The 277367-nt window shown below is 52.8% G+C and overlaps 11 protein-coding genes, 3 long non-coding RNA genes and 3 other non-coding genes across 34 annotated transcripts in view; 7 read left to right on the top strand and 10 right to left on the bottom strand.

Moving 5' to 3' along the window:
- SECTM1 (secreted and transmembrane 1) overlaps window positions 1-2970 on the bottom strand; it is a 16379-nt gene extending 13409 nt beyond the window's left edge. For all 3 annotated transcript variants that reach the window (XM_045775050.2, XM_045775051.2, XM_045775052.2), the window contains exon 1: window positions 2859-2970. The gene's annotated coding sequence lies outside the window, so the exon portion shown is untranslated. The remainder of the gene's footprint in view (window positions 1-2858) is intronic.
- Window positions 2971-22562: 19592 nt separating this feature from the next.
- Window positions 22563-25306, bottom strand: LOC123777945 (testis-expressed protein 19.2-like). The gene is made up of 2 exons (XM_045775018.2): window positions 25235-25306; window positions 22563-24523 (listed from the first exon to the last, which is right to left on the bottom strand). The coding sequence occupies exon 2, from the start codon at window positions 24205-24207 to the stop codon at window positions 23116-23118; it is 1092 nt and encodes a 363-aa protein (XP_045630974.1). The 5' UTR covers window positions 24208-24523; window positions 25235-25306; the 3' UTR covers window positions 22563-23115.
- Window positions 25307-35055: 9749 nt separating this feature from the next.
- TEX19 (testis expressed 19) lies at window positions 35056-37939 on the top strand. The gene is made up of 2 exons (XM_045775017.2): window positions 35056-35121; window positions 35969-37939. The coding sequence occupies exon 2, from the start codon at window positions 36286-36288 to the stop codon at window positions 37375-37377; it is 1092 nt and encodes a 363-aa protein (XP_045630973.1). The 5' UTR covers window positions 35056-35121; window positions 35969-36285; the 3' UTR covers window positions 37378-37939.
- A 5759-nt stretch (window positions 37940-43698) lies between these two features.
- UTS2R (urotensin 2 receptor) lies at window positions 43699-47417 on the top strand. The gene is made up of 2 exons (XM_045775035.2): window positions 43699-43866; window positions 45736-47417. The coding sequence occupies exon 2, from the start codon at window positions 45809-45811 to the stop codon at window positions 46943-46945; it is 1137 nt and encodes a 378-aa protein (XP_045630991.1). The 5' UTR covers window positions 43699-43866; window positions 45736-45808; the 3' UTR covers window positions 46946-47417.
- A 2886-nt stretch (window positions 47418-50303) lies between these two features.
- LOC123777901 (uncharacterized) lies at window positions 50304-52934 on the top strand. 2 transcript variants are annotated; one of them, XR_015721220.1, is made up of 6 exons: window positions 50304-50411; window positions 51369-51572; window positions 51652-51751; window positions 52104-52202; window positions 52383-52532; window positions 52758-52934. It is a non-coding gene; the product is annotated as an uncharacterized LOC123777901 (long non-coding RNA). The 2 variants fall into 2 exon arrangements; XR_006775749.2 differs by having other exon boundaries at window positions 52383-52934.
- Window positions 52935-55310: 2376 nt separating this feature from the next.
- OGFOD3 (2-oxoglutarate and iron dependent oxygenase domain containing 3) lies at window positions 55311-76186 on the bottom strand. 3 transcript variants are annotated; one of them, XM_045774927.2, is made up of 9 exons: window positions 76051-76186; window positions 74117-74334; window positions 70722-70797; window positions 69309-69351; window positions 67917-67981; window positions 67376-67432; window positions 62819-62972; window positions 59427-59550; window positions 55311-55625 (listed from the first exon to the last, which is right to left on the bottom strand). In XM_045774927.2, exons 1-9 carry the CDS (start codon window positions 76122-76124, stop codon window positions 55489-55491), a joined length of 948 nt encoding a protein of 315 aa, XP_045630883.1. In that variant the 5' UTR covers window positions 76125-76186; the 3' UTR covers window positions 55311-55488. The 3 variants fall into 3 exon arrangements, with proteins under 3 accessions (XP_045630883.1, XP_087710093.1, XP_045630884.1); XM_087853967.1 differs by lacking the exon at window positions 55311-55625 and adding an exon at window positions 56158-56360; XM_045774928.2 differs by lacking the exon at window positions 55311-55625 and adding an exon at window positions 56158-56291.
- Window positions 76187-76276: 90 nt separating this feature from the next.
- On the top strand, window positions 76277-93418 carry HEXD (hexosaminidase D). 2 transcript variants are annotated; one of them, XM_045774924.2, is made up of 15 exons: window positions 76277-76414; window positions 76872-76981; window positions 77157-77218; window positions 78323-78461; window positions 82977-83086; window positions 84959-85046; window positions 88493-88657; window positions 89246-89429; window positions 90308-90379; window positions 90773-90968; window positions 91661-91743; window positions 91905-91983; window positions 92059-92160; window positions 92371-92460; window positions 93014-93418. In XM_045774924.2, exons 4-15 carry the CDS (start codon window positions 78363-78365, stop codon window positions 93198-93200), a joined length of 1455 nt encoding a protein of 484 aa, XP_045630880.1. In that variant the 5' UTR covers window positions 76277-76414; window positions 76872-76981; window positions 77157-77218; window positions 78323-78362; the 3' UTR covers window positions 93201-93418. The 2 variants fall into 2 exon arrangements, with proteins under 2 accessions (XP_045630880.1, XP_045630882.1); XM_045774926.2 differs by lacking the exon at window positions 92371-92460.
- Window positions 93419-93603: 185 nt separating this feature from the next.
- On the bottom strand, window positions 93604-98948 carry CYBC1 (cytochrome b-245 chaperone 1). The gene is made up of 7 exons (XM_045774929.2): window positions 98825-98948; window positions 97892-98017; window positions 97042-97083; window positions 96366-96439; window positions 95650-95746; window positions 95072-95216; window positions 93604-94678 (listed from the first exon to the last, which is right to left on the bottom strand). The coding sequence occupies exons 2-7, from the start codon at window positions 97974-97976 to the stop codon at window positions 94558-94560; spliced, it is 564 nt and encodes a 187-aa protein (XP_045630885.1). The 5' UTR covers window positions 97977-98017; window positions 98825-98948; the 3' UTR covers window positions 93604-94557.
- A 2862-nt stretch (window positions 98949-101810) lies between these two features.
- NARF (nuclear prelamin A recognition factor) lies at window positions 101811-120822 on the top strand. Its single transcript, XM_045774999.2, has 11 exons — window positions 101811-101953; window positions 103207-103287; window positions 105307-105450; window positions 108001-108133; window positions 110753-110887; window positions 113107-113225; window positions 114530-114659; window positions 115748-115811; window positions 116678-116815; window positions 117258-117415; window positions 119263-120822. The coding sequence occupies exons 1-11, from the start codon at window positions 101927-101929 to the stop codon at window positions 119502-119504; spliced, it is 1371 nt and encodes a 456-aa protein (XP_045630955.1). The 5' UTR covers window positions 101811-101926; the 3' UTR covers window positions 119505-120822.
- A 2540-nt stretch (window positions 120823-123362) lies between these two features.
- On the bottom strand, window positions 123363-123434 carry TRNAQ-UUG (transfer RNA glutamine (anticodon UUG)). The gene has a single exon. It is a non-coding gene; the product is annotated as a tRNA-Gln (tRNA).
- Window positions 123435-123546: 112 nt separating this feature from the next.
- TRNAQ-CUG (transfer RNA glutamine (anticodon CUG)) lies at window positions 123547-123618 on the bottom strand. Its single transcript has one exon. It is a non-coding gene; the product is annotated as a tRNA-Gln (tRNA).
- A 97-nt stretch (window positions 123619-123715) lies between these two features.
- Window positions 123716-123787, bottom strand: TRNAM-CAU (transfer RNA methionine (anticodon CAU)). The gene has a single exon. It is a non-coding gene; the product is annotated as a tRNA-Met (tRNA).
- A 1167-nt stretch (window positions 123788-124954) lies between these two features.
- Window positions 124955-137893, top strand: LOC148107912 (uncharacterized). Its single transcript, XR_015721219.1, has 2 exons — window positions 124955-126635; window positions 137608-137893. It is a non-coding gene; the product is annotated as an uncharacterized LOC148107912 (long non-coding RNA).
- Window positions 126718-141007, bottom strand: LOC123777914 (uncharacterized). 4 transcript variants are annotated; one of them, XR_015721215.1, is made up of 6 exons: window positions 140853-141007; window positions 139364-139489; window positions 136731-137870; window positions 133412-133563; window positions 132904-132991; window positions 126718-131449 (listed from the first exon to the last, which is right to left on the bottom strand). It is a non-coding gene; the product is annotated as an uncharacterized LOC123777914 (long non-coding RNA). The 4 variants fall into 4 exon arrangements; XR_015721217.1 differs by having other exon boundaries at window positions 137337-137870; XR_015721216.1 differs by having other exon boundaries at window positions 139364-139486.
- A 241-nt stretch (window positions 141008-141248) lies between these two features.
- On the top strand, window positions 141249-226590 carry FOXK2 (forkhead box K2). 3 transcript variants are annotated; one of them, XR_015721214.1, is made up of 10 exons: window positions 141249-141676; window positions 183512-183706; window positions 186711-186858; window positions 189129-189275; window positions 194579-194772; window positions 195573-195748; window positions 196764-197060; window positions 197439-197648; window positions 207376-209588; window positions 224943-226590. XR_015721214.1 is itself a non-coding variant. In XM_087853965.1 (9 exons), the coding sequence occupies exons 1-9, from the start codon at window positions 141264-141266 to the stop codon at window positions 207570-207572; spliced, it is 1974 nt and encodes a 657-aa protein (XP_087710091.1). In that variant the 5' UTR covers window positions 141249-141263; the 3' UTR covers window positions 207573-210479. The 3 variants fall into 3 exon arrangements, 2 of the variants coding, with proteins under 2 accessions (XP_087710091.1, XP_045630819.2); XM_087853965.1 differs by lacking the exon at window positions 224943-226590 and having other exon boundaries at window positions 207379-210479; XM_045774863.2 differs by lacking the exon at window positions 224943-226590 and having other exon boundaries at window positions 207376-210479.
- Window positions 226591-229633: 3043 nt separating this feature from the next.
- On the bottom strand, window positions 229634-251694 carry WDR45B (WD repeat domain 45B). 2 transcript variants are annotated; one of them, XM_045774933.2, is made up of 10 exons: window positions 251499-251694; window positions 246139-246213; window positions 241115-241216; window positions 237680-237767; window positions 236510-236604; window positions 233910-234100; window positions 233269-233354; window positions 232257-232358; window positions 231418-231539; window positions 229634-231027 (listed from the first exon to the last, which is right to left on the bottom strand). In XM_045774933.2, the coding sequence occupies exons 1-10, from the start codon at window positions 251563-251565 to the stop codon at window positions 230921-230923; spliced, it is 1035 nt and encodes a 344-aa protein (XP_045630889.1). In that variant the 5' UTR covers window positions 251566-251694; the 3' UTR covers window positions 229634-230920. The 2 variants fall into 2 exon arrangements, with proteins under 2 accessions (XP_045630889.1, XP_087710092.1); XM_087853966.1 differs by lacking the exon at window positions 251499-251694 and adding an exon at window positions 247647-248346.
- Window positions 251695-256311: 4617 nt separating this feature from the next.
- RAB40B (RAB40B, member RAS oncogene family) lies at window positions 256312-276634 on the bottom strand. 6 transcript variants are annotated; one of them, XM_045774966.2, is made up of 8 exons: window positions 276379-276515; window positions 263840-263997; window positions 262206-262266; window positions 260308-261396; window positions 259539-259616; window positions 258609-258831; window positions 257534-257666; window positions 256312-257307 (listed from the first exon to the last, which is right to left on the bottom strand). In XM_045774966.2, the coding sequence occupies exons 4-8, from the start codon at window positions 260443-260445 to the stop codon at window positions 257046-257048; spliced, it is 834 nt and encodes a 277-aa protein (XP_045630922.1). In that variant the 5' UTR covers window positions 260446-261396; window positions 262206-262266; window positions 263840-263997; window positions 276379-276515; the 3' UTR covers window positions 256312-257045. The 6 variants fall into 6 exon arrangements, with proteins under 6 accessions (XP_045630922.1, XP_045630924.1, XP_045630919.1 ...); XM_045774968.2 differs by having other exon boundaries at window positions 260308-261231; XM_045774963.2 differs by lacking the exon at window positions 263840-263997 and having other exon boundaries at window positions 260308-260368; window positions 276379-276634.
- Between the last annotated feature and the right edge of the window lie 733 nt (window positions 276635-277367).

Here is a 277367-nt window from a genome sequence, read left to right as displayed (position 1 = left end):
GGACTAGAGATGGAGGATGTGGACTAGAGAGGGGGGTCCGGACTAGAGAGGGGGATCCGGACTAGAGAGGGCGATCCGGACTAGAGATGGGGTATCCGGACTAGAGAGGGGGATCCGGACTAGAGAGGGGGATCCGGACTAGAGATGGGGGATCCGGACTAGAGATGGGGGATCCGGACTAGAGAGGGGGATCCGGACTAGAGAGGGGGATGTGGACTAGAGATGGGGGATCCGGACTAGAGAGGGGGATCCGGACTAGAGAGGGGGATCCGGACTAGAGATGGGGGATCCGGACTAGAGAGGGGGTCCGGACTAGAGAGGGGGATCCGGACTAGAGATGGGGGATGTGGACTGGAGATTAGGAAACTTCCAATGTCCTCTTGTACATCCTGTCACCCTGAGTCCTTCTGGGCTCCCTCAGCTGTCTTGGGCTCCACCTGGCTTTTACCATGGACTAGTGGTCCTCCCTTTGGACCTGGGCATAGATCTCAGCTGGCCAGAGGCATGGATGCAATGTTGAATGCCAGGCTTACCTGTGAGGACAGTCCCCGGCTTAGCTGGTGCCCTTGGAACAGTCCAGAGATCAGAGGGCAGGGCAGGGAGCCAGGCGGGGTTCGCCCTCGCTGTTCACGGCACTGTCCTACCTCTCCTGGATTCCTGCGCCCAGCTCTGGGAATCCCATCTTTACTGGGAGGTCGGGAGGCCGTCTGAGTCCAGTCTGGATGTGCTTCCAGGGACTCCACGCTTCCGGCCACGAGTCACAGGCGGCCACTCTCTGGGCACGGAGCCCAAGGCAGCAGACGTCCCAGGAATGCTATCTCTAACTCCTGCCCCTGGCGTGCCGGCTCTGTCCGTTCATTTGTGTGTGAGAAGCAGAGCCCGGTCCTGGCCATCTCTGGATATCAGCCCTTACCCAGCACGAGAGCCGGACCCCTGGCCAGCAACACTCACTGCTGGGGAGGCCAGCTGGGCCTCCAGACCTCAGTGACTGGGTCCTGGAGGCGCCTGAGGGCAGCTGCAGGTACTGAGCTAAGCTCCTCCTGCCCAGTGGTGGCCGTGTCCACCTGCTGCCAGCCCCTGGCCTACCCAACCCTCTGTGGTCGTCCAGCGTCAGATTCAAGAGCAGCCAAGCCCAGGTGTTCGGTTGTTCCGGGGGAATTTATCAGGAGAAAATTCACTCCGGTGAACCAGCCTCTCTGGGCTTCCCAGGCACAATACAGACGCCCAGTCACACTTGAGTGTCAGACTTGTCGTACGTGTTCTGAGCAATACTGGGGACATACATGTGAAGAATGATTCATTTTTCGAAATCAAATGTTTTTAACTGTGGCGGCTCCACTCCCCATGCCTGAACCCTCTCACTTGCCCGCAACACAGCAACGGAGAGAAAAACCAGAGGGAGGGAGACCGTGACGTGACGGGGAAAGGGACAGGCAAGAAGACAGAAGCGTGATGCGGAGCGGGAGGGCCTAGTGCGGGCCGCAAGCTGGAGGGCGAAACGAAACGCCAGTGCAGTTTTCTCTCCAATTATCACCCCAGGACCAGCATCTGGCTACCGGGATGGGAGCGATACAGCTGGCGTTTGTGGGTCCCTGACCAAGGATAACTCATGGGTTCTGGGGCGAGTCACACTTGGGAGTCAGTGACATGATCTGGAAAGTGCAGGCTGCTGCCAGCAGCTTGTCCTGGTTTGGGAAAAGGGAAAACTGAGAGAGCCAGTCTTGCGGAAGCCTGGCTCGGGCCAGCCGGGTGCGTGGCGGTCCTCCACTCCCACAGCGCCGTGGAGTGGCTGGTGCCACTTTCTCCCCTGCGGCAGGGGCTTCAGGCTTTACACCAAAAGCCTGTGCACGAGGCTGAGCTGGCCAGCCTCTCACCAGCACGGTAAGGGAGGTGACCACCTCCCAGAGACAGCTGCACCCTGCAAAGCTGTGGCCCCACACCTGAGCTGGAGTGGAGGGAACGCCCCAGCCCGGTGGCGTCATGGTCCCTGCTGCTGGGACTGGGAGGGGTCCCCAGCTGGGCAGTAAAGTCCTCCAGGCCTGGGTGCTGGGTGGGCAAGTACTTCCCGTCTCCCCTCTGCCTGGCAGCCACCCCCTGGGCTCACCAGCCGCCTGCTCCAAGAACTCTCTTCCCCACTGCCAGCCCTGTGAGCCCCCACCCCTGGCCCCTGGGGCCAAAAGCACATCCGCCCCCAGCCCCACTGTCACAGTCCTGGGGAACGGGAGGGCTTCCCAGGAGCTCTGGCTTCTCTACCCACAGGCCCGGAGAGCGGTTTTCCTGCGGCAGATCATTAACCAGCAGTGGGGATGTTATTACACTCCGAGACAACGGCTGCCAAACCGAACGGCGACAGGAGCGTGAAAAGGGCAGCTAAGAACTTCTCTCGGGGAAGCAGGCTCCTCTCCCTGCTCCCCAGGCACAGTATCCCTTCCCGGGTCGGAAGTCGCAGGCCGCTCGGTTCTGTTGTACCGGTGTGTATGAGTGAGTGTATCACGGGTGTGTGAGCCCACGAATGGGAGCGCACACACGTAAGTGTGAGTCTGCGGGAGCCCGAGATGCCACCTCCCTGCCCTCTCAAGAGCCCAGCCTGTGTGCCCGGCGGAGAGGCAGGTCCCCATTGAGACCTGCGGCCCCTGTCCCCCCTCCTCTCCCCGCGGCGCGCACCGTTCGCCCCCCACTCCCTGGCCCACCGACTCCGGCGGGGCACTCGGGGCCGCACGTCTGCGGGGGAGGGTCAGCCCAGCGCTCCGGGGTCTCCATCCCCAGTGCACGGAGCCCTTCGACCGTGGAACCCCCGCCACGTCCCCGGCTCGTGCGCCCCTTTCCTGCGTCCCCGCTCTCCGAGAGCGCGCCCTCACCTGCGCCCCGGCTCCCTGCGCGCCGCTGCTCCAGGCCACTGGCTGCTGCCGCTCGTCTTTGCGCGGCGCGCGGAGAGGAAAGTCTGGCGCTGCGGGGGCGGAGCCAGGGGAGGAGGCTGCGGGAACGAGGGTGCAGAATCCGCACCCAGGTCCTGGATACAGGAAGGAAACCCCGAGTTCGGGGAAGTCACTCGAGTCTTAGGAACTGCCCTGAATTCACAGAAATGGTTGACTTTCTTGGTAGTTGTTATATCTTTATTTAAAAACACTTCCCTACATGTTCCTTCTAAAGAAAACAGGAAAACAGCAGCGGGCGTCTTTCCAAGAAAGCTGACCAGATGCTCCTTCGGAGCGGGTGGGCTCGCTTCCCCGCACGGACCAGGGGACCCCGCCAGTCCTCGCCCTTGTGCCCCGCCCGTCTGCGCATGGGCGCACCCGCGGGGCGGGGCCAGCTGTGCCCGCGGAGAACCCGCAGGAGCCTGTGAGGGCTGAGTTGTCTCAAATGCAAATGGGGTCCAGACTACAGCTGGAGGTAGTCCTGGCGCTGCAGGCAGGAATGAGCAGGAGCGGGGCTCACCGTTAGAAGGTCAAACTGCTCTTTATTAGCCCTCGGCCAGAAGGAGGCCCTCCTCCAGCTTCTCCCCACTGAGGGTCCTGCTGCGGGTGGGGAGACTCAACCTGGGCAAGCTCAGGTGTCCCGGAGGTGCACCTGTGTGAGGTCAGTCCCAAAGAGAACCTTTGGAAGTGGGGATTTGTTCATTTCTCCCCTACACATGGTTTTGGTGGTTATTCCAAGAATCACTAAGATAAAGTTTCTCCGTAAGTCTTGGAAGTGGGAACAGAGGTGCATGCGGAAGTTTTGCTGGTGTCCAGGTGTTTGTTCTTTGTGCTGTCCTGGACCCTGGCCCAGCTTTCTGAGGCCGGCCAGCCTGGGGCCAGCTTCAGCGAATACAGACCCAGAGGTGGTCGCTGGCCCTTCGTCCACTCATTGCCACTGACCAATGCGCTCAAACTCCGCGAGCGACAGCTTCCTCCTCACAGAGGGGCTGGTGTGTGCATCTGGCCTGCAGACAGTCCCTGTCCTGGGAGCTTACACCTGGGCCAGGGAGATGTTCCGAAGGAGTAACCTTTGCCTGGTGGGCAGAGAAAGCTCAGGGCTGGTCATCCTCACAGGCAGATGGCACCTCCATGGAGGGGTACAGAGGCCAGAAGCTCCTGCCCCGACCTGGAGGCCAACGAAGCTCTTGAGGGAGGCCCCACAAATGACCCCCCAGCCTGGGACCTAAATGCCCCTGCCCAGTCTTCTGCGCCTACTCCCGCAAACCCCCCAGCACTGCTCCTGGGCCTGGAGGAGGGGCTTGTCCCTGAGGCCACCTCCCAAGTTAGCCCTTCCTTCCCATCACATCCAGCATTGCCTGGGGTCCCTCAACTCAGCAGGGGCTCCTGGGTAGCGGCTGGAGGCCGCCAAGTCCCTGAGGCATGGGCCTGTTCCAGTGGGAGGGAAGGAGGGTCCCACACGGTGAGGGACCTTGAGCGTCAGCTGAGGGCTGCGAAGAGCTGCCTGGGGAGCTGGGTGTAAACGTGTACCCAGGTAAAGCACTTACGCATCTTGAAAGTGAAACAAGTTTGTTTACTTTGGAAGTACAGAAACCTTACAAAACCACTCAAATGTTCCAGGAAGGAACAATGCAAGGAGCTGGTGTGTCTCATGGCGACTCTTGCTTCGTTTTCCAGAGGTGATGCTTGTGGACACGTCCTCACGACTTTCCAGAAACGTTCTGTGTGTGTACAAACACACATATCCCACGTGTGTATCCTTCCCATTTCTCCTTTTAAAATATTTTTATTTATTAATTTTTCAAGCAGGCTCCATGCCCAGCCGGCTCCAGAGCCCAATGCCGGGCTGGAACTCACGACCCTGGGATCACGACCTGAGCGGAGATCAAGAGTCAGACGCTCAACGGACTGAGCCCCCCAGACACCCCCGTATCCTCTCCATTTTCATACAGTCCTGTGATCTGGCTTGCAGACTGGCACTCGGCTCCTTCGTTTTCCCCTTTCTCCTTCTCTGTAGGATGTCCTATCCCCTCCATTTCCTCGGATCACAACTTCTGCCGCATCATACGATGTGTGGGGTTTCATTTTCTTTCTTTGGTTTCCTGGAATTCGTGGTTTCAGTTATGATTTCGTATCGAACTGAAAACACAGGTCAGCAGATGTTCTGAGCTGCCAAGCAGGAAGCCCGCCCTGGGGCTCGATCCCCGGGCCCTGGGATCACATCCTGAGCGGAAGGCAGACGCTTCACCGACTGAGCCACCCAGGTGCCCCGATACCTCACTTTTATCAATGGCTGCCTCACCCCTCAGCACCCCTGGGCTGCTCTCTGTCCCCTTCTTCTTCTTACCCAAGATTGTTGCTTCGTTCTTCGTCGTCTTGCTCTCGTTCATGTAACGTAATCTAATGTACCTGCTTTAGAAAATCCTGAAGTTATAAAATATAAGACTGATTGTAAATTCTTGACTCGCATACTGTTTCTGCTTCTGGTGGAATCCACAACTCGGCGTGTTGTTTTTCTTCTGAAATCTCTTTTCTCAAACATCTGTTTATTTTTGTTCTGAGCCACCATGAGATTTTTTCGTTTTTATAGTTTCATTTTAGAAAGACTCACATTTTTTTAAAAGATTTTTATTTATTTGAGAGAGAGAGAGAGCACAACAGGGGGAGAGGGAGAGGGAGAGGGAGAAGCAGGCTCCCCGCTGAGCAGGGAGCCCCATGTGGGACTTGATCCCAGGACCCTGAGATATGACCCAAGCCGAAGGCAGATGCTTAACCCACTGAGCCACCCAGGGACCCTGGAAATATCCTGTTTTTAATATGGATCCTTCCAGCCAAGGCCAAGCTACACTTTTCTGTTTATCTGAATCCTCTTTTATTTTCTTCAGATTATGACATAATTTGTATAACCAGTTCACATTTCTTACTAAATTTGGGGGCGTTTTTGTTGCTGCTTTAGGGAATGCGTGTGCGCTGCAGGACGAGGCCTCACACGTCTATCCTCCCCCCTCCCCGGGTTCACACCCCCCCCCCCCCCGTGAGCCCTTCAGATGCGTGCGATCCGAGGGAAGGGTGAGCGCAGGTGTTTGGGGCCCCATCAGCGGCCGCAGGTCCCGGATGGGAGACCCTGAAGGGCCTCACTGTCCAGGTGGGGCCACGGCTGGGCCTCGGGCAGACACCCACACAGCCACAGCTGGGCCACAGCCGACTGGACCAGGGACGAGATCCTGACTTCCCCACGTCCTTCCCTTCTGGGGAAGGGATGTTCCTCCCCTGAGGTGGCGCCAGGAATGGAGCTGGGGCGGTGGCTCTGCCTGGAAGGGGTGCGGAGGAGGGGCGGGCTCACCAGTACCAGCTGGCCACCCTTGGGTGATTTTAGGAATTAAAACACTGTCTCCCCCCAGTTAAGACAAGGTGTTCATTATAGAACATTTACAAAGCATAGGTAAGAACGCCCCAAATCACCTGTGATGCCAGCACTGGAGGGAACCTTCTGGTACTTACGTGCATAGCGATCGCAATTCTCGCCATGGGCGGCAATGACAGGGTTGGTGGGCCCCGTCCCCTGTGTGCCCTGAGGGAGTTCCTGGGCCATCTTGTGAGAGGCCCGCTTGTGGCTCTGACCATCCTGTGCCCCTCCCCCATTTCCTCAGCCCCTCCCCCACTCTGGGCTGTGGTCTCCACCACTGTGGGAAGGTCAAGTCAATCCTGCTGTTCTCAGGGCACAAAGGGCCCCCTACCCTGTCCAGCTGTTGCCCCCTGCTTGGCCTCCAGCTGGTCCCCAAATAGCAAGATGCCCCTTGTTCCAGTCCCTCTGAGCTCAGCGCGGGCATCCTGTCCCAGACTGGGGGCAGCTGGGCGTGCAGGAGTGAGCATTCACCCCACCACTCCCGGCCTGACCTGTGGGGTGTGGGGGCTACAGGAGGCAGGCACGGGCCCCTGGGGAAGGCGGGAGTGCGAGTCCGGCCCAGCCCTGAGCCAGCCCAGCCTTCCCCTGTGCCCCCAGACCCCAAGGGAGCCCTCCGTGAGCCCTGCCAGGGTGTAGGTGGTGCAGAGCGGGGCGATCAGACCTGCACCTCGGGACCCTCACCCTGCAAGGCACGGCCCTCTGACAGCACAGCATCCCTTTTGATGTCCTCAGTATTTGTTGGTGTCTTTAACTGCTCTGTTCCAACACCATGGACCCTCCCTCTAATCGGCTGTTTACTTGGCTGACTTTTGTGGAGGGCTGAGCAGGGGCAGCCCGGGGACACTTGCCTTAACCCACACCCAACCCCAGGAAGTCCGGCAGGACCAGCATGTGGGATTAGATAATGCGGGGATTTCCAAACACATGCTGATCAGAGCCTTTCAGAGTCTCTGCCAGCCCTGAGTCCCCAGACCCGCTCAAGGAACCCCCACATCTGCACCCCATCCTCCCCCTTCAGCTGCTGGCCTCCGATTCCTAGAATTACCCCAGAATTAGGACACTTCCCTGGGGAGACTCTAACCCCAAAGTAACCAGAAGGCAGGGCAGGGCCAGTGTCCCCGAGGTCCTCGGGCCAGGATGAGGGACAGCGGCTCCTTTGGACCCAAAGCCCTTCTCGGGAGCCCCCCTCCCCCACGAGCCCCGTGGGAAGACAAGGGAGGTTGTGAGAAGCATCTCTGGATGAGTGGTTCTGACAAAGGGAAACTCCTTAGTTGGGGACCACAGACACAGACCTTCTCCAGGGTCTCCTTGAGGGGGGGGTCCACGGGGAGGGCCCCAGGGCATGCCGCTGGAGGGGGAGGGGGCTGGAGACTTCGCCAGAGACCCACCGGCCATGACTTGGAGAGGCACCTCTTGCACCACCCACGTCTGGGGAGAAACAGGGTCCCGACATCGGCTGCAAGAACGATGCACGAGTATCTGGTGTGGAAGCCAGGGTGTGTCCAGCGGTGGTGCTGGGGTCGGCAGCCCCAGGGGCCAGACCCAGACCGTGCAGACAGCATTGGCCCGATTTCAGGCCATTTCATTTCATTCATTCATTCATTCATTCATTCATTCGTGAGAGAGGAAGAGAGCAGGAGTGGGAGGAGGGACAGAGGCAGAGGGAGGAGGAGACAGAGACTCTCGGGCAGACCCCTCACTGAGCGTGGAGCCCAACGTGGGACTTGATCCCACGACCCCGAGATCATGACCTGAGTCTAAATCAAGAGCAGGCACTCCACGGACAGGGCCACCCTGGCGCCCCGCCCCAATTTCATTTTGAAAACACACACACACATATTTCCAGAAAAGCTAGAAAGATATGAAATGCCGTCAGAAATTAACTGTGAGTCAGGGAACTACGGGTTTTTGCAGTTTCTTGTACTTTTTCATTGTCCTCCAAAATGTCTACCATGGACATGTACTCCAGGCAACAGGGAGAACCATGTTCTTTAAGAATAAATGGTACTTTTCGTTACATCAGAAAGAGAGGCGCATTGACTGGGGAGAGGGGAGTCAAGGGCACCCTCGGGCTGACCAGGCCTCTCCCCGGGCCCGGGGTGGTGTGGGGGGCAGGACAGGCTGAGATGGCCCTGGGCTCTGAGTGCAAACATGGGGATCCTTGAAGGCCGCCCTTCTGACCTCCAGCCTTTCTCAGGGGAGGGTCGTGGGGCCCTGGCATGCAGCCCTGGCTCTCCTGGCTGAAGGGTCACCTCAAGGCCGTCCGGAGGGGGTGGGGGCTCCAAGGCATTCCTGGACTCGCCCAGCCCAGCTGAGGGCTGCTACCTGGGTGGGCGTAGCTCCCTCCCCTCGGGGGCTCAGGGAGCCTTGAGTGGGAGTTGGACTCCACGGAGGTGGCCAGGGGGACAATTTGGGAAAAGGACTTGGCCACCTTGGCCTGAGTGGATAAACCCTCAGTTCTAGGACATTTCAGGAACAAAGAGACACCTCTTGGCCATCCCTTGTCTATCAGTCCCACAGGTGGTTTATTTTGCATTTGACCCCTGACCTCCCCTCCTGGCTTGACTAAACAGGCCTGGGGCCACTGGGCTTGAGGCTGACGGGGTGGCTGTCGGGAACAGGGAGTGCTCCCCGAGGCCAGATGGTCAGAAGGCGCCCTGGCGGGAGGGCTCTGAGCAGAAGGCCTGAGGCAGGTGGTCAGAGAGCCCTGGGAAAGCACAGGCAGTCCTTGGCCCCAGGGGCAGGTTCGGGCACCCCGGCCGCCCTGGGTGGTCTCCACATCCTGGAGCCTGAGCCTGGACGTGCCGACAGGCCGCTGGGGGCAGAGCTGAGAGAGCAGCTGGGCCGGCTTGTTGCTTGGTCTCGGAGAAACCTGAGGGAGACCATCACGCTGGCCTGGGGACCACCGGGGGCGTGGGGTGCAGCGCAGAGGGTGGTGAAGCCCGGGGGTGCACGGTCCAGGTGGGCAGCTGCCAGCCGGCACGGTTCCTTCAGCAAGGGGCCAGCAACCAAGGGTGTTCTGTTCCGACCACCGTCCTGCTCTTCCAGAGGGACGCACGCCTGCTCTGTCCACGGCGGGTGCTCAGGGAATGCAGCCACCGGGCTACCAGGCGATCGGGTTTCCAACCCTTTTCCCGTGTGTGGGGGACATCTGTGCAGGGCGACCTCCCATAGCCCCTTCTCCCTCTGGGGGTGGGCGGCCCGTGCAAAGGAGGTGAGGGACTGCGGGAAATTTCTTGACCCACAGACGGCATTTTCCTTTCTGACTAATGAGCTCCCGAACAGGCCAGAGTAAATTACAGTAACTTAGGACAGTAAATTAATACATAGCAGGGATAGTTTTGTTTGTGATCGCCAATAAAATAACCAATAAGATAGTAATCAGGAGCAGCTCTGCCCGTCAGCCCCAAATTAGCGGTTCTTTTCTGTTCTTCATCTAAACCACGTGTCGTTGTCGTAAACACCCCTTCCTTGTGCACGGGACGTTCTGGTCACCCCGGAGGCCGTACTCCCTGAGCTGCAAACCCGAGAGCCCGTGCTCTTTTTCATTTTCGTTTCCATTTCTCTGTCAGCAGAGGCAAGTGTGTCCTCTGGAGAATTCCGACTCAGGTCTGCTTCATCAGACACACAAAGTCGTCACAGAATCTGGCGTGTCTCCTCTGTCGGGGCATCTGGGGACCTGACGGTCGGGGTGCGAGCCGTAGCCCTGCACCCTGGGCTTCCTTTGGCATCTCCAGGACCCCCTCCGAACGGTGTCCGGCTCTCAGCCCTTCAGACGCTGTGACAGTGACACCCGCACTTCTGTGAGCATTTGCCCCTGCATTTTAAAGGAATCTGGTATTTTCAACCTTTATGTGTATCTTAGTTTAAATGGGCTTCTTTTTTTTTTTTAAAGATTGTATTTATTTATTTGACAGAGACAGCCAGCGAGAGAGGGAACACAAGTAGGGGGAGTGGGAGAGGAAAAAGCAGGCTCCTAGTGGAGGAGCCTGATGTGGGGCTCGATCCCATAACGCCGGGATCACGCCCTGAGCCGGAGGCAGACGCTTAACCGCTGTGCCACCCAGGGGACCCTAAATGTGCTTCTTGGAGATGGTGCATAGCAGATTTTTCTTTGTGTGATTTATTGTTTTAGCCAGAGAAGACATCCTCCGTATAATTATAAGGAAATCGATCTCATTACATGGTTACCTGGATTTTATACATTGCTGTTTCTACACCTCTAGCACATACCCTTCTAACAAAGTCCAATCGATGATATTTAGAAGGTATTTGAGTGTGTTCACCACGTGACGGCTTTGAGCCTGCCAGCTCGGAGTCTGGTCCGAGGCCACGCGGGGCCCCCGCCGGCGATGCTTGGCCGTGCCTGTGACACTGAACCCCAGGATCTAGAACATGTGCCTTTCTGGAGGCGTGCAGGCTGACCCAGAATTTATATCTCTACTTTATATTAAGATAGAACCTTAATGTGCGTCTCCTTCCTTCCCTTTCCCTGCGGAGTGTCTGCCACTTAGCTCCTGTTTTGCCGCTGGATTTTCTGAGCGCTTTGCAAGCCGTAGGGGTCCCGCACCTAGCTGGTTCACCTGACGGGGCGTTTGACAAGATTCAAAGGCTAGAGGGATGGGTGGACCTTTGCTCCTGAGGGAGACGCCTGGCCAGGGGCGAGGAGTCACCTCGGATGAGGGAATCTCCACTCTTGCTCACTCCTGGCTGGCATGTGGGGTGGGGGGGTGAGGGTCCTGGGTGGGGGGTTGTCCCTTCTGGAAGCCAAGCTGGAGACGGGCGGAGCTTGGACAGAGCGGCCGGCCCACAGGTAGCCCAGCCTTCTGCCCCACACACCCTGAGACGCCTCTGGGAGGTGGACGAGATAGTCAGGGGGCAATGGGGTAGTGGTGGGAGGGAGGTCAGTGCTCCTGTCCTTTCCCAGGCCAGGCCTTCCCTTGCAGGTTCCAAGGGAGTGAAACCTCGGCGATGGTGCCCAGAGGACAGAGTCAGCCCAGCCATCTGCTTCCTGCTGTCCCTTCTGGACTGTGGGCCCATCACGAAGCCCCCAATGGCACCCAGCTTTCTGGGAGCTCAGGGTTGGTCCAATGGCTGGCTGGCTGTCCGTCAGGACGTCTGTGACCCTCAATCCTTAAATCAGAAAGAGCTGGAAACATCCTTGCTTGCTGGGTGTGAGGCCAAGGGCTGAGACAGGGACCAGGTGGTCAGGGGAGGCCCCTGCCCATCAAGGCAGGCCCTCAGGAGCTCATTTTGCACATGGCCCCTTGTTGGCAGGTCTGAGTCTCAGGCTTGGGAGTGTTGGGCCTGGGGGCCAGCTTGCACTGAGCAGAGCCACGTTGCAAGAGGATGAAGGCACTGGTGGGCCTCTGCTGGCTGCTGCCATGCTCTGCCTTGGAAGACGTGTGCACATGGAGGCCCGCATAAGCAGCAAGTGGCAGGATCGTGGTGGCAGCGGGTGGGCTCCCTGTGATGGCTGTGGTGGGCTCTGTGTTCATTCTACAGCCAAACCAGCAGGGGACGAGGGCTCTGCTCAGAGAGGGGGAGCCGGGGATGGGGACTCTGCTCAAAGAAGAGGGGCTGGGGACGGGGGCTCTGATCAGAGAAGGGGAGCTGGGGACGGGGGCTCTGCTCAGAGAGGGGGAACTATAGTCACAGCCTCTACGGGGGGACCTTGCTCCACATGGTTACTGGGACTCTGATGGAGTCAGGGAGGCCGACTGAGACCCCTCCATCGGGCGACAGCACCATGTCCGCTGTGGCCCCCGCAGCTGCTGTGGGGAACCCCCACTTGGGCTCACCTGCCTTGGCTGCAAGGCCCCATCACTTCTGCCAGGGCCCTGTCACCTGTCTGTAGGGCCGGCTAGGGCTCTGCCTGGGAACACCCCGTCTCCTGCAGCAGGCGTACATGGGTGCTTTGTGCTCCTAAGAGGGACCAACGGAAACTTGTCTGTCTGTTCCTTCCCTTGTGTAATCTTTGCCTGAACGACTTTGGGGACGGGCCTCACCTCAGACTCTCAACGGCCTGCCTGTTAGGTGATGGTCACCACTGCCAGTGGCCAGGTGAGGACGGGAGAACCGGCGAAGCTCCCACGTTGGCCACGGAGCGGGGCAGCTGTGGAGAAGACCCTCACACAGAGGACAGACCCTCGCTGCGGCCCCCAACCAACAGGAGGAAGGAGGACATTCTCACATAGGAATTTCCTCTCCCACTTTTAAAGGGAAGGAGGAGCGTTGCCCATCCCCCCCAGCAGCCACGCACTGACCGCTGCCCGCAGCCAGCCCTTCATCTCCTCCAGCAAACGAGCCTTCCCAGTTTCCTCCTACACCCTCATCAAGCGGACCTTCCCCTTCTCTTCTGACTTGCCTAAGCCCGTTATTATGCCCGGCCCCAAGTGCACTTCCTCTAATGTCCCTGCGGAAACCTGTTTTGCTGGTAAAATAACTGGCTATTTTATTTTTAGGGTTGACAAAACCCCCTCGGGAAAGGACCTCTTTGCTTTCCCCCAGGACCCCTGCCTTCTCCTGGCTCCCCTGCTTCACACAAGGCCCAGGCTCACCCAGCCCTCCTGACTGTCCCCCCAGGATGGGGGGACCCAGCCCATCTTACGGGGACTCTGGGGCCTCAGGGGCCCTGGGCCACTTGCTTACGTTACTTTAGGGAGCCCAGAGGAGACTTGTATTCATTCCGGATTGGGGTTTGGACCGGTGATTAAGCCGTCTACACAAGGCAGGGAGTGACAAGGAATGCGGCTACGTTCTTCCGCCATGTTCTTCAGGGTCCTTTCAGACCTTCTTTATGCAAAGAAAATCAAAGAAAAATGTGTTCTGGTCCACTCCCCCCACCATTGTTGACAAAGGCAGCCCGTGAACCCGCGTGGAGAGCTGAGCTCGCGCCCGCTCTCCTGGAGAGGCCCGGCAAAGGTGGGGCGCACCCGCTCTCGTGGGCTGAGCGGGCCTTGGGCCTATTTCCCACCTTGGTCACCACAAGTTAGCATGCTAGACATGCTGGTTCCTTGTTTTCCAGGTCACGAGTGCGGCTTCCGGACAAAAGCCCAAGTGGCGCAATTGACCGCCTCGTCCAAGGGGTGAACCGTGCTGGTGACAGGCTCGTCCTTGACGTTGCTCCCGGCGGCCAGGGGAGTGCCCTCTGCGCCCCGGGAACGTGCTGCCGGTCTCCCTCTCTCGGCTCCAGTTCTGTTCCTTACCTACCTGGTTCCCGTGAGCTGCCAGCTCTCCCCTCCCCAGGCTCTGGCCACATGGGGCTCTCGTGGGCTCTGTTACACGCAGGGTCGTGTGCACCAGGGACAGGCAAAGTTCTGAGCCTCTGCGTGTCAGCCTGCAGCTGTTTGTCCCCATGAAGCCTCCTTGGCGTGAAGTCAAACAGCCACGTGGGCCATGTCCTAGAGCCACGGCCCACATCCGTCAGTCTACTGGGTGCAGCTTTGCTAGGCAGAGCCATCCAGCTGGGCCGCAGCGTGCGTGGCCTCTGCGTGGACACCACTGGGCGACTGCATTTCCCAGCCCTCTTTGTGAAGGCGGGACCCAAAAACACCCATTGTCCCGAAATTAATAGAATTCAAGGTCATTCTTAAGAGAGCTTTTTATAAGATTAGAAAAATTGGTTCTAAAAATTCATATGAAAGAGCAAAGGGTCTGGAGCAGCCAAGATGTTTGAAGGACAAAAAAGTGGGCTTGATCCTTGGGGGCCCATAGAACTTCCCGCTGCACCGTCCCCAGGCCCATTTGAGGGGGTGAGGCAGGGCCCCGTCCGGGCAAAGTTGGTCAGGTGAGAGGGGCCAGAAGACTGGAAGCTGCGAGGAACCCTCAGACCAGAGCGGGGGTGTGTGACATCTTCTGGGTGAAGCTCTCTGACCTTTGGGCATCTCGGTTGTGTGGGTGTGAGCAGGTGTGCGCCTGTGAGTATGGGGAGACGTGTGCGAGCGTGGCCGTCCCTGGGGTGGGATGCCCATCCACCAGCGGGAAGGGGCTCTGAATGAGACGTGAAAGGGTAGAATATCCCAAAGGCACAAGCCTGCTGACCGAGGACAGCTCTGACCTCAGAAGACGGTGGGAAGGGTGGGCGGGGGGCGGCACAGACCCCCTGGGGTGGGCTGGGGCAGCTGGCTCCTCAGACCCTGGTCCAGAGCTGCTGCTGGCACGGAGGGGAAGCCGAGCTGATGGCCGGCACGGCCGCGAGGAGGCACGCGCCCTGGACGACACAGCGTCCCCCCAGCACCACGTGCTCAGTGCCCCCTCCCCGTGCACACCCGTGCACACAGCCGCACACCTGTGACACGCACGTGCCCATTCACAGACGTGGGTTCACATGTGCTCACCAGTGGACACCCACACACTCACACACTGGAACCACGGGGCAATCACTGCTTTCCTGACGCCAAACTAGAAATAAACTCTGTGACAGGTTTAGTATACAAACTGTCAGAATAACTTATTTTTAAAATGAGCCCCGCTGAGGGGACACAGCGGTGCCCTGCTCATGCTGGTGGGAGACGTGCAAGCTAGACAGCCCGGCGAGAGCGAACCCACCTCCCACCTGCCCACACCTTGCACACCTGGCAGCCACAGAAATGTCAGAGATTTCTATTTCGGGCGGTACGACCGGCTCTGCAGGCCGCCACGGATGCCTGGAGACGGAGGGGGAGAGGGGCCCCAGCTTCAAGGGCTCGCTGGCGACCAGAGCTCCTCGGTCACCACCCAGACACATGCAGCGTCACAGCACGAGCGTGTGGTTCCCGAAGGATGCTTATATCATTTTTCTTTCACGAGAGCTGACTTCCTGATCTCCTGTTTCCTCGTAGCGGGAAGTGGCATCTGGGTTTCTATTTTACTTCTGGGGCCCACGGATTGGAAGGATGGAAGATACGAGAGCCTGAGGCCTGAGGCCTCCTGCCAGGGACCTGGAGCTGGAGGGTCCGGCCCCCACCTACCGGCCAGTCAGGGTGAGGTCCCCTTGGTCCCCTCCACAAACGGCTCATGAGATCCCTGGGGCCGGCCTGCGCTGCCCTGGCCACCCCCTTGTTGCTTGGTCGCGCTCTCCACCTCACCTCGCCTGAACCCGCATCTGGACCTTCCTAAAGCTCACTGTCGGTTAGCAAACCAACACTTTTATTCTTCAAAAAATATAGACCAGATCGGTCAACTGACAGTACAAGTGAAATAAATGGAAATTTTCTTCCTTATACCCAGAAACCCAGCCTTGAGGTGGAGGGAAGTAGCTGATAGTAAAACGGCGGGCACCAAGCAACCCGTCCCCTTGAACTGTGACGGTGTCTCCTCGGTGCGTCATCGGCAGAGCGCCTGGGAGACGCGAAGCACCCACGCGGCACCAGAAACGGAAGGTTCTGGAACAACCGCCTGCAGCATCAACGGAGACGCGGCATGTTGCACTCACCACGATCCCACTCAGCGAAGAGAGCAGGCTGGGAAATAGCATCCGCCATTCTGAAGTGTGCGTGTGCAAGCCGACGTGGACGGCGCCGTGGTCACCTGCACCGGGTCCTGATCCGTGGACCCGCTCCCCCCACACCCTTCCGTCTCTCAAACCAGACACCCGACTGCTTGGCCTTGGCTGGTGTGTTCTGCCGGTGCTCGCGGCCTCTCTGACCCCCGATTCCCCCTCGGCGCCCGCCCCCCGCGTGCTCTTCTCCCGGCTCCAGCGGAGCCTCGGACCCCCGAGGGAATGTGTGCTGAGCAAAGGCCGGGAGGCGGAACCGCGGGCACGCCGGTGGGGGTGTAAGACGGAGCAGCCCTGCGGCCGGCCGTGCGGCGGTTCCTGGGAAGGTTAGACACAGAAGCACCGCGTGTCCGATCCAGCCGTCCCACCCCGGATTCACCCAAACAAAAATCCGTACAAGAACGTTCACAGCAGCATCATTCATCATTCCACCGAAAGGTCAATCAGTGTCTACCAGCCAACGAGCGGATACACGTGGTCATCCGTACGATGGACTGTCCTTCAGCCCCAGACAGGAGTGAAGCGCCAACACTGGCTTCCGCATGGATGCGGCGCGTGACCTCGTGCTGAGTGAGCGCAGGCCACGAAGGCTGTACAGGTGGGTTCCATTTACACTAAATACCAGAACAGGCAAATCCACGGAGGAAGAAAGGAGACTCGTGGCTGAGGGGGCTGGGAGAGGGGAGGGCGTGACACTGATGCCGCAGGGTTTCCTTTGGGGGATGAAAGGCCCAGGATCAGACAGAGGTGAGGCTGTTCACGCAGTGCTGTGAACGCATTAAATGCCACAGGACTGTGTCCGTAAAGAAAGTCCATCGGGCTGACGGGCAGCTGCCCTTGACTTTGACCTTCAGCACGGTCCGCTCTCCCATCCTCTGTGCCAGCTCCGAGGGGTGCTAGGGGTGATCCCTCTGCCCCTGTGCCCAGCTCTGGCTGGGGTCACACACGTGCCCTCCAGTGTCCATGGGATCCTGACCTCGGTCCTCCAGGCCCACCGGGGAGAGGCCAGGTGACTCGGAACGGTTCCCTGCAACTGTGACGTGGAGGCTTCACCGTCCTCGCCCCAGGGCCACCGGGGGTAAGGCAGAGGCCTCAGAGAGGCTGATGTCCAAGCAGCGTTTATTATGGACAGGTTTTAGCTGCAACGACAGTATGGACTGGCCCAGTCACCGCTCACCCGCTTTCAGCCCCCAGCCTCTTCCATGTCCTCCCTGCAGCCGTGAGGAAGCAAGGTCTGGGGCCCGGGATGGGAAATGGCTGGTTTCACTTAGCGAGTGAGCTCATGACCTCCTTCGCCCGCAGGTCCCCCGCGTGTGGGAGACCGAGTTGCCTGATTGATATGCACGACACTAACAGCATTTCTCTCACAAGTCTTCCTGATGACGAAACCGTTAGAACCCGGCTGACGTTTCCTAGAACGTCTGTCCTGCTCCGCACGCCACGGCGCAAAGGCCTCCAGACCTCTCAGTCCGTTACTGCCTGGGTGTGGCTCTCCCAAACGTCCTCACAGTCACGCTTCGAGAGTCGGGCTTTCCACACGGGAGCGCGGGGCATGGCTTTAAGCAAGGGCCCCGACGGGGTGTCCGCCACGTGGCGTGGCCCCTCCTGCACGAGCAGGCCCCACCCTGGCCGCACGGACAGCACGTCACTTTCCCATGCTACCCAGCATTTTCGAAAGCCTTGGACATTAAGGAGTTGGTGTTTTAAGCTGTGCCAGCATGACCTTGGGGTCAAATCCTTTCATGGCGACAGGAGCACTGCCCACTTCCCAAGGCCTCTCTCCAGTGGGCCCGACGGAGCGCGGTTTTCAGGACGAGATGCCAGAGCTCCAGACAGTCCACGTCAGACCTGAACTGCCCGCACGGAAGTTCTGCAGACAAGGGTGACCTTTGGCAGGGGACGCAGGGCCCTGTGCTTGACCAGTCCTCAGGGGATTTCACTGGGGTTGGGGCCCAGCAAGGGGGCACACACAGCTCTCAGGGCCCTGGGCCCGGCAGCTTGGCTGTTAGAGGCCCGAGACACTTGACAGGGGCACTGGCCTCACCCTGTCTTGGGGACGAACACACCTTTGTATGTGCTCGGCTGTCTGCCCAGGCGCGTGCTGGACAGTGTGACCTTCCCTGGAGCTTTGTGAGAAAGACCGGCTTGGGGCGACTTGGAGTCCCAGACAGTGTCCCCTGTGCACAGGGCCACAGGGGGTGCTGTAGGAGTCCACGCGGCTCTTTACTGGACAAAATCCAGGTTGTCACAGGTGAAATGGAGCAAGGAAAGGTCGACTTTGTCAACATCCATGACGACAGCACAGGGGTTGGGCCCATGTCGGCCCTGGTGCCAGGCACCCTGGCCTGGGTTTTCTGTCTGCAAGGGAGGGTTGCACCAGTCTCCTCCTTGGCTGTTTTACAAGCTTCTCTACGGCTCCGCCCAGCCTGGACTGTGGGCAGCATGAGAACCTTATGGCTGTTTGGTTGCGTTGGTAGTTCACGCTCATTTCAGAAGCCGTGGAAAACAGACGAGCAGAAAGGGTCAGTGTCCTGTGGCATCCGCCCCCAAAGGAGACTTTTGCCAGCATCTGGGTCTCAGCCCTCTAACTCTGTGGCTCTGTCTTTGGGGTCAGGCCTTCCCCACACATGGCCTGGCAGGGATGGGACCCAGACGCCAAGCCACCTGCTCCGAGGGGCCCTCAGGACGTGCACACACTCAGACACCGCACACCCACGCCACACACTACCCACACTTGCAGGCGCTCACACGCTCAGAAGTGCACACTCACAGCGGGTCTCCAGGGCTGGAGCAGGGAAGCAGAGCAGCCAGAGTCTCTGCCAGAGAGGACCCTGGACCCCAAGAGCTGTCAGGACCCCACGTAAAATGTCCTGACTTCACAGGTCAGGAAAGGGAGGCCAGAGCAGACTGCAGAGCTGAGCGTTCCCAGGTCGTTTCCGAGGACAGGCTGCTGGTGGGAGACTGGACTGAGCGTGTGGCTGGCCCTCCTTTGCAGGAGGTGGACGGTTTGGGGAGGCCACCCAGCCCGAAATGACCACCAGGGGGCGCCATTGGCACAATCAGCCGCGTCCTGGGCCTGGAAATCTGTGCCCTCTGGGATCCCCAGGCCAAGTTTCCACTGTCTTATTGTCGCTACCCAGACATGTATGGGTTTGTGTCACACCCACCTCCGGCCTCCTCTGCGTGCGGGTCTCCGCTGGGCAAGAAGTGAACGTGTTGCTGCGTGTCCCCCTGGTGGGCCAGCAGAGCTCACCCTGTGACAGGACCCCAGGAGCCCACCCACCGGAGCTGGGTTCTGACCACTGGCGCAAAGAAGGGGATGCCGTGCTCCCTTTGTGTGCCCGGCGGTGTCCCCTGATGGCGCCCCCAGCAGGTCCAGCTGTAGGGTCCGTGGTGGCCGTGAGGGCAGTGGGATTGCCCGGAGGGCCACCTCCAAGGGTTTGGTGGCCTTCTCCCCAGCAGCAGGGAGGCTCGCGGCCTGCTCACGGGGTCCTCACCAGAAGCTGCTGAGTGGCTGTGGCCCTGGCCCTGGTCTGCTTGCTCTTACTTCAACATCAGCAAGTAAACTGAAGTAAAGCTGTCTTTAACCAGAAAGAACGTTATTCGTTGAGCACGGAAGACAGACGGTGATAAGCCGGTTTCCTGGAGGCCCGTTGGCCAGCCGCTAGGGTAGGCCAGTGTAACGCCACTCCAGAATTTTTAAAAAGTTTTTATTTATTCATTTATTTAAGTAATCCCTACACCCAACGTGGGGCTTGAACTCATGACCCCGAGATCAAGAGTCACATGCTCTTCTGACTGAGCCAGCCGGGTGCCCCTGATTCACCCCGAATCATAATCCTTGGTATTTTCCCTCCTTAGCTTCATCCAATATGTGTTTTTAAGGAGATGCCACTTTCACTGGATGATGGGAGAGAAGAAGATGGACCAGAAGGGTCTTTTATGTTGGGTGCATTTAAGCAAAGGGGTCCGTGGCTAACGTCCCCACACCCATTCCGGGAGGGGGGGCAGAGGAGGAGGCTTGTCCAGATCAGCACTGCTCAGACCTTTAGAATGGGGACCCTCCCTCGAATCCATGCAGCCCGGAAGCATGAGCCCTGACTCCCTGGCTACGGTGGCCTGGCAGGGAGGGCCGGGCAGTCTGTGACCTGAGGGGCCCCAGGGCAGCCCCACTGCCAGTCACGGCTTCCGCAGGCTGTGGTGAGGGACAAAGAGGCCTGGAAGTGCGAATCCACCCGCAGAATCTACCCAAGAGGGGAGAGCAGAGGGAATGTGAACCGGCTGTCTGGTGCTGCCCCTGTCCTCTGGAATCTTCCAGTGCGGGAGCCTGCCGCCCCAATCCCGAAGGCACCCAGACTTCCAGAGTCTCTGGAAAGAGCTGGCACAGGAAGCAGGCAGAGTGCTGTGGGCCCAGTGTGGCGGGGGACCCTCCCAACACCGCCAGGACACACTGGGCTTGGGAGAGGTAACAGCCGCGTCTTCCCCGGGGTGACAACCCTGAGGTTTGTGCCACCAGCAGGAGCAGGAAGCAGAGGCTGGCGACCAACGTCCAGGGACAGTGGACACAGGAGACAAGCCCCTTCCGCCCCCACACTTGCCCTGCGCACCGGTCTTCCTCCTTCTCACACGAAGCTGCTCGGCCCCTCCGCCCCCTGCCTGCCTCCTCCGCCTGGAGTATTCTGGGCGCCCCCGAGAGAAGGGGGCGCGCCCACAGCCACACCCCACACGCCGAGGCGGGCATTTCTCAGCGAGAACTCAGGAGGAAGGTGATCTGAAACCAGCACCCCTGCAGGCAGGAGGCGGCCTTCAGCCAGGACACGACAAAGGACATTTGTAGTCGTGCGGCCGCGGTTGCTTACCGCCTGGAAGAGAAAAGCCCGTGTGGCCGCACTTGAGGGAAGCACACTGAGTCCGCCGCACAGAGGACTCTATGACACACGACGCTCTGCGAGCCCAGGAGGGCCGTGTGGCTGCGGGGCCAGAACTGGTCTCCCCCGGACCGACACGCGTGAGGGGCACCCTGCTGCCTGCGGACCCCGCCCTGGTCACTGACTGGGGAGCAGCGTTTCCGAAGGTCTGACCTCCCGGCTCAGGCCCGTCCCCAGCCGATGCCACCCCACCCACACCCTGCCCACGGCTGCCCGCAGCTGTGTCAAGACCCTTCCCCGGGCCGGGGGGGGGGGTCTCTGCTGCCTCCACGGGGCAGCCTCTGCCCTTGCCGTGGTCCCCAAATGCCTGGAAACCCATCTTCAAACGGTGCCAGGTTGTCTGCAGACGTGTCCAGCTATAATGCAAGGACACGTACATGGTATCGAGACCCCCAGGCCCGTTCAGGGGAAGGGCTCTGGGGCCCCAGCACACATTCGCCCCTGTCCTGCTCAGGGACCATTTCCTGCACACACCCCTGGGGCTTCTGGGGAAGTCACGGACTCTGGATTTAGGGGGGATGACCTGGCCATGAGGGAAAGGAGGGGACGCTGGGCCTCCGCCATGCCCTGGGCCTGCCTAGGGGAGATGATAGGGTCCACCTCACCTAGACCCCATCCCAGAAGGGCTAAGGACCGTGCTGGCCGCAGGGGATGTCAGTGCCTAGGCTCTCCCCTTCCTGCCTGACCTGCAGCTGTTGTTCTTACTCAACACTAACAAACAGACACTAACTGTAAAAGAAATTTTTAAACAAAAAATTCTAACTATCCACAGAAAAAAGACGACAACAGTACATGCCAAATAGTGACAGCACTCTCTCTGAGGGTTGGAATTCTGACGGTATTAATTTTCCTCTAATTTGCATATCTGTTTTCTAAATTGTGGACAATGAATATGCATTATTTTGAAATAAGCAAACAATATCGGAAGTCATTTCTAGGACAGCCTCTAAGAGCATCATGACTCCGGCTCTGATAACAGTGTCTGGGGGCGCTGGTCTCACACAGCACCGCTGAGACCCAGCTGGACACTTCCACACTGCAGCTTCCTGGCCCTTTGGGAAGACAGGGCCCCCAACATGTCATGGACTCAGTAGGTGCGCAAGGCAAACAAGACAAGGAAAGTAGGCTGGACCTGATGAGAAGTCGCCTCCTGGACACTGTATTCTCGAGGCCGCACCTCCTTTGGCACACCTGACTCTCCTCCGTCATTACCTTCTCCATCTGCAACCACATCTTTTATCGTCTGTCTCCTCCACGGACTGGAAGCGCTCCATGTTTGTGTGTTGACATATCCTGATGCCTGGAACACGGCACTGTGCACTGTAGGTGCTCAATAAATGCTTAGCGATTGATGGTTTTCAGCACCATGGCACAATTTGCTGACATTCTATACACCAAAGGGCTGTGTGATGTGTGCCTATGTCACATTGGACATTTGGCGTGAGCTATGTGAATGTGAGTGTTGTGTATGTTAGGTCCCAAGCCCCATAAACCATGCCAGGGATTTCGACTGGATGTTTATTGAGTTATTGGGGTGTCTGGCTGGGGATGGGGGTGGGGGGAACACACTGCCAGGCATTGCTTCCCATTCTTCCCAGGACACGTTCTCTAGCCCAATACTGCATCCTTCCCAGGAGTTATGGTAGGAAGGCCCAGACAGGTCACCCTCATGCTTCCCATCGTCACTAACTTGGAAGCTATGTACTTCACCTGTGACTGGAGAAGCTGGTGTTGCCAGGATGGATCTGTCCCAGAAAGGGAGAGGACAAGGCAAACCAACAGGGATTTTCTGAGGAAGAGCTCCGGACAAGAGCTTGATGCAAAACTCTTCTGACTTTATTTAGTTGAAAAACAACACACGAAGAAACGGGTACTAAACGGTCAACCTGCATAAAATAGCCAACATTTGAAGTGAGGTCTCTCCCAGTGCAGACCACAGTCCCCACTGCTGCTGACAGGGTCCCCGGGGCCCCAGACACCATCCAGGCAAAGGAAGCACCCAGAGCCCTGTTGCCCCCACCTCCATGTGCTCCGGGAGCACGGGCCCCACTTGAGACGTCCCTGCGTGTGGCCAGGGCAGGGCTGGTGCACACAGACGTGTCCTGCACCCACTTCACAAGCTGCGCCGCAGCCATTCGCGCAGCACGTCCCGGAGAGCGTCACAGTCCGAGCTCCGTGACACTTGCCGGAGAAGAACTTCTCACCCGGGTACAGGCCTTTGGGTCCCTTCCACGGAGCCAGTGACGGGTCCCATTTCTCAGTCCCTAGGCAGCTCCCCATTCTTCCTCCCCAGGCACAAGTCCCCTATTCTTTACCCATCGCCGCTCCCTCGACTGTTGTGGGGAGGGGGGCAGCCAGGACAACGGTGGCCACTTGGGCCTCGGTCCCTCAGTTCTGGGGCCCCGGGCGGAAGTGCTGGAAAGAGGGCAGCTCCCCCAGGGCCGAGGCTCCCATGGCAGCCGGGCTCTCCCCAGGCCCCCTGGGCCCACTGGGCCCACTGGGCCCGAGGCTCCAGGGCTCAGTGGTGCCGGGATCCTGTCCCCGGGAGGATGAGGACTGTGGCCTGGATGCGGAGGCCCCCTCCTCTGCCTCCCTTTTGGCCCAGGGTGAATAAGAGAGGATGGTGAATCCCCTCTTAAGCAGGGCCGAGTCCGCAGGGACCAGCTCTTCGGTCTGCCCCGGAGGACAGGACTCCAGAATGCTCAGCTTCCACCGGTGCAGGTCCTGCTCCTGGGGCGCGTCCTGCAGTCTCACCACCCACACCTCATCGGGCTCCAGCAGCAGCTTCCAGCCCTGGCCCGGGGTCCTCCGGGCCCAACCTGGCGTCATCTTCCGCAGGTAGATGGCATCGTAGCAGCCCACCATGGAGATGACCTGCAGGTCCCTTAACCAGGCCTCGGCCTCGGCAGGGTCCACGGCCCGGGTGGTGCCCAGCTCCAGCACCATGGGCTCCCCCGGGGGCAGGTCCACTTTGAGAAACCCCTGCCACGGAGGAGGGAGACTCGGCCAGTGCGAGCAGGTGGGGGGCCCCCCGAGTCTCCAGGGGAGGCTCTGGGTCCAGTCGGCATCCTCAGGACCCAGGCCCAGGGGTGCTGCGTTCTGAGGCTCCAGTTCCGTGGGCACAAAGTGGTGGTCCAGGCCCACCTCCTCAGACCCCGCAGGGGCTGCCGCCAGGGTGCCTGGCCCCCAGTCCACAGTGTCCCCCTGTGCGGGGTGACCCGGGCCCTGCTCCCAGCCGAGCCCCATCTCCGGGGACCCCCCCTGCTCAGGCCCCGCCTGGGCATGGTCCATCAGCTCAGGGTCCCAGTCTTCATCTTCCCAGTCTTCCAACTCCAGCAAGTCTCTGAGTTCCAGAAAGGCAGTCTTGAAGCAAGTGAAGCAAAGCCCCAGCTGGTCGCCATGCTGAAGCTGGTACATCCAGGACGCGTGGAGGTAGGACATGCCCTCGGCCCCGTGCCGCACGCTCACCGGGGGGCACATGGCCACGCCGCCTGCCTCCTGCCGGGGTGGGCAGCGAGACTGGGACGTGCGGGGGGGGGGGGTTCGGGTGGTCTGGCCCACGGGCGGGGCCGGGGCTGGGGGCGGGGGCGGGAGGGCTGAAGGAGAAGGACCAGGAGGAGGAGCAGGAAGGGCGAGGATGCGGGGACCGGGGACAGAAAGAAAGGGGTTCCTTGTGCGGGTATTTGGGGTGCAGTGGAGGAGCCGGGTCCCAATTCAACAGGGACCCGCAGAGGTCGGGAGGGTCGGACTTCTGGAAAACTCTTCAGCTCATGCGATGGCTCTGTTCTCCGGGAAGCTGCAAAGGACAAGCAAGTGCGGGTAGGTGTCCCCCAGCCGGCAGGGTGGACGGTCACGGTCACCGTCACTCACCGTCACCGGGAGGGGCAGGGGCAGGGGCTGATGGGTTGAGGCCTGGCCCTTCCAGCCCTGCCCTGCTCCGTGTAGCTGCTCCCAGGCTCATGGGGACTGTGGGGCACACGGGCGCTCCCCACCCAGCCTCCCCGAGGCCCCGACACCCAGTCAGCCTCCGCGGCAGAAGCTGAGACAACCTGGCGGGAGCTGGTGGAAGCCGACGAGGGAAGCTGACTGAAGCTGAGGGAACCTGAGGGAAGCTGACTGACTGAAGCTGAGGGAACCTGAGGGAAGCTGACTGAAGCTGAGGGAACCTGAGGGAAGCTGACTGAAGCTGAGGGAACCTGAGGGAAGCTGACTGACTGAAGCTGAGGGAACCTGAGGGAAGCTGACTGACTGAAGCTGAGGGAACCTGAGGGAAGCTGACTGACTGAAGCTGAGGGAACCTGAGGGAAGCTGACTGAAGCTGAGGGAACCTGAGGGAAGCTGACTGAAGCTGAGGGAAGCTCATGGAACCGCCCCTGCCCCCAGCCCCCCCGCCCCCCCCACCTGGCCCGAGGCCACACTGGACCACCTGGGCGTGTCAGCCTCTCACCCCTCCCCGCCCCCCAGCCCGTGTCCCCCAGACCCTCTCCTCAGCCCAAGGGGTTCTCACCCTGCCTGGCACCCTCCTGTGGGCGCCCCCCAGAAAGGAGGGGAAGCAGCCCACCTGGGAATATAAAGGGCCCTTTCCCATGGTGCTCTGGGCTCATCTGCATATCTCCCATGAGCCTCAGCCCACCAGGAAATGAAACTGCTGAGTCACCACCTCCCTCCCAGGAGAGCCCTGTGTGGCCCCCCGGGGGGGCAGCCTGTCCCCCTCTGCCCCCCCAGCACCATCGTGCCTTCCCCTGTGTGCCTCCGCCCCCCGCAAACCTGTCCTCAGGGTGCTTCCCATCTGCAGGTTTCTGAAAGTGTCTCTCTGATGGCCCTTGTCCCTTCGTGGGTGACCTGCCTGGTCACGGGTCCCGTCCTGCGGCTGAAAGCGGATTCTTTCTTGTTGTCTTTTGACTAAAGTTTCTTTATGAATTCTGGAAACTGATCGAGTCTCAGTTGCTTACGTTTTAAACACATTTCCCCCTTTTGTGGATTATCTCACTTGTTTAGACTCAGTAGATATGATCTGATGTGTCAGTCTCCTCTCTGAGAAAAGATGTTTTTGGTCTTTATACAGAATATCCTTAGTTCCCCAAGACAGTAGGTCAGTTTCTTATATTTTTCACTTTTTTGCTTGTTTCCTTTTCTTCATAATTTTTTATTTAAACATAAGTTGCTTTTGTAAAAAAATATATATGTATATTTTAATATATACATATTAAAAATATATATGTATAATACAAGAGTAGAAATAGATGACTTTTTAAATAATTTACTAAATTAATCAGGTCATTCGTCCCTTTCTTCCAAAATTCCAGTCAGCGCACCCAGCTGCACCGGGCACATCTCCCCCAGGACATCTGATGAGTGTTCCCAGATGAACAAGTCCGCAGCTGCGCCTGGACTGGGCAGCGCCTGCAGGAGTAGACACAACCTGCTTCTGTCATTAGCCGACAGCAAAGTTCCTTGGATCATTTTCTCAATTTGCTGCAATTCAAATTGTCTCAGGCATTTGAAAAGCCCCAGTGTCCATGTCACACTATGTGGCAGACACCCCGAGTGACCCCCAGTCAGTCATCCCCTCCCTGTGATTGAAGGTGGAAACTGACTTGTTTCTTACCAATAGAAGTAGCAAAGTTGATGGATGTCACCCTCTTGATTACATTATATTTGCAAACATTATTGCTTTTATAGTACATAATTTACGATTACGTTATGTTCTATGTACATACAGTATCACATATTGATTTATTTTTATACATTAGCACATCACGTACATGTGCGCAGACCTATACGCACACACATACATAAACATACTCCAAGCCGACTTATTCTTGCTCTGCCTTCCGGCCCTGAAGAAGGAAAGAACCAGGCTGTGTACACTGGGTAGAGATCGGAGCCTTTGGTCAGTGACTGGAAGGGGCGGGTGGCTGCCTTGGGAGAGTGGGGTAGGGGGACGTTCCATGACCTGCAGGGATGCAACGTCCCCCTGTCTGGCTCTTCTCAGGGCTGGGGCACTAACGAACAACAGTGGCCCTTCTGGTGCATTCTTGCTTGTCTGCTAACCTAGCCAGCCATCAGCTCCCTGCATTGCTCTGCTGTCGATATACGCGTTTATCATTGCCTCTATCACCACGTGTCATTCCTTTGTTTTTCTAGCTCCCCTCTGACCGATGACCAGAGCATAAGACTCAGGTCTCGATTTGACACAGAGAGAAACTCAGGGCACAAAAAGGAATAATCTGGGTAGACATCTTTTCGTTTCCCTTCTCAATACCCGGGATCATCAGGCTTCTGCCCACCAGGAACACCTTTGTAGCACAGCCCATGCCTCCGCCCTTTACCTGCACCCCTGCCCCCCTCCAGCGGATGAGCAGTGCTGAGGACTAGGAAAGCTGTGCCTGCAAACTTTGCCTTGTACCCCACCGCGAGGTCTAGCAGAGCTGCTATCTGAACCTGGCAGGTCTGAACTACCACCCATGTGCCCAGGTCCCCCTCGGCTATCTCACCCTGGGGCTCATGTGTCGAGGGGCCTGTTCTCAGTCATGAGTTCTCGAGGATTTGACCATTCGAGATGACATCCTGGGTGTGGGTGCGGATGGACTGCCCATCCCTGCTGGCTTGGCTGTGAGGGGAGTGTATCACCCCGGGAAGAGGGAAGACACTGAGACCCCAGAAGGGGCAGCCCCCTTCCCCTTCCTGCACTCTGGTCCACACGGGCCCACAGTCCCATCGCCCAGAGGGCAGAGCCAGCACCATCTGCTCCCTCCTTTTCTACTGATCCATCCACGCATCTGTTCAACGGGTACTAACTGAGCACTCCTGGGGCCCCGAAGGCTCGACAAGGAGCAAGGACAGCATGCTCGCCGCCCTCACAGGATGCACAGACGTCAGAAGTGGAGCAAATGGAACAAATGGCCAGCTTGGTGCTGGACAACAGTGACAAGATTCTGGGAGCAGCTGCACACGCTGGTGAGCTGGCAGGGCTTCCAACGGCAATTCCAACATGGCCGTCCAAGGTAGGATAAACGGTCATTTGTTCTCTGGGTGTCATGAGGACATGGGCACAGGCTTCCCAACCTCCATGCACCCTCAGAATGCTTGGGTGAGTCACGGGAGGAATGATCTAAAACTTATAACAACCTGGGGCTGCCTCAGACCTCAGGTCCCTTCACAAACAAAAGGTGGTGGCCCAGGGGCAGAGAGAGTGATAAATGTGAGGTGTGAGGCCGACAGAAGAGAATGCATCATTCATTACAGGAAGACCGGAACCTGATCCTAGGAGAGATCTCCAAGAGATGCGGGGATTTACAGGAATAAGCTTGAAATTGCAAAACAGGATGTCCATTTTGGAATGACATGAAGGAGAGGAAACAGGGAAGGAGCACCAGTGCCTGATGGGGATTGCATTAGGATGTGGCCACCCCGTGTAATATTGCGTGCCTGTAAAAAACAAGTTTTCAAAGAAGATCCAATGTAAAATCATCAGCCTCTGTTAAGTGAAAGGAAAAAGAGCAGGTTACAAGTTTGTAGACACAGTATTGCTTTGATTTTGTGAAAGAAAAAACTGTGGCCACGTATGCAATGTTGGGTGTGATACGTGCCACTGGGCTCCTGTCCTGTGGACACATGTCAGGTGTTATGTGCATGTCTGTGCCCTTTGTACACGTGTTGGGTGTCACGTGTCTGTGAGCCTATAAAGAATGCCTGAAGAGGAATGCACCAGCATTAGCTCTGGTCACCTCTGGGGGTAGCATTATGAGTTACTGAATTTTCTTTATAGATTTCCACACTTGCTTAATTCTCTAGAATAAATACGTGCTATGACTGTACCTTCAGAAGCCGCTGAAAGCCCCTGGAAGTGCTTCATGGGTGGTGGTGTCTAAATCAGTCCTTCTCGGTTGGGGTCCTGAGCTGAGCTCTACCCACAGACCACCTCCCCCAGCTGCTCCCCAACACCTGCCCGCCAGACTCCCTTGGAATGTGGACCCTCCAGGGCAGGCCTGGGTCCCACCCGCCACCCTTCCGGACCCCAGCCAGGGGCCAGCGCTGGGTAAATGGACGGAACAGTAGAGTGAATGTGTCCGCACCACAGCAGGGCTAGGACATCCTTCCTCTGGTCTTCTACTGCCCCAAACCCTTTGGGGGATGACTCCGGAGCCCTTGGAATCTCCCTCGAGTTCTTTTAGGTGAAACCTCGTGAGTGTCTGAAGCTCCCCCATAGCCAAGGCCGCCATGTCCACTCAGACCCCACGTGGCTAGGCACATGTCCATCAGCCATGCCACTGCCATGGTTCCTTCCAGGCAGGGGAGGCTCCGTGCCCAGCTACAGCAGCCACGAGGAGAGCCAGATTCAGGGGGAACATCCCTCCAAGGAGGGAGCATCATGTCTTCCCCGAGTCCCCACATGACCGCCTTCCTGTGTGGTGTCTGCCAGCCCAGCCCAGGCCTGGTCACACTCTGCCTGGGAGGCACCATGCCCTGGATGCTGCCCTAGACATGGCCGCTTCCATCCCAGGGAGTGCCCTGGAAATGGGGTCTTGAGAACCCCCCAAACCTCCCAGGCAGAAACAGGATCACCCTGTATGAGCTTCTGCGGCCGTCAGACAAATTACCACAGACTCAGTGCCTCAAAGCAACACAGATTTATTCTCTCATAGTTCCAGACATCCGAAGTCTAAATGGGTCTGCAGGGCTGGTTCTTTCTGGAATCTCCAGGGGACAATCCCTTCTCTTGCCTTTTCCAGCCTCTGGAGGGCACTTGCTGCCCTCCCTCTGTCTCCAGGCAGCAGCTCAGAATCCTCTCTCCTCTCTGTCCTCACACGTTCTCTCTCTGACTCTGACCCCTGCCTCCCTCTTGTAAGGACCCTTGAGATGCCACGGAGCCCACTTGAATGCAAGCTACGCCCACGTCAAGCTCCTCACTTGATCACACGTGCACGGTCTCCCCAGCACGTCGGGGACGTGGGGACAGGCTATGGCATTAGGGTGTGGGCCTCCTTGGGGACATCACCCAGCAGGCTGCCTGCCCATCCTGTGCTCTTCATGATTCCTGCCCAGCTCTGGAGTTCCGGAAAAAGCCTTTTTCCTCTCACTGCACATGAGAAGTGCCTTGGCTCTTAGAGGCCACCTTCTCTTGTGGGTTTCAGGCCCTCAACTCGGCCAGACGGCACCTCTGCCCCTGACACCAAGGCCCATCAAGATCCCGCGTGCCCATCTGACGGAGGTGGGAAACGGGACAAGGAATTTGAGGTGGGGGAAACACCTTCGCAAAATTTCAAAACTCTACTCTGTAACCGCTGCGCGGAATCCAACAGTCAGAACAGATAAAGGCTAAGGGGCTGCTCTGGCTCCAGCCCAGCCTGCCCAGGCCCCGTGCTGATGGACGCCTCTCAGAGCTCTCAAAACCAGGGCCAGGTCTGGCCTTCCAGGCTTTTTGAGTTTCTGGATAGACAGAGAAATAAAGCTGGGGGGGACAAGAGGGGTCACGCGCAGCTTACTTTTCCAACCAACGCCTTTTCCCATAAAGACATTTCTCACACTGGGAGTAAACCGTCCACACTCCCTGACAAAAGGGTTTTATTTTATTTTGTAAACAGATGTTATTTATGTATTTATTTGAAAGAGAAAGAGAGAGTACAAGTGGGGCACAGGAGGGGTGGAGGCCGAGGGAGAAGCAGGCTCCCCGCCAAGCAGGGAGCCCAACATGGGGCTCGATCCCAGGACCCTGAGATCATGACCTGAGCTGAAGACTGGTGCTTCACCAGCGGAGCCACCCGGGCGCCCTGACAAAAGGATTTTAAACGAAATAAATTTCACTTCATGAAAAACCCTCTCCTACTTTTCCTTTTAGGCTTCAGTGCAAGGGGACTTCCTGGCCATTTCCCCTCCCGGCCGGGAGTCCGGGGCTACCAAGCGTCACCCACCCTGCTGACAACCCACCACCCCGAGGGGCTGTGGCCGCTGGAAGGCACCCGCTGGAGCCAGCTCCCTTTTACTGAGCCCTGTTTGCCCCTGAATTGAGCAGTGTAGTCGGAAACAAGCTCCCTTTGAAAAACTTGTGGTGCCTGAATGATTATGCTCATTTTGTGTGAGCAAACCTTTAAAGTCACATTTAATGAGAAATGTGAGATCTTCTGATTAATGATTCTCAAAGCAAATCACATGTGTGCAGAGTTACTTTTGCACAGAGCACAACAGGTTTTAGGGGTGGGGCCCCCACAGCCCTTGAGGGCAGCAGCAGCCCCTGCATTCCTGTTTCCTGCAGGAGCCCTGGCCCCATGCCCCCTCCCCTGGCTCTGGACTGAGCAGTGAGCCCCCTCTGTGGACACCCAGGTCCTCTTGGGCCCAGGCCAAGGTCACTGTGCTGAAGACGAAGGTTCTCCTGGTCACCATGTGGAAGAGGAAGGTTCTCGGTGTCCCCCACCCACAAGGGGCTATCCCTGGCCACCAGCATCTTCAGGCCTCTCCCTCCCTCCGTCTCCCCATCCTTGGTCCCTGTCGCCCACACTCAGGACCACCCAGCCCCTTCCCCACCGTCTGCAGAGTGTGTCCAGCATGCAGGCTGGATGTGTATCTGTCCTTCCCTCGTGAAGCAGATGGAGAGAGGGCCGTGGACTGTGTGGCCGGCGGCTCTGCAGGACGTCCTGACCAGGAGATGGGGGACCAAGGCTGCTCCTGGAAGGGCAGAGAGCTGACTGCCTTTTTTTAGGGTTGATTCCTTCATTTCCTGAATCTCCCATGGGACTTAAATCCCATCCCTCTCCAGGAATACCCTCAGGAAGCCACAGCACATGGGAGAAACAGTCCAGTAGTGTGGTGACCGGCTGTGATACACCCGTCCCCCATTTGAGGCTTCATGTCCTTCCTGGGCCAAGTGTCTTGTCCCTCCCCACGCGGTGAGAAACAGCACCCCGTGGACCTAATCTCGGGGCTGACATGACATCTTTGTGTTGAGTCGTACATGGGTGGTGACCATGAGGATCTCAGGAGAGGAACGTGGACATGGTTTTCCTCCCTGGAATGGCAGCCCTGTGTCCACAGCACGTTTCCTCCCCTGAAATCCGGGCAGTTAGACTCCCACCTCACGGGCTGCCGGGAGGCCTGTGGTGAGGCCTGTGGTGGTAGCCCGGAGGGAGGGGCTGAGGCTGGGGTGAGGCTTCCGAGTGCACACCAGAGCTTTCTTTGGACCTCCGGCAATAAGAAGCCACAGCGAAGGCAGGCCTTTGGGGAGCTACAAGTTCATCCGAGTCAGAAGTGGGCCTCAGGGCCCTTCTCTACTCAGTGCTGCTCCTTGGGTGACTTATCCTAAAGCCATCTTCTAGAGGGGCCAAGAGAGGTCAGGCTAAGAGCAAACATTTCCTTTCTTTCTTGTTCTCGCTTTTTTATGCCCCACACGACAGCCCTCTTCAGCATCAGGGTTAGGAAAGCGCTGCCGCCCACAAACCAGCCGCGTCTCTAACGGGTCCCAAGAACGCTCGCCCACTCCTCTGGCTCCGCACACCCTCACCTGCACGGGGATGGCGGCGCCACCTCTGAAGACTCTGGGCCTGACTCCATGCAAGAGACGTAGGAAACTCTTCTCCTCCTTTTTTATTGCTTGTGGGGAGGAACAAAAGAGAAAGCCAGGAAAAACTCCTGCATCCACAAGGAGCTGAGGGCTGACCTTCTCTTGCAATAGAAGGGCAACCATGTAAACGTTTGTTTAAACTCCACGCACTTGGACTCCATCAGAATGTGCAGCTGTCCTTTCTCAGTCGTGATGACTACAGCAGTTTTCAAGAAGGTTTTCTCTGGTGAATCACCTGATTATTTAAACACGCTTTTCTTGAAGCACGAGAGACTATGGACTCTGAGAAACAAACTGAGGGCCTCAGAGGGGAGGAGGTGGGGGAATGGGATAGACTGGTGATGGGTAGTAAGGAGGGCACGTATTGCATGGTGCACTGGGTGTTATACGCAACTAATGAATCATCGAACTTTACATCAGAAACCAGGGATGTACTGTATGGTGACTAACATAATATAATAAAAAAACATGAAAAAAAATAAAACCGGTTACTCAACAACAAAAAAAAATAAAATAAAATAAAATAAAATAAAAATAAACACACTTTTCTTTCTCATTAGGGCTTCACTCCAACTGGGTCACCTGCCCACAGATCCAAGCGTGCGTGGGCTTGTAGGCTTTCTGGGTCAGGTGGTTTCTCTGAGCACAACTGGCCACGCTCAGGTCAGATTCCAGGACACACTGGCGGAGCCTGAGCCCGGGAACGGCGCCAGCCCCAGGGTGGCTCTGAGCCGGTCCAGAGGATGCAGAAGCTGTGCCTGGGAACGCAGCAGGTCAGTAACACTTTGACGGCCATCCCAAGGACGGAGATCACCAAGCCAGCCAAGAAGCGGGAATGCATCCACCCCACAAACACGTCTGGAATGTTCTCTAAGCCTGAGGAGCTGCACAGGCCTCGTGGGTGAGACAAAGATAAGTACTAGCAAGCTCAAAGGCACACCAGGAACTTTGGCCTTTTTCCTCTTGAGGGTCTCAGCCCTTGGGACAGGGGGCCATTAAGCTTGACCAGTGCGGTCGTCCTGGTCCTCTGACAAGACTTGGCCACACTCACCCTTTTGGGTTTCTCCCCCTTCACCCTTTTCTGTTGCAAGAGCTCACATGGTCTGGGCCAGTGGAGATGCGGCTTTGGAATGTGGGCAGGTCTGGGGGCCAGATTCTGGTCCCTGCTGGCCTCCAGGTCATGACTTTGGCCCGGTAAGGGCTGTGAGACAGGTCCAATCACGTACTTTCCAGTTTCTGGCAGGTCATGATAAGGTGTCTTAGTCACAGGGTGGTTGGGTGGACCATAGCTATTTGGGGTCCATGCAGGGCCTGGCTTGAGTATCAGTTAGACTAAGACCAGGGGAGGGTGGAGGATTAATGGCCCAGTATCTATGACAACTTTTAAGCTCACCCAGGTGTCGAGGCACTGGTCCTGGAATTGTACAGCATATTGAAAACAGCTGGAGAATTTAAGACACTGACTGAAGCCTGGATTCCATGGGAGAATTCTGATACAACTGGTATGGGCAAATGTTAGTTTTCTGTTGATTCGTAACAAATGACCAAATTTAGGCTTAAAACAACAGACATTTATTTTCTAGTTTCCATGGATTAGGAGTTGGGATATACCTTGGCTAGGCTCCTTGCTCAGGGTCTCACACAGCTGCAACCAAAATGTTGGACGGGCTGTGCTCTCAGCTCACAGAATTCCTATCCTTGTGGTTTTAGGACTAAGGGCCTCAGCTTTACTGGCTCAGCTGGATGCACTTTCAGGTCCCAGAGGCTGACCAGTTTCCCGCACAGTTCACAGCATGGCTGTTTGCCTCTTCAAGGCCAGGGGGAGACAGCAAGAGCTGACTCGGGGTCTTATGTGCATTCATCGTAATGTCATTGCAGCAGGGACACCCCTTTGCCACATAATGTGATTTCAGGCACCAGCATCGACCCCTCAGTGCCACTTCTTGGTTGGAAACAAGTAGCAGGCTCCACCTCCAATCATAGGGAGGGCATGACCACTGGGGGTCACCTCGGGTGTGTCTGCCACATGCTGTGACAAGAGCAGTGGGACTCTTCAAATTCCCAAGAAAATTTTAATGTGCAGCAAAATTTGAGAACCATTGATCCAAGGACCTTTGCCTTCATCTGTTCCAGACTAGCTGTGTCTTCTCCTGCAGGCCCTGCTCAGTCCAGCTCACCACTTACGACAAACGTACCACTGGTGCAGGTATTGATAGTGGGGAGGCTACACACGTGAGGGGCAGGCGTATATGGCGACTCTGTAGCTTCTGCTTAATTTTGCTCTGTACCCAAAATGCTCTAAAAATAAAGTCTATGCTCAAAAAAGAGTACAAATAGTCTTATTTTGAAAGTGAAAAGAAGAGCCACAAAAGGGGGAAATGTGTTTAAAACGTAAGCAACTGAGACTCGATCAGTTTCCAGAATTCATAAAGAAACTTTAGTCAAAAGACAACAAGAAAGAATCCGCTTTCAGCCACAGGACGGGACCCGTGACCAGGCAGGTCACCCACGAAGGGACAAGGGCCATCAGAGAGACACTTTCAGAAACCTGCAGATGGGAAGCACCCTGAGGACAGGTTTGCGGGGGGCGGAGGCACACAGGGGAAGGCACGATGGTGCTGGGGGGGCAGAGGGGGACAGGCTGCCCCCCCTGGGGGGCCACACAGGGCTCTCCTGGGAGGGAGGTGGTGACTCAGCAGTTTCATTTCCTGGTGGGCTGAGGCTCATGGGAGATATGCAGATGAGCCCAGAGCACCATGGGAAAGGGCCCTTTATATTCCCAGGTGGGCTGCTTCCCCTCCTTTCTGGGGGGCGCCCACAGGAGGGTGCCAGGCAGGGTGAGAACCCCTTGGGCTGAGGAGAGGGTCTGGGGGACACGGGCTGGGGGGCGGGGAGGGGTGAGAGGCTGACACGCCCAGGTGGTCCAGTGTGGCCTCGGGCCAGGTGGGGGGGGGGGGGCGGGGGGGGCTGGGGGCAGGGGCGGTTCCATGAGCTTCCCTCAGCTTCAGTCAGCTTCCCTCAGGTTCCCTCAGCTTCAGTCAGTCAGCTTCCCTCAGGTTCCCTCAGCTTCAGTCAGTCAGCTTCCCTCAGGTTCCCTCAGCTTCAGTCAGTCAGCTTCCCTCAGGTTCCCTCAGCTTCAGTCAGCTTCCCTCAGGTTCCCTCAGCTTCAGTCAGCTTCCCTCAGGTTCCCTCAGCTTCAGTCAGTCAGCTTCCCTCAGGTTCCCTCAGCTTCTTCAGTCAGCTTCCCTCAGGTTCCCTCAGCTTCAGTCAGCTTCCCTCAGGTTCCCTCAGCTTCAGTCAGCTTCCCTCAGGTTCCCTCAGCTTCTTCAGTCAGCTTCCCTCAGGTTCCCTCAGCTTCAGTCAGTCAGCTTCCCTCAGGTTCCCTCAGCTTCAGTCAGCTTCCCTCGTCGGCTTCCACCAGCTCCCGCCAGGTTGTCTCAGCTTCTGCCGCGGAGGCTGACTGGGTGTCGGGGCCTCGGGGAGGCTGGGTGGGGAGCGCCCGTGTGCCCCACAGTCCCCATGAGCCTGGGAGCAGCTACACGGAGCAGGGCAGGGCTGGAAGGGCCAGGCCTCAACCCATCAGCCCCTGCCCCTGCCCCTCCCGGTGACGGTGAGTGACGGTGACCGTGACCGTCCACCCTGCCGGCTGGGGGACACCTACCCGCACTTGCTTGTCCTTTGCAGCTTCCCGGAGAACAGAGCCATCGCATGAGCTGAAGAGTTTTCCAGAAGTCCGACCCTCCCGACCTCTGCGGGTCCCTGTTGAATTGGGACCCGGCTCCTCCACTGCACCCCAAATACCCGCACAAGGAACCCCTTTCTTTCTGTCCCCGGTCCCCGCATCCTCGCCCTTCCTGCTCCTCCTCCTGGTCCTTCTCCTTCAGCCCTCCCGCCCCCGCCCCCAGCCCCGGCCCCGCCCGTGGGCCAGACCACCCGAACCCCCCCCCCCCCGCACGTCCCAGTCTCGCTGCCCACCCCGGCAGGAGGCAGGCGGCGTGGCCATGTGCCCCCCGGTGAGCGTGCGGCACGGGGCCGAGGGCATGTCCTACCTCCACGCGTCCTGGATGTACCAGCTTCAGCATGGCGACCAGCTGGGGCTTTGCTTCACTTGCTTCAAGACTGCCTTTCTGGAACTCAGAGACTTGCTGGAGTTGGAAGACTGGGAAGATGAAGACTGGGACCCTGAGCTGATGGACCATGCCCAGGCGGGGCCTGAGCAGGGGGGGTCCCCGGAGATGGGGCTCGGCTGGGAGCAGGGCCCGGGTCACCCCGCACAGGGGGACACTGTGGACTGGGGGCCAGGCACCCTGGCGGCAGCCCCTGCGGGGTCTGAGGAGGTGGGCCTGGACCACCACTTTGTGCCCACGGAACTGGAGCCTCAGAACGCAGCACCCCTGGGCCTGGGTCCTGAGGATGCCGACTGGACCCAGAGCCTCCCCTGGAGACTCGGGGGGCCCCCCACCTGCTCGCACTGGCCGAGTCTCCCTCCTCCGTGGCAGGGGTTTCTCAAAGTGGACCTGCCCCCGGGGGAGCCCATGGTGCTGGAGCTGGGCACCACCCGGGCCGTGGACCCTGCCGAGGCCGAGGCCTGGTTAAGGGACCTGCAGGTCATCTCCATGGTGGGCTGCTACGATGCCATCTACCTGCGGAAGATGACGCCAGGTTGGGCCCGGAGGACCCCGGGCCAGGGCTGGAAGCTGCTGCTGGAGCCCGATGAGGTGTGGGTGGTGAGACTGCAGGACGCGCCCCAGGAGCAGGACCTGCACCGGTGGAAGCTGAGCATTCTGGAGTCCTGTCCTCCGGGGCAGACCGAAGAGCTGGTCCCTGCGGACTCGGCCCTGCTTAAGAGGGGATTCACCATCCTCTCTTATTCACCCTGGGCCAAAAGGGAGGCAGAGGAGGGGGCCTCCGCATCCAGGCCACAGTCCTCATCCTCCCGGGGACAGGATCCCGGCACCACTGAGCCCTGGAGCCTCGGGCCCAGTGGGCCCAGTGGGCCCAGGGGGCCTGGGGAGAGCCCGGCTGCCATGGGAGCCTCGGCCCTGGGGGAGCTGCCCTCTTTCCAGCACTTCCGCCCGGGGCCCCAGAACTGAGGGACCGAGGCCCAAGTGGCCACCGTTGTCCTGGCTGCCCCCCTCCCCACAACAGTCGAGGGAGCTGCGATGGGTAAAGAATAGGGGACTTGTGCCTGGGGAGGAAGAATGGGGAGCTGCCTAGGGACTGAGAAATGGGACCCGTCACTGGCTCCGTGGAAGGGACCCAAAGGCCTGTACCCGGGTGAGAAGTTCTTCTCCGGCAAGTGTCACGGAGCTCGGACTGTGACGCTCTCCGGGACGTGCTGCGCAAATGGCTGCGGCGCAGCTTGTGAAGTGGGTGCAGGACACGTCTGTGTGCACCAGCCCTGCCCTGGCCACACGCAGGGACGTCTCAAGTGGGGCCCGTGCTCCCGGAGCACATGGAGGTGGGGGCAACAGGGCTCTGGGTGCTTCCTTTGCCTGGATGGTGTCTGGGGCCCCGGGGACCCTGTCAGCAGCAGTGGGGACTGTGGTCTGCACTGGGAGAGACCTCGCTTCAAATGTTGGCTATTTTATGCAGGTTGACCGTTTAGTACCCGTTTCTTCGTGTGTTGTTTTTCAACTAAATAAAGTCAGAAGAGTTTTGCATCGAGTCCCTGGGCTGAGTCATCTTGCGGGTCGTCCTTGTGGACTGGCCTTGTCATCTCAGCATCTTGGATGAGCCGCCTTGACAGGTCTCAGTGTCCTAGGAGCAGGAGACAGGAGCGGGGGCAGCACAGGGCAGTGGAGTCAGTGTTCTGGCTCATGGTAAGAGTTCGTTTCACATTAGTTTATCCCATGATTTATAAACAAACACATGCACGCTTAGGGCCATGTTGTGAGCAATAATGAGTGTACATCAGACAGGTTTTAATCAATCCAAATCTGTGTCCCGGTTAAAAAAAAGTTTCAGGCAGAACATGTGTAAAGAATGTTAATATATTCAGGAGGCAGAGCAGGGGCAGGGAACAGCATCCCGGTGAGCTGCTCACTCTCTGGAGTGGGTGCTCTGGCGTTCTGGGCACCAGGTGCCATCGGCAGGGGAGGTACTTTTTTTTTTTTTTTTTAAGATTTTATTTATTTATTTGACAGCGAGCGACAGCGAGAGAGGAACGCAAGCTAGGGGACTGAGAGAGGGAGAAGCAGGCTTCCTGCCGCGCAGGGAGCCTGATGCGGGGCTGGATGCGGGGCTGGATGCGGGGCTCAATCCCAGGACTCTGGGATCACGACCTGAGTCAAAGGCAGACGCTTAACGGCTGAGCCACCCAGGTTTCCTGCCAGGGGAGGTACTCTTAATCCGGGAAGATGGTCTTAGCAGGTTTTTCTTGTCGCAAATGACTGATCTGGAGGTTTCTATAGCCCTACGTTGGTGGTCTCTGGCTGACACGTGATTCAAGGATGGGCTGTTTCCCTTTCAGTGACAAACACAGGTCTAAGGGTCCATTCCGGAGGGTTTAACTGTGCATTAGGTTTACCCCTACCAAATTTGAGGGCAGTCTTCCTCCCGTGTATCTTTCAAAAGCAGTCCTGGTCTTAAAAATCATGAAGGCTTCTGATGCTAATTACGTGAGAAAAAGCTCTAATGCGGTAGCAGTTCGAAACCGCCTTCAACGCCCCTTGATAATTCCACACGCATTTAGTGAGTTGGAGTCTGTTAGAGTGTGTACCTGCCTTGTCTCCCAAACCAACCTGGCCTGGTCTTACCTCATCCCTTCCCCTCTCCATCCCCCCAGATTAAACAGTCCACTTATTCATTATTCCAGGAAACTCTTGTCGCGCAACTTTTTCTCCTTAATGACCAGGCTTCTTTGCAGAACTTCGGGGATGGCAGGGCCCGGGTGAAAGCTCAGCTCTGGACCAGGAGACTGCAGATGGAGACTCAGCACTTCTCGTCCGAAAATAGAGAAAATACCAACTCACGAGGTTATGGTGAAAATGAAAAAACGATAAAATATATCCTCAAACAATTACATCTATAATTACCATATGAATTCGGTACCCAAATGAATTCAAAACATGTAGGAACACGCTCATGTAACAGCACTGTGCACGGTCCACACGTCCAGATGAAGGCATAAACGAAATGTGGCCTGTCCGTGCGATGGAATGTGGTTCTCCATCAACAGGAATGAAGAATTGGCACATGCTCTGGTGTGGATGAACTTGGAACCGTCAGGCTCAGTGAAAGAAGCCTGTCACAGGAGGCTCCATGGGGTAGGATTCCGCTTACAAGAAATGTCTGGAATAGGCCGTGGTGATAAGTGGTTGCCAGGGCCTGAGGGAAAGGGGAATGGGCAGTAATTGCTCAGCGGGTGTTGGGTCTCCTTTGGAGACAATGGCAATGTTCTGGAACTGGCTGGAGGTGACCGTTGCACAACAGTTAATTTTATGTTATGTGAATTTCACCTCAAATTTAAAAAATCAAATGTAAAAGTTGTAGCACATTGGTCCAGAGCAGAGATAACTGTGTTTTCTCCCCAGAGGACCTGTGAGGAACACCCCCACACCCCCAGACACGGCTCCAATGTGAATTATTCCACTCTGCAGTCAGTTCTGGCTGTTACTGGAAATTAGCTGGGGTGTGTGCAGTGGAATACCACGGAGCCTTTCAGAGGGGTGAGTGAGCTCTTATTTTTCAGACTGAGAGAAGACAGAAAATCACAAAAGGATAGTACAGTACAGTCCCACTTATGAAAATTGTAAAGCACATTATTAATTGCATGTGGGAAACACAAGGTCAAAAAAACAGTTTGGGAGTTGCCCCGAAGTCAGGGCAGTGGTGCCTCCAGGAAGGGAAGAGAATGGCAATGAGGACTAGCGATACAGTACTTCCTAAAACAGTACTCTAAGGCAAGTACTAAAAGTATTGTCACGCGACCTAGACGGCAGTGCCCAGGTGTCATTATATACTGAGAGAAAGCAAAAATGATGATGGCGGTGGTGTTGCTGCGGATGGTGGTGATGGAGGGGATGGGGATGGGGATGCAGGCGGTGGTTACAGTGACCATGGTGATGGTGATGATGGAGGACGTCCCCAGGAGAGACCTGCAGGGACAAGACTCCCACCCGCTTGAATTTTGGCTGCCGCAGAGGCTCCCTCGTTAGTTTTAAGGCTGGGGCCCCCGCTGCTGTGTTCATGGATGGGGCTGATGGGCTTCAGGAAGGAGGTGGGGCTCCTGACCTCCTTGTTTCCCAGGGAGGTTGGGAGGAGCGGGGCAGCCATGCTGAGGGAAAGGACCCTCTGTCTGCTGCCCAGACATTGTCAGGAGCTACACTCCATGGATGCAACGAGAACACTGGCCTTGGTTAAACCGCTTGCAGGAGAAATCCGGAGCACCTGCACTTTCTACGCTCACTGCGCATCAATCCCGCCTTTGCAGATCCCGGAACGGTTCTCGAGGGCTCTGTAACCAGCCTCGTTACTCAGAACGGAGGTTTCGTAGACACTGAACCAGGCCCTTTCCCACAGGTCACCAAGCCTGAGTGTCCCCACTGGGACAGCCTCCCCCAGCGGGAGGCTGAAATGTTCAGACCCCCAGCACTTCTCCAGGAGGAGGGGGCCCATGTGCCTTCCCTAGGGGCCCCCAAGGGTCAGTCCTGAGAGAAGACAGTGTTTTGTGTACTTGAAATATCTCCCTACTCTCCTTGCACTTCAGCCTTCCCAGCCTTGGCCATTTAAAACCGGGGGAGCACTCTGCACCTTACACTGCTTCGTGCCAGCTGAAGTCCTTGCCCAGAGGCTGCCGCCTCTCTCCACTGAATAACCGGGGTTGCCCCCAACTGGAGACCTTGTATGTTTTAGTTGTCTGGAACCAGGACTGGGAAAATGGCAGCTTCTGGAATGGAAAGCAAGGAATGACGTTAGCAGTAGCACCGAGGAAAGGGTCTCCTGGAAAAATACAGTGAGCCACGGACTACAGAAGGGTCCTGGGGAGGCGGTGGGGCAGCCAGGGAGGTGCATCCCTGCTGGCACCCTCCTCCTGGACAGGTGCCCTGAGCTGTGGGCAGCACCGGGAGCCCATGGCCCTGAGTTCTGGGTGGGGCTACAGCCTGGAAATTTTTGCCCAAGGTGAACCTCCTCAGACAGCCTTTGCCTGGACTCTGTCAGGGGTTCACTTCCCCCATCCCCTAGTCCTGCTCCCTCCCCTTTATCTTTTCCAGGCAGGATTGGGGGGGGGGGGGATGACAGAATGAGCCTCTTTGACAAGTCTGTGGTCCAGCTGGATGGGCACCTGTAAAGAGACTCACAACGCCAGATTTCTGTCTATGGAACCTCATTTTTCATGCAATGTAGTAATGTAACTGGAAATGAACTCTTACAGAAAAATTATTATTTCAAAACATGATGAACCCAAAAGCAAAACTAAAGTCACATTAGTGGAAAGTGGAGGTTTTATGATTATAATTTATGGTTTAATGGTCCAAAAAGTGAATCACGTGCGTGCAGAGTTACTTTTGCACAGAGCACAACAGGTTTTAGGGGTGGGGCCCCCACACCCCTTGAGGGCAGCAGCAGCCCCTGCATTCCTGTTTCCTGCAGGAGCCCTGGCCCCATGCCCCCTCCCCTGGCTCTGGACTGAGCAGTGAGCCCCCTCTGTGGACACCCAGGTCCTCTTGGGCCCAGGCCAAGGTCACTGTGCTGAAGAGGAAGGTTCTCCTGGTCACCATGTGGAAGAGGAAGGTTCTCGGTGTCCCCCACCCACAAGGGGCTATCCCTGGCCACCAGCATCTTCAGGCCTCTCCCTCCCTCCGTCTCCCCATCCTTGGTCCCTGTCGCCTACACTCAGGACCACCCAGCCCCTTCCCCACCGTCTGCAGAGTGTGTCCAGCATGCAGGTTGGATGTGTATCTGTCCTTCCCTCATGAAGCAGATGAAGAAAGGCCCGTGGACTGTGTGGCCGGCGGCTCTGCAGGACATCCTGACCAGGAGATGGGGGACCAAGGCTGCTCCTGGAAGGGCAAGGAGCTGACCCATGATCATGGCGATAACTGTGCTTGGTCATTTGTACATCCCAGTCTGTGGACCTGGGGCCTTAGGGCTCCGGCCTCAGGCCTGGCTGCTCAGCCACCCTGGCAGCTGGCCAAGGACTGTGTTCTTGGAGGCTTCTCTCTGTGACCCAGACATGCCTGGGATGACGGGAGTGTTTGGACCAAAGGCAGCAGATAAGCCCAAACATGATGAGACCCATGGACGGAATCACCTGCCCATGGAGGTGAGAATAAGACCAGTTTGTGAGTCTCCTTGGCCCAGAGCTGTGGTGGGAGTGACGCAGAGGTCGTCTGTACGGAGATGGCGGGCTCGGGGTCTCCCCCTGTCAGTGAGGAGTGGGGAGCAGTGCTCAGAGGGTCCCGGACTCCCTGAGAATGATGGAGCCATCTGAAAAAGACCTGACAATAAGGATGGTTAGGATTTTTCAAAGATAAAGAAAAGAATAGCATCCATAGAAAGAACGGGAAATTATTAAACAAACCAGTCACAGCTCCAAGAGGTGGAACGGCCGGACGGTCACAGACAAAGGACAGAATGTGGAACGTACACACGACGGAATATTAGTCAGCAGTGAAAAGGAAGGGAATTCAGACACGAGTTACACCAGGGATGAACCTGGAGGACGTTGTCCTAAGGGAAAGAAGCCAGACACTAAAGGACAAATTCTATGTGACTGCCCTCGTGTGAGGTCCTCAGAGGACTGACAGCCATAGAGACAGACAGGAGATGCAGGCATGGAGACGGGCTGGGGAAGATTTTCCGTTTGGGAAGGTAAAACACCTTTGGAAATAGTGATGGTTCACAATGTGAATGTCATTATTGCCACTGGGTCATCGCCCTTCCAGTCTCTCGACCCCCCACCTCCACTGTCCCCCTGCGGCGTGTGCGCAGGTCCAGGGCTTGACTGACAACCAGAAGTCCAAGGAGCTCAGGAAACTGAGCTGAGCAGGCAGAGGGGTGATGGCAGGAAACAGACGCCTCGTCCCACCCAGCGTGAGCACCGCTCAGACTCCCACTTGGGCTGCTGGTGGCCCTCCGCAACCTGCGGCCCTAAGCCCTAACGTTCCAGGGCCTGCCTTCTCCCCTCCCCCCGGGTGGTCGCCCCCAAACCCCAACTCTCTCTCCTCTTGCCCCACCCCCACCCCCGCCCCAGCCCCCGCCGCCTCTCTCCCAGCCTGGAGCCCTCCCTTCTCTGGACCCTCCCCTCTCCAACGCCACCTGCCCCGCCCCCTCATCCCTGCTGGGTGCAGCACCGCCCCTCACTTCCCTGCCACGAGCCCCGCCAAGCCGAGTCCCCTCCCTCCAGCGCCCCCCTCGGCCCTGGGTTATTAATACCCGCGCCACACATTCTCAGCTGGCGGCTGGGCAGGTGGCAGCGCCAACCCGGGTCCAGACGCGGAGCGCAGCTTTCCTGGCGGGACCTGTAGCGGGTGTCCCGCTGCCGACCCCAGGAGCCCTCGCGCCCCGCCCAGCTCTCGGGGACGTGCACAGCGACCCAAGGCTCAGGGTGGAGGTGGACCCCACCCTCGGTGAGCGAGGTGAGCAGGGCGCCAGCTCGAGCACCACCGCGGCCTGGGCTGGGGGCGTCGAGGGGGGGAGCAGGACAGGAGTGTCGAGGCAAAAGGGTGACAGGGTGTTGGGGCAACAGGGTGTCCAGACATCGGGATGTCAGGGCGATGGGGTGTCGGGGCGCCCTTCGGCTACTCCCCTGCAGGTGCTGGGCCCACTTGGAAGCCGCAGGTGAGCAGGGTGGGGTCTGCCGCCTTCTCATCCCTCCCGGTCAGTCGTCCCTTCCTCAAGGCTTGCAGCCCTCGGGGAGCAGGGGAGAGGGGCTCCTGCCCGGAGGAGGACCCCTGGCCGGGCACCAGACCAGAGGCTGGACCAGGTCCTGTCTGCCCGCAGGGCTCTGGTCACGCAGGGTGGGATGGTCCAGACTTTATCGTTGTTACTATAGATACAGGATGTGCAGAGGGAGGAAGCCTGAAGCCATTACTATCCCTGGACACTGGGAGGTGGGGTGACAGGGGCCTTTCCTCTGCGGTTAAGTAGCCCACCTTTTTGGTCTTTTTTCCCCCTTTTTTTTCTTTCTTTTTTCCTTGTGAGGATAATCCTCATGAAGGAAGCACAGACCTTAAGTACAGGTGTCTGTGCCCCCACTCCCAAGGACTCCCCAGTAACCACTGTCACAGACCACCTTGCCTGTGCGGGAACTTCACCTAAGGGAGCCCCACAGCCGAACTCTTGTGGGACTGCCCTCACTCAACACAGTCATCCCTGGTACTGACTGCAGTCGGTAGACGGCATTGGCGTCGTTGCTTCAGGGCATTTTTAGGGAGCTGTCCGAGTTTGCTTATCCCGGACGTTTGGCTTGTTTCCAGCTCCTGGATATCAGGACTAGGCTGCTTGTCAATGTTCTCCCTCTTGTCTTTTTGTGGACAATCGCACTCGTTTCTCCTGGGGGCAGACGGAGAGAGGGACTGCTGGGGAAGAGGTCCTGTCTATTAGCGCAGGGTTGCTTTCCGAAGGGGCTGCACCATTTCAAAGTCCCTCTAGCTCCTCCGTGTGCACCCCGACACCCCGCACCTGCCCCCCAGCTCCTCCGCGCGTGCCCCGACACCCCGCACCTGCCCCCCAGCTCCTCCGTGTGCGTCCCGACACCCGGCACCTGCATTTCTGGCTCTGGCATTGCGATGGGCATGCAGTGGTTTTGACCTTTGTCTTCCTGACGACCATGATGTTGAGCATGGCTTCCTTCTCAAGCATCTGGAAAACTCTTTTGAGAAATTCCTGTTCAGATCTCTTTTTTCTCCTCCAAAAGAGTCATTAGACTGTATGGATTTATAGTTATTTCGTATATTTTGGTTACTAGTTCTTTGTCTTCTAATAATCTTTTCCCAGTCCACAGTTTATATTTTTACTCTCTTGGTGAGGTCGCTAATTTTAATGAAGTCCGTTTGACTGGTCTTTTCTTTTACTGCAAGTGTTTCCTGTTCTTTTGTGAGAAATCTTTGCCTGCCCATGGTCATGCAGGTATTCTGTGTTTCTTCCAGAAGCTTGGCTGATTGATTGGTTTAACCTATTATATGCAGGTCCACAGTCCATCTTGAATTATTTTTGTGTGTGGACCCAGGCTCATTTCCCCCTGTGGACAGAGAGAGATTACAAACACTTCTCCTCTTCACCACACTTTTTTTTTTTCTATTTGAACTTTTAAAATCAGTGGATATTACTTTTGCAATCTAAACAAGACATATTTTTTAAAAACATGCAGAAATAAGTTGGGAGAAAGAACTGCGGTAAGCCCAGCCCTCTGCAGGTCTCCCAACCTGGGGGAAACTGGGCCTTCACAGCCTCCTGGGAGCGAGAGGGGAGCCTGACTGATCTCTGATGAGCATCTTCTCCTGCAGACCCCACGGATGCCTCCGCCGCGTCCCAGGGAGCAGCAGGGCCCAGCGCCAAGCCGCGCGTGAGGCCGCAGAGATGGCGCTGAGCCCCGCGCCAGAGGGCAGTGTCCCCGCCCTGGCTCCGCCGGGCGGCCCTGGGCCCGAGCCATCCGGTGCCCCCAATGCGTCCCTCAACGGCTCATGGGCCGGCCCACCGGAGCCCGGCTCCCTGGACGACCTGGCGGCCACCGGCGCCATCGGGGCAGTGCTGTCGGCCATGGGCGCGGTGGGTGTGGCGGGCAACGTGTACGTGCTGGTGGTCACGTGCCGCTTCCCGCGCGCCTGCGCCTCCATGTCCGTCTACGTCATCAACCTGGCGCTGGCCGACCTGCTCTACCTGCTCAGCGTCCCCTTCATCGTGGCCACCTACGTCACCAAGGAGTGGCACTTCGGCGCCACGGGCTGCCGCGTCCTCTTCAGCCTGGACCTCCTGACCATGCACGCCAGCGCCTTCACCCTGACCGTCATGAGCAGCGAGCGCTGCGCCGCGGTGCTGCGGCCGCTGGACACGGCGCAGCGCTCCCAGGGCCGCCGCAAGGTCCTGGCTCTGGGCACGTGGCTGCTGGCGCTGCTGCTGGCGCTGCCCATGACGCTGGCCGTCCGGCTGGTCCACAGGGGCCACAAGAGCCTCTGCCTGCCCGTCTGGGGCCAGCGCGCCCACCGCGCCTACCTGACGCTGCTCTTCGGGACGAGCATCGTGGGCCCCGGCGTGGTCATCGGGCTGCTGTACGCGCGCCTGGCCCGGGCCTACTGGCTGTCGCAGCGGGCCTCCTTCCCGCAGGCGCGGCGGCTGCGCAACCCCAGGGTGCTCCACCTCACCCTGGGCATCGTGCTGCTCTTCTGGGCCTGCTTCCTGCCCTTCTGGCTGTGGCAGCTCCTCGCCCAGTACCGGGGGGCTCAGCCGCTCACGCCCCGCGCCGCGCGCGTCGTCAACTACCTGACCACCTGCCTCACCTATGGCAACAGCTGCGTCGACCCCTTCCTCTACACGCTGCTCACCCGGAGCTACCGAGAGCGCCGCCAGCGCTCGCGCCGCACCCGGAGAGCCGGCCACTTCCCGCCGTGCCGCGTCCGTTTGCAGCGTGGCTCCGGCCGCCCGCTGTCCTCCAGTGGCCAGCAGGCCACCGAGACTGCCCCGGCAACCCGGGCGGCCTCCAGAGTGGTCTGCACCTGAGTGTCCTGCGGCCCCACATGAACCCTGGGGTCGAGGGCGGGAGGTGGCCTGAGTGCTGCAGGGAAGGGCCCCAGAATGCAGGCTGCCCCCCCCAGCCCCTCCTAGGCCCCCACCGCCCCCGTGACTTAGTCTTCTTCCAGAAAGCTCCCTGTTCGCCCTTCTGCATGGCTTAGTTCAGCCTCATCAGCCCAGCCACCTTCCTCGTGATGCCCAGAAGGCTCCACACCCAGACCACCTAGGAGGGTCTGTGGGAGGCTCAGGCCCAGAACCAGCCTCTGAAGATCACAGCAAGTCGAGTCTCCACCACCCACAGCAGTGGACGTGGGTGCCGGCCAGTGCCTGCCGTGAGCCGTGACGGCACTCTCCTCCTCTAGCTGCAGTGTGGTCCCTATGGCACCAGCCCCGTCCCTGTCCCTGCCTGTGTTCCCGACCCTTCTACACAGTGTCAGCGTTGGAACAATAAACCCTGAGCGCTGCACGCCTGTCCTGCCTCGGCGTGGGGATGGCATGTTGAGGGTGGGAAGACCTCTCAGGATGCGGCCCACAGCGCGAGGAGCCTGTCCGCCTGGCTGGGGAAGATGCGTGTCTTCCCTCGAGCTTTGCTGGTGGCTGGTCCAGCTGTCCTGACATGGCGGGCAGGTGCCACCCAGCCCGAGCCAGGCCCTGAGATCCTGCGGCAAGGGAGCAAAGGACCGGCCTCAGCTTGCTGAGGGAGGAGAGGGCAACTGGGTTGATAGTATCGCAGGCCAGGAACGGGGCGGGGGGGGGGGGTTTCAGATCACACCCCTTCTCAGCCTGGGGATTTACCTCATGCCTCCTGGGGACACTGAGGCCACCAGGCTCTGCCCACAGAGAGCCCATGGGGAAGGGTTTTAGACCTCTCCCCACCCCCAGCAGCCTGTACGCCCTGCACTGTGGCCCGGCTCCCACCCCGCAGGCCGATCTCCATGCCATCCGGGCCCCGGGCCCCTTCAAGGTCCTGCCAGGATTCTGACGTGAGGGCAGGCAGAGAACTGCTCCCCCTGCCGCAGCCCCTAATGGTGGGGTCTGCGCCCCACTTAAGACCCCAAATGCTTTCAGAAGAGAATGGCCCGAAGTTTGCACCTTGACCGAGCCCCCAGGTCTCTGCTTCCCAAGTCCTGATTTTAGGGTGTGCCAAGAAGCCCCAGCCTTGGAGACCAGACACCCCCCAAAGCATCCCCAATGGTTTTGCACCATTTCTTAGAGTGATGCTGAGGAAGTTACATTTTGAAATTTTTTAAAAAATTTTTATCATTTTTAAGTAGGCTCCATGCCCAGCGTGGAACCCAATGCAGAACTTGAACCCATGATCTTGAAACCAAGACCTGAGCTGAGATCATGAGCCAGACGCCCAGCCAACTGAGCCACCCAGGCGCCCCAGGACGTTACATTTTTACCCCAAGCCCATCTGGGCAGATGCAAAGCTTGTCTGCACAGGTCCAGGACCTCCGTCTTTTTTTTCCAAAGGGACTCCTGTCTGTGTGTCTGTCTGTCTCTCCCATCACTTAGGGCCAAGCCTGTGCTGCCAGCCTCACGGCATAGATCCTTGAGCACCGGTCGCCTGGGTCGGCTGCCCCAGGACACTCTGTTCCATCCAGGCCTCCAAACCCTGGGACACTGGGACCTCAGATGGCCCAGCCTCGACTGAGACACGGCAGGGTCAGCAGGGCAGGCTCCCGAGGTGGCGGAATCTGGGAGGGAGGGACGACCTGGCAAGGGCCAAGGCTTCAGGGGCAGAAAGGGAGAGCCCAAGGCTGCCGGCTTCACAGGCCTCACACCCACGGGCTTAGGTCTGGTCAGAAATGAAATCAAGGTCCTGCCTGTAGCAGCCCCCTCACTGCCTCCCCGAGAGACCCCACCCACAGTGTCCATCCGTCATCCCTCCCTGGTGACAACTCTCTTCAGTCCCCAGTCTCAGCGTGGCCTCCCTTGGCTGACCCCCCACCCCTGTCCCTTGTCCCCCCACTCCTGCCCCCACCTCCCGCCTGGCTGACCCCCCATCCAGTGTGCTTCAGAGTTCAGAATGTTAGGCAGGTGCTCACACACGGACACACTCAACTCACACACTTGTGCCCGTTCTGTGCCTGTGCACTCAGCCCCACACTGCCACGTGGAGACCCCACAGGCTCGCTGTGGCTTCGCTGGCCTCCCTGGGCCCACTGCCCACAGCCCTGTCCAGTGGGTCAGGTCATTTATGGAGCCCTCCTCCGGCACAAGACAGCCTGTCAGGCACAGTGCCCGGCTTTCTGGCCTCGCCAGGCCGCTCTGCCTGCTCAGAGGCCAGGCTGGCTCCTGCAAGGGGCCCCCCTGCCTGCAGGGCGCCCAGGACTCAGGCTGCTGAGGGTTCCAGGTGGTGCGAGCCGGGCAGGAGCCGGTAGAGGGCCCCGGGGTGAGGGGTCGCCCGGGCCGCAGCATGCGGCGGCTAGAACCAAGCTCTGACCGTCAGGGCTGTCCTTGTTCGGTTTCAGCACACTTACCCTGAGGCACACTTACCCACCGTAACATTCACCCCCTTGAAGTGCAACTACTAATTTTCAGTCCGTTTACAGAGTTGGGCGAGCGTCGTCCAGCCCAACGTCAGCACATGGGTCAGGGAGGCCAAACCAATAGGACATAACGTATAAAGGATTTCTTTAAGTAACTGACTCACGCAGTGAGGGGCCTGGCAAGGGGGACGCCCATGGGACGGGCCGACGGGCTGGACACTCAGGCAGGAGTTGAAGCTGCAGCCTTGGGGTGGAATCCCTTCTGCTCTGGGAAAGCTCTGTTTTTTGCTCTTCAGGCTTTCAGTGGGACGGGTGAGGCCCACCCCCACGTGATGGAGAACAGTCTTCTTTGCTAGAAGTCAGCCGACTGTCGATGTCCATCCACACTGTACTGGGGGTCAGCACCCCGTTCCTTCTTAGAGCTGAGTCCCCCTCGTGGGATCACCCGGCGTTGTGTATCTGTCCCTCAGTTATCACCGTGACAACCAGGGAGACCCTCCACGGGTGCCAGGCCCAGTGTCCTGTTCAGGAGGCGGGGTCTGGGTGACCGTCGGAGGGGCCCAGCGGCCTTGGGTGATGGGCCTTGAGCTGCCGCCACTTCTTCCCGTGCCGGCGTGGAGCTGCTCTGCACACGCGTGTGCACGTCTCTGTGCAAACATGTTTGCATGCTCTTGGGGAGGTTCCTATGGAATTTCCGGACTGCACTCCACAGTGGCTTCACGTCCTATGCCCCCTGCAGCAGGGCATGAGGCCCCCGGCCCCCCCGGCCTCCTACCATTGTCCTCCCTCTGGGCTTGCACCGCTTTTGTAATAAGAGACCAGCTGCTCCGGGTAGACTTGGATTCGTAACTGGCAGCTTTGTGACCTTGACGTGTCGCAGAGGCAAGCGTCTGCACAGGCCTTACTCGGACCAGCGGAGCTTGCTGTCAGGACAGTGCTGCTCAGGGGCTCATGGAGAGGTGGGTGACCGAGGCTGGACCACTCCCTTCCCAAGCCATGGCACCTCAGCCCCCGAGCAAAGGGAGTCCGGGCTTCCCCACCTGGTCACAGCCGGGGGGGGGGGGCGGCCAGCAGGGCCCCTCAGGAGACAGGGACGGCGTCATGGCCACCATCACCGCAGATCGTCTTGGCTCTGTGGACCATCTGAACCCCTTTTGGCCAGTTCTGTTTCCTAGAAGACGTTGACCAGGACCCCTCATCCCCCGTCCTTGGGAAGACAATGACCAGGTCCCCCATCCCCTGACCCAAGGAAGGCTCTGACCGGGCATGTCCATGAGCCTAGCTAGCCTCAGATCAGGCTGGGAGGCTGGAGGGCGGTTCCAACAGTTCCCAGCTCCCAGGGAGGGAGGGAGGGAGGCTCAGCACCCAAGGGCCTTCTCAGTGAACCCCCTCATGTCACCTGGAGCTTAAGGTCACAGGGCTTTGCTGGACAGCTCTCTCGACTCAGGCTGATGGGGGCTCACAGCCTCCGCAGGCTCTGGGGTCCGTCTGCTGGCTCCTCGGCCAGCTTCTGGGGACACAGGGGACTGTGCCCTTTGGGGGGGTGGTGATTGTCAGCTGAAACATGATGTTTTCCCTCTTGCAGGGAAGTTTAATTTAGAGGGAAGGGTGCTGGTCATGGGAGTCTCCTGGGTGAGCAGGGGCTTGGGCAGGGGCTCCGGGTGGGTCGCGAGGCTTCCGCTGCGGCAGGAGGGGCAGAACCAGGGAGGGGCATAGCTCATCTCCCCACCATGGGCCCTTGAGCCAAAGAGACAGAGAGACTCACAGGGAGGGAGGGCACAGGCCGTCTGCCAGAGGGAGCGGAGTGCAGCCAGCAGGGCCTGAGGGCTGGGTGCTGAGGGGTGGACATGTGGTGCCTAGGGGTGCGGGGTTCTGTCCCTGGAGCCAAGGGTTAACGAGCTGTCCTTGGGCTGCAGACTTGGCCACAGTCAACACAGCTTTTCTACAGATGTTTCTGCTCTTCCTGGGTGTGAAGGAGCTTCTGGTCATGCTTCAGGCTGCATGTGTCAGGGTCCCAGTGGCCCCAGAAATCTCCAGACTCATCCGGGGACCAAAGCCCCGGAGAAGGTGAGGCATGGATGTTGGGGACCCAGGCACCAAATCACCGTGACAACCAGCAGGTACGAGTGGTCCTGTGTCTGCTTCCACCTGGAATTCATTGTATTTTGGGTGCATTCGGAGACGGATTTCTTTTCATAGAAGGCTCCTGGAATCGCTCTGCGAGGCACCGACTGCTCTCGATTGAACGTATCATGAATTCCGACTTTGGTCTGCAGGGCTGGCTTGGAGCTGGGTTACGGTGAGGGCTTGGGGCTGGGGCAGGAGAGGCCTTTGCAGGTGGGGGCACATGTCCCTCTGGAAGACCCCGGGCAGCAGAGCCACTGGGACAAGGACTGGCTGGGCTGGGGTGCCCTGCCGCACCAGAAGAGGGGCCCAATGCCAGGCCTCAGGGCACTTTCCCTGCCCTGTCTCATTCGCCCGTATTCCCCGTCCCCCAGCGCCCACCCCCACCCCAGCCAGTGTCCCGGGCAGGCTGTGGGGCCCCCACCCCGTGGAGGGCACCCAGTGGGGAGTGAATGAACGAGTGAGTGAGAGGATGAACTGGGTTCTTGACCCGCTGCCCCTCCTATTTCATTTGTCCTCTGTTCCAGGAGCTGGTGGAGGGGCTGCTGGAAGGTGGGAAGGAGCCAGAAGCTGAGAGGTTTCAGAGCCAAGCAGCGGTTTCGCTTCCCCGGAGGCTCCGGAGCCAGGTGGGGATGATGGGTTTACCAGGGACAGGTACACTCTCGCCCCTCGGGCTCCAGGCGGCTCGGGCTTGGCGGGGACGGGTTTTTGATGACCACCGCGGCAGGGCCACAGGGCCCGACGGGGTTTTTTCAGGCACCCCCAGCCCCCCCGAGGGCGGCCTGCAGCTGTCCCACCCTCTGCAGGGAGCGTGGCCGGTGAGCAGACCCACGGAGTCCGGGTCACCGGGCCGCACGCCCAGAGGAGCTGCGCTGTGGACGGTATTTATCAACCAGAAACCCACGCTTCAAAGTTCCCCAGACTCCTCGTCTTTCCAGGAACGCATTCTTTGGGAAGTGAGTCGTACCCAAACCAGCAGCCACCACTGTTTCCCTGCCCAGGGAGCTCTCTGCTTGTGGAGACCGTGCTCCCCAGATGGACCTCCGCAGGGGTGGGGGTCAGAGCTTGTCTGGGTGGCCACACAGTGCTTGTGGGGTGATGCGTGTGGCCCTGTCTGGGAGGGCATCCCGAGCGGTTTCGAGAGGCCTGAACCCACCTGTCCTACATCTGTGCACACCCAGCTGACAGGTGCTCCCGATCTGCGTCCCCTGAAGGGCCAGCCTCGGGGGACAGGACGCTGGGGCTCCTTTGTCCCCTGGAGAAATCACCCAGAGCTCATCCCCAGCGGCCAGGCCACCTTCCCTCAACCACTCCCCAGGCATGAGAAAGGAGAAGAGCTCGGCCAGCAGAAGGTGGGAGCCCCCATCCCCATGTAAGGGGAGGCAGGGGTGGCCAGAGTCCAGTCTAGGCCCCCAAACACCCACAAACCGCCAAACCCAGAGCCCCAGTGCCAGGGCGGATTTTTCCATTGGAATTCCAGATGGATGATGCTTGAGCAGGAAGTGGGGCTGCCAACACCAACAGCCAGGAGCTCCAGACTTGCTTTTTCCAGGCTGGCCGAGGGCCCACCCCCACGTGGGGGGCGAGGGACCAGTTCTCCCCCAGGAGAACCCCATCCTGAGCTGCCCGGGGCAGGCCCACAGGCTGGACAGCTCTGACCTGCCCTCTTCTCCCCCTGGCGGTGGAGGCGAGGTCTGGATGCCGAGTGGGGTCGAAGCGGGAAAGCAGCCTCAGGCGGTCCGTGGCCTGGGGAGCTCTTGCCCAGCGGTCAAGCCCCCTCCCTGCCCTGTTTCCATGTGTGTATTCCCATGGGGGCCTGCGGAGCCAGTACTTCCATTTCTGCCCTCTGCCTAACAAACCCACCCCTGCCTCCTTCCTGTTCTGCCCCCTCCCTACCCACGCCCATGGCCACTGGGCAGAGCGGCAGTGGACAGTGTGTGCCCCACTGCATGCCAGGTTGGGCAGCACAGCGCTGGCAGCCAGGAGCCTTTAAGACCGCCAGGAGGTGGCCCTGGGGTGGGTGATTTTAGGGGTGGGGGAGGCACTGATGAATGGTGTGAACAGGTGTGCCCACCTGTGTTGGGCCGGGAGGGAGGCTGGGGCACCAGCTGGGATCTCAGGTGCGACCTGATCCAGGCTGGGAGGTCTGGGCTCCCCTCTGAGAGGATATGTGCCCCAAGACCCTGAACACAGTGTGTCTGAGGTGAGACCCACGCACCCTGGACACGAGGCCTCAGCCGGGGCTCTGAAGGGCGGGGGTGCAGACTGCCAACCCCAGCCCTGCCCTGGCCTCAGACGGGCACAGGAGAGGGTCCACTGCACAGCCAGCACCTCACTGCCATGTCCCCCCACCCCAAAAGCCCTGCTAGCCCCTGGCAGTGCCCACCGGCAAGGCGGATCTCGGTGGTGTGGGGTGGTTTGGGAGGGTCTGTTCTGGGTCCTGGGGACCTGGGAAGGGGAGTGGCCCACCTTTTCCTGGGGACAAATCCTTGGTCCAGTAACCCACCCTGGGCGTGTGGAGACCCCGGATGGCGCCCACCCTCCTGTAGCTTCCCCTCTCCTCCCTCCTCCTTACCGCTCAAAGGAATTCCCCAGGAACGGGGCCCCTCCTGGCTGCCCCACCCCCTCAGATCTGTCCTCTTCATCAAGGGAGACCAGAGAGCTCAAGCCGAGCTGTGTGACTGCAGAGAGATCATGAGCCCTCCCTTGTGTGTCCACGGGGATGGGGATGGCAGCTGGGACGCCCGCAGCGCGGCCTTCTCAGGAGGAGGGATTGCCCGCATCCCGGCTCCGCTGGGATCTACCCGGCCTCAAAGGTGCTGAGACGAAGGGACGTCAAGGCGGGGCCACAGATCTGTGGGGGGACAGGGCTCAGGCATCCGTGTGGCCGCCGGGTGCAAACCCTCCCCTGCCACTCCGAGGGGCTCCGCATGCCGCCGGCGGGCAGGTTCAGGCCTCCGAGGGCGAAGTGGGGAACGGAGGGGCAGGCAGGAGGCTGGGATGGTAAACAAGGGCCCGCAGAGCCCTTCCTGGGGGGGAGTGGGGGCCCTTCAAGGTGGATTCAGGGCTGGCAGTCTACGCTTGCTTGTCCTGGGGTTCAAGATCAAGGGAAGAACTGGTATTTACGGTGTCAGTCAGCCCAAAAGGGACTGGACGTGCCACGGCGACGCTCCCCTCTTCCCCCTCAGCCGCCCGGGGCCTGGGGGCCTGAGGTTAACAGACCGCAGCCCACTGGTGCTCCCCTGCTTGGCTTCCATCTGCTGTTGCTACTTGTCTGTCCTACTGCCTGGTCCTTGCCGCTGTGTCCCCAGGTTAGACACGCGGTCTGCCCCCCCCCCCCCGGGCCCCCACACCCTAACCCTTCCCACACAGAGCACTGCCAGGGCGCGTGCGGGGCGCCCGCGTGCGGTGTGACCGGCTTGGCTTGGGGAGGATGTTGTGTCAGGCGGGACTCACATCACTGGTGTCTTGGTCCTCGGCCCGCACCTGTCTCCCAGAGCTGCCCACGCACTGGACCTTCTCTACAGGCCATGGCCTTGTCCATATTCCAAAGTCGGTCTTCAATGGGCCGGGGTGGTTTCTGAATCTGGATGAGGCCCAGGTGAATGACTATCTATTCACAAACAGGAATTTCCACCCAGGGCCCAGGGATCCCTTCTTGAGGCAGGAGGCTATGTCGGCTCACTGCCAATTTCTGGGCCCGACGTCGACAGCTGAATCAAACACACAGGTGCTCGGGAGGTGAAGAGCCGCTTCCCCCAATTTACTTATAGACGGAAAATGACCAGTACAGCAGCAAATTAAAATCCAGGTGATTCATAAGGCACCTTGTTCAATGGAAATGGGCTGAAACAGTGGGAGGGGGCGTAAGTTCAGTGTGGCTGCTCCCTGGGCAGGGCACCGTGGCCAGGGCTACGTGAACACGGGGTCTGCGATGCCGTGGTCAGGGTTGCAGGTAAAGGCGATGGTGACAGCATAACGGGTGCCCCAGTGGACCTTCTCCACACGGTGCAGGTTCTCGGACCCCGAGGTGAAGAAGGACACCCGACCTGGGACAGAAGAGAGAAGTGACTGGGAGGCCACACATACGGCCAGCCCCGGCACAGCAAACCAGGAGAACAGGACAGGCCCACTCGCCATGGAACGGCCGTGGCAGGAGGCAAAGCAGGTGAGGCCCCCGGGGGAGTGAGGGGCACCCCAGCCCCCGTCCAGGCCCTCTTTGTGGTGGGTGGGCCCAGACTTGGGGGCGAGGTCCTGCGCTGCCCAGGGCGCCCCAACAGGCCACGGGACCTCCCCAGGCCCACCCCTCACGGCCTTTCAGGTCTGACACTTAGGTCTTATTTCCAATCCCACATCAAACAAAACCAAAGCCTGGAGAGCAAGGGCAAAGCTTGAACAGAACTGGGAAAGACGTCAAGAAAAACACCCAGCGCCTCGCCTCGCCAGCTCCCTTCGAGTGGAGACAGAAGGCGAAGACGTGGGGAGAGGCAGCTTCTGAGTCGACTCCAACCGTCAACGGACAATTCCACGGTCATCGGCTTCCGTCTTTGGCTGGCCTTGCTCACAGCGCTGTCGATTTTCCTACACGTGAGTGGCCATTACGGAGCCGAAGGGAGGAAGCCGGGATTCGGCAGGCGCTGTGGTAACTGCGTTTCCCTTCAGAGTTAGTGCTGGAAACACCACTGCTTCCTTCACACTCGCAACTCGCCTGTAACCTTCGCGAAGGACAGAAAAGTCCACCTCAGACACGCGCTGCTTCCTCGTTGTGAACGGAGAACTGTGCTCTGCTTGGGAACAACAGAGCAAAAGAAATCGTGGACACGGGAAACCCCGGGGGTGTGAGCCTGGGGGCTCCCGGGGCTCACACACGACGCCGTCCCCGCGAGGGAAACACTTCCCCAGAGCAATCCAGACGCACAACGCTTTCCGAGGCTCACATTTTAAAAAGACATCTTGTCCTCAGTCTCTTGAACTTTGATTCAAACCTGAGACTCCGGACAAGCAGCCGTGTGCACGGCGGGCCGCCGGCCTCCCACGGCCGTCCACTCTGTCTGCCCCTGGGCAGAAGGACACGGCACTCGAGCGGCCGCTGACACGCAGTAAGAGTGGGGGTCTCTGCGTCCCTCCCAGCGCGTCCGCACAGTGTGCAAACAGAGACCTTGGGACGGTGCGAAGCCTCCCACCACTCATGCTGCTGGAGCTTCAGAAGAAGAAAGTAATATCGGGGCAGAAAAGGAGGACTTGAAATGATGACCCAAACTCTCCCCGACACGGTGAAAACCTGTGGCTTTTACTCCCACGAGCATAGCAAACGCCAAGCGGGTTACACAAATAGGTCCACGCCGAGGCCCAACACAGTGGACCGGACGAAATGAGAGATTCCAGGAAATCTTGGAAACAGCTGACAAAAAAGGCCGTGACCTGGTGACGGCGACTCTCTCAGCAAGAAAGGAACCCAATAATGATGTTTATAAAGAGAAAGGAAAATTCTATCCGTCCTGAATTTCACAGCCAGTGAAAATATCTGTGAGAAAGGGTAAGACAAGGACATTCGCAGAAGGGCCTCTGCCGGGGGTTCCTGCATGGCGGGAAGTGTGAAGGCCGAAGAGAAACGTCCCCACTGGACAACCGATCTACAGAGAGGGTCCTGGAAAGAGTGAGTAAGTGGAAAGCGTGAGGCGCTGTGTCTGTTTTCCTGTGGATTTCCGTGAGACAGAGGACAGCGTGTAAGGAACGAACGCAAACTTTTCATAGGGCCTCGTTCGCGGGCAAACCGCGCCGCTTGTGTTGCGGGGCTAACGCTGGCTCCCGTGACGTCTGTGGGGACGGACGAGCCTCACGGAGCCCCAGGCGGACACAGGACAGAGGGAGTGTTTCAAAATAAGGTGGCTGACTCCCATCTTGTCCGCCTGGAAAGAGATTCTCGGACCCCCTCAGACGCCGGTGTGACGACCTGTGGAGCGAAGTGCGACACGGGCGGTGCGGTCCTGCCGGAGGCCCTCTCTGCTTTCTGACGGCCCAGCAACGAAGCCCTGTACTTGGTTCTGACAGCCGGAGAGCCTGCAGTGGTTAAGTGCAGGCACTACAGAGGCGCTCTGCACGAGCCCAATGGCAGCGACTTGTCACCAGAACCAGGAGGAAATCACCGGAGGAGGAGGAAGTCACCATCTGTGGGTGACCAGCAGGCCAGCACCACTAACAGCACACGAGGCGAAAAGCAAACACAGCCGTGACCCTGACACCGGAGGGCGGGTCTCCCAGGGCCACGTCCCCCAGCAGCGGGTCTCCCAGAACCGCGTCCCCCAGGCCGAGTCTGCCAGAACCGCGTCCCCCAGGCCGAGTCTCCCAGAACCGCGTCCCCCAGGCCGAGTCTCCCAGAACCGCGTCCCCCAGGCCGAGTCTCCCAGAACCGGGTCCCCCAGGCCGAGTCTCCCAGAACCGCGTCCCCCAGGCCGAGTCTCCCAGAACCGGGTCCCCCAGGCCGAGTCTCCCAGAACCGGGTCCCCCAGGCCGAGTCTCCCAGAACCGCGTCCCCCAGGCCGAGTCTCCCAGAACCGGGTCCCCCAGGCCGAGTCTCCCAGAACCGGGTCCCCCAGGCCGAGTCTCCCAGAACCGCGTCCCCCAGGCCGAGTCTCCCAGAACCGCGTCCCCCAGGCCGAGTCTCCCAGAACCGGGTCCCCCAGGCCGAGTCTCCCAGAACCACGTCCCCCAGGCCGAGTCTCCCAGAACCGAGTCCCCCAGGCCGAGTCTGCCAGGGCCTCACCCCCCAGGCCGAGTCTCCCAGGGCCGTGTCCCCTAGGGGTGCAAGTTGTTTGAACAATACTGCTCACCTAATTCTAGAAGCATGAAACATTTCAGAATTCAGAAAAAGGTACTTTCTGGCTTTTTACACTCTTCAGTAAATGACTTAAAGTAAGATTTAAGCTCAGCAACTGAGTAACCAAAAATGTGAAAAAAATCTGTTTTTGTAATCCTTCGTGTTCTTTTCCTCTTGGGCCGCAAGGGCGCCTCTCGGAAGCAATGACATGTGACACCCAGCCTTAGTGCCAGAAACTGCTCTGCCTCTTAATCTATTAAATTGCTGGGGCTGTGGGGTGTCTGGAGGGCCCCCCTGCCCGTGACTGAGCCCAGGTCTGCACCTCTTCCTGTGCTCGCCCACAGAGTGGGGAGAGCAAACCCTGACCTGCTCAATTTCCTTTTTACGCCCTTGATTTCCAAGCTACTTCGTGTCCCATTCAGAGCTTCAGCAGGGAGCAGTTTGGACCCGCTGGCTTGGAGGACAGTCCCATGGCCGGCAGGAACGTTCTGGGCCAACCCAGGTGGGCAGCCTCACTGGTCTGACTGCACTCCCCAGACGGAAGCCCAGTGAGCAGGTGAGGGCGATGTCGTAAGAACAGGTGAGACGTGGCAGCAGGAGGACGGCACTGGCACGGTCCCAGGGGCCTGGACCAAGTGGCAGGGCTCTGCCTGTGGGTCTCTGGGAGTCCTGCCCGGGGCTGCGACCCCACCCTTCCCCGCGAGTGCCAGAAGGGAGGGGACAGTCCATTGGCGCAGCACACGCTCACAGGGCAGCTCTGAGTGTCCGTGCTGTGTTGGGAGCCCTGGGGGCTCCAGGACTACCTGGTCTGGGGAGGAGGTCCCGGTGCTCAGTGCCGTCACCAACATGATTAGGTCAGGAATTTTGCCTCTGGGGAGGGACAGAGTGGGAACGCACCGCAGGGAGAGGGGGGCTCTGGGGACCGCGGTGCAGTGGCAGCAGTGACCTGGGGCAGTGGGGCATGTCGAGGACCAGCAGATGGACCACTTGCCCACCTGCCCGCAAGCCCGGGGCTGCCGCCTGAGGGTCCTACCTGCTCTTGGCTCCACCGTCTTGTTGGCTCCCTCCTCCACGAACACAAACCTGCCCCCGCCGAAGTCGTCCAGGTAGTCAGAGAGATACAGCAACGAGGTGTAGTCGAAGGAGCCGTAGGTCACCTGCGGGCAGAGCGCGAGGGAGCACGTCAGCGTCCGGGTGCTCGTGCGGCAACCGGCCCAGGACGCCCCACGTGTGCCTCGAGGTCGGTAAACAGCCTGTGTCTGCTTCCTAAACGAGGCCACCCGCTGCCTTTCTGACCGCAGAGGCACCTCGGTCAGGCCCACCGTCATGCGTTTTTGCCCGGGATCCCACACAGCTCAGATGCCCGGGCAGCTGTCCCCTGGCAAAGGCGACGCGTGGCAGACAAGCCCACGCCACAGCGATTCCCGGGACGGCGGCCATGTCACCCACTAACCGGCAGGTCCGACCTCCCGCGTCCACACACGGGACAAATGCGGCAATGACAGGTGCTTTCGCTCTTTCTTCGCATGTGGGGCAACCCCAACCTTTTCCACTGCAGTAAAATACACGTACCACAAATTTGCCATTTTAACCACCTTCACTGCAGCCCGGGAGCACGAGGCACGTTCCCAGTCACGCAGCCACCCCCACCGTCCGTCCCCAGACATTCGCCCGGCGTCTTCCCAAACTGAAACCGTCCCCGTTAAACACTCGCTCCCACTCCCACCCCCTGGCACCCACCCGCTGTCTGTCTCTGACTCTGACGACCCCAGGGACCTCGTTCTGGTGGAACCCGACAGTATCTGCCCTTTCGTGTGTGAGCCCCTATGTGCAGACGCTCTTTGGGGAGACCGCGCAGGCAGTGCAGACGGGGAAGGATGAGGTCCGGGTGGCGGCTCGTCTGAGCACGGACCCTCTGATAACCAACGCTCACCCCTGGCCTGGACGGAGGCACGTCAACAGGAGGTGGCTCTCATCTGTTTCCTCAGACGCCCTGACGTCGGGGAGGCAAGGCGCGGTTCGCGGCCCGTGCAGACAAGGGGCGCCATGTGGAGACGCCGTCAGTGTGATGTCTGCAGGGTTTGGTAAAACCTCAGGCTGCTGAGGAGGGACTTATCATCTGCACTACGCAAAGGGGTCGTCTCCAAGGGCTCACACAAATCAGGGTCTGGTTAATATGGGAACAACTGAGATACGCATCTTTCTCACGCGAAGACGGTGACGTGCAACAAACGAGGAATTTTAATCACATAATAACATTTTGCAGGCTGATGAATTATTCAATTAGCAAGTCTGGCGTAAGAGATAAACAGAAGGTCTAAAAAGTACAGTCCGAACCGTCACCCCCCAGGCCTGGTGCACAGCCCGACTCCCGCCTCTAAGCTCCCGGGTGGACAGCCAGTCGTAGGTGATTTTGTTGATGTCTGTAGGCCTCCTGGAACGACTCAGAAGCCCCAGGGCAAGCTCACATGACAGAGTTGATCAAGGCTCAAAAAGCCTCCTCCCCCTGCAACCATCTATTGCCCCATCACCATGACAACAGCCGCCTCCTGACGGCAGGTGCTCCGGACCGGCGAGGCTGCCACGGTGACCAGGAGCAACGTCACTTCTCCTAAACTTGGCACCAGCAACAAGAGGCTGGATCCTACGTACCTGGGCTCAGCTCCACATCCCCCACAAGATCCCGTCTCAGGTTCCCCTTGTCCAGAATCCCTTCACCAAACAAACGCCAGAGGGACTTGCCTGCAAATCTCCCGGGGCCGTGCCTCTCGAGCAGCTTCCACCGTGAACCCCACGTCCATCAAAACCATACACGAACCGCATAAAACATAAGAGAGACCCAACTGCAGCAGGAGGGGAGTCCCGGAGCTGACCCTCTCCTACCCGCCCACCCCCAGATACTGCAAAGGAACCCTCGGAGCTCGCGTGAAAACCAGGGACCTGGGTGAGGAGGCAGTGGGAGTGGCGTTCTGCGGGGTGTCTGTTCCTGAGCTGGAGACGAGAGCCTTGTGGAGGAGGGGCAGACGCCACGTTCCGGAGTCCTCTTGTGTCCGAGGACATCTTTTTGCCACATCCACACATGAGCGGTGCGTGGCTGCTCATGCCACCCTGGATCCTGCAGACCCTTCTGTGGCCTCCTGGCTCTAAGCATCACTCTGGAGAGCCTGAGGCTGCCCACGAGCTCCTGGCGGCCAGTGTCTTCCCGCCTGCAGAGTATTACCTTCGAAGTTCGAGAACGCAGCTGGGCCGCGCTCGGTGTTATCTCTCCTGAACCAATTCTTCCTGGTGGTGGAGGGCTGTTCTTCCTTCGTGCAGGAAGTGCTGCTGGGCTCCGGCCCACGTCTGATGCTCCCTCCTCCGTATGCTGGACATACCTGTCTGTCCTCCACACGTCGTCTTTGCCGTCAGCACCGTAACCACCGCTCCTGCCTCTGCAGTGTCTGTGATTATCTCACAGCCGGGGTCTCACCTGTCCCCTAGCGCAGTAACGATCTGGCCGTGCGTACCAACAGACCAACAGCTGCTGAAGCCATGAGGGGCAAGGGGACGGGGCTGGATCTCAGCTGGACCGGACTGGCGTCAGAGGGCCACAGATGCCACTTCCATGTGAGCTGGCTTGAACTGATTACATATGGAGGTCCTCAGTTCACTAACCACTCTCTTGTGCTCACGGCTACACATGGTGCTGCCTCCGTCAGCTCAGTCGAGATTAAACAAAGGCTGGGCATCTGGCTACATTTCAGAGCCGAAGCCCATTTGCAAGTGTGCGCCCCAGCCTGCCCTCATCACTCATCCCAAGCTTTCTGGGTATTTTTCACTTGCTTCTTTCGTCCTGCCTCAGGGGACACAAGGGACGGTCCTGGGTCAGCTGAGCCCACCCGCAACCCTCGGGTGTCCCGCGGCGGCACGCTGACAACACGGGAGGACGTGGCTGCAGTACAGACGGGGATGGGCTCCAATCCAGCGGGTCGAGATCACTGATCAGCTGGGACCGTGTCTGAAGAACAACAGCTCAAGGACGGGAGATCCAGAGGATCCCGAGTGGTCGAGAGATCCTCCCGTGAAGAGGCAGGATGTGGGCAGAGGGCAGGCCCGAGGGGAGGCCACCTGCAGCTTTGGGGGTGACAGAGGCTGCCTGGGTGGCACACGGTAGAGCTCTCGGCTCAGGTGGAGGCAGCCACGGAGGACAGCGTGCCACGGTGCCCACCACTTCCTAGTGCACATTTCACCATCACACGGGATAGGTTTTACCTCCTCGACGACATCCACGGGGTTCCGCAGGGTTTAGGGGAACGTCAGAGAGGAAGACGTCTAAGAACCCAACCACAGAAACGCCACGGGGTTGATGCTGAGGAACCCAGGCAGAGCTAGCTCGGGCAGCCACGGACAAGCCCCCTGTGCCCGTGCCAGAGAGCGGGTGCTCACCTTGTCCACGTGTGCGTGCCAATACTCGTCGTGAGCCGTCCGGGCCTGGGTGCTGTTGATGCGGGAGAAGAACGTGGGCTTTGTCAGGTACAGCGAAGACGCACTGATGCCAAAAGCCTGGGCGATTGTGAGCTGGACCTTCCGTCGCACGTCCCTGTCGGGAGGACACATGCGTCACCCAGGAGCAGTGCGGCCTCAGGAGAGAATTCTCCACAGGTCCCACAGAGCCCACACAGTGCCACACTACAAAAAGACACGGATAGCCGCCAGACGGACAGACAGACAAACATAGACACACACACAGGGCAGCCTGCACCTGTGTGAAGGGACGCTACGTGCCAGACCAGGAACTGAGGACCAGTTCCTTGTAGGAATGGCCACGGCACAAGGCCCGCTGGGGACACGCAGAAGCAGCAGGGGGGCGAGCAGCCCTCTGCACAGGGTGCATGTGTTCCTGAGCAGGGCAAAGAGGCCTGGAGGAGGACCTCAGCCCTCACCGAGAGCTACAGTGTGCGTGGTCAGGGGCCGGGGACGCCGCCTGCCACAGCAGAGGGGTGACACCCCGTGCAGACACCAGCCCCTCCCTGCCACGTCCAGGGGGCTGGGCTGCAAGCCTTGCACACGCAGCTGTGGGGCGAGGTGCAGTGTGCCCCCCCATTGACATCCACGGCGGGGGCACCAGCCCTGCCTGGACCGCCGCTGACCTGCACAGCCGAGCTCCAGGGAGCCGCCTCCTTCCGGGAGGCCAGAATGCAGGGCGGCAGTGCTAGACGGGCTGCCCCACATCTGGCAGGTGGACACACAACAGCTCCTGCCTACCCACCTACCTACACGCCTACACACACCACACAAACTTACACCCTACACGCGCCCAGTACACGTCTGCGAGACACGACGACACACACGCGCACCTGCTTGCGCACGTACGGAACAGACGGTAAACTAGGTCTAGCACCGCAGCCGACACAGCTGAACACAACAGGGTACCGTTCCAACATCTCCGGACCGCTGGCTGGCGCCTCAGCACGCGCACCGCTGGCCCCCGTCAGGCAGGGCACCGACTGGGGTGCAGCAGACTTTTCCTGGGACCCCCTTACACTCACTTCTGTAAGTAGAGCAATCACCCTAAATTCAGTGGTGTTCACGGGACTCCTGTGGGGCCAGCGATCACACTCAGAATGCTCGTAACCCTTCAACGAGGGAGGGGAAACGTGCGCACTCGACTCCTATCGGCCACGTCACAGAAACGACTTAGGCACCATTTACTCAGCGGCTGCGTCGTCTTCGTCTTTGTTCACCTTCAAGGCGCAAAGCTCTGCCAACAGTTCACGAACTGAAGGAACTAGAGGCTCCCGGCGCTCCTCCACTCTGTCATCAAACCAGGCGCTCCGCAGAGCGCACCGACGAGGTGCTGGTGCTCCTCCCGGGATCCGTGCTCCGCGCGGGGCGCGCAGGCCTCCGTTCTCAGCTCCCGCCGCGGGGCCGGCTCCGGGGGACCGCCCCGGCCACTCCTCTGATTTTCACAGACTGCTTCCGCACGTCACGCGCGCACTCTCCCCGAGGTCAGCGGACAGAGGACAGCCCAGAAACGACGGGAAGCCACTGGACGGTTTTACCTTCAGCACATCCGGAGATGGCGGGTTCGGTGACCAGAGTCCGACGAAACCCCGTGGAGGTGGCGCTGAGAGCGGCAGGAGCTCGGCTCCCGGCGGCACACTGACCGGCTCTGTAACAAGCTGAGTGGGAGTCCGGGAATTTCTCACCCTGAACGTTAACCATAAAGCCAACCTTGGACACAGCTTTCCTTCCAGCTCACAAGACACGTGGAGCAGAGCATTTTGTGTGAATCATCAGAATCCTTTTGTGGGAGACAGCAGCAGCTCCTCTGACCGTGGTGATGTCATGGCCTTGAGCGTCCCCAAACCTCGCTCTCTTGTTCCAGCAGATGTGTTCTGTGACGATCCAGACCATAAATGAGACCAGGCCGAGATCTCATGCTGCTAATACTCTTGTCGTGTCCCAGAACGCTCAAACCACAGAACAGACAAGGTTAGAAGGATTTCGATGGCAGCCTCTAAACACTGCCATTTACTTGACAACACTATTTGAGAATATATTTTGAGAAGTTTTAATGATTGGGTTATTATTATGATTATTTTTTAAAGATTTTACTAATTTATTTTAAGAAAGAGAGAGCTGGTGTGAGCAGGGGGAGGGACAGAGGGAAAGAAAATCTCAAGCAGACTCCCTGCTGCACACGGAGACCATCGCGGGGCTCGATCCCATGACCCTGAGATCCCGACCTGAGCTGAAACCGAGTCGGACACTTAACCGTCTGAGCCACCCAGGTGCCCCAGTTATTATTTTAATAATTGTTTTATTGTGTGAAAATAATTGGTTCCTTCCATTTTTCCTCATTGATAACTACCAACCTCATTTGTTAAACCCTCAGCTCTGACCGAACACAATGGACGTCCTGACGAAGCCTGCGTTCAGTGCCTCCTCCGGCACCCATGTGCCCAACGACGCACTCATCCTTCTTGGTTCAACAGCCGACTGGGTTTTCACTCCAGAAACAGAAACTCTGTTCCATTCGTGCGCCTCTCCCTGGGTTCCCTGCGCGACCACAGCCACGGCCAACCGCAGCTGGAGCGACATCCCTTCCTCTCTGCAGTTCGCACTTGAATGAGACACGAATCTGCTGTTTTCCCTTCATTTGCGGTGATCGTTTTTACGTTTCTTAGAGCCTTGAACTTATGAACATTAAAATACTGACCCATGCTGTTCACTTAACAGTAACCACGGTGAAGAAACTAGTCACGGGGTGATCGCAGACCAGGCTCCTGCACCACTGGTCACCTGGCCCTTTGCGCTACGAAACCCCGCCTCGCCCAGACTTCAGGGCCGACCCAGTGAAGTCACAAGCGTGGGGCAGGGGTCAAGGGCACTGCTCACTGCCACTACTATCTGCATGTCAAGTTCACCCGACCTTCGCTTCTCTCTGGACCGGGAGCCCGGCTTCGCTTTCCAGCAGTCTCCCTGGAAACATCAGCAAGGGGAAGCAGCAGCAGTTTCCAGGCCACGAGGCTACGGTAGCGACGGGCCCCACTGGCTGCTGGTCAGGGATGGGTGCTGGGGCTGAGGGGACAAAAGGGCAATGTGGGGTCCGCGCGGTGACGAGACACTCGGTACCGTGACTGGCAGCCCTTTCGTGACCTACTCAGGGCACAGAATTGCACACACTCACACAAGTAAGGTAGAGCTAGGGATTCTGAGCAAGACGGTGGGGGGACGGCACTAGTGCCGGTTCCTGGGGGCGATGCCCTGCTCTGCTTACACCAACTTGTTGCCATCGGGGGAAACTGGGTGAAGGGTACATGGGATCGCCCTGTATTATTTCCCAAAACAGTCTATGAGTCTTGATTATCTAAAAATTAGAAGTTTTAATGAAAGAAAACCACTCCCCAGCGGGGGAGCTGCCAGGGCAGGTGGGCCATGCCTGGCAGCTGGCATGTGTGGTATGACCTGTGAGTGGGCACGGCCCCCTGTAGCAGCCTGGGCCGCTCATGGGGCTGTTGCAAGAGCTGCTGGGCCCACCTGAGGCTGGTTCTTCCTCCCCCCACGTGAGCTGTGGTGAGCGGCAGAGAACAGCCCTAGGCAGACAGGGGACGCACGGGGCCTCCACTGGCCTGCTCCTTCCACGGGGTCCTGTGGGCTCACTGGCCTGGCTGGACCTGCAGCTACTGAGGCCGGTGCTCCCTGTGCACCACCCACTAGCACAAAGTGCTCTGTATGCTAGTGCGGACTGTAGCACCCACAGCTGTTCTAGTACATTCCGCCAGTCCGCCCTGACTGCACGGAGTGCCAGGGAAGGAGAAAACCAGAGCCAGGGGAAGAGGCCAATCCCGACAGGCCCCCTCCCGTCAGCACCTCTGCTGATGCTCACGCGCTCCGTGGGGTCCCTGGCCTCAGGCACAGAGGTACCACCCTGCGTCCACCTGCCCCGACTCTGATAAAGTTAACTGTGCATTTCAGCCTTCGTGAGACCCTCTGTTCACAACGTGCCCCAGACAAGCCAGGGGCTGTGTCACATCCCCAGAGTATGTGCAGCTCCTGGCCTGGGCAAGGGCAGGACCAGCTAGGCTGGGGCGGACACGGGTGTGCGTGGTCTGGGGGGTGGTGGCCTTTGACGGCAAAGGGCTGGGTGGGCGTGGTCAGTGGGCATGGACTGGGTGCTGTGGCCAGATGGGGCGGGGGAGGCGTGATCAGGGTGGACGTGGACAAGCGGGGTTGCCCGGGGGCGTGGCGTGGGGTGGTGGGCGTGGTGAGCGAGGGTGGGTGTGGCCTAGCAAGGGGCGTGGCCTAGGCCCTTGAGCAGGCGTGGTCGCTGGGCGAGGCACAGGTGGTGATTGCATGGGCGTGGCCCGTGCAGCTGGGTGGGCGTGGCCGCTTTGCGCCTGGGTTCCGCCCCTGGCTGGGCGGGGCTCCCGCGGCACCGACCCTCCGCCCTCCCCACTCGGCCTCCACGGCTGACCTCGCCACCGCCTTCCTCCTCACCGGTACAACTGGAAGTCCTCTTCTGAGAAGACGGTTTGTATTTTATCTCCAAAGTATCTGTGAAAAAATAGGCTGTTAACAAATGGAACGTTTCACTGGATGTCTGTTGTCAACGCTTTATTATAGCATTTGAATCTTCACTGCAAGCACCAAGGTCGGGAGAATCTCTGCTTCTCCGGCCTCAGGGACGATCGGGGTCCCATGGACTCTTTCCAGCTCCGCCTGGCCCGAGAGCCTGGCCCTCCTCTCGCCCCTCCCACCTCCTCCTCGAGCTGTCCCTCGGCCTCGGCAAGGCCCCTGAGAAGCCCCCGATGGAGCTCCAGACTGTTCCCTGCAGCTGGTGAACAAGGATCGTGCCCGAGAAGGGCCACGCCCCCAGCTAAGGATGGCCACGCCCCCAGCTCCCCGCTAAGGGAGACCACGCCCCTATCCCCGAATGGCCACGCCCCCCCACCCCCCGCTAAGCAGGGCCACGCTCCCCAGCTCCCGCTTAGAAATGCAAAGCTGCGCAGTGAGGGTTGCAGCCCCTCTGGGCTCTCACCTGTACAGGTTCACAAAGTGCTTCCCGACAGACAGGGCTCCTGAGTGCAAGTCCAGGATGGACGCCTGGAAAAGATGTGCAGAGAGCACAGGGTAGCAGGGGTTTTGAGATCCATCCCACCCTCACCGTGGGTCAGGCAGGCGATGCTAGGTTTCAAGACAGCGGACCCAGGGTATATGCAGGACAGATCTCCTTCTCTCTCGCCCAGTCTGATTTTCTGAAAACAGTCCACAGACCTGTGAACTCCGCCAGCCGAGTCACACACCACCCACCCTCCCTCCTTCAGCCCTGTGCAGGTGCAACGACAGATGAGCCGCACAATTTGATAAGCTTTGATATCACATACCCGTGAGCCACCGTCACCATCAAGATAACAACCACATCCCAGAACGTCCTTGTACCCCTCTGCCATCCTGCCTCCTGCCTCTCTTCCCCCCACCCCTTCCCACCCAGGCAAACACTGATGTGCTTCCTGCCATCACAGACTGATGCACATTTTCTAAAATTATACGTGAGTGTAATCATGTGGGATGCACTTTTTGGCTCTGGCTCCTTCTACTCAGCATAACCACTCTGGTTTGCTCACGCCATTGTGTCCTCAGACATCCACCCCGCCTTATTGCTGAGGACACACCATGGTTTGGGGTAACACAACCATGTGGGTTGTTTCCCGTTTGGGGCTATTACAAATAAAGCTGCCCTGAACACTGGCAGACAAGTCTGGTGCACAGATGCTTTCATTCTCTTGGGTAAATCCCCAGAAGTGGAATTGCTGGGTCCTCCCTTTCTAAAGGGCCGTCAAAGTGTTCTGCAGCCCTGCCCACCCCACCTCTGCGGGTCCTTCCCCATGTCCGGGAAAAGAGGTCACCAGCACGGATCATTTTTACACTATCTGGAAGCTACTATATCTCTCCTCATTGGTACAATGACCAGCCCAGGGGTTTGAACATAATTTGAGCTTAATAAATGTTCACGGAACTTAAAGGCATCAAATCTGGCTCCTTTGCTGCAAGACAACTTCCTGAGGGAATGCCCAACAAAGAATGAGATGAGTCCACACACAAATGGGTCTTCAATAAATGCTACCCCTGAATTACACCAAACTGAAATAAAAGGAGTTTAATTTTCGGAACTCCAGGGAAAATTTTGCAGAATAAAATAAAGTCATGTAGATAATCATAGAAATACTTAGAAATTCTAGCAAAGTTCGTAAACTAATCTTCCCAGGACTTTCAAACATGTAGACTGATCCGGGTCCACGTAATGGCAGTCCACGCTGGTGATGTGGGGGGAGGTGGGGGACACCCAAGGGCCCTGCACATCCAGCACCGCTTTGCCCTTGGACAGACAGCAGGTTAAAGGGGGAGAAAGAAAACTGAAGTAGGGACTCACCCCTCCATCAGATCCTCCCAGGGACAGCCCCTTCTCGGCTATGCTGTGGGGGAAGGTCATTAAAAATCAGGATTTAGTTAGTAGAATTGTCTGTGATATATCTAGGCAAATAACAACCAGCATGATTCATGTAATGTTAATAGATTATTTAGTATTTATGATATAAACACATGTTTAGACCAAAGGACTCAATTTTCAAAGCTAAATGAGTAAATGGCAACACTTCCTTACCACCTTGTTAATTAAATACAGCAGTTTAGAAACAACTAGGCTTGGGGCGCCTGGGTGGCACAGCGGTTAAGCGTCTGCCTTCGGCTCAGGGCGTGATCCCGGCGTTACGGGATCGAGCCCCGCATCAGGCTCTTCCGCTATGAGCCTGCTTCTTCCTCTCCCACTCCCCCTGCTTGTGTTCCCTCTCTCGCTGGCTGTCTCTCTCTCTGTCAAATAAATAAATAAAATCTTTAAAAAAAATTAAAATTAAAAAGAAAAAGATTTAGAAACAACTAGGCTTAATTTCCATCTTTAGCACCGAGAGCTGGTGCCCGCCCAAATGGGCTGAGCCACTCCCACTGGGTCCCCGTCCTGGCCATCACGGGCTGCAGGCGAAACCTTTGCAATCACCAGCTCGGGGGGCAGAGGCGCCGTGGTAGCCTGTGCTGGACCTGACAGGATCACCCGCCTCACCGAAGACCCGAGAGCTTCTAGCACCGTTACCAGACAAATCACAACCAACCGGAAAACTGACCTGGGGACGGATCAACCCCTGATTCCAGTGACTCTGGCCCAACGAGCCCCTACACTATTATCTAGAAACAGGAGGAATGTCTCCCTGCTGGGACAGGCAGCTGGGCACATAGGCCGAAGGCAGCTTGAGGGCCAGACGCCGCTCCACCTCACACATGGGTCTGAACAGCTCTTGTGTCTGAACAATTTGTTGCAAAATCAAAGCTTTAAGATCTTGTTTTCAAAAACCCCAACAAAGAAAAATCAACTGCATCTGAGTAAGACTCCCTGCCCTGTCCCGAGTCACAGCTGGTTGGCCTAAGGGCTAATCCCCAGCCAGTTCTGGCACAGAGACTGAACTGCTCTCTCTTGACCCCCTGCTGCAGGGGGAATGTCTACATAGGTGCCCACCGGGCTCCCCGAACAGCTGAGAAGGCAGCATCTCCCTAGACCTCCTATCCAGGTCAGAACCACGTCTCCTGACGAGGGGTTAGGCCTCGGCAACAGCATCACTGAGGGCAACAGCCTTTGCTCCTGGGACCTGGAAAAGCCTACTTTTGCCCTTGGAAGCACACGAGGAAATTCTTACAGAATTCTAAATGCATTTCTTTAAATTGTTTTTTTAGTAATTGTCTGCTTCCTGGAAAGCCCCACTTTCCTGCTTGTCCAGGACAGAAGAGGCTTGGATACCTGCGAATCCGCTGGGCTTCGTCCCTGGTGATGACGGTGTCGGTGATGCCCCGGCCACACTTCCTAGGGGAGCAGCCTGGAGAGAGAAGCCAGAATGAGATGCTGACCCTATGCTGAATCCCAACGACAAAACCACTTGCATTCGTTGAGGACTTACCTGTAGGCGGCCCTCCCCAGGGGAATTTTGTGGGGCAGGGCCGTGCCTTCCACAGGATTAGGGGGCCAGATTTGGTAAATAAAATACAGGACACCCACGTAGGTGTGAATTTCAGAGAAGCAACAGTGACTGTTTTGGTGTAAGTGCAGTCTCTGCGGGACATACCGATGGCTGGCTGGACACAGCACGTTCCTGGTGGCCCCACACCAGACGGGACACTCAGGAAGCACTCTGCTGACCCTTGCGAAGCCCAGAGGCAGTATCCACGACAGTCTGGGACCACAGGTCCAGCCTTCCTAAGCCCCCGTGAGAAAGCCCTTCGGGGACAACTGAAGCTGCTTGCAATTCTAGTCACTGTCCTGTCCCAGGACCCGGCAAATGCTGCCACCAAAGGTGCCCACCATGTGTCCCACCCAGCACTCCCTCTGTCTCTCTCAACCGGGATGTGCAGCTACTGAGGGGTGGGAGGGTAGAGAAGCTCGGACGGCGCCAAGGCCAGGCTCAGGCGGTGGGGCCAGAATGAGGCGAAGCATCCGAGACAGACGGGCTGAGCAAACCCCTGGTGTTCCGGCACACGGGGCGGGCCAGCTCCCTCCTGCGGTCCTGGCCGATGAGATGGAGCTGGGGGACACTCTCAGGACAGGCTGGGCTGGCTGACCTTTAGCTTTTCATCCCTCTTTCCCCCTTCCTGTCTGGAACGTGAGCCTGGTGCCTGGAGGTGGAGTGACTGTCCCGGGACCATGTGACCTACACACTGAGTATAAGTGCTGTGGGGCTCACAGAGCACCAGGTCAGCCTGGGGGGCCTTTCTCTGCACCTTGTGGTGTGGGAAAAACAAAATTCTCCTTGGCGGTCGTCAGGGGAGGGGTGCCTCGGTTCCAGGAGGCCAAATACAATCCCACTGATACAGGTGTTTTCATTATAAACAAAAGTCACATGCATGCTTTTTGTAAGGGTTACTCCCTAAACGTAAAGACCCCGAAAGGGAAAGAATAAAAGCAAATGCAGTGATAACCAAAGGAAAGCTTGGAGAGTGGTATCTGTAGAACTACTGTGCTTTAAGACAAAAGAGTCATTACAGGGAAAAAATAGGGTCATGTTTAGAGGTGACAGAACAATTCACCAGGAGGATGAAGATAGGACAAACAGCACCAGATCGTATCATCTCAGCTGTGAAACAGCCGGCACGGAGCCAGTCAGGAGAAGGTGACGGACCCACTGTCATGGTGGGGATTCCTGCACGCCTCTCTCAGTAATTGATGGACAAAGGAGACAGAAATCCATGAGGATGTCGAGGGTTTGTACACCTGACTAGGAGATGAGGAGAATCACGCAGAACTTTGCATGCAACCATCAGAAAACATTTTTCCAGGTACATGTAAAACATTAACAAAAACATGTCAGAGAGAAAGTCTGAGGGGTGCCTGGGTGACTCAGTCGGCTGAGTGTCTGACTCTTGAGTTCAGCTCAGGTCATGATCGCAGGGTCGTGACATCGAGCCACAACCGGCTCCAGGCTCAGCTCGGAGTCTGCTTGCAATTCTCTCTCCCTCTCCCCCTGCCCCCTGCCCCCCCCCCACCCCTCGTGAGCATGTGCACACATGTTCTCTCTCTCTCTGAAATGAGTAAGTCTTTTAAAAAAAGAAAGTCCGAGCCAATATCACAGGACCTACATCATACAGATTATATTATCGAACTACAATGAGGTTAGGTTAGAAATCGATTTTTTTAAAGAGAGAACCAAAACCCCACGAATTCTGAAACGCTAAAACCCAGCAGTGACACAGCGTGTTCAACGTAAGGGTCAAGAGCATAATTTGGGTGGAAAATTCACCCAAGTCAACCAAAGTTGACTCATCAGTGCACGTGCCTGAGCATACACTCCACTAACACACAGTGCAGCGTTCTGTCCAGACAGCCCCCAGGGGCCGGAGCCTCTGTTTCATCGGGAGTCCCCCCCAGCCTGATGCACAGCAGGGAAGTCCAGAGGCTTTAAATACACCTCAACTATTCTTTGGTATTGTGGCAAATACACATAATACAAAATTTACCATTTTGCATTCATAGTGTTGTGCCAACATCATCACTGTCCATCTCCAGAATTTTTTCTGCTTCCCGAAATGGAACACTGCACTGTTAAATAATAGTGACTCCCCATTCCGCCCCCCCGCCTTCGTGCAAACTTTTAGTGCTGCTAAATTATTAAGCGAGTGAGAAGAAAAACTTCAGTTCCAACTGCCAAGAAATACCTTCTTGGAAGCTGGGATGGGAGAGGGAAAGGCTGAGGGAGACAGGGAGGGCACCCACACGGGTGAGGTAGGAGGAGCCCCGGCTCACGGGCACCACTTGGTAGAAGCACTCAGCAGTCTTCTCCCAGTTCAGGTCCACGGCACTGCTCTCAATGAAAAAATTAACAGAATTCTGTCTTTAAGACCCAGTCACGCAGGCTAGGTTTTTAAACCGGAGAAAGCTCCCAGCAGCAAGAAATGTGCAGGAAATGAAGCCTACTGGCACCAGGGGCCGTGCGCTCTCCGGGGTGCTGAACCCCATGGGTACCTCTCGGCAGCCCCCCCACCCTTACCGGGATGGGACACTCAAGCTGGGGAAGGGCTTCTGGTAGTGACGTTTCTTTTTCTTTCTTTCTTTCTTTCTTTCTTTTTTTTTTTTTTTTGAAGATTTTATTTATTTATTTGAGGGACAGTGAGCACACAAGCAGGGGGAGCAGCAGAGGGAGAGAGAGAACCAGGATCCCCGTGGATCAGGGAGCCCAACCCAGGGCTTGATCCCAGGACCCTGAGATCATGACCTCAGCCCAAGGCAGACGCTTAACCAACTGAGCCACCCAGGCGCCCCCGGTAGTGACCTTTCTTGTTGCGACATTTTCTGCAGCGATGACACTCTATGACAGTCTATGCCCAATGCCTTTTCTGGTTTCAACTTTCTCATCCTTACCTTTCCAATTCTGTTATGTCCCTCCAGGCAAACCATCTCTCCGTCAGAGTGTGGGGCACCTTGGTAAAATGCTAGCCTCAGTGACCGGCAGGCCTGCCTCTGCATTTCCCAGTCCAGGTGTGGGTTAACGCACTGAAGGAGGGAAAGTTTGCCTGTACCCTGGGCCCCCACACCACTTTCAGTCTGATTCCCACCAATTCACTGCAGCAAAAGACCGACGCATCTCAAACGCAGCGCATTCCCTGTCGACATGCTGCTCTTTCCCAGACTGCAGCAGCATCACCTACCTTCAAACCTTCGGTGACTGTCATAATCCTCCGAGCAGGGCACCTCGATGAACCTGCCTGGCAGGATCTCGCCACGGTGAGCCAGGACCTCAGTGACGCCATCATCACCCCCCAGACTGCTCCAGAGCAGTGGCCCAGCAAGCACGGCACAGGCCCCCAGGATGGTGGTTTTCAGCCACTTCCTCTGCACCTCCCGCGGGGCCCGGACACTCTTCGCGCTGAGGACAGAACACAACAGCCATCACCCAAAGGCACCCGTGTGCTGAAGATGGACCATGATGGCCAGGAACCGCACACTTAGTTACAGCAAGCCTTAAACTGTTCTGTATTAACGGAGGTGAGAGCTACTCTCAGCCAATCCAGGGGCACTCGCCAGCCTGAGAGGATGTGGTGGGGAATGCGGCCCCCAGCCCCATCTGACCTGTGCTGGCAACAAGATGAGCTGCCAGCCAGCGTCCCTCCTAACCCAGCCAGGCCCACGGAGAACCCAATCTGTGTTGCCAATCACATTGTCTGCAACCGAAACAGACTGCCCAAACCATGTGCCAGGGCACATGCCCACATACGGGACACAAACGGAGTTAAGTGTGAGCCAAGCCCACTTCACTAAAACCACAAGCCAGCCAAGCACAATGAAAATGATTCACAATTAAGACACTTTTTTGCACAACTGGGTTAACTACACCCCTCACTGCCATGCAGAAGTTGCATGCACGTGTGTGTATGCACACGTGTATCCACGTATGTGCCCATGGGTGTGTCTGTGTGTGTGCACATGTGTAACTGGGAAGTTGTGTACTCTATTGTTTAGGAAAGACTTGGTGACTACAGGCCTCAAAGAACTCACAAAAAACAGAAAAGATCAGCCACCCCTTTAAGGAGGTGTGCCCGTTTCTTCAAGTATGTAATTAATTCCTGAAAAGCAAGGAGTCTGACTTCTATTTTTATATGTCCCTCAACCCCTTGCACTGCTTTATGAATAAAACAAATTCCAATAAATAAACCCCAAGGAGGACACAGCATGATCCTTTTAAACAGGGATCATAGACATCTGAAGGGGAAGAGGCGGGTCTGCCCACCTCAAAAACATTCCCCACCACTACTGCTGTCCAGCCTCCATGCCACCCAGCCTTCTCTAAGTAGACCGGGGTGGACACCTGACACCGGTAGGCCCATCATTTCTCTTCCCCCAAAATTCCAGATAAGGCAGGGAGATGGCCAGGCCATCTCAGCAGCAAGTGACTGGAGCCCGAGCCTGGAGGCAGAGCTGCTGGCGACTCCTCTCCCACAGCGTGGCTGCTGACTCTGAAAGGGGCAGAGGGGATGCACAGAGACACAAAAGAAGAAGAAACTGCATCTTGGGCCAGATTCAGATGCAATACCCCCTCGGGGTCTGTTCAAGGTGAGCACCCCTGTTTGGAGTAAGCTGGCGAGAGCTGCACCCAGAGAATCCCGCCAAAACAGAAGGCGGCTGCTTTCCAAGACTCCGAGCAAGGTCCGTGGCGTCTGGGCCACGACTGGGGCTCAGTGATTTGTCCTGGAGCGATTAAAACACGCCCAGGCTCTGAAAGCTTTGGGGAGAACCCCCTGGAAGGCTGCGTGACGAGACGGTCACTCATTCGTCCATCGGGCGTCCATCCGACGGCCCTCCTGGTCCACAGCCCTAAGGACGCACACCGGGACAGGACGACGGGGCCTCGGAACCCGTCCGCGTCGGGAGGCCGGGCGTGGAGCCTCTGCACACAGGCTCCGGGCCAGGGAAGGTTTCCCGACCCGAGTTTCCGTCGGGAGTCCGAACCCCGCGCCCCGGCCGCGCAGCACGAGCTTGCGAGGCCGCCTCGTCGCGACACTGCAGGCCACGCCCCGATAGGCCACGCCCTCTGGTCTGACCACGCCCGCCGCCGCCGCTCGCCCCTCCCCGCGGTGCCGGGTACCTGCTCCGGCGCCGGCGCTCGGCCGCTTCGCTGCCCTCGGGCGCCTTGGGCGCACCCCTCCGCTGAGGCGCCATCGGGTCAGGCCGCTGCTGAACCGAGCCGAACGCGAGAACCGCCCCAAGCTCGGGACGAGCGCCGCGAGAGGTTGCGCGAGGCCGGCGCGGCCGGGGACGCAGAGCGACGCGCTCGACCGTCGACCCCGGGTCTGGCGGCCAGGCCCGAGCAATCGGAGGCCGAACGCCGAGCAGGGCGGGGCGGAGCGGGGAGCTGGGCGCGCACGCCGCAGGGCACCCCGCCGCCCGCGCGCCCCTCGCCCGCCGCTCTGCGCTCGGAACTCGCCGAGCCTCGCAACCTGCGGTCTGAAGTGCGTCCTCTCCCGCAGTGCGCGCGCTCTTCACCGGGTCTCTGGGCTCTCCTCCTCAGCGCCCTCCTCCCGGGGTCTCCGAGCCCTTTTCCCGAGAGGGTGGGTCGTCGCGCTCTCCTCCCCTAGTCTCCAAGCCCCGCTCCGGAGCTCTCAGGGACCCCATCCCCAGGCCCTTGTCAGGGATCGCCAAGCCCTTCCCTTGGGGTCTCAGGGTCCTCCTCCCAGGGTCACAGGGCTCTTCTTGGGGGGTCGCCAAGCTCCTCTCCTGGAGCCTCCGCACCCTGGTCCCGAGGTCTCTGCGGCCTTCTCTGCGGTCTCCAAGCCCTTATCCCAGGGTCTCCATTTCCTTCCCTGGGGTCTGCCGCACGCCTGGGGGTGCCGGGACCAGCTGGTGCTCAGTACACGCCTGTCTCCCGAAGGCCCCGCTGCCGGCTGATGGCTTTCCATTTCCCTGCAGAGCTGTCCGTCCAGCGCATGACCAGTAAAATCTGAACCGGCCGTTCAGGTTCCCTGCGCCTCCGAAGGGGTGAACGGTGAGGTGCATCGTGAGGAGTAGGTCTGGAGAGGGTGAGTAACTTACTGATGAAACGGGGAAAAGATATGTTCGTGCGCTCATCGGACTGAAGAGCTCTGGCCAGCATTCCTGGCACTGGGGAGACAGTGCGGGCCGGACGCCTTCAGGGGTCGTGGGGGTGTCCACCCAGGTGTTGGGAGTAAGCTCCTCTCTGTATACTTCGTGCAGGAAAGGATCAGAGCAGAGAGAGCAGCACGCTCACGCCAAGTGAAACACTGACTGACCGCCAGGTGAGATGTCAGCACTCCCCTTAGCCACCATGCGGGAGCGGGAGCGGGGGTTTCTCTCTGAATATGAGGGGGTGTTCACACCTCCAGTGCACACTTCTCAGCTTGAAAGCGTGTGAGTCTAGTCCCTGGAAAATAGATTTGGTTTGTAAGATTTTTAAACAATTCAGCTTTAAAAGCAGTTTTCAGAATGTGTTTTCACAAAACTCATCCACCCATCGGCTGGTAATTTAGGTAATTGCCTTGAGAATTTTGTCATTGAGATTGGTTTGAGTATAATTTTTTTTAATTCAAACTGGTTTCTGTGTGTCTATTTTATCTTCCCTGCTTTATAATAGACTTCTTAAGGTCAGGGATTTATGAGTCCTTGCACAGAATGAGTAGTTTGAATTACTGAGCTGTAAACGTGACCAATATGCAAAGATTTTCTTTCACTTTTCTCATCTAATCCTTTATGTTTTTATAATAGCTGGGGGGGGGGATTGCCCTCTTTCCCAGCTACTTCATTGTCATCCAGACACTTCCTTTACTGTAATAGAAGCTAGTCAGCCCTGACGTACTCGTGGCTCATTTGCTTTTCAAATTATCGTGGTCTATTTTAAATCCTAGACAGTTTTCTCTGACCTAAACTAAATTTTTATAGTTTTCTTCTTCCATACAACCAAGCAGAGTTGAGCTCTAGAAATGTAAATTATTTTTAACGCTCTTGAAAGTAAAACAAAATCAAGGGACATTTTCTACAGAAACAGCATATTGTAGGACGCGAAAGACGTTTCGATGTGTCTGCCTGACTGTGTTCACTGGCACAGTGTGTACAACTTGAGACGGTCTTTAAGACAAAATTAATTTGCAGTCATTTGTGTTATTATAGATCACAGCCATCTTATGAGGAAACCAGTGCTATTTTAGGGGCCAATCGTAATTAAATGTCAGAAGTCCCTTTATTTGGACATGAGGTAGACTTCTTGATTCGTTTTCATGTTGGTGAAAGGAGTTTCCTCCCAGTGAATAAAGCAAAACTGGGCGTGTGGGACTGGAAGCACGGAGTGGAAGGGCAAGGGCTTACAGGGGCTTCTGCCTGTTTATAACTTTGCATTTCCCCACTAGGAAGAAGTGTCCAGACAAGAGACTTTCGTTATACGACTTCATGAAAAATAGTGAAATGTCAGGTTCTTCACCATTTAAGATGCGATTAGTTCATTTGGACCTTAAAGGAGCTCCACCAAAGGTTTCCTACCTCTCTGAGGTAAGAGCACCTTTCCCTCTAAATGATCTCTCTTGCCTTGGGTTTGGTCTTCAAAGGCGTGAACAGTGTTCTGCAGAAATGCAGGCTTAGAGTGCAACCGTGGGGTTCTACACAGGGGACGATGTTGGTAGCCGCGTAGATTCTAAGTTTCCCCCAAATCCCTTCATAAAACAGAGCAGCTGGAATAGCAGAGGGGGGCAGGGGAGAGGGGGAACACAACAAAGGAGACCTACAGCCTCTTTGTTCTGGGCTGAATTGTGTCTCCCAAAAAGATAATGTTCAGATCTGAACTACTCCTACCTGTGAATGTAACCTCAGTTAGAAATAGGGTTTTTGCGATTATAATCGACGTGAGATGAGGCCATACTGGAGTAGAGTAGCCCTAATCCGATGAGTGATGTCCTTATAAAAAGAGGGAATTTTAGGGACACCTGGGTGGCTCAGTCGTTAAGCAGCTGCCTTCGGCTCAGGTCATGATCCCAGAGTCCTGAGATTGAGCCCCATGTCGGGCTCCCTGCTCAGCGGGAGTCTGCTTCTCCCTCTGCCTGCCGCTGCTTCCCCTACTTGTGTGCGCTCGCTCGCTCTCTCTCTCTGTCAAATAAATATAATCTTAAAAGGAGAGAGAATTTTAGACACAGTGGGGCAGCATGTGAAGACAGAGGCAGAGATTGGAGGGATGTGTCCACAAGCCAGGACTGCCAGCGACACCAGAAGCTGTGAGAGGCAAGGAAGGGTACTTTCCTGGAGCCTTCAGAGAGAACAGTACCCTGCCCACACCCTGATTTTTTATTTCTAACCCTAGTACTGGAAGAGAATAAATTCTCTTTGTATTTAGCCACCCAGTTTGTGGCAATTTGTTAAAACAGTCCAAGAAGACTAATACACTCTTCACAAAAATCGGTATGAGGGTATCCCCATGAGTCCCAAAGTGCGAGTGGTATGACATATCACCCATGTGGGATTAGGAACCTGCAGGAGGTGATGGAGGAAAGAGGAAGGAATTCTGACAGGTCTAAGACCAGAGGACCCAGAAAACAGGTAGGTACAGGTCCTCCGTCAAGAGAGGAAGGGGGGAGAGGTTTCACTGGCTGCAGTTCGAGAGTGAGTGCAAAAAGACTCAGAAGATGATGCTGGAGAGGCCTGAGGCTCTCAGAAGTACCTTGCAGAAACTTCTAGAAAGACAGAGCCCCACATTAAGAACACAGTGTTGAGGAGAGAATCCCTGGGGAGCTGGACAGGAACGTTGACAGTAAAGCAGAGAACGGGTTCAAACACGGGGAGCAGGAATGTAGAGGAGGCAGAGGCAGCCTCTGGCCGAAAGGCAGACTAGAGCAGAAGAACGGAAGTGAGCAGACATTGTGGAACGCATACCGTTGGGAAATAAATAAAGAAAAAGAGAATGTCACATGTGAAGAGATAAAAAGCATTCCGACCAATTGAAAGATACAGAAGATAAGCAAAGAAGGTCCAGCTCACCTGCCACTGGAGCCCCTCAGTTATCTGCTCCTGGGTGGCCAACCACCCCAAACCTCGAGGCTTAAGACAACAGTTTGCCGTTCTTTGTTTCCGTGGGCTGGTGGGTGGTTCTGCTGGTCCGCCCCGGACTTCCTCCTGTGTTGGCAGTCCCCTGACAACTAGGACACCTGATGGTCCAAGATGGCCTCATATGCCCAGCAGTTGGTGCTGGCTGTCCACTGGGCACCTGTCCTCTCATAGGCGGTCGCAGGGCAGTGCTTGAGAGCATGGAAGCCAAAGTTGCAAGCCTTCCTGGGCCTCGTGTTACTCTTGGAAAGCAAGTCTAAAGTCAGCCCAGATTCAAGACTGGGAACAGACACCGCCTCTTGATGAGGAAGGCCCTGTATTGTAGCCATGTTTTCAGTTTGCAGCAGTCGCCAAAGAAGAGAACAGAAGCAGTGCTGTAGGACAAATGCTCAGAAACTGCAGAAACACGTTCCTGAAATTTAAGCATTCTTGGGTCTGCATATTGAAAGGGCATACCTGAGGTGCCTGGGTCTTGGTTTTGGCTGAGATCGTGATCTCGTGGGTCATGGGATCGAGCCTGGACTCAGTCTCCAAGCTCTGGGTGGGGAGGTTGCTTGAGACTCTCTCCCTCTGCCCCTCCCCCCACTCATGCACTCTCTCTCTCTCTCTCTCAAATAATAAATCTTTAAAAATGGGGGGGGGCATACCATATACCGAGGATGATAGACACTAAGGCATCTTTTAGTAAATATATCCAACTTTAAAGAAAATGAAAGTGAACAACTCTTTTGCACACAGGAGCAAGGTACGAGTTCCGTATGAGGGAAGGATAATCAGGTCCGCGTCAGGTACTTTGACAGCAGCGTTTTGTGACAGAAGACAAGGGAGCAACATTTAAGATACTCAAGGATTTTGTGTACAACCAAACTGATCTTCAGGTGAAAGCCACAGGCCTGCTCTCGTGAGTGTGCAAGGAGTGAATTTACTCTGGAACAAGCTCAGGGTGCAGCAGCATCAGAGCTGGAGGAACCAAACAGTCGCCGAGAGGAAGTCCTTCCAGCACAGCGCAGAAATGACACGATGGGAAGGTCACCACCGCACGGCTCCTGTCCTTGCACTGGGTCGTACTGTCAGCGGCGGCCGAGACCGTTAGGCGGCAGTTCAAGGCGTGGTTCTGGCTGATGCCCCTGAGCCCACTGACCAGCCTGACGTCACTTCGGTGAGGCAGCCAGACTTGTGATTTCTAGAACCATCTGGGAAGTATTCTTGCCAAAGGAATGACCCCTGGATCTAATCACACCTCGTGTCTAACCACCAGCACGCACAAGAATAGGAAATAGGCCAATGCTACAGGACATCTTGAGAATACCACCCATCAAATCCAGAATTTGGAAAATATACAAAACAAGCGACTTGGTTTCTTCAACAAATAAATTCCAAGTTAAAAAAGCAGGGGGGGGGGCGCCTGGGTGGCACAGCGGTTAAGCGTCTGCCTTCGGCTCAGGGCGTGATCCCGGCGTTATGGGATCGAGCCCCACATCGGGCTCCTCCGCTGGGAGCCTGCTTCTTCCTCTCCCACTCCCCCTGCTTGTGTTCCCTCTCTCGCTGGCTGTCTCTCTTCTCTGTCAAATAAATAAATAAAAAATCTTTAAAAAAAAAAAAAAAAGCTTATAAAAAAAAAGCAGAGGGGGCTGTTAAATCAGAGAACCTTAAAAGATCCATTCAAACAATGCAGTGTATGGACCTTGACTGGGTTCAAACAAGCTGCACATGAAAAGATTTTGGACACAGAAAAATTTGAGCATGGATGATATTAAAGATTTGGTTGGGTGGGATAATGGTGCTGTGGTTGTGTTTTTGTAAAAAATCTTCATCGGGGATATATTTTGAAGTATTTATGTGTGAACAGTTGTGTTGACTGGGATTTGCTTAGAAATATTCCGGAAAAGCAGAAATTAGGTGAAACGATGTTGAGTCTCGACGACAGATGCAGGAGGCTCAGTGCATCATGCCCCACGTGTGTGTGAGCACGCTTGTGCGGATTTGCAGCGAGGACCTTCTCCGTCCCAGCCCCGTGCCCAGCACTGGGCCGGAGTGTGTGTTGGGGACACCCGGGCCGCCCGGCCCCAAAGCCTCCCCACCACCCATGGCACAAAGGATCGCCATCGACCCCAACGGCCAAAGTGCCAAACAGGCTGCAGTGGTCAGAGCCACAAGAGGCTGAGACGCAAACCAGAAGTAACAATGCTGAGGAAATGGGAAAATGCCAAGACCGTTATGTTGCATTATCTGTATGCCTGACCTGTGTTAGCTCACTCCTCCCCAGTCTGTCTGCCTCTTTTTGTAATTTGCAGTCAACTACGGATTATGAATTGTCTACGGGAAGCTTTAGCCCCAGGCTGTTTCCCTCCTTCCATCCAGCTTGCTTCAGAACGCCCCCACATTCCTGGGGAAGGAAAGCTTCGACAGACACATCAACAGGAGTGTGAAAATCTTGTGGAACCTGCAGTGACCCTTGTCCGGGGAGAGGTTGCTGTTTCAGATATGTGCAGGAAGCCCCTCCGGTGGCACCCAGAGTGTCTCTTTTCCACCCCAGCCTTGCCATCAGACTGGAAGAAACTCTCAATTCTGTATGGTAGACATGAACCAGTCCTGAAAACCCTTGAGGATCGGAACTCATATCCTTTGAAACAAAGGTAGAGGAGGAAGTGGGGGTGAGCGCGGGGAGGCCCCGAGAACGCAGCCAGGAACAGCCCAGTCCCCGCCACGCCTCAGCCCTCGCCGCCTCCCGCTGAACCAGGAGACTGAGCCGCGGCGCTCCACTGGTGCAGACCCGCCCTGTGCCGAGTGACCGGCTCGCGGCGTTGAGGGTTAGATTTGGTGCCACACAACGCGTGCCAGGTTAAGTGTTTCCAGGAGAAATGTGAATATCAAGTACAACCCACGTCTACAGGCAGGAAGACAGCCCACACGGGGCACGTCTGTCGCCTTCCTTCACATAACCGCCTCCTCATAGCATCCCTGTTCCCCCAGGTCTTTCCTCTGTTCCATGCCCTGGGCGCCAATGGGCTCCTCCTCGAGTATGAAGACATGTTTCCCTACGAGGGCCACCTCAGGCTGCTGAGAGCCAAGCACGCATACAGGTATCCCCAGCCACGGAGAAAGCAGATGCGCGGGGCCCCCGGAGGTGTGGGCAGGGAGGCGAGGGTTTGGCAGTGGTGGGGCAGCCGTCTTCTGGCTTTTAAACTCATGTCTTCGTTACAAAAATAAAATACGTCTACTGGAGAGAATTTGAAAACATTTGGGGGAGGGAGCAGGATGGGAGGAGGTGAGGGGCAGTAAGGGGAAGGGGACGGTGCTCTTTAGGGCTACAGTTGGGACCCACACGAGGAGAGCAGAGATTAAAGGGGGGGTCAGAATCAGTAAAAGCAGGGGTGGCGGCCACGGGTGCACCCCAGTTGGCTTCAGAGTTATGGTGTCCATGTAAAGCAATAGCTGCCTAAAAGGAAAATGAGCAAAGGACATTTGGGCTGATTCCCCCAAATAAAAAGGCCAATAAGCATATGATGGTAATAAAGTGAACTATAACAAGTGAAAGGCCATTTTGGCTGTCAAATTGGGGAGGGTTTTTAAAAGGTTCTAAGGCTCTGTGTTCACGAGGGTGAGAAAAAGCATACGTCCGGCTGGTGGGCCGCTCTGGAGGGCGGCTCGGCTCTGTGTCCGAACCGCGTGAGGGGTTCGTGCCCCACGTGTGCGTCCACGGTGTTAATGCTGCGGTGAGGTTGCCGGAGCGTCCGTTCTTTTCATGCTGCTCTGTTTTTCTTCTTACGGGGAGCGTGTTTGGTTCATTTGTTTGTTCTTAAGTGGAAGCAAGTGCCAGGGTTCCTGTGAAGCTGGAAAAGGTCTATTTGAAGTCCATGCACTCACAGCACTGGTTAGGAGACGTTCAGACAATCACACAGAAACTGGAACTCTCTTTCTTCTTGAGATAAATTCATTTTCGAAAACTGGTGCGGGGGCAGGCCGCCAGCCCTTCCCGGGTGCCATCCGTGCCCCCCAGAGCGTTCCCGTCTTCAGGCACACTCACGGAGGTCACTAACCCCCACAGGGATGAGTCCGCCCAGTGTAACCTTGAAGGTCTTTTAAATTTCCTCTGTTGAAGGGGTCACTAGCTTCTCTGTAAAGGGCCAGTCAGTGTTGGCTGTGCAGCCCGCCTGGTCTCTGTTACAGCAGTCGGGGGGTGGGGTGGGGGGCGTGAGCAGCCAGACATGGATGGCAATGACAATGAGTGGCCATGGCTGAGTGCCAATAAAACTACTTGTGGGCCCTGAAATAGGGATTTCATGTAAGTTTCACATGTCATAAAACATTTTTCTACTTTTGATTTTTCTCAACCATGTTAAACGGTAGAAACCATTCTTATAAGAATGGTTATAAGAAAACAGGCAGGTGAATTTGTCCTTGGGCCCATCTGCCAACTTCTGTTCTAGAATATGATTTCTTGTATGGCCCAGTTTCTTGTAAAATGACTTCAGCTTCTTCTGGAGTTTAGGTAAGAATAGCTGGTAAAAAGCAAACTGTTACTTGAGGGCATAACAGAGCATCATTTCCCCAAATTCTAGGGTAGGAGCCCACTGTGAAGCCTTAGGAATATCTTTTGAGCCTTTTGGAAATAGTGACCGTACTAGTTTCCCCAGGAGAGTCCCCCCTAGAACCTGACAAGGGAGGGGGAGCATGAATAGGAGTGCAAGTGTGAACAGGGGCCAGAGTGTGAACAGGAGCTGGCGTGAACAGGGGCCGGAGTGTGAACAGGAGCTGGTGTGAACAGGGGCTGGAGTGTGAACAGAGGCCGGAGTGTGAACAGTGGCTGGAATGTGAACAGGAGCTGGAGTGAACAGGGGCTGGTGTGAACAGGCTGGAGTATGATTGGGCTGGTGTGAACAGGACTGGTATGTGAACAGGAGCTGGTGTGAACTGTGGCTGGTGTGAACCTTTGGGTGAATTTTGTGTCCTAGCCCCCCTGAAATCAAAGAGATCCTACATCTGGCTACACTGAACGAGCTAGAGGTCATTCCATTGGTGCAGACATTTGGACACATGGAGGTAAGTGTGAGGAACAGTAGTTACCTGGTGCCCAGGTGTGGGGCTTGGGGGTACACAGGCAGTAGCCAGCCACAGGTGGGGAACAGCTCTGTCTCAGAAGCCCCTGCCTTGCAAATGGCCAAAGAGCTCGGAGCTCTAGGTCAGAACAACCTTGTCCATGAAACAGAGGGAAGGAGCCCGTGGGGGGGGATGCCTGATTCCATGGAGCCTTGAGGGTCAAGTTGTTTTCCTTTCTAGCTTGTATTCATCACTTAATACTGAAAATATTTTCCCAAGCTGCTATGTGATCCTCAGAAATATTTTTCACATCTGCATCTAAAGATGGGAAGCAGATTAAACACAACATTTCATGGCTGCAGGTTCCGTGTTTTCCTCTAAGGGATACCTGCTAGCCCGTCTGCAGCCCTTCCCCCAGGTGTTCAAGCACAGATTCCATCAGAGGAGCTGTCTTCACGTCCAGTCACACACCCCTTCCCCTGCCACGCCGTGTCTGCCACGCTCAGGCCTCCAGCTTTCCTGGTTGACATGCCCTGCTGTGCTCTCTGGGCTCCTCATGTCCCGCTGCCATGGGCTACAGCCCACAGAGCGTCCCTCCAGGGCCCCACTGTCCTCCCAGTCACTAGACGTAGCGACAGGTTCTGGTCTGTCTTACTTGACTTGGGCTTTCCGCAGCCCCAGCAGCTCCCTCCCAAACCCCGCACTCTCCCGGCCCCCACTCCTGGGCGTGCTGCCACTTCTAGCAGCGTGCCATCCCATTGCTGCCGCTGGACATGGCGGTGGTCCCCATGGCTCCTCTCGGGATCCTCCCTCCTCATGTCACGCTCCCTCTCTAGACAATGCCGTGTCCACTCGTGCTTCCCCTTCGTCCTCCACGACCCCCAGACCCTGGCTTCTCTGCCCTGTTCCTGCACCCCTCACACCCCTGTGCCTCGGGCCATCGTGTGGTCCTGCTGCTTTTGCTCCTCTGTCTCGGGTCAGCACCCACCAACCCTCTGCTTCCAGCCTTGTGTGAACTACCACCTGACCTGCAGGAAGGTCCCCCTAACAGTGCCGCTCCGGCCCTTTCTCCCAGTCAACCCCCCACTCCTGCTCCTCAAGGGGCCCATCTGCTCTCAGAGTGGGTTTGTTTCCTGGAGCCACTGCAGCAAAGGACCTCAACCAGGTGACTTGAAACTACAGAAACATGCTGTCTTGACAGTTCTGGGGGCTAGAAGGCCAAGGGCGAGGTGTCCTCAGGGTTGGTTCTTTCTGGAGGAAGATCGCTACATGCACTTCCTCGCCATGAGGATGTCCTCTTTGATGAAACAACTGTACAAGTATTTTGCGTCTTTCATCTTCTGAGCTGTTGAGTTCTTAAGTTCTTTTGACGTTCTGGATACAAGTCTTTTGTTAGATGTATGGTTTGCAAATATTTGCTCCCCATCTGTACTTTGTTTCATTCTTTTAGTGTCTCTCAAAGAGCAAAAGTCTCTAATTTTGATGAGTCTGGTTTCTCAGTTTTGCTTTGATAGATTGTGCTTTTGGTGTCATTTCTAAGAACGCTGCCAGTCACCAGGTCACGAAGATTTTTCCTGTTTCCTTCTAAAGTTTTACACGTACACACTTCCACTTGCTGTTGTGGTCCACGGCGAGTTAATTTCTGTGTAAGGTGTGAGGTTTAGACTGAGGTTCCTTGTTTTTTGCGTCTAGTACGTGACTGCTTGAGATGGCCAGTCGTGCCAACACCACTTACTGGAAGATGATCCTTTCTTTAGAATTTGGAATTGCTTTTGTACCTTTGTCAAAACTCAGTTGACCTTATTTGTGAGGGTCTGTTTCTGAATTACTCCTTTCCGTTGACCTACGCATCTGTGTCTTTGTTGGTACCACCTTATCTTGATTATGCAGCTTTACTGTGAATCTTAAATAAAATCAGGTAATAAGATTCCTCCAACTTTTTCTTTTTCAGAGTTTCTTTGTCTATTCTGCTCCCTTTGCTTTTCTCTATATATTTTAGACTCAGTTTGTTTATACGTATATAAGAAAGCTTGCTGGGATTGAGGCGTCTGGGTGGCTCAGTTGGTTAAGCATCTGTCCGGCTCAGGTCATGATCTCAGGGTTCTGAGGTTGAGCCCCGTGTCGGGCTCCCTGCTCAGCGGGGAGCCTGCCTGAGATTCTCTCCCTCTGCCCCTCCCCCCAGCTCATGCTTGCTCTCTCTCAAATAAATAAAATCTTAAAAAAAGAAAGAAACCTTAGTGGGATTTTGATTGAAATTATATTAAATCTGTAAATCAGTTTGGGAAAAATCTACTCTATCCGGTTGGATTTTCCAATCCAGGGACAGGGTATGTCAGCCTTTAATTATGATATTATTTCCCTAAGTCTTTCTTCCCTTGATGCTTTCAAGACTTCCTGTTTGCGTTTGCCTTGTAGCAGTTTGGTTATGACTTCTGGGTTTGAGTTTCTTTCCATTTATCCTGCTTGGGTTTTGTTGAGCTTCTTGGAACCGTAGATTATTTTCACTTTCATGAAGTTTTGGGTCACGTCCTCAAGTGCTTCTGTGCTCCTTCTCTCCCCTCCACCAGGGTTCCCTTCACACACGTTGCTGTGCCTCATGTCACCCCCAGGTCTCTGAGGCTCTTGGTTCTCTCCTGCCTTTGCTCTCTGTTGTTCCGACTGGTCATTCCTGTCCGTCTGTCGTCCCAATCACTGTTCCTTCTGACATGTCACATCTGCTATGGAGCCCATTTTTCAGTATTATAGTTTCCTGTAATTCTGGGAATATTTTCATGATAGTTTTTTTGCAGTAATCATCTGATAAATCTGATATCGGGCTTTTTCCCTGAGTCTGGGTTCCACTTCCTGTTTATTTGCATCTCTCATGGTTTTTGGTTGAAAGTTGGACATTTCAGATCCTATTGAGAATCTGACTTTTTCCCCTGCGGTCGTTGTGAATTGCTTGCATTCAATCTGCAATCTGTCCCCCCAGCTGTGTGATGCCTCTGTTAGTGTTTTATTCATATTTGTATTTTTGGCCCGGCTTCCTAGGGGCCACACCTGTCTCCATGGCTGGTTGTCAGCCAGCGTCTGGGCAGCGGTGTGCTGTGCCACAGGGGCAGGGGGCACTGGGAGTTTAGCCAGTCCCTGGTCTGCCTTGGCTATGTGTGTGTGTGTGGCCCTCAGTCAGCGGGGTGTGAGGAGAGGGTGTGTCGCCTCTGTGGCTCTCCTTTCCACAGTCACCCATCACATTTCCAGCTGGTGCCAGCTCGGTTGGAATGTGAGTGAGCCTGGCTTTTACTTTTCTCACTGGGCCCCCGGTAGACCTGATGGAAAGAAGGGCCATGAGCCGGCTACTGGCTCGGCCCGGCCCACCAGCGCCCTCTGGGGTGACCTGGAGCCCGAACCAGCCCTTGCTTCGGTTCAACTGCAGGCTCTGTCTCCCAGTGTCACCTCCCGTCTCTCCACAGTTCGTGCTGAAGCACAAGGCTCTCGCTCACCTCCGAGAAGTGGCACTCTTCCCTAACACCCTGAACCCCCATGAGGCGGAGTCCCTGGCGCTGGTGGGAGCCATGATCAGCCAGGTCATGGAGCTGCACCCGGGCGCCCGGTGGCTCCACATCGGCTGTGACGAGGTGGGTCCTTCGATGACGCGTCCACCCCTGAGCCTCGCCTAGCTGGTGTTCCTCCCTGTGCTGCAGCAGCCCCTCTTCCTCACATCAAGGTTCCTTGTCCCACCTTGTGGGGTATTTTCTTACATAGAAAAATAGTTCATGTGCCAAAGGGTAGAGAAGAGCTGGCTGAGGAGACGTCCCCCAGTGAGGGCGTCCGTCCCAGCTGACCCGTGACCTCGTCCGGGCAAAGCCAGGGGGCCTAGCACAGCAAGGCGCACCCTGCGGGACGGATGAGGGCTGGGCTGTGACCCAAATGGCCGTGCTGTCCTCACCCCAGCAGCAGCAGAGCCAGCTCCCACATTGTTTATCTGCTCGCTGGCTGGTGGACACCTTGGTTATTTCTGCCCTTGGGCTGCTGTGAACCCTCAAAGGAAGCCTGGAGTGGAAGTTAGGTCCCGGTGAAGAAGGCAGACCCCCTTCACCAGCTCCTCCGCACGGGCAGCTGCCACTGACATCCTGGCGGACACGGCCGGAGCCGGGTCTCTCCCAAGTGTGTCCACGGTGAGGCCGGGCAATCCAGGGGCAAACCTGTCCTGTGCTTTCTTCCAGGTCTATTACCTTGGAGAGGGCGAGGCCTCAAGACAGTGGCTGCAGCAGGAGCATAACACCAAAGCAAGGCTGTGTCTGTCCCACATAAAGGCGGTGGCCTGCCACGTGCTGGCCCGGCACCCCACCACGAGGCCCCTGGTGTGGGACGACATGCTGCGGGCCATCCCCGAGGACCAGCTCTCAGGTCGGCAGGTGCACCCCCCAGGCCTCTGGTGCCGGGAGTGAGGAGGCGAGCGGCTGCTGGGGGCAGACCCTGGGATCCCTGCCCCAGAGCTCTCACTCCAAGCTACCCCCTTAGAGCCACTCTCCAAACTTTCTCACACAAAAACGCCATTCCCCCAGAAGGCATTTGTGAGTCTTAGAGGAGCGCAAAGTGGTAGGTCTGAACCCGAGAGTAGCCACGGGACCGTGATGGCCAGCAGGAGGAGGGGGATGGGGGTGAAAGGGTCTTACCGGGCCTTGAGTGTCGGTGCTTCTGGCCGCCTTGGCCCCACAGGACCCTGTGGCCAGTCCTGCAGGGGCCGTGGCTGAAGCTCATGCTGGCTGCTGGCCAAGGAAAGTAGCAGCCCCTCTAGCCTCCCCCAGGGCTCACCCTGTCTGAGGCTCTGGGGTGAGACCAGAGACATACCCCATGGTCCACTCAGAGCCCCAGCCCAGAGTCTGGCCACTGTCCCAGCCTCTGCAAGGCTGGGGTGTCCTCGAGGCAGCCCCAACCCACATGTGGCCGTTTGGTTCTCCTAAGATTAGTTAGAATCAAATACAAGTAGTAGTGTGCCCCTGCCACACGCGGCCCCGGCAGTCCCACCGCAGCAGGCATGCAGAGCGTTTCCCCTCACGGGAAGCGCTGAGACCCCTGGCCTGGGGGCTCACTTTTCACAGCACTCTCAAAGTTGGCCGATTTCATGGTTGCAACATTACCATCAAAAACACAGCTGTGTCGAGTCTGTACTTAAAGCCCAGGCGCCCTAAACAAGTCAGCCGCGCTCTGTCGTAACGCCAGGACTGGGGGCTGCGGGGGGGTGTCCAGACGGCTCTCGGCTCACAGCCGCTCTCCGCCCCCAGCATCGGGGGTGCCGCAGCTGGTGGAGCCTGTGCTCTGGGACTACGGGGCCGACCTGGACATCCACGGCAAAGGTCAGTACCCTGGCCACGGCCCCTGAGACCCTGGAGCCCTGACTGCGCAGCTGGAGGTGTGCAGGGGTCTCAGTCCCTTGGTTCATCAGGATCCTGCCGGCTGCCTCAGCTTCCCTGTAGGCCCCTCCCTGAGTGAGCCGCGGCCAACCGCGGAGCCCCCCAGCACACATCCTGTCCCGGGTCACTCACGAGATGTCCTGTTCTGTCTGCTAGTTTCGTAACGAGCAGGTGGGCTACGGGCCACCTGCACACGGCAGGCATCCCTTCTCTCCTGGGATTTCAGTCTGCCCGGACTAGCCCCAGCGGCTGTGGGCCCCTGCTGTCTTGTCTGGACAAGCGCAGTGTCCGTCTGGGACAACCCAGGCCCATCACATCGCTCACTTTCTTGCCTAGCTCTTCTCATGGAAAAGTACCGGAAGTGTGGTTTTCTCCGGCTGTGGGCTGCCAGCGCCTTCAAGGGGGCCACAGGGGCGAGCCAGGCCCTGACCCCCACTGAGCACCACCTCAGAAACAACATGCAGTGGCTGCGGGTGGCGGCCAGCGGGCCCTCGGACATGCTGCAGGGCATCGTCCTCACTGGCTGGCAGAGGTAAGGCCACGCAGGCCCCGGGGCAGGTCTCGGGCCGACCGGCCCAGGAGTGTCCCAGCAGCTCTGGCTGTCCGGGACAGACCACCCCTCCTTGGTTTGTCCACTCTGGGCCTCAGCCCTCCCTGGGAAGGGGCCGGTGCTCCTAAGAGGGGAAGAGCCTGGGTTCCTAACATCCCCGTCCCCCAAACTCTGCAGAGGGGACGCCACTCAGCGTGTCCAGGGCCACGACACACTCTGGTCCTCCCGGCCCCCGTGCACCTCTGCACTGTCAGCAGCCTCGCCTGCAGAGCCACAGATAACTTGTCTCACGTACGGCGGTCATGAGGACAGATTTCGTCTGTTGGGATTTCACACCATTTGAAAAGTAGAGCTGCAAGTGAACCCCTGCTCCTGGCCAAGTCCTAGCCACAGGTCCATGCCTGCGATTGGGAGAGCAGAGGGGAAGGCAGCTGGAGGCCCCTGCCCAGGCCCTGCTGACCCTCAGGTCTCCCAAAGCAGAGTCAGAGAACTTACTAAGGATTTCACGGTGCCGAGCACAGAGCAGTAAGCCCCAGGCAGGGCCTCTGGGTGGGACATTTCCAGCGGCAGCAGCGAGCTCTGCAGGAGTGTCTCGAGGCCTGTCCCGTGTACCCGGGAGAGCGTGCGAGCATCTGCTGTGCGCGGAGCTGAGTGGCCCTCTCCCGTGGACTTAGGTACGACCACTTCTCCGTGCTGTGCGAGTTGCTGCCTGTGGGAATCCCGTCCCTGGCCGTCTGCCTGCAGTCGCTCCTACACGGTACGGTCCCCTGCTCTTCTCAGGCAGCAGGAGGGCAGGCGGCACGGAGCCGAGCACCTGATGCCCCCGACGGCACCTCCTTGAAGCTGGACGCTGGTCTTGCTCACCAGGCCTCTCTCTCCAGAGGCCCTCTGACCACCTCCGTCTGCATTTGGTTGCAGGAGGTTTTGCTGAAGATGTTAAAGCAAAAGTGGAGAACTTTCTCGGGATTTCCAACCTAGAAATAACTGATTTCATAAGGTAACTCCCCACCCCCAGCCCTGCCTCTCCCCTCACATTTGGACCCCCATCTCAGCACAGCGGCTCTCTGTGCAGTGAGGGGGCCGGCACCTTCCCTGGCAGCGACATCCTGGCCCTCGTCACTCACGTCGGCCTCCACCTGCGCAGCTCCGTGGACGCGCTGCTGGAGAGGGACAGGTGAGTGGGCAGGGGGCTGCGCCCCACCCCGCACTCCCAACAGGACAGGGTGAGGGTAGCCTGTCCTATACAAAGACTTTCTGGGGGGAACCAACTTTTAAAAATTTCTACCAGACTAAGTTTTTTCAAAGGCATCGTCTTAAAACCACGCGGAGGCTGCCCTGCTAGCAGCAGTGGGCCCACCGCGTGCGTGGTCTCCCCCCGCCCCAGGTACGTGACCGGCTGGTTCAGCCCCTACCACCGCAGGCGGAGGCTCATCCACCCGGTCATGGTCCAGCACATCCAGCCCCAGGCGCTCAGGTTAGTTGGCCCCTCCTGGCGGTGCCAACCCCGGGGCCGTACGTTCTCTGTGGCTACTGGCTTTGAACCCAGACAAGCTTTCTAGGTAGTGCAGCCATGAATTCCTAGGTGATCAACTTCACTGAATCAGTTGAGCTGTAAGCATTAGAGAAGCCAGGCCATTCCTAGCCTAAAAGTGTGAGGGGTCACCGAATGCCTCGGGCAGGGTCCGGGGCTCATCCTGGCTGGCCGGCCCTCCCTGCTGCTCTCCTGGCTCACAGCTCCCCACTGAGTGGAAGACGCTGTCAGACGGTGACAGCTTCACGCACAAAGACAAACCCTGCCAGCCAGTTGTAAAGAACACTCCAGTTTCAGATGTTAAAACATAATGACCCACTTATTCCCAGCCATCCTGTGAGGTGGGCACGCACAGCCCTGTTTTATGCATGGGTAAACTGAGGCACAGAACCGTACTACCCGTGGGGTCGTTCAGGATATGAGTGTAGTGCCTAGGCTGTGAGCTGCCACCCAGGGGTGCCCACCCGCCGGGCTCACCGCTGGCTGTGGTGCTCAGCCTCCTGGCCAGGTGGAGCACCGTGGTGCAGGAGCTGGAGGCCGCCCTGCATCGCGTCTTCTACCCCGACGCCGTGGAGGAGTGGCTGGAGGAGAATGTGCAGCCCAGCCTGAGGCGGCTACAGGGTTTGCTGCAGGACCTGAGAGAGGCAGCCAGCCCCAGCCCATACGTGGGTCAGGACCCCTGAGCAGGGGTGGCCAGACACCCCTGTCCAGCTGCGTCCGGCCCAGTGCCTGCCTCCCACTGTACCTGGCACCACCTGCTACAGGCCGCACCCACGGGGCAGACGGTTCTCGCTGGGAAAGACGAGTGGGAAATGTCCAAGGAAGACACACACCGAGGCCTGCTTACTGACCCGCACGTAGAACTTGTTGGCTTGAAATAAAAAGGAGAGTGGGAGCTAGAGCTCATGCTAGTGGGAATCAGACGTTGCTACTACCGTGGGTCCAGCCAGCAACAGTCAGGCCCACATTGTGGTCCCGAGACACTCCTCACCCTGGGGGCCCAGCAAAGGTGGAGGGGAACCGGCCAAACCAATCCCTCCACAACCCAGGGCATCCTCCAGTCGGAATGACCACCCCAGGAACCAGTTACAGCATTTCATACTTTATTTTAGAAAAAGGTTCAGATTTTACCACTTAAAAACCCAACTTTGGCATGTGTAGATGACTGCATCCCCCTCTGCTAAGAAGGGGGCTGCCCTCCTCACGCAGTGCTCCCTGCTCCCCAGCCATTCCTAGGCACAGCTCCTGAGCACCCGCTCAGAGGTACCCTCGCTGCCCCACCTGTGGGGGCTGCTGCAGCAGCCCTGGGCCCCACAGCCTGCCTGGGTTCCTAAGAGAGCCGCCCTGGTCTAGGCCCTGCATGAGGCCTCCCCCACCCCGTGAAAGCCCAGCTGCAGGCCCAGCTGGACAGGGGCTATCTGTGGGTTGGGGAGGCCTTGGGAGTGGCTGCAGTTCACAGACCAGGTGGGACCCTCAGCATCCACCCTGGGCCCTGCAGACCCTGGACAAGCACCACACTCTAACCACTGAGGACGTTGAGCCAGGGAAGGGCTGCAGCATGTGGGGCGGGGCCCACTGGGATTCCCAGGGACAACACACCAGTGTGGGCATCCTTCTGGCATCCTTGGAGCCTGACCCAGCTGCTGGCCCTGCACATACGTGCTGAAGCCTTGCTCTCACTGGGGTGTCCAACTGCAGGAGGAACCTGGCCATCCCTTCCATCCCTGCCTATCCTGGGGAACCTGGGCATCCCTTCCATTTCAGAGACCTAATCCCTACACAGCTGGTGGGCAGTGGGGTGCGTGTGTCTTCACATCCCACCCACACTGCCCAGTCTGGGGCCAACCATCTGATGCCAGGAGGAAGCCACTCAGAGCCTGCAGAGAAGGTCCAGCCTGTGGTTTTGCTCGGAGGACGGAAGTAAGCGGCCAGAATAGCTGAGGGTCCCACCCTGGGGCTGCCAGGGACATAGCCAGGTGCTGCAGGAAGATTTGCTGGTGGTCCATCAGGCCCACCAGGGCGCCATGGGCTCTGTGGGCATTAGCTCTGGCTTCCTGGGCCATCAGCCTCGCTGTCACTGCTCTGAGACAGCTCCACGGGACTCTCCAAGCCGTGCAGTTCCAGGAAGGTGGCAATAAGCTTGGCGATGGCTTCCACGTCACTGGGCCAGGCCGACAATAGGAGGAAGGGCAGGTTACCATGGAAGAGGTGCCCGCTGCCCTGAGGCAGCCAGAAAGACCACACCATTCTCCTGCTGGACCACCCACCCACCTCCAGCACCCCCAGGGTTCCCCTCCAGGACACAGTGCCTCCTGTTCTGGTCCCCACCTCACCTGACCCTTGCCCAGCCCTCTGTCCTCACGGAGACCTCTCATATCCCCATCCCCTCTGTCCCTGTGGGGACTCCCAACATTCCCCTAGCGGAAGGAGCCAGCCACATTCCTCCCAAGTCCTCCCTGGGCCCAGCCATGCAGCCCACTGTGGAGGCCGCCTGATGGGGGGTGCGGGGCACAGGCAGCCAGCTGTGCCAATCAAGTCACCTGCCCGAGCTTACCTGCGGTGGCCCATGACACCATTCTGGGTGAGGGGATGGGAGAAGCCGGTCACAAACCGCAGCACCACCACGTAGCCCTTCCCGAAATACCGGATTTTCTCCTCCTCCACGTTCACATCCCGGATGTCATTCAGCAGGACCACCACTGCAGGTGGGGGCTGGTCAGTGGTGCCCCCCCCACCCCCACTCCTTGCCTGCCCCTCCCGCCTACGTGCTGGGCACAGCCACGTTGGGGCCACTCTCCAGAGGACGGCATCACGGGTCAGTGACCACAGCACAGGCTGGTGCAGGGAGCGCCGTCTGGGTGAGGAGGGGCCTCCGGCACACCCGTGGTCACCTTGGAAGGCCTACCCGTGCTCTCAGCTCTTTCTGCTTCCTGGTGCCTAATGGCTGGACACTGAGCTAGAGGCTGCCTGGCAGTGTCCAAGGGGCACCCTGTGTCACCCAGGGGCCAGCTCGGACCCACCGCATTTCTAGGCCTCAGGCCTGGTCTCTGCAGTCTCACTCACCACCCTCCACCAAGTCTGGAATGACCAGCCTCCTGCCACACCCTATGTCCCGTACACTGCACACCTCACCTTGGTCGTGGCCAGCTCTGAAAAGAGTCAGCAGCTTCCTGTACAAGCTGAACGTCTTCAGAACAACCTGTCCGGTGCTCTTGTTGAAGACAGCTTCCTAGAAAACCGGCCAGAGGGGATCACCCGGCTGCCGGCCTCTGTGTGTGCAAGCCAGCCACACACGGAACTTCCAGAGGGGGGCCGGGACTCGCCAGAGCAGACACTCTGGAAGACCCCCAGCCCTGACGGCCAAGTGCTGCTCTGCCAGAGCCAAACAACTACAGCCGTCTGACCCTCTCAGGCTCCTGTCTGTTGGGAGCACGGGGCCAGGGGGTATAGAGAGAAAGAGGAGCGGCAAAGCAGGTGGTCTCCCCAAGCAAAAGAGAAGTACAGCAGCTAAGGTCATCAAACAGGAATGGAGGTCAAGAGTTGTCAGGTCAGAGAGCACCAGGGTCCTGCGGGAGCACCATGAGGGCGACCAATGCACAGGGAGGAGTGCTGGTCACCAAGCGAGACAGACTGGCCCTCATTCTATTCTGTGCTATGGCAACACTAGGGAGTAAAAAATTTTAGTGGAAACAGTCATGAAGAGTTTCCAGGAGAAAAACAGCTTCAGAAGATTCCTCTGCCCAGAAACCACTAAGCTAAAGTTTAGGACAAGGGGCATGTGAGGCCCCAGAGCCTCACATGATTCTGATTCCCACTGCACCCTCACGTCCTCGCCTGTGCTGCCTTACCTCCCAGTCCTCCAGGTTCTGCACGGCCACGAACAGGCAGCCCGTGACGTAGAAGAGCTTCCAGCCCAGACTATCTGAAGAGCAAACACAGCATGCAGCCAGGTGAGGGTCAGCAGCAGAGGGGCAAAGGACGACATGCCATGGGGGCGCCCTCCCCACTGACCCTGGGCAGGGTGGCCTCTGGGGCTGGCTGACCCTGGCTCGGAGGGGCCACCCAACACTGCTGGCCCTGCCTGTCACGCAGAACCATGTGTGAAATGCCCGGCCAGCTCTGCATGCCCTCTGTTCTTCCTCCAGTGTCTGTTGGACACAGGAGTCAGGGCTGACCCTGTGACAGTGAACGGGGAGGAACTTGCAGGGGTGTCTGGAAGTGTGGCTCAGCCTGCAACAGAGCCTCAGGCAAATACAAGAGAGCACCTTTTTGAAGAATGTGTCCTGACATGGGAAAGTGCCTCAGATACAAGCAGGGAAAAGAACAGGCTGCATGGGACAGGCATATTAGAAAGGACACACCAGTGCACGGAGCTGGGGCTGCACCCACAAGCCAAGAGGCAGAGGCACCTGTGGCCCCACAGGTTGGGCCTCGGTGAGCTCCACAAACGGCAGGTTCCCTCTCTTCTCTATTTCCCAAGCGGCCCAGGAAGTTACTGTGGGGGGAGGAGATGGTGCACCTCACCTCCACTGTAGTAGGCAGCAGCCAGGCCGATCGACAAGATTCCTGCAAAGACAAAAGAGCAAGTGCCTCCCTATTGGGCCCTTCCTCCCAGGAGCCACAAGCCAGCAAGCCCTTCCCGGTGCCAGGGATGGCTGGGGGCGGGGAGCAGGGGGACAGAAAACCACCAGGCTCAGAGAAGGGGGAAACCGCCAGCAAGTGCACTCAGAAACATGGCAAACCATTCACAGGATTCCCTGAATATGTTCCTCTACCCAAGGCTCCAGAGCTGACTGGGGAGCCAGACAGGAGCCAGACAGCAAGGGTTTTACTCCCAACAGCACGTGGTGTGGCATGAACACAAGAGGTACGTAAAGAATCACAACGTGGCAGAACAGGCAGGCGGCCACGTGCAGGGTCACTGGAAAGATGGACCAGAGACGGGCTGCTGAAGGCACAGCCACACCACTCTTCACTCGTCCGATCCCATCAGCACCTCTGCCCCTCCAGTGCAGGACCCTCCGATGGGCAGTGAAAGGGACAGAGGAAAAATGTGAATGAACTGTGGCCCATCACGTGAGCTGCTAACATCCACCTGCAACCAGGTGTATGAGAGCAAGTAAAAGGGGAATACCAGGACCTCAGAAGAACGTGCACAATATTAATGTCAAGATGTTAAATGGTGAAAAAAAGGACAGATCCTCTGTAAAAACACGCAGGTAGAGCAAAAGCTGTGCAGATAGGATAAAAACCAAAACGATACAAAGTAACAAAACAATTGCTATACTTGGGGGTAACAGAACAGAGAACAGTTTCATTTTCATCTTCTTTTGAATTAGATTTCTAATCTGGGGGGAAATATGGAAATCCTTACCAACAAGCAAAGACCAGGACCTAATGCCCGGAGCCCTCTTCAGATGGAGGCAGGAGCTGGTGCGTGACTCCACCTGCATGTACATCCCTGGACTGAGCGTGCACCACTCTCCGCGAGAGACAGGGGCTGAGGAAGGGCAGAACACACCACAATGGAGTCCTCACGCCAGTGCCTGCACACAAGCGCCCAGCTCCTCACCATCCTGCGAGCCAGGCAGCTTGTGTCCACCGGGGTGTCTGCAGTCCCCCCGGGGCCCTTTCCTCTGCAAGGCCCTTCTCTGCTCAGTTATGCTGATTGCACGGGGGCTACTTGCCCAGCTCAGTACTCGCAAAGCGTCAACGAGCACTTGACCATCAACTGTCCCCTCCTACCTGGAAACCGCAGTCCTCGGAAGCCGTTAGCCCTCAGCGGCATTCAAGCTTCCGACACCCTAGCAGAACCTATCACAATGCCCTCATTTCCTTGTGCTGGCCTCCACCAAGAAAGGGAACTGAAAGTCTCATCGTGGTTTGAGTCTCCTCCCGCCGCTGGGACAACAGGCTACGCGCGGCGGAGGGTCCGGGGGCGCACAGCACCTGCCGAACGCACGCTGCCCCACGGACAGCAGCACACGCAGAACGCGGCGGGGGCACCCAGCTCTGGGGAGCTCTCCAGATACTGCCGTGCAGTCAAAGCAAACGGATGACAATAAAGGGCGGGTTCCATTGATACACACGAGTCCCGGGTCTTGGTCCACCACCCGGCTACCCCCGACGGAGGCGGGCGGGGTCACGCAGATGAGCGGCTCCGCGGCGGCTGGACCCGCCCGACCCCTCAGCCAGGCCCCGCGCGCCCGGCCCGCTTCCCGCGGCTCTGGGACGCCCCGCCACCGACGCGTCGTCCGCCCGGGCCACCCGCCGCCCATCCGCGACGGAGCCCCGACCCCGCGCCTACCGAGCACTCGATCCGGCGGACGCGGGCGCAGAGCCGGTACCTGTGGCAGGCGGCCGGCCGCCGACTTCCGGGGTTGGGGGCGGGACGGCTGACTTCCGGACTACCGGGGGCGGGACGGCTGACTTCCGGGCTCTGCGGGGTGGGCGGGGCCGACTTCCGGGGGGTTAGGGCGGAGCCATGGCTGACTTCCGGGCTCCAGGGGGCGAGCGGGGCCAACTTCCGGGGCTGGGGCGGGGCTGGGGCGGGGCTGGGGCGGGGCTGGGGCGGGGCTGGGGCGGGGCTGGGGCGGGGCTGGGGCGGGGCTGGGGCGGGACCTCAAGGCGGGAGAGTTAGTGGCTCCTGAGTATACTGGGCGTTGTGGGGGCGTCAGCTAGCAAATGCGGGCAGGAAGCAGGTGCGCTGTGCTGGTGACGGCCGCCACCTGAGAACGTCTGCGGTTAACAACCCTAGAAAGTCTGTAAAGGTTAATTACGTCTCAAAAAACTCCCGCTTAAAATGTTGGTAGAAGGGCGCCTGGGTGGCTCAGTCGGTTAGGCGTCTTCCTTCAGCTCAGGTTATGATCCCAGGGTACTGGGATCCACAGGCTCCCTGCTCAGCGGGGAGTCTGCTTCTCCCTCTCCCCCTGCTTGTGCTTGCTCTCTGTCTCAAATAAATAAATAAAATCTTAAAAAAATATATTCGTGCTGGTAATTCAGAACAAATAGTAAGATTAAAACGTTGCTATCATGAATGAATGGATCTATACATTTTTATCAATGGGCGCTAATTAATGTCACAGAAAGGAGTTCGTGTAACCTCCTGATGGAATTACACAACATCTATGAACTAGTCTTGCCCAAATATTTAACCTGGGATCAAGGCATGAGAACATTCTAACCACTCTTTACTGGTGATTCAGAGAACAAAGCTACACTAAGGACTCCACAAGGATGCAGGCAGCAATTCTTGAACCCCTACAGCCAAACCACCTGATTTCTTTATAATGATATGCAAGGAGAAAGAGAGGAATGGATGGAATCTACAAATTTAAACACACACACAGCCTCAGACACTCTGTGGTGTCTTTGCAACTTCTAAGTGAGCCTCAAGTTATTTTAAAACTAAAAGATTTTTTAAAGAGACATAGGAAACACACAAACCAATGAATGTATTGGACTTACTTTGGTCCTGATTTAAACTCAAAAAGGAGGAGGGGAATGGCTCAGTGGCTCAGTCATTTAAGCGTCTGCCTTCTACTCAGGTCGTGATCCCAGGGACCAGGGATGGAGTCCCACATTGGGCTCCTTGCTCAGCAGGGAGTCTGCTTCTCCTTCTCCCTCTGCCTGCAGCTCCCCCTGCTTGTGTGTGCACTCTCTCTGACAAATAAAATCTTAAAAAAAAAAAAAAAGGATCAATTTAGGGAAACCTGGATACTACGTATTTGATGAAATTAAGTAACTGTAATTTGTTTTCACACATGTAATAGTATTGTGATTATGTTTTTATTTGACAGATAGAGAGACAGCCAGTGAGAGAGGGAACATAAGCAGGGGAGTGGGAGAGGAAGAAGCAGGCTCCCAGCGAAGGAGCCTCATGTGGAGCTCGATCCCAGAACGCTGGGATCACACCCTGAGCCAAAGGCAGATGCTTAACGACTGAGCCACTCATGTGCCCCAGTATTGTGATTATGTTTTTAAAACAATGAGAAATATATACAAATGACAATCTAAATTTATCCTCTTATTCATGCTGAAAATTGAGGGAATGTGTTTTCTGAGAGGTGCCAACATACATTTGAGCAATGCAGGGATTAGTCTGGCAGCCAATTAAGACCTGAGTTTAACTGATGAATTTGTAAAAATCTGGAGGAACCACTATAAATTATGAAACTGAATCAAGAAAATCTCCTTTAAGATGGGTTGGGGGCAGGCAGGGGGAGCTTCCCCCCAACACTGCTCTCCATCGCGGACCCAGCAGGAACCTTGCAAGTTTATACCACGTTAGCCACTACTTTACTACCCCAGCAGGAGGAAGTTAGGTCTCCTCAAGCCCAGGCAACAAGCCAGCCAATGAGAGGCAGTCACAGCTCAGCCCTCGAGAAGCCACTATTTCACTCCAACGATCTTTTGTTTACAACAGTCCCTCCCAACACCCCCCTTTCCTCTACAGAAGTGTGCTCCTCTCCTTTGTTCTCCAGACTTGCCTATGGTTTTGGTGTAGGTAGCCTGGTTTGGACTGCAATTCTCTGCTAGTCGCAAATAAACCCAATGTGCTGGTAAAATGACTGGCACCTTTATTTTTAAGGTCACCAGTTGCTTTTCTTATGGTCCACTGAACTTCCTAGGCATGCTTATTTCTGATCATCCTGCAACAATTGGACACTGATTTTATAAAATGTTTATTTTCAATTTTATGAGTTAAACATTTTCATTTTAGCCCTGAAGGTGGTGTCATTTCTCCCAGAAGCAATAACTACTCGTTATTTGTAAAGCACGCGCCCGATCATTCACACACGTGCTGAGAACATCTAGCGGACTCTACTTCACACCCACCTTCGAGCTCCCCCAAGGCGCCACGTGGTGTGCATCCGCGCGTGCGCACTGCCGCCTGGCCCGGCCTACGTGACGCGCCTCGGGGCGGCAATGGCGATGGCCTGACGGAGCCTGGAGACAGCCTCAAGGGACAGCCAAGCTGACAGGCCAAGCGCCCCAGGACAACTCCGGGTCGCCTCCTAGAGAGGATCTGCCTGTCAGCCTCCTGACGCCCCCGACCCCTGGGCAGCCGAAACAGGCGCGATGACCCGCCGGGCCTCCCGGGCGTCCGCCGCTCTCCGCCCCCGCGCGCTCCGATTGGCTCCAGGGCCCGGCCCGACCCTTCCCGGGGCTGTAATTGGCTTAGGCGGAGACATGTGGGAGGGAGCCGCACCGCCCCCTCTGCGCTCCTATTGGTTTAAGGTTGTGGCCCGCCCCTTCCCGGCACCCTCATTGGCCGAGAGGAGCCGCTGGGGGTGGGGCCGTGCCGGGGGTGACTACAACAAAGGGCGGCGGGCGCCGGGCGTCTGTGACCGAGTCTCCCGGTGCTCCTCTGAGGCCGAGCCCTGGCCCCCCGCCTGCCCCGCTCCAGATGAAGTGTGAGCACTGCACGCGGAAGGTGGGCCCCGCGGGCTCGGGGCCGGGAATCGGTCCGGCCGCGGTCGGGGCTGCTCGGGGTCAGGGGGTCGGTGCGGCCGGGGTCGGGGCTGCTCGGGGTCAGGGAGTCAGTCTTGCCGGTGTCGGGGCTGCTCGGAGTCAGGGGGTCTGTCCGACCGGGGTCGGGGCTGCTCGAGGTCAGGGGGTCAGAGCCGGGGGTCGGAGCTGCCTGCGGTCACCGGCCTCCGGGAGCCCTGGTGCCCAGAGCGGGCTGTGCCGGCCGCGGTCCCGGTCCCCTCGTCCCCCCGTGCCCCCGGCCCCCCATCTCCGGGATCCGCCGCTCCGGGCGCCTGTGCGTCCGCGTCGTCTCGCAGGCTCGGTCTCGTGTGTGACAGAACTGGTTCGGGTTGTACTGGGTAGAGGGCGACTGCAGGTGGTTGGTAAGCTGCGGACACTGCACCTGCCAGATGCCTGGCGCTACTGCGCGTCAGGTTACGTTTTCAGGTGCTTTGTAGTCACGTTACTTTGGGGCTCATGCTTGGTTTTTCCAGTTCTCAGTGCACTTGTCTGTTCTTTCAAAATATGTTTGAAGCCAAAACAAACAAACAAACAAACAAACAAACAAACAAGCGAGCGAAAAACCAACCTCTGTTACCACTCAGGGCAGTCATAGTGAGCGCCGTTCTTGATGTAGGTGATTGAAACAATGATCAAAGCATGTTTTTGAGGAGTTCTTATACAATTTACATGAATATAGTAACAAACCAGGAATGTAGGAAGGACAGGGCTGGTCCTCCTCTCCACCTGGTAGCCATGGTGACTGTGGTAGCCTTCCACGCTTGCTTCTAGGCTGTGATAATGTAAAGAGCCATTCATTGTGGGAATGGGGGTTTTTTGTTTGTTTCTCCAAAAATTGGATCATATAAATATTCCATCACTTCCTCTTTTTTTTTTTTTTACTTACCATTATACAGAGGTACATGTTCAGAGCATCACGCACAATTCTAGTTCATCGTATTCTGAATGTCAGGAGTGTCCAGGCTGTCTGTATTGATACACCTGCTAGTGGAAGGCCACGTTGCTTCTAGTTTTCATTTACTGCAAGGATACGGATAGAGGAGGGCGTGCATGTGTGTCCCCAAGTCCAGGTACTTTTGTTTTTGTAGAAAAGATTTCTACACATGAGGTTAATGGGTCAGAGTGTACATACATCTTTTTAACTTGAGAGGGTCAGATTAAAAGTTGTACTTTTTTATGTTCCTTTGCTTTTTCAAGGAATGTAGTAAGAAAACAAAAACCGAGGACCAAGAGAATGCGTCAGTTGGTGTACCGAGTCTGGCCCAGGAGAATGGAGAGGCAAGTAATTTCTCAGTTTTGCATTAGCCTGGAGTAAACGGCTGGGGCTGTTTTTCTCCCTTGGGGGCTCATGCCCCTGGCACACCACTGCTCTAAGAAAGAAGACGCTAAGCTGGTGCCCCCGCAGAGGGCCGCGGGCATGCAGGGTGGTCATTCCTAGGCACGTGACCTTTGAGAAGTGCCCGAGAGCAAGTGCCCTCAGAATACACCACACCAAAACAAACTGTGTGTAGAACAAAGAAAAATATTATCTTTAATCATTGATTAGAAATAGTGGTATAATATTTAAATTTCTAATTTTTTTAGTGAAAAGTTTCATTCTGTAAAATGGGAGTTTAGGTAGGTAATTTACAAAATAATTCAAATCTCATGATCCTGTAAGTTTATTTTTCTAGTGGTTTCTTCTCTAACTCCCTTCTTGAGGGTTTAAATCCTCCTTAGCTAGTGGTGATGGTTTACGTTTACTGGGTAGGGAAGGTCACTCTCCCTTGGAAAGGACTGGTATTGACTTCACTAGTGGAGAGCTGGCCACGTGGGAGAAACAGCAGGAGGTTTCTCTTTAGTCTGGTGATCCCAACACAAGGTCTGCCCTGACAGGAACTATCTAGTCCCTCTTGTACCAGCACTGCTCTGTGCTCTGGCAGCTGTAGGGCTTGGCAAGCAGCAGATGAGACAGGCACCCAGGGCGCAAAGGCAGAAAAAGCAGGGAGTGCCTGGCGCCTCCCACACCTCGGACAGACATCTAAACCCAGGGGCCCCAGTTTCCTTATCAGTGACCTGGGGAGTTGGGTTCCTTCCCTCCCAGGGCTGTGGTAATGCAGAGATAAGTTGTGTGCACAGCCTCAGCAGGCGTCCTGCCAGCACAGTGGGTGGCACCCCAGTAGGGTGAGCAGGTCAGGGGTGGGGTACACTCACCAGGCATGGGGAGGTGTGGACAGAGTGGTCTGGGGAAGGGGACAGATCATATGTGGGGGCGGGGGGGCAGGGGAGAGAGGCATGTGGCTCAAGGTGGCTAGAGCAGGGGAGAAGGAAGAAAAGGACCTGGGAGACAGAGTGTTGGGGCCAGGGCAGGCCGCCAGAGTGGCAAAAGCAGCAGAGGATGCAGCGCAGGAGGCTGGGTGCAGTTTGAGTTCCACAGACGCTGAGCTCTCTGTGCAATGGTGGTCTGCAGTTTGGGAAAGGAAAGAGCTCCGCTGGAGGCGAAGATTGGAGAGGGGCTGGGGGTGGGAGCTGGCACTGTTCTGGGAAGTGAGGCTGGTTGGAGAGAAGAGGTGGTGGACAGTCATGTGCAGAATGCCCACGTTCAAGAGACAGGAGGAGGCGGAAGGAACAGGACAGGTGGGAAGGGACCAGACCCGGCCCAGGAGAGCCTACAGAAAGAATGACTGTGTGGTGCACAGTACACTGGGCATGGAGGAAGTCCTGCTGGGGACGGCGCGGAGTGTGCTCACAGACACCTCTGCAGGGACAGAGGGCCAGGATTCTCCGAGTAGCACAGCAGTGTCCACTAGGTCCCAGCCGTGTGCCCGGCCATGTGCTCCAGACCCTTAGAGTGCAGCTCTGGCACCACCTGGGAGCTTGTTAGAAGTGCAAACTCTTGGGCCCCATTCAGACCTCCTAAAGCCAGGCTACTGGCTTCCTTGGGGAGCCATGGGCCTTGATGAGCTCACCAGGGAGTACAGAGCAGGCTGAGCGTGGGAGTCCCCAGGGGCAACACAGAAGGGGACATAAGAACGAGAGGCACCGGGCCAGCTCCCAAGACACAGGAATGTAGATTTCTTCCCACCACATGACAGTGCTGTCCTTCTCCCACCCTGGATTGTCATCTGTGTGACTTGGTGTCATCGTGTCCTGTTCGGTGCCCCTCCGGCACCCAGAGCTCCAGACCTGGCTCTGTGTTGTCCAAGGTGATCCATGTCACCTTGTATTCTATGTTGGTCTCATGCTGTCATTCTCCTTAGAGAAGCACATGTTATAGTTTTTATTGAAGAATCAGACCAAAACATCTTTCTTTTGTAGAAGGGAGAATTTCATAAGTTGGCCGATGCCAAGATATTTCTGAGTGACTGCCTGGCATGTGACAGCTGTGTGACTGCAGAGGAAGGACTCCAGGTTTCCCAGCAGAATGCCAAGGACTTCTTTCGAGTTCTGAACCTTAATAAGGTAGGGCTTCTGGGCACTTGCTGGTGCTGTGGCCTGGGGGTGGGAGGTGGAGGTGAGGCACGGAAGCCTCTGCTAGGGCACAGGGCACACATCTTGGCCCTGGCCTTGTGTCCCTTGCTGGAGTCGGCACTCTCCAGACCCCCCGCCCAGAGTCCCGTTCCCTCACTAATGTGGTATGAGGTGAGGTCCCTAGTCTGTTTGCAGGGGCAAGGTTCTGGTCTGATGGGCTTGTCAGGCGGGGGCATGGCTGGGGCCCCTCAGCTGTCCTGCAGCAGACACTCAGCTTTGGACAGGTGAAGAGAGGGCAGATGAGGCAGGGGGGCTGAAGAGCACACCTGGGTTTGCCCCTTGCTCATAGCCAGTTCTCAGGAAGCACTCACACCCACCCTGCCCACAGCAGCGCAGGTGCCCCTGGGAGCTCCCCCCTCCATCTAGTTAACAGTTGGTGTGCCAGAGTGAGGCAGAGTCCATGAGGAGTGTGGGCTTCACGTGGGCACCCAGCATAGAGGACAGGGCCAAGCAGCGTTGTCAATGTTTGCCGCCACCCCGTGGCATGTTCCTGAGTCCATCATCCAGCATTTTTGGGTTACAGTTTCAGAGAGAAATACATATCTTTCTGTTGTCAGCATTGTGTCTGTTCCCTTCCTGGTGGTCAGGTTTCCTGGGAGGCCATGAGCGAGCAGCGGTCCCCACCTGCTCTTCCTTGTCCTTCTCTGAACCAAGTGGCTTTGCTCTCTTATTACATTGAACAGACTCGGCTCATTTATGATGCAGCTTAGCTCCCCCCACACCAACATCTTGATTCAGACTTCAGTGGGAAGTTTTACTGTTAAACAGATGTTTGTAGAAACTTCTGGTGGATATGCATACCAACCACCATTTCAGCTGCAGAAACTGGCGTAAAGAATAAGGAAATGGTTATTTCATGAAACTGGACGTGGGGGAGGTTCTGGGTTGGTTGAGCCAGCTGTTCACGCTGTCATTAGGGACACCGCAGTTTCCCTTTCTCTGCTCTGCTGCCCTTGGCCCTGGGCTCAGTCTGATCCCCTGCTGGTCACCAAGCAGCTCCCTCAGAGGAGGGATGTTGCAGTGAGCATGGAGTGAGGCCTGGAGACCTCCTGGACAGGGCATCAGGTAAAAGGACTGGAGCACCGAGTCTGGCTCCTAGGGCTAGGAAAGACCACCCTCTGCCCTGCCTCTTCTGTTAGCAACTGGGACTCACACCCCTGATTCTGCTTCCACATTTCTATTGGGGTGCATTCAGAAGCAGGAATCATGCCCCCTTTTCCCACATCCAGTCGGGCCTGCACACCCCCAGCTGTGAGACCAGACCAGTCCTCAGACCCATGGTGGAAGGTTTGTCCCCAAATACCACTGTTTGGGTTTCCACTTTACTAACTTGCTGACAACGCCTGACCCTCACAGCTCTGTCACAGTAATTCTGTGTCTGCCCTAAACTCCAGGTTAGGGGGTCACGTGGGAGACTTTATAATGCCAGTGTCCTTGACTGTGCTGCTCTCCTGGGTTGTGTCCCTTGTGTTGGTGATGAATTGTTCATATTTTTCTAGGGATTTCTTGAACTGCCAGTATCAGTTTTGGTTTCAGGGTGTTGATAGCCTTGTGGTTTCATGTTTGTACAATTTTTTTTTAAGATTTATTTATTTGTCAGAGAGAGTGAGCACAAGCAGGGAGAGGGGCAGAGGCAGAGGGAGAAGTGGGCTCCCCGCTGAGCAGGGAGCCCCATGCGGGGCTCAATCCCAGGACCCCGGGATCATGGCCTGAGCTGAAGGTAGATGCTTCACCAACTGAGCCACCCAGGCGTCCCACACGATATTTTTTAGAACACTTTATAAAAGGTGAGAATGATCCGCTGCCTAAAAATATCCTACAGTTTGGGGAGCCTGGGTGGCTCAGTCAGTTAAGCCTCTGACTCTTTCAGCTCTGGTTATGATCTCAGGGTCATGAGATCAAGCCCTGTGTTGGGCTCTGCGTTTAATGTGGAGCCTGCTTAAGTTTCTCTCTCTCTCCCTCTCCCTCTGCCCCACCCCCTGCTCTCTCTTCTTCTCTGTCTTAAAACAGACACACACACACACACACACACATACTTATATCTACAATTTGCCATAATGACTAGGGATTGAGGTCTCTTTGGGGACAGATCTCTGGACACTGTTTCAGTGTGTATGTGTTTTGTTCTAACTGAAATATACTGGTGTGTGTGTGTTTTTAAATTGTTATTGGGTCATTTCAGTTATTTATGGGCCAATATTGTAATATTTATTTTTCCTTTAAAATTATCCACTTTCATTCAGGTATTTGTATTTATCAATAGAATATTGTTTTTAAAAACTGACGACTCTCTTGGGATGTCACATTTTTTAACCCTAATTTTTTTCCCGTTTCCTTAATTATACTTGCTAGTACATGTATATTTTATCAGTCTTTTCATAGAACGCTTGCTATGTTCTGTTTGACTGGATTTTCTGTTATGGTGTCTTACTTCACTCTAGTGCTCACCACACACGTAACACTCTTCTCTGTTTTTCCCAGAAATGTGATGTCTCCCAGCACAAGGTGCTCGCAGTGTCGGTGTGTCCTCAGTCTCTGCCTTATTTTGCTGCCAAACTCCGCCTCAGCGTGACTGATGCATCCAGAAGACTCTGCGGCTTCCTCAAGGGTCTTGGTGAGGCACCTTGATATTGTTGTGAGTCTGTAGGGCCAGCTTACAGGTGCCCTTTGTGTCTCCTGAGCTCAGCTCCCAGGGGCACAGCCTAAACCAGGACGTCCGCAAGCACCTCGAGGAACGTGAGAGGACCCTGCCTCTGACCTGCGGTAGGCAGGCGTCCCTCACCCCCTTGCTGTGCAGATGGGTGTGGTGTGATGTCTGTGGCTGCCCTCCAGGAGCAGCAGGTGATGGGGTGGCCGGGGACAGGTCGGAGGCTCCGGCACTTGCTAAGGAGTACGGTCCCGCCCCAGCTCCCGGGGCCCACAGAGGACATGTGATAGAGCGTCACATCGGCAAGGTGACCGGCATCTGGTTTCCCAGGATGCTCGCTGAAGAGCAGAGCAGGGAGGAAATGGGCTGTCTCCCGTGCAAAAAAAGGAAGGTAGTCCCTCTCAAACATGCCTAAGAACTCAAATGTGAGTGAGCTGGAATGGTACCATCTGAAGTAGCAGCGAGAAGGCTTCTGTGTCGTCCACTGTCGTCGGACTGCCCAAGCCCGAGCCCCTGCCCCAGCCCATCCTCTGTGGGGCATCTGCCACCCTGAGGTGTCCTGGGCACAGGAGCACCAGGTGGGCTCAGGAGAGGAGAACTAGAGGCATCTGCCAACATGAGTTTTAATTTTTCTGCAGTGGCTTCGTTTTTTGGGGGGGGTTGTTTTGTTTTGTTTTGTTTTAAGATTTCATTTGTCAGGGGCGCCTGGGTGGCACAGCGGTTAAGCGTCTGCCTTCAGCTCAGGGTGTGATCCCGGCGTTCTGGGATCGAGCCCCATGTCAGGCTCCTCCGCTATGAGCCTGCTTCTTCCTCTCCCACCTCCCCTGCTTGTGTTCCCTCTCTCGCTGGCTGTCTCTATCTCTGTCAAATAAATAAATAAAATCTTTAAAAAAAAAAAAAAGATTTTATTTGTCAGAGTGCACAAGCAGGGGGAACAGCAGGCAGAGGGAGAAGCAGGCTCCCTGCTGAGCAAGGAGCCCGATGTGGGACTCCATCCCAGGACCCTGGGATCATGACCTGAGCTGAAGGCAGATGCTTAACCAACTGAGCCACCCAGGCGCCCCCCCCTTTTTTAAAAGATTTTATTCATTTATTCATGAGAGACAGATGGGGAGAGAAAGGCAGAGGCAGAAGGAGAAGCAGACTCCCTGCAAGGCTCGATCCCAGGACCCTCAGATCATGACCTGAGCTGAAACCAAGAGTCAGATGCTGAACCGACTGAGCCACCCCCACCCAGGCGCCCTGCAGTGGCTTTTTAAGACCTCAACACGTGGGGGATTACTAATAAAGTGATAGAATAAACAACTGCTCCTTGGAGCGCTTGGCGTGGACTGGTTTCTCCATGCACTGCTTGCAGTGTGCGGAACATGGGTGTAGTCATTCCTTCATGCTCGTGATCTGAAAAAGCTTCGGTCAGCTTGGTTTTACCAAAGACCCGAGTTCTAGATGCTCTCTCTTCTCATAGTGAAAGGCCCAGTTTGCGGAGACAATTTTTTAAAGAGTTGGGCATTATGTATTAGTAAAATATATCCAGAGTGAAACTGACTTAAGGTAATACTTCAGGATGATACTTAAGTTTTATAATGTTTCTTTTTAAGAAAAATTATCTGGCTACAGATTTTTTTTTTTTTAAAGATTTTGTTTATTTATATGACAGAGAGACAGCCAACGAGAGAGGGAACATAGCAGGGGAGAGGGAGAGGAAGAAGCAGGCTCCCAGCTGAGGAGCCCGATGTGGGACTCGATCCCGGAACGCCGGGATCACGCCCTGAGCCGAAGGCAGACGCTCGATGACTGCGCCACCCAGGCGCCCCAATCTGGCTACAGATATTAAAGTTTTTTAGTTTACTTTGTTGTTGTTATTAAAAGTATAGTTTTGTTTCAGACATACGTGCCAATATGAAGAAAATTTCTTTTTAAAAGATAACTAAAAAGAGGCACCTAGATGGTCAGTCAGTTAAGTCTCTGACTCTTGATTTCTGCTCAGGTCATGATCTCAGGGTCCTGGGATTGAGCTCCCCATCAGACTCTGTGCTCAGTGCAGAGTCTGCTTCTCCCTCTCCCTCTCGCTTTGCCCCTCCCCCTGCTTGCACTCTCTCTAAATAAAATCTTCCTTAAAAATGCTAAAAGATAGCTTAAAAAAGAAGAAAAAAGATAGCTAGTTACAAATCAGCATAAAAATTATGGCCATCAGAAAGGTACAGGCTGCAATTTACTCTATTTTAAAGATATCCAGGATCATCACAGACTGAAATTTTACTACTGACTGGGAAAGAGTGCTGCTGGTATCTTGTCATCTTCCGTCAACTTTATGGCTACTGTGAGGTGTTTACGTAAGTGTAGACAGAGGGAGAACAGGAGGAAGCAAGAGAGAAAAGATACGTATTTTCTTATGAAAAATGATCCGTGTTTATTGTTTGAAGGAAAAGGTAAGGCACAGTCCTGGGCTTATGCAGTTTGTGGTGCAAAGGAGGCGAGAGGGGGGCACAGAGCTCAGGGGTGCCGGTGGAGTCTGGTCCTAGGGTCTGCAGACTCGCAGGGGTCCCGTTAGGTGACGAGAAGCTGAGCGTGCCCTCTTTCCCGCAGGGGTGCACTATGTTTTCGATACAGCCATAGCTGCGGATTTCAGCATCCTGGAGAGTCAGAAGGAGTTTGTGCGTCGGTACCAGCGGCACAGCGAGGGGGAGCCAGCGCTGCCCATGCTCACGTCCGCCTGTCCAGGTGAGCACCCGGGGCTAGCTGCCGCACCTCCGTTCGTACCACTTCTCATGGGTCTGCGTTAGGGGCAGGAGCGGAGATGGGTGAGGTCGGAGGTCACAGGCCCAATGCAGTGGGCGTCCTAGACCAGGAAGGAGTGGAGTGCTGGTGGGGACCCCAGCAGGTACACCGCAGAGCCCCCTACCTCACTCAGCCCCTCCCTGGTGCACACCAGCCATGCCCCCCCATCATCCGGCCTGATATTTGCTGCATCGAGGGTCTTAAGCCCTTCGAGTCTGTTTATGTGTAGGTTTGGAGCTTCTAGAATGTTCTTCCTAGATAATGATGCACTCTCCCTCGGGAGTTCTTTATACCTGAGTGTGTCAGAACTATAACTTGTTTGGGTTCACGTCACCTCTCAAATTCGGGGACGTGAGGTGAGATTTGGTTCAAAACTAAACCTGGTCTACTGTCAGCATTGTCCTTTTGGTTTCCCTACGACAAGGCAAGGAGATGAAAGCAACATCAAGGTCAGATGATCTGACCTGGCAGATAGAATCAGGACTGTGGGCAGTCCTGTGCTGGCTTGCTGGGCATGGCTTTCTCATGCGGGGCTCCTAGGTCTTGGGGTGCCCCTGCTGCCCACAGACTTGACGGATGTCTCCTGTGGGGTGTGCCTGTGCAGAGCTCCTGGGTGCCTTGTGCCAGGCCGCTTCTCCAAGCACATCCCCTCTGGTCCCTTCCTGTAAGTGGTGGCCTAGGGGAGGGGGTGGTCAGCAGTTCTTCAAGAAAGGGCCAGTACTCAGGTAGGATGTGCGTGCTGTTGTCACTTCCATGCTGCTGTGAAGCCCGCAGCCGCTTCTCCGTGCTCGTGTCTCCATGGGAGCCAGCAGAGTCGGTCCAGGCCACAGGCTGGTGTGTCTGCTCCTGGCCAGTGTTCAGTAACAAGTCCTGATCAAAGGTCTCCTCGGGAAAGTACTAACCTGTCTGGTGTCAGATGCAGGGCACTGTGGGCCCTGGGACCCTGGTTCCTCCTCCCCGTCCCTGCTCGGTACTCTTCCCGCCAGGCTGGGCATCCTGTCTGCCCTGGCCCTTAACTCCTGGTGTTTTGCCTGATGCGTGGTACCCCTGGCCAGCACACAGCAGCTTGCCTGCAGCACAGAGATGCCATCCCCCGGAGAGCTGTGTCTGGAGGTGCTGGCCTGGTACTGAGGCCAGGGTGGGTGGGACCTTACCAGGTCAGACTTGGAGTGGGAGGGGCCTTGGGCCTCCAAAGGCTCCATTGTTTTTTGCAGTTTTTTGTTTTTAATGTTCAGAGGCAAGGGATAAGGAGAGTCCCTCCAGTGACCACTCTGCTAGGAGCTTCTGTGGGTCACCGAAGACATTTCCTGTGCACACTCAGGCCTGCCTGCAGGTGGTGGCTATGGCTTGAGTTTGATCAGATGGGATTGTCGTGTCATCTGACGCATCTCCTGCCCCTCCTAGCCAGGAGGGGTCGCAGGGAGGCAGCTGGCTGTCGCTGGGGTCTGATGAGCAGCTTCTTACTCTGCTTGTCTGCCCCCCGTGATGCCGTGGTGCGCGTGCCCGTCTGTAGTGTCTGCCTGTCACCAGGCCGTGCCCAGGAGGGGCAGGATGTGCGCTCTGGCTCCCGCACGCCTCTCTGACCCATGTTCCCCGGACACCACAGCAGCAGCGGTGAGCCCAGAGGGCACAGCGGCCCTCAGCAACTCGGGAAGTGCTCCATTCCGTGCTGGGCGCTTAGACGTAGAGCACGTGTGCTGTCTATCACGATCATCCGGGCTTGGGAAGTTCTGTCATTGCCCTAAAACGTGGGCAGTTGTTGGCTGTTAACTTCCAATAGGTGAATGAAGCTAGGTGGGCCTTGTGGCTGCTGGCGGCAAGAACAGCTTCGCAGCGGGCACAGTGGGGGCCAGGTGCCCTGGGGAGACGCCACATGGCTGCTCCTCTAAACTCGTTCTCCTCTTTTGGGGGGTCCAGTATGCCAGTTTTCACTTTCTTCCACTCCATTCTCTCTGGGAAGGGGCTGGCAGGAGCATCTTCCAGTCTAGAGCATATGCACCTGGTCCCCAGGGCCCAAGGTGCCACAAATTCCCGGGGAGGTCAAAAGAAGAGGTGCCTGGCTTTACCCCAGTGACGGGGTCTGGGAGCTCAGAATTTGTCATGTGTGACAAAGGAGAAGGAAGCCACTGTGAGAAGCTGACAGGGGACTGTTCTCTCCCCAGGCTGGGTCCGATATGCCGAACGGGTGCTGGGCCACCCTGTTACCCCTCACCTCTGCACCGCCAAGTCTCCCCAGCAGATCATGGGCTCCCTGGTGAAGGATTACTTTGCTAGACGTCAGGTGAGTGGACCACCTCCCAGAGGGCAGTACATGGGCTAGGAGACGGGGGACGTTCCCACCGGGCACTCCCAGGGTGGTCGTGGCCCCAGACCGCGTGGAAATGCTGTCCATCCTGCTAAGAGGGGGCCCCAGCCTTGCCCCCGGAGATGCTTGCAACAAAGGAGGCCCTGTGTGGGGTCCCGGCCTGTCCCGCAGACCACAGTCGGTAGGCATGTGACTTCGTTAGCCACTTCTGCCTTCACGTGATGGAAAACTCCCAGTCGGGGACCTGAAGGCCTTTCCGCGTCCCTCAGCTGCCCCGGGACCCCCCTGTGGGTAGCACCCCATGTGTAGCTGGTCCCTATGCTGTCCCTCCCCACTCCAGGCCCCCACTCAGACCCCTGCATGCCATCCAGGGCCGCCTCAGGAATGCAGAGGCCAGGCCTGGTTCCTCCCGAAGGTCCCCAGCACCCCAGTGGTACCCATGATGTGGCTGCCTCCTGTGGTCGGCTCCCCAGCTGCCAGAGTGCCCACGGTCCTCCTCAGTCAGATGATACGTCTCTCCAGAGAACCAGTGAGGTCTGGCCCTGGAGAAACTGGAGAACACTGCAAAACGAGGGATCCCACAGACCCAAAGCCAGCTTTAGGAAGCCACACGCCTTTGACACCCTTGTTCACTTTGGGGACAGAGAAATGAACTATGGGACTGTATCCCTTGTGCTTGCCCCACCCCCACTGTTTGGGGGAGTCTAGGAATTTGCCAGGCCTAGAGGCTAACCGGTCCCGTGGGCCTGCTGAGGGACAGCCGGGCGCCCTCCGCAGGCTCTGCCCCGATTAGGGCCTTTCTGCCAAGTCCTCGCCACGGAGATCACTCAGCAACTGCCAGCTCCTGGTGTGGCCACCGATTTCACCAGAGGAGCTGCCTGAATAGGTGTCACTTGGGAAGTTTCTGGAAGGTTGGAGGGTTAGCCAGCCTGGGCAACAGTCCAGCAGTGGCTTATCCTTAATAGTGTTTGGTCAGCGTGTGCATAGGTCTGGGGGAAACTGGCTTGGCTCTCTGCGGCACTTCCCCGCATCTCCAGGCTGCTGGGTCTTCCCGGCTCTGGGCGACCCCGCCCAGTCTGAAGTGAGGCGGCCCGCAGGGGAGCTGGTGCTGTGGGGAGGCAGGCACAGGTCACAGCGTGGTCTGCAGGAGACTGGGCTCGGACCCCAAGTGGCCTCACACATGCGAAAGCACCTAGCAGGGGGCAGTTGTGGGCACCAGCTTTAAGCTGCCCCTCCTCACTTCCTCACAGCCCCAAACAGGGTTTTCTCTTTCTCCCCAGAACCTGTCCCCAGACAAGATTTTCCATGTGATTGTGGCTCCTTGCTACGATAAGAAACTGGAGGCCCTTCGAGAAGACTTTCCCACAGCTTCCCACGGCTCCCGGGGAGCTGACTGCGTATTAACCTCAGGTGAGGGGCAGGCAGGCTACGTCCAGCTGGGGCCTCTGGCCGGTCGTCCTCTGAGGTCACAACAGGACCACCGAGGGCTTGACTGCAGGGAAGTGGAGAGGGGCAGCGCTCACACCGCGTGGAGAAGTCCCGTATGAGACGGAGGCTCTGCCGACAGACCACACATGCACCTGGCAACACAGTGAAGTTTTTCAGTGAGAGTCAGGTGGGGACCCTGGTGCTCCAGTGACATTGCCCGCAGCCCCCACGCAGTACACTTGGCGAAGAGCCTACAGCAGGTTCCCTGTGTGCCAGGGTGGAAATGACTCTCTGGCGCCCTCGAGAGCCGCTCAGCGGAACACTGCAGTTAAGGGGCGGCTTGTGTCCTCTGACCCCGTGAAGCCGTGCTTCAGACCCCCAGGCCACATAGGCAGGGCACCCGGCTCTCGGGGGCGTGGGTCCCCTGACCTGAGACTCCAGCATGAGGACCCCCATGGAAAGGCCCCCAGCGCACAGGCCCCGTGGGAAGGGAGACGGGACACCTGCTTACCTGGTAAATGGTGGGTTTTCGTGAGAACCATACGCAGGCCTCTTTCTTGGATGCGGAGTCAATTTTACTGTTTTTCTCACATGTTGAGTCCTCTCGTGCACACGTAATGCCACGGCAGTTGATATAAACGTTGGCCGTCTCCAGCAAGGGTTTCCGGGGGCCCTGGTGTAAAGGGAAGTAGGAGATTCTCAGTTCATCTCTTTGCACAGCACTGTACGCCCTGTAAGTGCAGCCCCTGTGTCTTGGCCCTCTGTCCACAGGCAGCTGTGCTCGAGAGTGTTCTGCTTCAGAAACAAAACATGGAGAGCTTGTTTGCAAAATCCCTTGTTTCAAGGGCACAAGGAGGAATTGGATTCTTCTCTTACATTTTGTCAGTACTTTTCACATGTTAGTGTTCTTCTGTGCTTGAGATGCCCTCTGTAAGAGTGACAGTGCCCAAGGTCACCTTGACAGAAGCTCCAGTGGGGGAGATAACCCTAGAAGCAGCCCCTGTGGAAGCTGCTGGCATGGGGCTGTGTGGGTCCTTCCACGGTGCCTTACGCCTCCTCTTCGTCTGTAGGCGAAATCATTCAGATAATGGAGCAAAGTGACCTCGCAGTGAAAGACGCTGCCGTTGACACTCTGTAAGTGACTTTTGCAGGGAGGGGCACCTTGCGGGTGGCCTCCCTCCTTCATGATGAGGCCGTGGGCGGTAGAGAGATGGGGGTGTGGGGGAGCCTCTGACCTGTGTTGCGGCTCAGTCCCCCACCACGGCCCTCAGTCATCTTCCCAGCTCTCCAAAGGAACATGAGCGGGGCCCTGGTGTGCAGTGCCACCCACTGGGGGTGTGGGGAGTTGGGTTTCCGTGGGGATATTTACCTGTCCGCACCCTCCACTTCTGACTTCCGTGGGTTCCTGGCATTGTGCCTCTGGACCTGCCCGAGGCTGGGTCACCTCTGGACAAGAGCAGCTCGCTTGGGTCCCTTAGTGCTGAGAACACAAGCCGGGGTTCTGCTGTCTTGGTAACCCTAGCTGATGGCCAGCGCTCCCACGACGTGCGCGCCTTGGGCTCCGTGTGGGGTGTGCGTGGGCTGCTTAGCCGTCACAGCCCTTTCGTGGAAGGCTGCCCTGAGGTGTCTAGAATCTAAGCGGCTTCAGTGCCTGTGGTCAGAACCCATGGTCGTTCTCGTCCCCGCTGGGGCGCATGCACACGCTCCCGGGGGACCCTCAGATTCCCAGCTCTGTCCTGAGTGTCGAGGTTCTTCTGGGGGACACGCTGATGCCGGCGCAGCAGAGAAGGGAGTAGCCAGCCAAGCACATGGAGTGGGGCTCCACCTGCTGCTTCGGCATCTGAGGTCGCGGGTGACCACTTGTGTTGATCATGAAAACTCAGCAGCATGAGATTTCTGCCTAGAGTCTAAATATCTGTAAAGGATTTCTCTTTTCACGGGGTATCATAAGATTTTGGAAGCCTGACTTCATCCTAGCTGTTGCTCTTCTGCCTGGCAAGGTTTGGAGGCCTGAAGGAGGAAGAGGTGAGGCGCCATGACGGAGCCAGCTCCGACGGGTACCTGGCACACGTCTTCAGACACGCGGCCAAGCAGCTGTTTGACGAGGACGTGGGAGAGGTCACCTACCGCACCCTGAGGTCTGCCTGTGCGGTCAGCACTGTTGTCTAGGGCACGCTGCCCAAAGCCAGCGGGCGGGCACGTGTGTGCGAGTTGGGGTGGGGGGCTATCTTATTTATAGGGTTTGGAATAGCCAAGACCAAAAAACCTTGTTTTTATTCAAGTTTTTCATTTTGCTAACATTTCAAACTTAGATTGGAAAATGATTGTCATCCACAGAGGAAGGACTCTGTAGATTAAAATCCATTTTGTTGGGGCGCCTGGTGGCTCAGTCTGTTAAAGCATCTGCCTTCGGCTCATGTCATGATCCCAGGGTCCTGGGATCGAGCCCCATGTCGGGCTCCCTGCTCAGCGGGAGTCTGCTTCTCCCTCTGCCGGCCGCCCCCGCTGCTTGTGCGCGCGCTCTCTCTCTCTGTCAAATAAACAAATTAAAAAAAAAAATCCATTGTATTCATCTTACAGGAACAAAGACTTCCAGGAGGTCACCCTTGAAAAGAATGGGGAGGTTCTGTTACGCTTTGCTGCTGCGTATGGCTTTCGAAACATCCAGAACGTGGTTCTGAAACTGAAGAAGGGCAGGTTCCCGTACCACTTCGTGGAGGTGCTCGCCTGTGCAGGGGGTAAGAGGCGGGGTCTGGGCCACACTGCCCCCACCGCCCCCCTCCTGCCCCTTAGGAAACAGGCCCTCGTGGGCTACCCCAAGCCTTGCTCAGTTCTGACAGCTTTGTGGGACTGTGGATGCTGCCCTGGTGGTTGTGACACAGTGGTCCCTCTCCTTCCCTCACCACATAGCAGAAAAGCCAGGTGTCCCTTTAGAAAGCCCCTGGGGGGGGGGGCGTCTGGGTGGCTCAGTCGTTAAGTGTCTGCCTTCGGCTCAGGGCGTGATCCCAGGGTCCTGGGATTGAGCCCCGCATTGGGCTCCCTGCTCCGCTGGGAGCCTGCTTCTTCCTCTCCCACTCCCCCTGCCTGTGTTCCCTCTCTTGCTGGCTGTCTCTCTCTGTCAAATAAATAAAATCTTTAGAAAAAAAAAAAAGAAAGCCCCTGGGGACATAGTCTCAGAGAAGAGCCGCTGCTGCTTCGGTGGCACCAGGCGAGAGCCTGATCTTGGTTCAGATGGCCCACCTGTAGCCAGGTTCTATCCTGAGTGACGGAGGGGGAGGGGACCCACTTTGAGAAATGGAGGCCAACAAGAGGTAGCAGGGTGGGGGTCCCACAGCAGAGCCCAGGGACTTGCTGGTGGAGTAGGTACGGGTGTCCGGGGAGAGGGTGCTGTGGCCTCCAGGTTGCTGTGGGGCCACCTATGCCCTACTGAGTGGGGAAGGCCCACAAGGGTCAAGCCTGCCTAAGGAGAGAAGGCATGGCCAGGGTGCAGGAAAAACCTGCCAGTGTTTGGGGAGGGCATGTGGGGGTTGGAGGAGCGGACGCAGCGAGGATGAGGTGGCAGCGGGTGAGGTGGGCCTGCGGCGGGGGGGGCAGGGTGTCCAGTTCCCCTGAGCTGTGGTGGGGGCTGGGCAGACTCACCTGTGCCCTAATAGCGGGGGAGCCCGGGGCCAGGGGTCTGAGAAGAGGAGCAGACCCTGGGAGAGTGGGCTCCCTGGGAAGGTGAGTGGGGTCACCTGCCATGGCTGAGCATCTTCGAGATTGGAGATCAAAAGTGCAGCTTGTGGGGGGACGTCTGGGTGGCTCAGTCAGTGAAGCATCTGCCTTCGGCTCAGGTCATGATCCCAGGTCCCGGGATCAAGTCCTGCATCGGGCTCCCTGCAGTGAGTCTGTTTCTCCCTCTGCCGCTCCCCCTCGCTTATGCTTTCTCTCACTCTCTCTCTCTCTCTCAAATTAAATCTTCTTAAAAAACAAAATCTTAAAAAAAAAGTGCAGCTAGCGGGTACTGCCAAGGGACTAGTGGAGAGGGGCTTGGCCAGGGTGGCAATTTGCTACAATTCTTTTAAATGAACTTAACCCTATAAATCATGACATTATTTAATACATTTGAGAGTACACAGCACCAGGATGTGGGAGTCGTACCCTTTATCCAAGTTGTGGTGCTTGGGTGCATGGGCTCCTGTGCGGGCTCGCAGGTTCCCGCCCCCTCCCTGGTGCTGCCCAGGTGGGGACCCGCGCCCAGAGACTTTATGAGACGCTAGTGGTGTGGCTGCCCGTTCGCAGTCTTCTTGCTCTTCTGGAAGTCCAGATTTGCATTCACAGCCAGCCAGTTCTAGAGGCTAACAATGTACTTCACTTTTAGGTAAAAAATGTTTCCCGGATAATGTCCGTAGGTAACGAAGGGGAAGCATAAGGGGCTGTGTGCCTGTAACCTGGGGTTCTTGAGGCCTCGGGGCCACACGTCCAGAGTCCAGCTCCAGGCTCTGGCCCCATGGTGCTGCACACCGTTGTTGTTCCTTTTCTGCTCCAGAACCTTCCCCTATAAAGCTAAAGGGGGAAAAGCGTAAGTTCCCTGCTTGTCTTGCAGGATGTTTAAACGGCAGAGGCCAAGCCCAGACCGAGGACGGACACGCAGACAAGGCGCTGCTGCGGCAGATGGAAGGCATCTACGCGGACATCCCTGTGCGCCCCCCCGAGACCAGTGCCCACGTGCAGGAGCTGTACCAGGAGTGGCTGGACGGGGTCGACTCCCCCAGAGTCCAGGAAGCCCTGCACACCATGTACCAGGGCCCGGGGCTCCCTGCGGTCAGCCGAGACATCAAGTGGTAAAGGTCGGCACGGCTGGGAGGCAGGCTCCGTCAGCTGCCCGGGGAGGGAGGCGCGGCCGAGTGTAGGCGTTGCAGACACTGCAGGAAAACCGCTCGGCTCCTCAGTTGCTACCTTGGTCTTCAGAGTTCTCTACCCCTGTTTGCTGGTGGCTCCCTCACTGTCTGATGTGGTGCTATCTTCGTGACACGTGCGACTGGAATATTTTGACGTGAGAGAAGGATTGTCCCGATTTAAGTATATCCTTTTAAGACTGAAAAATATCCCAAAGAACAAGAATGAAGACAAACTGTTATCTTTTAGGCTTAAAAAAAAAATCCAAAAAGTGTCCTGAGAAGAGCTAAGACCCCAGAAGTTCAGATTCATGTGCCTCAGAGAGATCTCGTGAGTAGATGACAGGAGGCAGGCCGCTGCGGGGCATGTGGGGCCGCAGTCCACGGTCTGCCCCATTCGGCTCTTATTTTTAACCATTTATGTTACTCCTGAAATGTTTTTGCCAGAACGTGAGTCAACTGCATCCTTTTGGAACCGGTGGCTGATACACAAATCTGGATTTTCAGCTTTTCTGGCAACAGTGGACCATGTTTCTCACTGCTGGGCTGCCAGAGAGCGGCAGGCAGCAGCCCCTCCTGGGACCAGCCCTCTAATCCGGGGGCCCTGTGTGTGCTGGTGTGTGTTGGTGCTGTAGGCCTCAGACATGCACCTTTCCGTTCAGCCGTTAAGGTGAACTCGCCTTGAGGCAGGACGCCTGGCAAGGCTGCCAGGTACCTACAGACAGAAAGACGGAGGATGGAGAGGGGACAGAAAGGGCTACCCATGTAGGCCAGGCTGTGCGATCGGGAGGCGGTCACCTCCGTCCCTCCCAGTCCTGCTGCGGTCCTGCCTCCCCCCAGCCTGTGCGTCTTGAGGGGCTCTCCCCCTGCAGCCCACACTGCTCCTGTGAGCACGCCTTAAAGAAGAAAGAGGGAAAACCGATTATCCACAAACAGAGGGCTTGCAAGCAGCCGGAAATGTGCAGAATCACGGCGCTCCACATCAGGGCTCGTCCTTGAGATGAAAGACCTCTGCGAATGGCCTGGAGTTGGATTTCCAGAGCACCTGGATTTTGTTAATGCGAGTGATGCTGCCCCTCTTGAACCCTCCGTGCCGTCAGGCCTCCGCGGGCTGTTCCCTCATCGTGTTCTGTATCGTGTTGTGCCGGTGTACCTGTCCGGGGTGATAGCTGGATATTGTGTGAAATTGTACAGTTCTTCCTTTCAATCTGTTCATAATCGGGTTCACCCTCTAAGTAACTGATTATGGAATAAACAGTTGAAGAATGTGTTTGTGGAGAATGCGTGAACCAGGTACCCCTCCCAGCCAGGGGCCAGAGTGTGCCCTGAGACCAGATGCGTTTGTCACACAGGCCGCGCCCTCCCTCACCTTGTACTTCTCCAGCCAACACCTGGCCCAGAGCAGGAGAGCTGTCATCCGTCTCCTCAGTGGGCCTAGAAAGCCGCCAGCCAAGTGCGCGGTTGGTTCCTCTTCAAAAGCACCCCTTTCCAGCTACAGCAAAGACCTCTGCTGGCCAGAGCCCAGGCTGACAGACGGGGGATATCCCACGAGGTGTTGGGTCTCCTCCACAGTTCATCTTGGGTTATGGCCACCTCCGTCCTGACTCCAGCCGTACGTGCAGAGACGAGGGGGTGGCCCCATGGCCGGGCCAGGCTGATGCCCACAGAGTGTCTGCTAGTGAGCAGTGGGTCCCGGTGTGAAGAGGAGGGCAGGGTAAGCCCAGATTCACATTGCACCCGGCGGCCCCTCTACAGGCATGCAGCTTTCAGAGCTGGGGTACTCCGAGTCCCACCTAGTGGACTGTGAGCGTGTTCAGCAGGTTCCAGCAGGTTTGTGTGCGTGCTGGTCATCACGAATAGCTCTGCCTTCCAGTGCCCTGCTCTGGACCATGTCGGAGCCCAGAGTTTTCCATCTTCACCTGGCCTTAGAGCTTGGGCCAGTTCCCGCCAGTGTAGACACCGGTCCCTCCTCCTGAGCTTTGCACGAGTGATGAATGGAACTCCCGTTGCCTACACCATCGTTTGATGCTGGCCGAGGGTGTGGAGCAAGGGTTAGGGTCAGGTGATGCTGCTGACATGAGGCTGTTCTGTGGCCTCAGCTGCTGGGCCAAGGCTGAGCAGCAGGCTTCGGACACTTGCCCGCAGTGAAAAGACCACCGAACCACACTGAGTCGAGGTCAGACATGTTAGGTGAGGGAAGTGCGGCCCGCGCGGGCAGCTCACTTGCCCGAGGCCACCTGGCCAGCGTCACGGGCTCCCTCAGCTCCAGGCCCCAACCTTGTGTTTACATGCACCTCCTTCCACACAGCCGTTGGCTTTGTTCCCAGTCGGCCAGAGCACTTGCCTAAAGCAGATGGACCCTCCGCTCGTGTTCAGGGAAGCAGAGTGTGTGGTGTCCTTTTTGGACAGAGGCTGGCCCTTTATTTTCTGAATAAGGATAAGCCATACATTTCAAAAAGAAGCAAGTGCCAGGACAGAAGACCGACTTGAAAACTGAACAGACATCCATGCGCGTACGTGTATGTACCGGCATGTGTAGACACATGCACGCGTGTACAGGTATACACGCTTCTATGCGCTTCGGTGCACACACGCGCACGTATGAACATAGACCCAGAAGTTCGTCACTGGTGTCCGTGAGAAGAGCAGGCCCCACCCTGGAGGCCGGCAGTTTCACTCCTGGGAACCTTCCCTGACAGCACCGCACACAGGTGCCCAGTGGGCAAGTACAAGACGTTCTTTATGACGTTCGCGGTAAGAGGAAACAACCCGCAACACCTGACAAAGGTCCTTGGCGGAGGGTGGTTAATTGTATAACCAAACAGTGGGTTCGAGAGGCAGTTAAAACACAGATTTTTTTTTATGCACAAATAGAGAACTATCTGCAGTACGTCACCAAGGAGTCCTCACAATAGGCCCCTATCATAATACGTGAGCCAGCGTGGGGAGCTAGGCCCCTCTGGGCCCTCACCTGGACCCCAAGCAGGACGTGAGTCCATCTGACAAGTGGAGAACGGGAATGAGGAGGACGTCAGACCCCAGGGTCCCATAGCAGTCAGACAGGAGTGAAATCGCATTTGTGCAGAAGACCTGGAATGAATCCCAGGGGTCTGGCTCATCCAGCTCTCCTCACTGTACAGATGAGGAGGCTGATGTCCCAAGAGGGCAGGGTCTTTCCAAGGTCACAAGGGAGCAAATGCAGAGCTAGGCTCCTGGCCCTTTACTCGGGACTCTTAAATCGGCTCTAATAAGAGGAATTCAACATCTTCCCAGCAGTGACAGCATGAGCCCCTTTTGGTCTCCCTTTTTAAAAGTCAAGCCAGAGAGAGGAAGCGCACGTTGAAAAGACATCAGGTAATTCCTAACGTGCTCCCTCTGGGGAAGGAGCAGGAGCTCTGGCGAGCCACCCATACAACCCGGCTCAAGCGTTCTTACCTGGAGGTCTCTGGAGAGGCGTGCTCAGGAGAGGGGGCAAGACGAGTCCCAGGCCCCAGTGCACCCCGAGGGCAGACTGGGAGAACCAGAGGTTTCAGAGTCAACCCTCCGCCACACCAGACCTTGTCCTCTAAGCCACAGGCACCAGGGCACAGGGACAAGGGGAGGTCCGGGGTGCGTGTACACACAAGGAAAAGGTGACAGGTGACCATGGAGGGGCCAGTGGGGTAAAATGGAGGCCGCAGCCAGGGGTCTCCACATGAGCTCAAAAGAGGAGACCCTGATCTGGGAGGGTACCAGATTGTACTGGCGAGGATTGCATTGCCCATTACTGGGGACTGGGGGCGGGCCACAAAAGGGCCACAGGTGAGGGAGGTTCTACCGAGATTTGAACTCGGATTGCTGGATTCAAAGTCCAGAGTGCTGACCATTACACCATAGAACCACAAGACACCAGGGCCACCATGGTGCCACCCTTGGCCTGAGCGCACCTGGAAGAAGGGACACCAAAGTGGGGATCAAGAGACAAAAGGGGGAGGGGGACGAAAAAGTTGTGCAGGTCCCACCGAGACTTGAACTCAGATCACTGGATTCAGAGTCCAGAGTGCTGACCATTACACCATGGAACCGGCTGCTGCTCGGAGTCCTGCACACCCTGATGGGGAAATGGAAGGGGACAGGGACAGGACAAGTCTGCAGGCTACTGCCTAGGAAAAGATGAGAATGTAGCAGAGGAGGGTTTCGATCCATCGACCTCTGGGTTATGGGCCCAGCACGCTTCCACTGCGCCACTCTGCTTCCCCTGGCACCACCTGGCCAGGCCCTGACTGTGACAGGTCTGGGGTCCCAGCCCCTCCAGGCCGGGGATGAGGATGGCAGACTCCTGCAGGGGCCGGAGGAGGGCAAGGCAAGTGCCCATTTACACATAAAGTGGACTTCTGCTTTCCCTCCTTCAACTTCTCGTGGAAAGAAATCTCTGAATTCATGTCCTTTTCTGCTGTTAACAAAAACCCAAAAAGTCAAGAAATACAACAGTCACAGCCCAGAGTGTCCGTGTCCCTGGGCCGTAGTGGCTGGTTCTGTCATTTGGTGGTGGTTGGACTGTGGAAAGGAAGAAAAACAACGTTTCTCCCCATCATTTGAAAATGACTCCTAACTTACACAATTAGGAATAAGCTGTTCTTTTAATTCTACTTCTGCTCTTGGTCTGCTTCTTTTCTGTGACCTGTAAAGGTGTTTCTCCAATACCAAACTGCTTTCAAGTGTTATGACCCCTTGCTGTTCATCTTTATAATTTGAAAAAAAAAAACATAAATAAAGCCCTGCCCTTTCAAAGAAGTATGGACTATTCCCCCAAGAACATTCTAGATATAAATCCTTTGAGAAAAAAAAAAAAAAACAAAACAAAAACTTTCATGTTGAACCTTTTCAAGTAAAAAGCACGTATGGAACTTGCCATTGTGGATGGTGGTCTCCTCTTGCAAGCCAACAGAAGCATCAGGAAAGAGACGCACAGCCTGAAACTGCCAAGGTCAAACTGTGAGCGTCAGCCAGGGTGCTCAAAGGACGTGGCAGCAGGGAGCTCAATGAGCAGGGTTAAAGGAGGCTAGTAAGCACTCCACCGCTGGCCACTGCACTGGACAGTCAGAATGCTGAGGCCAGGGAGCAGTTCCTGCCCCCTGTGAGTGCTGAAGCAGATGGAGTGGGCACCAAACAGGAGCAGTGGCCTTCCTCAGTGGAGTGTCAGCTCACCTGCAGGCAGGAAAGCGCTGAGGCTTTCTTTCCTCCCCTCTGATCTCCTTGCCAGTGCTTCCCATTGGCTGCAGCCCCTTGGCTCTCTTGCCCTCCAGCTTCCTGTTGGTCTCAGAGAAGAGAAAGAGGTGAATCTGGAGGGCAAACATAAGACATCAGAACTGTGGGGGACAAGTATAACCTCAAATGTATGACCACAACCACCAAGGGCGTTCAAGGGACAGCAGGGGTGAAGGAGGACCTAAAGTGGAGGCCTGGGCAAAGCCAGCTGGCAGGGACTTCCGCAGCATTGGTGACACACCCAGCAGGGCACTAAGGGCAGCCCCTGGCTCCGAACATCAAGATGGGTTGGCAGTTGCCCCAGGGGATGAGGCTCCCGGAAATGCACCCACAGGTGTATGGTGACCTGAACCTCCACCACTGGGTCTTAAGGATATTGTCTGAGCCTGATAAATCCAGGCATACAGATCAGTGAGAGACGGAAAGGGGGCCTCAGGGCAAGACAGTGGCAACCCCTCTGAGCAGCACAGCATATCGAGGCTCCGGTGCAGGGCCTTGAGGATTGGTGTCAGAGAGCCTTGCTGATGAGGTGTGTGAGTGGACTTCCTGGAAAGGGCGCAGAATTTGAGAAGATTCACGTTCCACCTGAAAGCTTGTCAAAAGGTCTCCATCGTGGGAAAGGCGCAATCAGGTGGACAAGGTAACCTACAGACGTCCGTCAGACCTTTTCTCCTGCCATCCCCGTGACGGCTGATTAACCCTCGGACCAAATCGGCCTGGGGACAAGGAAGAAGGCTCGACAACATGGACTCCCCACCACGCTGCCCTGGCGCCTGCTTACACGATTGAGGGGCCAACTGCAAACCCCAGGGCTGGTTGGGGGGGCGCCGGGGGCGACAGCCAGCCACCCGAGAGGCAGGTGACCTTGCTGATGCCGTCCCTGCTGGAGACGCGCGAGGCTACGTCGGAACAGAGCCTAACTCCGGACCTGGACTAGTGTACTTTCCCTTCAGGACCCCACGGTCCCTGCAGCCCGGCGACACCGGTCGTGGCCACACCACGCGCGTCACAGTGAAGGCGAGGCAGCGGCCCTGGGAAGGGGCGTCCGAGCGCATCTCGGGACCGTCCTGCAAGCGAGGGTACAGGGGCAAGGCCAGTGAGGCCTGCCGACCTTGCCCAGGCGCTAATGAGGAGCACGGCCCGCGGTCGGCGCTAAGCCACGTCCACCTCGCGGGCAGGAGCCCTTTGATTCAACCCGGGCCCACGTCACAGTCTGCGTCTGCGGGCGGAGACGGCGGCGGCCACAGCGAGCCCTGGGCCTCGCCCGCCGACCCAGCCCGTCCCAGGGCTCAATGCCTACGCAGGCGCCATGCCCCGCCCGGCCGTCGTCAGTCACGTGGGCGGCCGGTCACGTGCTCGCGCGTACGTCCGTGTCGCGGTGTCCCCGCGCTGCCGCCCCACCCCGCGCAGGCGCGCGTCTGTTCGCGCGTGCGCACCTAACGGTGCGGGGGTTGCGGGGCGCGGCGAAGCTGCGTGCTGTCGCGCTCCGGTGGACTAGGGGCCCGGCAGGGGGCTGGGGGTCAGGGGCGGGGGTCAGGGACGCGGGGCGGCAGGGCCCCCGCGGCCTCGGGAAGGAACGCAGCGACTTCGGAGGGCTGCGGCGACCTAACACTGCCTGCCTTCCCCACCAGGGCGGTGTAGACTCTGCGCCCTCATCTTTACGCACCCCCACGCCCCGCCCTCGGGAGCGTGCCCCCGCCCCGCAGGTCCTGTGGTCCTCGCCCCCCGGCAGGTCCGGGTCTGGGAGGACTGGGCCGGCGCAGGATGGGTGGGGCCTGAAGTCTCTGCACTTTGGAGCACCCTTTTTGTGGAAAACAGAAAATTAGCTTTGAAGGTGAGTTTAAAAGTGATAAACCGCACACTGCACAAAGCAGAGAAATAACCACTAACTTCATACAATTAATGAAACATTTACCTGATTTTTAAAAGATTTTATTATTTGAGAGGGTGCCGGCAGGGGGAAGGAGCAGAGGGAGAGAGAGAAGCGGGCTCCCCGCTGAGATAAGAGCCCTAAGCAGGGCTCGATCCCAGATCCCAGGAGCGACCTGGACCAACCTGAGCGGAAGGCGGACGCTTAACCGACTGAGTCACCCAGGACCCCCTGACCTACCTCTACATGTTTTCTCCTAAATGTTTTGATGCGGACTTTGCCTCTTGATATGACAAAGATTTGGTAACAAACACTATTTTTATAGAGTGCATAGAACGATAATTCAGTCTTTCCCATAGCAGAGTTGATCAAATTGTGCTTTTTAAAAAATTATTAATAGTTCAGAGAAAAGATTGTCAGCTCTGCACTCTTACTGGCAGTGCTAACCTGCACTTCAGCACTGCTGTCAGATTTGGCCAATCTGCTGTATGAGCTGAAGGACATCACGGTGTTTCAGGCATCAGGATGCAGGGCCTGGTCTTAAATCTGCAACGGCCTCGGAGTGTCACTGTTGATGGCAGTATTCCACGTCAGACTAGGAAAAAAAGGGAAACCACTTTCCATGTTTAAGATTCGTGCATCTTACTAATTGGATCGTGTCCTTTCTTTTTCCACTCTTCAAGAATCCTACTGTTTTTCTGTGATGTGTGTGTGACCCAGGTAAGCACTGTTGTCTGCGCGCTCTGTGGAGCCTTCATGGTTTTTGAGGGTTCTGAAGATACAATGTCTGTGCTGAGGATCAATTACAAGCAAAACAATATCGGCAACCTTCAGACTTGAACAAGCTGGTCAACATCACGTAGCTGTTTTCCTGTTAAAAAATGGCTTTTTCAGGGGCACCTGGCTGGCTCAGTGGAGCGTGTGACTCTTTGTCCGGGGGTTGTAAGTTCAAGCCCCACATTTGCTGTAGAGATTACTTAAAATCTTTTTTAAAAATGCAGGACAACTAATTTCTTAAGAAATAGTTCTTTAAAAATGTTTTGAGAAGCATCTCTTGCCCATTATACGTTTACTTGATCTCTGTAAACGGAGTCATGATTCGAAAGATGAGTTTTTCATGATACGTGGTTGGGGGATTACTGCTCATCGGAACAGGTGCAACGCAGCATCATGGCACTCAATGAAGTCTACAGGATTCAGAGTCAGCGGATCTGGGCCCCTGGGGGTCCCTGCCGGACGGCGGCATCATGGTTTCCCGTCCATGACCATCTTCCTTCTGCTTTTCTTTCCTTCTGCTTTTTTGCTTCCTGTTTAGGAGTGTCCTGGTTCTCAGAGTTATCTTTCGTTTTTGTGTTATTTCCATTATTCATATTTTCTTAGCTAAGCTATCATGATTCTTTCCTTTCATGATTTTGACCATTAGTGTTTTTGGTTTCCATTGTGATACACTTGATTTTTTGAGGTGTCTACGATACTTTTCATTTCAGCTTTTCCTTTCAGTAACGTATTTCCTTCTGGTTGTGTTTGGATTTCCTGTGATCAGTAACTGTAAAGCAGGCAAAGTTAGTCTGAACTTAAGGCAAACACAGTGCAGCTCAAATGCATTTGAAAATTGCTCCTCTGCAGTGTTGGGCTCTGTGAGGAGTGTAATGGAATAACCGCACAGCACATGCGAGGACTCGTGTGACCGCGTGGAGTTCTGTCACTGGGACATTTTGCTTTCTTTGGGCCCTTTTGCTGTGTCATTACCAGTTCGAGTGTCATTTCTTCTGAAACTTCCAGACATTGGACAAGATGCCGCAGATGTGCAGATATGGTCTGCACTGGCTGGCCTCAAAGACTTCTCCCACTTGGTGCGCACTAGCGGGGCTTCTATGGGCGTGCCCTGCAAGCACAGGCATTCGGAGACACTGAAAGGGGAGAACATTTGCGGGGATGATGGGGGCTACTTGCGCAGAATATGTTCCTACATCAGCGTGCTCCCATCCGACCTGCATTCACAGGTCAGGTCCTTTACTCAGGTGGGACGACTGAAGTTGGGGGGAATGCCGCACTGTGCTGGCTCAGTATTTCAAACCTTGCTCCCCACCCCACATGCTCCTGGTGTCTGGGGCTGGAGGACAGGACCCTCTTGGGGCAGCCTCTGGCCAGGTGAGCACCTAGGCGGCTGGCCGCTGCACAGCTAGGTGGAATGCACTGCAGACCCCAAGAGGCACCTCCCACAGCCTCCTCTGCAGGCCCCTAGGCAGGGCCATGTTCACCTTCTACCCTGCTTCCTGGGGGTGGCACTGGAGTGGACATTCCAGCTGAGCAAAGGACCTGTCCCCTAATGCTGCCAGCTCACCTCAGCCGGGGGTCCAGTCCCAGCCATGTGACCCCATACGGCAGGCTTCCCCTCCCAGCATCCTGAGTGAGCGTCTCCATGGTCGCCCGTGGTGGCTGGGGTTTAGTGAGTTAGGGTGCATGAAGTGCACAGAGCAACACCTGGCACTACTGGGTTGAAAAGGGCAGCCGCCGTGGCGTAGTGTTGCTCGCAGCAGCAGTAGCAATCAGAGCCATCGACTCGACCTGGCCATCCCAGCTACTCCCTTCCTACAGGAGGCAGGCACCTGGACCCATTCACTCTTCCAACCTTCCCCTCTCCACTAAGGCCCCCTCAGCACATACACACGCACATCTCTCTGGGCCTGAAAACAACACCAGTGACCAAGAAACCCTTGCTCTGATCATGGCCAGTCAGCCCAAGACAAGATGCCCAGCATCCTTAGCCTGGGGAAATGCAGCACACCCACTAACAAGGCTGCCCTTTCCATGTGTTGGGAAGGTGGGGCAACAGGAACCCTCATATGCGGCCGATGGGAACGTAGAATGGTGTGGCTACTTTGGAATACAGTTTGGCAGTTCCCTCATGTTTCTCCAAGGAGTTCTGGTTCTTTTCTTGGAGGGTGGTGTTTGCTGGTATTTCATGGTGCAGGTGATATCCCCGTGTCTATGCCGTCTGTGGGTGCAGAGACTGGCCTGTGGGACATCCCTCTCTGTGCCATCTCGGGGTGCAGAGACTGACCCGTGCGGTGTCCTTGGGTCTGTGCTATCTAGGGCTGCAGGGCCAGGAAGTACAGGTGTGTGCACAAACCCGTGGGTGCAGGTACGTCTGTGATGTGTCTGCATGAAGGTTGGAATGAGCTCCACCTCTGCCCCAGAGCCATGGAGTTTCTTCTAGTCTCTGTAATTCTCTGTAATTCACTCTCCAGTATCAGAAATCCTCCTTGCCCACTTTTTGAAATTGTGGTGTTTCCCTTTTTGTTACCTATTCATTAGAGGCGGGATCTCTGTTTTCTTGTATTTTTATTTCCCAAATGAAGCAGTGTCTGTCTCCAATGGGTGTAGCTCTCCACAGGTATTATTGAATTGAACCAGGCTTTAAAGGGTTTTTAAAGCTTTTGGGTTTTTTCTCTTAGCTAGGTGCTTGGATATGCGGCTAAGGGCCCAGGCCATGTGCCCAGTACAGCTTTGATGTGGGCCATCGGAATGCTGTCCAGGGCATCACCTCTCTTTCATGCACCTGTCCCGACGGCCTGCTTTCTTTTCCATGCCCCACCCATAGCTCACAGACCTCCAGGATGAGGAGGGGTTTCATCCTGACCCTCATAAACTCAGGAAGGTTTCTGCATGGGTCAACGAATGGCAACCCATTGGAATCAGTATTCATGACATCACTTTCCCAAACTAACTGCATCAGGCAGGTGCTGAGAACTATCGGGAGCTGCACGGAGGCTGAGCCCCAGCAGGAGAACATACGCGCACAAGGACTGTCCCACCGCGAGCTGGGAATGAGGCGGCTCTGGGGAAGGAGCAATTCTCACTGCTTGGCAGGTGTCAGGGTGGCTGATGGAAGCGGGGGTCTTGCATGTGGGGGGCTGGGCGTGTGTGTGGTGGGAGGAGGGTGTCGGGGAAGGGACTGACTCTCTGTGAGAGAAGCTGCTGCCCCAGGTGGGGCGTGCTGATGGCTGGCATCAGGCCTCCTCCCCTCCTTGGCCTGACAGGCAGCCTGTGGCCCCTTTGCTCTTGGTGCGCCCTTGGCTTCCAGCACAGGAATGAGGCCGGGTACAGGAAATGCTTGCTGAGTGGATGTGGCAGTGAACACACACGTGGGCGGTCAAGTAGCACGGGAGTCAGGAGGACCAGCCATGCCCAGGATGCTGAGAGGCCGCAGGGAGCTCCAGACATGGCTGAGCTGGGGCGACGAGGTCCCTCTGTTCAGAAGCCAGCTTCAGCTGTGCTGTTTAATTCACGTCTGTCCTAAGTCTGCATTTTGCATGTTTTCCATGCGCACCTTTGGGGGACACCAATGTCAGCACAGAGATTCAGAAAGGTGGCGTGGAGGAGGAGACACAGCTGGACCTTGGTGCCAAGGCCAGCTGGTGTATGGGTGGCCAGCCATGGGACACCAGTCACTGCAAGGGCCGCGTGCCTTCACACCTGCCCCCAACCAGGCCATCCCTAGTGCTCTTCTCAAACTCAGATAAACATGATGGAGAACACAGGAATGTATGGCAACTTGTGTAGGGCCTGTCCGCCCTCTGGTCACCTTCTGACGGCTGCCTTTCTGGGAGCACTGCCTTGACCAAGCAGGTAAATACCCGCAGCTCCTCTGCGATAGCTTCCACGACGTGTGTGCGGGAGGCACATCTGGGGACCCCCGTCGACCCTCTTCCTGCCCCCGGAGCACACCAGGTGGGAATGTGCCTCTCCCCATCTCTGAAGCCCCTGAGGGATGTCTGTGGAGAAGAGATTTTGATGAAGGATGCCTTAGAAACACTTTCAGGTCCAGTTACTATCAGTAAATTTAACAATTTTCTTTTAAAAATTGGTATTATGAGATTTCTCTCTAAAGCTCTCATGTGTTTAGGATGAAATTCAATTAGGAATGTATGTATTCATCTATAAAGCTCACTCTTTCCTAAAATCAGATGGAATTTAAAACATTTTACCAATTTTTGGCCTTTTAAGCGATCCAGTTATGTTTTACAACCTTAATTAAAATGTAATTTTATTTTTTTTTAAAGATTTTATTTATTTATTCGACAGAGATAGAGACAGCCAGCGAGAGAGGGAACACAAGCAGGGGGAGTGGGAGAGGAAGAAGTAGGCTCCCAGCGGAGGAGCCTGATGTGGGGCTCGATCCCAGAACGCTGGGATCATGCCCTGAGCCAAAGGCAGACACTTAACGACTGAGCCACCCAGGCGCCCCTCTATTTAGATACTCTTGTACAGTATATGTATTGTGGATATTTTCTCAGTCTGGGGCTCATATTTTCATAGTCTTTTGAGGAGCAAAATGTAAAAATTTTTCATAATTCTGATTTATTGACTTTTCCCTTCTATGGTTTTCAGTGTTTGGGTTCTGAGACCCCAGAGGTACAAGGCTTCTGTCCCTATAAGATTGGGGGATGTCATCCTTCCACAAACCTAGAAACTCTCTGAACCCCATAGTTAAAGAGACTTTTATGGAAGTTTCGTAGCAGACTATTAACTCAACCTCCAGTCCCTCTCCCAGAGGATGAGAGATGGGGCTGAACGTTCCAACTTCTCATCCCGGTGACCATCCCCCAACTAGGAGCCCATTCCCTCACCTCATCAGAAAAAAAGATGCTCCTATCACATAGGAAATTCCAAGGGATTTAGGAGCTCTGTGTCAGGAACTAGGGGCAGAGACCAAACACGTACGTAAGTCTCACTTCCCTTCCCTGTTAAATAACGTTGACACCTTTGTTGAAAATCAGCTGATTCTGGGGGCGCCTGGGTGGCTCAGTTGGTTAAGCATCTGCTTTGGCTCAGGTCATGATTTCAGGGTCCTGGGATCGAGCCCTGCATTGGGCTCCCTGCTCCGTGGGGAGTCTGCTTCTCCCTCTCCCTCTCCCCTGGCTTGTGCTCTCTCTCTGTCAAATAAATAAATAAAATCTTAAAAAGTTTTAAAAAATCAATTGATTTTGTATGTGGAGGTCTATTTCTGGACCTTTTATTTAGTCCCACTGACTTGTGTAGTCTTATACCAATAGCACCAGCTCGAGGACAGCTTTGTATTAATTTGGTTACGATAGCTTTATTGGCTACAGCTTATAGATCACCACAATCTTCTCTTTAAAAGACAAATTTGAGAAAGCATCTTATATTCATTTGGTGCCTATAGCTGCCACAGCTCTCTATTGATTTATATTAATATGCCACTAACCTTTCAGTGTGGTTCTCTTCCAAGCTCATTCTGATTTTCCTCGGTCCCCTGCATTTCCATATGAATATGAAAATTGGCTTGTCAATTTCTACAAAAAAGCCAGTCGAGGTTTTGACTGAGATGATACTTACTCTATAGTTCGAACAGGGCATAAATTTAGCAAATCAATATTCAAGAATCCGTTTCGTTTGTTTAGTGATCTATACCAATGTGGTCACTTAAACCAGTTGGGCTGAGCTCTATATTGACAGGTACTTCTCTGTATGTACCATGACAGTGAAAAAATGGTATTGGTAATTATACTTATGGGCACCGAGAGACCCCCCCCCAACACCTGCTGAATGGTCAAGAAGAGCAGGTCGCACCAGTAGGGTTTTGATGTCAGGTCGTTGTGATGTTGGGATTGCATCACAACTATGTGAAACTTCATAATCATATAAATTTGGATTTCTTGACCAAGTAGACCTCAGTTCAGCTCCGCGATGTGGCATACGTACGAAATACCTACTGCCTGCCCAGTGCTGTGCAGATGCTGGTGGAGGAACGCGCCAACAGCCTACTCCTGCCCTCGAGCCCAGGGCGTACAGTTCATTCTTCTCAGAAGGCTGGGTAGCGGGGAGTCTATGGTTATATGATTTTTACACTGTGGTACTTGTATTTCTGAAAAGAAAACCAGAAAATGTGAAATTTATCATTTATTTAATATAGCACTTACATCCATGATGATACTTTTTAAGTTTACGTTATCGATTATCAGCATGGCCATATCTTCATGAATATATCTTAGATTTTCTCTGAAAGCTTGGCCAAAATAAGACTATGTGTTTTCTCCGTGTTCTCCACAGCCAAGGACAAGTTGGAAGCAGCACCTGGCAGCCAAGTCAGATGAATGGAGTTACATGACTTCCTGGGGGAGACAAGTACTGAGAGTCTGTCACGGGCATGGCCCTGAATGGCTCAGAAGTATAAATGGAGGTCTCCGCAGCTGGGAAGACGGGGCACACATTACAGAAACTAACAATGAAAGGAAGGCAGCAAGAAACATCAGCAGCCCTTAGTTACTAAATGTCAAATAACCGTTACACACACAGGTTACAAAATCCACAGTGTTGCCACAATGGGGGAACACAGCGGACCCTTGGACCATATAGGTTTGAACCGTGTAGGTCCACTTCCAGGTGGATTTTTTTCAATACAGTACAGTACCAATGTATTTTCTCTTCCTTCTGATTTCACTAAGTTTTTTATTCTAGCTTATTTTCTTTAGTAAGAATACAGTATAGGAAACGTTTAACATACAACGTATTGTTAATCAACCATTTATGTTATTGATAAAGCTTCTACTCAACAGTAGGCTATTAGTAAAGTTTTGGGGGAGTCAAAAGTTATACCCAGTTTTGACAGTGCTGGGAGTTGGTCCCCCTAACCCTCAGGTCGTTCAAGTGCCAGAGGGAACTGGATCGATGGGGGGTGGTACCTGCGTGTGGGCAGAACTGTATGAACAAGGGTGGGACGTGGGAATAAACAGGGAAGGGAGCTGTTGGGTGGGGAGCTGTGGGCAGAGCCCAGCTGCTGGGGTGGACACAGGTCCCCCACACCACTCGGGCGTAGTGGGAGGACATGGAAACTTGGGCAAGGGCTGGACAGGGAGACTCTCCATGTGCAGGACATGCAGACTGCTGGGTCTGGCTTTCTCCCGATGAAGGTGTTTCAGCTCAGGCAGAAATGCTGAAATGTGGGGTTATGTGCTTAGGGCCACAGGACTTTCAATCACAGGTTGTACGGGTTTCTTAAATGAAACCAGTTGCAGTGCTGGATTTGGATTTTGCTCTGAATTTTTGTCTTTTAAAGATTATCAAAATTCACAATTATAACATTAATAAGCACCCCTTTTTACTGTTAGGGGCATGTGGAGGCGGCCTTACTTTTGCCTCCCCATGTGAAGCGGTGTAGAGCAGTACGGGCTGTCCTGGGGTGGGCAGGTTAACCTCCCTGTGCCTGCCACTGCCCGAGTGGGATACGCAGGCCATCACAGCATCCGTCAAATACAGGTGTCATGAGGACGGCCTGAATCAGTATCTAGAAAGGTCCTTAAAGCAGTACCCGGCAAGCAGCAAACGCTGCACAGTGCTTGTTAACCAACACACACTTCTGACAGCACCTTCTCCAGCCAGGCCTGCCCAGCATTAGCACTGGAAGGGCCAGGCTTCATCCTACTCTCTTTTCCTTCTAGACTTTTCTTCCTGCTTGCTCTAATAACTACATAGCCGAGGGTTAACATCTTGAACCATGTCTGTGGGTTCCTTTGTTTCTCATTTCAGTTCTGTCCATTTTTGCTTTGAGCATTTGGAAGTTATGTTTTTGTTTTTGTTTTTTAAGAGTTCATCTCCTTAAGTCGTCTCTACACCCAGTGCGGGGTCCGAACCCACAACCCTGCGATCCAGTTGCATGCTCCACCGACTGAGCCAGCTGGGCGCCCTGGAAGTTATGTTCTGATATGCACTCAGGATTCTTGCATTTTCCTGCTGAGTTGACTGTATCACTGCGGGCCAGTCTCTCCTAACAGTCCTGACCCAAGGTGGCCCAGTCTCATGTCAGTGTCCCCGGCGATCGCACAGTGTATGTTTGAATGATGCTTCTTTTGGCATCCTTGTAACTTTGGCTTGTCTTGGTCTTTAGATTGAAATTGTATTTTGTAAACTCCTAAGTCAGGTGGGGTTTTTTTTTTTCTTTTTACTCCAAGTTTCTGGCTTCTAATTGTAGTGTCCCGTGCATTTACATTTAATATAACGATTGACACAGTGGGTTTAAAATCCCTACCTCGTACTATATTTGTTCCATCTGATCTTCTTGCCTTCTTTCTTGCCGCTATTGGACGATTCATATATTTTTAAAATTCTATTTATCTCCTCTATTGTATTTTTTATATATAGGCTATTATATAACATTATATGTAATATATACATTTATACTTACTTAGTGGCTGAGCTAGAAATTACCACAGTTCACTTTGAAATCATACAGCATCTGATCAGCCACATAAGAACCTTGAAACAGTGAAATAACACCGACTTTACGTCCTAACCTTTTGTTCTCTGGCAATCATATTTTTTTTTAAAGATTTTATTTATTTACCTGACAGAGATAGAGACAGCCAGCGAGAGAGGGAACACAAGCAGGGGGAGTGGGAGAGGAAGAAGCAGGCTCATAGCAGAGGAGCCTGATGTGGGGCTCGATCCCATAATGCCGGAATCACGCCCTGAGCCGAAGGCAGACGCCCAACGACTGTGCCACCCAGGCGCCCCTGGCAATCATATTTTTTATTTTTCAGGGTTGCATGGTCTCACCTGGTAGCCACTAGCCACGTGTGGCGATTTAAACATCAAGTTACATTAATTATAACCAAGTACCACTTTAAAGTTCGGCTCCCTAGTCACACTAGCCACACTGGCAGTGCCCGCGAGCCCCCTGGGGACACGGCTCCCCTACTGGACACGTGCTGGGACAGGACACTCCCAGTATATGGCAGGGAATGAGCACCCCCGACACGTGACTTTAAATTTTGCTTTAAGCATTCATCCAATAATTTTTAAAGAAATTATTTTAGGGGCACCTGGGTGGCTCAGTCGGTGAAGCGTCTGCCTTCAGTTCAGGTCACTATCCTGGGGTCCTGGGATCGAGCCCCACAGCGGGCTCCCTGCTCCATGGGGAGTCTGCTTCTCCCTCTCCCCCTGCCGCTCCCCCTGCTTGTGCACTCTCTGTCAAATAAATAAAATCTTTTTAAAAATAGGTAAATTATTTTAAATGTCTTTTCTAGTCACCCATACCGTCATCTCCTCTGGTGTCCTTCATTCCTTAGAGCAGATCTGGGATTCCACTGGGGTCACTCTCCTCTGGCCTGAAGAACGCCAGTGTTTTTCTGAAGGCCAGCTCTTCTGGTGACAGTTTTCAGCTTTTGTTTGTCTGAAAATGCCTTTTATTACAGATGTTAAAAATGAATGACCACCTTAGTTTTTGAAGGATGTTTTGTTAGGTATTGGATACTGGTCTCAGGGACCGCCTGACCTTTGGCGTTTTGTGGATGCCGTCTTTTTGTTTCTGGCACCCACTGCTCTTGAAAAGTCATTCTCAATTTCCCTGAATGTAATGTGTCTCTTAAATTTCTGTCTCCTTTTAGGGGCCCCTAAGTGGCGCAGTCTGTTGAGCATCCAACTCTTGGTTTCAGCTCATGTCATCATCTCAGATTGTGCTCTCAGGGTCATGAGATCGAGCCCCACATCAGGCTCTGCACTCATCAGGGAGTCCACCTGGGATTCTCTCTCCCTCTCCCTCCGCCCTTCCGCCCCCACCCCACTCTCCCATGCTCTCTCTACAATAAATAAATAAATCTTAAAAAAAAAAATTTTGTCTCCTTTTAGGCCTTTTATTTTTACCTTTGGTTTTCAGAAGTTGAACTGTGATATACCTCCAAGTGTTTTTCTTTGAATTTGTCCTCCTCAGGGTTTGCCAAGCTTTTTGGATCTGAGGGTCAATTTGTAAAATTCTTACACATTCTCTCTTCAAATATTTCTATCAATCCATTTTCTTTTCCCTTCCTTCTGGGCATCCAACTTTATACACGCTGGACCATTTGATCTTGTCCCACAGTTCCTAATATTCCTTTCTGTTATCTTTCTTTCTCATTCTAATTTTTTCTGTTTTCAGATAACTTCTACAGATGGAACTTTGAGTTGAAAAATCCTCTCTTCAGCTGTATCCAGTCTGGTGTTCAGAAAATTCAATGAGCTGGGGGCCTGGGTGGCTCAGTTGTTAAGCGTCTGCCTCTGGCTCAGGCTGTGATCCCGGTGTTATGGGATCGAGCCCCACATCAGGCTCCTCCGCTGGGAGCCTGCTTCTTCCTCTCCCACTCCCCCTGCTTGTGTTCCCTCTCTCGCTGGCTGTCTCTCTGTCAAATAAATAAATAAAATCTAAAAAAAAAGAAAAAAGAAAATTCAATGAGCTCTTCATTTCAGGTATTTTGCTTTCTCCTTTACAACTGGTGTGTAGCCCTTTCTCTGAGGGTGTGGCCTTTGTGGTGTCTCAGCACTTCCCGGGCTGCACCGAGACCCAGAGCCTCCCAGTCCTGCAAGGCCTCCCCCTCATGTAGCACCTGCAACTAGAAGAGGCTCAAAGAACAGTGTTAGGTCGTTATAATGAGACTTCCTCTAGTTCTGTTTACTTATGTGTATGCATTTATGAAAAATAGGGATAATACTGGTTCTGTGCCCTGCCTCCAGCAATTCTCATCACTGGATATATGAACTAGGTGTTGAAGGGAAAAAAGCCCTGGACATATTAAGAGATAAATCTCCAATATACTCAACTTTTTAGTCTTAATCCAAACCTGCATATATTTATATTGCTCTCATCAATTATGTTAACAATAGTTGTAATACTAATTCAATCCAAGAGAAATGTTTTAACATGACCTTTACATTTGCAGGAATTGCAAATTAACGTACATCTGTGTGTGTGTGTGTGTCCAGGGGTAAATAATCTCATGAATAAATACTCAAGCATAAACACTTACTGTATTTAGGATTAAATTTATGGGGGAATTTGAATGGAAATTAGGAGTAAAGGATTTTTTAGAAAGATTTTTTATTTGAGAGAGCTAGAGAGCAAGAGTGGGGGGAGGAGCAGAGGGAGAGAGACACTCCACAGTAAGCATGGAGCCCGACACAGGCTGACATGGGGCTCGAGCTCATGACCCTGAGACCATGACCTGAGCTGAGACCGAGAGTCGGATGCTTAACCGACTGAGCCACCCAGGCGCCCCAGGTGTAAAGGATTTAATAAAACTTGTTAACCAAGAGACTGTTTATATGTTTATAAATGCTAGTGGGTTTCAAATCACAATGGCATTCAGGATCCATTTCATACCTTTAAGGAATGATGCCATGATTTATTTTAGAAGTCAATATTTATAATATTTGAGAAATTACATCTACCACAATTATTTAAACATGATGGAAATTTTTGCTATTATCTTAAATATGGGGGATTACAAGATTTCACAAAATTAGTTTATTAGATACTATGCAAAAAGCTTTGAGGACCGTGGGCCCATCCAGCTATTGCTTTCCGTAACCTGAATCATTACAAGAGACACAAATGGGTCTCCTTGTTTTCAATTTTGGCATGCGTGGCGAAAAGGTTGACATTTTTAACAGTTAAACTGGATCATTGCTTGAACTGCCTCCTGGCTTCCCATTTTCCTAAATGAGAAGCCTTCCAAAATGCTCCGTGTTTCTCCTCCCGTCATTCATGGGCCTTCTGCCCGGGACACACCCAGTCTGCTCCCTCCCCAGAGCTGATGTCCCTGCTCTTTGCCCACAGGTGCCTGCGGGTCCTCCAGCGTCAGGTCAGACGTCTCCTCCGCCTCTGTCCCTCCTGCTCCCCTCTTGGCGCCCAACTCCACCTTTCCGCAGGTGCCGCTCTTTGGCTGTCCTGTGTAGTAGTCCCATGGGCACCGTGGATCCTCCGTAACCATCGGCCCTCTTCTTCCACATGTGTCTGGCATAAACTAGTGCTCAGGACACATCTTCTGAAACAAAGAGCAAATCTCTGTGAAGAGTCTGGGTGTGTGTCTTCCACATCTCTGCCTTCAGTTTCTTGCGTAAAGAGCAGCGGGTTGCCCACCTTTTGAGCATCTGTGGCTGCTGCTTTTCCCCTCCGTCACAAGCAGTCTGGCGTGCTGGCTTCCTTTCACACACGCTGATGGGACATAGCTGCCTGGTTGCTCTCTGTGCAACCCTGATCTGTGCCTGGTACACAGTGGATGCTTACCAAGCACTGGAATGGATGGAAGGCCCTGCCTCTGATGTGAAGCCTTTCCTGGCTGTCCCAGCACGTGGTGAATTTTCTTCTCAGAACTGTGTGATCTTTACCATTTCTACTTGCTTAGGGCTTGGCATTACCTAACTTTTATCAAGGTGCCTTGTGTCTACACTGCAAGGACGTAATTGAAACACATCTGCACACCGCTACAAGCTCATCCTCTTTATAGCTGCAAGTCTGGGTTCCCTGCAGGACGGACACCCGCTGCGGACCAAGCCGTGAGGGGTTTCACGCAGCCTCGTGTAAGTTTGCTAACAGCATACAGTACATACTCCAAACACCATCAATAGCTTTATCACAGTGAAGCTTCTGGAAGCCAGGTAGAGGGCTGTGTGCACTAACGCACAAGGAAGGCTACAGCACACTCCACAGTCACGGTCATCAGTGATTTGGAAACACTCCTGATACTCGATCATATGCTCGTTTTTTCAACGACTGTATTTTGTTATTTTTTAAAAGACTTTATTTCTAAGTAATCTCTACACCGACTGTGGGGCTCGAACTTACAACCGGGAGGTCGAGTCGCATGCTCTACCGACCAGCCAGCCCGGCACTTCTTTATTTTGTTTTTAAATGAGAGGCTCCCCCACTTACCATTTCCATACTTGTCTCGAGACCACGAATGCATAAATACTTAATGAAACTTCTTTCTCTGTCTAGGACACTCCGCCATACCCCTAGCTCAAAAACGTTGTGCTAAATTGCGAGCACGGATCGTCCACAAAGCAAGTCAGAGTTCCGTCGGGGTGGGGTACCCATGCCTCCCGCGGGCGCTCGAGCACCCAGGGGAGATACGTCCCCCAGCCCACCGCACCCCGCCCGGCCTCCCGCGCCCCTGCATCCCCGGCCCCCAGGCCCCCCGAACCCCCGGCCTCCCGCAACCCCGGACTCCGCGCCCGGCGCCATCGACCCCGCGTCTCCCGTCTCCTGCGCCCCCGGCCTCCCGTCTCCGCACCGCGGAGCTGACTGGGCCGTCGGTGGTCTCCCGCGGACCTTCCGCAGTGGAGGCGGTTTCCAGCTCTGCCCAAGGCTGTGCGGATGCCAGCGCAGGCCACGCGCGCGCCACCCACCTCGTGGCCCGAGCCGCGGCTCCTCGGGGCAGACGTCACGCGCCCCCCGCCCAGCCCGCGACAACCTCGACCCGCCGTGAGCGGGCCCCGAAGCTCCGCGCCAGCCATGCTCTGCTCCGGGTTTTCCAGGCCGCTGGAAGCCGCGCCTGCGCCGGGCGCCGCGGCCGGACGTGCGGGCGCTCGGCCGGCGTGCCTCGCCATTGGCCGGCCGCCGGTAGCCCCACTGCTGTGCACCGCCCCCATTGGCCGGTAAGGCCGTCAGTCAGCGGCGCCCGCCGGCTCGCAGCGCGCCGCGCGTGTCCCGCCCCTCGCCGCCGCTCGTCGCTCGCCGGCCGGCGGCCTCGCGCGGCCCTCAGCTCCGTGGCGGCGGCGGCGGCGGCGGCGGAAGGCGGCCCGGGCCCTCGCAGGCCCATGGCGGCGGCCGCGGCGCTCCCGGGCGCGGGCGGGCCTCCCGCGGGCGGCGGGGCCGGGGGCGGCGGGGGCGCGGGCGGAGGGTCGCCACCGGGCGGCTGGGCCGTGGCGCGCCTCGAGGGCCGCGAGTTCGAGTACCTGATGAAGAAGCGCTCGGTGACCATCGGGCGCAACTCGTCGCAGGGCTCGGTGGACGTGAGCATGGGCCACTCGAGCTTCATCTCGCGGCGCCACCTCGAGATCTTCACGCCCCCGGGCGGCGGCGGCCATGGCGGGGCGGCCCCGGAGCCGTCCGCGCAGCCCGGGCCCGACGCCGGCGGCGACTTCTACCTGCGCTGCCTGGGCAAGAACGGCGTGTTCGTGGACGGCGTGTTCCAGAGGCGCGGGGCGCCGCCGCTGCAGCTGCCGCGCGTGTGAGTGGGGCCGGGGGCCCGTGGGCGGGGGGGCGGGGGAGGGGGCCAGGGGCGGCGGCCTGGCCGGCGGGGCCGCCGACCCGCGCGAGCCGTGCGGACCCGGCCCCGGCATCCGCCCCCGGCCCCGGTCCTGCCCGCGGGGAGGACGCGGATCCGGACCCAGACCCGCAGCCCTGGCCTTGCCCGTCCTGTTCACGGCCAGGACCTACACCTGGACCCACCAGCCGGGCCAGATCCCGATCCACGACCCCGGCGCCCCGGCCCACGAGCGGGACGCGGACCGGCCTCCCCTTCCCGCAGCCGGAGGCCCGGGCAGCTGTGCACGTGGGCCGATGCAGCCTTTCTAGGACCTCGCCTATATTGTTCATAACCAGCGTGTAGGTAGCACTGGAGACGCGGCACAGTCCAGTGGGGCAGTAGCCCCACACTAAAATCCGCATAGTCTTCGCTTAAAATCCGAGCCTTAACAGTGATGGGTTGCTTGATACTTCCTTTTTGTGCTTCAGGTTTTCAGTAGTGAAATATTTTAAGTGTATGGACTGCTTTTTCCCCCGTCGTATTTTTAGTAACCTAAAAATTGCAGACTCTTCAAGCATGATACATTTTAAAATCCGCTCTCTGCACCTTAAAATTTGGGGAAAACTGGATACTTCTTATAGGACTTTGCTTTTCAGTTCGTCCATTATTTAGAAACTATAAAGTGTCATAGGGTGTTAGGTGAGCTTCATGGGGGTTGTCGGCCTCACTACAAAAGCGATTTAGCTTGGTTCTCTGGTTTTATGAAGTTACCATTTACTTTGCTTGAAAAACAAACTTGCTGTCTAGGAAATGCTAATTAGTCCGCAGGGGCTCCTTTCTAGATCATTGCAAATAGAGCCTTTGTCCACAAAGTTTTTAACTGCTTTCAGTTGCTGGAGATGCTGATAAGAGCTGTTACTTTTCTTAATTCCTTGATTTTTGTGCGTGTGTGCTGTGCTGTTGTTCAGACGGTCTGGAGAGTTGCACTAACCTGTTTCTGAGACCTCGATGGGCGTGTTTCAGGGAAGGCTGTTTGTGTGTGTGCTGCAGACTGGGTCAACTCAGTGGTAGGGGCCCCGCAGCTGCCGCTTTAATCAGACAGTTTGTTTACAAACAACTTGATGTCACAACAAAGGCTTTTATATCTTTACTCTGAGGGTTTTGAGGTTTTTAAGGAAAATTCTCTTACTGTCGTCAGACCTGCTTACGTTGACATGCTAATCATAAGTTGACCTTTTGGTGAGGGAGCAGGAATCAGACTTTTTGAGGGGTACAGTGCAACCCGAAGATGGGCTGAGTAAAAGACGAGGTGCGGTGGAGGCAGAGCCTCTGACCTTCACCTCCAGTTTGTGCACGGGGAAGAGAATCTGGGGCCACCAAGGCTTCCATGGGCCCTGCACTTCTTACGGGCCCAGGGATTTTTTTCACGGAAGGGTTTTGGCATTTTTACAGCGTGAAATAAGTAGGTAACTGGTAACTTTGTAGCACCTCTTTTTGTAAGGCATCATTCCTACATGTTCCGTGTAAAGATGGTTGGTACTAGCTAAATGTAGATAAATTGTTTTAAAAAATCTTTTTCTTGAAACTAAACATAGTTTTACAAGTTCTTTTTAAGTCAAAAAGTTAAGTTGTATAAGTTTGAAAGCATGTGTAATTTAGAGCAGTTATGCAGATTTGTCCACTGAATTGAAAATCACTGTACAAGTTAAAAAAACACGACAGTCCGTGGTTGGTGTCTTATTTGAATGACAGTGATTTTAGTCCAATTCCAATTTTAGAGTGAATTTGTATTTTGTAGCTGGTGTTAAAACTTTACATACACAGAACTTGGAGAGTACATAAATAATTTAGGCTTAAAGTATGATTTATCATTTTATTAAAATAGCAAATAATGTGTTAATTTAGGGGGAATAGAGAAAGATGAGGACTGTGATCCTGTGTGTTGGATGTTGTATTTTTTTTTTTTAATTTTATTTATTGGGGCGCCTGGGTGGCACAGCGGTTAAAGCGTCTGCCTTCGGCTCAGGGCGTGATCCCGGCGTTACGGGATCGAACCCCACATCAGGCTCCTCCGCTATGGGCCTGTTTCTTCCTCTCCCACTCCCCCTGCTTGTGTTCCCTCTCTCGCTGGCTGTCTTTATCTCTGTCAAATAAATAAATAAAATCTTAAAAAAAAAAAAAGATTTTATTTATTTATTTATTTGACAGAGAGAGAGAGGCAGCGAGAGAGGGAACATAAGCAGGGGGGGTGGGAGAGGGAGAAGCAGGCTTCCTGCCAAACAGGGAGCCCGATGCGGGGCTTGATCCCAGAATACTGGGATCATGACCTGAGCCTAAGGCAGACGCTCAACGACTGAGCCACCCAGGCGCCCCAGCTGTTGTATTTTAAACAGTTTGGGTAAGATCTTGGTTTTTCCATGATGGTTGGTGAGCAAAACCGGGATCCTCAAGTGTGTGGGGAGTTTGCTGAGCATACACATGAGTGCCAGGGCATGCGGTTTTCCAGAAAACAGGTGATTTCCACAAATCCTTGATTTTCAGCCAAGTGTGTGGGGCTGTGTGTACAAATACGCAAAGGTGTTTTCCTCTTCAGGAGCATCTAACTCACTGCAGGTGCAGGTGTTACTGGTCCTGGGGAATTCTCTGGGGTGGGCTCAGTGGAAGAACCGTGGGCCACCTGTGGTGGGGGGGGGCGCTCCTGAAAATGAGCAGGTGGAGGTGGCCTTATGGGTGTTCCTGGGCCAGTAGCCTGGTGCTGAAGAACATGGAATTTAGGCCGGAAGGAACCTTGGGCCTGGTTGTGGAGTGTGAGATTTGCCTGGGTCTGGTTGGGGAGCATTTTCAATATGGTCAGTGACAGAATGAAGAATGTCCTCTTTGAGGACGGGGTTCTTATTTGTCTAGGGACCTGGTCTGGTGCGTGAGTGGGCAATAAAATGTTTTAGGAAGATCTGCTGGGCAGGAATGTCTGGGTGTGTTGTTGCTCTTACTGTTGCCACGGTAGCAAACTAAGTATAATTCATAAATAAGAGTAAGCAGCTCTTTAACAGTTGTTCAAGTACTTTGAAATGTCAAGTGAATTTGACGTATTTTTGATCAGAAAGGTCCTAGAATATCTAATAGCCAAACATAAATAGAACAGGTTGAATTTGCTGTTGCCCCAAACTGTTTAACATGTGAAACTACAATTGTTTTTATTTAGAAAAGCGACCCTGTTCCTGTGCTAAATTACCTGCCAATGAGTTTGTGATACAGCGTTTCTTTCTTTCTTGTATGGCATGTTTTAACTTGCAGATTAAGTTTGGTAATGTCACGTTTGAAGACTTTCTCATTAAATCAGGGATAGCATCCTCAAAGGTTAGAACTGGAGAGAGGTGAGCAGGGAGTGGCTTCTGGAGCTTTCCAGGTGAAGACTCCAAGAAAAGAACTGAAAGAACTCACATTGACTTGGTCATGTTTAGAAGTGGGGATGGGACAAAACTGAGGTTCCCAGAGAATACCAGTAATAGAAAGAGGAGAATAAGAGTGCCAGGAGAGGAGATGGCCTCAGGAAAGTGCAGTGACTCAAATGTCACCAATGTCATGTTCCACGGGGAGCCATAGGCTTGGTGATCAGGACCTCTTGGAGGATGAGGAAGGCAGCTGGGTGTGGGACTGGAGAGTGAAGGGAAGTGAGGGTGTAAGAGGCTTGTGGGGTAGGGGGCTATTGTAAGGAGGGTGGAGGTAAGAGTAGGCTTAGGAGGAGTGGAGACCCTGTGGGTCACCAGGGCTAACTGGGTGAAGGAATCCCGAGAGGCACAGCCGAGGCCTGGTTGGCCCCCAGAGCGGACACAGACAAGGTGTGAAGGACAGGGTTTCCGGTAGGAGAAGATCCAATGGGGATGTCTTGTTTGAAGACCAGAGCAGACCTGCTAGTGAGGTCTGTTGTGTTTTCTTGTTCTAGGGCTGTGGGGTTGGCTGAGATGCCTTCATTTTATGACCCAAGACTGACCAACTTGTATACAAAGCTGAGAGCAGGGAACCAAGATGGCTGGACTCCAGAACCCAGGAGCAGGTGGCGTGTAGTGGCATATACATAGTAGAGGGACAGAGGTGCATTGCACTTTGAAAAGTGCTCGGCGTACAAATTAATTGCTTTTAATGACCACTGTGTGCTTTTCTTTAAAAGCTATAATATGCTTTCGTTTGCCAAACTGAGATATATTTTATCACTGATTTGTAGATATTGGGAGCACAGGGCAACTATTTTAATATAACTGTTAATTTACTAAGTTAAAAATAACCCAACAACTGGGTTAACTTCTACTTTACCTAGTATGTAGTAATTCTTCCAGGGGTAAAACTCAGTTTATTTTAATGTTTAATGAGTGGTTTAAGACAGTTTAGATTTAAAATAACTTGAATTCATAATGCATTTTGAGAAACAAGCCTATGATGCAGGACCTGTAACCTGCAGTGGTCGTATATGTACTGACTGTATCAGGAGGTGGTGAGGATGGGCTCTGGAGCTGGACACCCTGGGGCTAGATTCCACCCCTGCCACTTAACCTGTTTGAATTTTCGTTCTCATGTGAAACATGGGATGACCACTGTCTGACGTTGAGTGACACAGTTAGCCCTGTGTCTGTGTCCCTGCTACATCAGGGGCTGCATGTGTTTTGTCCATCACAGTGTCCTGGTGTGAAGAGGCCCATGAGGACTTAATATGCCAGAAAATGTGACACAAGGGCAGCAATGTTCCTGAGGGCCGGCACTCTTCAACTTGCTCATAGCTCTATGCACAGGCACACATGCCTGTAGTAAATTGATCTGGGGCCTCTTGGAGTAGTGAGTCAAGCTTGAAGTTTCTTCAGCTGGGAGAAGTTGCCCCCTCCTTCCTAGCACCTAAGCGTAAGAACAGGCCGTGGGAGTGGTTGGTGTTGCCCAGCAGGCTGGGCCAGGAGAAGTCCATTAGGGGTGCCCTCCCTCTTGAAGCCTCTGTTCTGGTTCTGTTCCCTTCCAAATTGTAAGCATCACCACAAACCTTTCCTCATTCAGGGGAAAAGGAAAAGTGTCTCTGCCTTGGATGCAAAGTCAGGGAAGGGAACTGGTTAAAAGTTGTGTTCTGTTTCTGGTCTGATTTGAAGGATACTTGTTCATTAATGCCATTGGCCAAACTGTTGTTTTGGAAATTAGGGCTGGCTTCTCTGCTCAGTTGAAGAACTTTGTAGTTTACAATGCACTGTTTTTCTTTTTAGAACTGTTTTTTTATTGAGGTGTAAGGAACCACATATACTTTTGAAGCTTGGGCTATGGCTTCTTCCTGGGAGGCAGTACAGACCTGAAGCTGGGCTCCCTTGCAGGCCTGTCAAGTCACCTGAGTGCTTCCCAGGCTGACATCGGTGCTCAGGACCCTTAGTAGTAGGTTGTGGAGCCTGTTCTCAGGACTAGCAGGCCCCCCGCCCCCTTGTGCTGTCTGGCTAAGGGAGGCAGAGATGTTCCCTCTTCATCATCTTGTGCTGTAACTCACCTCGCTCAAGTTTCTTTCTGCTGGTCTTCCATGGTGTGGGGACCAGTTCCTGTATGTGTTTGTATCCTCCAGGAAATGGCACAGAGCTGTCATCGCTTGGTATATATCTGAAATAGGTGTACCCACTGAGGGCTGATTTAGGATGTTACTGTTACGTCAACATTCTCAAGTGCTGTTCATCTGTCTAGTGATGGGGTTCCAGTCAGACTTGACTCCCCAAGTTACCAGTACGTCCCTTTAAATCCATAGTTGCAGAAGCTCAGCAAAGCTTCATGCATAAGTGGCGGAAATATTTCAGAAGATGAGGCTGTTATACTAACAACAGATATTTCCATTGTGAAAATGCAACAATTCTTGTTTTGCTGAGGACAAAGGTATTTGGGTATTTGGCCTTTTTTTTTTTTAATATTTTATTTATTTATTTGACAGCCAGCGAGAGAGGGAACACAAGCAGGGGGAGTGGGAGAGGAAGAAGCAGTCTTATAGCGGAGGAGCCTGATGTGGGGCTCGATCCCATAACGCCGGGATCACGCCCTGAGCCGAAGGCAGACGCTTAACGACTGCACCACCCAGGCGCCCCAAGGGTATTTGGCTTTTTTTTTTTTTAACGAAGAAAAGATGGTTTCTAAAATAAGGAAGCTTTTAATTAAGACATTGACATCTTGGATAGTATTCTTATCTGTTTAACATTTCTGCATAGCTCATGTTTTCTTTTATGTTTGGGTTTTGGAGCAGTTTACAGTATCTTAAATAATGATAATATAGTAAGTCAGTTCTCACACTTCTGGCCCCAGTTTTTGATGAGGATTTTTTTTAATATGAAACAATACACCAGGGCTTGTTGAAGGCACACATCACTGTTTATGATCTGAAGCAATTTGAACACCATGGCAAGATGCTAACTGCTGTCATCCCAGGAAGTGCCCACATGGGGAGATTAGGAAGCACTTTTTAGAAACCTGCCTTTCCTGGGGTGCCTGGGTGGCTCAGTCAGTTAAGTGTCCAACTCTTGATTTCAGTTCAGGTCCTGATCTTGGGGTCATGAGATCTAGCCCCAGATTAGGCTCTGTGGTCATTGTGGAGTCTGCTTAAGATTCTTCTCTCCCTCTGTTCCTTCCCTCTCCCAACCCCTTGTGGGCACACTCTCTCTCCAGAAAGCAAGCAAGCATGCAAGCTAGCTAGCTAGCTGCCTTTCCTGTATGCATCAATTTCTAGAGTGTATGTTTGGTGTTCTGCTGAGAATTCCATAGGGATTTTAGACATTATTTGGCTTTTGCTGCAGTTTGTCATTTGGGACAGAGTGCTTATGTGTCTTATGCAGTGAAAGGTATCAGAGTACAACAGTGGTTCTTACCATGGCCCCCTCCCCTCCCTGGGATACTTGGCAATATCTAGAGACATGCTAGGTTGGTACAACTGGGAGGGGGTGCTGCTTCTGGCATCTAGTGGGCCAAGGCCATGGACGTTGATAAAAATACCGTAATGCACAGGATAGTCCCTCCCCCAACAGATAATGATCCAACCCCAAATATCAGTAGTGGGGAGGAAGGGACCCCCCCCCCCCGGGGCACAGTCTTAGGGCAGTTGATAACAGCAGTTGGATATTATTCTTTTTTTTTTTTTTTTTAAGATTTTATTTATTTATGTGACAGAGAGACAGCCAGCGAGAGAGGGAACACAGCAGGGGAGTGGGAGAGGAAGAAGCAGGCTCCCAGCGGAGGAGCCCTATGTGGGACTTGATCACGGAACGCTGGGATCACGCCCTGAGCCGAAGGCAGAGGCCCAACGACTGCGCTACCCAGGCGCCCCCAGTTGGATATTATTCTTGGTGCTATTTTAAGTGAATCTTAGTAATTTTTTACAGACCATACCTATTTAAAACCTTTAAGCTAACAAAGCATTTGTTTCAAAGTCAGTGGCAGGCACCTTCCTAAAATGAAGTGTGAGGTGAAGAGGCCTGATGTGGAATCATTCCCTTGCGGTTTTGGAAGGATACACACAGAAGAACACCCTCTATAAATCGTAGCTAGGTTGTAAGATTGGTCTTAGTATTTTAAGGATTAGTCCAACATTCTCCCTCTTGGAATATGTACTTAGGCATATCTTGTTGGTAAAATTATTCTGAAAACATTTACAGTTAATGGGGGAAAAGAAACATTGAATTGTTCTGGTGGGGTGGTTTTTTTGTTTTGTTTTGTTTTTTTTGGTCCTGGTTCTCCTGAAAAATGAACTGGTGATGTAAGGGAGTATGACATTAGTGTCACTACAACCACATTAGGAAAGACTGCTGTCAAATGCCATTTTCTCATGGTATTTTGTCATAATAATTGGCAGATTGAAATTTATCTTTTGACTTTTACTTGAACAGATGGGATATAAAAAACCCTAAACAAGTAAGCTGGACACTTACTGTTATATTTTTTTGGTCTGTTTCAGTATATAGTAGCATTTTGAGTGTGTAGATGATGTTTTAACAATACTGCATTTTTGCCTGTGTCCTGTATTTTCTCTGCAAACATTTTTGCTACATAACTAATTGACTATAAGGCAGTTCTGCTGTAGAATATAAAATCATGAAAAATAAGAGAGACATTTATTAAAAAGGACCCAAAAAACATGAAAAATGAATAACAGAATTAAAAAAACTTTATTGCTGAGAAGACTGGTTGAGTGTCTCTCAGTTCCTGGTGTCCAGTAGGTGCTAGGTCAGTCTTAGGTCCCCTCTCTGTTCTGTGGAGGGCAGCTTTCCAGGGTCTTCACTTAAGAGCCACATCTCAGAGGTTGCTTGTTATTTCCTCTGTGACTTTCTCTCCACAAACCTCTGCACCTAGGAAAGACTGAGGGTGAGGTAAGAACAAGTAATGCAGGCATTCATTAGTGAACAGTCTCATAGTACTGCTTGGACAGGGTAAGAGCCTCCTCCCCCATGTGATTAGGCTATTTAATCTCTCAATCTCAGGATCCTCTTCTGTAAACATGGATGTTACTGAATCGACTTCATGGGGTTGTGGTGTGGATTGCGTTTACCTGATACAGGAGAATTGGCTGAGTAAACATTAATACTTTTTTAAAGAAAAAAATTTAAATTTCTTGTCTCAAGTATTTTGATTGAAGAGTTTAATCCATTTATGTTTAAACTAATCAGTGGTAAGGAAAGACTTCTATTTTGCTGTTGTTCTTTATATCTTAGCTTCATCATCCTGCATTTTCTTCCTAACTGCCTGATTTTATGTTTAGTTGATCTTCCTTCCTTTCCTTTCCTTTCCTTTCCTTTCTCTCTCTTTCTCTCTTTCTGTAGTAAACTGTTGTGATTCTCTTCTCATTTTCTTTTGTGTATATTTTAAAGATACTTTCTTTGTGGTTACCATGGGGATTATATTTAACATCCTAAATTGAAAGCCATCTATTTTGAATTGATAATGAACCTCAAAAACTCTCCTCCTGTATGTCTCCTTCCTCCTCCCTTTTATGTTGTCTCAGATTACATCTTTATACATTTTGTGCCAAATAACATATTTATAATTTTTATGCGTTTGCATTTTGAATCCTGTAGGAAATCAAAAGTGGAATTACAAGCCAGAATGACAGTAATTATTAATTTTTATGTTTTCTCATATATTTACCTTCACTGGAGATCTTTATTTCTTCATATGGTTTTGAACGACTGTTTCATGATCTTTTATTTCCACCTGAAGGACTCCCTTTAACTTTTCTTGTACGGCAGGTCTACTGTTAATGAATTCCCTTTTTGTTTATTGAGAAATGTCTTAACTTCTCATTTTTGAAGGACGGGTTTGCCAGATATAATTCTCAGCTGACAGTTTTAATTTTTTAATTTAATTTAATTTATTTATTAGCACTTTAAATGTCATGTCACTGTCTTTTGGCCTTCATGGCTTCTGATGAGAAATCAGCCATTAACCTAACTGAGGGTCCTTGTATGTGATGCGTTACTTCTCTCTTGCTGCTTTCAAGAGTCTCTCTTTGTCTTTTGATGGTTAATTATAATGTCTTGATATGGGTCCTTTGAATTTATCCCACTTGGGGTTTATGGAGTTTTTTGGATTTGTAGGTTTATGTCTTTCATCAGATTTGGGATGTTTTCGGCCATTATTTTTTCAAATATTTTCCTTCTGCCTCTATTTCTTTTCTCCTTTTGGGACTCCCATAATGTGCATGTTGGTCTGCTTATTGATGGCGCATTAGCCCTTTAAGGTTCTTTTCAGTCTTCTTTTTCCTTTCTGCTCCTCGGACATGGTAATTTCAGTTACACTGTCTTTAAGTTTGTGGATTCTTTGTTCTGCCTGCTCAAACATGCTGCTAGACCCCTATGGTAAATTTTTCATTTCATTTACAGTACTTTTCAACTTCAAGATTGCTGTTTTGTCCCTTGTAATTTCTATTTTTTTTAAGATTTTATTAATTTATTTAACAGAGATAGAGACAGCCAGAGAGAGAGGGAACACAAGCAGGAGGAGTGGGAGAGGAAGAAGCCGGCTCATAGCGGAGGAGCCCGATGTGGGGCTCGATCCCATAACACCGGGATCACACCCTGAGCTGAAGGCAGATGCTTAACAACTGCACCACCCAGGCGCCCTTATTTTTTTGTTGATATTCCTGTTTCGTTCCTTTGTAATTTTCCTGATTTCCTTTAGTTCTTTCTGTTTTTGTTATCTGAGCATATATAACATGTTTTGTGTATTTTTGAAACACTTTTTTCCTTTCTTTCTTTTTTTTTAGATTTTAGAGTAATCTCTATAGGGGCGCCTGGGTGGCTCAGTCGTTAAGCGTCTGCCTTTGGCTCAGGGCGTGATCCCAGCGTTCTGGGATTGAGCCCTGCATTGGGCTCCTCTGCTGGGAGCCTGCTTCTTCCTCTCCCACTCCCCCTGCTTGTGTTCCCTCTCTCACTGGCTGTCTCTCTCTCTGTGTCAAATAAATAAATAAAATATTTTTAAAAAAAGTAATCTCTACAACCAATGTGGGGCTCTAATTTACAACCCTGAGATCAGGAGTCCTATCCTCTACCAACTGATTCAGCCAGGTGCCCGTGACATGGTTGTTTTAATGGACTGCATGTCTCACCTTCTTCAGAGATGGTTTCTTTCTCTCTTTTTTTTTTTTTTTTTAAGATTTTATTTATTTATTGGATAGAGAGAGAGACAGCGAGAGAGGGAACACAAACAGGGGGAGTGGGAGAGGGAGAAGCAGGCTTCCCGCTGAGCAGGGAGCCCAATGCAGGGCTCAATCCCAGGACTCTGGGATCATGACCTGAGCCGAAGGCAGATGCTTAATGACTGAGCCATCCAGGCGCCCCTCTTCAGAGATGGTTTCTGTTCATTTATTTTGTTATTTTGACTGAGTTGTGCTTTCCTGTTCTTTGTGTGCCTTTTGATTTTGTTGTCTTTGAAAACTGGACATTTGGCTATTACAGTGTAATAACTGTGGAAATCAGATATTCTTCCCTAAAGTGTGTTGTTTTTTATTTGTTAAAGGCTGTAGGAGTTCTCTTTGCCTAGTGACTTATCCAAATTATTATTGCAAAGACTGTTTTCCTTGACAGTGTAGTCCCTGAAGTCCTGTTTCATATCTTGTATTTAGCTGGTGTTTCAACCGAGATTTCCTGAGCACAAGCAGCTCTCCTGTCTCCCATTCTTTGCATATTGGCTCTGTGCCTGGGCCCTCCTTTAGCTCTTGATCAGGCTTGCACTGTGCCTAGGGATCAGCCCGAGGTGAAAACCCAGGGTCTTCTCAGGTCTTGTATAAGCATGCATCTTGCCCTAGACATGTGTGTGGTATTCTGAACTTCCTAGTATGACCTGTTACTTTTGAATGACCTAATTTCCCAGAGAATCTCTCCCCGGCTTTTGCCTTAGGCAATGTATTGTATGTTTAGACTGTAATCTTTAGCCATAGGTTCTGAGGGTGAGCTTGCAGTGTTTTCAAGCTTTTTCAGCCTGAGTTCTCAGTTAAACAAAACACCAGAGGAGTGCCTGTGTCACTCCTTCATGTCATCTGTGATAGGTTAGAATACACATACACAATAACTAGTGAACAAAGTCTGTTCTGTTCCCTAGAACCAGGAAAACAGCCCCATACTGGCAATCCTGGATGTCACCACTTTAAGACTGTGTTTACTTTAAGACCATTACTTTAAGACCTTCTATGCTTTAAGACTGTTAGTGCTTCAACACCAAGGCCTGCTGCTGCCCTGCCAGACGTAGTAGGGGCAGCAAAATCTAGAACCTGCCTGCCGTTCCGTGGCACCTCCTTCCTGAGCCAGCACTTGGTGGTTAAGTGCTCTAACTGGCTTGCAGAGTTTTCACAAATTGGTTCTGACAGTTGCTGCGTGTTTTCCAGTGTGTGTGTGTGTTTCTGTGTGGGGTGAGGGTGAATGAGAACTTGGAGCTTCTTGGTGAGAGCTGTTTTGTTGATGTCACTTCTGATGGTCAGTTCTTTTGAGTGAAAATTTTATTTTATTTTATTTTTTTAAAGATTTTATTTATTTATTCGACAGAGATAGAGACAGCCAGCGAGAGAGGGAACACAAGCAGGGGGAGTGGGAGGGGAAGAAGCAGGCTCATAGCGGAGGAGCCTGATGTGGGGCTCGATCCCAGAACACTGGGATCACGCCCTGAGCCGAAGGCAGACGCTTAACCGCTGTGCCACCCAGGCGCCCCTTGAGTGAAAATTTTAATTCTTCTAATTCTTAATTTTGTCATTTTGGATTGACTGAAATAGTAGCTGTTCTTTTTCTTGGATTTAGTGATGTGACAACATTTGAGTAAAATCAAGTTTATTATCCTATTTTTAAAAAGTGAAATAGAGTATGAAAAATTTCTAAATTCCTTCGAGTGCAAAATGACATGAAAGTCAGACTATCATTCTTAATAAGTCTATCTTGGCGGGGCGCCTGGGTGGCTCAGTCAGTGAAGCATCTGCCTTCGGCTCAGGTCATGATCTCAGGTCCTGGGATCAAGCCCCACATCAGGCTCCTTGCTCAGTGGGGAGCCTGCTTCTCCCCCTCCCTCTGACCCTCCTCCCCGCTTGTACACTCTAATTCTCCCTCTCTCTCTCTGTATCTCAATTAAAATAAATAAAATATTTAAAAAATAAGTCTATCTTGTCTCTTAGTAATTTGAATCAGGAAATATGAAATTCTTCAGTGATCTTATACTGTTGATATGTTGGTTTCATTTTCTTTAAAAACACCCCCCGCCAAAAGCCAAGACCATAATGGTGATTTTTGTTAAAGAAATGTTTCCTAATACTTGCAGTCCTAGGAAGAACATTTTGCTTTAATATAAAGGAAGAAATCATTTTGCATTTAAGTTACTAAAATGTTTTAAAATGTTACCGTGTATGTAGCATACCATTGGGGAGAGTAGAATTCATACCTATGCATGGTGATGAGGATGGGTTAGCAGCTGCCCGTGAGGGCACACTACCTTACCCAGTACCTGTTCTCAGTTGCTCTGTGAATTTTGTTGAGTTGATTCCTTTTTTCTTTTTAAGATTTTATTTATTTATTTGAGAGAGAGAGAGAGCACCCATGTGTGAGTGGGGGTGGGGGGCAGGGGGGAGCAAAGGGAGAGAGAGAATCCTAAGCAGACTCCGAGCTGAGCGTGGAGCTGACACAGGACTGGATCCCATGACCCTGAGACCACGACCTGAGCCGAAATGAAGAGTCAGCTGCTCAACTGACAGAGCCACCCAGGCGCCCCTCTGTCGAATTGATTCTTGTCCCTATTTTAGGAGAGAATTTAGGCTTGGAGGGTAATATTCCGAAGGTGCATAGCTTAGAAATTCTAGATTCAAACCCACATCCAGTTTTTTGGCCATTGTTTTTAATCACTAAGCTCTATTCAAAGCCAAAAAACAGCCATTAATTAGAAGATTGGAAATCTACAAGACAAACTAAAATGGGTTTTATTTTTATTTTTTATTATTTTTTTAAAGATTTTATTTATTTATTTGACAGAGTGTGGCAGGCAGAGGAAGAGGGAGAAGCAGGCTCCCCGCTGAGCAAGGAGCTCGATGTGGGGCTCGATCCCAGGACTCTGGGATCATGACCTGAACTGAAGGCAGATGCTTCACCAACTGAGCCACCCAGGCTCTCTTAAAATAGGTTTTTAAATTGAACTAATTTATCTGATCTTTTTTTTTGGCATTTAGATTATGTAAAGTACACTGTGTTCAAGGAAATACCATATAGCCTTTAAAGTGTATTCATTCACGTAGAAAGAAGTTTCCAGGGGCGCCTGGGTGGCTCAGTCGTTAAGCGACTGCCTTCGGCTCAGGGTGTGATCCCGGCGTTTTGGGATCGAGCCCTGCATCAGGCTCCTCTGCCGGGAGCCTGCTTCTCCCTCTCCCACTCCCCCTGCTTGTGTTCCCTCTCTCGCTGGCTGTTCCCTCTCTTGCTGGCTGTCTCTCTGACAAATAAATAAATAAAATCTTGAAAAAAAAAAAAAAGAAAAAGAAGTTCCCATATGTAGCCAGAAAAGTTCAAGAACAGTATGTATGGAGTGATTGCACTGGTGGAATTGTATGTAAGTGTTTGTGTGTAGTATACACAATGCGTACCTGTATTTAAAACACCATTAAGGGACGCCTGGGTGGCTCAGTCGGTGAAGCGTCTGCCTTCGGCTCAGGTCATGATCTTGGAGTCCTGAGATCAAGCCCCGCATCAGGCTCTCTGCTCAGCAGGGAGTCTGCTTCTTCCTCTGCCCCTTGCCCTGCTCACACTCTCTCACTTAAATAAAATCTTTAGTTTATTGGTTTTATTTTTTTAATTTTTAAAGAAGATTTTATTTATTTATTTATTTGACACAGAGAGAGCGAGAGAACAAGCAGGGGGAGCACCAGGCAGAGGGGCAGAGGGAGAGGGAGATGCAGAAGCAGACTCCTTACTGAGCAGGGATCCCTACGTGGGGCTTGATCCCAGGGCCCAGGGTTCATGATCTGAGCTGAAGGCAGATGCTTAACCAACCGAGCCACCCAGGCTCCCTAATAATTAAAATATTTTTAAAAAATAAAACACTATTAAAATGACAATAATGTGTGTCTGCAAATGGGCATCTGTTTTCTTTCTTTTTTTTTAATTGCTGTAATGAGCATATATTTCTGTTTAATAAGGAAAGGTTACATCTAAAAATTGACTGCTCCGATGGAGATTAACCTGTTCTTTTAGCCGTGCTAGTTACTTATATACCCTATTGTAAGTAAAGCGTATTCCATTTGGCTTCTAGACCCAGTGTAATTGCTTTGCCATGAGAAACAACTTGTGTATGTTATATAACATAGGAAGGTGCTGGTGGATTGTTTTCTTATTTTGTGTTATGCTTTTGACACAGAAGAATCTTGAGTCTTGCCTCGAAATGCTGTGTCGTATTCCCAGAATGGGTTGTGTCTGCATATTGTGGCAGCTGTGCCCGTCAGTAGGTAATGTCACTGTTTGTCAACTCTCAGGAGTGAGTGTTTTAAGAACAATGGCCAATTCTCAAAAATCTGAGGTTCGCCCTTCTGCTCTAGAGGAGGAATAAGAAGTAATGTGGAATCAGTTATTGGTGTAAATGCTGCATGGCCCCTACATGTTGAGGTTTCTGTGTTTTGTTTGAGTTGCTGTCATAGGGCAGTATAATTTTCGTCCTTCTCTGGCTTTCTGATTAGCAAAAAAAATCAGATTCATGAAAAATAAGTTGTTGAGTTATTGGGCTTGTGCTAAAGATTTTATCCACGGACACAGGCAAAGAAAGCTTTTCCTTTTCATTTTTTAAAAAAAGGGAGGGCTTGCTTCTCCTAATTATGTGCCAGACCATCCCGTCTGTTGTTGGCTTCTATGCTTTGGACAATTTAGAGTCACTCTTCTCCTACCCTGTAGTGATGTGTCTTTTTTTTTTTGGATGTCTGAGCACCTGTCCTTGCTGTGGTTGGGGTGGGTCCAGGGGTCTTTGGATGGCAGTTGAGGCTGCACTTGAGGCAGCATGGGGGCTGCAGGGCACCTCTCTTGTTTAGAGGTAAATATTTTAAACTATAGTGCAAACATTGTTTCTTTCTGATCTCACATCTCTCCTTCACAATGAGCAAGAGTCCATGAGGAAACTGCTTTTTTTGAGTACATAGTGGTTGAGCTCCTTTGTGCAGAGCTGTGATGTGAAGGCTAAGGAGACATGGCCCTGCCTTGGCAGAAGACAGCAATGTTGGTGTAGTCACTGTGGGGTCAGGAGAGGCAGGGGCAGGGAGGCCGGGGGCAACTGGCATAAGACACGGTCTAGAAAGGTGTGTTTGTCGACAGATGGGCTGGGGGCCTGAGGCTGGGTAGCACCTTGCCTGTCTGGGAGTTTGTCCTTCACCATTCAGGGACCTCTGGTGGTGAGCAGAAGGGTGATCCTGTGACCACATAGTGGGCCTGTGCCTGAAGAGAGGGGGACTGGAGATGGATGGCAGAGCCCGGCCTGAGTCTGGCTCCTGGTGACCAGGCATAGAAGCTAGCAGGGGTTTAAACAGGAGGCAGGCCTGCAGAACCTTGGGCAGAGCACTGGACAGAAATCTTTTGGGATTGTAAGAGGATGACCCAGTGCTTATAACTCAGTTCCTGGCATCCCCCACAAAGGCTGGGCATTGCTGTCCTTCCACACAGATCCTGTTTCTGCAGAGAAACATGCACATTCTTGCCTTCAGGTAAGGTTTTGCAGCCAAACAAATAATACCAAAACCAGGCTTTGGGGATTTCAAAATTGTAGATGAGCAATTGTGAACCTGTAGAGTGTATTTCTCTCTTGCTCTAGAAATGCAAACTCACTGCGACTCTTGTCTTCATGGTTTCTGATGGCCAGCAGAGCCTTAGCCATCAGCTCTGCATTCCAGGCAGCAGGATGGGCACTTCCCAAAGTCCCAGGTACTTCTGTACATTTTCTTGACTCATGCTGGGATTTATGGCCATACCTGGCTGCCTGGGAGTAGGGAAGCAGGCACCCGTAGGTGCTTTTGCAGTGAGGGAGGAGCAGGAATGCTATGCTGGGCAGCTTGCAGAGATGAGGGAAGTGTGGGTGCAAGGCATACTTCTAGGCTTTGGTTCTTGTTGCTGCTGTTGATGGATTCTGAACACGGGAAGCAGAGCAAGTGCTAAGCTCTATTAGAGGGTATGACACAGCGTCGCCTGGCTTGTTTCTGTGCATTTTGGCATTAATATTCTAATTCCATGGGTTTTGTTTGTTCGTTTGTTTTTCCTGGTTTTGCCCTCATTTTTTTACTCTACACCTCCTTCATTCTGTGTATTTCTTGTCTTGGTCCCCTTTTGATGTGTGGACTGCTAGCAGCCAAGCTGGGTGAAGCAGAAGCTCCACCATGAAGATGTATGGACTGAGGTGGTCCCAGGTGCTTCTCAAGGCCTGTGATGTCTCTCTTCCCCTCTGTGGTATTTCTCGGTGGTGGTATCCTTAGTCTCTTTCTGCAGACATGAATTCACTCCTGGCTGGAGGGAGAGGAAATGAGGGAAGGGAAGGACCTAGGCTTGTGCTCCCAGGAAGTCACCTGTTTCACAGTGTGAGAAGAGGTGGAAGCACACTGGTTGGTTCTGCATGGGCCATGAGCCTCAGTGGACAGGGTGCAGAGACCAGCAGCCTCATCAGGACCACGTGGGTATAGAGTGGCACCAGGTCCTTGTCAGAGGGCAGTGTGTGCCCCTTGAGGAACTCCTGGGAGTAAACCCATACCTCATAGCCACCCTAACCAATGGGAAGTGGTTGGATTTCTTTGGACATTTTAAATTGGAGGTGATGGGAAATCCCTCAGGGTTGTATTAAGGCACAGATTACTTTGGCTTTTGTAATTTTGGCATCTGCTGAAAGCACAGCATTTTGTAAGGAGCAAGTAGGATGTGCTCTCAGACCTGTGTGGCCTGTTGTCAAAGTGTCCCTGCCCAAATTCAGGATTCTTACCCTTCATGGCCCATTCTCCCATTGCTTCCTCCCTCCAGGAAGGATGGAAGGTGCAGGATTGTGTCTGTCTCACACCTCCTTGCTGGCTTCATTACTGTCATCATGGTGGCATGTTGGCCCTGCTTCTTGGTGGTAGAATTAAAAAATACCCATGCTTGACCTTCCCACCCCTTCAGAGACTGATTAACTAAGGGAGGGGGGCCATGGGGTGTGTGTGTGTGTGTGTGTGTGTGTGTGTGTGTGTGTGTGTGTGTGTGTATTTTGAAAAAATTCTCCAGCAGTTTCTGGCAAACACTCAAGGTTAGAAAGCGCCGTTGAGGAAAAAGAATGTAAAACGTAGCAGTTGGTTGCAGAAGGTTTTTTTGTGCTGGAGCGCATCAAGCTAATCTGGCACTTGGTTGAGGGCTGACCACCAGCCGACTGACTGGGACTGTGGGCTAGAGTTTTGGGTGCCCAGTTAGGAGAGTTAGGTCCAAGGAATTCAGATACTTGTTGAATTGAATTGGTATGATGCTGGTAGTCTTTAAAATGTTCAAGTAAAGCTTATTTTAAAATATTAAGTTTTAAGTAATATAAAAGAACGGTTGTGATAGAACATTTGGAACTGTAAAATGGATAAGAAAAATCACCTATAATCCCACCATCCAGAGTAGCCATTATTAATACAAAATATATGCATTACTCTATGAATAGGTTTGAATTTTTATTTTGTTTTTATTTTAAATTTTTGACTCTGTTTTTAAATGGTAGCTTTATATCCTATTATAGGTAGGATTTTTGTGTCTTTTTACTCAACATTACTTTTTTGCTGTGGTGTTAACTCTTTAAACATCCATTGTAATTGGCTGTGTGTCTGTTTGACATGCTGTGATTTACTGTATCGACCCCTATTCAGCATTTAGATTAACTATTTTTGCTATTGCAAACAATATTGCAATTGAATTTTAAAGTATTAGATTCTTAGTAATGATGTTCCTGTGTTGAATGCATATTTCCGTTTTAAATGTTCCCTACTTTCTTTTTATTAAAAATATTAGACATGTAGTACCATTTTTTTTTAAGATTTATTTATTTATTTATTTATTCGACAGAGAGAGAGAGAGAGAGAGAGAGACAGCCAGTGAGAGAGGGAACACAAGCAGGGGGAGTGGGAGAGGAAGAAGCAGGCTCCCAGCGGAGGAGCCCGATGTGGGGCTCGATCCCAGGACTCCATGATCACGCCCTGAGCCGAAGGCAGATGCTTAACGACTGAGCCACCCAGGCGCCCCGACATGTAGTACCATTAAGTTCGTTTTGCGAAAGGAAAGATCACCCCGAAGCTGCCATTCCCACACTCATCTTCATTATCCCGGAGTCCTTTTGTTTCCCATTCTCTGCATGTGGACGCAGTACATGGGTGAAAGGTGGCAAGCTGCTCTGGACTGCTGCATGGGGGGCTCCTCTGTGTGTCATGTTGGGGTATAAAATGAAAAAACAAAGTGTTCTGCACCATGTTTTATATGGAATAAAAACCTCACCAAATTTAGGGTATTCCAGCCAGGCCATCCTGAGCCAGGCTCTGCCATGGACACAGTGAGGATGGGCTCCTAGCCCAGCAGTCAAGATGAGTCCTAGACAGTCTTCATGTTCTCTGTTTCTTGGTTTATTTTCTGGTGGAGAGAGAAAACACTTGCGAAATTTCTTTAAACTAGGGGGCGATGAGGTTTCTTTTGAAGTGGAAAACTTGATGTGGAGGTAAGAGGGAGAAATGGAGGAGAATTGAGGCTTTTACAGCTATGAAGCTGACTTTTGGATCAAATATCTATATTTAAATTTGGCTTATTTGAAATTATTGGTATTTTAAATTTGCAGCTACGCCTTGAATGCTGAATTTTATTTATTTAAAAAAGATTTTATTTTTTATTTTTATTTAAAAAAATTTTTTTTTAATTTTTAGGTGATCTCTGTGCCCAGCGTGGGGCTTGAATTTACAACCATGAGATCAAAAGTTGCATGCTCTACTGACAGAGCCAGCTAGGTGCTCCTAAATGCTAAATTTTATTTATTTTTATATTTAGTTTTCTTTTAAAGGGCATGGGGTGGGTATGTGTGCTAGGGAGGTGAGGGGAAAGCAGAGGGAGAGAGAATCTTGAGTGGGCCCCACATCCAGTGTGGAGCCTACCCGGGGCTCAATCTCATGACCCTGAGATCACGACCTGAGCCAAAAACAAGAGTTGAACCCTTAACTGACTAAGCCACTCAGGTGCCCCAAATGCTAAATTTTAAAATTTAGTTATGTTGAGATGAACTGCAAGAAAAGACAATAAAATTTCAGTAAAATTAAGTTAATAATTGTGGACTAGTGACATTTGCTTCATTGTATATGTCATTTGTCATAGTAAGGAGGAGGGGAGCAGCACAGATCTCTTTGAATACACCTGTAAAACAGCTTCCTTTCTGAAATCTTATTCCTAGCAGCATTCTTTCTTTCAATTGTACCTTTTTTAAAACCTAGTCATGGACTCCTAAAAGCTAACAACCTCAGAGTGAGACATTTTAAAGGTTATTAATATCAGATACAGTCCTTCTCTTCCCTTCCCCCTCTGTCTCAGAGAAGAATTTGAAAAGATCAGTGGACAGGTGAAGACTTTCATGGTAGAAGAAAGTGCTTGACAGAATCCCCTTCGGGCCCACACTTCTGAAATGTTTTATACTGTACAATTGTAGAGTATTAGTAAGGTTTTTCAGTTTCAGATGCAGAAGAAACCAATGTTTATTACAGAAAATTTAGAAGGGGCAGAAGAAGCTATATAAGTACTTGCTAAGCATAACATTTTATAAGTATCTCTTTTTTCAGTATTTTATTAAAATTTATTTTAAAATAATTTCAAACTTCTACAAAGTTTCAAGAGTAATATAGAGATTTCCTGTATACCCTTCATCCATACGGACCAGTTTTTAATACTATGTTTTTTGAACCATTTGAGAGTAGGTAGCATACATTATACCCTTAATAATACTGAGTGCATTTTCTAAACAAAGGATATTCTCTTATGTAACTATAGTCCAATTACAAAATTCAGGAAAAATGATACTGATATGACATTTGTATTTAGTCCACACTCCATGTCCACTGTTTTCATTTGCCTTAGTACTGCCCCTCCTGGTCCCGAGTTCCCTCCATGACAAGACACAGTCTGCTGTCACATCCCTTAATCCTCAGGGCTCCTTAGACCTCTTAATCAGCTTTTATTTGTCTCTGAGGACATTGGTGGTTTTGAGGGGTACAGGCGTTGTTTTGTAGACTCTGCTTCCATTTGGGTTTGTGTGAAGTTTCTCTGATCTCTTGATGGCAGCGTGGCCTGTGTGGGTACTTCTCAGGGCCTCAGGTTCCCAGGAGCATACAGCCCTCAGTGTGGTGTTAATCTGGCTGGCTGGTCAGGGAGCTGCCCTCGCACCATGCAAGTCCACTTACCCTGCAGCTGCTCAACTCTCCCTGCCTCTCCTAGCATAGGCCAGCTGCCATCATGTGGAGATGTGGTTGCCATGAGATATGCTTGCCTAAGAGTCGTGGGTCCAGAAGGTTCACAGCATCCTGACTAGGCTAAAGGCACAAGGTGTTGGTCCTTAACGGTTTTTTTGTATGAATAGCCCACCATGATATTACTGATTTGGCAGGGCATGGGTCACATGCCCAGGCTCTAAGGCCAGCGGTCTGTGGGACAGAGCATTTGGACCCCTTTGCTTCTGATGTGGGAGGTGGGCCCTGACACTACTTCTTCTGCAGTATTCCCTCAAATAGGAAAGATGTTTGGATGGTGGGTAGCCCAGGTAACAGGTGTTTACCATATGGTGGAAGCAAGAGTGAAGATTCTTTAGAATCTGTTTAAAGAACGCTAAAGGTGGCAGGCACACAACCGGGAAGGTTGAATCTTGGACCATAACAAACGAAATAATGTTATCTAGTTAATGGTAAAATATAGAACTGAAAGATGTTCCCTTTTGGAACGGGCTAATTTGAAATGGTTTTGAGAATTGGAAGTAAGAGATTTCAGTGTGATTGTTTTAACCTCTGTGTCTTCTCTCCCTTCCTCTTGTTCATGTTGTTCTGTTGTAGGTGTGTGTCCCTCTCCAGCTAATTGAGTTGAAGCCTTCTCACCCTCCTTGGCTTGTCCATACCAGAGGAATATGGTTATTCCTCTGAGTCCTGTGCCTCTCCACCCTCCTGTGTGCCCAGCAGTGCTGTGAGGACTGCCTCCTCTCCTTGGCATAATCCTTCCTTTGTCTGTTTCTTCATGGCACCATGGCAGGGAGCGAATCCACATTTTCACAAATAATTATCAAGTTGACACTTCATTCTGCCTTGTATTCTCTTGTTGTTTATGCTCACTGACAAGAGTGACAGCAGAAGGCACATAGCAGTAGGTAAGCAGTGAGTGGCTTTCCTGGCACCTGGCGCATGGGCTTGCTGAGTGGAAGAGCATTTTATTTGTTAATACTGTGCTGGCTGGAGTACAGTGGCCCCCTGGGATCATCTGAGGTGGTGGGTGCACATGGGGTGCATGTGCAGCTCGGCAGCATCTCTGGCTTTGCTGATGTGCCCTCCTCCCAGTGAAAGTCTGCAGCCAACCAGCCTCTGTTGTAGGGAGAGGGATAGACGTGTTCTGAAGAAATTGTCAGAATACTCTGAAATAAGCAACTTTATTATGGTTGGGAATTTTTTATTTTATTTTATTTATTTATTTGACAGAGAGACAGCCAGCCAGAGAGGGAACACAAGCAGGGGGAGTGGGAGAGGAAGAAGCAGGCTCCCAGCAGAGCAGGGAGCCCGATGCAGGGCTCGATCCCATAACGCTGGGATCACGCCCTGGGCTGCAGGCAGATGCTCAACAACTGAGCCACCCAGGCGCCCCTATGGTTAGGATTTTAAGAAGTAATTGCAGATTCTGAATGTCTAACAATTAAAAATTTTTGTTTATTAAATTAAATCTAGGGGCGCCTGAGTGGCTCAGTCAGTTAAGCATCTTCCTTTGGTTCAGGTCATCAAGATTCTGGAGTCCTGGAATCGGGTCCTGAGTTGGGCTTCCCCCCTCAGCGGAGAGTCTGCTTCTCCCTCTGCCCCAGGTCCCGCTCGTGCTCTCTCTCTCTCCCAAATAAGTAAATAAAATCTTTTTTAAAAAATTAAATCTGTATGTTACAACTTGACAACTTCTGCGACAACCAGATGTGGCACTTGAAGGAAAATTTCTGATAAATGTCTGAAAAGGGCCTTACTGTGCTTAGCTTACTGTCTAAACTGCATTGTATCTTTAAAGCTCATTTTGGCTTGCCAGAGATTAGAAGGGAGAAAAATTGAAAAGGAGTCTGCAACTGGGGGAGTTGAGGGGGCAAAGTGTGGCCAGAGCTGCACTGGCCAGGAGTTGGGCACCCAGTGTGCAGGTTGTGCTTGCTGTGTTGTCTGCGATTTTTCTCTGTTTATTCCTTTTAAAACTGTCTTTGGCCACTCTTAAGGTTATTTACCTTGGGAAGGAGATGTGAAGTCAGTTAAACTTCCTGAGTGGTTTTAAAGACATAATATTCCCAGTGTGGACACCTCCCCCAATCATAAGTCAGAGGTCATTTTCCATGTGGGGGTTCAGTGTTTTCTAAATCTACTTCCCCCTTCAACTATTTGGAAATGCCAGCTAAATGAAACTGGACATGCTATTAGAATAATGTTTTAAAAATGTCTTTTTTGTTGTTTTGGTAATGGACTTTATTTTTAGAGCAGTTTTAAGTTCATTGCAAAATTGAGCAGAAGATAACAGAGATTTCCTGTGTACCCCTCTCCACACACACAGCCTCCCCCGCTATAAACATCCTCATCAGAGCAGTGTATTTATTACAGGTCATAATCACCCAAAGTCCTTAGGGTACATTATGGCTCGCTCTCGCTGCTGTGCGTTCTACGGGTTTGCACAAATGTATAATGACGTGTGCACCATCGTGGTCTCATACAGAGTAGTTTCACTGTCCCAAAATTCCTTCGTGCTCTGTTCATCCTTCCCCCTTTCCAGCTCTGTCCTTGGTACCAACTGATCTTCTTACTGCCTCACAGTTCTGCTGTTTCCGGAATGTCATCTAGTTGGAATCATACACTATGTAGCCTTTTTCAGATTGGCTTCTTTCTCTTGGTAATATGCATTGACGTTTCCTCCACGTCTTTTCATGGTTTGAAAGCTCACTTTTTTTAGTGCTGGATTATATTTGATTGTCTGAATGTCCCACAGTTTATTTATCCATTCACCTGCTGAAGGACATCTTGGTTGCTTCCAAGTTTTGGCAGTTATGAATAAAGCTGCTATAAACATCCATGTGCAGGTTTTTGTGTAGACACATTTTCAGCTCCTTTGGGTAAGTACCAAAGAGCACCGTTGCTGGATCATATGGTAAGAGTATATTTAGTTTTGTAAGAAACTGACAGACTGTCTTCCAAAGTGGCTGAACTGTTTTTGCACTCCCACCAGCAGTGACAGTTTCTGTGGCTCTGCGTCCTTGCCAGCATTTGGTGTTGTCAGTGTTCCAGGTTTTAGTCACTCTAATAGGTGTGTGGTGGTTTCTCATTGTTTTTTTTCCCTTTAAATCAGATTCATTTGGGCATAACTTGCATACAATAAAATGCACCAACAGTGTACAATTCAGTGAGTTTTGACAAATGATATACCTGTATAACCACAACTGTGATAAAAATATAGAACATTTCCATTACCCACAAAAGTTTCTTTTTGTCTCCTTCCACCCTCTAGCCCCAGGCAGTCACTGATCTGCTTCTGTTGCTGTAGATTAATTTTGCTCGTTCTGGAATTTCACATAAGTGGAATCGGAGTACATGGCATTTTGTGTCTGACTTTCACTCAGCATGATGCTTGTGAGATTCATCCATTTCGTTGTATGTATCTCATGGTTTTGACTCGCTTTTCCTTGATGACATAGGATGTGAAGCATCTTTTCGTGTTTGTTTGCCATCTGTGTATTTTCATTGCAGAGGTGTCTGTTCAGATCTTTTGCTCATTTTTAAATTGAGTTGTTTCCTTGTTGAGTTTTAAGAGTTCTTTGTATGTTTTAAGTAACAGCCCTTTATCAGCTATGACTCTTGCAAATATTTCCTTTAGTTTGGCTCGTCTTCCCATTCTCTTGATGAAATGTCTTTAAAAAAAAAAAAAGGAAAGAAACAATACCTATGAGTTGCTTACTGTATTCCAGACACAATTGTAAGTGCTCTTTACAAAATTTTAAAGAATTTGTGATTAAATACACATTACATAAAATTTACTGCCCTAGAGGTGCCTGGGTGGCTTAGTTAAGCGTCCAACTCTTGATCTCAGCTCAGGTCTCGATTTGGGGTCGTGAGTTCAAGCCCCGTGTTGGGTTCTGCACTGGGTGTGGAGTCTAATTTAAAAATTACCATCATAACCACTTTTCAGATGTACAGCTCAGTGGCATTAAGCACTTTCCTGTTGTGTAACTGTCATCGCTGTCTGTCTCCAAAGTCCTTTCTTGTAAAACTGAAACTCTGTCCCCATTAAGCAATAATGCCCATTCCCCTTCTTCCCAGCCCCCCCTTCCCAGCCCCATCAATCTACTTTTGTCTGTATGAATTTGACTACTCTAGGGACCTCATATGGACTCATACAGTATTTGTCCTTTTGTATCTGGCTTATTTCACGCAGCATAATGTCCTGAAGATGCATTTGTGTTGCTGCGTGTGTCAAGATTTACTGATGAAATGTCTTATTTATTTATTTATTTGTCAGAGAGAGAGAGAGAGAGAGAGCGCGCAAGCAGGGGCAATGGCAGGCAGAGGGAGAAGCAGGCTCCCCGCTGAGCAGGGAGCCTGACCTGGGGCTCAATCCCAGGACCCTGGGATCATGACCTGAGCCAAAGGCAGACGCTTTACCTACTGAGCCACCCAGGTGTCCCGAAATTTCTTTTTAAAAAAGAGAATTACGTTGTAATTTGGTCATTTATGGAGGCTGATCAAATTATTGAGGTTCAAACGTGACCCAAAAGTGAGATTCTAGGAGCACCTGGGTGGCACAGCGGTTAAGCGCCTGCCTTCGGCTCAGGGCATGATCCCAGCGTTATGGGATCGAGCCCCACATCAGGCTCCTCCACTATGAGCCTGCTTCTTCCTCTCCCACTACCCCTGCTTGTGTTCCCTCTCTCGCTGGCTATCTCTGTTAAGTAAATAAATAAAATCTTTAAAAAAAAAATGAGATTCTAGTTGCCAGTGAAGCAGTAGGTGAGAAAGAGCTTGTTGCATATAGACAAACGCTTCTTAAACAGGACTTCATGGGCGCCTCCTGTGGAGGTTCCGTATTGGGGAGGTAGAGAAATGGTTGTGAGCAGAGAGGCCGGCACCGTTTGTCTGCTTGGAGCCCAGGCTTGCTTATTTACTTGTTTATTTGAATAGTTTAATAGTTCTGGGGTCTACTTTTGAGAGCTTTCATTAGAAACCAGACCAGTGGGAATGCTGTAGGAAGGAGGGAATCTTGCTGTTTTTAGTTCCCACTCTTTGGTAGCTTTTTAATTTTATGCGTGTGAATTCATTGCCTATTAATGACAACAAAAATATTAATTGACATTCTGCTCTGGACAATAGCGTTATGGAGTTATGCTTTTTGAAACCAGTCATTTGATTTCCCCTTAAATAAATCAGAATATTTCTGGAGAAATTTTTAGGGAAATGGCACAATGCCTAACCAACAGGCAGTATATATATATATATCCTACCCTCATCCCATGGAGCCAGAGGTATTTCAGAATCAGAGTAGTTTGGATCTTAGAAAAGGAGTACAATGTGTGTACTGTATATTATTTCACACTCCCAACAGCCTGTAATTCAACACATTAGAATTTCTGTCATGAAATACATGAATATTGTAAGCAAGATAATTAAAGGCTATAATTAGCTCTTCCTCAGTTTGGGTCAGAACTGACTGTCAGACGATTTCAGGTCAGGGTTTTTGGAGCTGTTTGTCTCTTGAAATTTGTGAACAAGGGATTGTGGACCTGTATAGGGCATAGGGCTGCTTGACGGCAAGTCATTGTAGTAGGGTTGTGAGGAGCAAGATGCTGACAGGTGGCTGTCCTCATTCAGTAGCTTTAAAGCCTCCAGCTCTAAGTCTGCAGTCCTATTTCTGTCTGTTTCAGGTGCCCTCCTTTCCTCCTGTGAGCCAGTGTGGTCCATCCAGGACGGTGGACTCACCCTGTCCTTGGTCTATTCTGCTTCTCTGCATTGGTGGAATTAGGTCTCTGTCTCAGTCATTTCACTTGGACATTTCTCACACCTGTCCCTTACCCTTCTTTCTTCTACATAGCTCTTGACTTAGTGATTTCTCACCTGGACCTTGAGAGTAATTTCTTGATTGCCCCCTTCCATAGTTGTTGTTGTTGTTTGTGCAGTGCACACACAGAAAAGTGCACAGATCCTAAGTGTAAAGGTTAGTGGTAATCTGGCCCCAGGTTAAGAAGCATTGCATGCATCATCAGAACACAAGGGCCCCTCCCAACCACAGAACCATTGTCCTGAGTTCTAAACTAGAGATTGTTTTGTTTGCTTTTGAACTTTGTATACATGGACTTCAGAGAGTGCTGTTGGCTTTTCACTGAATAAAATGATTGTGAGATTAGCCCATATATTTGTACTTAGCTGTGAGTCACTCATTCTCATGCCGTAAAGTATTCAGTAATGTGAATATAGCACAGTTTGATGTTCTGCTATAGTTGGACAGTGAGGTAGTTTTATTTTGGTCTATTATAACGGACAGTGCTGCTGTGAGTATTTTCTAGATTTTTTTTTTTTTAAAGATTTATTTATTTGACAGAGAGACAACCAGCGGGAGAGAGGGAACACAAGCAGGGGGAGTGGGAGAGGAAGAAGCAGGCTCCTAGCGGAGGAGCCTGATGTGGGGTCAATCCCAGAACGCAGCGATCACGCCCTGAGCCGAAGGCAGACGCTAAACGACTGCACTACCCAGGCGCCCCTCTAGATATTTTTTTAAGTTGGGAGACTTTTTGTAATTGAAAATTTGTGATTCCCGTAACTGTTTTGATGAGCACACACATTTCTGTTAGGTGTGCTTCTTTGCTCCGTGGCTGTACTGGCTCACAGGACGTGCGTATGTTCAACTTTCATAGGTGCAATCACTTTGGAAGATGCTTTGTACAGTTACACCCTGTTGACATTGTGTAAGGGAGCGTTCAGGTGGCTTCATAGCTTCATCGGCGTTGCATTCTCTTTTTCATTTTAGGGTTTCTGGTGGGTGTGTCGTGGTGTTGTTTTGTGGTTGTAATTTGCATTTCTCTTGATGACAGTTGATGTCGAGGATCATTTCATGTGCTTTAGGCCATTCAGCGTGGTGTTTTTTTTTTTTTTTTAATATTTATTTATTTGACAAAGAGAGACAGCCAGCGAGAGAGGGAACACAAGCAGGGGGAGTGGGAGAGGAAGAAGCAGGCTCATAGCGGAGGAGCCTGATGTGGGGCTCGATCCCATAACGCTGGGATCACGCCCTGAGCCAAAGGCAGATGCTTAACCGCTGTGCCACCCAGGTGCCCCAGCGTGGTGTTTTCAGAGTGCTTTCCTGCAGGTTCTTCGCATGTGCATCTCTTTTGTGCAGCTCACCTGACAAGTGAGAAGTGTGAATGTATGTGCACAGGCTCTCCATCGAAGCACCTCAGTGTGGTGGGGGGTGGCCCCATGTCAGAGCTGCCTGTTCAGAAAGCAGACCTTGCCGTTGCCTTCTGGGTTATGCTTTTCTGTTCGAGGGATGAAATGCCTTACCCCAATGTCAGACATATGTAAAAACTCACCATTTGAGAATGAAAATACAGTGATCTCTCTTACTACTATGTAATTGGCAGCTTTATTAATGATCTAGAAAATACAATCCTAGGGTGGGGAAAATGGGTGAAGGTGGTCAAAGGGTACAGACTTCAGTTACAAGATAAATAAGTTCTGAAGATAAAATGTACAGCATAGTGTCTATAGCTAACAATATGTATTGTATATTTGAAAGTTGCTAGGCAAGTTGATCTTAAAATTTCTCACCACACGCACATAAAATTGTAACTGCGAGGTTATAGGTGTTAACTAACCTTATTTGTAATCATTTTGTAATGTATACATGTCAAATATGTATCATATCAAATCATTACATTGTACACTTTAAACTTACACCGTGTTATATTGCAATTATATTTCAGTAAAATTGGGGAAAAACTTCCCACAGTCCTAGACATTGTATTCCTTGTGCATGGAACTTCACACAAGTAAAACAAAAGTAACATTGTCTCTAGGATATTAGTCTCCAGAGTCGTCGTGTGCATCCCAGAAAGAGATTGAGATGATCTTTTAGAGTTTAGGAAGAAAATATACTTGTTATTTTTTTCATCCTGTTTATTTGCTATTTTTTTGTTTTATAGTGTATAATGTAATATAACTGACACATATATGAATATATTGTTGGTAGGTTATTATATTTTTTAGATGATAATTTTTTGAGGTTTATTTTACATAGAAGATAAAGCTATTTTAAGGGTACCTTTCAGAGAGTTTTGACAAATGTATATACCTGTATAACCAAAACTCTGGTCAAGATAATAGAATGTTTCTTCCCCAAGATCTTCCTCCTGCCTCTTTTCAGTCTTGCATCATCATCCCCTGAAAGCTCCAGGCAGTAACTCATATGCCTCCGTCACTGTAGACTAGTCGCATCTTTTCTAGGATTTCTTATGAATTGAGTCATGCAGTGTATACTCTTCAGGTTATCTTTTTCTGATTAACCTTTCTGAGATCCGTCCGTGTTGCTGGTTTGGGCAGTTTTTCCTTTGTCATTGTTGAGTGATATTTGAGAAGTATGTTCTTGTATGGACATAGCACCATTGGTTGATCGATTCACCAGTTGCTGATTACCTGGGACGTTTCCAGTTTGGACTGTTTTGGATCATGTTTCTGTGAACATTCATGAACAAGTCTTTGTATGGACAGATGCTCTCATTTCTCTTGGCCAAATAAGCTAACAGACTTTTCCAAAGCTGTCCCACTGTTTTGTATTGCACCAGCAGCATGGGAAAGTTCTAGTTGCTCTGCATCCTTGTCAGGGCTTGGTTTTGTCAGTCTTTTCACAGTAGCCATTCAGTGGATGGATGTGTAGTCGTGGTTTGACTCGTATTTCACTGATGACTGATGTTGAGCATCTTTCCAAGTACTTGTTAGCCATTCCTGTATCATCACCTTCTTTTTCTTTTTCTTTTTCTTTTAAAGTAAACTGTAGGCTTACTGTGGGGCTTGAACTCAGGGCCCCTAGATCAGGAGTGGCATGCTCTGCTGACTGGGCCAGCCAGGCGCCCCGTATCTTCTTTAGTAGAAGTCTGTTTGACCATTTTTAATGGGTTGTGTTCTTATTGTTGAATTTCATATATCCTAAACACAAATCATTTGCGAGATATGTGTATTACGGATATTCCTCCTATTTTGTTCCTTGCCTTGTCTTTTTTTTTTTTTTTAATAGGGAGAGTGGGAGGGGAGAGGCAGAGGGAGAGAGAGAGAATATCAGGCAGACTCCCTGCTGAGCACAGAGCCCAATGCAGGGCTCAATCTCCGGACTCTCAGATCATGACCCAAGCCGAAATCAAGAGCCGGAGGCTTCACCGACTGAGACCCTCCCGGCGCCCTATAATGTACATATTCATTTGTTGACTCCTGCTTCACTTTTCACTTAAAGGTGTATAATCAAAGCTCTTTGGAGGCTCCTGGTTTTCTGCATTAGCAGAAGGAAGTGCGATAAAGTGAGTACAGGGAAGAAGCCCAGGCACTGCATCAGGGCTTCTCTTAGGAGTGAAATCTGGGCAAGATGTGTTGTGTTGGAGAGCCTGCTCTGGTCTCAACACGAGAGTGTTTGGACAAGTTTCTTCTCGTTGAGCACCTACTGTATGCTTAGTGCACTTGTCTGCTGCTGCTGTCGGTGCACCAAGAGCCATGGATATGGCCTTTCAGACAAGAGAGGACTAATGGGATTATTTCTCACAACGAATGGAAGTCCTCATGAGTCTGGAGCGTGTCCTAAATCACCAAGGATTACATCCTGAAAATTAAAGTAGAATTTGTACCATGTCTTATAAGGCTGCTGGAAGCACAAAGCGTCACAGTCGACCATACCAACATCGACTGCATCACCCCCAGCCTGGGCTCAGGATCTTAAATGTGCTCTTCCAAATCGGCCTTTCCCCTGACAGCAAATGGGGAGTAGGAGTACGGGGAGTGACAAAAAACAAACACAGTACTTCTTCAAACCAGAGAAAAACTCAGAAGCACTGGGCAGCAACTTGTGAAGCTGCTGATCCCATGTGTTGCTAGAAAACCTAGCCGCAGCTCCCTAAATTGGGTCAGCAGTGTTTCTGGGATTGAGGCTTCCAGGTGTGTGGGCAAACGAGCAGATCTGCCTATGGAAGTGCACCATTTCCTAACATCTAGTATCTTAGGACACAGAGCCAGCCCATAATGGGCTCCAGTACAGAGTGAAAATGCAGACTGAGAAAACAGGAAAAGGCCTCTTCCTTTCTTCTGTGGTCTCTCTCAACCTGCCATGGTGTTTTCATTTGTTATTTAGTATCAAGCTTTCTTAGGCAGAGGGGTACTGGAAGGGCAAGTGCAGACCCTTTCAGACACCTGAGTTGTCTCTTCCAGGCCCTGCCTGGGATGGAGGATGGTCATGAGAGGGGGTTGCTGGTGCGGGAGGGCAAGATGTGGGTGAGCTGGGGCTCCAAGCCCCAGGCCTGTGCTCCATTGTATCATTGGGCTTCACTTACAAAACATAAAATCAAAAATGAAATTATTGAGGATTTCAAGATGGTGGCAGAGCATTAAACCTCATTTGTGGGCCCTTCTGAGCATAGCACCTGTGTGACTGAACTGGCACATGCCCCCACAGCCGGCCCGCTCCATATGTAAGAGCTTTATTTCATAAGCTGTGCAGTTTCTAAGTCATTTTGAAGCAAAGCATGGCAGTAAAGTGCTTCACTCAAAGATCAGCTCAGCAGGCGGCTCCTGGGCCTGAGCTGCAGGTGTCTCATTGAAGCAACAGGCTTTGAGGCTCTGATTAGAAGATTCATGCTGAACCTCATAAAGACTAAAACAACCTGGCCTGCTTTGATACACACCATCGCATCACATTTCACAGGTTTTTATAGAAAACTAGTGTTTTAGCAGTTTGCAGGTTAAGAAGTTCAAGCTGAGGTGATAGGTGTTGCTTCAGTTTCATTGCTGAGGTGTGACAAAAGTAAGACTGCTTGGGGTTTCTGATTTTTTTCCCCAGTATATTTTTCATTGTCCTAAACTGTCTCAAACTTGGTCAAGCTCTCTACTTAAAACTTGTGCCCTTTAAGTAGCCACTGCTTCCTCTGAGGGGCCACGCGGCCCTTCCCTGGGCTGGCATTGCTGTCCCTTTGCAGTCCCCTTCTGGGGCAGAGTAGTGCTCACCAGACTCTGGGGCCTTCCTGACTCGGGGTGGCCTGTCAGCAGGACTGATCGTGGAGTGGGCGTGTTGTTCCTAGCTCGTGGCAAAGGCAATGTGGGGTAGGGGGTCACTGATGAATCACTGGTGAGTTTCATCAATTAGGGGCAGCAGTTCAGGAAAGGTGGCATTATAATAATAAGTTTCAGTGTTTCTTTCACACAGTTGAGGAAACTAGCAGAAGAGAATGGTGAACAAAAGTGTCTCTGTGGCTTCAGTCCTCCTCAGGGTTCAGGATGAGGAATTTTCTTCCATTTTTGCAGAAAAAAAAAGAAGCATGGCTTGCTGTCAGGGCTCATTTGGGACTGGAACCCGTTTTAAACTCCCATGGTAATGATCCTTCTTGGAAGGAGTGCTTGTTTGAGTCCCTAAGGTAGTTTTCTCGCCATACCTGCTGGCTGAGTTCTTGGGCTCTTTGTCTTCTGTGACGTGGCACACGTGCCCTCTCTGTGCCAAGGACACCGAGGCATGTCTCCAGCAGGGGCTTCACTAAGGGCTGGGGACGTCTCCCTGGGGTGGTGGCTAAGGGACACCTCACATGTCATGTGTCCACTTAACCTGTTCCTTATCCACCCTCATCTTAGTAATTGGTACAGATGTCCCCTGAGGTCTTCTTCCCTCAGCCCACACTTAGCAGTGTATCCATAGGCTGCTTATTTCCGTCTCTGAACCTAGTTCCCTCTCTGTCCTCACTACCCCTGAGGAGCAAGTGCCACACACCCTGGGCTCCTGGGGAGCCTCCTCCCTGGGTTCCTCATTCCCACTCTTACCTCCCAGTCTACTCTTCAGTGTAATGGTCCACACGTTTCTCAAACGTGGAGGATTCTGCTGCCCTCCACCTTCTTGGTGACCCTTGCTGCTCACACCAAGTCATTGATGGCCTTGGAGCACTGTCCACCCCATATAACACATTTTTATTAACACAGCCTTTTCCTTTGCCAGTTGTGAGATTAAACTATGAGATTTTTCTCCCCCTTCACATTCGATTATCTTTGTCACTTGTTAAAAGTGAATGACTTAGAGTAACTGGTCTCTTATTTCTTCCCCTGGAAAACAGGTCAGCAACTCAGCTTAGTGTCTCTGTGGCTAGTTGCATAGCCAAAAGGATTTGAAATGATTTCCCAGACACCCCTTTCGTATCATTATCGTGGCAGAGGTGATGTTTTATAGGGGAGGTCCTTCCTGTGGGCCCCTTCTGCACGTTGACTGCAGGTGTGTCTATGGAACTCAGCTCCTACCTTCTGTTTTTTCTCTCTGCCTTGGGACCAGCAGTGTCTTTAAATGGGGCCACCACAGTAGCCTGCGTCCCAGAGTGAGCGAAATGTGGAGCAGACCAGCTGCTGTGTAGTGTGCGAATGATAGATGCTAGATCCAGACCTTTGCTGTGAGCCACAGAGATCTGGGGGCCATTTGTTACCACAGCAGGGTTCAGCCTTGCTGGCTGGCGGATGTCATGTGTCAGGACACTCAGTGCTGTGCTGAAGGAACATGGCGTAGGAGATACTGCTCTGTGAGACTCTGGCTGCATTTAAGATGGGACAGATACTCTGCCAAGGGGAGAAGAAATCCCAAGTATGGAATATGGTATCACCACAGAACACAGCTTCTTAGGTCAAATTCAAAGCCCAATGATGGGATGGTGTGTATATGTCACAGATGTCACCTCTGCTGGATGAATGTGAGTATGCAGGCGTCAGGGTCACTGTGTGAATGTGGCCATGGTATCGTGCTCTGTACCCCCACACTGGGGTCGTGCTTAGCCTGAGGCCAAGGACGACGGTCAGGAGTCAGAATTACAGTGAGGTGACACTTTTTTTTTTTTTTTTTTTTTAAGATTTTATTGAAGAGAGAGAGAGAACAAGCAGGCAGAGGGACAGAGAGGGAAAAACAGACTCACTGCTGAGCAGGGAACCCAACGCAGGGCTCAATCCCAGGATTCTGGGATCATGACCTGAGCCGAAGGCAGACACTTAACCGACTGAGCCACCCAGGTGCCCCGAGGTGACATTTCATTAACTGTGTTAGGTGTCCCATAAAGTTGTGCTTGACAATTGATGGGGCGCTACGATATAGACTCTCACAGAAGAGAGAGGACGATGAGGGCTATGTCCCCAAGCTGGCCTTCCGGTTGTCAGTGGCAAAGGTCCAGTCAGGTGTGGACTGGTACTTCTGTGAAACACAAGCAGGTGAGCAGCTGGGAGAGTCAGATGGTTTCCGAACATTCTGTGTGTGTGTGCTCACCTTGTCACGAATGTCATGGACGTTCTGGACATCGTGCACGTTCCTAGCCTGGCACAGATGGCCTAGGTCACTGAGCTTTGCACTGGACATTTTTAAATTTACCAAGATCATTTTCTTTTTCTTTGAAACCACTTCAAGCTTCTAGAAAAGCTGTAAAAATAGAACAGAAAATTCCCATTTTCCCAGATTCCCCAAATATGACATTTACCACACCTGCTTTATCTCTCTCGTTTGTTTTTGTTTTTTTTTTTCTGAAGTAAGTTGCATGCATGATGGATTTTTACCTCTAAAGTATTTCCATGTATGTTTCCTAAAAACATTCTCTTCCATAACCACACCGCCGGGCACCAGTGCCAGTTAGCGTTGGTACAATACTGTGGTCTAGCCCACTGACCTTGCTTAGACTTCAGCGGTCATTGCTGATGCCCTTCATTGCAAAAAAAAAAAAAAACCAGACCTGTTTCCGGAATGGGGTCACAGTTGCATTGACCTCTCTTCTCATTTGTCACCACCTTTCAGCCTTTCTTTGACTCCTGTGGCATTGACATTTTTGAAGAGGACAGGCCGTTATAATGTAGGATGCTCCTGGATTTGGATTTGTCTCATGTTTTTCCTCCTGGTGAAATTGTCTTAGTTATTTTTAGCAAGAAGCCCAGAGGTGAGGTTGTGTGAGCCCCACAGTGGGGACACTGCTGCCACTTTGTGCCATAGTGGGAGGGGAGGCGTCTGCAGGTCTTTCCTGTGCGCCACTGCGGTTACTCTGGTTCCCTCCAGAGTGGTCTCCTCATCTGCAGGGCACCAAACCGAGTTGGTGCTGTGTGGGTAGATCACTGAATTAGGTAAAATAACAAATTGTGAAGAGTTTTTAAAATTTCTGAAATACTCTTAAAAAACTTGAGATTCCAGAGTTAACCTAATAACTAATAATAACCTAATAATGACTAATTTGCATCCAGATGTGTGTTTTCGAATAGGCAGAAATGGAGCACACCCGTGAGATTTTTCCAGCTCAGGGAGTCTCTCCGTCTGAGTGAGTGATCTGTGCCACAGCAGAGAAGGATGTCAGGAGGCTCTCTGCAGATCTCATTATGCAAAGCTCAGGACTAAGGCCGCTGGTGTGCATATCTCATTTGTAAGAGTTCCCATTGCAGTCACCAAGTACAGGAGAGTGAGTACGGGGAGGGAGGGGTATATGCAAGTCTGAAGCCACGTTAAAATGGTTAACATGTGTTCAAGTAAAAGAAACTTAATTTTTATCAGGGTCCTTTGTGTATGTTTGCCAGCATCAGCTGTTGTGTCGGTGCTGTCGGTTGTGACTGTGGTCCAGGGTGTGCAGCTTCTCAGTTCTTAGAGGTGCTCGGCACCCCGAGGTTGCTGTCCTGCGAGTCATGCTTCTGGTCGTTTTCACTGAAGGGTTTGTGATTCTGCTATCGGAGTAGCTTGTCTTACTGTTCATTTCTTCATCTTTCCCTTTCCTCTGTTATTTTGTCATAATTGTCAGGGTCTTATAAACAGATTCATATTCTCATATTGAGCTTCATTACAGATCTTTTAGGGTCAGTTACAAAAATATATATATATGTTTTTAAGAGAATGAGTGTGTAAGCAAGTATGTGTGCACAAGGCAGGGGAGAGGGAGAGGGACAGAGACTATCTTAAGCAGGCTGCATGCCCAGCACAGAGCCTGATGCGGGGCTCGATCCCAGGACCCTGAGGTTATGACCTGAGCCAAAATCAAGAATTGGACGCTTAACTGACTGACCACCCAGGTGCCCCTCAGTTAAAGTATTTTTAAAGAACACCTCATGTTAGGTATTGTGATGGTAGTGTGAGACATGGGCACTCACACCCTTGCCACTGCAGGGAAGTGGATCAGGGTGCACAGAGAGGGTGGCCTCTCCAGCCCTGAAATGCAGGCCACTCGGTGGTGGTGTTGGGAAGGCAGCGGTCCGAGGAGGATCCCCTCACCTGGGCTCATCTTCACCTTCATGCTACTCTAATGTTTTGCTGCTGTTTTTAGTTTTGTGAGGCAACTAATCAAAATTATTCTGCTCTTTTTTATTTCTTGCTTAGAAAAGTCAGGTGGTGGTCATTCACCCACCCTAAAGGGGAGTGAGGGTTTCATATCTAATTGAACTCCATAGAGAACCTGAAAACAGTTGTAGTGTATTTCACCTTGAACGTAGCCTACATAGAAAAATCACTTAAACCTGTAATGTGGGTACTAGTGAAATCACAACCCAGGTAAAGAAATAGGCCATTGTAGGGGCGCCTGGGTGGCACAGCGGTTAAGCGTCTGCCTTCGGCTCAGGGCGTGATCCCGGCGTTGTGGGATCGAGCCCCACATCAGGCTCCTCCGCTATGAGCCTGCTTCTTCCTCTCCCACTCGCCCTGCTTGTGTTCCCTCTCTCGCTGGCTGTCTCTATCTCTGTCGAATAAATAAATAAAATCTTAAAAAAAAAAAAATAGGCCATTGTTAGCACAGAAGTATAGAAAACAGCACTGTGAACCCCTTAGCACGTTATCAGCATTTTGCTTTTTTTTTTTTTTTTTTTTAGGATTTATCTATTCATTTGAGAGAGAGAAAGCACGCGTGAGCCGGGGGTGGGGGCAGAGGGAGAGAGAATCTGAAGCAGACTCCCCGCTAAGCACAAGGCCTGATGTGGGGCTCTGTCCCGTGAACCGGAGATCATGACCTGAGCTGAAATTGAGAGTCGGACACATAACCGACTGAGCCACCCAGGCCTTTTTTTTTTTTTTTTTTTAATTTAAGATTTTATTTACTTGAGAGAGAGTGAGTGGGAGGGAGAAGGAGAGAAAATCTGAAGGAGACTCCATGCTGAGCGCAGAACCCTATGTGGGGCTCTATCCCACAACCCCAAAGATCACGACCTGAGTCGAAATCAAAAGTCAGACGCTCAACTGACTGCACCATCCCGGTGCCCCACAGATGGCTTTTTAAAATGATAACCCTCTCTGTTGAAGTGTACTGTTTGTACAGAAAAGCACATGTATCATACATGTGTAACTTGATGAATTTTCACAGAAACTCACCCATGTAATCAGAACCCAGATTTATAAATAAAAAGTTACCAGGATGTCTAGGTGGTTTTTAAGTGTGTTTCAAGGCTCCTACATGTAAGAGAAGAGGTTTCCTCCTAGGTGAAAGCAGCAAGATTTCACCGTTTTCACCTGTCAGTGGGGTGGGGTTGGTGGCAGTAGTGTCCAGTGGTGGCCAGGATGGAAGTCTCACACGCTGTGCATCAGAGGCTATCAGCAGGTGGCCTGACAGCTCCTCAATTTCGATACCCTGTGTGCACTTGGAGTTTGAGGTTTCCTGACAGCACCTGTGCCAGGGAGACAATCAGGGGACACTGTCAATCATTGCCTTTAATTGGAAACCTTGGGACTCAGATACAAAGGAAGGAGGTCCTTGATGGGGCAGTGTTCTGTTCCTATGGCAGCACTCAGCCGTTTCTGTGTGCACGGATGCCGTGGGTGACACTCTGGAAAAGTACAAGCTGAGGACCAGTGTGGAGGGTGTGGTCTTATTTTGTGAAAAGCAGAAATAAACGCTGGGAGACACGTATTATGCCCTGTGGGGGAGGGAAGAGCTTGCTTTTCTGGAGTTCCCCTGTTGGAGTTGTGCGCAGTGTCCTGTTGCTTCTGCGCCCCTCGCAGGACAGGCAGGTGTGTGTGCTATTGCCCTGCTTGAGGCTGGCCTTCTGTAAGTTCTCAGGGTGGCGGTGGGACAGACAGCAAGGTAGACGATACTGTCTGTAGGAAAAGTAAGTGTTGATGTCTTGAAGTGGGGCTGAAGGTAGTTTTTTTCATCTTAATAAACATGAGTGTTTGCTAATTATTATCTGAATTAATCACCAAGACACTTGAAGACGGAGATGCTGCCATCTCTGTTTTATGAGTGAGAAAACTGAGCCACAGAGAGGTAAGCGCCCTACCAGATTGGAGGCCTGCACACTGGATGGCGGAGCTTGTTCGAACAGCCTGGCCTTCCTGGTGATGTGGGGGTGATGATTTGTCTGAGGACAGGGGCTCAGGTACGTATGGGAGAAAAAGGAGGAAAACTTACCCTTCCATGGTTGTCATATGTTTTGCTAAAAATTTAGTGGCCAGTGGGGTCTTGTCACCTTCTTCTCTAAGCCTAGAGTTGATTCAGATCTCATACAAGCGATAAAGAGGCAGTCGCAAGGTGTTTAACTGTAGTTTTCTCGTTTGTTTTAGTCATGTGATCTGCTTATTTTAATTATCTTTTTAATATATGAAGCTGGGCACTTTTTAATTCCACAAGTGTAGACTGAGGGTCTGCTTCATATATACCAGGGATTCTTCTAAGCTCTGGGTTATAGCAGTGAACCCAGCAGGGAAGGGCTTTGCTCTCATGGAGCTTGCCTCGTATTGAGATGACAACAAGCCATTGTGGTTGTAACATAGAGTCCCGAAGGCCATAGTGAGGGGCAGGGCAGTTAGGGAAGGCTCTTGGATAGGTGGATGAGGTGTGGGAGGGAACCTTCTGCAGCAAGGGAGGGCAGGAAGGGATGAAAGGCAGGGGACATGGGGTCTGACTCAGTTGGGTAGGAACCTCTGGGGATCTGGAAGTGGAGGAAGGACGGGGGGGGGGGAGGGGTAGTCCCTGAGGGCAGGAGGGAGGAGGCTGCCTTTCCCTCTGGCCTTCTTGTGTCTTTGAACCCTGCGTGCAGCTCAGCTGTAGCTACTGGGTGCACACAGACTAAGGCAGGAACCCAAGAGAAGGGCCGGGCAGGAGAGGTGAGCAGCAGGTGAGGGGCGTGCCCAGGGCATTTCTTCTCTGTGATGGGACTGTCCATGCCCTGCCCAGTGTCCCTGGGAGCTGAGAATCACCACACCGGAGCAGACTGGGGGGTCGGGGAGTGGTATGGTTTCTAGTGTTTGGGGCTGTCGATACATGGGTTTTCCCCCTAATGTTTGCATGCATTGATATTCTGGTGTGCCTTATTGTGTGACATGTCGTCACCCGTGTAGGTTTGTCTTAATGGTATTATGACTGAGAAGCAGATGGTAGATCCGGCACACAGAGGACCCCCTGGTGCTGCCTCTTTGGGGCTGCACGCTCCTCCCTCCCCCAGCCCCTAGCCACCACTTGGCTGTTCTCCAAGTCTGTGATTTTGTCATTTTGAAAATGTTACCTAGGGGCGCCCGGGTGGCTCAGTGGGTTAAGCGTCTGCCTTCGGCTCAGGTCATGATCCCAGGGTCCTGGGATTGAGCCCTGTATCGGGCTCCCTGCTCAGCGGGGAGCCTGCTTCTCCCTCTGCCCCCGCTCCCCATTTTTTGCACTTGCTCTTGCTCTGTCTCAAAAAAATAAAATCTTAAAAGAAAAAAAAGAAAAAGAAAATGTTACGTAAATAGAATTATGGAGGATAAAACTTCTGGGGGCTGGCTTTTTCACTCAGTACGGCGCCCTGTGCAGTGGGTGCTGTACCAGTAGCTCATTCCATTTTGTTGCCGAGTGGTGTTTCGTGATGTGGATGAACCATGGTTTGTTTCCGTCGGAGGACCTTGGAGTAGTTTCCCGTCTTTGACCGTTCCAGAGAAAGCTGCCGTGAGCATTCCTGTGCAGGTTTCTGTGTGCATGTGTTTGTTTCCCCTGGATGCATGCCCAGGAATGCAGTTGCTTGGTCCTCATCCTCTGGTACACATGTGTGGCTTTAAGAGAAACTGCCAGGCTGATTTCCCAGAAGGCTGCACTTTTTTACCTTCCCACCAGCCACGTAGGAGAGACCTCTTCCTTCTCATCCTCGCCATCACTTGGTGTTGTCAGTCTTGTACGTTTTGCCCGCTCCAGTAGGTGTGGAGTGGTATCTTGGGGCAGTTTTGAGTCGCCCTGCCCTAATGGCTGGTGAGGGTGAACATCTCTTTGTGCCTATTTGCCACCTATGTATCTTTGGTGAAGTGTTTTTTGTTTTTGTGTTTGTTTCTTTAGTTTTTTTGCCCATTTTCTAAGTGGATTGTTTGTTTTCTTACAATTACCTTTAGATACTCCTTTATAGACTAGATATGAGTTCTTTGCCGATATGTGATTTGTAAAAATTTTCTCCTAGAAGGTGAACAAGGCGAAAAGGCGGCCTGTTTTTTTAGTGTCTTAAGGGTTCTGGTAGAGCAGATATTTTCAGTTCTGATGATGGGTGTGTTCTGAGGTGGGAGCTAATGGCTTAGCAGGTAGGCTGGGTGAATCCTGCGTTTCTGGCCTGAGCAGCTGGGTGATGCCATTCACTGCCAAGGGGAGCTCTGGGGAGGAGCTGGTGTGAAGTCTTATTAGAGGTGCCCAGTGTGAGTACAGAGGGAGGCATCAGGAAGGTGGTGAGAGATTAGGTCCAGAGTGTAGGAAATGTGGATTTTGGAGTCATTTGGGAGTGTGTGAAGGTGAAGGTCATGGGCCTGGCTGAGCTTGTCCAGGCAGTAAATGTGAACGGAGAAGCGCAGATGCTGGAGTCTTGGTCTGGGGCTTTAGACATGGGGATGTAAAGAAGAGTCCAGTGTGGATTGAAAAGGAGCCCCAAGAGGTAGGAACAGGGAAGGGTGTAGGCGCTGGATGCCAGGAAGGAGGCATTCACTCAGGTTCTGCTTTGTCCACTGAGGCTGCAGGACTGACTGGTATGCCTCATGAGGGAAGTGAAGGGGCAGGCAATCTGATGTCAGTGCGTTTCGAAGGAAGGAATGTAGGGGGAGGAAACCAGGCAGCAAGGGTCAAAACCCTGCCAAGTGGCATCCTCTCTAGCCCTCAATGAGAACGGTGGGAAGAATTACCTTGAGAATGCCACCAGAAGTGGGAGGGACCTCCACCTTCCATGCACATGCTGGATCTTTCCATGGCAGGCAGAGCTGACCACCAACACAGGTGCCCTGGGATGCACGTAACAGAGGCCAGCTGAGTACCATCAGCTGGTTGTCTGGCCATGTATGTGCACACAGGTCAGGTGCCACTTAACTGAATGTGAGGTCAGGCAGAGACCAGGAGTCTCTGGGGCTATCTTTAAATTTTATTTTTTAAAGATGTTTGGCTTGCGTTACTTTTTTTTTTTTTTTAAGTAAATATACTTCATTTATGTCAGGGAGGCTATATTAAAGTGAACCAGAGTATTGAATTGTAAACCTTTTCCCCTGAAATTTAATATCTCTGGCTCTTGTTTGCTCAGTAAAAAAGGTGATAGGATTCTTCAGAAGGAATGATTTTTCTTTCTTAATTAGGAAATAGCCACAAATTACATTGCTTAATGACCCAGGTAGACTTGCATATTTATTTTAAAAGGAATAATGCAGACTAAGTCATGTTTGAGTCTTTTTTCTACTTACATTTGGCTGGTCTAAAGAACGTATTTATTTACTAGTGTTTTAAAGTCATGAAATGCCTTTTTGTTCTTTCATTCATTAAGCGAATCGTAACACATGGGGTGAGCTTGAAGTGAGCTTCTCGATGGCTTTTGCACACCAGATGAAGCTCCAGTGGCATCTGGGGACACTTGGGCTCTGTGTCCTGTTGTAGGTGGGACGCCCACCCTCCATCCTGGCAGACAGGTGCTGACAGTTGGCTTTTCTCTTTCAGGTGCACGTTCAGGTTCCCGAGCACAAACATCAAGATCACGTTCACTGCCCTGTCCAGTGAGAAGAGGGAGAAGCAGGAGGCTCCCGAGTCCCCGGTGAAGCCTGTGCAGGCCCACATCTCGCCCCTGACCATCAACATTCCAGACACCATGGCCCACCTCATCAGTCCCCTCCCCTCCCCGACGGGAACCATCAGGTACAGCAGCTCATGTGGAGGGCAGGGGTCACCACAGGGTCGGGTTGCAGGGGTGTGCCTGCTGAGATGTCCATGACCGCATCCCAATTTCATGCCTCACCTCCTGCCTTGGGACTTGCAGAAGCCATCATAAGTCACAGTAACGGGCAGGAGCACACAGCAGCACTGCTCCCTTCCCGGGGTGGACACAACACAGAGAGGGAGGTGTGAGGGTGCTTCACATCCCATTCAGTTTTCGAACACCCTTTGCTCCCGGTTTCCTGCGTGTGAAACACAGTTCCCAAATGTTCCTAGTCTTCACTTATGGAGTCTCTGTACTTGAGTGTAAGTTGAAGGGGCAGGTGATTTGCCTTTTTGGCCTAAACTCTGAGATACATTTTCATTTGCATCTTGAGTTTTTTTAGTTTGCTGCAATTTCATGGAAATTCTGATGACTTGTACTTTGGATCGATGAGTTTGACCACAGTGAAGCGACAAACTTGTGTTCATCATGATGTCCTAAGAGAGACTGGGTGCTTCAGGGAGCAGAGGTCAGCGGCTTCGGGGCACACTCTAGGTGCAGAACCCAGAACCCGGAGGACAATGGTCAGGTTGTGCTGAGCTCTCAGAGGGCACTAGCTGAGAGTCAGGTCAAGAACAGCCATGGGATCCTGCAGATGCGTGTGCTTTGAGCAGGTTAGATTGCCGCGTGTGGTTGAAGTGGAGCTCTGCTGTGAGGCGGGCGGAGCTCAGATGTGTCAGGCTTCTAAGTTCTGTCGGCTCACAGAAGAGAGGACTAGTGATCTTAGCTGTGAGTGATGGAGATGGAGGTGCAGAATGAACACCGTGCTGCTCTCTTGATCAGGCTCCTGCCATCCAGGTCTGTCCAGGGCACGGCTGGGCGGCGGGTGGGGTTCGTCTGGTCTGTCCAGGCTGTTGCTGCATGTGGCAGAGCCAGGGAGGGCACACGGAGAACTGGGGACTCTGGCTTACACATTTCAGCCAAACACTTCTATTTCTAATCTTAAAAACAAGCATCAGCAGTAGGCCTTCTGGAAGGGAATCCGTATTGGGTTTATTCGTAAGCGGAGGGAGTGGTGAGTGGACTGGCTGCGGCTCCTGCGGCCCCAGGCCTGGTGTTTTGCGTGGCAGTGGCTCTTGGCATCAGGCCCTCCCTCCTCTGCCTCCTCCTGTGGCTGCTGTGCTGGGGAAGCTGCCTCTTTGTCTCCCACTTGGTTGAGTTTGTCCACATGTGGTATGTCGACCAAATGACCACTGTGTCAGTGGAGAGGCAGCCGTCAGCAACTCTGTGACCAGATCTTTGTTCAGCACTGTGGAAGCACGTGGAATCCACAGAGGAAGAGGAGCAAGCCCTGTGTACGCAGTGGGAGACCAGCCCATGGCGGGTGCGGCAGCCTCGGAAGCGGCACACCAGCTCACGAGACACGTGGTGTGGACGCCGGGCCAGCCTCTCCTCACCCTCTGCTCTGTCTTCCTCTTGTTTTCCTTGCTCTCCCTCCTCACGCCCCAGTCCCTCACACTGTGGCCAGCGTTGGCCCGTGTAGTCCCCTCACTGGGCAAGATTAGCAGCCTGGGAGCCCGGCTGTGGACAGCTTATGGGTGGAGCAGACTTGCCTTTTCCAGACCCAGCATCCAGCCCTGTCGGGCCACCCACCTTCCCCACGTCAGCACTTCTTCCACGTTAGCTGGTCTTTAAGACAGAGAAGTGTACGTTCCATGCAGTCCTGCTGCTTCTCTCCCTAGAGCTTTGAGAGTTGTTCTGGCCTGAGGTAAACACCCGGCCAGTGAGTGAACACACACTGTTGGTGCGTGTCCTGTTGGTGTGTGTTCACGGCAGAGCGACCCGTCCTGCTGCAGAGCATGCCAGGCCAAGAGCGTGTCGCCCCCTCCCCTTCCTCTCCTCCTGCTCCACTTTCCACTCAGGTTTTTGGAGGTAACTCCTGTCTCAGGTATATTTTCCAGAAATTTTCTATGTATTTTCAGTACTTGTCTTTCCCCCACCAAACCCAGCTCTGATCTAACCGCGCATACTGTTGTGGGACTTGATGGATTTCTTAGACTGTCTTACCTTGGTGTCCTTCCGCTTCCATGGCTCATTCTCTTTTTAAAGTCTGGTCCTGCATAGAACAGGGAACAGGTGCTCAAATGTGGAGTTTGGGGAATCACCACAGATGAGTGTGGATGACCTTCAGTTACCACCGAGATTAGGAAGCAGCACCCCAGTCCTGCCTGGTGAAAAAAAGCACACATGTTTTAAAAATGGGTTCCTTGGGTGCCCCGCTGGCTCAGCCGATAGAATATGCAACTCTTGATCTTGGGGTCGTGTGTTCCAGCCCCATGTTGGGGGTAGAGTTTACTTTAAAAATAAATAAATAAGTAAATAAATAAATAATTTGAAAAAAATAGGTTCCTCTTTCTGTGTTTAGGGTGTGTTGTGTCCAACTGACCTGACTCATGTGCTCCATGGCTTGATGCCACCTGAGTTCATGTCCGCAGCCTCATCCCCTCTCTCTGCTTCCTGTGCTTGGCCTGGCTGCCTTCCTCTCTCTCCACACTGTCCCTGACCTTTCTGGTATAGCTGGAGGCCATGTCCTTGGTGGGAAGGGAGTCAGTGGAGTATGTGCTCTGTGTCCATCTGCCAGGCTGGAGCCCTGGGGCCATCACATACGGTTCTGTGTCCTTGGTAAGTTCCAGAACCATGCTGAGCTTCCAGAACCTTGGTAAGTTCCAGAACCACCAGTTTCCTCACTGGTGAAACAGGTGGACCACTACCCCCTTTGAGAGTTTGTTTTCTGATTATGTAAAATAACACATGTGAAGCAGATATCTGTTCCATGTATCTCCTGGAGTAATCCTAAACTTCACAGAGAACTAATGAGGCCATGTTCCGTAGGAAATGCTGATATGCTTCTATTTTATACTTGAAATCAGAATGGGTCATGGAAGCACAGTGCGAGGTATGTTCTATAATAAACTGATAGCAGTGACCTTTTCCCGTCCACAGTGCTGCAAACTCCTGCCCATCCAGCCCCCGGGGAGCAGGGTCTTCGGGGTACAAAATGGGCCGTGTGATACCAGCTGACCTCAATTTAATGGCCGACAACTCGCAGCCAGAAAATGAAAAGGAAGCTTCTGGTGGAGACAGCCCAAAGGTAAATGTTTTATAGCCTTGAAACAGAACCCGGGGCCGTCACACAGCCAGCTGTCCTCACTTTGTGGTCTGTAGGTCTATGAACATCCCGATTAGGGCCTTTGAGATTCACATCAGAGTGGATGTGTGGCTGGTTGTGGGGCCCGTCCCTTGTTCTTGGGGTGGGGTCTTGAATTCTTTTAGTCATTCAGCACTGGGTGCTCCCCGGTGGCATCTGTGGGCCCAGCTGCTGAGAGCTGAGCTGGTGGAGGATAAGAGAAGCCCGTGGTCCTCACAAGGTGATGTGCACTGTGTCCCGGGAAACTGTTCCTGAGGTTTCGTCCTCTCACAGATGCGGACGATTGTGCATGCACTTGTGTCTGAATGCATGTGTGCGCAGAACGCACCTTTTTGGGATGGTCCACGCTGTGACCCTGCATGTTTTTATCCTTTGACCCAGTAATGCCCCTTCTAGGACTGTGTCTAAAGGAAATGCCAAAAATCTCAAACATAAGGTTATATAAAATAGAAAATTGAAAGCAGCCTAAATGCCCCGTAAGAGAAGAACGAACAAGCAGGGGAGTATCGTGCAACATAGCTGCCGATGTGGAAGTGTCCTTGGCATAATGCTGAGTGAGAGACATAAAGCAGTGCATGTATTATTTTATTTACATATGTGTGCAGTGTGACATATTTGCAGTACAAACTGCACGGCCGTGGGATGCATGCGCCGTAGCCATGCCCCGCCTGTCTGCTGCAGTCAGGAGCCTCCTGTACAAGGTGTGCTGAGCAGGGGAGGTGGGCACAAAGAGGCGCCCCCTGTAGGATTCCATTTTGTCCATTTGCCTTTTTAAAATCAGTCAGAACTAAATTGTCTTTTTTCCGGGATGCACTCTGAGATGATAAAACAAGATTATGATTACTATAGAATGTTAGGAGTAATGGTGGCCTCTTTGGGAGGTAGAGGCTGTGGGCTCAGGGCATATGGAAGCTTCTGGAAGGTGGGCTGTGTTCTCTCGACCTAGTGTTGGTTGTACTGACATTCACTTTATAAAAAGTGTTATATATATAAAAAGTATATCCATGTTACATTTTTCATCTAGAATAAAGGAAGCACACCAAATGGCCTAAGCGCAGGGAAGTGAAGAGGGCTTCATGCTCTCTCCCTGGCGCCTGGTGTGGTCTCCAGCGGTGCCGGTCTGCCTGGACCTTTCGTGTAACTCAGAGTGTGTCCACTCAGGGTAGATGGGGCAGCGCCCAGCCTAAGTGCTCAGGAAATACTAGCCATTTAAAGGTGGGGTGCTGGGGTTGCAGATGATTCCGTCTTTCTGTGTAGAACATGTCCCCACCGCTGGCTGTCAGAACGGAGCATGGCCTGGGCAGTTGAAGCCCATGTTCCTCTCCCTGGCAGGTCTGTCTTCCTGCCTCGTCTGTCAGTCAGTCCTTGCTTGTCTCTTCTTTGACTCCTTTTGTGTTTATCCCTAAAAATGTCTAAATTGCTCATTTTTAAGCCTCATGTAATGAGTATTGTCTTGAATATATTCTTTTGCAGCTTCCCGTTTGCATTCACTATTATGCCTTCTGGTTCATTTAAGTTGATTCGTACATTTTCCACTTCACAACCAGGGGTGTACCCTCTCCCCAGTGGGCATATTATGCATGTGTATGTGGCGTTCTGAGTTGTTACGGTGACAAGGAGCTACTTGTGACCTGGAGTGCACTGGAAGCAGGGATGTCCGTGTTCTGCCGTATGCGCAGCAGCCCTGCACACTAGAACAGCACCCGCCCAAGTGCCTGAGACCCCAGGGTCGGAGCCCAGCATGTGGCATATGGTGCCCCCCTCTGTATGGGATTTCCTAGCGTGAGGAGCTTCTCAGTTGATGGGACGGGTGGTTCCGAGTGGTTGTCACCTTGGCTTTCGTGTGCTTGAGGGTCCACCAGGGCCTGGGAGGGAGTGGCAGTTCCCTCCCCCCGCGTCGCCATCCTGACCCTTCACTTGATTGCTAGATCCATGTGACGGGCCTCTGGCAACGTGTGTTGCCCTGGACTCTACTGAGGTCAAGTAGCTTTTTTCGTTTCTTTATGTTTTTTGGTTTTGCTGTGTGGCATTTCTCCTTATGTGGTTTTAATATTCGTTTTTACACTGCTTGTACACTTTTCCATTTGCTTTCTGTAAACTTTCCAAATGCTTTTCAATCAGATATCTTCATAGTAAGGAAAACTAAGCGTTTTCCCAGGAACACTTAATTTTTGATAACTTCAATAATTTCTCTTTTTTTCACTTAAATACAGGATGATTCAAAGCCACCTTATTCCTATGCACAATTAATCGTACAAGCAATTACGATGGCTCCTGATAAGCAACTTACTCTAAATGGAATTTATACTCACATCACTAAAAATTACCCGTACTACAGGACAGCGGACAAGGGCTGGCAGGTAAATCTGTTTCGGTTTGTTATGAAGTGTTTCTGTGACATGTCAGTAGATGCTGATTGACAACTGAAAGGACACTTGAGCTGCTTTCCGTACCTGGGGCACGGGGCAGAGGTAGAGTGAGGCGAGGGAGACCCTCTTTTGCTCAGGAGGAGAAAGTGTTGGAGCCACTGTCCCCGCTCTCTGGCCTCTGCGCAGAGCCAAAGGAATAGTGGTTCTAGAAGCAGGCCTCAGCCTGTGGTTTTTAGGGTCACTGTCCCCATGGATGGGAAAGGCATGGATTATTTGAAAGGTTTCCCTTCAACCATTGCAGTTAACTTCCTGTGTCTGAAGTAAAGGAAAGTTAAAAACCCAGCCCATCCTTCACTTAGGCTTTCTTCTGTCTTCCTTATCTGCATCTGCTGGCGTACCTAGCTTCTCGAAGTCTACCACAGAGATGGTTTTCAGACTGTTTTATCAAGGAACGCTTTCTTCAGAAGGTCTCCCATCGGGCCGTACATAAACAGATAAATGTGGTGCTGCTCTGTGTAAATTGGGGAGCCCACCTGCTTGTGTGCCTCTGCTTTCAGATCATTCCTGGGGTATCTGGAACCTGAGCCTCCTCAGAGGACTCTCTGAAAAATCAGTGCTTATTTCCTTGTTCAGCTTTTTAATTTAATTTTTAAACTTTGACACTGTAATTTCTTTTTCTTCTGTGTGTCTGTGTTCTGTGTGTCTGCTTACTGGATGTACAGTAGGACCTCTCTAATTCAGGCAGTATGGGAAAGGCAGATCTGAAATACAGAATATTAAAAGCATAATAAAAGAAGAAACATACGTTTACAGTTCTTGAATTCATTAAGTCACAAGGAATGGCAACAGTCTTTCGGGCTTAGTGAGTAAATGATCCTTTGAGAAATGTGTCTGCTGAACCCTAACCATAACCTAGTGGTGGGGGTGGGGGGAACCATTTTCTGTTTAATGAGGGGCAAAAACTTTTTTCTTCCTCCTGTAGACGTATAAGCATGTTATAATAAAAAATAGTCCACCAGCCAAAACCTGAACATTTCCTTTGTAAGGGGTCTTTAGTCATGTGAAGGTCTTCGATTGTGGAAGGTACAAAATAAGAACCAGCCTCCCTGGCCTGAGGCATCTGTACCCTGCCTGCCTCCCTGTGCACAGCTAGTGGCATTTCTTAGTTGGCAGGGAGGAGAATGCTGGATTTGGAGAGCACTTTCAGATCCGGCTACCTGCAGGTCTCTCAGCACATTGGACAAGAAACCCTGGTGATACTGACGATATTTTAATCTAGAACAGCGTGGCTGTGCTTCAGAGAAAATGTAAAACAAAAGAAACAGAGCCAGATGATAATCTGTGTCCGTGTCTGGTGACTGCATGTGGAACAGAGCTCCCTATGTGTGGGCAGGTGAGGTCTCAGGGTGCCTGTCAGGGGTGTGCTAGGGTTTCAAAGGTACAGCTCACTGTGTGTAGAGTTCTGGTGATTGGAAACACCGGTTAGCTGGGCTTAATGGGAGTATTTCTGAAAAACCTGGCCAGGCTTAGAATGATCTCTTTCCCTGTGTTTCCTGACATCCATTTATGCGAGAACTGCTTCCAAGCATCATGTGGTTTTCTGGCCGAAGGACAAAGGCCAGCTCTCAGGGGTGGGCCCCTCCTGGCTTCAGTCTTCTGGGGAATTGTCGGGTCAGGTGTGGTCCCCACGCGCACCGATTGCTCCTGGCCGCTGGAAGTGACTTCGTAGCGTACTGAGAGCAGAGAGAGCAAACACAGCCGCTGCAAGGCAGGCACCCTCTCTGTTCAGTTGTCATTAATGTTTTTACTGAAACATCTTCTTTTCTGTCTAGATCAAGGTCCATAAGGGTGACTCTGCGCTTCTTGCCTGTGTCAGGCCGCTCCTGGGACATTTCACACCTCCTGGCTCCAGCATTTTATCAGGAAAGGGATTTCATGCTGCACTCCCCCCTTTAATTAATGGACATGCACTCAATTTGTGTCTGTCCTCAGAGGTCCTTCGCTGTCCCCTGTACTGACCCACATGTGTCCTTTTTCTGTCATGAGAATTCTCTGAGTGCCCTTCCCAAAGTGACCACCCTTAGAGTCTCTATATGCATGAGACCTTGTTCCCTTTTCCTCACTCTTGGCTTAAAACAAAAGAGCCTTTCCATTTTGCATCCTTGTTTCATAAAATTATGAGCCAGATCTGCTTTCTTTGCTAGATTTTCTTTGCATAGAGAGTAGGGGGAGACTATCACCTAAAACAGTCCATTTTTAAAATGTGGGTTTCCGGGGGCTCCTGGGTGGCTCACTTGGCTAAGTGTCCAACTCTTGATCGATTTCGGCTCAGGTCATGATCTTGGGGGTCGTGGAATCAGGCCTTGTGTCAGACTCCCTGCTCAGTGGGGCATCTGCTTGGGGTCTTCCCCCCCCCCCCCAGCTCATGCTTGCTCGGTCTCCCTAAAATCAATAAATATTTTTAAAAGTTTTTTTAAAAAGAAAATGTGGGTTTTCAGACTGTCTCCTGCCCTCCCCTGTGGGGTGAGGGAGGTGGCTGTGCAGGGAGCATGGGACCTGGTGAGCTTGAGCCCCGCACTCTGCATCAGTTCCTAAGAGACATGTGTTGGCACTCCCACCATTCCTGTTCTGAGGACCTAACGGAAGTCCACCGCTACCTTTGAGGCTTACTTTTAGTATTTTGCTTTGTCTCCCCATGGCAAAGGTTTTTGATTGGTCTAGAGGAAACTCTAGGATAAAACAAGATGTGACTGTGTCTGGAAAGGTGGCATATTTCTTTCCTTTGGTTGCATATTTATGCCAGAATGTTCTCTTATGATTTATAATTATAATTTTGCCCAGCCCAGAGTTGAGGTATTTGTTATGACCAGAAGTTTTAATTTCGGGCCTCTGGGTCTCTGAAAGGACCAGAGTTGGTTTCTTCAAATAGAGGGAGTTCTCGGACTTACCTCATTCTGTACATTGAACTCTCCTTCTGAAAGGCACTTGACATGTTCCCTTCCAATCAGTTTCTTTACGAGTCCTTAGTAGAGCACTTGGTGTGATTGGGACAGACAGGCAGAAACTAGGGTCTAGGCAGGAGTGCTGGAGGTGCTCATGGAGGACGGTGACCAGCTTTGCACCTTTCCCCCGGGTCTGGGTCAGCTGAGGGGATAGCAGGGAGGAGGGGCTGGCACTCAGGGAGGGCGGGTTCTGTGTAGCAGCCTTGATTAGGGGAGGATTTGGGGGGAAGAGAATGTGCTCAGTATTGTAGATCCTTTTCTTCGTAGTTCGTTTTAAAGAATGATAAGCTGCCTTTTCTCTGCATATAATAATTTCTGAATTATTAGAGTCCGAGTCAGTGTGCAAATTACAAAGGCCTTAAATTACCTTAGAAACAGTTACTTTATTCTGTGTCTGCATTAGGTATCTCTTACTACTTACTCATATTTTCTAGTCTTGCTGGCTCTTTGTTCTCTAGGCTCGTTGCGAGTGGAGAGGAGGTTAGACCCTGTTGTGATGGTGCCTGGTAGGTTCTGTCCCATTTTCAGGACAGTAAATATACCAACTCCTTCCTCTAGGAACTTGGGTGCAGTTGCCAGGGCCGTGGAACCGCGGCCCCTGGTCCTGTTCTCCTTTACCAGGGGGAAGAAATACTAGTGCCCCAGTCCCCTGGAGTGGCACTTCCTGCCTCCAGACTCCTCCTGTGCTCACTTCCCTTTTTCCTCATAGCAACACGCACAATACAGTATTAACAGCCTTCACGCCGGGGCTCCTCACCTCCCATGCTCTTCACTGCGGCTTGGTGGTCACTTCTGAGGACCTCTTGACCCTCACTGGGCAGTCGTCTAAGGATTGTCTTGTTCGCAGGTGGAGGGCCCTGTAGCGTCATGGTCTGGCTCTGCTTTTCTCAACCCACAGCCTTGGAGTTCACCTTCTTTCTCCTCCAAGCACAGAAAGGTCTGTGTGTATTTAGAGAAGGATTGTCTTCTTTCTCTGGTGGAGGCCCCAGGAACAATTCGATTTTCCAGAGGAATTGATAGAAAGGTATTTTGGTAATTAGCTAAACTCTGTGATAAAACATAATAGTAAGTATCTGGTTATTAAAATATTCTAAATCTCACGGAATGCATTTATTTATAAACAATTTCACAAAACACAGACACAGTGTAGCGTGCACCGTCGTGTTGCCGGCGAGGTGCCTGGCTTCCACAGACTTGCGTGGTGTTCGTCACAGCCCGTGACTGGTGAGGCCCTTGAACTGTCCCCGAGATGGGCTGTCAAGTAGAATTTGATACATTTTGATTTTTGAGCCACCTCCAGCAGTTGGGTGTTTCAGGCTGTGGCTAACAGTTCTGTTAGAAGGTTAATTGGGGGAATTTAGAAGTGATTTTTGAATAGCCCGGAATTTTACTGTGAGTTTGCCACCCCTTTGAAACTTTAGTAGTTTTTAAAATTTTAAATTTAAACGTTAATGTAAGCACACGAACTGAAGTGGATACATGACTTTCCTCCCGCTGTCCCTGACCTTTTGGAGGCTCAGGATCAGGTGTGCTGCCAAAAGCCGTTCAGGTTGCAATGGGGAGCTTTCCGGAAATCGTCTGTAAACTGCGAGCCAAGCTTTTTGTAACAGAAAGAATAGAGTAGGGGTTGAGAGAGAAATTTTCTGTATGTGCCTCACAAGATTATTTTGTGGATCAAATTTAAAAAACATATATGGAAGCATTTTGGAAAGTGCTCTTGTTACTGGAAGATGGTGTCCATACTACTTCCCAACCTTTAGCTCCTTTTTCTCCTTTGCTGGTTTGCTGAATACGTGATACTGGATTAATTCATTTCAGACGGCTGTGACAGATTCCTGTAAGCTAATTCTGTGCTCAAAAAGTATTTTAAAGGGTTGGCTTATTTTGGCTCTGTTCGTCTCTTAAGCAGGGAGAGGCCCGAAGGAAAGGTCAGATGATGACAGTGATAATCCTTGGTTTCCTACCTGGAAAAAAGATGGAAGTTGACATTTTTCCTGTTGGAAATTGCCTCCTTCCCTGTGGTGTCGATTTCCCACCCTTCCTTGTTCCCCAGGTCCCCTCCTTGCCCCTGGTGCCCACCCTGCCACTCTGTTCCCAGAGCCGTGTGTCAGCCTCTCACACCCTGAGCCCCTTCTTCACTCGGGGGAGAAGGGCTGGCTCCTTCCAGCACGGTGCTGCCCTCTGCAAGGCTGAGTGCTAGGTTTCTACTTTGCAGGGCACTAAAACTGGAGCACATTTTGATTTCTCAGCAAAGAAATATATGAATTCTACGTATTTTTTTATGTTTCATAGAATTCAATTCGCCACAATCTCTCTCTGAATCGTTATTTCATCAAAGTACCACGTTCCCAGGAAGAACCAGGCAAAGGCTCATTCTGGAGGATAGATCCTGCCTCTGAAAGCAAATTAATAGAGCAGGCTTTTAGGAAAAGACGGCCTAGGGGCGTGCCTTGCTTTAGAACCCCTCTGGGACCGCTCTCCTCTAGGTAAGGAAAAAAGACAAACAAAAAGACCTCACTTACTGGTCAGTGAATTTACCTTCCATGTATTGGTCAATTTTCCTTTTGCAAGTGAAGGAACTGCCAAATGCATTATGATTAAATGTTTGGGGTGGGGATTTGAAAAGTGTTGGATGCTACCCATGGATTTTTTCTTAATAGGGGTCTGACACAGCTTAGATTGTTGACGAAGTTTTCTTTAAACTCTGTTCCCATGTTGCCGTTGTGGCTTCATCGGACTCATTACGTAATTGCGTTTGATGAGCCGTGTGTGTTCCTTTTCCTTGGCATGTGAACAGCTCTTTAAAGCCGCATTTTAGCTGCTTAAATTCAAGATTGACTTATACAGTGTTATTAATTGCCTGATTTTCAAATTATACATTTTTAGCTTATAGATACTCTGTTTTTAAACAAACAAACAAACAAACAAAAGAAATGACCGTGACATAAGTCTTAAGCCCCTGCCTGCTTGCACACTGCTGGCTCCTGATGCCGGTGGACGGGAGCTGCTCCCACAGGGCAGCCAGTCCAGCTCCGCGGCAGTGCAGCCTGTGCTGAGCACAGCGCTGTGGTGGCCCAGTACTGGCACACTGGCTGTCACAACTGAGTGAGTCTCACTGGGGATCCATCTCAGGTCACAGGCATTCACACAGAAAGTAGGGCTTACAGAGCCGTAGTCAGCAGAAGACAGAGGACACCCCTTTTTTCCGAATGCACTTTATTGAAACAAGGCAGCTTTATGAGTGCTTTACCTGTAAAAACCCACTGTCTTCTTTTTGGTAATCTAGAAGTGCCCCAGCCTCTCCCAATCACGCTGGAGTGCTGTCTGCTCACTCCAGTGGTGCCCAGACCCCCGAGAGCCTGTCGAGGGAAGGTTCACCGGCCCCCCTGGAGCCCGAGCCCAGTGCCTCACAGCCCAAACTGGCCGTCATCCAGGAGGCACGGTTTGCCCAGAGTGCACCAGGTGAGATGTGCAGAGACAGGGCAGGCGTGGTGGGCGAGGGGTGGGTCAGAAAGGCAGGGGCGCCAGGCTCCTCAGAGGGGACACAACAGAGGCCTTGGCTCCTTTGTACCTGGTACTTTCTGCATGGTACCTGCATGCTGTAAGCTCTGAGAAGCTAATAGCTCTGTGAGAATTTAAAAAATCAGTGAACATTGTTTTACATAAATAGCTTGTGTAGATGCCTGAAATAATTTAGAATTAATTTGTTTCTTAGTTGCTTCATCGTTCAAAAATTATGAAAAAAATCCCCCACCCAAAGAAATAACTAGACATTGATTTGCAGCAGAAACTGTTCATTTAATGAATAGGTGAGCATTTCATTACAAAGTCGCGGTGCAGAATAAAGATGTGTGCCCTGGAGAATTAAAAACAGAAAACAAAAACAACACAAAAAACATAGCATGGAAATGTGTCCGAACTAATTCTGTTATGGTTCCTGTTTGGTTGGCAAGCTGTGCATTTTGATACAGTGGGATTCCTGACCGTGCTGGGAGCATGTCACCCTTGCGTAGCCCCCGTCAGCCGAGTGTCTCGTCCTTTATTCTGCACCCAAACCAAAAGGAGCAGAGGTTGCTTGGCAGAGCTTGTAACTGTCTGGACTTGCGGTTCCCTCACATCCACCGTAAGATGAAGACTTTGATCCTGGGGGAGCGTGGCCTCTTTGGGGCTCAGTTGGCAGCTTCTTCCCATATACTGTGCCGACATTTTCTTCTTCATGAGGAAAGAACTGTTGTAACAGGTCTGAACAGAGCAAGAATTGCATTTTTAGTGGTTAGATAAATGAATTAGATAATGTCCATTAAAATACCCCATTTCTCCTATCATGCGTGACTTCACTGTTACAAGGTGATAGGGGGCACGTCCTGTCTCATTAGTCCGTGTGTTGTGAGTGGGTGGTTGTACTTGGTCGGCTCTGGGACATGGTTGGAGGAAGGCGGGTGACTGCACCTCACCGCCGCTCCCTCGTCCTCCCCAGGCTCGCCGCTGTCTAGTCAGCCCGTTTTAATCGCCGTGCAGCGGCAGCTGCCACCGACCATCAAGCCCGTCACCTACACAGTCGCCGCTCCCGTGACCACCTCAACCTCGCAACAGCCTGTCGTGCAGACGGTGCACGTCGTCCACCAGATCCCTGCCGTGTCTGTCACCAGCGTGGCCGGCCTAGCCCCTGCGAGCACGTACACTGTCGCCGGCCAGGCCGTGGTCACTCAGGCGGCCGTGCTGGCCCCTCCTCAGGCAGAGCCGCAAGAGAATGGAGATCACAAAGAAGTAAAGGGTGAGTGGCAGAAGCAGCCCTGCGCACGGATGCCCAGCAGACTTGTTCATCTGGACCCCTCTTCTCTTTTTTTCTTTTTTAAATTAATTAATTAATTTGAGAGAGAAAGAGAGCGAGCATGGGCGTGGGGAGAGAGGCAGAGGGACAGGAGAAGCAGGCTCCCTGCTGAGCAGAGAGCTCGACGTGGGGCTCGATCCCAGGACCCAGATATGACCGGAGCGGAAGGCACACACTAAACTGACTGAGCCCCCCAGGCGCCTCTGGACCCTTTTCTAATCATGTAATGTCTTAGGTTTGCCGGCCACCTGGTGAGACTTCTGTAAGCTTTCCAGTAATAATCCGTTGGTATCATTTCTTTGCCTTTTTTTTACATTTCAGTGAAAGTGGAACCTATTCCTGCGATTAGCCATGCCACACTGGGTGCCGCTAGCCGGATCATTCAGACGCCGCAGACCGCCCCAGTCCAGACGGTCACCATAGTGCAGCAGGCACCTCTAGGTCAGCACCAGCTACCAATAAAAACTGTAACACAAAACGGGACTCACGTGGTGCCAATCCCTGCCGCCGTCCACGGCCCAGTGAACAACGGTAAGCAGTGTCCTCCACAGGTAATGGGGTATGGATATCAAGAACGAAGATCCTTTGTTGTCCTTTTTATGAGTGGCAGTGTTCCATATTTTGGTTCCGACTGTTAAAATTTAAATTTTTGTCTGACGAAATGTTTGCATTTCTAAACTATAGGAAACTTTTTTTTCTTTTAAGATGTTATTTGTGTGAGAGAGAGTGAGCGCACACAAGCAGGCAGAGGGAGAAGCAGGCTCCCCTCTGAGCGGGGAGCCCGATGTGGGACTCGATCTAGGACCCTGGGATCATGACTTGAGCCGAAGGCAGATGCTTCACCGACTGAGCCACCGAGGCATCCCTAAACTATAGGAAACCTCAAAGGGCTGTAGGGTACCTGGTGAGTGGTTGTGGGTGTCAGCTCTCATGGGGTCCCACTGGAGGAGCCGTTTGAGCAGGATGACTGTTTCTGTAAATAGAGGAATACTGTTGTCTTGCGGTGTGTGGATACCTGGGTGTGGTCTAGAGGTAACAGGAGGTTTGGGTGCTGGTACCCACCTGCTGAAGTGCCCCCTGGGAGGGGTGCCTCAGCAGATCTGTCCAGTGGCAGTGCCCTCCCCTGGGCGTGTGCGAGGTGTGCCTGAGTGTGTCTGACAGAAGCCAAGAGCCCTGCTCCTTTGTGCACGTAGCTCTTCACGAACGTTCTGACATCAACGAATAGAGAAGACAGGACAGACCAGGGGAGCTTGGATTTTAAATAAGGGCACAGATGGGGTGCCTGGGCACAGTCGTTAAGCATCTGCCTTCAGCTCAGGACGTGATCCCGGTGTTCTGGGATCGAGCCTCACATCAGGCTCCTCTGCTGGGAGCCTGCTTCTTCCTCTCCCACTCCCCCTGCTTGTGTTCCCTCTCTCGCTGGCTATCTCTCTCTCTGTCAAATAGATAAAATCTTTTAAAAATAAATAAATAAGGGCACAGAGAACCTCCTTTCGCTGGGGCTTGTGGAGCAAGGTGAAGGGTGGGAGGCCTGCTGGCCGTTAAGTCAGCTAAGGAGTTCAGTGTCCTTATTGCTGCTGCTGTTTCAGCAGTGGCTCCTTGCCCAGGTGCGTGGAGTGCCTGCTGTCCGTCAGGACTCAGCAGTGGCCTGCAGGACCTCAAGTAGTAGAGTCAGGCTGCTGGCCGAAGGCAGCTCTCTGTGCCCACAGACCGTTCCTTTGAAAGAGGGTAGGGAACAGAAGTCTTAGTTGTGTTGACCTCCCTCTCCTTACTGAGCTGTTAAGGAACGGAGGAGACTGGCAGCATTTACCTCGTGGGATTCAGATTCCCACTCTGCCTCGCCCCAAATGCAATGGAAGAATAAGATCTGGAATCTTTTCTGGGGAAGACTAACCACCTAAGAGTTCTTTGTTTTTAAATATATATAATAGCTAACACATGCCAGCCTGTGGACAGATAGTGCAATTTGCAGTGTCACCCATTTAAAATGCTTTCTTCTCAGGCTCTGTGTCTACTAAATATTAAGAGTCGTTTGGGCCTTGCTCTTTTCTCTCTGAATAAGTTTGTCATTGTGGCTGGTCTTGATGCAGCAAACCTGTTGGGTCCTGGGTGCAGCTGGAAGCAGGTGGCATTGGGAGGTATATAGTCGGTCCTCTTCTGGTTTAAGTCCTGCTCGGTCTGAAGCCGTGATGCAGGCCGGTGACTCCCTCGGAATCCCTCAAGGACTCCCTCTCAGAGTCCCTGACAGCACATATGGCCTGGGGGCCCAAGAATGTGCATTTCTAACACATTCCAGGTTGTCTGAAAACCACTGGTGCAGGTCAGGGTCCACCTACCTGTCTGCTGGAAGAAGTTGGAAAAACTGTGTATCCCTTTCACATGTGTAAGTTGGCATCTAAAATTTTTCTTTACAAATTTAATAAGCAAAGGATTAAGTTGTCCACTATTGAAAATATTGGTGTTTAAAAAAAAAAAAAAGTTTTACACCATTCTCTTAAATGTGCTACTGGGTCTGAATACTGCCCTGATTCGATACCCACTCTCAGAACGTATCAACATCCAGACAGGCCCTCTTGTGCTTGTCACTCATGGATCTTGCACGAATGCCAAATACTTTATGCTTGAATGGGGTTTATTGAGCACATTTTTTACTCTGCAACAAGAGAATGCAGAAATGTTAAAGATTTGATTGTCTGTGACTGTAAGGGTTATCAATTATTACTCCAGTTGATCAAAACCAAAAATACAGAGGCGCCTGGGTGGCTCAGTCAGTTAAGTGTCAGACTCTTGGTTTCAGCTCAGGTCGTGATCTCAGGGTCATGACCCCATGTCGGGCTCTATGCTCAGCATGGAGTCTGCTTGAAATTCTCTCTTCCTCTCTCTCTCTCTCTCAAATAAATAAATCTTGAAAAAAAAAAAACCAAAATATAATTCTTTTTTTTAAAGATTTTATTTATTTGACAGTGAGAGACACAGCCAGAGAGGAAACACAAATGGGGAGCGAGAGAGGGAGAAGCAGGCTTGGTCGAGCAGGGAGCCCGATGTGGGGCTCGATCCCAGGACCCTGAGACCATGACCTGAGCCAAAGGCGGGTGCCTAACGCCTGAGCCACCCAAGCGCCCCTATAATTCTTATAAAATAAAATTGTATTAAAGATGAATTTCTTAATCTCGGAGCTTTAAAGAAAGCACACAATGATCATTGACGATCACCGCAGGGTCAGCCCCAAGGCCCTTGTTCCCTCTCAGAAGAAGGAAGGGTGGAAAAAATATTGAAACTCCTTCCAGTTTTAGTCATCTTTTAGCAAAAACCATTTTAAATTATGTTTATTGATTCTTTAATTTGGTTGCAGTCTTTTACTTAGGAATCACTGGCCTGGAAAAGGGTTTTTTATCCAGTCAGTAATGATACCACATCATAGCACCTGTGTCTTCAGCAAACCTTTGTTCCCCGTTCCATCGTGACACGCTGCTCCCTAGCGGCAGCGCCCTGCTGAGTGGGTGAAGGAGGTGCTGTTGAGAAAGGGGAAGAGGTGGCAGATGAGCTTTAAGAATCCTTGGGCAAAGAGGGTGACCTGCAGATGGCTCTGCTTACACAGTGTCAGGTGTCGCTTGGGTGCTGCATGGCCTGTGACTTCCTTTACTCGTGAAAGTCACTCTTGAGAAAGGAAAGCAGTACCTGTTATTATTAATGAGTTGTGAAAATCAGCAGCTTTGATATTTTACTTTTAAGCTTGTTATTATGGAAAATGTCAAACATTCCGGAAATTAACTCACAGCCGATCTCGTTCCATTCTCCCCCATCTGTTCCCCACCCAGATCCAGACGTAGTGTCATTTCATCTGTTAATATTTCAGCATCTCTGAAAGAATTTCCTTGTACTGTGTAAGCACCATGCCCTTATTGTAGTTTTCAAAATTAGCAATAATTCTTTTATACCTTAGTATCTCTTTAGGATTCCAATCATCTATTCTTTTTTTTAAATAATCATAAAATATACATAACACAGTTGACCACTGCAAAGTGTACAAGTCGGTGGCATTAAATATACATTCACAGTGTTTTGAAACCTTCACCTCTAGCGAGTTCGGAAGGAAGCTGTATACCCAGTAAGCAGTTCCTTCCTGTTTCCCTCTTACTAAACCCTGGTGGCCGATAGTCTGCCCTCTCTGTGGATTTACTACGCTGGACACTTCCTGTAAATAAAATATGTGGCCTTTTATATCTGGTCTCTGTCAGCATCACGTTTTGAGGTTCCTTGATGTTGTAGCTTGGGTCAGCTCTTCCTTACGGCTGAATGTTTCCATTTTTGTTGCTTCATTCATCAGCTGATGGACATTTGGACTGTTTCTACCTGCTGGCTTTTGAGAATAGTACTGCCGTGAACATTCGTGTATATGCATTGGGTCCTTGTTTTCACTTTTGGGGGTTGTAAACCTAGGAGTCGAACTGCTTGTTAATATGGCGAGTCTGTGTTTAATTTATTGAGGAACTGCCAAACTGTTTTCCACAGCAGCTACATTTGCATTCTCACCAATGATGTATGAGATTCCGATTTGTCTAGGTGCTGAACATCGCTTGGTATTTTCTGGTCTTCCCCCCTCATGTCCATCTTATTGGGTTTAAAGTGGTTTCAGTGTGGTGGTGGTAGTGGTTTTTTACGAGAGGGAAAAGGCAGGGAGGGGTGGGGGCAGAGGGAGAATCTCCAGTAGATTGCCCCACTGAGCATGGAGCTCAGGGTAGGGCTCGATCCCACAACCCAGATCATGACCTGAGCTGAAATCAAGAGTCGGAGGCTCAACTGACCGAGCCACTGAGGCGCCCCAGGTATCAGTGGTTTTGATTTGCATTTCCCTCATGACTAATGGTGTTGAGCATCTATTCATGTGCTTGGTTATTTGTCTTCTTCAAACAGATGCTTGTGTAAGTCCTCTGCCCATTTGTTGTTGTTGAGTTATAGGTGCTCTTTATATATTCTGGATCGTAGGTCCTAATCAGATATGTGATTTGCAAATATTTTCTCCCATTCGGTGGTTTTGTCTCTTCACTTTCCTGATTGTGTCTCTGATGCAGCCGTTTCGATTGTGTAGTCTCATTTATCTCTTTTCCCTTTTGTGTCCTGTGCTTTGGGGTGTCCTAAGAATCCGTTGCCACATCCGAGGTCGTGACGACTTACCCTGTTTTCTTCTACTAAGAGCTATGTAGTTCCAGCTCTTAAGTATAGGTCTTTGGTCCATTTTGAGTTAGTTTTTGTATATTATGTGAGGTAGGGCCTAACTTCACTCTTTGGCATGTGGATGCCCAGTTGTCCCAGCACCATTTGAAGAGACTGCTTTCCCCACTGGATGGTTTTGTCACCCTTACCACTTGACTGGAGAGCCTGGGTGGCTCATTTGGTTAAGCATCTGCCTCAGCTTGGGTTGTGATCCTGCAGTCCTGGCATCAGGCCCTGTGTCAGGTTCTCTGCTCGGCGGGGAGCCTGCTTCACCCTCTCCCTCTGCCTGCCACTCCCCCTGCTTGTGCTCTCTCTCTCTCTCTCTGTGTCAGATAAATAAATGAAATCTTTTTTGTTTGTTTAAAAAGAAAATCACTTGATACGAGTTTGTTTCTCTCAGTTCTATTTCATTGATCTCCGTGTCTGCCATTATGCCAAAGCCACAGTTTGATTATAGTTTTGTAGGAAGTTTTGAAATTGGGAAGTAGGAGTCCTCCAACTTTGTTCTTTTTTTTTTTTTTTTTTTTTTCCAAGATTGTTTTGACTGTTCTGGATACCTAGCAATTCCATGCAAATTTTAGGATCATGTTTTCCATTTCTGCAAAAAAAGATTTGGGATTTTGAAAGGGACGCACTGAGCCTATGCTCCAGGCAGTCGTGCGGTGTGAATATCACGTCTCTCAGTCTGTGAGCACGGACATTGAATTTCCATTTGTTTAGGTCTTTAATTTCTTTCAGTAATGTTCTGTAGTTTTCAGTGTAAAAGTCTTGCTTAAATTTCTTCCTGGTTTATTCCTTTGGGATTGTTTTCTTAATTTCCTTTTGAAGTTGTTCATTGCTACTGTATAGAAATACAGCCAGTTTTTGCCTGTTGATATTGTACCCTGCAACTTTGCTGAATTCATGTATTAGTTGTAATCGTTTTTGGGTTAGGGGGTTTTCTTATGTGGATTTACTAGGATTTTCTACATACAAAGATGATGTCATCTCCAGGAGAGAGAGTTTTACTTCTTTTCCATTTAGATGTCATTTACTTCCTTTTGCTGCCTAATTGCTGGGGCTAGAACTCCAGCAAGGTGCTGAATCTCAGTGGCAGAAGCAAGCATCCATGTCCTCCTCCTGACCTTAGGGGGAGAGCATCGTCTTTTACCATCGAGGCTGATGTTAGCTCTGGGTTGTCATCTACGGACTTTATTAGGTGGTTTTCCTTCTTTCTGGTTTGCTGAGTAGCTTTATCATGAAAGGGTGTTGAATTCTGTCACATGCTTTCTTCGAGAGAGAGAGAGAGAGAGAGAGAGAGAGAGCACACACAAGCCGGGCGGGGGGGCAGAGGGATAAAGAGAAATCTCAAGCGGACTCTCCACTGAGCAGGGAGCCCTACATGGGGCTCAATCCCACAACCCCGAGATTACGACCTAAGCCAAAATTTGGACGCTTAACCAGCTGATCCACCCAGGTATCCCTGTCACATGCTTTTTCTGTGTTAAGATGATCATGGGTTTTTTTCCTTTATTAATGCAGTGTGTTGCATTGGTTGGTTTTTTGTTTTATGTTTAACCACCCTTGCTTCCCTGGAGTAAATCCCACTTGGTCATGGTGTGTATATATAACCCTTTTAGTATGCTGTTGAATTTGGTTTGCTCATGTCTTGTTGAGGACATTTGTGTCAGTATTTGTCAGGCATGTTGTCTGTAGTTTACTTGTAGTATTTTTATCTGCTTTGGTGTCAGAGTAATGCTGGCCTCAGAGAGTGAATATGGAAGTCAGGCCTGGGCCAGTGCGTGGTGATGGACCCTCTTCCTGGCAGCTTCTGGGGCTGCTCGACCTGCTTCCCATAAAACGTGGTTCTGGCCATTCCTCAGCCTCTCTTCCCCCACTGAGCAGTGGTCTGGCCAAAGGTGCTCAGTTGGTCTGTGCTGAGACCGCTACCCCCGGCTTCTGTCGGGGGGTGGGGGCAGTGGGTGTCAAGAAGAAAGGTCGCCTCACTGCTGACCGTGTTCTCCGGTGACCCTAACGGAGAAGTCCCGGACCAACACTTCACTTGTCGTCCTCAAGTGTCTCCATCATGCTCACAGCTGTCATCTTTTTTCCCTGCGGAAAAGGGCCTCCAGTCCTCCCGCGTGTGCAAGGGGTCTGGCCCTGCCAGGTTTTGAGGAGGTGGAAGGTTTGGTGGGGATGCAGATGTGCGTGTCCTAGTGCCTGCATGTGGTGCTCTGTTGACTTCGTCCCGTTCGGCCCTGCCTCCCCCAAGGGCCCCTTGCAATGTTGCTTCTGGAGCTAGCATGGACCTGCCTGACCAGCGTGGCCTTTTGCCCTGTGTTCCGCATGCTGGTCTGCAGGGAGGCGCCTGCCGAGGGCGGTGTTGCACTCAGCCCTGCTGCCCTATGCCGGGGGCTGTGCCTCCAGGCACCTGTTGTGCCCACCCTGTGTGAGGCTGCTGCTCTGTGCGACTTCCAGACCTGACCTCACGCACTTGGCCCTCCGTGTACACCTACTCACATGTGTTTGTGATCCGCAGTCAGTATCACGGGGCACGCGTGTTGAGGGTGGCACAGGACTTGAGTCGGGCACGCTGGCCCCCCGAGGTCGCACACACCATGCCCCTCCTCCTGGGCTCAGCTCTCACCGTAAACACATGTCTTTTCACAGCCTATTAGTGCCCTGTTTTTCACGTTTTGTGTTTTTTCTTGATTTTCCTGTTTAAAATGAACCAGAAGGGGCGCCTGGGTGGCACAGCGGTTAAGCGTCTGCCTTCGGCTCAGGGCGTGATCCCGGCGTTATGGGATCGAGCCCCACATCAGGCTCCTCCGCTAGGAGCCTGCTTCTTTCTCTCCCACTCCCCCCGCTTGTGTTCCCTCTCTCGCTGGCTGTCTCTCTCTGTTGAATAAATAAATAAAATCTTTTAAAAAATTAAATAAATAAATAAAAATAAAATGAACCCGAAGCACAGTCCTGAGAAGGTCTGCTGTTCCAGGCACCGCAGGCTGTGACGTGCCTTGTGGAAAAAGGTGTTAGAGGAGCTGCTTCCAGGCACGCGCTCAGTGGGTCACCACTGTAGGTTAAGTAAGTTGTCTTTAACCAGAAACACACGTAGACAACGTGTGTGTTAGTCGGTTGACAAACGGCAGCAAGTGCCCCGTGTGCTGCATGGCTCAGTTCACTCATGCTTGTGTCAGGCGCCGCTCACGCTGTGTGGGGTGTGTGTCCCACCGGAAGAACTTGGGCTGCACGTCCACGCCGCCCCAGCCGCCGTGCGGGCCCTTGTTCCTGAGAGGGACGGGGCACTTACTCTTGAATGAAGGAACGCACGGTGCAGAGGAATTGGAGGCCTCCCATTAGGCAGGGTCTAGCTGGCCCCTTTGTTCCCTGAGGGCTGGCCATGCGTAGAGCCCCACCCTGGCCTCCTGTCTAGGTCAGGAGGTATGTTCTCCACAGGGCCAGGGGCTGACAGCTCTCCGGGTGGCCGGCCTCCAGAGCCCCCTGGGACCCGTCTGCCCCAGAGGATGCTCTCTCTCCAGCCCCATGTGTCACACAGCCAGCAGACAAGCCCGTCAGATGAGGCGTGTGAGGTCAGGACTGCTGCTGTGTGGTCTCCTGGGCGGCCGAGATGTGGAAGACCGTGGCTGTCCGTAGCTAGTCCGGCAAAAATCAAGTAGGACAGGTGCTGTCTCATGAGTGGGCCACACGGCAGTGATGCCTGAGGCCCCTGTGTGAGAAGGAGGGGTGGAGACTGTCCAGAGATGCAGCCTGGATGTTTCCTGCGTCCAGTACAAGAAAGGTCGCTCTAAATTGCAGAACTGCTTCCTGTACCCGTGGCTCACACTGGCGGCCCCTGTGTCATCCCAATGGTCAGGCAGGGTCCGCGCAGCAGCCAGCGTGCATCCCCGTGCGTCCCCGTGTGTCCCCGTGCGTCCCCGTGTGCGGGGCCCTGGGAGGGAGCCTGCACTCTCCCTGTGTCCCGGCTGCTTGCACCCCTGCACCTCCTTAGAGGAATCTGTCACCAGGCACGTAGGGTTGGCGCTGGTCTCCTTGGCCTTGCATTTGAGTTCCCGATTTGTCTTTCTGCAGCCTGAGTCTGTCCGTCCTTCCGACTTACCAGGGCAACCTTGCGCTCATCTGATACTTCCACTCCAGGACACATTCCCCCGTCTGTCTTCTTCCCCCTTCATCTCTGCTTCCTCGGTCTGTTTCCGGGGTTTGGTCTGAGGCGGGGCCTGAAGGCAGTCACATCAGGACTTAGGTACCTCACGTGGGGACACTGATAAGGCTGGCAGTTCTGCCACCTCCCAAGGGAGGTCCAGGCCTTCCTCTTCAACCCAGCCCTGTCTTCTTTCTTTGAGGAAGCGGCACTTTCTGGGTAAGGGAGCCACGTTTCTTTTTTCATCTCCTGGAGTTGACCTGCTTGTGCACAGCGTGCGGCAGATGAGGGCCAGAGAAGTCCCACGCCAGCCTGTGGTGAAGACCTGAGGGAGGAAGTGCTTGGTGGTGGAGGTGGGGACCAAGGAGAAGTCGGGAAGCCAGCCAGGGGCTTGTGAGCACATGTCTGCTTGTGAACTCCCTAGATTCACAGGGCTCAGGAGTGGATTTGCCGGCACAGACACGGGGCTTTCCTTGTTGCAGCTCTGTTAGCCTGAGCCACATGTCTGCTCCCCTTCTCGCGTGTGAAGTGATGAGGAGTGCTCGGCGTGGTGTGGGGCACAAGGGGCCTCTGCACAGGGGAGATGGCCGGCGGCAGCCCCTTCGCCCGACCTGAGCCTCAGCCTCCCCCCCAGTTCTCTGAAAGATAGATACACGCTATTTCAAGTAAAAAAGATGCCAGCTGTCACTGAGAATACCCACTGATCTTGCTATAGGGTTTCTGGTCCCCAGCAATCCAGTCCAGACTTCTGTGCCCCTGGCCACTGCAGGCCATATCAGTCACACACAGGAGCCCACCCTTCGGGCACAGAGCCTGGACCGGTGGGTGCCTGGGGTCCCATGGGGGCCCAATAGGGGACGAGGATGCACCCAAGAACATGGGGTCTGACTCACTGTCTCTTTGCAGCAGTGGCGAGTCCTCTGCACATGTTGGCAACACACGCGTCGGCGTCGGCGTCCCTGCCCACAAAGCGCCAGAATGGCGACCAGACGGAGCAGCCAGAGCTGAAGCGGGTCAAGACGGAAGACGGCGAGAGCATCGTCATCGCCCTGAGTGTGGACACGCCGCCGGCAGCCGGCAGGGAGAAAGGTGTCCAAAACTAGCGACTGGGACAGCTTTTCTTACTTTAATATCAACTCTTGTGGTGCCAAAAGGAGACACTGCCTCTCACCGACACTCGGAGCGCCTTGTCTCGGTGGGTAGAGGGCCCTGCGGTTGGACTTCACCTCAGCACTGAAAACACAAAACCCAGGTGGCCTTAAAACTCCTAAAAGACAGAAATCACACCTGAACAAAACCACATGCAACAAAACCTGGTTCCGGCAGTGTCTCCCCAGCCCGAGCTCAGCTCGTCACTCCGGAGCAGAGCTGCTGGGACAGGGCGGGAACCGTCCCCGCCACCCTCCCAGGACCCCTGGGGCTGGCACTGGTAGATGAGACAGTATTTTGTTGTTCACATGTGGAATTAGAATATTTTGAGGTGTACTTTCTTTACAAAATAACGGGGTCTTTGACATTTCAGATCGCTCCATTTCTACTCTGGAAATTTTGGAATCACACAGGACCTTTCGTGTTGATTTCATTTGGGGAAAAGAAACAATGTAGTTCTGTTTTTGTTGTCTGTTCTCAGCCATGGAATGGTTTCCGTTTGTCTGTCCTGTTAACGTGCAGATGGAGCTACTTGATGACATCTGCAGGTTTTCCGTGTTAGAGCAGGTGCCGGATGCATCTAGGACAGACGGACAGACAGACTGGACAGATGGATGCCCACGCTGGGCCGCATGTTAACCATGACTGAAAGAACTGCTGGACTCGCGGAGCTGCACTTAACTGGGTCTCTTTCCTGCTTTTTGTTGTTTGTTCCTTTGTGTTGACTTTGTCCCTGGCATAATTTTCCACTCTAAGTAAAACAAGCCTCCTAAGTGTTGTGTGTGTTTAAAACGACAGAACTGTTCCTACTTCATTTGGAAAAAAGATTCAGTCTTTTCCACACACCCTTTTCAGACAAGTGTCACAGGTCTCTCCGTGGCATGTTCGCTAGTCACTGTCACCGGTTCTAGGCACAGAGCCGTCGTCCGACCAGCTGTCCACCTGATGACGCTGCGGTTTGCCTGGCTCGCGGGGAGCAGGTGCTGGGGTGGAGCAGAAGCTGCGTGTTAACACAAGGGTCTCGGAAACATCCAGGTCCTTCTCTGGTTTGTAACAGGAAATCCCCCTCAGCCTCTCAGAACTGAAGCAGTCCTAAAGCTGACTTCTCTCCTACAGAAAACAAAAGTGAGACGAAAGGAAACAAAGGTGAGACAGTGAGCAGTAGGGGCCCCACCCGGCCTCAGTCACACTGCCCCAGAAAGAAAACTGCTGGCCTTTCCAGAGTGTTCCAGGGGGTCAGGGCTGAGCAGCCGTACAAATAGAAGAGGGCTTTGGCCTTATTGTGGACTTTTAAATGTCATCATCATCATGTTATTTATTTAAATGTAGTTATTTTGGTATTTAATTCTTTTTTTTTTAAAGAGAGGAAAAAAACCCTGTATTTTCCTGGTGGAATGAAACGGCTCAGAATGGTATATTTAGGCAATTTTAAATCATTTATTATTTACCTACAGACCAAATATGATAAATCTGTTCTAAGTATTGTGTGTCAACCCACAGTATGGAGCTGTCACAATGTTATTGCAGATAATGCATATTAAAAATTATGAAATTACTGCACACTAGCTGGATTTATAACAGCCATTTACAAAATAAAAACAGAACCATCATGTGAATGATAGCACGTGTGTGACAGTAGCAGTTGCGAGCTCAAGCACGGATGGACCGGAGCACCTCGGGGCAGCGGTCCGCAGCTTCCAGGCACTTTACAGACTCCTTGGAATGTATATTTTTGTCTTTTTACTCAGAAGGTTTGCAGTTTGCAAAATAACTCAGATTGCATTGTGTTTTGTGTAGGGTCCGGTCGCTCCACTGGGTGGTCCAGACCTGCCCGTCATGGCTACTGCAGGCCCTGCCTGAGCTCTGGGCGGGTCAGGACTGCCGCAGCAGGACACTGGATTGGGCAGATGCATCGCATGTCCTCCTGAAGATGTGTCTACACGGCTGTGTGCCTGTCACCATCCAGACAGGTGGGCAGTCTCCCTAAGTAAGCCCAGTCCATCAGTTGGTTATGTCTGAGCCTAAAACACAGACCCTTGTGGGTCTGGAGGGATTTCTGCTGGGATTATAGATTTTAAAAAATCCAGTTCTCAAATGTAAAAAAAGAGGAGGCTAGTGTTTTGGTGTAAGGTAGCTGGCGTGTGCCTTTTTCAGAGGGCTTGGGGGCCTTTTCCTTCTTGTTGCCTCGTTCAGTTGGCTAATTGGCACGTGAAAATGTAAAAATATCAAGGAGAGGGTAGGAAAAAAAACCATGGATTAATAAACAGCCATATCCCAGAGGCTCGTAAAAATGTTCCATTTAGCTCTGAATTTCCAAGAGCCCTCAAAACACCCAGGGTCATGAGCACATGTCCCTTCCACCCTGCCTGATGCCACGTAGCACTGAAGTCTCAGCTGTTCACTGGCAGTTCCTAAATGTCTTATTTCAAGAGGTTTCTGCTTTGATCTTTGCCAAACTTCCGAGCTCCCCAGGGAACTAGAAACTTCGTTTCGACAGCTTTGCCCTAAATCAAAAACACAAGAGAAACTCACATGTGAGCCACATACGACAGGCCTGTTCCGAGGAGTGGGCACGAGTTTGGATCCATCTTACTCTGGCATCGTTAGTCTCCACGTGAACAGTTGAGCTCCTTAAAGACACCATTCCCTTGGCCGTCCTCCCCAGCATCGTGGTCAGAAGGGGCAGGGCGGGGCCAGGACTTGGGATCTCTGTGCTGTGCGGACACAAGGAGATAAGTGACAGTCTTCAAGTCCTAACCTCCACAACCCTAGAAAGTATAGTGGTGATCTGTGTGCAAAGATTTGAAATTTTAAAATTACCAAGTTCCTGAAATTCAATAAAATATTTTTACTAATTTTAATTGAATACAGAGTATCATTGTCATTTTGATAAACTTGAGGCAAGTGGTTTTTTTTTTTTTTTTTAACTTGTGCTCTGAGCATGCCGGAGGCCTAGAGAACAAATGTGTGAAGGAGCTGCTTGTGTGACCGTGGTGTCAGCTCTGCCACTAGGAAAGGGTGTTGCGTGTTTGCGCGAGGAAGAGGCACGGGGCGTCACAGGCGGTGGTAACGGGGTCTTGCTGATTTTTACCTGTGACGCTGCAGCTTTAAAACCTATTTGAGGTTGTGGCTGTTGCTGTCACTTCTTCTGCAGACTTGCCTCCAACTTAAGAATCACGGTGACTGCACACCTTGAGATTTCTCCTCCTGTGGATGAAAGTCTCACAAACGAGGCACGTGGCTGTGCAAGCTCCACACTCGAGCACGTGACCGCCCAGCCACCAGAAAGCCGGTGACGTGGGCTGCCGGCGTCCCGCAGCTTGCTGACCCCGGGCAGCAGGGGAAGGAGGAGTACCAAGAAGGGGGGCGCAAGGCCCCCGCCGGAGCTCAGTGAAGCGGCACTTCAGGGCCCAAGGACAGAGCTCTCAGGGGCGCTTCGTTCCTACACTGAGAGACTTTCTCCTTGCAAAAGAAGCAGCATGATTGGCTTTTTTAGATCTGCTGTCCACGCTGTATTAACAGATGCTTGAAATGCGTACAGCCTAATCCCCTTCTCTCAGGCGGCGTCACTCCGGTAATTCATCAGGTTCCCTTGAAGTTAAACGCTGTGCAAACAGAGGTGACAGCTACCCGAGAGGGTAAGCTACCTTTGTCCAGGAAAAAGATGTTGGAGAGAAAGGAAACAATTCACTGATAGGAGGTCTTTCCGTGCAGCAAAAGCACTGCTAACTAGACGTAGGCCCCCATTTAGGGCCACGTTTCATCTGTAAGACGTCGGGGCCCATTGTGAACCTCCCTGCAGTCACCATATGATAAGCTCTGGCCTGAACAGGGAGGTGTAAGAACCGCAGTGCATGGTGACCGACGCTGCCGGCCCCTGGCCGCACTCAGGTTGCTGTGAAAGGCTGCGCTCGACAGACTTACGGCTCACTGCTCCCTCCACGTTTATGTCCACAGCAACACAGCAGACGTTACCCTCTGAGGAGATGGGTGAACCTGTGGGCACAATGTCCTGAGTCTGGAAATGCCGTCCAGAGGACCCCACAGTGTAAGCACGCTCTGCCCGGTCTTCCCAGCGGTTACACTAACAACCCGGAACGCAGTGAAGCAGTTAGCCCAGTTCTCTGAGATGTAAACAGTAGCAGCAGATTGGGGCTGGGGATTAAAACTGCAGGAACAACCAAAATGGTGATGATTTTCCCGTATTTTTCCCTCTTGTATATCCCGGGGAGCCTGCATTCCAGACCTGCATGTGAGAAGCAAACAACAGGGTACCCGAGGGATGCCGCCCTCTCCACTTGGCAGAGCCCTGGGAAGGGTCTGTGGACACGGGCCATCAGGAAGCCGGACACACGGGGTACTCAAAGGAACTGGAAAAGGGGACACCCACATACTCCAAAGAGGCTGTGTGTGGAGGCGAGAATCCCTGATGTTTTCCCTTCCTTGGGGCCGCAACTTTGGCCCCAAGCTGGACCCAGTCATAGTGTGCAGCACCACAGGGAGGCAAAACCTGGACTTTTTCTAGCCAAAGGACCAGGAAAAGGCGGTATCTGGAAAATGAAATACGGGAAGATCCCGTAAAGCCCTTATGAAAACCCTGGGTTCACCCTGAGCTGCATGTGCCTGGAACTGACCTGAGGAAGCAGAGACTGAAGGGAACTACCACAGATTGGCCCCGGTGCTGTACACAGGCACAGACCCGAATAGCACTGCACGGGCTCGGAAAACGACGGATCCCAGACCAAAGCCCACTCGGGGCAGATCGGCACGTGCAGTCTAAGCATAGATTACTTGCTTGCTTTAAAAAAAAAAAAAAAAAAGTCAACATTCTCTAAAGGATTTTAATAAGAGTCAAGAGTGTCTCATAATATTAAAAATGTCCAGAATACAATCCAAAATTACTCACCATATGAAGAGCCAAGAACATCTTTAAATGGAAAAGAAAGTTAACATGTTAATTTAAATGTGTTGGAATACTCAGAAAAAGATGTTAGAGCTTTTATATAAATATGTTTTATTATAACCATACTCCATGAAAGAAGGACAAATGCTCTTGAAATAAACCAAAAGTTATAAACTTAAAGTGAAAAGTACAGAGGATAAACAAAAAAATTTGGAAATAGAAACAAACGGGGCCTTGGGGCCTTGGGGACTTGTGGGACAATATAAAAAAATTTAATGTATGTGTTAATTGGATTCCCAGCAAAAGGAGAAAGATATTGGTGTAAAAAAAATTTTTAACAAGATGATTGAAAATATCCCAAATCTGACAAAAGACAAATGTAAAGATTCACAAAGCTCAGTACACCCCAGAGCTAAAGAGAACCCTGTCAGACCAGCACGGACTAATGAGACCGGAGACTGAATCTGGAAAGCAGCCAAAGAAAAGTGACTCGTTACATACAGAGTAACAACAATGTGAATACCTACAGATTTCTCACCAGAAACCACAGAAGCCATATGACTGGATTGTTTTTAAAGGCTGAAAGTAACCATCCTTATAGAATACTATGTCTACAGAAATACCAGGAATGCAGACGAAATCAATATGCCTAGACAAGGAAAACCGAGTCCTGCACCAGAAGAGCGCTCAGACGGCACGGCTAGAGGAAGTTCTTCAGGCAAAAAGTAAATGGCAGAGAGAAAATGGAACTTCAGGAATGAAGAAGGCGCTCAGCAGAAAATGCAAAGATCTGGGCAAATACACTGTTTCCTCTCAAGTTCTTTAAAAGATGTCTGACTTTGCAATGTAACAATTACTATCTTTCAGGGTTTTCAGTGTATGCAAATGTTATATTGCGAAAATTACAATATAAAGGAGGAAGGCAAAGGTTTACTTATAAGGTCTCTACATTTCACCTGAAGTGGTGAAACATTAATTCTGAAGTAAACTGAAAAGTTACTTTGAATATTGTAATCAGTAGTGCAATCACTAATATTTAACAAAAAGCTAAAAGGTAAATTAAAATGGAATGCTAAAAATGTTTCAAATATTACAAAAGGAGGCAGGGAACATAAAACCAAAGGGAAGGAAAAAATGAACTAAGCAAAAAATATGGCAGAATCATCTATAATGACATTAAATATAAACAGCATAACATGCCAATTAAAAGAGATTGTCAGAAATTTAAAAAAAGTCACATTTTCAAATACATCAAAAAGGCTAAAATACTGGGGTGCCTGGGTGACTCGGTTGAAGTGTCTGCCTTCAGCTCAAGTCATGACATCAGGCTCCCTGCTCAGCCAGGGTGCCTGCTTCTCCCTCTCCCTCTGCCACCCCCCACCACTTGTGTGCACGTGTTGTCAAATAAAATCTTTAAAAAAAAAAAAAAAAGAATAAAATGCCTAGAAATATTAAATTTAACCAAGGAGGTGAAAGAACTGTACTTTGAAAACTATAAAACACTGGGGCACCTGGGTGGCTCAGTCGGTTAAGTGTCTGCCTTTGACTCAGGTCATGATCCTGGGACCCTGGGATTGAGCCCCGCGTTGGGCTCCCTGCTCAGTGGGAGTCTGCTTCTCCCTCTGCCCCTCACCCACCCCTCATCCTGCTCTCATGCTTTCTCACTCTCTAATAAATAAAATCCATAAAAAAATAAAACTTTATTATAAAACACTGATGAAGGAAATTGAAGATGACACCAATAAATGGAAAGATACTCCATGCTCATGGATTGGAAGAACCAATATTGTTAAAATGTCTATACTACTGCCCAAAGCAATCTACAGATTGAGTGCAATCCCTACCAAAATATAAACAGCATTTTCCACAGAACTAGAACAAAATCCTAAAATTTGTATTGTACTACAAAAGACCACAAATAGTCAAAACAATCTTGAGAAAGAACAATAAAGCTGGAGGTACCACAATCCCAGATTTCAGCATTTTCTACAAAGCTATAATAAAACAGAATGGTCCTGGCACAAGAATAGACACACAGACCAATGGGACAGAACAGAGAGCCCAGAAATAAACCTAGTTAAAGGGGGCAAAAATATACAATGGGGAAAAGACAAGAAATGGTGTTGGGAAAACTGGAGCACTTTCTTGTACTGTACACAAAAATAAACTCAAAATGGATTTAAGACCTAAATGTGAAATCTGGAACCATAAAACTAGAAGAAAGCAGGCAGTAACTTCCTGGACATCAGCCACAGCAACATATATATGAATATGTCTCCTCAGGCAAGAAAAACAAAAACGACAGAGACTTCGCCAAAATAAAAACCATCAAGAGAAAGGCAACCTACTGAGCGGGAGAGGTCATTTGCAAATGGTAACTGACAGAGTTACCATCCAGAACGAAGAAAGAGCCTGCACAACCCGACACCAAAAACAGCATGATCAAATATGGACAGAGAACCGGAGGACGTTTCTGCACCGGAGACCCAGGCGGCCAGCACACGCGGAAACGTTACAGGCTTGCTTTTCCTTCGGCGTCCGCAGTTCTCGTCACGCGGCGTCAAAGAACGAAGAGGCAGACGGGATGAGGGGGGCAGCGGAGCGTGCTGAGCGCTGGTGCAAAGCTGCCGAGGACGGAGGGGACCCGAGAGGGCTGCGGCCGGAGCTTCTCACTCGAAGGGTTTTTAGCGGCTTGCTGACAGGGCTGTTTTACTCTTATTAGCATTCCATGGGCCTGTCACCCAATCAAGTACTTGTCCACCCGAGTGGGGAGGGGTGGAGGGCCCCTTCCGGGTGGTGTAAAATCCTTTCTACCGTGGCTCCCTCTTAGGCTGGGGCCCGTGTCCACGCCTGCCTGTCTTCTGACGACCCTTCGTCGGGAAGATGCTCACCACTCCTCATCGGGGAGATGCAGATCAGCCACACTGAGATGGCCGCACACCTGCCAGAATGGCTGTTACCAAAAAGACGAGGAGTAACAAGTGTTGGCCAGGATGTGGCGAAAAGGGGACTTTCATGCACCGTTGGTGGGCATATAAAGTGCAGCCGCTGTGGGAAATGGTAGGGAGGTTCCCCAAGACCATATGATCCAGTAATTCCACTCCTGGTTATTTACCCAAAGAAAACCAAAGTACCACCGCAGAACGGTGTGCGTACCTTCTGTTCGTTACAGTAGCCAAGACACGGACGCAGCCCGAGCGTCCGTCAGCTGGAGAATGGATAAAGATGTGGCATGGAGACCTAAAGGGAATACCACTCGGCCATGAAAAAGGAGAGCTTGCCATTTCCGACAACATGGATGCCCCAGGGGGTGTTAAGTTAAATGAAGTGAGAGAAAGAGAAACACCGTATGATTTCACTCATCGATGGAACCTAAGAAAACAAATGAACAAAGCAGAAACAGACCCATAAATACAGAGGACAAACGGGTGGTTGCCAGAGGGGTGGGGGTGGGGGGTGAAACAGGTGACGGGGATTAAGGAGCACAAACTCCGTTATAAACACATGAAGATGAACAGGGGAGCACCGGGAACACGGTCGACAACGCGCTAGTGGAGTGACAGATGGCACCTACCCGCGGGGAGTGCTGAGTGACGTCCAGCGCTGCTGAGTCGCTACGTCGTCCACCTGAAATAACGTCACCTTGTGTGTCGCTACACTTCAGTAATAAATGTTTTAATTAAACAAGAGATTGTCAGACTGGATCAAAAAGAAGGCCCAACTTACTTTAAATGACAGGGATAGGTTAAAAGTCAAAGGGTGGGAAAGGTACATTATGCAAACGCATCAGAAGAAAGTGGGAGTGATGCATTAATGCCAAACACAGCAGAACTCAGCATACGGAAGATGACCAGGTGAAAACAAGGACACCACATGACGCAGGGTCAGCTCCCCAAGACACACTTAACATCCCTAAGGTTTAGGCTCTAACAAGAGCCTCAAAATAAAGGAAGAAGGACTTTGGTTTTACTCTCCACAGGTAAGGAGCTTGGACGTTGCCACTCGGTCCTAACAAGGAAACAGCCGAATACTCTGAAAAACCAGAGGCCTTTCTTGGATCTGCAGGGAGGAGGGGCCCGGGGGCCACCTGCTTCCCCAAGACCAGAGAGACAGATGGCAGATGCAGGGAGTGGCGGCTTACCTGCGCACAGACCCCTGCAGAAACCGTCACAGGGAACCGGCGCCCGGCTGGGAAGACCCTACCTTGGGCTGACGAACTGCCGGAGGCTCTGTGTGGACGGGGCTTCACCGGCAGGAGCTCGATCAGGTTCCCACCGGAAATACTGAAGAAGCAAGGGGAGGGAGAACGGCTATTCTGAAATCCAGCAAAGCAGCTTCAAACAGGCCCTCAGGGAACACCAGCTCCCGGGGCCTAACCTGCTAGAGTGTTCTCCGCCTCACTGCCTTGGGGGAAGGGAAACGCCCAACTCCAGCCCACCTTAGCCTTCACCCCGCCTCGGGAGAGAATGCTGACTGAGCCCTGACGCCCTGACCCCGGGAGAACAGACCACCCCCCACCCCCCGCCCCAAATGCATCACTAAAGGCCTCCTTACAGCAGTTCCTTTAGACGGTACAGCCGCTCTAGCTGTCCAGGAAAAAACAAGTCATAACTAAAAGGAAAAACACAATTTGAAGACAGAGCTGCACCAGAACCAGCAGGGCAGGGATGTTGCTGTTCCCAGACTGGGGACAGAAAACCACCATGATTATTACTATGCCAGGGGCTCCGATGGATAGAGGAGACAGCATCCAGGAGTAGAGGGGCAAGGTACGGAGAGACGGGAGTCCTAACAACGAAACAGAAAGGTTGGTGCTCAGACAACACTAACGCAAATGAATGTTTTGATGGGCTTATCACTAGAGTGGACGTAGCCAAGGAAAGAGTCTTTGCACTTCAGGAAATATCAGCAGAAACTTCCAAAACTGAAAACAGAACAAAGACTGAAAAAAACAAATCCAGAGCAGAATACCCAAGGACTGTGGGACACGTACACATCGTGTACGTCCTTGTGAGGGGCACACCAGGAGGGATTCTGGAGCTCTTCAAAGGGACAGAGGAACTATTTGAAACGATGTTGGAGAATTTCCCCCAAATTAATGTCAGACATGAAACCACAGGTCCAGAAGTTGAGGGAACAAGCCCAAAGACCCCTACACCTGGGCATATCATTTTCAAAGGAGGGCAACCCAGAGAAAACAGTAACGACTATGGTGGATATTAATCGAACCATATCACTAGTCACTTCCAAGGTCAGTGATTTAAATGTAAAGTAAAAGACAGACTGTCAAAAGTGAGTCAAAAAACAAGCCCCTACTGTGTATTGTCTATAAAACCCACTTTAAATATAAAGACACACACAGATTAAAGAAATGGTTGGAGAAAAAAATACCATCCTCACACTGCTCAAAAGAACATAAGAACAGTTACATTCTCTCCAGACAGAGCCGACTAGAAACCAGGGAGTCATCACAGCTAAAGGAAGGTGCTGAGTACTGATAAAGGGGCCGGTTCTCCGCGACAGCGCAGATGAAGCAAACCCCAAGAGAACAACAAATCCATATTACATTTAGGTCCCTCAACACCGGGGGCGCCCACCTGGCTCCATTAGTGGAGTGTTCAACTCTTGATCTCAGGGTTGTGAGTTCAAGCCCCACGCTGGGTGTAGAGATTGCTTAAAAACAGAACTAAAAAGAGGAGCCCGGGTGGCTCAGTCGGTGAAGCTTCTGACTCTTGATTTCAGCTCAGGTCATGTCAGGGTCATGAGACTGAACCCTGAGTCGAGTTCTGCAATGAGTGTGGCGCCTGCTTAAGATTCTCTCTCTCCCTCTCCCTCTGCTCACCCCCCCATACTGCTCATGCACTCTCTCTCAAAAACAAAAATATAAGATACATCAAGACTGATCTCCAGGCAGTCGATCAAACAAGCAGAAGGTCGGCAAGGACGCAGGGTCTCTGAGCAGCAGCATCCACCAGTCTGGTCTCAGGGTCACCAACAGGGCTCCGCCTGGCAGAACACTTTCTTCCCAAGTGTACACGGAACATTCACCAGTACAGACCAAGTCCTGGGTCACAGAACAAACACTGTGAGCTTGAAAGAATTAAAATCACGTACAATATGTTCTCTGGCAGGTAAATAAACTAGAAATCAATAGCAAATGCAAGTTTTAAAACCTCAAATATTTGGAAATTAGAAAACGTACTTTGGAATAATCCATGATGCAAAGAGGAAGTCTCAAGGGGAACTAGAAAATTAAAGAATTTGAAAATGAAAATACATCAAATCTGTGAAATGCAGCTGAAATAGTGTGTTTTGTTTTTTAAGTAGGCTCACGCCCAGTGTGGAGCCCAACGGAGGGCTTGAACTCAGGACCCTGAGATCAAGACTTGAGCTGAGATCAAGTTGGACCCTTAACCGCCTAAGCCACCCAGGCGCCTCTGAAGTAGTATTAGGTTGTGACCCCAGGGTCATGAGATCAAACCCCCATCAGGCTCTGTGCTCAGCATGGACTCTGCTTGAGATGCTTTCTCCGTCTGCCGTTCCCACTGTGTGGCTCTTTCTCTAAAATAAATAATTTTTTAAAAATCTCATTGGATCCAGGAATTTAAGGAAATCTCTGACAAAACATCAGCTGAACACAAACTAAAGGAACAGACTTCGGTGACCACAGAAGACGAGAAACATAGTCTTTGCAAAAACAGTTTGGAAAAGTCATCAAGTAAATGGGCAACTACAGCCTTCCTGGAGCAACAGCAGTCCTTGGGGAGTGGAGAGGGTCTGCTCTCCAGGGTTACCGTCCTGCGATATTCAAGACGTGCGGCTGTCGGCAAAACACCACGCAGCACAGAAAGGAACAGGAAACTGTGGGCCATTCACGGGGGGAAAACTGAAAATTGACAGACCATCTGTGAAGAAGCCCAGAAATTGGACTTCCTAGAAAAAAGACTTTATTTTTTTCTAAATGTTTTATTTATTTGACAGAGAAAGCGAGAGAGCATAAGCAGGGGCAGCAGCAGGCAGAGGCGGAGGGAGAAGCGGGCTCTCCACCAAGCAGGGAGCCCGATGCGGGACTCGATCCCAGGACCCTGGGATCATGACCTGAGCCGAAGGCAGACGCTTTACCATGTGAGCCACCCAGGCGCCCCTAGACAAAAGACGTTAAATTAATTGTCTTAAATATGCTCAAAGAGCAGACAGAAATCATGGACAAAGAACTAAAAGAAATCAGAAAAGTGTATGAACAAGTAGGGAAACCAAAAAAGAGAAATTATGAAAAGGAACCAAATAGAAATTCTGGAGCTGAAGAGTTCAGTGGCTGAAATAAACATTTCATGTTAGGTGTCCAAAAGCAGATTTTGGGCAGGCAGCAAAAAGAATGAGTGAACTCAAAGATGGGTAATTAAAATAACCTAATCTAAGGGGGGGAGAGAAGAAAGAAAGAAAAAGAAGGAGAGAGAGAAACAGAGAGAGAGAGAGAGAAAGGAAAAGGGAGGGGAGGGGAGGGGAGGAAGGAATGGACGCACGGGGACACCCTCCAGTGCGGTTACACATACCGTTAGAATCCCAGAGGGAGAACAGGGAGAAAGGGCAGGGAAATCTATGAAGAAATTGAGGTTGAAAACTCCCCAAGTTTGGTGTACAATGGCCAAGAAGCTCAACAAAATTCAAGCAGGAAAAATTCAGAGGCCCGCAGCCTACATCATACTAAATGGTAGCAGACTGAAAGCTCTTCCTACAAGATGAAGAAAGAGACAGGAATACCTGCTCGCAACACTGCTGTTCAACAGTGCTCTGGAGCTTCCAGCCAGAGCAACTAAGCACGAAAAATAGAAGGCATCTAACCTGGAAAGGAAGAAGTGACACTATCTCTATTTGCAGATGACATGATTATGCAGATAGAAAATCCCATGGAATCCACACACAAAAAACCTACTAGAGCAAAGAAACAAATGCAGGAAGGACGCAGAGTACGAGGCCGAGACACAGAGACCAGCTGTACTTCCACGCACCAGCAGCGAACAATCCGAAAGAAAATTAAGAAAACAATTCCATTTATCAGAGCATTAAAAGAATAAAATCCCTAGGAGTAAGTTTAACCAAGGAGGTAGAGTAGATTCAACTACAAGCCACCGCTGAAAGCCGTTATAAAGACCTGAATAAATGGAGCGCCCTCCTGTGTTCCCGGGTAGGGACGCAGACTGTTAAGATGGCAGTCCTTCCTGAAGCAATGCAGAGATCCCATCCAGTCCCTCTCACTAAGGCCGGTGGCCTTTTGAAGAAATAGAAAAACCAATCCTCAAATTCATAAGGATAGAAGGGGCCCTAAATAGCTACAACAATGTTGAAAAAGAAGAAGAAAAAAAGCTGGAGAACTGATACTTCCTAATTTCAAAACTCGCTGCAAAGTTACGGTAAGCGAAGCCGTGTGGTTTCGCCATAAGGGTGGACACGTCAGCCAAGGGAAAAGAACAGAGTCCAGAAATCAATCCCAGCAACTATGGCCAATGGGTTTTCAACAAGGGTGCCAAGAACATTCAAGAAGAGAGGACAGCATCTTCAACAAATGAATAACCAGGGCGCCTGGACGGCTCAGTCGTTAATCATCTGCCTTCGGCTCAGGTCATGATCCTGGGGTCCTGGGATTGAGCCCCGCGTGGGGCTCCCTGCTCAGCGGGGAGCCTGCTTCTCCCTTTCCCCTCTCCCCCTCCCTGCCTGCTCATGTGTACTTTCTCTCAAATAAATAAATAAATCTAAAAAAAAAAAAAAACCCAAACAAATGAATAACCATATGCAAAAGAACGAAGCTGGAACCTAACCCCATTTCATATACAAAAATTAATTCAAAATGGATCAATGACCCAACTACCAGAGCTAAAACTATAAAACTATTAGAAGAGAAAATATAGGGATAAACATTCATGACCTCAGATTTGGCAACAGATTCTTAGGTTTCACACCTGAAGTATGAGCAACAAAAGAAAAAATCAATTAAGCTTCATAAAAACAATAAAACTTTTATATATCAAAGAATATTATCAAGAATGTGAAAAAACAGCCTACAGAATGGGAGAAAATATTTACAAATCATGTATCTGATAAAGGTCTAGAATTCAGAATATTTAAGCGCTCTTACAACTCCACAAAAAGTCGGCCCAATTAAAAAATGCACCAATGAGGGGCGCCTGGGGGGCTCAGCCGTTAAGCGTCTGCCTTCGGCTCAGGGTGTGATCCCGGTGTTATGGGATCGAGCCCCACATCAGGCTCCTCCGCTGGGAGCCTGCTTCTTCCTCTCCCACTCCCCCTGCTTGTGTTCCCTCTCTCGCTGGCTGTGTCTCTCTCTGTCGAATAAATAGATAAAATCTTAAAAAAAAAAAAAATGCACCCATGAGTCCTGACCCTGTTACAACACGGACGGCCTTGGAGACACAGGCAGGAGGGGCACATGGAGGGAAACAGTGTGTGACTCTCCTCACGTGGGTCCCGGGAGCAGGCAGACCCCCAGACACAGAAGGTGAGACGGGCTACCAAGGGCTGAGGGGAGGCAGAAATGGGAACTTTTTGCTGAACGGGCACAGTTTTAGTTCTGGAGATGGGGGGCGGTGACTGCGGGGTGAATGGTGAATGTATTTAAGGCCACTGAATGGTACGCAAAAATGGTTAAAATGGTAAATTTTGCTCTGTATACTTTGCCACAATAAAAACAGTTGCGCAAAGGACTAGGATGGACGTTTCTTCACAGGTAAAGGGGCGACCCACAGGCACGTGGAAGACGCTCCACACCGCCGACCGTTAGGGAAATTCCAACCGCTGCACACCCGCCAGGACGGCTTTCATGTAGCAAATGGAAAACGTGACGCGCCGGCGAGTCTGTGGAGAAACGGGCGGCGGCGCCCTGCTGGTGGGGATGTGAGGCGGCGCAGCTGCCGTGGAGAAGGTGGCAGGGTGACCGAGCAATCGCAGTCTGGGGTCTGAACCCAGGCAAACCGGGAACACGCGTCCTCACAGAAGCCTGCACAGCAGCGCTCGCGGCCGCACGTCCCAAGAGCCAACCGTGGAAACAACGCAGACGGCCGCCGGGGGTGAGCGACAAGCCAACGTGGTCGTCTCGCACGGGCCGCCCGTCCGCAGTCTGCGACGCCAGACGGGAGGCCCGGGAGACACGGTTTTACAGGGTAGACCCACGACGGGCGGACCAGAGGTTCCGAGAGACCGGGGGACGCGGGGCGGCAGTGAGCGGTCTGTGGGTGTGAGGTGTTTTGGGGGTAACGCAATCCTGAAAGCAGAGACGGACGGTGGCCGCTGACTTGTCCACCCCGTGGTGGGGGTTTCAGCTCGGTAACAATACAGACGACGAGAGGCCCACACGACGTCACCGAGTTCCGCCAAACATGGAAGAGAAAGGCTTCTCTGCGGCCTTAGACGAGCCCGTCAGGGGACCCGCAGAGCAGCACTGCCTTCTGGGAACGCGGCCCTCTGTACGGCTGACCCTTGTGACCCCACAGTCTCCCCCGACGACTTACCCTGAAGAAATGACAAGTACGCTCACCCAGAGCCTCTGCCTGAACCGGGACAGCCGCGCTGCTCACGACCTGGAAGCGTGACCTCTGCAGGGGGCGGAGCAGCAAACCACGGACACTTTCCCAGCCAAAGCCACCAACTCTGGGGACACACAGGGCGCGAGCTGGACAAGGCCGCCTCGGAGGGCTGTGTACACCGTGTGGCGTGGTGAACTGCGTCCCCCGAAACACGTGGAAGCCCCGCCCCCGGTGCCTGTGAACGTGGCCTCGCTTGGAGGCAGGGTCTCCACAGGTGGGACACCAGCATCCCCGTGAGAGGAGTGCAGCCGGCGTGCACAGGGGAGACAGCCCTGGACAACAGCGGCCCCAGCCCCTCCCGGCCAAGGATGCTGGCCCCGCTGACACCGACTCCAGCCTCCACAACTGTAAAAGAGTAACTTTCTGTTCTTTTAAGCACTCTTGTGGCCACAGCAGCCACAGGAAACTCACGTTCTGTAAGATTTCTGAAAAAGTCAGAAGTCTAGAAAGTCAGTGGTTGCTGGGAGCTGGGGGTGCAGGTGGCGGGAAGGGACAGTGCGCAGCAGGGCCTCTGCGGGATGAGGGGACGTCCGTGTCCCACCTGTGGGGGTGGCATCTGTCAAAACTCACAAAACTGTGCACGTCCCCAAACGTGCAGGATAGCCAAATTTTTAAATGAATTAAAAAGCTAAAACCACGAGTTGGTTAGGGAAGATGCGTGTATCCTGGTGGCAGCACTGGCCTGGACATGAGGTTGGGGCCAGGGCTTCGGACGGCTGGGGTCGTTCTGGAAGGTGAAGACAAAGGGCTTCCTCCACGCCATGAGCCCGTGCTGGCTCTTCCCACTGCGCCTTTCCCTGGAGATCCTGCAGTAAAACAAACAGTGTTTACATTGTGGATGAACTTGGAAACACACCACTGAGAGCGAGCAGCGGCCGCCAGTCACACATGGTGACTCCCTGTCTGGGAAATGTCCAGAACAGGCAAGTCCTCAGGGCTGGGGAGGGAGCGGCGGGGACGACTCACGGGCACAAGGCCTCTGTTCTGGGGGGAGGAAGACGCCCTGGATCTAGGTAGAGGGAACGGCTGCGCGCAGTGTGAATGCACTGAAGGCCACGAGTTGTACTCTTTAAAATGGTTAAAATGGTCAATTTTATGTGTATTTTACCAAAAATAAAAAAAACAAAAGTTTCACCTGGAAGAAGGTGGGGTAGAATAGGATTTACGTATTGAGCTAGAGGCCTGTAGGGCAAGTCCCAGCGAGGGCTGGGGCTGCAGCGCGTGGCTTCCTCTGTGAAGGGCGGCGCCCACCAACGGCCCCTGCAGACTCTGGTGAGAGATGGAGACGCACGCACCCCAGCCTCCAGCCTCCAGCGTTGAGACGCACCTGGCGGGAACCCCCTCCCTTCACCTCCTCTGCCAGGCGCGTTCCCCGAGCGCCAGGCACCGCTGCAGCGGCGCTCAGACACACCCAGACTGTGACACCATCGTGGAAGAGTGGCCCTCCGTGGGGCGTCCGTGTCTCACTTCCACCACAGCCACAGCGGCAGCTCCAGAAACACCTTGTTCTGTGGACGCCAAGGACGTTATATTCAAATGTCAACACGGCCACAATTTCGTTAGAGTTTTCCCCACCTCTCCCCACCCCCCAAAGCAGACTGGGGGGCTGCCTGATGTCCTCTCGAATCACGGGGTTGACCGTCTGGTGGGGTGGGACGAAGTGGTCTCTGTGAGGCTACAGGGCTCTGGCGGACTTCAGCCTCCAGGTGCTGGAGTCCTTGAGGGCTGTCCGCTGGGATACACACACTGACCTTCAAAAGACAGCACCATGTTGAACAGCAAACAGTGATTTTTTTTTTAAAACATTTTATTTATTCATTTGACAGGGAGAGAGCAAGAGCACAAGCAAGGGGAGCAGCAGACCCTCCGCCGAGCAGGGAGCCCATCGTGGGGCTCAATCCCACAACTCTGAGATCACGACCTGAGCCAAAAGGAGACACTTCACCGACTGAGCCTCCCAGGCGCCCCAGAAACAGTGGTTTTAACACAGAGTAAGAGAAGACCATTCTATTCTTAGACAACTCACTTTTGGTCTCAATTCTGAGAACAGAAATCTTGTACATTCTTATATCCAAATAAATGAGTTAGTGTAACTGGCATAACAGGGTAAGATGACCTACACCGTCGTGGGCTCCTGTCTGCTGGGCTGGAGCGATCTGAGGGGCAGATCCAGTGGACACTGAAAGGACAGGCCATGGTCAGCACCAAAGCTGACAGCTAGACATGTCAGCCCCTCTTGTGTTTAAACAGGCAGGAAATACAGTCATCTCCTGGGGTCACCGTCTCTTTGAAGGTCACCAAGACACCATCTTCCGCGGTATCTGGCCAAACCCTCGACTGTCATGACCTCCACCTGCCCATGAGAGGCTCTGAGATAAGTCGTCTCATCAGCTCACATACCCCGAAGGCCAAAACTGACCACCATAAAGATCCTGCTTGGACGCCAGAACTTCAGCTGGGGCCAGGGTGAACACGTGAAGATGCCGCGGCCGGCGGCCGGTGCGATGGCGGGCCTTCGAGTGGGCAGAGCTCGGAGAACATCCCGCCTCACTAGCTGTTGCCCCGCCCCTTGAGCACACTTTTGCTTTGGCCAGAATCCAGTGTACATTTATGTTTTGGTAGCTGCTGCATAAAGCAAATGGTTTTAAAACCAAACCACAAAATTACTAACCAGGAATCCACAATACCAAAATGTGGCAAGGACAACGTAACGAAAATTAAGTTACATTCGAGTATCTCGTACACACAGTAAGTCTTTAACTCTGAGCAAGCTGAATTCAGTAGTAACAGTAACTGAATAATAATAACGGGGATAACATCCTCGACCAAGTCGAGTGGGGTTTATCTCACGACTGCAAACTTACTCGAACTATCGGAAACCAATGTGACTCACATAAGCAGAATAAAAGATAAACAACGTGATCACTTGAAGAGGCAGAAAGACCACCTGACAAAATCACACACCCACTCCCAGAGGCGTGAACCCGCGTGAGTGCCTTGGGGCTCCCCGCTCCCCTCCGCCCTGCCCCCTGCTAATGGGGGACTGCGCGTGCAGTATGGTTTCAGCATGATTAAATGCTTCAAACAAGAAAAAAAATCTGTCTTCTCAGAGAAGCATAACGGAATACACGGTATCTATAGTGGACCATTTGGGATGCCGAGGACACAACCAAGAAGCGCTGGACACGCAAGACGTATCAATGGCACTCCTACTCAGAATACAAGAAGAACGTGTTAGAATCACAAAGGATGTCAACATCTGCACTATAAATATGTATAAGAGTGTAAAAAAATGCTCCAATGAGCAAATAAGGTTTGCTAAGAATCAGAAACTAATTTTAGAATGGATGAATACATCTGAAATGAAAAAGACATGGTTACGGGCCTTAAAGCAGAATGGACAGTGACAGGTCATTAGTAGTGACAGCCAATGATAGATAAGAATTACCCTATTAAAAAAAAAAAAAGGAAAAACTACTTAAAAAATACATGAACAGGCCTAATGGCCAGTGAGTGGGACAACAGAAGAGGGGTTACAGAGGTGTACTAATTCCCAAAAGGAGAGACAATAGCAGAATTATTTGAGGAAACAGGGCTGAAATTTTCACAAATTTGATGAAAGCCATAAATTTCCAGATTCAAGAAGTTCAACAGGTCCCATGCATGATAAATATAAAAACCACATGGTAGAAATACACGTTTCCCAAGTTGTAATTTTGTAAAATAGCATTTTGAAACCAAGCAGAACACAGGAAGGACACAAGAAAAACTCGGCTTCTTCCCACGCAAGCCAGTGTACTGTCACTTACGGGTAATCAGGTACGAGCGCGAGTGCGTTCATGGTGCCACCGTATGAGATGTTGGCACGTTAGGGCTGGAGACAAAGTCCCGATTAAATCCGGACACATTCTGTCCCTCAGCACTTGAGAATCATTGTAATTCCACCAAAATGCTTTTACTTTACGCTATTATTCCGGATACTTTAAAGTCCATTTGGAAGAAAAAATGCTTCCGATCGGCAGAGCCACAAAACCAGAACTCTGTTCTCCGTTAAGTAGTATTCTAAGTCAACGGATCAACTGATAAATGGCATTCCAATAGGGCACCTGTGTGATTTTTCTTCCAAACCAGAACACTTTAAAGAGTCGAGAGGACTGTGCTGTCAGCCAGGCTGCGGAGAAGCACGGCAGGATCAGGGTCGCCCGAGGTGTGAGCCTCAGTGTGTGTGCTGCAGGGAGACCCGACCCTCGCCTCCTTACGTGCTTGGGAATCACTTTCAGGGAATGAGCTGTGGAAACAAAGCCCATGGACGGGGCCCCACGAAAAGGGCTGCTCCTTTTAATCATGAACCAGTACCAGAAACCGTAAATATTCAAGATACAGACTCAGCCAAGCAGAGACCTTCAGACTGAAATAAACACCACGTAGAAAAAAGGACATGGGGTAATTCTTGAAAGAGCCCTTACAAACAGAACAGACAAAACAGACCAACAGAGAAACAAGGAAAGACCTGAATAAGCCGTCTACAGGCTAAATGCAGACGGCCGGCAAAGGTTCCAAAATGTTCCACCTGCCAAGACCGGGGACCTTTTTCCTCCACCAAAGATGACAACGACTGTGCTCGGAGCCCGGTCCCGGTGACGCTCTGAGGAGGCCAGTGCTGGGCAGAGACACCGACAATCACAGCAGCGAGGGTGGCAGACGTGTTTGACAAGTGTGCAAACGTGTGCACAAGAATTACCGTTTCCTAAAGGTTTATAATAGCAAAAAATACAAATTAGCATCTTTGGGCAAGTGAAGTATGTCCCGACATGTTCATGAGTTTTAAAAAGGTGAAGAACAGTACTGCTGAAAATTAACCACCTCACCCCGGGAGGCAGAGGCTTTCCAGGAGTGGCTTCTCCGGACGTGCAGCTCGGGGTGGTTCTGCTGCCGACCTCCGACTCTCCCGTCTGCTCTTTCCTACTTCACGGCTTGGTCAGCTTTGACTCTGAGCATTCTCTGATCCATTTTGAGGATCAACATCGTGCTACAAGTTCCCAAAGTGTTGTCGTCGATCCGATGCCTGTTACAAAAAGAACGGAAGGCAGGTCGGCGGCTCCGGCATCCAGAAGCTTGGTAGAGATGTTTGGTCACAGGAGCTGCAGAGGACAGGTGACGTCTGGTGGCAGAGCGGGGCGTGGGCTCCTGGTACTCCGGGATCACCTGCAGGCCTAGAGGGGCCGAGGGCTTCTGAGAAGGATGCGCCCCGACTAACGGGACGGCCGAACCTGGAAGGTGAGGAGGTTGCAGGGCGCTGAGGCAACTCTGCTCCCCCTCGTGGCGTGGAACGAAGGGCAGGTGAGAAGGGCTGGAGGAAGCCTCCCGTCTGAGCGAGAACCTACAGCACAGCCCAGGGAGCGGTGCCATCCCAGGCGGTACCTGGATGTTTTTTACACCGACACCTGGTGCCCAACCCAGCCACCAAGTGGGGGCCCTTGTATGTCTGTGTCCTTTTGATGCCCATGCTCCGGGCCAGCAGGACTCAGCCAAGAGAGGAGACGGAGGCCGAGGCTCCGGCTTCCAGCAACCCCCTCTCCACACAGAGCTTCGAATCAACGGTTATCAGTGTGGAGAACAGGGTTTGGCTCTGCTCTACGTGAGCCCTCAGAAGGTCCGCCAGACAGCGCACCCGTGCCGGGGACACTGCTCCTCCCCACACCTCCCTGGAGGGGTCAATCGAGGTCACGAGCACGGGCCTGGGGGGTGCACGGCGTCTGCCTGCCTCAGCCTTCAGGCGCTCGACTTGCTGCGTGGGGCACGTCCCAGATGACAAGTGGGGCCTTCACCAATCCGAGGGGAAACTCCAGGGCGCACACCGGCGCCCTTCGCAGCACCGCGAGGCTCGGCAGCTGCAAGCACAGCCGCTGGGCAAGGGCTCCCTCGCAGCTGGCCCAGTATGTCCCTATTCTGTTATTCGAGGGAGGAGGCAAGGTCGCACCCGGCGTGGCGGAGCCGGGACCACACTCTCACACTGGCCTCTAACAGGGTGTGTCGGAACATTCCTGGGTGTTCAGGGTGCCGCATCTCCGCAGTCTCCGTGCACTGTGGCAACAGCTGTGCTTTCGTTACACAACTTTGTTCCTAGTTTAACGTACAGCTGGATACACCAGAGGAGCTGTATTTGGGGGAAACCTGAACTGTAACCGTACCAATGTGAAGGATCCCTCCTAGGCCTCCGTGCGCGGTTAGGGCTCACGTGTTAGCTGAGTCACCTGACCAGGCACCAGACAGGACACAGGCGCCTCCCCCAGAGGGAGTCCTGTTTGCCACCGCGACAGCGGGCACAGCTTGCCCAACAGACAGCACACACCGCTAACAAACATACCACTCTTCACCCCTGCTCGCAGGCGGGGTGCCAACACGGGGCTGCCGGCCGCACGGGCAGCAGACAGAACTGCAGCGCAGAGTCTGGCAGATTCTGAAACGAGGGTCTGGTTTTGTAACGTACAATTCTTTTCCCTTGACGGATACAGAGTACAACAAAATTAGTCACTTTTATTTAAAAGAAACATTACAAATAAGTGCAAAATTAAATTTCATGATTAAATACACACAAAAGTAACATGCATACTTTACACTGAAATCCACATACACAGTTAGCTGATTACATGACAGTAAAAGAACTGGCAGAATGGAGAGCTGCTGCCGCAGACGTTCAATGTTTGCAACCTGAAATCAAAACCATAAAATTAGGTTTCTTTAAAGGGAATTTAAGAAAATTAAATACATACCTCTGGGAGTACTAACAGTAATATAGAGCCCATAACCTGTTTCAGTCACCAAACGTTAGAAAATGTTATCATGTGCCTTTCCTTCTCAGAACGCTAGTGAAAGCTACTCTTACAAACGACGGGGACGCGGCAGGCTGAGGCCGCCCACTCCTGCCCACAGACGCCAGACCTGTGCTGCTGCGATGCCCGACCTTTCCCTGCACATCTTCTCAGTTAAGTGACGCTTTCCTCAGGGACTGATTCTGAAAGTCTACGTGTTACTCTGCCCCCTACACACAACAGGAAACTCAGGAGGACCGCCGGGCACACGAAACGCTCTGCTCGCCGCGGGCGCCCGGCCTCAGCCTCAATGCCAACAGCTCCGACAGACAGACGGGGACGGCCGCACCACAGCTCACGACAGGCACGGAAAAGACCAGGACGCCGGCTCGCAGGGAGACCCCACCCTGTGCTAACACGGCTGTCTCTCTTTGCTTCACGTTCAGAGGGGAGAAGGAATTCCTTTCTCCTTTTCTAAGGCAAGCTGCTGGTATTATTGTTCTGTTTAAAAATCTGGTTGGGATGTAAGAACTAACACTGACACGCTTGTTCATCTCCCCATTACAGACTCAGCAAAAATGACGGAATCTGTTGTTTTTCAACTTGTCCATCCTTTTGTCAACCCAGTCCCTACGTGTGTACAGAGCCCCCAGGTGCACGGGGGGCGCAGGTGGGCGGCGTGGTGGAAGCACGGAAGCGAGCGTCACAGCTGAACTAAAGGTAGCGGGCCAGCGGTCGGGCCCAGGCGGCTAGGAGCCACTTGAGTGTCTACACTGCCTTGGTGAGGATTCGTTCTTTAATACTGGAAACGGGAAGCCCTGCTCAGGAAAACAGACAACCACAGAATGGCTTCAGGACCAAGGTCCCCAGGCAGTCCTCCAGCCGCTGACCCACGAGGCCCAAGGGCACGGGCACCAGCCCCAGGAGTCTGAAGGGCACACTCAGCGCTTCGGGGTGGCCGGCCGTGGGTGCTGGTTGCACTCCCGGTGGAGTCACAGCTTGTCATCGGTCATCTCTAGAAACTGCGCGTAGACGTCCCGGATGCACTCCCCCTTGGGGTTGAATAGGAATTTGTAGTAGCTGCCGTCTGCACAAATCGCTGAGACAGAAGGAGACCGTTTTACTCACGTGTTTGTCCCCTCAACGTTAACAGCAAGCAGACCTCCCTGAGCCAAACTGTAAATGGCCTTGCTCTGGGCAGCAACCCAGAGTGACTGCAGGTGACAAGGGACCCCTCATTCCTGACTGAGCACACGCGTGGCCAGGCGCCCCGACTGTTCCGGGGTGGTGCATGTGTCCCTCCGTGTGGAGGGGAAAAACCCTGTCTGGTCATCAGTTTGAACACCAAATGACTTGCCTCCACAACTTCCTGGGAAACCCTGGAGGGCAGGGGGCTGACGTCACCCCACACGGCTGTGCAGACGCCGAGTGGGACCCCCGGGGCCCCCAGGAGAGCGAGCACGGGGCAGCCAGTGCAAGGACCACTTACCAATGACGGCATTTGGCTCTGTTCCAAAGGCACAGATGCACGGAGAGCCTGAGGGAACCTGAAACTTGGAAAAACTCCACTTGGAACTGAAGTACTTTGGAAGGAAACTGGCTGAGGCCAGACTAGGAGGGCAAGGGGGAGAGAAAAGGCAGTTAGGTCTCCATAACAAAGGTGAAAAAACAGGGCTCTCTTTCATATGGCCTGAGCCCAGATACTTCAAATTCTATTTTCCCTTTTAATTTTACTTCTCACATGAAAAAGACAAAGCACTTAAAAATGGCTTTATGGTAACCCTAGAAGGGGCACAGGTTTCTACTGTGACTAAATTAATCTGCTAAACACGGCAAACATGAGGCCAGGCACTGGGGTCCAGGTCCGAGTCCTAAATCACAGGAACGGTGACTGGACCGTAACCAGACTCTAAGGAGCTGAAGGCGAGGAAGACGAGGCCGGAAACAACGCCTGTTTCTGCATCAGATACTGCGGACCCCTGAGCCATGAGCGGGTAAGGGACACCAACCCCTGCAGTCAAAGTTCTGCGTGTAACTGCTGACTCCCCAAAAATCTAACTCACGGCCTACTGCTGACCAATAACAAATGGTCGATTCACACCTATTCTGTACATCGTATGTACACACACCCCGAATTCTTACAAGAAAGCTAGAGAAAAGAAAACCCTGAGGAAGAGAAAACACACTCACGGCACTACCCCCCCACGTGCTGCGGCCCGTGGACGTCACAACTGTGCGGCTCGAGGGTCAGCGTGCTCGGTCACAGAATCAAATGAGCGGCTGTGACTTCACACCGAATGTGCCTGAACGAGGGGCCGGGAAACCCACCTGGACTGTTTATTCCTTTTTGGATCTTCGGCAGCAAAAATGTGCACTGTGCCGTGGTCACTGGACACGCAGATGAGGGAAGCGTCCGGATTGAAGTTAATGCTGCAGAGAAATCAGATGGAGCTCTGGTGTCATGTGGACGCCGAGGAGCCTGTCCCCAGCCGTAGCGCCACGCCGCCATGTGGGCTGGTGCCTCGAACCCTGGCCTTCTCAAATCCAACACAGCAATTTTAAGCGCCGCCGCCCTCCACTAACCAGCCTGCAGTGCTCTCCATGGAACCAGAGGGTCCACACTGCGGAACGACCCCACGTGCCACAGCAGGCAGGGCCCCTCCCTGGGTACACTGATAAGGCTGGGTGCCAGGGAGGGGAAGGAGCTTCCTGTGGACCCACCCCGAAGCTCTGGGGGCCCTGAGGCCACCCCTACAGGCCACTCGGGTGATAAACTCCTCCCCTCCAATGCCCCTGGCCCCTGGAGGTGCAGGCTGCCCTTTGGAGCTGGGCATCGCCAGGGCCGGGCAGGCCCCCACTCTGGCTGGAGGGGCCCCGAGAGCAGACAGAGAGGAGAACCCCCACAGGGCTCCACGGGCATAGTCACAAAGTGCATCCGTTAATTACATGTTCATCACACAGACCCAAATGCCGCTCAGCACCTGCAAAGGCCACACCCGCAAAGAAGGAAACCCCGCCCGCACAGGGGTCCACCCCGGCCGGCTGCAGACCTGATTACAGATGAGCTACCAAGGTCTACCACAGAAAAATCAGCCGGAGGCACCGGGCAGAAGACATAAAACCAGCAGGGTCGATGGTGATTACATTCTCCTTAACTTTTCCATGCAGTCCCACAAGAACGATTTAGAGTTAGTCGTAATAAAACTAGCTCACACCTGACTCCCTAATAGCGGGTAGGGGCCCTGATTCTCCCTCAATCACACGGGCCCTGTTTCAATGCAGTCAACCCAAAGCAACAGCCTCTCGGGGGACACCGGGGGTGGGGGTGGGGGTTTCTTACCAATAAATATTGGCTGCTTGAGATCCTCTTCGTAGCTCCTGGATTAAATGCCCTGATGAAGTATCAAATATTCTTATAAGGGTCCCCTTTGAAAAACAGTGAAGTGTTTTATTATCATTCACAACTTTTTAGTTTTTTGAAATGAATATTATACTCATAAACCCATTAGCCCATAAACCCCTTCCCAACTCCCCCACATCATCTAAAACTTGACTCTTCCCTCCGTTGCACCCGAGAATAAGTTGGTGGCTCTTCAGCCCAACAGCACTGGTAGAAGCCAGACCCCTGGGCGCCAGCCCTCCACTAACCCCTCATCTACTGCCCCGGCAGGTGCCTGAGAGAACCCGCAGTCTGTTCTCTGTCTAGAGAAATGACATCTTTGCTGTAACTCCCGTAGCCAGTTAGAAAAAAGAACAGTGATTCTGCTGCCAAAAAGATGCCGCTTCACCAAGTAAATTAACTTTTCAACAGTCTATGTCAATGACGACTGATTCCCAAGGGAAGGTGGCCAAGAACCCGTGAGGAGTCAGAACCCACAGGGAAGGGCCAGTCTTCCATGGGGCCCGCACGGTAAGTCCTTGGGAAGGCAAGGGCGGCCGGGGCAGGCGCAGAGCTCTGCGAAAGGAGGGACACGCACTTACTTTCTCAGACGCCGTCGCAATTCTTGTTCCCTGCAGGTTGAGAGCAATGCAGCTCAGGACGCCCTCGTGGGCTGGAATGTCCACGGGCGGCTTCTCGGTGCTGGCCAGGTCCACGAGCTGCACGTGGCCCGTGTGTGTGCCCGGGAAGGCCAAGAGGGAGTTGTTACTGTTGGGGCACAGGACGCAGAGGCCTGACCGGAGATGGAGAGAACCCATCAAGCACTGAGGACTGTCTAAAGCCTCTGCGTTACCCAAACAAAACCTGTCTCTGTCCTCTAGCTCACAAGAAAAAAAATGAGACTTACTCATGTGTTTTCATTTTTTCTTTTTTTTAAGATTTTATTTATTTATCTTAGAGAGAGAGAGAGATGGCACAGGGCAGGGGGGCAGGGCACAGGGAGAGGGAGAATCTCAAGCAGACTCCCCGCTGAGCCTGGAGCCCAACGTGGGGCTCGATCCCACGACCATGAGATCATGACCTGAGCTGAAAAGTTAGATGCTTAACTAACTGAGCCACCCAGGTGCCCCCAAGGGTTTTCATTTATATCAGAATCACAAGATTTTTTTCACTGTTAAAGGCGTTAGAGGGCCAAACAAAGGTAACTTCTGTGAGACTGCCTCATAATTGGAAACATCTGAACTTATTCTTAAATACACTTTGTCAAGTATCCATCTTCCGTGACACCAGCCACTTGGAATACAAAATTGTGAAATATAAAAACTCCATTAATAATTGCATAAAAATGCAAAATACTTAGGAATAAATTTAACAGTGCCTATGTAAGACTATAAGACAATGTGGAAGAAAACCAAATTTCTGACAGATGGAGAGCTGATCTGATCTGACCTACTGTGGTCACGGCTACCATGTCCTCTGCCTGCAGGGTCAGTGCGGTCAGAGTCTCTGCAGGCTTTCTGAGACAGACAAGCTGACACTAGACGTTACAAGGAAAGGCAAGGTCTTAGAATAGCCAAAAATGTTTTGTAAAATAAGAACATGAGAGAACTTACACTACCTAATTTTAAGAATTATTTTAAAGCTCTAGATACCACAGCAGTATGGTACCGACATAAGGACAGATCACTGGAAGAGAACAAAGAGTCCAGAAAAATCTTACACTTACTCGATTAAAAAGAAAGAAAGCCAAAATAATTCAATGCAGAAAAAAATAGTCTTCTTAACAAATGATACTAGAAACTGGATATTCATTAAAAAAAATACCAATCTGGGCCTTTGTCCCATGCCATACACACAAAAAATACATTAAAGACCTAACTTAAGAGCTAAAGCTTCTAGAACACATAAAATCTTCGTTCTGCAAAACACCACAGACCAACTGAAAATATCTGCAAAAGTGACAGACGAAAGGCACTATCTAGAATACACAAAGAACTCTCACAACTCGGGGAAAAGATAAACAATGTTAAAGCAGGAAAGGATGTGAACACACCTCGTAAGAGATGTCTGAATGCCAACAACACAGGACAAGATGCTCAACACTGCCAGTCCTCAGAGAAATGCAAACGAAACCACAGGGACACACTGTTGCCACGGCCACGGCAATGCCCCACAATCAAAACAGTGACACCACCAAGTGCTTGGGCAGGGATCTGCTGTCATCCAGCTCTCCCAGATCACGGATGGGCGTGTGAGAAGACACCGCCATTTTAGAAAACATGAGTATTTTACACACATGGACACATCATCACAATATGATCCAGCAAATGTGCTCTTCAGCATTCACCCAAGAGAAATAAAACAATTCCTCCAGGCAAAGACGTGTCTGTGAACATTCGCAGCAACTTCTGTCCCTAACAGTCCAAACACTGCAGTGGACAGTTCGGTATATCCATAATGTGCAATATTACTTCGCAATACACACGCGGAAAAGAACAATGTATACATAACACATGGAGGAACCGAAGAAATATTACGAGAAAGACCCCAAACATAACTGAAAAGGCAAAACTTGAAGGCCAGGTGGGGAAGGGGGCCACCTGGAACTCTTCTCCACTATGCTGGTAGTTACAAACTGTTTACAATGACTAAATATTACCGAATGACATAGTTAAAATGAGTGAGTTTTATGTATATGACAGCTCAATAAAGCTAGAAGAAAAACACTGAAAATTTTAAAATTAAGATGCTATAATGAGGGACAAAGCCACATGCAATCCTCACTCCAGAAGAAAAAGAGAAGGAAACCCCTCAGAACTCAGTGAAAACACGCAATTCCAAGGTCACCCAAGGAGCTCCTGAAGGGCTGACAATGACAGGGGGAAGCTTCCCTCATTCCACCCCATGACGGGGTGGGAGGGGAGGTCTCAGCCACTGCCTGGCAGGCCAGGTGCTGGCATGGGCACGTGGCCCAGAAAGCTTGCCCAGGAGTAGGTGGAAGGCACCAAGGGAAAAGGGCACAGGAGGAAGAAAGAGAAGCCTGTCTCCGTCAGAGTGCCCCCAATGAGTCTCAGGACCTGTCCAACCACAGCAGTGCCACTCAGACAGAAACCCGCCACAGGACAGGGCACCCAACACAGGTCCCCACCTGGATGGAACGTGAAAGAGCCAATTTCCACCATTATTCCTCTGCATTTCTTACCTTTAGGATTATAGCAGGTTTCAAAGACATGCAACTGATGGGGATTATGTGTGAAGGTAAACACCTTAATCATTGAGTCCAAAACAACCACAATTCTGGAAAGAAAGAAACACAATCAGAATTCCTATTTCCAAAAGTGGAACTCAAGCATTTTGTGATTTTTGTTCTTATCGTTTTGAAACTTAGAAACAGTCCAACAGCACAGACAGAACGATCATTCCTGAATCAGAGCCCCATGCAGGCGAGGTCTCTGGAGGTCACCCGTGAGCCCCGGGGGGTGTGGCAGGCACCAATGGACAAGCGCCTCTCTCCTGCACACCTGGGTACAGGCTAACAGAACTTCCTGAGGCTTAAGGACATTTTCATCAAATATTTCATCTACAGTTAAGAACCAAGAGGAGTATATGGAGCAGAAATTATTTCATTATACACTTTAAGGTATGTCTGGATAATTTAGAAATGCTGGAAACTGGAAAGTCTGTGGATTTGGCTCCAGGATACGCATTATTAGGGGCCCTACAATCAACATTCCTGGAAGTCACAAACCTAAGAACGCAGTTGTGACAGTCCCCTATTCACATTCAGCATCCCTGCCCCTCCCACAGCTGACCATAAGATGTAAATCACACCAAATTAAAATCAAAATTAATGAAACTCTATGTTGCTCAACGTACTAGTAAAAACTTCTGTGTTCTCCTAAACACCATGATGGCAACGGCTGAGAGAAGCCTGCTTTCAACAGGTGACAGCAATGCCACCTTCTCATGAAGCAGTCTCCAAAGCTTCCTTTATCTTCCAACTGGTAACATTTACTGAGGCAGCGCGTGGCAAAGCTGGACTGAGAGTAGGACAGCTCACAGCTCACCCCTCGTGTCCTCAGTGGGAACCTGTTGGATAGGGACCGTCCTCTGAAGGACTGAGAACCACCAGGGGTTGCTGCCAGGCACATCCGCTGACAGACTGCTTCTAAATGACCCACGGACACCTAGAAAACTCACCCCTTCTTCGCAGCAACACAGAGAATCCCACGTCCTCTGGGTCATAAATTACAATCATCACATTTGAAACATGATTTTCCCAAACACGCTTCTTCCTTCAATATCAAAGTATTTCAGCCATCTTCAGAAAAAGCGACTATTCCCACTTTTAAAACTTCGATAGCAAACCTACCGATCTCGCCGCAGCTTGACTGCTTTGACTTCTGTAGAAAATTCTATTTCAATAACAGTCTTCTTTTTGAGGTCATCCCAGATCATCACTGAAATTTCAGAGAGAACTTATGAGCACACCAATACACAGGCTGTGGGGCCTCGCAGAAGGGTCCTGACCTCATGAATCTCTGACCAGGTGGAGTTGTTGCTCTCCCACTGCCCAGTCTCAGACCCGAGGGACGGGGCAGCCCACCACTTGCACTGCTGTCTCCGAGAGTGGAGTGCTCACCCGTCCCTCCCCGCTCTTCCCTTCCAGTACCCCAGCCAGGCCTACATCACCTCCCCGCCGCCCACGTGAGCACACACACACGCCTCCTTTCTGCCAACCCTGCCTAGTTTCCAGGCAAACTTCTCCCCACCCCACTGCCCTTGGTTCCACCCGCTCGAGCCCAAAGCCAGCGTCACGACAGTTCCTGCTGAAGTGCGAGACACACACCTGGGTCAAGCCAACAGAGGCTTCGGTTTTAATGGATTAAAGAACCAGGGCTGGGGATTTCTCGCAACCCCAGCCGTACTGTTCTTGCTCTTCTTTGGTCTTGCTCTGCTGCTCACACTGCAGTACGTTATGAAGCGTTAGTAGTCTGCATCCCAAGGGCTCAGACAATTTACAGATAACCTTCGAGGATGAGGACGGCGAGCAGCACTGAGCTGGGGAAGGGGCGTGGGGGAGTGTGGTATCCAGACATTTTCTATCTCCTGCAGCTTTCTCTTACAAAGCTGTGTAGGAAGAGTGTGAGGTGAGGGAAAACAAGCTTCCTCAACAGGTCGTGGGCCAGGTGACCAAGGGTGTGGGCAATGTCTCCCCTAAAGGTCCTGACACCATGACCACGAATCCTGGAGGTAGGATTCAGGGCTAAGTTTTGCCATAATGGACTCAGTGACCTCAAATCCAAATCAAGAGATAACAACACCTAAGAGAACGACCAAACTTTATTTACTACTGAAGAGATTAAAATTTATAACCATTCAAAAATGAAGCAGAGACTTCTGTTGTTACTCCTTTAAAATGCCGTCTTTGTCTGATAAATCTCTTCATTCCCAAATCCCCGAAGTGGGCTCCCCTCGCAGGCACTGGAGCACAGCACGTTAGTAAGTGGGACAGAACCTCAGGCCACCTCACTGAAATAACCTTCCGGGCAAAGGACACGTACGACACTCTTGAACGTACAAAGCAGCTCAAAAATAAGCTTTCTTTCGGTCTGCAACCTAACCCTAAAAAGTCTGCAATTCAAAACAAATGTAAACTGGCCCAATCCAGACGAAACCCCAAAGATGAGCCACGTCAAGGGTGTCACAAATCTGAGTGAACTCTATTTTCAGAAATCTCTGAAAACAGCCTGACGGAGCCCCAGAGCCAGCAGCTCGAATTCTCACTCACAAAACGGAAGTGACCAGACACAATACCCCAGACAGTGAGAAAACCCCACGGACCTGGGGTGACCTTTGGCTCCCGCGGGCTGCAAGCCACCGTCCTGGTGTGCTAGAAATTCTACATGTATACCCAGGATTTGGCATGTCTTTTAATACAGTTCCTGACAGCAAAAGGTACCTTCACTAATTCTGGAATTCTTCTTTTGTCTTCTTAGCTCCTAAGAAAAGGCCTTTCGGCTCTGCCTGAACAACACTGTGCAGTCTCGGCTGGAACTTACCTCATTGCACTGTGATGACCAGTCCCCTCTAGTCCCATTTTACTGTTTTTCACAAACCAAAGACACTAGCTTCTTCCCATTTTGACACCATATATCTATTTATAACTGTTAAAATATTAAGAGTAACTTCAAGCAGTAATTTTGACATCACTGAAAAAACCACAGTGCCACAGGAGGGGCCCGGCTCCAGACTCTTCTCACCAGGGTCAGCAGTAACAGGCTCCAAGACAAAGACCTGAGTCAGCAGCAGGACTTGTACCTGCCCCCAAGCAGCCCAGGGAAAGGAATTCTAAGTAGGCTCCATGCCCAGCATGGAGCCCAGCACAGGGCTCGAAGCCACAACTCTGAGATTAAGAGTCGGATGCCCAACTGAGCGCCCCCGCCAGTGCCCCATCCTTGTACCCCAAGTACAGTGGCCTCTATGTCACTTCTGGATGGCCTCTTTCAGAACTCCCAAGCCACAGGTTCTGTTCACCCAGGCTCTGGTGGCAATGACACAGACAACAACCCCGGCTTTCTGCCCTTCGGCCCTGGTCATGACAAGCTGGAGGGGTCCATGCACACCGCTGCGGGTGGTTCTTTGCTCCCCAACCCCACCAACCCCACTCACCCTGTCCACCTCTGAGAGCTGGCTGCTCTGAGAGCTGCAAGCCGGGGCCCCAGAGCCTGCCAAGGATCACCCAGGACTCTGCACCTTTCTGTGCTTAGCTGACTCCCCTCTTTCTTTGCTCCCATGTCAGGCCTGGGCTACTCCCTGCCACATGGTCTCAAGCAGACCTCCAGCTCATCCTCACACCCAAAGGCACCTTCTGGAACCTTCCCTTCCTGCCCAACCTGGAAAGAGAGCTATCCACCTCCTCCCCACCCACTCAGGAACCTATCACCAGCGGTTCCAACCCCACAGTCCTCGTGGACACCCAGGCTCAGCAGCACTTGATTCGGATAATCCCACTTACTTCTCTCTGCCTAGCCCTCCCTGTGAATAAAGGCTCCCATCTCTGCCATCTTCAGTCTCACGTACTGCTTCTAGACTAGAACATTCCTGAGCTAGGACAGGACTGCTTTCCCGATCACACCCTCACCTGGTATTCAAGGCCCCCTGGATCTCTCCTCACCCACCTTCGAAATCCACCTGCCGCCTCTTCTGGTTTCTACCCTGCTTTCTTTCTCTCCCCCCAGCAGATACCTGGGTTCACAGGTACAAAGCACACAACTGCGGCTGCTAAAATTTTCGTTTCTCCCTTACTTTAAAAGCCAGACGTTTTACACCACAATCTTCCTGAGCACGCAGAGACTGAGACACACAGACCAAGACCAGTTACTCTTAAACCCAGAGCCAACGTGGCTTTTTGTCTATGTGGCAACCGATGCTTCTGTGAGTCAGTGGCTCTTTGCAGGAAAAATAACCTTCCTATACCTCACTTCAAAATTAACTTATAACATTTACGATAACAACTCACAGCTGAATACTCAGAACAAAATGGGGTCCAGGGGCATGCCATGCCCCCTTTTTAAGCAAAGTTAATTGAAGAGCACGTGCTTTATGTCCACGGGAACACGTGAACCTTGCCACACACTCTTCCTCCTGGGAACAGCAGAGACGACACTTTCTCCCTGGATGCCTCTTGTTAGCGACCGGTCCCTCATACTCCACAGGGCTACAGGAAGAGCAGATGTAGCCGCTCTACAAAGTTCCAGACGTTACAACACGGGAGGCATGACCATCAAGCCCACCATCACTTTACCTTTGTTGGGGGGGTATTTCGGCTTTTTCCCACCACCAACCAGTGCTAAATAGTTGCAGCGAAATAACATTTCAACGTGGCCAACTCCTCCTTCCAGAAATTCTGAAATGATATTGAAAAAAAGTTAGTATGTATATTTTGCAATTTAAATAGAGAAACAATGGGCAAGGTAACACTCAGCCTTTGACTTTCTTCAGCATTTGTACCTGCTGGCCTCAGCACTGAGACTGCTGGCTGGCTGGCAAAGAGAAAGAGCCGTGGGCTTTGGGCTCCCTGGCAGCTCGTGCTCATGAGCTGTGTTTCCAGGTGCAAAGGCTGAGCAACCAGCACCCTAAGAAGCCAAAATACCAAAATGTATGAAATACCTACCTCATATTTTAAGGGATAGCAAAATCTCTAAGCTGTAAGAAACCATGCTAAATGCTTTAATGTAAAAGCAGAGTTTACCACTTTATTTATTTTTAAAGATTTTATTTATTTATTTGACAGAGAACCAGCCAGCGAGAGAGGGAACACAAGCAGGGGGAGTGGGAGAGGAAGAAGCAGGCTCCCAGCGGAGGAGCCCGATGTGGGGCTCCATCCCAGAACGCCAGGACCACGCCTCGAGCCGAAGGCAGACGCTTAACGTCTGCCTAACGACTGTGCCACCCAGGCGCCCCGAGTTTATCACTTTAAACACCTCTTCCACTGGCCTGAAAGGCTCAAAATGCTTGGTGAATTACATGAAGAGCAACACGTCAGCAGATTTTCAGACGTCCTCCACGACAAAAGGAAGACCACGGTGCTCACTCAGGGAAGGCATGGGAAGCCGGTGGGAAGTTCGGGGCTCGGGGAAGTGAACCCCACTCTGGATGGTTTCTGTTGCAGAGCAGGACCAGCCCACCCTGTTCTCACCAGCCCCACACTCTGGTCGGCAACGACCAGAGCTCCTGGCCCAGGGAGGGCACAGCAAAGGGCAAGTAAGGAAGCAAAACCTCTGAAAGTTAGACGTTAACAGAAGATCAGCGGCCATTCAAGAGGATTCCAAAGTTCATCAGCTGGCTCTGTGAGAAAAGTCAAATTCAAGGCCTCGTAGAAATTCTGGAAAGGACTACCCACTTGACCCTTGAGCGACATGGGATTCAACTGCACAGGTCCACTTATATGCAGACTTACTTTCAATAAATACAGTCTGATACTGTTGATGTATTTTCTTTTCTTGAGCTTACTTTATTGTAAGAATACAGTATATGGATACATGTGATGTACAAAATACGTTAACTGTTATCAATAAAGCTTTATTGATAACAAAGCTTCTGGTCAACAGTATGCTACTAGCAGTTAAGTTGCTGGGGAGTCCAAAGGCATACGTGGGGGTTCCTGGGTGGTGCAGTGAAGCATCTGTCTTTGGCTCAGGTCATGATCCCAGGGTCCTGGGATTGAGACCCGCATCAGGCTCCCTGCTCCGAGGGGAGCCTGCTTCTCCCTCTCCTTCTCTCTCTGACTCTCCCCTGCTCATGCTCCTTCTGACTCACTCACTCTTTTGAATAGATAAAATCTCAAAAAATAAAAAATAAAAAAATAAAAATAAAGGTCACATATGGATTCTCGACTGCAGGGTAGGGGGAGTGGTGTGTGTGTGTGATCGCTCCTAATTCCTGGTTGTTCACGGTCAAGAGCAATGTATTTATACAAGCATCTGGGGTCTTTCTCCTCGTTTTTCCTTTCAGATAAAATCCTTTAGGTATAATTGATGAATCAAACAGTATGTGTGTCTGTATAAAATGAACACATTTTGCCAAATTACCCTACGAAAAGATTCTACCAACTTCAACTATACCATTAAGATCATGAAACAGGCCATGAAATGGTCTGCTTCTCCACAGCCAAGCCAAAGCTACATACTAACGTGGCACCATCACCCCTCATGACAATCTGCTCACTCCCCTCCACCTCACATTTCTCTCTAGTCCCTTCATCTCGGACATCCTGGGGTGAGTACATGAGCATGAAGCCCATTAGACAAAATGAGGATTAAGGCCCCCAACACACCATCATGTCAGGCAGGCTGCTGCACTGGGTAACGTCAGGAATTGTGCACAACAGGTCACCCCTTATTTCTAGATACTTGGTGTGTCACACCAAGGACCCGGTCTTATTCACGACTGAATCCCCAGCCCCAGTGCAGCATGAGACACTGGAGGCGCCCGACCACCGCCCCGAGAGTCGGGGTCAGGAACACGCAGCCCTCACCTGCGTTCCACCTCAGTCATGTACTGCTCTTTCTAGGCCTCTGTGTCCTCTCTACTTCCCCACATATGGCTGCCAATGTCACATGTGTGAGCACTGGCCATGTGAAGGGAAACATGGGTGACACGGAAGACAGGGGAATGCCTCTAAACCCCTCTGCCTGCCTTGCCGGCTGTGCGAGCTCACTGAGCATGAGCTATACAAGTTCTAATCACCTCTGCACCATGGGAGAGTTGTGTTTCTAAATGAAAAGTGAAATTAACTTTTTATGAGTATTCCTTATGTTTCTATAATCACTGGGTATCATATTTTATCCAAATGTATCATTCTTGAACATTCTTCCTAGCATACACTCAGATATGAATCTGAGTCCTACGCTTGCACCCCACAGCATCACTGTGAACACCAGACAGGCCACCATTCCCGGCAGTCCTCCCTGGGGCCCCACGGCTTTCTTAGAGTGGAGCAGAGCTGCAAACCTACTTCAGGTGTGATTAAGAAACAGGACCGTCAACGCCTGGGCGGGAGTTGGGAGAAAGCTGCCTCCAACGGCTCCCAGTCCCTGCTGGCAGGGAGCACACCTGGGAGAGGCAGCTCGTGGCCAACCCCACCTACTCAGTGCCACAGTCACACTGGAGATAACAGGGCCGACAGCCCAGATCAGAGGGTGACCACTGAAATGCAGGCACACTTCCTTCCTCCTCATTTAGAAAAGCAAACCACCAAGATAAAACAGGAATGAGATCCAGCCTGTTTTCTGTCAAGTTGTAAATTGCCAGAAATATAACAGCAGACCACTCTACAAGTGCACAGGGCGGATTGCTTAAAATACACCATCAAAAAGCACAGCAAGGCCCCATCGTGATCCTTTTCAAATTCACTCCAAGCTAAGCTTAGGGACAGACTGCCCCAGACACAGTTCAGCTGAGCAGCAAGAGGAAATGATACTTGCCTTCAACGCGACAATGGCAAACCCTTCTGGAACTTAAGACTTGTAAATGCTTCTTGTCTAATGTATTTCTTTTTAGATTATTTATTTATTTATTTATGAGAGAGAGAGAGAGAGAGAGAGAGAAAGAGAGGGAGGGAGGGAGGAGCAGACTACCCACTGAGCAAGGAGCCTGCCGTGGGACTTGATCCCAGGACCTTGGGATCATGACCTGAGCCAAAGGCAGACTTCAACCGACTGAGCCACTAAAGCACACTAACGTATTTTTAAAAGAAATCCTGAATTTGTTATAAACATTTCATTAATTAGGAAATAGTTGTCAATATATTGCTAATGATTCAATTCGAAACTAAGCCTGTAACTCCTAAATTTCTAGGTCACTTTAAATAAAAAGTATTTGCAAATCAAATTGTTTCAAAGTATTTTGTCACTACTTATCTATATAAAGCAGAGTTGTCTTAATTCACTAAGCAACCAAAAAATAAATAAAAGTCAGATGCTCAGAAGACTAATAGGAGACTCCCGTCATGACACGGGGCGCTCACGGACACACAGTCCAAGAGCACACCGCTGCTGGACTGGGAGAGTAGGAAGGCACCAGCGCACACAGCTCTTAGTATGTGTGCCAGGCACTGATCCATGCGTTTTAAGCATTCTAATTCACTGATCTTCACGATATCAAGACAGACAGTTATCACCTTCCTTTTACACACAGAAAGTGAGGCCAAGAGAAGGTGAGGAACTTGCCCAAGGTCACACAGCAGCCTGGTAAGGGGCAGAGACAGATTCCACCCAAACCACGTGGGCCAAGAACCTAAGCACTTAACTACCGGCTACAGTCTGTCTCTAATAAGTGCAAGTTACACACCTTAATTTACAAAGTCAACTCCTAGATGTAAAGCACCACTTACTGTTTTATACACCAGGGCATTGTACAAACACCACGCTCAACAAAGGGCTTCCATTATCGAAAAGATTTCTGCTAGTCCCTGTGCTGGGTTCTTACTTGTGGCAACAGGAGGGGGCTGTTTAGTGGGGCACCAGGAGCAGGAACTTCCTCTTACAGATAAGCAGCAGCTCCAAGCATCAGAAAGTGTAACTTAGGCACTGAATAAAAACCAAAACCACAACTGCAGGAAGAAAAAGGATGTTTCTCATTTTCTATGATTTATCTGAGATTTGTTCATCTGTTGGCAGTGCCTGATTCTCCCAGCAAGTAAAGAAAGCAGGACACACCAAAAGCTTAAGAAAAATACCTTGGGGGAAAAATAAATTGAAAAAATTCTACCTGTGAAATTTACCATTTTTTTCTGTCAAATGGCAAAAGGATCACCATTATTTTAATATTGCCAGCAAAAGCCCAGATTCCACTTGGGAAGCTTTTGAAAACTTATATTTCCCGAAAACATAACTTAAGACACCGAAATACGTAAACAGAAGCAACTACAATTTATTGCTACAGATAATATTTTCTAAGTGGTCATTTAACAAGAGTCAAGAGTCCCATATACTGAATTAAACCTGTCCCTTGAGTTCTCTACAACTTCACACTCAGCAGCAAGAGAGAGAATGGGCTGCACCAAGCACCTGTTTCTCCTGTGGCAGCTAGCGAGAACTGAAGACACGGCAAAGACACATGATGCTTCAAAGTCCACGTCCACGGAGAAATCATAGCCGGGCCACGCCCACTGGCTCACCTCTGTACCCTGTCTAGGCCGGTAGAGAGCCATGAACTTCCTACTTACTTCTCAAAACCAGCACCCTGCCCTCCACAACTGTGAGATAAAATGCAGATTCTTTGAAGTCTGGAAAAAGGGAGAAACTATAAAATGTCAACTACTCTTACCTTGTTTCTCTTTTTCTTTTAGCGGATCGGTGTTATAGACTCGGAATCCGTTTTCCATCCCACAGGCAAAGCATCCTAAAGTGTGAGAGAGAGAGAGAGACATTAGTCATCACAGTGGGATCTCAGCTAAGGGCCCCAGGGCCTGAAACAGCAAAAACAAGGGGTCTGGAGAAAGCAGCCCTTCCTAAGAACTCTTACAGATGCTCCGACCACACGGGCATGGTCTGCTCACGCCACAGCTACCCTCCTCAAGGCCGCTACTAAATGATGCATAATCTGGCACAACGTTTTCAGTCATCTAACGTGAAAAAGAGCCCTTGGAGTCGCACCAACTTCCTCCTGCAGGGACTTTCTCTGGCATTCCTGAAGACCAGCTCTGCCTGCACACTTAATTCCACGAGAGGGGTTCACCAGCTACCTCCACAAGCCATTCTGCCACTGCACATTTCCCCCGACACCTGCCTCTTGCTAACACTCACCACTGGCCTCGCTATTCCCAACACACCTCTCGAGTGCTGTGTGTCAGACACCAAGATGTGGAGAGGCAACAAGAAAGTCCATGCCTCCTGGAGGACAGCTGCGAGCGAGCAATCCCAGCAAGTGTGGACAGAGCAGACTAGGGCATGGGGGGAAAGGGCTGCTGCGGTATGGCTTTCCAGAAAGTGGCCTGAGGTCTCCCATGACCTCCTCCACCTGTAAACAAGCCTAACCTTGAAACACGTCACAGTCACACACCAGGTTGTTAATGGTCAAATTAACATCCACCGAAACAACCAAGATGGTGGAAAATGCCAAGTATAAAGCGGGTCTGGCGACATGGGAACTCTCAACCTACTGGCGGACGGCAAACCGGTACCACCACTCTGGAGCGCTGTTAGCACAACTGACTACAGCTGCCCACTCTACTCCTAGCTGCACAGGCCTTACGGAAATGACGTATGTTCACCAGAGGCGTGCATGAGAATGTTCACAGCAGCACCAAGACATTCTAATAGCCACAAACTGAGAACCCACCCAAATGCTCCACCAATGGTAAACTGAATTAACTGTGACATAGTCACACAAAAAACCACTATGCATCAATGAGAAAGATCTACAAAATACTCAGCAATATGGAAAATGTCTCACAAACGTAATGTTGAATAAAAAAGCCAGGAGCAAAAATAAAGGACAGAGACGGGCAAAACTCATCTACACTGCCGGAGGTCAGCCTGGCCCGGGGCAGTGACTGGAAGGGGCACAGGACGGCCAGGTATGTTCAGGCGGGAAGACTCAGCCAGCTGAGCACTCAGGGCGCGGCACTTCTCTGTGAGTACAGCATACTTCAGGGGAGAGAAGGAAAGGCGCTACAAACACCAGAGGTCGGCAACCACTCTCCAAGGGGGCTAGGCATCATCCTTGCCACGTTCACACAATTTTTTCCCACAGAGGAAGCCCCAGCCCAACAGCCGGGGACCCCACAGGGCCCTGGGTTAATTGGTGGGGCGGCAACGGGGCACTGGACTCACCGGGGGGCTTTCTCCTATACACAGGCACACCTTGTTCCACGTTGCTTCACAGACCCTGTGGTCCGTCCACTCAAAGGTTCGTGGCAGCCCTGCCTCCAGCAAGTCTGTCAGCATCGCCCTTCCACAGCATTTGCTCGTGTCTCTGTGTCACATGCTGGTAATTCTAGCAAAATTTCCAACTTTTCCATTAGTATCTCTGTTACGGTGATCTGTGATCAGTGATTATGACTCACTGAAAACTCAGATGGGGTTAACATTTTTTAGCAATGAAGTATTTTTTAATTAAAGTATGCAGGGGCGCCTGGGTGGCTCAGTCGGTTGGGCATCTGCCTTTCGCTCAGGTCATGATCTCAGGGTCCTGGGATCAAGCCCCGGGTCGGGCTCCCTGCTCAACCGGGAGCCTGCTTCTCTCTCTCCCTCTGCCTGCCACTCCCCTGCTTGTGCTCTCTCTCTCTAATATATAAAATCTTAAAAAAAAAAATTAAAGTACGCACATTTTTCTTTAGACATAATGCCACTGCACACTTAACAGAGTACAGTACAGTGTAAACATAAGTTTTATATACACCGAAAAATAAAAATATTAATTTGACTCACTTTATTGTGACAGTCTCTTTAGTGCAGTGGTCTGGAACCAAACCTGCAGTTTCTCTGAGGTGTGTCTGTACAGACCACTCCCATACCGCCCACATGCAAAAACTACCACTACCCCCACCCCCTTCCCCAGAGCTACAGTGAAGAGGGCCAAGGACAGCAGTCTGTGGCCTCAGGCTTTGGTCCAGGCAGCATAAACAAGTATACAGAGAAAGGGCACATACTCAAAAATTTGAGTTTCCCAAGGGATTAGAAAGAAAAATAGGCAGCTAAATTATAGAAATGTAAGAGTCTCGAAGACCATCGTATAAATTACGTTTAGAAGATAAAAGCCTGAACATTTAAAATTACGAGCAAATGTCCTTTTAAAAATGATTTCTTGGGGCGCCTGGGTGGCACAGCGGTTGGGCGTCTGCCTTTGGCTCAGGGTGTGATCCCGGCGTTATGGGATCGAGCCCCACATCAGGCTTCTCTGCTAGGAGCCTGCTTCTTCCTCTCCCACTCCCCCTGCTTGTGTTCCCTCTCTCGCTGGCTGTCTCTATCTCTGTCAAATAAATGGGTAAAATCTTAAAAAAAAAAAAAAAAAAAAGAAAGAAAGAAATTATAAAAAAAATAAAAAATAAAAATGATTTCCTGTACATCTGAAACAAACGTAACATTATGTTTCAACTATATTTCAACTAAAAAAATTATAAAAATAAACAATGATTTCTAGGGGCGCGTGGGTGGCTCAGTCAGTTAAGTGTCTGACTTCTGCTCAGGTCATGATCCTGGGACCCTGGATCGAGCCCGGAGTTGGGCTCCCTGCTCAGCAGGGTGTCTGCTTCTCCCTCTGCCTGCCACTCCCTGTGCTTGTGCTTGCTCTCTCAAATAAATAAAATCTTTAAAAATAAATAAATAAATAAATAAAAACAATCTTCAATAAAACCTTTATAAAAATATTATAATCTTCCCTGGTTTCTTAAATAATCAGCATCATTATGAGCCTCAAATACTATACTGAAACTTAGTTCAAAGATTCCTCACTCAGCATCAAGGCAGGTATCCTAAGAATAATTCTCTTGCATGAAATGACTTCAATTCACTAAGCTGTTTGCTTTTGTAAACACAAAAGGTATCACAAGTTTTTATAGTTACCACTCCCCTCCCTTACTACCAGCTAGCCATCTGTTTCCACTAAAAACATATTATTTTTTTAAAGATTTCATTTATTTATTTATTGGAGGGGGACAGAGGCAGAAGCAGACTCCCCACCAAGCAGGGAGCCCAATGCAGGGCTCCATCCCAGGACTGCAGGATCATGACCTGAGTCGAAGGCAGACACTTAAGTGACTGAGCCACCCAGGGACTCCTGAAAACATAGTCTTTTTTTTTTTTTTTAAGATTTTATTTATTTATTTGACACAGAGAGACAGCCAGCGAGAGAGGGAACACAAGCGGGGGAGTGGGAGAGGAAGAAGCAGGCTTCCAGCAGAGGAGCCTGATGTGGGGCTCGATCCCAGAACGCTGGGATCACGCCCTGGGCTGAAGGCAGATGCTTAACGACCAGCCACCCAGGTGCCCCTTGAAACATATTTCTTAAGGAGTTGTTATATCACTGTTAATTCTCTAAAGAGCTCTCAATTATTATCAAGCCCATTAAAAAACCTACTGACCCTCCTCTGGTAATCAAACCCCAAGGTACAACGATGCACGTCATTGCCAATGTCCAACATCTGGCCCCAAACTCATACCGCCCCCCCCTCATAAATCCGTTCTCCCACAATCCCTGCAGTCTGGCCCAACCAAACCACCTTCCCTGGCTCTGCCCACAGCACCCACACCCCTCCCAAACCTTCCCCACGGCTTACTGCCACCTCCTCTGAGAACCCTTCCATGACCTCAAAGGCTGGAGGGAAACTTGCCCTCCACGGACTACATGAAAACCTCCTATACCTACCTTGGCATGCCTCTTTCTACATGCCACCTTGTTATCTCTCCGGTGTTTCAGCTCCCCTATGACACCACAATCAACACCTGTGGGCAGGCTTAATCCATCCTTCCGAGCGCAGCACAAAGTAAACACGTGCCAACCACAGCTAGGCAACACTCCACTGTGATTTATTTTCACAAAGGCGGGATCCTACAGCACTACTCGCATTCTCTTCAAAAACAAAACTTGCAAAGCGACCATGTAAAAGCTGTCCCTGAACAGCAGCTGTCACCCCCTTTCTCCCCAGTGGGGAGGGGAGGCAGCTCTGCGCCCCGGTCCTCCCCGCCCCTCCTCCCCGGCATCCTGCGGGCCGTAGCGGACTTGGCTCCAACAGCGGTTTAAATCACCCAGGGACCTCAGCTGGATTCCAAAACGTGAAAATAAAACGCCATGTCCCCCAACGGCACACTCAACAGTCAAGTCCTTAGAGGTCCTTTGATTTCACTGAACAAGAAGAAAAAACGCTAGGGAAGTTCAGTGACACTTTCTCATTAAAACCAACAGAACGGGCGAGGACCTACACCCAACTAGGTCACTAGGGTACGCAGCTGAAAAGAAACTGAAGTGTTTTTCAACTCAACTAGCGCTTATCCGCCGAAGACTCTAAACGAGTACAGGAGAAAAAGCGGAGTTTCGAAGAAGATCCCAGTATCTTCCCCTGGGGAAAAATCCGATTATCGTCGAACCCGGTGGGAGCCCGCGGAGGAGGGCCGACCGAGTAGCTGCGGCCATCGCCCCGGAGCTCCAGAAAAGTCCGGACGCGAGGGACCCGCCCCGACCTCGGCCCACACACCCCCGCCCGGAGTGGGAGCGGCGCCGGGAGCGCCGGGGCGCAAGGCCAGGACAAAACTGGGGGTGGCACGGTCAAGGGCCGCCTTGGGGGGGAAGGAGCCGGTTGGGGTGGGGGGCGACGGGGGGGTGGGAAACAGCCAGGTCGGGGGGTGTTGGGGGGCGTCCGGGGAGGAACCAGGCCGGGTCCGGGGACGTCGGGGGAGGGGCCAGGCCGGATCGGTGGGCGTGGGGGAAGGGCCTGCCCGGGTCGGGGGGCGTCGGCGGGGGGGGGGTCAGGCCGGGTCAGGGGCGTCCGAGGAAGAACCAGGCCCGGTCGGGGGCCGTCGGGGGAGGGCCTGCCCGGGTCAGGGGGCGTCGGGGGAGGGACCAGGCCGGGTCCGGGGCGTCGGGGGAGGGGCAGGCCCGGTCGGGGGGCATCGGGGGAGGGCCCGCCCGGTCGGGGGATTCCGGAAGAGGCCGGGTCGGAGCCCGGGCGCGCGCAGGGGCGCCCTCACCGTGGTCCTGGTTGAAGCCTGCATAGAGCAGCCCGTTGCCGTGGGGGTTACACGGCAGGAGGTTCATGGCGCCGCCGCGAAGGGTCCGCCGCTCCTCAGCGCCGCATGCCCCCGGGGAGGCCGGGCGCTGGGGTCCCGTCTGTCCGGCGGAGGCCGCCGCGCCGGAAGCGAGGGACGGACGTGCGTGCGCGCGCAGCCACGGAGCCGCGGAGCGCCGAGCGCATCCACCTGGGCCCGGCCAGGGCGGTGAGAGAGCGCCGAGAACGTCACGTGCGCAGGGGCGGGGCCGCGTCGGGGGCGGGCCCTGTGCGGAGGGAGGCGGTCTTGGGATGGAGGGGAGGAGCCTGGCGGCAGGGGGCGGGTCGGGTCTGGGGGCGGAGAACCACCCGCCGGGTCAGAGGAGACTGGAGGGAAATCCACCCCGGACCAGGGTGCGATTCAAAGAGGCAACCGCACCCCACCCCCGCCCCCAAGGGCAGGCAGGGCCCACAGCCCCATATATAACTAGAGCCCCCCCCCAGGAATCATGTACATTGAGAGAGACTTTTTCTTTTTAATTGATTGAAAAGATGAGTATTTAAAATAGTAACAACGCATTATAGGGTTTTTATGATATACAGAAGTAAATTGTACACAAATATAGAAAAATGGATGGAAGTGAGGAAGTGGAAATATATAGAGGTATAGACCCCCCCCATACAAACCTCCACAGGATACAGCAGCCCCCCCAGGACACACAGCCCCTACAGGACACACAGCCTCCCTGGACACACAACTCCCCTCCCAGGACACACAGACACCCATCCTGGGACACACAGAACACACAGCAGCCCCCCCCCCAGGACACACAGCCCCAACAGGACACACAGCCTTCCTGGGACATACAGACCCCCCTCCCAGGACACACAGCCTCCCTGCACATACGGCTCCCCCTCCTGGGACCCACAGACCATCCCCTCAAGGAATAAAGTCTAGACTTTCTGGCACAGAGCAGCTGGGCTGTGGTCCTACTCCAACATGTGTGGCCATGGAGACAAGAGTGGTGGCCCTAGGGTCCCCTACTCAGACAACCCTCTGGTCTCTCCCTCACTGTCCCCTGACCTATTTTCCCCTTGCACCTGGACACCCACGGTCCAGGCAGCACCCGTTCCTGCCCCTCCTCCCATGTGCACCCTTGGGCTGCTGACCTACCCTACAAGGTGGCAAACTTTCTGTGCTGGGGCTCTGGGGTCTGATTTTGCCCATGCTGGAGGAGTCGAGTAACTCGATTTCAGTATGTGAGGGTATCTCAGGCTGGTGGCCTGTGGTTTGTGACAGGGGCCAGGATCTAATCACAGACTCCCAGACCTGGGGCTCTTCACTGCAGCCCACGGACTCAGAAAGAACCCTGCTGCTGGAGAGCCTTGCCACAGCCGTCTGGTGGTTACCTCTGCACACGGCACCTGTGGTCACCAAAGCGGACACTCTGGGAAGGGAGAGACTCAGCCCTTCCTTTGGTCTGGGGCCTCCTACAATGCCTGTCTCACTCCAGGCCTTTCTGTGACAGAAGGAAGTAGGCTGGGGTGCTGCTGGGGGGCTCCTCGCCACAGCCACTCTACCTTAACCCCAGAAGCTCAAAGCTGTACCACCCTCAGGAATGGGTTGAATGGTGACCCCCCGAGACATGCTCACCCAGAACCTGTGACTGTGACCCTATTTGGAGAATCTTTGCAGGTGTGATTAAGGATCCCAAGATGAGATCACCCTGAATTTAGGGCGGGCCTTAAATCTATGATGGGTAGAGAAGAGAAGGGTAGAAGACAGAAGGGAAGGCCACTTGATGGGAAGGGTGACATTGGCACCATGTAGCCGCAAGCCAGCTCGTGCTGACAACTGCGGTCACCACCAGGTGCTGGAAGAGGCCAGGGAGGACCCCCCCCCCCTCCGCCGAGCCCCCAGACGGTGAGGACATGGTTGTTCTTTGTTGGAGCCATCTATTTCTGGCAGCCCTAGGAAACCACCACAGCCCATTGGTAGCTCACATGTCTTTAGGCAGAAGATGGGAGAAGTGGCTTGAAATGAGTGCCAGGCTCCTCACTGACCCCCTCTCCTTGGTGGGAGGGGGCACGTTCTTATCTCCGGGGCGCAGACTGGAGTTTGGGCCAGGGATGGAGGGCATAGGCATTATGTGTGTTCCCTATTAAACCCCAACTTTGTATTTGTAAGAGGAAAATTACATATAGTGTGTTAAGAACACAGGCCTCAGGGGCGCCTGGGTGGCACAGCAGTTAAGCGTCTGCCTTTGGCTCAGGGCATGATCCCCGTGTTATGGGATCGAGCCCCACATCAGGCTCCTCCGCTGTGAGCCTGCTTCTTCCTCTCCCACTCCCCCTGCTTGTGTTCTCTCTCTCGCTGCCTGTCTCTATCTCTGTCAAATAAATAAAATCTTTAAAAAAAAAAAAAAAACACAGGTCTCAGAGAGAAATGCATCACAGAGCCTCAGAATACCCTGCGTGTCCCTGTGAGCCAAGGAGGGTCTCCACTGGGGACGGGGTACTCCGCAAGGTGTGTGTGTCTATTATGGGTTATTAAGGGTTTTCAAACAAGGGTGGAAATACTGCCAGCCCAGGACACAGCTCAGCCTCTGGTCAGGGAGCACCAGGCCCTCATGCCAGGGTAGGGAACTTCCTTGCGCACTTGCCAGCCTGCTTACATGAAGCCACCCCATTACCTACACTGACTCGTCTGCCCTCAGCCACCGCGCGCTGAGACTCTGCCCACCTCATCCAATTCCCCTGTTTGGCCAACAGCCTTCGATAGCTCAGCACAGTGAGAACACTCACAGAAGAGGCGGGGGCCCCGGGGGAAAGTAAGACCAGAGAGCTTGAGCATCGCTGGGAGCGAACAGGGCGAGCACCAGGTGCCCCCTCCCCCGGCTAGGAGCCTGTTCTCCGGCGGGGACTCCTGCATCCGGCCTGATCCGCAGCAGCTGCCACGCTTCCCCTGTTCCCTAGCACTTGCTTTAATGAGGTGAGTCTCCAGCAAAGGGCGGCGGCTGCACTCTGACTCCTTGGCAGACCAACGTGAGGGAGCCTGTAATTGACCCTTTTTTCCAGATTGAACATTTGCCTAGATAGTTGCTCATCAAAGTTGTGGGTTTTCAGTCCAGGAGATTATTCTGCATTGCAGTACAGGGCAATTGAAGACAGAATTGTACATAATACATTTTGAATCTAGATGCTTAAAAAGAGAATTACAAACATTTGGGGCATAACCGGGCACTCCTGTTTACACTTTGGGTGGGCTTTGCCAGTGGGAGGGCCATGGAAGAGACAACGTGTGAGAGCAGCTCTTCTAGGGTTCAGTTTACATTTGATTGTATTTTCAGTATATTCACCACCAAAACGTGCATGCTTTATTTCGTAATATGTTCCATATTTCGGTTTGTTTCTCTTTCATAGGAATGCCACTCTGATTTGCTAAAGTGCTTTCTCCTGTGAAGTGTAATTTCTTGTTGTGGAGGGTCCTGGGGCCAGCATAATGAATTGCCCCACACTGGGGGTGCTCAGCACAGCGGAGACTTTCCCTCTCACGGCCCTGGTCTGAGATCCAGCTGTGGGCGGGCCCTGGGGGCTCCTTCCCGCCTCTGCTGGCCTCTGGTGGCTCCAGGCATCCTTTGTCCCCCGGGAGCCTGTGTGTTCTGGAAACATCTGGGAAGAGCTCCAGGTCACAGAGGCTATATCCCTTCTAGAACATGAGTGGTAGCCTTAAGGAGTTCTTCAGCTGAAGGTGGAACTGAATGGAAGGGAAAAGAGACCTGTTGGGTCTGGTGTGACCTTGCCACCAGGGGACACGTTCCAGTGCCCCACCACCGTCCTCGACCTGGGGGACATGCAGCTTCAGTTCTCCAGAAGCATGTTCTTCAGAGGGGAGAAGGGGTCACCGCAGGGGCTTCCTTCAACTTGGACCTCTCCTTACATCACTCCTGGTCACCCACGTGGGAAAGAGATGCCCCAGCTGGGCCGGCCCTGCATCGGTCACAGCATGTCAGATGACATCCATCCTGGGCACCCTGGCTGCCTCTATGCTCATGGTCAGTGGGTCAACCCTTGTCTCTTCATCCACTGCTGGGCAGAAAGAAGGTGCTGTGGCCCCAGCAGGACATCCTCCCAGGCTGGCAGCCCCTGGGAGGCACTGTCCCTTCAGGGTTTACCTGCAGTCCCCTAGGCTGCTCCCCTGTGGACATTTGTCCCCGTCATGCTCAGGGGGCTGGACGACCTCGAGCCTGCCCCTAGGCCTTCAGTGGCCAGCAGTGGCCAGCCTCATTTCTCTTCTCTGGCCCTCAGTTGTTCATCTCTCAGTAGAGATGTTGCTTCCAATTCTCGGGTCCCTTAAATTTCTAAAAATCTGTAAATCATCAACGGAAACTGAGAACTGGGTATTCTCTCGTTGCTAGTCGTTTTTAAAAAGTTCCTCTTTGTAACCACGAGCTGCTGCAGAGAGATGTCAAGCAGCGACAGCAGGAGGGTGAGACCCTGCCTGGAGCCTTTTCTGCGCACCTGGGATCAGTGATAAGGGCCTCGTCTGTCTGTCTGTCTGGGGTGCCTGACAGAGCTGTGAGTGCTGCAGGGGGAGTCGGGAGCCCTGTCTGCTGTTTTTCCTGGACAGGCGCATGTTACAGGGCCTCTCCTTGACATTTCCCACTTTCTGCCTCTGCCTTTCTTTCCAGGGAAGGGAATCTTTATCAGCGGATGCCGTGGTTCAGGACAGGCGGTGGAGCAAATGAAATAAAGGGCTATGTGAATACACAGAATCAGAAAGAACCAGCCACCAGTCCTACCAAGAAACAAGTATACATTTTATTGTCGAGAAACATTGTCTTCAGTAACAGTGTCCACTTCATTCCCGGACGATAATTTCCTTGCGGATCTGGATCTGCTGTGACTATGTTGTGGCCGTTCGGCACAACTAGAGATATCTTTGGCATTTTCTTCCCTTTGCTTCATACCTTGTGGAACATCTTGTACAAAAAAATGTAGATTTACAGAAAAATATGCATATAAATCACTTATTAATCCCAAACATGGTAATAACATAGCAAAAACGTTATGAAATCTGTGTCAGACCCGCCCTGCCTAATCTCCGGTTCCCCGCACTTTGATGTGAAGAGGTTTACAAAAAGGCCCTCTTGGGAGGTCGAAGACTAATTTCTCTCTCCCGTTGCTCCCAGAGTCCCCAGGACGCGCTCCTCACGCGTGTCGTGGCTCTTACAAAGGCAGTCGTGTTGGGAAAAGGCGTGCAATCATCCAGAATGTCACGTCCCGAGGGGTGAGCAGTGCCGACCCCCCGGACAAATCCACGCTGAAAACAACAGCTTCATGCACATCCACAGAGGAACGTCATCAGGCTGTGCTTTCTCTGGAGCGGCTGGGGCACGAGAGATCTCCCCGAGGGGATCGGCAGGTGCTTTCCTGGGCCTGGACCAGCCTCCGCGCCCGTCCGCGTGTGATGGCGCAGCGGCTCCCCGAGGGGCCGGCGTCCGTGCTCTGGCGCCTTCCTCAGGACACTTTACAGCTGTTCCTGGGGCAGCGCCTGGGCGGGCTCTGGGGCGGGCGGGGGGCCTTCACTTTGCGGAGGCCACTCCTCTTGTGGGTGGAGCTGGCGGTGAGCGAGTAGGAGCGGCCGTGCATCATCCTGGCGTTCAGGCCACTGGCCATGGAGAACGATTTGAGGTGGCCCCTCAAGGCCATGGGCAGCGGGAGCTTGTCCACCAGGTGCACGGGCGTGCAGGACACCACCGCCCGGCAGCACAGGTCCTGCAGGCTCAGCACTTGGGGAAGGAAAGGAAACCGCGTTTAGTTCACGTTGTCCAGCTGCTGACCACAGGGCAGCCCGCTCGCCTCCCCGCCTTCCTTCCCCAGGACTTGGGCTGAGCACTCCAGCCACTGTGCCCACGTGGGGCCCTGGGCAGGGCCGGAGACGGGCCACCCTGCTTTCGTCACCTTGGACTGGAGACCCCTGCCGTCTTTCCCTCCGGGCCCAAGAGGGGGGCAGACCTGGAGGGGAGACGGTGGCCAGTGAGGTCCTCCTGCAGGAGTCGCCTGACCTCGGTTTGGGGCGAGAGACCAAGGGTGTCAGGGGTGACCTCCCCAACCGCACCGCTGACATCGGAAGCACGTGTGTCCAGCTCTATAGGGACATGCTCAAGAATGCGCCTGAGAAGGAATGCTTCGGCCTCACCAACACCGTTCCTCATGCGAGTCAGGCTCCCCGGGGTGGGGCCCTTGGGGACCTGATGGGGGGGCACTCCTGGTGCAGCCTCATCGCCGCCCCAGCCCCTGAAGAGGTCAGGCCCGGGGCGGGGGTGGGGGTCCCAGCGAAGAGCTCTCTCTGCACAGTGGCTCTCAGCTGGGGGTGGTTCTGACTCCCCGGGGACACTTGTGGTTTCTGCAGCTGGGGGGCAGAGGGCACAACACCCGAACGCCCCCGCCCGCGAGCCGACAACCCTGCCCAAGCTGACAGCGGTGCTGAGGCGGAGAATCCCTAACTGAGAAGAACCCAGTTTCCCTCCAGCAGCCCTGTGCTGCCCGACTCAGTGACTGTCGATCCCGCCCTTCGTCTCGCGACAGTCATACGCTGCCAGGCTCCCGAGGGGTAACCCGTGACGAAGGCCCAACCCCGCAGACGAAACCAGGGGACACAGGTCTCTGGGCGGATTAACACCGAGGGGTCTGGATGGGGTTCCGACTTCAGGGTATGGGGCGCCAACAACGCTCGATGTGCTTCTGTTCTCCAGTTCCCCCTCAAACCAAACGAGCTGAGGGTGAATCATTCCTGACACGATACGCTCTTCCCCAAACCAGGGGTAAAACCCGGCCAGCCGGCCCTCGGGGCGTCCTGCTCTGCACGGGGAGGTGCCCCCTCCTCACTGCACACGCCTGTGGTCACGTGCCTCCCCTTGTCCAGCACAGCCCTCAGAAACGCCCCTCGTGAACCTTCGACACACGGTTGGTTACTAGTGATTCCTCTCAGACTGAATGCACTGACTCTGAGGATGGACGTGGCGGCTGGAGGCGGGTCCCGGGAGGCGGACAGGGCTGGGGGCAGTAGGACGGCCGCACGGGTGCCTACCCTTGCTCGGCCTCCAGAGCCGGTCCATCCCGTGCCGCAGCAGCACGGTCCTGGCCAGCTCCGTGAAGGACTCGGTGATGTTGAAGTTGCACAGAGGGCTGACCTCGAAGAAGGTGACACCCAGGCGCTCCGCGTAGGCCTGCGCCTGCTCCGTGGGCACCTGCCGCTTGAAGGCCAGGTGCAGGCGGTTTCCCACCAGGATTTTAGGGACACCAGGGGCGTGCTGATGGGTGACAGAGAGGCAAGGGGGTTACTCGGGCGAGCTCTTGTGGTTGCTGGCACCTTTGGTACATGGGGTAAATGGCATCCTCCCCAAGTTCGTGCCCACCCAGAACCTCAGAATGTGTCCTTATTGGAAATAGGACCTTTGCAGAATGTAATTAGTTAAGATGAGGTCACTGGGGTGGGCCCTAAATCCAGTCACTGGTGTCCCTGTAAGAAGAGGAGAGGACACAGGGGAAAAGCCACATGCCGGCAGAGGCAGGGACTAGAGTGATGGGTCTACAGGCCAAGGACCGCCGGCAGCCGCCAGACGCTGGAGGAGGCGGGAAGGGTCCTCCTCTCCGGCCTTCGGAAGGAGCCGACGCTGCCGACGCTAGATTTTGGACTTCTGGGCTCCAAACCGTGAGAGCATGAATTCCTGCTGTTTACGGCCATGCATTTCAGCAGCCTGCAGGAACCCGAGTGTGGTTCTGACCCCTCCGTGTCTACACTGGCAGTCTGGCGGCCCAAACACCACCTGCCAACCCACTCCACACAGCAGGTGGTGCGTGGCCCCAACCCCCGGGACTGGGTGGGTCTCCAGGTTAGGGCCCCAGTCCCGTTCTGGGAGGTGACACAGCCTCTGTGCTGCCGAAGCCTGTGTCCTGGCCCACGTGCCCGACACCCCCACACACCCACGTGGACGGTGCCTGGCACACCATGTCATACCTCGTCTATCTCCTTAATCCACCTGTCGATGCCATCAAAGGACCAGCGGTTTGCGATGTCATAGACCAGGATCACCCCCTGGGGAGAGGCACCAGGCTTACCTTACCGGACAGAGGCGGGCACAGCCCTGGACCGCTTTGGTCAGTGTGCAGGCTACTCCGTCACAGACTTACAACCAGCTAAATGATCATTTTACTTATTTTAACAGAAAACATATTATTTTTATTTATCTACCAAATGTAGTAGTTAAATGAGTATTTCTAATGATATTTCATGAGCTCGTTACTAAACCCTCAAATGTCAAGGTGAGCTGGGGACGAGCGCTCAGTCCCCCACACCCACCAGCCGCTCTAGGGACACGGGATGTGGAGGGACTGGAGGGATCACCCTCTTCCTAGGAGCAGGGCCCGCCCACCTGGACAGAGTGCTCTCCTGAACATGCAGAGACACACACACTCGGTCACGTGAACACAGGTGCACACACAGCCCTGCTGCATGCATATGTATGCACAGACACACGCAGACACACGTGTGCACACACAGCTCACAGGCCCACGTGCATGCAGACATGACACATGCGTGCAGCCACGCACACGCACACCCCTGATGCTGAGGAAGGCTTGCGAGGCACCAAACATTCCTTAGCACTTTCAGCCTCTTGCATCAATACGCATATGAGCTTAACTGCCTTGTCCTCCAGGCAGCCGTTAAAGAACATTCCAAACGTTGTTACTCAGTCGGTTTGACTTCCTGGCTCAGGGGATGTTACCTGTGCGCCCCGAGAGTAGGAGCGGAATATGGTACAAAATCTTCCCTGCCCGGATGTATCCCTGGAAAAGATGTTGGAGGCCAGTGAGAAGAAATCACTGCTGCTTCCTGACAACGGGGTTTGGGACTTGGGAGCCATAGCAAACGCATCTGACAACTGTCACTCGGTGGCCATCCCACCGCAGATCCCTAAGTTTACCAAAACGAGGAATGGACCCGGGGTGCAGACACCTGGAACCACCAGAATGGAGCTCCGAGCACCACAAAGCAGGATAAAGAAAAAGCACATTCCCGTGGGATGGAGTCCACAGCTGCTCTCCCGACAGTGCCTCTGAGGACCGACAGGCGCTGATGCCCAGCGTCTTTTGTAAACACATCCAAGAGTGCAGTGAACGCGCCCACAGCCCCAGGTGATCCCTGCGGGTGAGGGCGGGACCGCCGGTCTAGGCGCATCCTCAGTACAATCGGCGGCGCAATCCTCTCTTTTCTCCTCGTCACCTGTAGGTGGTGACCTGCCCCTGCCTTCTGAGTCCTAGATGAGCCACCACGAGGGAGGGCAGGGCCTGGGGTTCAGGAGGGCCGGAGGTGCCTTCCGTGGCCCAGGACGTGGCAGGAGCTCCTCGGTGCTGAGGAGCAAATCGTTGGAGAAGTCCCAGGTCAGCCGCTACGGAGCTCCAGCTTTGCCGCAGGCGGAAGCGGCTAGGAAGTTTGTGGGCAAGGAGACACAGGAGCAGAGCAGCCCTGGGGCATGACTCACTGCTTTCATGGGACACTGGTGGCTGTCGTGAAGTGGGAACTCCGTGGACGTGGGGTGCTGTGGGTAAGCCTGGGGTGTGGCGGGAGCCGCGGAGGGGGTGGGCACGTGACAGCATTCACAAGGATGAGCCGCTCAGACGAAACACGCCATCAGGAGAGATGCCGAATGCTGCTCAGGGGAGATGTGGGGCAGCCTTAGGAGGCCGGGGCAAGCATGGGCGGACAGCGGGACCCTCGGATGGTCTCAGGGAGGGACGGAGCCAGGACCAGATAAGCCCTGGACCCTGCAGGCCTCAGGGCTGGGTGCAGGTTGCAAGGCGGAGCAGGCAGAAGTCTGAGGACAACAGGTTGCCTGAGTCTCGCTGACCCTCAGCCGTGGGCAGCCTGGAGGACACAGGCCTCACCCACAACCTCAAACATCCCGGGGGGGGGGGCAGGCAATGGGAAGGGACAGGGTGCCAAGGGGACACTGTGGAGAAAGGCTCCCTGCTGACCGCCCTGGGAAGGGGCGGGTGGGGCCGGCAGGAGGACCGGCTTCCAGTTAGAGGAGACTCATGTGGCTTGGGGCTTAGGCATGTTTGGGTAGAGTAGAGGACCATGCAGGTGGCCCAGGAGAAGGGGTGACAGAGGGGCCGGAGACAGTAGTCAGGCAAGTTGCATGGGGGTGGTCAAAGCAGGAAACACCAATTCTCCCACTCCCCAACCCCACCTGGAGTGGGAAGGGCAGAGGCAGGGGGGTGTGACCTGAACCTCAGAGCCAGGGCTGCCAGGTGGGGCCATGAGAAAGAGACCCAGTCCGGACCCGGGGGAGGGCCTCTTGCTCCCAGCCTCCCACACCTGCCACGGGTCTGTCCCTATCACACTCATGGGCCCCTCCTGGTGCTGGGGAGCTAGAAGGGTTTCAGGAAGGCCATGCTCTGGACAGACGCCCGGGGACCCACAAAGGCCCCAGCACTCCCCCCATGGATGACGCATCAGTGGCCCAGACAAGCAGATCTCCACGTCCTGTGGGGCAGCCCTGGGTCTGCTGGGGCTGGAGGGGGCTCCTCCCAGAGGCGGTATTGGTGCCCTCCCAGGGCCAGGAAAGCCTCTCTTCCTGGGGCTGGCATGTCCTGCTGGAGCCCGGGGCGGGCCCCCACTCACCAGAGCTGCAGCTTCACCCTCCGGCCGTCTAGCAGGATGGTGGTAGTCTTGTAGTCGATGCCTGTGGAAGGGGTGGGGGCAGCGTAAGGGCTGCTGGCCTCAAAGTTATCCTCAAGCAAACAGCACCCGAGAGGAGAACTGTCCTGGGGGAGAGAAAGGACTTCTCACCAGGGCAGAGTCACGGTTTTTGAAGTAGACAGACTGGACGCTGATTTGGGTCTCTCTGGATTTGCACGGGCCCTGGCCACCAGCCCCAATGCTCACTCTGTAGGGCCTCCAACCTTCCTCCCCTCACTTGGCACCAGCCGCCTGGGTCCCCTGGCCGCCCCAAGGCCCAGGCTTCCGCAGCTGCTGCCTGCTATCTGAGGGGAGGGCGGCAGCAGCCAGGAGACGCGTACTTGGACATCAGGCCCCCAGTCTGCAGGCAGCTCCGTGCAGCCCCATGTCTTGCCCCCTCATCTCTGTGACCCTTCCTCCTGCCCCACCTCCAGTCCTGGGTCTGTTCCACCTGAGCTCGACTCCCAGGCTAAAACACGGATATCATTTCCCCAAATTATCACACTAAGAACGTAAAGTAAAATGTGTCTCATATACAACGAGATACGAAGCATTACCTCACTGATGTAAAAAAAATACACGCGTGTATCTGTGTATGTGCGTGGGGGGGGGGGACAGTGAGGACCAGCCCCACGTGGCAGCTGGAAATTTCTGGGTTGTGTTTATTTTGTTTACCCCAACCTTTCCCTATATTAAGTTTCTTCAACGAGCATGCATTTTTCCCCCCTAAAAATCAGAAAAAGCAATTAACATTTTTAAACCAATTTTCTACTTCTTTGAGAAGCCTGTGTCCACAGAGTGAGTGGCCAGAATGCTTCTGCCAGGTCTGTGGATGAGAGGATGCACTCAGCTGGACCCCGGGAGGGAGAGCCCGTGAAAGACAGAGTTTCCATTAAGTGACCAGAGAAAGCAGGACACGAATACTCCCTTCCAAAAAGCGGATGCAACACCATTTGGGATCCCAAGAATCCAAACCGCTTAGTAAAACCACACCACCAGGCTTCGTGGTGCTTGATTTATTTCATTTTTAGACCCACTCAGGAATGTGTCTCAAAGCATGCAAACCTCAAGAAGACAGCCTTGAAGACGTTCTGGGATGAGGCCATACTACGTACCTTGACAAGGAAAGCTGGATTAAGAGTCACGAATCTAAAGGGGAATGTGCTCCTGGGGGGCAGACAGGAGAAGAGAGAGGAGCCCCTACATGGGGGCCTCACCCTGAGAAAGTCCTGGAATGGGTGTGAAATCTTAGCAGCTCTCCACCAAAAGATAAAACCCCACACCCAAGGCTCAGAAAGCAAGGTCCCCAAATGCGGTGCTAACGAGGTGCTGTTTCCAAGTAGTTTAGCTGAGCTCCCTGGACGGACCTCCAGTGCTTAGACTGAGCTCCCCCCCCCCATAAAAGCCCCAAGAAAAAGAACACCATATTCATAAAACCTCTGGTCTTTAAAGTAGGTTGAGGGCCATAGAGTATGCGTGGGGGAAGGAGACAACAAATTTGCTTTGCATTCTGAGGGCATATTGCCCAAGGGTTTAGGGCAGAGCATAGATATTCTGGAAACTGCTTAGGTCAGTACCTTCAGGCTCTGTGAAATTACTCTTTGAAGTGACCCACCAAGAGCCTCTTCATAGTCCTTTAAATTCCCACGAAACTCTGGAAGGCAACTTCAAATGCCTATATTCTTCCTTTTGCAGTGCTCAGCATTGGGCATATGTGACGTGAGACACACACACACTAAAATAGAATAGATATGCCTATAACAATATGTATACACATATTAAAAAGAATATATCATACATAATACATAGGATGTATAATCACATAATAAGTAAGTAGAATATATGCACATATAATTAAACATATATAAACACATAAAAACATTTACAGAGGGCAACTTCAAAGTTAATTTTGGAAATGTTTAATTTTTCCTTCGGAACACTGAAGGTTTTATACCATCTATGTGAAGCAACAAATAAGTACCCCTGGGAGTTTATTTTTGAGTCTAGAGAGAACGTGGGCTTTGGCATGTCTGTTCCCAGACAAGAAAAGAGAGCTCTCACCATCCACAGGCTGGAGAGGTTTTTCATTTTTAACCTTTAGGACATTAACTCACTGTTTGAATTGGGTTGGCTCCTCTGATTTTCCAAGTGTCCTCACGTACTGAGTTTTTAGGTCCACAATAAAAAATAAGTTTTCATAAATTTAAAAGAATTCATTACTGATGGCCTTTTTAAGCAGCCCATATAAATATATGATGGAATATTATAACTTCTCAGAGCAAAGTACAATGACCTGCGTCTCAATCTCACTAACAGTAAACGGTAAGGGCTCAACCACCATGATGTACTCATCAGCCATCACGACTCAAACCGAACTCAACGACTGTGCGGCGATAGTTCTCATGAGAACAGCCCTGCGGAACAACCCGCCCCTCAGCTACGCTAACCCCTGACCCCTGACCCCTGGGAACACCAACACTGTGGTCTCCGCCGCACTCGCTCTTTCAGGGTGCCGACGCCCGACCTTCTCCAGGTCCACTGCTTGGCTGCATGCCCTGCACGCTCACCCCTAGCGTGGGGACTTCAGGATGGGACGAGCCGGGGCGAGCAGGTGGGCTGGAGATAAAGCTTGAGAAGGCGCTGCTTCCCCACGTGATGTGTCTTGGTTTCTCCAGGTGGGGAAGGGGGGAGTGGAGATGGGTCAAACCCACCGGGGCCACGTAGGTTCCCAAGTGTGAAGGCCCCACAGGGAGGAGCTCTGTGGGGCCTGGGGTCAAATCCCAGTCCTGACAAGCAGCGCTTTCCTGTGCCTCAGTCTCCCCTTCCACCTGGAAGAACGCACTGGCCACGGCTACTTACGGCCTGCATGCCGGCCGCCTGTAGTGGCCTCCCCTCAGCAAAAGCTTCACTCTGTCCCCAACCCCGGGTCTAACGCAGCTGTGCCTGCCACAGAATCCCCAGACCACCTCGCTCCCTGGTCAGGATCTCCTCTCCCCACAAACTTACTTACGGAGCTGTTCTCCTTCATTCCTGCAATGTTTCCTTTTCTCTCCTACTTAGGTGTTTGCTCTTCCCTTATTTAGTACATCCCCTCTTCCCTGCCTCTGCTGCCGGCTACCGTGCATTTCAGCCCCCGAGAGCCCACCATTTGACCTTATAGTGTCGCGGTGACGATCAAAGGGGTAATTCACGTCCACTGCACTCAGCTCACTCAACGAACACTCTGTCCATCAAAATGAAATAAAAACACGCCAAAGCTTCTAGAACAAAGCCTGTAGGAATGAATGCTCATTGAGTGAGTCAGAATAACAGAGAGAAGAGAGATAATTTTAGCCTTCTTTAAAAAAAAGAAAAGGAGGCGTCAAATGCCAAGCCATTCGCTCCGCTTTTAGCTCCGCATGATGAATAAATAATTCAGTTCAGTTCACGCACCACATGCTTATTTCTATTTCAGTGAGCGAGCAGGCGTAACCGTGTGCCGTCACACAGGAGACTTCTCTTCTGGTGTAAATACTGGCTAAATACCACTTACAAACATGTTCGTCTTCGAGTAGCTGACTTTTGAGAAATGTGTCTAATGCTGAATGAAAACATCAGAAAGCAGACCAGCGACTGCCAGAGGCCGGGAGGAGGGGTTCATTTTGGGGCACCTGGCTGGCTCAGTCAGCAGAGCGTGTGACTCTTGATCTCGGGGTTGTAAGTTCGAGCCCCACGTTGGTTGTAGACATTACTTAAAAATAAAATCTTGAAAAAATAAAAATACAATAAAAATAAAACGGTTCGTTTTATACTATATGATTTTCACCCCAAAGAAGACGTACACACATGTGTCCTTGCCAGACCTGTCTGTGCTTGGCTCTTCGGATCAGAGGGACAGTCTGCTGGGAGATGCTGGTGCCTCGCAGAGCCAAGGGGTGGGAAGGGCTCGGGGCGGGCGCCCCGCCGCAGCCACGGCCAAGGCCAGCACTGGCCCCTCGGTGGGCCCCTTGAGCTTCTGAATGGTTCTAAAAGCAAAGTCACGTTCCAGGCAGGGGTGTGAAGTGTGTTCACCACAGTCACACAGCGGGCAGTACCGACATTGACACCAGTCATCTCTCTGCATATCTCCTTTTGGAAAAGTACGTTCCCCAAATGCTTCTCCCTCCTCATTTTTCTCTTTATAGCAAAGCGGTGGAATCAGGTGCTCCCAGGTGAGGGACAGTCCGGGGGCCTCCAGTCCCCTCCTGGCCTGGCTGTCGCAGCTTGTCCACACAGCTCCCACTCCTAGCGGCCCTGAACCTCTCTTTCCCCACCTTGGGAGCTAAACTTTCTCACTGCCGGGCGGGAAAAGGACCACCACCGGCTACCTTGGCCCAGGCACCCAGTGCTCTGTGCTGACTGGCTGCATCCAGGGACACTGGGCTCTCGCAGCGTGGGGCCCGGCACCCCTGCACACCACCCCACCACCAGTGAGATCGGGGAGTAGCCGAGATCATCTCTGAACCATTATTTGGGTGTGGCCAGACAACAGCCCCTCTTTCCAGAGTCCCAACAGTTTCAAACCACAGGGCTGCCCTCACCGTGCCTCGGGGCCTTAACTTGGGGCACTGCCGGACCTGGACTCAGACCACCGCCAGCGCCTGGCAGGTCAGGCCAGGAGGGGCATCCTCCCCATTCTCACCCTACTTTGCACAGGCCTGCTGTCTGGGAGACACAGCTGGGAAATCCTCACCACCCTCCAGGAGGGAAATGGGGGCAGCATCTCCTATGTTCAAGTGCGTGGTTCTCGATGCTATGGCACTGTTTCTGTAAAGCCCACCTCAGCCAGGGTCTCCCCCCGGCCCATGGGGCGCTGTGGGCTGAGGCCCCCAACACCTCCTGTCTGGGACGTTCTGCTCAGACAGTCCGCTCAGTCAGCCAGCGGGACGTATTCTAGCACGTTCCCACCCACCGAGGCTGCACGTGTCTTCAGGAGGAGCTCCGAGCCTCCTGCTTCAGCCTCCTACCTGTGCAGTTGCAGAAGCTGAGGTGACATGACATCGTGGGGGAAGGAGATGCCCTCAGCACCGGACATGGCCGTGCCCGGCCGAGTGACTGCCCCAAAGGCACACAGCAAGCCCGCTCGCCTGTCTGTGCTCCCAAAGACGGCTCAGGGTGAAGCACCCGGAACTCAGAGTCATTTTCCCCACTCATCTGAAAGATGCCAGGGGCCTCAGTTTATGGTAAATACCTGGTCTCACGCGCTAAGCATCAGAGGGCGAGGGCGCCTGCATGTCACCATGCACAGAGGGAGAGGAAGTGGGGGGCCAGCTGGGGAGGTGCTGGGCTGATGCGGGCCCCTCTGCTGTGCAGTTATCATCACAGGACAACTGGAAAACAACCACACTGGCTTCCCTGAAAAGCCCACAGAAGCGGCAGCCGTCCGGGTGGGCGGCAGCAGGGGTCTCCTCTCTGGGAAGGAGGCTGGGGGAGGCCCCGTGGCTCTGCTGGGCACAGAGCTGCCTCCTGGGCTCACGCTCAGCCAGACCCCCACAGCCCGCGGGAGAGGTGGGTGCCCTGAGGTGGGTCGCCAAGCTGGACACCTCTGAGCCGTTTCCTGGCTGAGAGAAGAGGGCAACCACTCTTCAGCTGGGCCAGCGCAGATGCCGCTACCCTGCTCAGACAGGAGGTACGGCGTGGGCTCAGCCCAGCCGGGGCTAACATCATGACCAGCTGAGCCCTGAGCTCCAGGGCTGGGTGATTTTTCAGACACCACAGCAGGGCCTGGGTCACTCCCAGGTTTCCCCCCACCCAGTGGCACATCCTTTGGGCCCAGTGTGATGAACTCAAGACGGTGTGGGAGGGAAGGATAGAGACCCTGTGTCATCTGCAGCTGGTCCCCACGCTCTGCTGACCACCACCTGCCAGGGGAAGAGCAGAGGCAGAGGGTGCTTGGCCCCTCGGGAGACAGAGGTCAACCGCAAGGTCCATTCCCTTCCTTGTCCAAACTGCCCACAATGACAACCACCAGCAGCTGGAAGATTCCAGGAAGGATTCTACCCTGCAGCCTTGGGTCTGGGTGGTGGGGGAGGCCCTGCCCACACCTCGAGTTCAGACCCCTGGCCTTCAGAGGCATGAGAGGATAAACCCACCCATTGTTGTTAGGCCCCTAGTCTGTGGTTGTTTGTCACAGACACCCCAGGGAATGGATGCGCCGTCCAGCTGCGTTCCCGCACTGCGTCCCCACTGCGCGTTCCACCCAGTGCTCACGGACAGTGAGCGCAGACGCCCAGCCTCACAGGATGCATCCCAGGTCTGACGCCTCTGGCTTTGCCTCTCCCGGACGCCAAACCAGCATGATGCTATTTAAACCCATGAGGCAATGGTCTACCTTTCAGAATGAGCACATCACTGTAGACTAGAAGAAATAGATTTTACTTCCAAACGAATTTTCTTAGTCTAAAGATAATTTAATGTTCTTCACATTGACCAATTTATTTTCCCCATTAAGACAATACCTTTCAGCCTTCTATATTGGGGTCCACTAGAATTTAATACATATGCTTACGATTCTGCCTCTGTAAACGTCTTTTTTTCTTTAACCAAATAAAATGCCGTTTGTGTCATGAGTCACAACATGGTTCAAATCCACAAGCAAACTCGGCTGAGTCCCATTTGGGGAAGGGAATTCATTAATTATTGGCTGCCAGAGGAGGGAATACACAGCCCACATAAGCCAAAAGCAGCCTGAGGCTCACGTTCAGCCAAGGAGACCCCAGGACAGTGGAGCCGACCTTCGCGGCTCTCTGCCACTGCTTTATGGGACCATCTCCCCAGGGATGACCGTTAGCAGGTGGTTTCAGGCGGGAAACTCAGATGTCCATGGAGAGACCGGCAGGCCAGGCTGAGCTCCAAGCTGGACCGTGCTGTGACAGGTGGCTGGCCGAGGCTGCTCTACGTGCCCAGGACAGCCGCCTTCATCTCCCACCTTGTGGTTCCAGCAGCGTGGAAGCCTCCCTCTCTCCCCAGCTGCGTCTCTGAACACAGCCCGCACGTGAGTTCCCCATGAGCGATGGACGTGTGCTGGGCTGCCCGATTCCACACCGCGCACGCCGCTAAACAGAGGTCGGCTCCTGGAATGCAGGCCTACTCGGGAGACACGGACCACACGGCCAGCTCTCAGCCATGGGGCCGGCGCCGATTAGAAAGTTTGCGAAGGGCAAGCATAAGGTGTGACACAAATAAAACCATCTCAAGAGCGACCCAAGTGGCACCGTGTTCGACGAGTCTCTGTACATTAACAGAACCAAGAAAAAAAGAGTCTGCGTCTTCACTGATAAGCATCTTCAGAAAGTTCGTGCCTTAATCAGAGCAACGCAAATAGCTCACACCCGCGTCTCCGTACGTATGCACACGTGTGTTTGTGTACGTGTACCATGCTCACGCGTGTGTGCTCTGTGTAGAGTACATGACATAGACACAGAGTGAATACACCTAGAGACCCTGGGTCCTGTGAGGTGTCTGAAAGCCTCTAAAACCCGTCACTGACAAGTCTCACACCGTGTGTGGTGTGCGGCTCCTCTCAGGCGGTGGGCCGCGGACAAGATGGAAAAAGCAACCACGAGCCTGAAGAAACGGGCAGACGGCAGGCACAGTGCGCGCTGGCAGGAGGGGCGCTGCCGGCAGCCAGGGGAAGAAGGTGGCTCTGAGCACCGCGCCCACAGGCTGAGACCTCCAGGTCCTCACAGACGTGGGGGCAGGCCGTACCTCTGGAACTGAGACGTTTACAAACGAGGGGGCAGGGACCTGCTTCCAGAAGCCCGAAGTGCGGCGTCTCTGGCCACAGGCCACGCGGGGGCCGGCAGTTCTCCCACCAGCGTGCTGCAGACAGCGGGTCCAACCTCAGGAGGTGCCGGAGCTGCTCCAACAACCTGGAGGGGAGGCCGAGGGAGCGCCAGGTCTCGTGGCCAAGCTGGTCGCCGCCTCCAAGGAGGAAAGTGAAAGCCTTCTGAGGAAGGCGAACCTGGAGAGCTCGGAGGGAGCTGCTAGCCTACGGGGTGACTGCCTTTTACATGGTTTTGTTTGTGAATCTGATAAATCGACATCTACGCAGTTTTTAAGCCCAATTCCCCGGACATTGCAGTTCTTTTCACTGTTTACATAGACACAATTCCTTCTTTGCGGCTAATTTAGCTGAAGAAGCCAAGGAAGAAAGCTTCACGTGTTAAAAAAAAAAAAAGAAAGAAAGAAAGAAAAAATCTTAATGGGATATCAGCTCACAGCCTGCGATGGGAGTGGTAGGCTCCATCGCTTCCGACACACCTTGCTGCTTCTCTTCACCCCAAAAGGCCTGAGCAAGGAGTCAGCAGGTGTGACCGGCAGGACCAAGGCAGGACCACGTGGCTGTCGTCCTACCCCACTGCGGCACCCAGAGCTAGTGACAGGACGCAGGGGGTGCTGGGTGGGTCTCCAGCCCGAAACTGACCCTCTGCACAGCAGGAACCTGGGCTGGCTGGATCGGAGCCCCTCCCTGCCCATCACCCGAGAGCAGGGTCACCCTGGGTTGGAGTCAGAGGCTAGATGAAAGGGGCAGTCCCCACCGCAGGGAGGCAGGACTGAACGGTTGGGTTTAAGGAGAAAATCGGACACAAAGGCAGTTTTATTATTGTCAAATACATGGAAGCATTTATGAATAATCTAAAACATGAATACCTTGAAATTTCCCATGTGCTTTTGGTGGTACCATGGGAGGTCAGGAAGTAGAAGACCATCTAAGGAGTTACGCTGCAAAGAACTAGGGATAAAATATGATTCGGCCCTCAGTTCAAACTTGAAAGTGATGGCTTCATAAATCGTGTTTCGAATCTTGAAGGGGTTGCCAAGGGAAACCACAGAGTAGCTGTAAAATCAGCAAATCCACCACGGTCTGCAGCGCCATAGACGGCAGCAGGGAGCGAGCATGCTTCTCCCGGCAGAACATTTGTCAAAGGCAAATAGAAAAGCAAAAAACCCCAAGACAAGGCCACTAAGTAAAAGCGCTTTGATTGTCCTCACAGGGAAGAAAAGTCACTTCTCTGAGACTTTTCTGAACCAGACGGGCCACAGAGGGGCCCAGAGCCAGCCACACCATTCACACTCCCGTTCTCACTCACGCTGTGTGATCTTGAGAGAGTTACTCACCCTCTCTGGGCCCAATAACATGACCTATCTCATGACTTGATTGCTCTACACTCTCAATAAGGGGGAGGATAGAATTATTACTAGCTGTCAGCAGAAGTGAAACAGAGAAAGATGGGATTTTCCTACTGGCAAAGGGAAGCTGGAGAAGCAGCCAGGAGAAAGTAATCAGGAAATAGTGAGTCTCTTTGGGAAAAAAGTTGGGAGGCAAGAGATTGCAGAGTTTAGTGTCCGTTTCCTGTACTTCCCTCTCCCAACGTAGAAACTCAGCAATCAGAGAAGGAAAGGGAACGCGGTGCCGGAAACACCACCAGCTGGAGCTAAGGGGAGAGACCCTCACCAGCGAGCAGAGAGGAAGACCTCAGCGGTGGCCCCGACTTCACTCCCCACATGAGCTGGGCTGTCCAGGCCTTTTCCTCAGCACTTCCACCTGGGAGAAGAGGCCGAATGAGGTACCAACCCTCCATATCTGAGGGAGGCTCCAGGGCCAGCAGGCCCCAAAGTGGGAGGTGGGCCCCTCAGCTATTCTACATGCATAGCACACTTTAACAAAACGTTATAAAAGGAAAAAGAGACAAAGAACCCAACCTGAAATGAAGCATGACCCAAGGAACAGAAGGACATTCATCCCAATTACTTCATGCAATGGAACAATTTAACAAAAACATTAAGTCGGCAAAATAAGAGATTTTTTTAATGAAATAAATTATTTAAAGAAAATTTTAAAAGATTTATTTATTTATTGGAGAGAGAGAGAGCACAAGCGGGAGGGGCAGAGGCAGAGGGAGAGAGAATCTCAAGCTGACTCCCCACTGAGTGTGGAGCCCAGCACGGGGCTCCGTCTCACCACCCTGACATCACGACCTGAGCTGAAACCGAGTCAGACGCCCAACTGTCTCTGCCCCCAAGGGCACCATTTAAAGAGATTTTTAAAAATTGTAAATGAAGGGGCGCCTGGGTGGCACAGCGGTTAAGCGTCTGCCTCCGGCTCAGGGCGTGATCCCGGCGTTATGGGATCGAGCCCCACATCAGGCTCCTCCGCTATGAGCCTGCTTCTTCCTCTCCCACTCCTCCTGCTTGTGTTCCCTCTCTCGCTGGCTGTCTCTATCTCTGTCGAATAAAATAAAATCTTTAAAAAAAAAAATTGTAAATGAAAATTGTAAAAGTAAGGAAAAAAAATTGCAGACCAAAACAACATCATTACTGAACTAATAAAAAAGCTAGAAACAGCTAGAAACAGTTTACTAAAATAAAAATTACCAACACATTGGAAAGGTTTGAGATGCCCACAGAAATTCAGAAGAGAGCGACAAAAAGATGGAAGCAGGCAGAGAGAAGTGAAGGGATGTGGAGCGCAACACAAGGATAACGGGTACAACAGGCAGCATAACGGCCCCCAAAGGTATCCACACTGTAATCTGCAGAATCTGTGACTCCAAGAGGTTACATGGCAAAGGGGAGTTAAGGCTGCTGATCGGCTGATCTTCAAATACAGAGATTATTCTGGATTAACATATAGGGCCAGCACCATCACAAGGGCTCCTAAAAGCAGAAGAGGGAGACCGAGTCAGGCTGGATGGTGCAGCATGAGACAGGTACCATTACTGTTGCCAGCTTCGAAGGTGAGGAAGGGGCCTGGGGCCAGGGAGTGCACGAGGGTTCTAGAAGCTGGATAAGGCAAGCCAACAGACTCACGGCTGGCGCCTCCAGAAAGGACACACCCCTACCAACACCTCGCTTTCATCCCAGGGAGACTGTGGCCCCCCAGAATTGTCAGATAATAAATCTGTGTTTTAAGCACTAAATTTGTGGCTACAGCAGCAATAGGAAACCTGACAAACGCCAAATCAATGCAACAGATGCTTTAGGGACATAAATTTCCCTGAAATTAAATACAAGATCTGCAGATTCAAAGAGTACGCACCGTACCGGAAGTTCAACACCAAGCATTAGGCTTCGAGACAAGGTCTGCTGAAGCTGAGGAGCTCTGAAGAAAAGGCAAACACCCACAAGGAGAGACCAGCGGACCTCAGGCTCCATGGCAGCTCAGAGCCAGTGAGCTCAGGGGTGCAGTGGGACCATGGGGACAAAGTGTGGAGGGAAAGAACGTAGAGCCTGAGGATACACTCTAACCTAACTGAGACCCTGTTCACAGATAAAGACAATGCACAGACATTCTCAAACATGAAAACGCTCATGAAGTGCTCACGAGCCCTTCCTGGAAAATGGCTGGAAATGAAATGCAGCTAATCAGAGGGCCAACAAAATACAGAAGTCACAGACACAGTGGTGGTGGAAAGGCTCGTGGTCAGCGCCGAAGCCACGTAAACATCTGATATTGAGGGCCTACAGCCACTGTAGCCCCACTACAGAAACTGGGGCAAAGTCAGAGCGACCGGGGTGCATGCGCAGTGTGTGTGGGGGGGGGTGGTCGTGGTGGTGATGGAAACAGGAGGCTGGAAGCACCCTCCCCTTCCGGTGCTCGATGCTCGGAGCACTGATGCAAAGTACAACATGTCTTTAATAATAATAATACTGATAATGATTCCAACTTCTTACAATCCCCTGGAAAGTGTCTTTTTAACCTAAAACCTCCCTCTGTGTGGAGGAAAATCCTTTAGAAGAAAGCATTAACTAGTTGCTTTTACAAGTGCTCAGTTCGATTATAACAAAAAGAAAGTCATGCAACAGAGCGTCCCCAAGCCACTGTTCAAACAACCAGGACACATTCTGTCCACATTCCTCCCATTTGCACACATCACTCACTTACCCTAAGGACTCAAAACGACAGCTTGTTCCCCCAGGCACACAGTTTTAAAAGCACGGTGATTCATTTGTTCAATGTTTAATCCTCCACCCACTGAGCCCCAGGCCCCGAGGACACCCGCGCCCCCTCCCTCCTCTCCCCCCCCCAAGAAACAGATAAAACCTGCTGTCCTCCAGGAGCTCAAGCCCCAGAGCTGTGCATCCAGCAGGGCTCTGCCACACCTCTCACCAGCCAAGTGTCGTTGCTGTTGAACACTTGAAATGTGGCTAATATGATCCTTTCATTGTATCTCGTTTTCACTCCTTTAAATTTAAAACATCTCACATGGCTGATGGCATCACCTTGGATAACACAGATCTGCAATCAGAGACCAAATCTGCATTTTCACAAATCCCCTGGGTGACTCTCACACTGGCGGCTTCAGGAAGAACCCAGGTTCTTGGCATTGGTTCTCTAGAACCAACCCAAAACTCTCCCCAACTTCCCCCCCACCCTCACACCTCCAATCTTAAAGACCTGTCCCAGGCCATTCCACCTAAGCTGCTCACGTCCCTGCTCAGAAGCCACAGGTTCCCTCCCTCTGCCACCTCATCCCCACATAGCCCACCTTGCATCCTACCACAACCTTTGCCCTACACCTCCTGCCCCTCTTGCATCAAATCAAGTTGATCTCCCAGTGAGGTCCTGCAGACCCAGAACTTCACATCTGCACTGTCTTCTCAAGTCTGTGCTGCCTGGACAGGGCAGAAAGTACACCTAGGCTGACTTGAACGTCAAGACTCCACTTCCTGGGCTGACCTCCTCTGCTTCTGAAGAACCCGACAGAAAGCCCAGGAGACAGACAGGGGCAAGACCCTGAGCAGCCAGGTTTGTGTTGGAAGTGTGCCTGGAGCCCCGACATGACAGTGAAAAGGTGATCGCCGGCAGGTGCCCTTCACAGCCGCCGACCTGCACCAACAGAACAGCAAGCCTGGGTGAAGACCCTGACTCTGCTCTGGCCTGCTGGCCCAGCTTTCTGCCCACCTCACTTTCCTCTCCTCTCCCCCGCCCTTCTTTCCCTCCTAATGTCCACTCCGTCTTGGGGCCTGAGGCCCTCAAACCTCAAACTTTGGGGACCCTCTGCCCACTGTCCTCAAGCTCTGAGTCCTCTGGCTCCCCTCGACCTGGAATCCACACTCCTTCACCTTCAATGGTGCTTCCCTTCCTCGCCCTCACGCCGCATTCTCGAGGGTCATTTGGGTTTCTTGCCCTCCCGCGACTGTTCGCCAGGCCGAGGAGCTCCTCGGACACACCAGGAACCTTGGAGAAGCCTCCAGACTAGTTCTCTTGCTTCCCCTCTCCTTCCCCTTCCATCTCACCCACGCGCAGAGCCACCACCTGGGAGCCTCCACCCGCTGCGCTCGGATCCCACGCTCCATTCCCTCCTGCCCGCTCCTTAACCCCCACGCATACTTTCCAAACGCGTCGCACGCGCTTGTGGCCTCCCGGATGGGCCCACTCACAGCAGCCCGGCTACCTCCTCCCCAAACCCCACCTGCGTGGTCCGTCCGCTCTCCTCCGCCTCGCCATCATCCCGGGTCAGATCTACCCCAGCACTCTGCCCAGCCGCTAGCTCCCGCGGGGAAGCAGATCTTGGTGAGACTATGGAGGACGCGCTGTGTTCCCCACGTGCGGAACTGGGGGTGCAGCAGGGGACTCCCGCGAAGCGCGCGCCCGACTCAGGCAGAGAGGCGGGCCATGAGCCCCGCGCTCCTTGATCCGTGGCCCTTTGCGCACTCCACCCCCTCTCCCAGTCCCTGCACCCCGAGCTCCTCGGCGCGCTACTCTGGTGCCTGGGTCCGGCTCCACCTCGCCTGCCGCGCGCTCCCCCGGACCCCCGAACGCTCCCTGGCCCGCCGAGCGCTCCCGCGTCTCCCCGTGCGCTCCCGGGCCCGCTGCACGTTCCCCTGGTTCCCGGTGCGCTCCCTGGTTCTCTGCGCGCTCCCCCGGTCCCCCTTGCACTCCCGGGCCCGCCGCGCGCTCCCAGGCCCCGCCCCCACCCCACCCCCAGCTCTCCGCGCGCTCTCCCGCCCCCCGTACTCTCCCTGGGCCCGCCGCGCGCTCCCCGGGCCCCGCTCGCCCCAGCTTGCCGCGCGCTCCCCGGGCCCCCGTGCACTCCCCCGGCCCACCGCGCGCTCCCTGGGCCCTGCTCCCCCGTCCTGGCCCCGCGCTCACCCGCCGGGTGGCCGTACGGGGACTCGGCCGCGCCATCCTGCAGGCTCGCCAGGATCTCGCCTTTGCCCACGTCGCTGTCGCCCACCAGCAAGAACTTGAGAAGGAAGTCGTAAGCGCGGACAGGGCTGCCCAGGGTGCTCATCGTGCCGCCGCCGACGCCTGCGCCCATGCCCGGCCCGCGGGACGGCGCAGAGGCGGCGGCCGGGCACTAAGGCGCCGAGCTGGCCCCGCCGTCCGCAGATCGCCGCGGGCCGGCGGCCCCCGCAGCTGACAGCGCGTAGCCCCGCCCCGCCACGCCCGCCACGCCCCGCCATTGGCGAGCCGCAGTTGCTAGGGCGGCTGCGCGCGCTCATTGACTGGGCTGCCCGTCCATCTCTCTTTCGTCTCCGCCTCCAGGCCATAGTCCACCCGCCCCTCCCGGGAGGATCTGGTCCTCGCCGCCTTTGCTGGGCTGGGGGCGGGGCGGGGGCGGGGCGAAAGTAGAGTTTGTTACGGCCACAGCCATTGAGGTCCGGAGGCGGGGCGGGGCGGGGCGGAGCCAGGGGGCGGGGAGTGCAGGGGCTGGGCTGGGTCTCCTGCTTCTGTGGAGCGGCCAGGGCGGTGCAGGGCCGGACTGCAGGGGTCGTCACCCCGCTGCCGCGTCCTCCACGTCCTGCCACCTGGAGACGTCTCTGGGCCGGGTGGGGGATCCGCAAGGGCGGATTCCGTTAGCGGACATGCAGCCGGGAGGCCAGGGCCAGGTCGCCTGGCGCCAAGGGTCCCTGTCCCGGGTGAGCCTGGGCTCACGGTGTCCCCCACGGCTCCTCCAGAACCTCGTCTTTGTCCCAGAGCGCGTGGGTGCGCGTGCCTGTGTGTGCGCGTGCGCCTGTGTACGTGTACACGTGTTCGTGTTTGTGCCTACGTGCTTGTTCGTGTGCTTCTATGCGCCTCCGCTCGTGTGTGTGCGTGTGCATGTGTCTGCACACGTGCGCCTGTATGCGTGCGTTTGT

This window comes from Ursus americanus, chromosome 23 (genome assembly GCF_024610735.1).
Source record: "Ursus americanus isolate L20-20 chromosome 23, mUrsAme1.1.p, whole genome shotgun sequence".
Taxonomy (NCBI): Eukaryota; Metazoa; Chordata; class Mammalia; order Carnivora; family Ursidae; genus Ursus; species Ursus americanus.
Note: the sequence above shows the minus strand (reverse complement) of the source record. Positions and strands in the feature narration are given on the sequence as shown.

What these genes read in the sequence shown, in the direction of transcription:
- UTS2R (XM_045775035.2), top strand. Translation starts at nt 45,809, where the DNA reads ATGGCGCTGAGCCCCGCGCCAGAGGGCAGTGTCCCCGCCCTGGCTCCG.
- RAB40B (XM_045774963.2), bottom strand. Translation starts at nt 276,547, where the DNA reads ATGGGCGCAGGCGTCGGCGGCGGCACGATGAGCACCCTGGGCAGCCCT. An exon ending in AGGGTGAAGCTGCAGCTCTG is followed by an intron (nt 260,369 to 262,205) that starts GTGAGTGGGGGC and finishes CATCTTTTCCAG; the next exon opens with GGATACATCCGGGCAGGGAA. An exon ending in GGCCACCGTCTCCCCTCCAG is followed by an intron (nt 257,308 to 257,533) that starts GTCTGCCCCCCT and finishes TCCTTCCCCAAG; the next exon opens with TGCTGAGCCTGCAGGACCTG.
- TEX19 (XM_045775017.2), top strand. Translation starts at nt 36,286, where the DNA reads ATGTGCCCCCCGGTGAGCGTGCGGCACGGGGCCGAGGGCATGTCCTAC.
- NARF (XM_045774999.2), top strand. Translation starts at nt 101,927, where the DNA reads ATGAAGTGTGAGCACTGCACGCGGAAG. An exon ending in TGGCCCAGGAGAATGGAGAG is followed by an intron (nt 103,288 to 105,306) that starts GCAAGTAATTTC and finishes TTTCTTTTGTAG; the next exon opens with AAGGGAGAATTTCATAAGTT. An exon ending in CGGCTTCCTCAAGGGTCTTG is followed by an intron (nt 108,134 to 110,752) that starts GTGAGGCACCTT and finishes TCTTTCCCGCAG; the next exon opens with GGGTGCACTATGTTTTCGAT.
- LOC123777945 (XM_045775018.2), bottom strand. Translation starts at nt 24,207, where the DNA reads ATGTGCCCCCCGGTGAGCGTGCGGCACGGGGCCGAGGGCATGTCCTAC.
- OGFOD3 (XM_087853967.1), bottom strand. Translation starts at nt 76,124, where the DNA reads ATGGCGCCTCAGCGGAGGGGTGCGCCCAAGGCGCCCGAGGGCAGCGAA. An exon ending in TGGGAGGATCTGATGGAGGG is followed by an intron (nt 67,982 to 69,308) that starts GTGAGTCCCTAC and finishes CATCTTTTCCAG; the next exon opens with GCGTCCATCCTGGACTTGCA. An exon ending in GGCACGCACACGTGGACAAG is followed by an intron (nt 59,551 to 62,818) that starts GTGAGCACCCGC and finishes CTCTGCCCGCAG; the next exon opens with GTGACCTACGGCTCCTTCGA.
- HEXD (XM_045774924.2), top strand. Translation starts at nt 78,363, where the DNA reads ATGAAAAATAGTGAAATGTCAGGTTCTTCACCATTTAAGATGCGATTA. An exon ending in AGGTTTCCTACCTCTCTGAG is followed by an intron (nt 78,462 to 82,976) that starts GTAAGAGCACCT and finishes CTGTTCCCCCAG; the next exon opens with GTCTTTCCTCTGTTCCATGC. An exon ending in AGAGCCAAGCACGCATACAG is followed by an intron (nt 83,087 to 84,958) that starts GTATCCCCAGCC and finishes TTTGTGTCCTAG; the next exon opens with CCCCCCTGAAATCAAAGAGA.
- FOXK2 (XM_045774863.2), top strand. Translation starts at nt 141,264, where the DNA reads ATGGCGGCGGCCGCGGCGCTCCCGGGCGCGGGCGGGCCTCCCGCGGGC. An exon ending in CCGCTGCAGCTGCCGCGCGT is followed by an intron (nt 141,677 to 183,511) that starts GTGAGTGGGGCC and finishes TTTCTCTTTCAG; the next exon opens with GTGCACGTTCAGGTTCCCGA. An exon ending in CCACGGCCCAGTGAACAACG is followed by an intron (nt 197,649 to 207,375) that starts GTAAGCAGTGTC and finishes GTCTCTTTGCAG; the next exon opens with CAGTGGCGAGTCCTCTGCAC.
- WDR45B (XM_045774933.2), bottom strand. Translation starts at nt 251,565, where the DNA reads ATGAACCTCCTGCCGTGTAACCCCCACGGCAACGGGCTGCTCTATGCA. An exon ending in AGGCTTCAACCAGGACCACG is followed by an intron (nt 246,214 to 251,498) that starts GTGAGGGCGCCC and finishes CTCACACTTTAG; the next exon opens with GATGCTTTGCCTGTGGGATG. An exon ending in AACCTGCTATAATCCTAAAG is followed by an intron (nt 234,101 to 236,509) that starts GTAAGAAATGCA and finishes ATCTCCGGTCAG; the next exon opens with GCCTCTGCGTCCTGTGCCCC.
- CYBC1 (XM_045774929.2), bottom strand. Translation starts at nt 97,976, where the DNA reads ATGTACATGCAGGTGGAGTCACGCACCAGCTCCTGCCTCCATCTGAAG. An exon ending in AGAACCTGGAGGACTGGGAG is followed by an intron (nt 95,747 to 96,365) that starts GTAAGGCAGCAC and finishes CCGGTTTTCTAG; the next exon opens with GAAGCTGTCTTCAACAAGAG. An exon ending in GGTGTCATGGGCCACCGCAG is followed by an intron (nt 94,679 to 95,071) that starts GTAAGCTCGGGC and finishes GGCCTGGCCCAG; the next exon opens with TGACGTGGAAGCCATCGCCA.